Genomic DNA, 288,358 nt, shown 5'->3' with positions numbered 1-288,358 from the left:
TGTCCTCTATGTCCACAGTGGACAAGACAAAAAAAAAAGACTCTAATTACATTAAGGGAGATTTGGGGTTTTTTTTGAAAAGCTCTTCTAGTAGTAGATGTGATTAAAATTGATTGTGGGAAAAAAACCCCAAACACATAGGGCACACGTGGAATCATTTTACCGCTAGAGGATTTTGAGAATAAGTTTGACAAACAACTGGAAGCAATTGTATTGACAGAACTGATCCTGTGAGTCAGAGGGTAGATAAGATAGTCTCTTTAACATTCCTGTTTCTTTGCTTTTTGACCTATGTTTCAATTTGTTGAGACACCTTTGAGTTCTGATCCTGTCCTCCAAAGCATCTGCAATTGCTTTGCAAATTCTGTATGCAAACGTTCTCTGTTCTCATCCCAGTCATTGCATTAAGATACAACTTCTAGACTCACCCTACATCTGATATGATTCCACTTGCAATACACTTTAGGTTTGGTAATAAATCTACTGATGGCTACATTTGGAGAGGAATTTTTTTTCAGTGAGTTGCACATCCATGATTTGGTAGCTGCACTCCAGGCAGTAGTTCCTTATGAGAAAGTCCTGTGGGAATGAGCCTTACCAAGTCAGGGGAAGACACCTCTTTGGCTTCCCCTTCTGCCACTGGACCTCTTGCCCCATCCAAGAAAGTAAGTACATGCTTTGACATAACTTGTTGCCTTTTTAAAATTAACCTGTCTTCTTGTTTAATATTTGTTTGTGCATGAGTTTTCAAGGGATTAAAGGTTGGCTGACTGATAGATTACCTCAGATTTCCTTTTACCCTTTTTTAAAAGACAGTGGTATAGTTGCTCAATATGCTGCAGGTCAAATTCTGTTTTAGCAAGCTTAGATAAACAGCCCATATCTCTGCGAGGACACAACACATATTGTACTTTATTGGAGAGGCCTCATTAGTGATCTGTTAAAATAAGGGAATGATTTAGCCCAGCTCTTTGCAGAAAGTGCTGTGCAGAGATATGGCCTGGATGGGAGCAAGGTGAGTCCAAGACTCCACAAATGTTGTAACTGCACAGTGGTTGTACACACTTTTGGGGGAAAGTGACCAAAACTTGTGATGTTTTCTGTTCCACTGTAAATATTTAAAGGAAATATGAGTATTTACAAGTTCCAGGAGTGGATCTGGCACTTTCAAGAGTGCAATCTTGATTCAGACTGAAAACAAAACATGAGGAGGAGGGGCAGTTTTTAGCTGTCCTCCTGACTATGGGAAAAATGACCTTTCCAGACAACAGTTCTCTGCCTGCCTTGCTGGTTTCCCCAGGCAGGTAGCCCACTTGATAGCAGGCTTTCGAATGCATATGGCAGGAGGCAGGGGTTGTCTGCTCAGCTTTGTGTAAACAGGATGCAACCATTGCTCCCTGGAAGCCTGCCAGCAGGGCCTTAAACCAGGAAAAACAGAAATTCCTGTCTTTGAACTTGTACCTTCTATTTCCCAGCAGTTTTTTATGAGCTTGCTTATTTTGAGGCCAGGTTGACATCAGGATATGGGTCATTAAAACAAATATATTTCAGGTGATTAAAAACATCAACACAATGTTAGCACAAGGAGTAGGTTAAGTGTGAAGCTGAGGGAACATGCTGTGCAGCCTTGAGAAGGGTAACAGAAATAGACTATTCCCATAGTAACTCCACAAAACTATTTGTACTACTTATCTATTGTACACAAAAACAAGTGGTGGTAGGTAGCACAGTTCAATTAGCATTGAAGTAGATCCAATTTTATTTAGTAGTCTGGATTTTTGCCATTCATCAGATGTCCAGGATACTTTGAAAGTACCTAACAGCAAGCTGGTTAAAGACATGAAAATGCAAGATTTCCATCCATCTCACTTCCTAGCTGTAGAGAATAGCCTTGTATGAACTTCTGTAAAATAAAATAAATCTGCTAGTGGTTTGGGGAAATCCTTCCCATAGACAGAAGAAACCATATTTCTGCTTAGTCTGCATTCAAGACAGAAATACTAAAAGTGTCCAGGAACAGCTATAGGATAATTTATGATAGCTGCAGAAAGAGCAAACTCCTGATTTACTTTGAGGAGTCTGTGCTCATATCCTCCCTTGCCTTTGTGTAGATCTATCTATTTATGCTTGTATCATTTGTTTTAATAACACTTTTTGGTATAATATGTCAGTGGTTTTATAGGTTTTATTACACAGTTTTTGTATGCCTGGCTTCTTCTCCATTTCTCCCCTGGAGTACAACCACCTAAGGACAAACTAGGCATCCATTCCCCTATGAGGTGCATGGAGTGTCCTTAGGGCTGCTCAGTTCTAGCTCCTGGGCTGCCAAAAAGAAGCAGTTTCCAAATGTCGTGGAAACCTCCTGCTGCTCCTGACCTGGGAGATGGTGCTGTGTGTCACTGCTGCCCAGCATGTCCTCTGCCTTGCTTCATTTCCTTCAGTGCTACAGCCTAATTGGCTTTCCTTGGCAATTCCTACAACTCAGGGTGGTAGGAAGTGAGGATGACTCTCCACCGACAGTTTTACATGTATCACATGTACATCAGTTGATTGTCTACTGTGAACTCACAGTAGTTCTCACTGGTGTTAAAGATACTATCTGCTGCCAGATGCCTGAAGAGCTAAGTTGCTTTTCTGTGTGTGTAACTCTATAGTGTAGGTGTCTAAGTCCCTGCTTTTTCGGAACCAAAGTTGACTATAGGTACATGTGTCTATAGAAAGCTCTTGGACAAGAGGTCTGTGTTCAGGCATGCCTGAAAGACCTCTGAGCATAAACAGTGAGTGGATTCAGCCTGGATCCAGAGAAAATCATGTGAGGCACAGCTATATCTACCTGAAACAGAGTGATGACTGTCTGGAGGGGGTCTGGACTGGGCTCAGCTAGCAAAGGTAGTTACCATGCATGCTCAGGATGTTTTTCAATATGATCAACTGTTGGCAGCATATGCTGTTGGCTCAGTTTCATATGGAAACACTTCCATGGCTCACTGATCTTGTTCTGGAGTGACCTATCAATATGTAAACCAAGCCTGCATTGTACTTTGAATGCTCCAAAGGAGGTCACTAAGACTGCAGCTGATTAAAAATTTACTTTTGTAAAAAGCATGACACATTATATAGGCCACATGGACAAGTCAGATAAGGCAGAAAGACAAAATACATGAGGCTTTAAGTCTTAGGAAATATATCAATATTCAGATAAGGCAGAAAGACAAAATACATGAGGCTTTAAGTCTTAGGAAATATATCAATATTTGTTGTGCTAAAGAAAAATAACTTGGAAAACTTTTTTCATGAAGGGAACTGTTACAATAAAGTAAATTTAATTAGTTATATAAAGATATTCCTTTTACTACATAAGTGTAAATCTAAAGCAAACTGAGGATTACAGAGGAAATCCCTTAATTTGCAGTTGGAGCCTCTTGCATGCTGCTTTTTTTTAGCTGTTATGCAAATACAGTGGGTAGTAAATCAATGTTAACACCACCTCTTGAAAGATATTCTTCACTGTTTTCCCCTTCTGAGACAAAGTTTGGCATAAGAGTTTGGGAATGTGGCAGTGGGTAATTCCTGATAGCCAATGGTTCTACAAAAGAAAAACCAGCCTTGGTGTCCATTTCTTTGGTGTTTGTAAGGTAGGATGTCCTGAAAGGCTTGTGTCCAGTTGCCAGAGCTCTTATTCATTCTCTGTACCTATTATTTCATATTTGCTGGCTCTGAGCCTATATAGATGCTGATAACGAATACTAGATTGGTGACTGGAGTGAGGATCAGTCACAGACAGCTAATGGGAGCTCAGTTTGTGTCAAGTCACTGATAATCCCAAACTGGCTTCTCTGCAGACTGAGTACTTGGAGTGGAAGTGGCCACACTAGAAGTGTATTTCTCACAAAACACGAGTGAAGTGTTATGGGGCCCACTCTGACTTCCATTCCTTGAGCCTGAAAATTAAGCTTAAGCCGGGAAGTAGTGCTTCTGAAATGGCACTACTTTGTGGCATTTGTGCCTCCACGTAGAGGCTGTTGAAAATCTCGTTAAAAAGCCTGTGCTTATGTTAAAAGGGAGAAAGATACTTGTATGTAGTTCTGAATTCATTATCAAAAGTAGAGCTGACTTGAATCCTGTTTGGAGCCTTATGTTAACTTTTTAGGATTTTTGTCTGTCCCTAAAGAGCTTCGTAAAATGAGGAAGGCCAACACTGAAAGCTCTGCACAGGGCATTCCTGATCAGACCCTTTTCTATTTATAAAAGGTAAATAGAGAGAAATAGAAGTATGTGTGGGAGCTTTAGGTCTTACTGCATTAATGTTCTCAGAGAAAGAACAAATAGTTAGAGTTCAGACAAATTAAATGTTTGCAGATTTATTTTAGTGGCCTAAATGAAACTAGAATTCTAAACAACCAGCCCTAATTTATTATGTTCATAATACAGTGAAGGCTTTTTCTCATAGCAAATGTTCTCTTTGTTATATTAATATAAATGAGTGTGTTGGTCCCAGAAGGAAAATATTTTCAGAGTCTGATGCTTTCTTTCAGAATAGTGCATTGAAATCTCTCATGGGGTTACTCTGCTGATAAGCTATGCTGTCTTTGGGAAGAAATTATTAGTTCAGCTGAAGCACAAGTCCAGGAAAATAGTCTATGAACAGTTTCTTTAAACCAATGTTAGCTGAATTGAAACCATATTATTGAGGGAGGAAGAGAAAGAACACTGTGATCAGTTTTCCATCAATTATATTGAGCTGAAATTATATAAGCATCACAGATTTTGGGAGATGATTTGTCCTGCTCCTTTTCCCTCTTCCTGCAGTGAGGCTGTCTGCAATTTTCAGAGAAACTCAAGCTTGTAAAGGTGCGGGCTGGAGAGTGGGCTACTGATGATCTTTTCTGGGAAAGCTTTTCATTTGGGATTACATTTTCCTAACTAGAAATAGAAGCAACTCAAATTAGAAAGAAATAATTTAGTGTTTAATGCTTGGGTTTTTTAAAAATTATTGGTTTTGTCCTGGTAAGACCTTTCTGTTTTGCTGTTGATGATTTATTTTATTATGGATTGCAGTGTTAATAATTTGCAAGATTACCTTTCGAATGGAATAGATGTTTCAATTTAACATTTTAGAAAGAAAACAAAACAAATCAACATTAGAGACTTTGATACACAGGGTCATTGATTCATCTGCTAAAGCTGACCGTAAACAAATGACTCATCCAAAAATGCAATAGCTCACTCCAAACATTTGGCCAACTGCTCAAGCAGCGTTACTGTATGTATGTGAGTATCCCTAAACATATAGTGGACCTGCTGCGCTGCTTCTTGAGTCCCAAAGATACCACCAATGGTATTGTTTTAAACCATCACTACTCAGTATTGCTCACTAACCTGTGCTTTAGTGGAAAAGAGTGACTCTTGCAGGCTTATTCTGTGACACTGATCAAATTGCTTAAAGAACTGTGCTCATTTTAGGGTTCACAGTGGCTTGTGTAAATATAAGCCATGACTTATGGTTTTATCACTAAAATCCAACTTTGGAGAAGATGGCAGTAACAGGAATTGCTCATTTTCCTACTTTTTTTCCCAAGAAGTAGAAGAATGAGCACAATCCAAGAGAAAATAGCATTTCCTGGCAAGTAGGCAAAGCTGGGATGCTTTGCTAGAAGGACTCCAGCTCTTACTTTCAACCTGTTTCTGTAATGAAAAGCTTTAGGGGAAGATGGCAGGACTAGTGCTTTATTATTCTCAGGAGAAATATGTCGTAAAGCATGCAGTGAATCTGAGCCTCAGGAGAGGTGCTTGTTTTGCAGGAGTTCTGCATCAATTGCCCGTTGTCTGTCCAAGAGGTGTTTTATCATCCTTTGTGATGCATTCTATGCAAGATGGGATTTCTCCCCCCACCCCAAACCCATTAAAAAGCACTGCATTTTCAGGTACACCTTCCTCACTCTGACATGTATATACCTACATCTTAGTTTTAATACTAAACCCAATGTCTCACTGTTTACCAGTCTTAAATGGGTAGGTTGTAAGTACATGAAACTCTGATCTAAAGTCTAATCTGTGTTTAGCAAGTGAGTCTCTTTTTAAAAAAAATCAAAATCAGGATCTGAGCATCTCTAAATACAAAGTTATCTAGCTTTTGCATCTAGATATGGATCCCAATTTTACAGTTAGACTTCCTTTGTATCTTCTTGAGCTGTTACAATGCAAAAACCCTGTATCTGGTTAGGGTTAGTTTTAAGCAGCCTTGTCATCATATGAAATACATGAAGTGTTACCTGGCACAGTAGACTGTGTGCTGAATACTCCATTCTGCACATCTATGTTTTTAGCAGAGAAGTAGGTGTGTTTGGTTGCAGGTGCAAGGATGAAGTGTTGCTACATTTTACTCCTATGATATTAGCCAACATTTACATTGTTTACTATTACATGCCAATGGTATACCAGAAGTCACTCCTGCAGGTCAAAAACTTACCCTATATGCATCTGGTTTAAGGACAACAAGTAAACCTGAAACTGCACAGGGAGTCCAGCTGATAAGAAAATGGATTCTTAATTGAGAGTGGTTTTCCTCCGGCTTGTGCTGAGGCTAGGGTCCAGTGTTGCAGTGGTGGAAACTTATAATTTAGAAGCTCATCTTAGCAGTGATGAGGCTTTGTGCTAGCTGAGTTCCTTCTAGATATGAATTCCTCCAGAAATGTTGTTAAGTGCTTTGTTGTTGCTCATCCCTTCTTGCCCTTGGTTAGGATTGTGTACATGTCTCTTCGCTTAGCAAAGGAGATAGGACATTTGACACAAATCTAAAAAGAACATTAACTCGAGCAGAAAACCTCAAATGCGGTGCGGCCATCCCTTTTGTATAAATAACTTTCTATGATTGAAGTTTTCTGGATCTTTATTCCTGATTTGTACATAATCTATGCTAAAAAGGAAGGAATACCAATCTTCCACAGAGCACTGCTAAGGGACAGGACTACGAAGACTGACTTCCTGTGGGGTGAGTGAGGTACAGTACTGTGCCAATGGGCTGCCTCACTTCCATCAGGGTGAAGTTTGCTCTCAGCTCCATCCCTCATGAGCTGCCATCTTCAAGTTTTGTTTGCAATTCAGACTCCAAAGTTGTTAGTTATTGGAAGGAAAGGCTCTTTTCCCCTCATTCTGCCCCTCATTCCCCCTCACCCCAAAAGGAAGAAAGCCCAGATCCTAGTAAACGCAGAAGCCACTTAACTGTTATCTTTGAGTGTATCCTGAACTTGCTCAACAGTTTTTTGTGTGGCCTTCGGGGATAATGGACATTAGATGATGACTTAATTGGTAAGAGATGCCAGTGCGTACTTTTCTTCTGTATCAAGATTAAAAACAAAACATCCCCTAAAAAGCCATCTTCTGCTGCTTTCTGTTTACTTACATGACTTATATGCCTTCTGGCCATGTAAGCTGTATTCTGCAAGATCCATGTCGTGGTTTAACCCCAGCCAGCAACTAAGCACCGCACAGATGCTTGCTCACTCCCCCTGCCCTGGTGGGATGGGGGAGAGAATCGGAAGAGTAAGAGTGAGAAACACTCCTGGGTTGAGATAAGAACAGTTTAATAATTGAAATAAAATAAAATAAAATAGTAGTAGTAATAATAACAACATAATAATAATCGTAATAATAATATACCAAGCAAGTGATGTGCAATGCAATTGCTCACCACCCGCCAACGAACACCCAGACAGTTCTTTAGCAGCGATCGCTGCTCCCCAGCCAACTCCCCACAGTTTATATACTGAGCATGATGTCATATGGTATGGAATAGCCCTTTGGTCAGTTTGGATCAACTCTTCTGGCTGTGCCCCCTCCCAGTTTCTTGTGCACCTGGCAGAGCATGGGAAGCTGAAAAGTCCTTGACTAGCATAAGCAGTTACTTAGCCACAACTGAAACATCAGTGCGTTATCAGCTTTATTCTCATCCTAAATCCAAAACACAGCACTATGCCTGCTACTAGGAAGAAAATGAACGCTATCCCAGCCAAAACCAGGACAATCCATCAGAGCAGAAATTCTCATTTGCTTGCTTTAAAACTGCCTCTGGGAACACTTCTACTCTTTCACACTCACATGAGTTCTTGTTTTCTTTCCATCGTCTTAAACCTGGTAGTGAGGAATTAAGTTGAGTGCTGGGACTACAGCAGGAGACAGAAGAAGAGAACTAAAACCTGTCCCATTTCTGGGAAAACTTGTGCAGTTGAGTGCACAGTGCAGAGGCATGTAAACATGCACACATCCACAGGTCCTGTGCCCAGGCCCAGATGGGAACACAAGGACATACCCAGCTCCCTTTTGTTGCTTAAGAGAGCATTATGATGATACATTACTGATACGTGTGAAGTGCTGTTACAATACAGACCATCTTTTTTTACTATAGAGGCATAATATGATTGAAATTTTATGAAAAAAAGAGACTTTCTTTGTTGTTGTTTGTATATTAAAAACTTTAAAGCCTTCTGCAAGCCGGATTTCTGCATTTACGATGTAATAATTTGACACTGGAATCTTATATCAAGCAGTTCAAGGGAAATAGAGATATACTGGCATTGCTTGGACTCAGTGAGAGACACAGTATATAAACTGATTCTCGTAATGGTGAACTAAAAGCAGACATATCAGGAATTTAGTGTAAGCTATTCTTGCAACAGGGTTACCTTATGTTGCTGAATTAAACCTCAGGTCACTGTTCCAATCACTATGACTGCAAGAAAATAACTAAAACCCAATAGAAAGGTCATAGAAAACCCAGAAGAGAAATTGAATTTATGAGGGAATTTCAGCTGAATGAGTACCTTACAAAGGGAAAATTAATTAAGATAATCTTGGAGACCTATGAGGACTCTTTCTGGAATAATGATTGGACCTAATCCTGCAAGCCCTTGGTCGCATAAGTAATCCTGCCTCACACAAGGAGTGTCACCTGATGTCAATAAAATGATTTGCAGGAGAAAGGATTACTGACATGACTAAGGCTTTGTATGTTTACTTTAGTGTGTGTGTCTTTTTTTTTAAATGTCTTCCCCAAAAAACTTCCCCAGTATTTTTCTTTCCACGCCCATTTTTTTCGAAGTAGCACATGAAATACATGCAGTTGCATGCCAATTTATAGTGCATTTTAATTCTGTGTAATTATAACAGCTGTTAAAACCATTTACACACAGTCACAGGGATGACTATAAAGGCACCCAGGTGGTCTCAGCATCCTGGATGTAGCAACACTGATCTTTTGTTAACAAGTTTATACTTTCCGCCCCCCCAACTAATTGCAGTTCATCCATATAAAATCAGGAGAACTCAAGTATAACTAGACAGAATGAGGGCGATCTCATAGTGTTATCTATGATCTATTAAGAAGGAGGAAAAAATTATAAATGGACCTGTCTTCATGGACCAAGTTTGGTATGAATTTTAAATTGAGCACCAAAGAAAGACTTGATAAAGTGCAATCAATCTCTGTTGTCCAAGAGTCTCACTTACAAAACAAGGCTACATCAGCTTCAGGTTACATCTGATGTTTGTAATATAACTACTGAATGGACTTGTTTCCAGCAGCTGCTTATTCCTGTGAGCAGCTGTCTAATGCTGTGCTAGTAATCATTCAGATGGATATTTTCACTAGCAACAGTACAAGCTGGTTTTGAATGTTTCTCCTAGGTGTTAACAGTAATCATGTCTGGAGAAAAGTGCCGAACAAGACCTGATGCTTTCTTATAACTTGTGGGAAACAGACTCCAACCAGAACAAATTGAATATGAAATATATTGGTTCTTTAAGTATATTTAATTCCTCTACACATAACAAAACATGAAGAACTAGTTCTAAATAATGTTATGAGACAGAATGTATGTGTCAATACTGGAGGATCTTACTTCTTTAAAAAAAAAGAAAAAGAAAACAAACCCACAAACATACATATTCAAAAGTAACTGGAGAAACATGAATCTTCTGAATGGCTCTGGTATGGGGCACCTTGAAGCTACCAAAATCAAGCATTAAAACCAATGCCTGCAACGCTGCCAGGATAAGTCAAAAGAGAAGAAATTATTCTTTATTTCAGAGACCAGTAAGCTAGCCATAGTAATTTATGCCTTTGTCACTTCAAGATTGTACTACTGTAAAACTGTTGCAGGTGGGGGTTACCGTTGGCAAATACACAAAATGTATTTGTTCCAATCCATAGCCATTCACATTTGAGGAGAAGCGCACAAGACCAGTGTGACCACAGGAACCCTATGCCTTACACTGAGTTTTATCAGACTTCAGATCCTCTAGATGATCTGAATCTTAAAATCCAAAGCCTTTGAAATTATTTGGCCTGATTCAGATGTCAGATATCCTACTCTGTAGTTTTCCAGACCTCTGTTAATACCTGTGTTGAAAGTTGGTGTGTTACCTGCCACACAAGTGACATCTTGTTTCAAGAGAGATGCTACATGCTGTAGTTCCATCGATTACATCACTGAAATCCTTCAGAATCTGTCACCAGCCTGTTGTATGAACACAATCTGATCCTGATGTCAGGTCACAGCTCATTTTTCTCTTTGTTCAATAACCTCTTCTCTGCTTTTTACAAATTGTTCCTCAAAAATTTTTTTTTGGCCTGCCTTAATATTTCTTTTGTTTTGTTTTGCATTTTACGTTTAGCCTGCCACAGTTTGCAGTGCTTCCTGTTGTCTTCATTTGTACTTGACTTCAGCTTTTTGAAGGATGCCTGCTTAATAACTTCCCTTACTCTGTTTGGCCATGCCTTTTTCTCTTATCTCTTTGTCAAACCTTTTTGATAAACATTTGCTTTGTATTTTCAGTACAGTGCTCTTAAGTTTTCAGAAAACCTGCAACTATTTCTCCATCAGCTGCCCTTTCTCTCTATTTTTAACAAGTTTACCAACTTATATGTAGTCTTCTCCCTTAAAGCTGTGGTGGTTACTTTGTCTTTTGCTCCTGGAAGAATGCTGACTCTGTATAGGCTACTGCTGTTGCAGCAGAGCAGCTCTTAGCTGAAATACACTCAACTGGGTCTTATGCATTACTCGGGGTGGGGGGGGGGAGTGGAAATCATATCTGCTTCTCATGGGCTCCCTATGCTGTTAGTGTTGCTGAACCGGTAGTTCGAGTAGATTTCCAATGAGAGAAGACTTTCTGCAAAAAGTCAAAGATCTACTGTAGAATTGGAATAACAAAATTGCTTGGAGAATTGAAATGCTAGTTGTGGCATTTTATTGCTCTGGTGCCTAAGCTTTGCAGATAAGGCACAGATCTTCCTAACTGAATGTCTTGTATCATTCTGGAAAATTAGCAAATGATCTATTTAAAAAATTAAAAAAGCCCCCCACCCGAGAAACATACAAATCCAAAGAACAGGGATGTGTGTGGGAGGTTAGTTTTTGTTGCTATTGTTGGTTTGGGTTTTTTTGTGGAGTCCCTGCTGGCAGGTGGTAAGGCTTAAGGCCTCCTAAAAAACCCTGAAACAAAACAAAACAAAAAACCACCAAGATCCCCAAACCCTCTCCAAGAGCACTGGTACATCTGATGTTTGTGGTCTTTCCAAACATGTGAGATGGGAATTGTGCAAACAACCGTACAATGGGAATTTTTGTTTTCTTTCTTTCTTATCTTGGTTTAACCTTTCTGTGTACTATTTGCTTGGAGACTAGAAAGGGAAAGAAAGGTACATTGAAGTCTTCATAGTTCTTTTTTCAAACAACCTGTAGGACCTCAAATACACTATGAATCTCTGTGGAAGTATTAAGTTTACTTGACAACTTTGAAAACAAAAGATAAAATACAGACTGTCAGTGTTAGTATCTTCTTGCTGGTTAAAATCAGGGGCCCAGTACTTATGAATATTTCATTATCTTTGATGGCTACTCTGCCAGCATCATGTATTCATATTTAAAAAAAAAAAAAAATCCTACTCTAGCAGGAAATGAATTTTCTTATCAGATCAGACAGGTAAATAGATTGTTCTGCTTTTAACATGGGTATGCAAATCCCTGCAAAAACTCAAGGAGTAAAGAAGATGAAGGAGGTCAAAACTGCAAGGTATTCCAAAGAACTATTTTATAAGTATTTGTGGAAGGTATTGTCGTAACCTATGAACAAAGACACCCTTTGGGCTCAACAGAAGGAGAGAGGTCTCTAAGGTAGATGCCTTGAGTAGCTCAGGAGACTATAATGATTATGCAGAGAGCTTCAGCTCTTAAGTTAAGCTAAGAATGGCTGTTTTGTGTAACTAGATGTTCTGTAGCTTTTCATTCATCCTATACTTCAGTCCAGAATTTTGGTCAACAAGTAGGGACTTGCTTTCTCCTCATGAGAAACTCATGTAGAAAAGCTTGCAGTGGATTCCACCACGGTGTAGATTTTATGTCTAAGGGTTTTTTTTTTTTCAGCTGAACCTTAGCTCAACCACTAAGTAAAATAAAAATAACAACTGTTTCTTTTGGGAAACAGGTTTAGCTTCTAGAAAATTAGCAAATAAATCCTTGGAGCAGGTGGTAAAAGGAACAACACACCCTTGTCTTTTGAAGAAATCAAAGTCAGGTGAGGGTAATTCATTGCTCTATGCCAGGATTCCAGTACTCTGTGACATTGGGTTCTAGTTTTGTCGTCATTTTCCACTTTCCATGACTATTCTTATTGATACTAGTTAGTCAGCTAGTGTCATTTACTGCCATTCCCTTCTTTTGTTTGAATAAACTGATATGTACAAACAGAGGATGATTTTTTTTTTCAGCCTTTGTTACCGGCAAGCCTTTGAACTTCTACCCCATTCATAGCAACCACAGTGAAGGGTTGAGTCAGCTGACAAAACTGATTGCTATTCTAGATGACTTTACTGTATGTTTGATTGCAAATAATTAAGTGGTTTATTAGTCCTTTGGATGCTACTAAACAAAAGCTAGTATCTTTGTCAAGCATTGCGGTGCAAGTTGTTGTGTGCGCCCAGCCATCCTTATGCTGGAAAAACCTTGGGAGTTTCATGGAAACAAGCCAGAATGACTTTGTATCAGCAAGCAAAATCTACTGCTGTCTCTCTCCTGAAGAGCACCTTGGAAGATCTCTTCTTTCAATGCTACTGACTTAAGCCTGTTAAAAGGGAAAAGAAACATGCATAGAGTGGCATGTATCTCCTGATCTCCAGATGTCCATAGATATTCTGCTAGTTCTTGCATCAAACAGCAGAGCCTGGGCTGTTAAACCACTGTTACATGGTGCCTTGTCCCTTCTCACTTAGGGCTCACCTGTGTGCTCAGCACCAGCCTGCACTGGATGTGATCATTGCCCTGCGCAGCCTCTGGGAGTCAGAAGACCCTCAGGTTCCCAGCCAGCAGGCGCTTCCCTGCCCTCTGACACTCATCCAGGAAACACAATGCAGGCCTGCCTATGTGTACAGCTAGCAAACTGCCCAGTGTGCTAGGGGTACGTGAAAGGAGAAGCCATTGTTGCCTCTTCTCCCAGTCTCCTAAAGAAGTCAGTATCTTCTGCAATGAGAACCATTTTAAGAGATGCCTGTGGTTTGCTGCTGCCCAGCATGTCAGTCTGTGCCTTCCTTGGGCTCTTCTGCTCCTTGTTTAGTCAGAGATTGGGTGAATCCAGCCTGGACCTGGGCCTTAAACTTTTCAGGGCTTGATAACAGAGCTGAAACAATGTTAATAAATTGAAAGTTAATACTGATTACTTCCTTAGTTATTTGCCTTGCTGGAGATAAGCAGGAGTAGTTACCTGAACCTGCTATTTTGGTTCCTCTGTAGAAAGAGGGTGCAAGTTGAGCAACATAAAGCAGTATATTGTACTGATAATTTAAATTACAGCAGTGACTTCCTTTTTAACCCATGTGTATAGAATTGCTTAATAATCCAGCACAGACAGGAAGTCTCTTCCAATTTTTTTCTTTTCAAAATCTTACTCACTGCACTACAACGGAAGCTATTTATTTTCAAAACCATAACAACAACATGTATTTATCAGTTATTGCTACAATGACCTTGAACTTCATTTTTAATGAATAACGAAAGTCAACAGAATACTAGCTCTTGATAATCTGTAAAAAACATAAAAAAAAAAAAAAAAAAGAGAAAGGTTAGGTAAGGAAGGCACATAAAACCAGGTAATAATAATTTAAAGAATCCTGCTGTTACTATTTATATTATTATTGGGAGCTAAGCCAAATTAATACAGCCTTTCAATCCTTCTTTCAAAATAAAGTCTTGTGGGTTTTTCTCTTAACTAGAGAGAAGGATAAGCAAAATGGAAAAAAGTCAAACCAAGGTCAGAGACTTAGTGCAATATAAAAAGAATGTAATTCAGTAGGATATTGAACAGTGTGTGTTGAGGGGGAGGGAGAGGACACGTCTCAATGTAGAAATTAAGAAAAACATGAAAACATTATCAGAATTGTTTTCTCTATAAACTTGCTGTAATATGCCTGCCCATTTCTTGCTTCCTTTTCGTAATCTAGGTCTAACTGGTTAATTACTGTACATGGTGGTTGCCTGTGGCTTTGTTCTTGTGGTTGACTGAATTTTGAATTGTCAAGGGCACCTACAACACTGCCTAGGTACCATTTTGGTCTGTAGTTGCAAAACCAGATAAATGTAAGTGAAAGTTCTACTTGGAAAAACTCTGTTGTTCACAGAAAGGGAATTTATAAACTTCACTCTTGAATAAGTCTGAGCAATTAACTCTGAATTTGCATTCTGCAACATTTCTTACAAGTTACTTATCAAATCAGGGACCAAGAACAGTCGTAAGGGACTTGGAACCAAACTTACTTAAATTGTAGCTTCAGAAATTAATTTTGACTAGCAAGCCAATGTGTAAAACAAGCTTACCAAAAAACAAAACCAAGTATTTTTTTAATTTAAAAACATCCAAGAAAAATCTCAAACAGACACACAGCAAAGAGGAGTGATATATTGTTGGATGAGTTGTGTAGGTATTTCACTGAGCTGTATGCAGCACTGAGCATGTGGCAGAGTCTAAAATAGGCTGGGTGTTTGCAGAGCCTCTACACTCTGCAATGAGGACACAGCACAGCAAAATACAGCTTTACGTGTATGTATGCTATGTACTCCCTCTTCTGGATAATCTTGTAGTGGCTGTGCTCATGGAATTTCCTCCCTATTCTCCTGAGCCTAAAAACTCATCAGGGCTGAAATTACAGCTGCATACGTGCTGTTACTGGACTTGTTCAACATAGGAGCAAGCACAGGAGGAGCAAGCACAGGAGGAGCAAGCACAGGAAGAGCAGGCAAGCACAGCAAGCAATAGAAGGCCTATGACCTAGGAGGTCTTATGGCCAGGTCACAAGCATATGGGTTATTATCCTTTGTTTGGAGTGCTTGTATCTCTTGAAGCTAATGGTGGCACAAAGGGGACCTGACCAAGTTTGAGCAGGTGCTGTCAGAACTAGTGTTTTAGTACTGACCATTTCAAAAACTGAAAATCTGGATCCAAGTGTGGTGGCTGGCCTCTTCCTTTGTAATGAATCATGCTGAAATAATGTTTTGAATGCCCTAGATGCCAGGCATCCAAAGCTTTGATCACAATTTGGGCACTGCAGCTCAAACTCATCACTATGAAAATACGCTTTTCATTTAGGAAAGCAACTGTGATCTTGCAGTTATGTCATCTAAAATAGACAGGACTCTGACCCTTTCCCACCTCAGCCACAGACTTCGTAGCTCACTCCGGCTATGTCATCTGGTCTCTTTTTGCCATAATTCCCTTTCTATAAAGCAAGGCTGACAACATTTCTGGTTATCTTGTAAAGAAAATGAAGCCACATAATTGAGGTAATTTGATATATGGCATTATGAGTTGTAAATGGTCTTGTCAGGCAGAGAAACAAAAATTTTTATATGAAATATATTTATCCATTCATTTCTTTTGAGCCTGACTGTTCAGTTTGGTTAGGGAGGTACTTTACAGTATCTCTTCTTGTAATCTTTGTGTTGCCCCCTCTGCCTCCCTCCAAGCTCCACAACTAAGCAAAAAGCCTTGACTCTCTATCACTTCCACCACTTCTCTACCTGAAGCACACTGATAAAGATTACCTAATTAATTCTTTAGGGCTGGAGAATATATCAACCAATTTCTTCCACATCCAGAAATGTTGTACCCTCCACCACAACCCCCCAACACCTTTAGCCTCCTTCACTCTCAGACCTTCAGAAATTTTTAGTCTTAGATGCATCTGAAGAGAACAGAATTTTTGGGTAATCTGTTGTTAGGTCCCTTTCTTCTCACACCCCTTATGGGGTTACAGATGTATTAAAACCCTTGTATCTCATATGCCCCCCAAAATAGCAAACTCATTAATGACAACCTGTTTTTAAAGTATATTTAAGGCCTCAAAGTCCTATTTGGGCCATGGAATTTCATTGCTAAGCATTGCCCTGCTGACAGATGGGAATGCTTCAATCCGAAGCCCATGAGATTTACAGGAATAAAGTAAAGCTTTGCTTTAGGTTTTCAAAAGCCCAAACTATGCCTGTGCATCCATTATACATGACAGAATGATTATACTACCAAAAAAAATTACGCATCCAATCTTCTGTATTTTGGCTGCAGGCAGTTCAGCTCTGTCTGGTTGAATGCATGTTTGTGTGTTCTTCCTTTTGATACACAAAAATCTCTACGTTAGTGGTGAAAGGGGAAGGGGTCTGAAATCACCTTAGACTGTTTTCTCACTGTGTTTAAACAATGAAGAACATGCACTGCATAAAGAGGAATCTCTGTGGATCGTCAGTTGCTGTAGGCAAACTCAGTCTCCCATTGTTCTGATGCAAAATCAGAAATAGTAGTTCATAATATGTTGAAAGGTTTCTATGCATCCTGAAAAAATGACCAAGTCACCTAACGTGGACTTGCTTTTTATCAAAGCATATATCCATCTTCTGCAGTTGTATATCAGGCCCAGCTAAATCCATAAAATTTCCAAGGTAAAGAGCTCAATAATTTGGTGAGGGTTATGTTGATGAAATCAAACTGTTACTTACCTGCCTGCTGCATTTATTTACCTGGAATAAATGTTTATATACAAGTAGGTCAATGGCTCAGTATTTTTAGCATGATAGGACCTTATACAAGCAAAACGCAAGGCTCGGAAGAATCAGCCACCTCCTTCTACCCATTTCAGTGAAACTATACTGGTGTTTGAAATGCTTCAAGTTCTATAGATAAAACCAGTACAGCTGAGCACTTGTTAACCCTTTGGCATGAGTAGATGGAGTTTGGGGTCTAACAGATTATTTGATGTGAAAGGAGAAGTTTGTGATAAAGTCAGGTACATTCTTATGAACTATCAAGGCTGCATCTAGGTATATATAAGTCCCATCTTCCAGAGTGCTGGAGGATAATTTTGTTGGGTTTTTTCCCTGTCAGCTGGTCGTACTGATCCATAACTCACTGTTGAGCCACTTGTTCAAGGTCACACTGCAAGCAGTCCTGTGGTTGTGTAAGGTTTCAGCTCCTCATTCTTCTCAAACTTTTTCTTCACTCAGCCCCTTGCCTCTGTCACACACGTACCACACTTGCACACAAATCATGGAATCATTTAGGTTGGAAAAGACCTTTAAGATCATCGAGTCCAACTGTAAACCTAATACTGTGGGATGTATGCTACAAATCAGACATGATGCAGTCAGGCCTGCACAGATAATATACTGGACTCCTTTCTCCCTGCCTATTTTGTTACCTGAAGTCCTTTTTTTTCTTTTTGTGTCTGCTTCTTCCCCTTCTCACCCTTTCCCCTACTCCTCAAATGATCTCTGTTTTCTTCACTCTGCTCTGCCCATGGGGTCTGCCCCACTTTCTGCTGAGGAACAGGATGCTTTGGGTGAGCCGAACCATTACTCATGTGAGGAAAGGATGGGGCAAATATAAAATTGCATTTTGAACACAGTCTTTCTCCAGTGAAACCAATTGGAGGTTAGCTACTGACACCAGTAGAACTGTATCTAGACCTCTTCAGGCTCTCAGCATCTGACTTCTTGCAGTTCACGAAACACAGCTTGAAAAAAGGGTGTTCACTGCTTCCTAATGCAGAGATGATCAGTGAGTTACTTCACCTTCAGCTGCCTGAGAACTCGGGTGATTAATAGCTGACTTGTTGACCTCTCATATCATCTAAACAGTTGTGAGGGGAAAAACAAAGCCCTGTGATAAGGAAGGAGAAGGAAGTTCAGACTGTTTATGTGTAGTTATGGTTTCCTTTGTTTCTTCCTATTTTACATTATGCCTGATTTTTTTTTTTTTTTTTTAAAGTTGCAGAAAGCAGACTTCACAGTATTGGCAATAATATTCACTGAAAACGCTGGGAAATGTTAACTTATTTTCTAGGGATACAGGGCTGTCATCGCATTTTTCTGAAATCTAGGCTTTTATAAGAGGTCCTAAGACCTGTTATAGAATACAAATAGAATAGCATTACATAAAATATAAAATATATTTGGTTGTTCAAGTGGGTAATTTCAGTCCATGACAAGTAAAGGCCAGTTTCAAATTGAGCTAGCTGTTCTCAAGCAGTGAGTAAATCAATTGGGCTGTGTGGGAGGGATGGGGTACACCCTTACATGGACAATATTTTTCTATCCAGCATGCTCTATCTTTACTGGGCCCAGTTTCAGACGTTTTTCTCTCCTGGCATACTCTGTTTATAGCTCTTTCATGTCTGTGGTCAAAAGCCTCTCCTCCCACTTCGCTGTCTAGTTCACGTCACATTTAGTTACTCATTTCCAGATCGTCCCTGGCTCTGTATCTCCAAATGATGCATAGAATAACTCAAACATTAATGCTGGTCTTCAGTAATATTTGTCTTTTTTTTCTGGGTTCCTCATCAGGGGAGGGAGACCAAGGATTCTTTCTGGACTCTTCAAGCAAAGAGCAAGCAAAATAAGTTACTTACCTTCTGGGATGCACTGAACACACAATGTTACAATTGTCTTAATAGATCATATTGCACTCTCTAAAACTGCTAGTCATGCCTCTCCTTGAGTCAGCAGTGCTGACGATTATGTGACTTCATTGCCAGATAGATGAGGGAGTTGATCTGACTGGAAAGCAATTTATATATTTTTTTCCTCTGTTAATTAGCAGATGGATCTACTGACTTGGGCCAGCTCTGAGGGCAGGAATTGGGAACAGTGGGTACATGCCTTGTTTGCAGCACGGAATTTAAATTGGCTTAAGCCATTTATAAATAACACACCTATTCTCACTCATAACTTTCCCCTTTTTAAAGAAAACAATGACCATAGGAAAATATCTTCTTGCAGGTGCAATCACAATGCCCAACTCAGAAATCAGCTTGTGTTTATTCCCTACATGGAGAAGAAGGACTTCTGCAGCCCATCACTGATGGATAACAAGTTACACTGCTAAGTCAACAAGTCCTATATCTTTTTATGTTGTTATTTTCAAGCTCATATCTTCAACAATGAGGCTACAGTTTTGGTTTTTTTTTAATGAAAGTTGAGATCCTGTGTTCAAAAAGCTGGGAACAGGTGAAAAGCAATGCAGTAGCTAGAAGATGTAGTAACACTAGGGTGTTGTAATGCTGTTTGTAGGTGTGTGAGGAGGAGGGTGTTGTGATACGCAAGTGGAAGAGACAGACTTGATCTTGCTGAAAGCATGAGAGAGAGGTCTTGCTGAAAGCATGAGAGACAGGCCTAGTGCATAGTATAGCCAGCACTTCAGAGCAACCTTGTGAGGGTGGCATTACTCTCAGTCTCTTGTAATTGCATGTGCTTTGTAGTCCACTGTAGTCTGGCTGTAGAAAGGAATTTCATAAAGAGCTTAGCACTTATGTGAACAATCTGATTGCTTTTACAAAATAATAATGTAACTGCAAAATTGCTGCATCTATGAAGTACATAAAACCTTAGGAGATGCACTTGGTTCTTTCTACCTCCCCCAATACTTGTCTGGAGAAATTCACTCTGTTCTGCCACTGTTTTCTGAGCTTTTGTGAGCCAAGGGCTGAGTAATAATCACTTAAGGCATGGCTTTGAGCCTTTGCATGTTGGCATGACGTCAGTGGGGAGTGCAGGATGTAGGTTTGCAAAGGTCTCAGAAGAGCTATTGCTCCTTGCGGTGCATTTGGCTTTCTGATGACCTAAAGCCATTCTCCACCCATCTATGAAGTAATCTGTCTCTTGAGTTAGTTGCTTGGATGTCAGTTAAAGTAAGTAATATCCCAGTGGTCTAATTCTCTCCTTTTAGTGACCTAATAACAAATTAGGAGATTTGTTCAGATAACTCAAAAGGATTTTACTAGCATAGTGCTTACGATAAAGCATTTTAACAGAAATGGAAGGAGGTAGCCTAAGTCAGAGCTGTACCAGGGTCACCTATCTCAGTTTCTCTTGAGGCTACCATGTACAGTGTTAATGGACATGTGTGTTCTGCCTACAGGAAATTAGTCCTGTTTTTCATGTTTTAGGGTATCATTTTTTTGAGGTGAAGTAGAAACATGTCCGGATACATATTTTTGGTGGATCTAGGCTATTTAGTGCATCTTCTGATAATAATGCATATCACTTTTTTTTAGGAGAGAGCTTAAAACATGGTTCATCCCCTTTTGTCTTTGTGTTTGCAGTGTCTTGCTAAGGAGTGTTGGTTATCTACTTGCCACAGATCATGTAATTAAAATACAGTATATTTCTGTATATAAAATCAATGACCTAGAGCATTAAGGAGCATTACTGTACTCTTTAAAATGAATCTACAGGCTTTGAAGACTATTTCTGTAGCACTAATTGTCCTCCTTGTATTACACATATGTGCTCTGAAACAGCACCTGCCTTTGGTCTTGGAGCTACAAAGCAATTTCTGATCATTTTGAGGTGGTGAGCTGCACCTTGAGGGTTGTGGAATTGTACTGTCATTAGTGTAAGTCATGGATGAAAGTGCTGGCAGAAGTAAGGCTGTAACTCTTAAAATTGTGCAATGGCGAGACTGTTATTTTTCCCTGAGGATAATTTGAAAGAAAAGAAATGTTTATGCTGGCTCTGAAATGTTTCAGTCTGGTCCCAAACCACTGACCTCCTAGAAACAAAGCAGAAATATGCCAACACCTCACTGAAAAAAGGCCATTCCCCAAGCCTGTGATAATACCAGCCAGTTTGCCTGAATACTCGCAAATAATAAATAAAAAGAGCCACACGTCTGGTTGAATCAGAGAGCAATTAGGAACCTTGAATGAAGATTTGCAGATGCTGGTTTTGCAATCGTTTGCACATTCCTGTTCCTACACTTTTTAAAGACTAAACAAGGGTATTAGGATCAGTGAGGGCTGTCAGCATATCCTAGCTGCCCTAATATCCTTGCTTTTAGCTCTTAATAGTTCTATTTTGAGTAAGTGTTTAAATAGTGAAAAAGAGGAATTTAATGCCTTCTTGCTGAATCAGCAAAGCCTGAAACCTCCTGTCACTTTTTTTTCAGTTATTTATGGCTCGGGTTGTCTCCTCCCCAATACTTCACTATTGGATCCTGTAAATCCAGCTAAGAGTCACGTAAAAGAAAAGAAGTCATGATGGTATGAATTACAAAAGCCCCTGAACTTCTAGTTTTAGACTTATACCTATATTACGTTGTTACCTTTTCCTCTTGCTCCCGTTACCTCAGTTCTTCTCTCCCCAACTTGACTTAAAATGTTTCCTCTTTCCCTCTGTTCTGAAGGCTGCCAAACAGCAGATATGCTCCTGCTTATCAGTCTTGCTTTCAAATGCTGCAGCTCATGGCAACTTTTCCTGTAATTCTACTCATTGTAAGTAGCAGACAGCCATGAATCTCTGTTCTGCCCTAACAGATTGGGGTAAATAGTGGGCAGAGAAAAAGTTAATTGGAGTTTGACAGCTTTAGTTTATTGGAAGGATAAAGAGTTAAAATGCAAATGGAGAAGTGTTCTCTGAACTGTGCTTTCTCTTAATACTGGTGCAAGGGAATTGAGGATGTCTGTTGCCTACAGCATGTAATGGCTGCCAGCATGTTGAGGAAGGACTTTGCATGAAGGACTTTGAACTGGACTTTCAGTTGGATGTCTTCCTACTTTAGGTTGAAGGACATGTCAAACCAAAGAACAAGAAACATAACACAATCCTGAGAAGCACGTATCTTGTTTCCCCACAGAAAGCTGTATCACTGTGAAAGTATTTCATCATTTAGGGCAGCAGCTGACTATAAGCAGCACGATTGCTGTGGCCTTGCTGGTTACTTTACAGGATGGCTGCTGCACTGGAAGGAAAGGAGTTGGGTGTTTAGTGCAGGATCTGCCTCCACTTTTATATCTATTCCTGGCAGCAGGATCGGCAGTCCAGTCTTTCCTTTCGGCTTTCCATACCACCTCCCTCTCCCCATCTTATGGTGGAAACAGAACCATTCCTCAGCCTTTGAATACCGAAATCCAATTCTTACTATGCTTCTGGGGTTGAAATAAGGCTTCCAGCAGAGGCTGGGCAAAGGCCCCAAAGCACAAATAACCCCTGGCAGGCATGGAGGCAAATCTGGTACTGTGGCTCCAAGCGCTGGAGGGATGCGGACATGTGTATTGTACAAGAGCTCTGCTACTGGATATCAAGTCAGCTCTTCAGCTGGGCGGGATTTGCATGTGCAAAATGTTCACAGGCACCTTTTTTTGCATACTGTCACATGGTACTTTTAACAAAACACAAAGAAGCTCATTTGTGGGTGTAGGAGTTTTGCTTGAGGCTCTCTGATCTTTTTGTACTTGTGAATCAAGGTTTACTTTCAGATTTTATGTTTGCTTAGCTACTCACAGGGTTGTTCCCTAACCCAGTGCTTAACATACTTTCAGGGTGTTCCAATAATAGGCAAATGTTTAACCTTAATCCACTAAACTACTAATTTAAAAGTAGAAAAACACCAGTTTCTGGGGTATAGTCACTGCAATTTTCCATCTGTTGTCAGTTGTAATTGCAGGCCACATAAGGCTAGATTGGCAGGGACAAAAAAGTTGCTTATTCAGTTTCTTATGTACCAGAAATTAAAGCCAGCTTGCATTTGTGTATTAAGTTTGTGATCACACAACCATGGGGCAGTGTCAAGCTTTGAGTCCCCCTGGCTGGCACAGAGCACATTGTAGAAGCTCTAGATAATGTGGCTGTCTCTGCACTAGGTGAAATCTTCATCTTGCAATAGGTATGCACATAACCAGTTGTGCCCACTAGCTCTGCAGGAGGCTTTTAAGATATTCCAACAGATTTATCTTTTTCCTCTGGCAGTGAGAGTACATTTGTAACTGTTCTTATCAGTAAGATGCTGCATGCATATCCTGGTAAAAATATTTGAAACCAGGCAGATGAAAGGAGAAACACTTACCAAATATGGGCACACTGTCTGGCATTTGAAACTCATCTTCCATTGAGATGAAACTCATCTCCCATTGAAAATCCCTCCAAAATAGATGTCAGCACATAAAATTATTTTTAAACTTGTCTGCTGTATTTGCAATTGCATCAAAATGCAATAAGACTTAATGAGTTGTTCTGAAATGCAAATACATCTACATTTAAACAAAATAGAGCCAAATTATCACCCCAGCAAAGCCTGTGTAACCTCATTTACTGATTAAGACGACTTCAGTTCTAAGGATGAGATGTTTTACACTTAACTTTAGATACCTAAAACCTGTTTTTTTGTTTAAGGAATGCAAGTAGCTTTTCAAAGAGTGTACCATGAATTGCACAGCACCCCCATTCTGCTTTTTTGGAAGTGAGGTGGTTCTGTACAATGTGCTATCTGTATTTGTTACATCAAATATATTCGAATAAGTCCTCTTGTGTTTGTCTAATCAAATGTATTAGTAAGTAAGCAAGGGAAAATGGGATTTCAGTTTCCACAGTACATCACCACAGTCTGCTACCTGACTGGGTGAGCCAAACAATCTGGTTTTTCAAGTTTGATATTGTGACGAAAATAAACAGGCCTTCGGGGAAGTGACTGATGGAACATTTTCTACTCTTTTCCTTCACAACTTAGCATATCTAAGAGACTGGTAATAAACCAAATTATGTGGGTATATGGCAATCCTGACACAGACTTTCTCACAACCTTTTCCTTTAGGTTTCCACCAGTTGTGCTAGCAGTGCTCGCTCTATTTACAGCTGATCTTAAAAAAAAACCCCAATCAATCAAACAAAACAAAACCCCCCCAAAACCTAGTTATGAATTATTTTCTCAGGCAAATATTTTTTCATTATAGTGTCTTGAACTCTTCCATATCATTACGGTGATAAAATCAGCTGCATTAATTGTATTAAATATTCTGTCGAAAACAGTACTGACTTCACTGAATGGCATACTGAGGACATTTGCACACCTGAATGATTCCAATGTCCTTTGACCAGCATCTTTCAGAATACACTGAAAAAGGGAATGAAAACCTTTTTGTGTTATATGAAAGAGTAAATTGTTCATTGAAACACAGAATAGGAGTTACAGTTTACCCATCTGGTTATACATCCATCTGAAAAACTACTTAGATGATCAGGCTCACAGGGACATGGTTAATAGTTGGTTCTCTACCTGGAGGCTGATACGAAGTGGAGTACTGCAGGTATCTGTCATTGGACCTGTCCTGTCTAACGCCTTTATCAATGTCCTGGAGGAAGCTATGGAGAGCAGTCTCATTGAGTTTGCAAATGGCATCAAATTGGGGGTACCAGGGCTGCCACTCAGAGTGAGCTAGGCAGCCTGAAGAGATGGGTTGAGATGAAGCTTATGAATTCAGTTCAGTGCAAAGCCCTGTCCCTGGGAAAGCAGTCTTTGGCAGCGATCTAGCCTAGGCCTGCCTGGCTGGGGGCAGCTCTACAGGAAAAGTGCTGGGGTTTGGAGACAGCGAGCAGAGGGGAGTCCATAGTGCCCTGGCAGCACCAAGGGCAGCAGTGTTCTGGGCAGCATGAACAGGGGTGTGGCCAGCAGATCAAGGTGGGGGTTATCCCTGCCTCTGCTCAGCACTCAGTAGATCACATCCATATACTGTGTCCAGTTTTGGGCTCCTAGTACAGGAAAGACTGTAAATGGAAGTGCGTTCAGTGGAGGACCACCAAGATGCTCAGGGCTAGAGCACTTGCTATGTGAGGAGAGGCTGAGGAAATGGAGGCTGGCCAGCCTGGAGAAGACACAGCTTTGGGGGGCATGTCACAGCAGTCTCCAGTACTGCTGAGAAGGTTATTGAAAAGTTGGAGTTCTTCACTGTAGTGTAGGGTGGGAGGACCACACCTTAACCATCAGAGGTTCAGACTGGATATAAGAAGTAACTTTTCCACCATGAGAATAATCAAACCTTGGAGGCTGTGCAATCTCCAACCTTTGACATTTTCAAGATCCGACTGGATGAAGCCCTGAGCAGTCTGATCTGACCTCAGACCTGACCCTGCTTTGAACAGGAGCTTGAACCAGAGACATCCTGAGGTCCTTTCCAACCTGAATGATCCTATGAAAATTACAAATTGGAAGGATCTCTGGAGGTCACCTGGTCAAAGCAAGGTGAGCTTATATAAGGCTCAGTTGAGTTCTTAATATCTCCAAGCATGGAGACTCTACAACCTCTCCAGGTGACTTGTGCCACTGTTTACCTATTCACAAGCATGACAAGACTCTACAAGTAATACTTCATATCTTTAAATAAAAGTTTCAGTAATATAGGTCAAGATGGGGTCAATATGGATAGGTAGACTAGGTAGCATCAATATAGATAATGTGGCACAAAACTTCAAGATGCTCTTAAGAACTGAAATAAGATTAAAAGTTTGCATATTGTTGATAGTGTCATTGCTGATCTGATAGATTAAATTGTCTCTCTTTCATGTGTTTAGAAGCATTATCATAGTGCACTTATCCTGTTTTCTCTCTGTTCATTTCCTACTATCTCCATGGTTGTACAAAGCTGCTAACGTAGTGGATTCATGGTGGATCTGCAGCTCAGAGAGCGGCCAGATGGGAGTAAAGTCTGTGCAAGCATATGTTTTCTTCAACTAGTGGATGTGTAGTGCTAGCAGTTGTGCTTTGTGTTGGAGTTGATATACATTCATTTGGTATGGGGAAAGGCTGGGGGAGCTTATATTGCCTCAAATGGTGCTACACCACTCCAGGACAGTGGGTCCGAGTCCCAAGGATGTTTGGCTATTCAAAAGAGTTTTTACATTGGAAGCAGTAGGTACATCTGGAAGATTGTATTGCCCACTCTGCATTGCACTAAAAATTTATTTTCTGCAGTATAGCTAACACATAGTTTAACAAATCATTATGTGATATGTGGGGGAAAAACAGGTCAGTGGAAAAGCAGAGACTGAGGGTAATTTCCATGATCTTCATTAATCCTTTCCTTTGAAGTAAAAATATTCCAAATGGCAGTAAATGTCCTTACAGCATTTTGGCACTAGCAACCAGACTGTGGTGTCTTGAAATTCATTGCCACATATGAATAGATGTGAGTGGACAATTTAAAGCAGGGGGTTATAGTTTCATAGGGACAACAAATAAGAAAGCAAAACAATGGCTTTGTGTGAGAGCCTGTTAAAACCCTGTAAGAGTTTTTCTATAAATAGTGTGTCATTTCTCTCAATCTTCTTTGAGAAAATACTAAATCCAGCAGGGCTGGCATATAAAATCCTGACTTATGAGAACTATAAATGCTGTTTCTTTCTCAAGAGATGCTAGAAAGGGACATAATCAGTAATTAGGATTAAGGGTGGTCATTGATCTGGGAGATATGAGAGGTAATTTGTTGTGACAGATAGTTTGCATGTTTTGAATGACACTATGAGAGTCCAACATGGGAAAGAAATCACAGCAGGAGGAAAGGGGAGTACCAGCCTTTTTAACAGCTGACCGTGTTCATGATTTAGTAGCAGGGCTGTCATGCCTACATGGAGAAACAAGCAAAATAGAGTCAATGTCCCCTAGGAGACCAATTGCTGTAATTGGGGAAAAATAGACAAAGGTTTGGTCAGACATACTGTTCTTGAGGTTTTGATGAGGCGGAGCTGCTGATTGCTTTTAGCTTGTTGAAATCATTAGCTGGCAAGAGGTGCTCCAGAGTAGAGCAATTTTGATTCAGGTTTGACAGTTTGGACCTGTAAACAGTATCTAGCAAATGCAAAATGCCTTATCTGAAGTCCATGAAATAAGTGGGAATAAATAGGTTGGTTGATATATCCATGGTTTGGTAGCGGTGCATGAGGTTTATGAGTGCTACTACTGGTAAGCTGGAAGAGAAGAGCAGGTTTTCAGAGAAAATGTGGAAATCCCTTGCTAATAGAGTTAGCCTGAAGAAGACTTGAGTTTGTATGTGTCTAGACTTTTGCCCTCTAAAGATAAAAAACCAAATCTATATAAATCGGTTGTTGAGAATGAATGGAAATTCGGGCTTCATTTTTTTAAGTAAGAAGCTGTACAAGGAGCTGGAGACAGTGAATTTTCCTTCACCTTCTTGTTACAGATCATAACTAGTCCATTTGTATGTACCCCCAACTCACCAATCTGCCCTGAATTCCCTGCTATCTGCAGAGGTCCTTCACCCAGCTCTGTGTACCAACCAGATCTGAAAATACCTTCCCTTTTAATTATTTTGAGTAATTTTACAAAAAACAACAGGGTTTTGCCCATTGCAGCCTAAAAGGTTTCTTCGCTGTTTTAGCACATTATGTTGGACAGATTTCAAAGTTAAGATGTCAAGAAACAGATGGAGAAACACCACTTAAATGCAAGGCCTCCTTTCTTTTAGCCAATTAAGATTGGTGAGATTTAGGACTTGCCTTTGCAGGAACACTCAAGCAATAATCTAAATTAACTAAAAATGTGATTTCAACATGGATTAATCAAACTGCATGAAGCCTTCAGGTGGTTAATCATAGTCAGAATTAAACTGGCCTTAATTTGATATAGCTGGCTTCATTTCCAAAGTCAAATTAAAGTTACTTGACTTCCGAATGGAAATTTTATTAATCTGCTTTAAAAGTTAATTTCTGGAATGTCTCTGTTTACACAAGCTCTTGATAAATACAGCAGCTTTAAAAAGAGTTACTCCTGTACTAGCTTGGTTGAATCACCAGCATTGGTTATTCCTGTGTTCTATGGTGTGCTAGCTTGTTTTCTAGCTGTACAGTCATCAGCCACCTCCTTTGGGGTGGAAGGAAGGAGTATTTCTACAGGTAAATTTTCCCCTTTGGCCAATAAATTTTTACAAGCAGGTGCTCAAAGTATTTTCTTTCTTGTCTTAATGACCCTGCATTTTCTAAGACTGTGTAAGTAAGTACTGATATTCTCACTCTGAAGATATTTATAAACTCTGATTTATTTCTCCTGAGCCACTTGGCAATCTCTACAGCAACACGTGTTTCATAGCTTCCTACCAACATGATCTAAGTAATGCTTTTGCATTTGCCTTCTGGAAAGCATAGCCTTATCATTGCTGTCTTCAAGGTGCAGGCTGCTTCCAGGATGTACTCAAGGTAGTGCTGATGAGTGAACCTCAAAACTTCCAGATTCTCAAAGAGTTTGGATAATCATCAGAAAGTCTGGATGTTTATCTGAATCAGATTTAAGCCATTCCAGTCCCTTGGGTCTGCAAATTTAGGTTAGAAATATTTTACGTAAAATTCCTGGTATTTCCTGTTTCTGACAAGGCCAGATATGCTCAAGTGTCTCTTTGAGGTGATATTAGTCTCCTGTTTTTACTACTGTTACAAGGTTATCAGGTCACCATTTCTTGGATTCTGGTTCAGGAAAAGACAAACATATTCTTCATCTAAAGTATAAAACAAAACAACAAAGACTAGAAAATGTGCTTTAAATGCATGAGATAGACAATAGGAAAATATATCAGAGACAGAAAGAAGTTATGACAGCTGGGGGACACGTGACTGATTTGAGACAGCAGACATCTGCAGATCAGGAGCCTTTGATTAGTTTGTGGGTGAAGAAGAAAGTTTCTTATAAAAGACAGATAAGTTAAATGAAAAGATGAATTAAGAATGTAAAGAGAAAGTGCATTTATGTTCAAGTTACGGTTTACAATAAGCTTCACCAAGAAAGAAGGAATACAAATACTGTACACAAAAGTATGGAAACTAATAAAAAAATGCATTCACATTTGTTGAATATCAGAAAGGAATAAATCTAAACTTATAATACAAAAATGCATGAGTTGTAAGGGCTACATTTTACTCTCTTTTTCCTCTCAAATGAGCTTGTCATCTTAATCAAGCCTCAGAGTTCAAGCTTGTGCATACTGGAAATATGTGTTTTCTGGGATTTCTAAAATTACAGGCCTACAACAGGCCTACAATTTCAGACATAATTTATGCAGGACTCACTTTAGGATTGAACTGCTAAAGAGCCAGAAGAGCAAATATATCTAATCATCCCCCAAGATACTCAGATTTTAGGAAGTGCCTTATGCAAGGACACTGGCGTTTGAACTCCTAATGCAACCATCTTGGCTGAGGCTTTGTGGAAGAAAGATGCAGTTGTAGAGCAAAAAGTTAATCTCAGCCAAACTGAGAACAACAAGAAAAATTTTCTTCGTAAATAATCCAATTTTAAAAACAAGCTAACTATTGAAGAAGTATCTGAAATTTGCCTTTGAATGAGAATAGCTTTCATGTAAACTCAACCGAAGTCTTCTATGTGATAAAGTAAATACCTTTTTACCAAATAGATATTATTTTAATCTTTGTCTTTGAAGTTAACAAATTTACTTTCTCTGTGATTTCCCCATTTGTGACAGCCTCTGGCTGTATTTTTACTGTCGTAACAGCTTCTGGCAGACTGTGTGTCTCTCACATTCACTACAAAGTAAACAGGAATTTTTTCCAAGGGTAACTGGCCAGGCTCCAGTGGAAGAATGCAAGTTATTCATAAGTTCTGGTAGGCTCATTTCTGCTTAATATGGTCTGTTTTTATTGTGGAATTTATGAAGAAAAAACCTTGTGAATTTTTTTCAATCCCCTGGGATTATTTTCTTCAAACATATGGGAAATTGCCTCTCCCCCTTACCCCCCAGGACGTTGCTATTTGTCCCTACTGTGTTCATCTGTTTTCCACCTTTGGTCACAAGAGGCTGCCGGAAGGTTACCAAGATGCAGCTAGGACATGTCATACTATGTTGAGGACATAGTTGATGTTGCAGACATGCACAGCAATCCATCACAGTTCTGCTGAAGGTCTGCTGGAGTGCTAACAGCGTTGTCTGCCCTGCAGATTCTACTTCCTAAGCACAGGCAGCAGCAGCAGGAAGGGGTTTCTTTATGCCTGGCATAACACTGGCAGAAAAGGGAGAAAAGTACTTTAGGGGCTCATGCAGATTCAATATTAACAAGACAGATCAGGGTAAGGTGAATTCTGCTCAGTGCCCATGTCTTTCATGGCCTGTGGCACCACCAGGTTCAAGGTACCCATGCAGCAAAACTCGGTTACTGTGTTTTTCCTGCTTTTGTCTGTTTTGGTCTCTAGAGCTGCTGGGTTTACTTTGTGGTTCTTTCTGTTTGAATGAGCTGAGCAGCCCTTTGGTGCTTTCCCAGCGACTTGTGGGAGCATGTGGGATCATTTTTGTCCACAGACAGAGCTGGGGGGGGGGGTGTGGTATGTACCAGAGGGGAAAAAGCTATAAAGCTGAAGGCAGATGTCGACATAAGAAGAAAAGCATATAAATTGTCCAAGCATAAACTGGAAATTGGATGGAGGCATCTAAATGGAGTACTGAGGTTCTTAGAAGATTTCCTTGTAGGAGGAGTGAGGGAACTTGACGGATTGTGAAATGGATTATATAATAATTCTACAGAAATAATTTTTATGGCAAAAGGAGACTGAATTTGATGAACAGGGAGGTCCATTTTGAACCTAATTTCCTCTTTTTTCCTGGGTACCCAAGAACAACTATAGAACTAGACTATAACTGAGGACTGTCAGCACTTTATTGACTTTGCACAATGGGTGGATTGTTAAACCAAGTGAAAATGCTATCATGACCTAGCCTACATACTGGATAAATCAGCTGGTTGTAGTTGGAAACAGCGCTACACTCAAGTCGAAGTGGTTTGCATGTTAATGGATGTAGAATTCAGGACAACATTTCATTAAAACCAATAATAAATTGAGTATTTCATTTTAATGTTGGTATTTAAGAATGAATGGCATATTCTCTTTTAAGTGAATGTTCACGGCTGAAGTACATAATGTTTCTATAATAGCTGTTAGTTTGAAATTTCAAGCTGCTTTACCGTCAAAACTGACTTAAATATTGTGAAACTCAGTATATATATTGTATCTTATCTTGTTTTGTGTATGTGGAATGCAGAAAAAAGATTATTTCTCCCAGGTAACTCCAGGATAGCTGTATAAGGGCAAGCCACAGAACCTTTTAACACTGAATTTTTAGGTGGAAGACATCCTGTAGCAACTGCATGCAATGAATGATGGGCATCAAACTTAGCATGCGATTGGTCAGGGCCTGCCGGTAAGCCTCATGGGATATTCTGTGGCAAACATGATAACAGCTCAGCAGAAAATATTTTTCTTCAGCTGCCCTTTGGTTAGAGTTGAGCAGAAAGGTTAACTCAGTCCAATTTGCTCCAATCACTTCTCTTCCCATTTTCTGTTTTTCCTTTGACTGTTTGAGTCCCGTCTTTTGTTTCTGCTAATGCTCAAAGAGAGGTTTTAATTTCACATGAAAGAGCATATTGATGTGTGATGCCAGGGATTTACACCAGCATTGCTGGCATACTCAATTCTGTATTTTGGCTGCCCGTATGTATTCAGAAATTAGGGTATTAAAAAGGAAGGGGAGACTATTCATCATAATGTTTAGCATTATATGGATCTTCTAAATTTTCAGAGACATCACCTAAATAATCTCATAATCTTTCCAGGGAATGGGAATGTAACCAGAGTTTATCTCCTTCTCTGACACTGAAGTAAATTGCTCAAGGCCAGCAGTGGGAGAGGCTCCCCTTCTCTTTTCACTGCCTTCCTTCTAAATTTATTGGTACAAATACATCTTGTCAGGTTTGGTATGGACAGCAGGATGAATGAAGAAGGGATGCTAGGGGAGAAGGCAAGGTGCAAGCAGCTCAGAGATAAGAGTTCCTTGTGAGTGCATGTGTGACAAATTAAACATTTTAATGCATATAAAACACTGCTAATCCATGCTAAGCAAGCCTTCTTTTTGATGCCTTTCTTAATCAGGAGATGAGTTGAAAGGAAACGAAGACCTATATCTCCCTGTCACTGAATGGCAGGTGTATGACCTTTATGTAAAATGTTTATGATATACAGCTGGAGAAAACAAGAAGAGGCAGCCAAGAGAGGAGGTGTACGCAACCCATTGTCCTAAATGGAGGGCAATATTTCATTGCTTTTCAAAGAGAAAACCAGAGAAGACAACTTTATGGCACCGATGCATTATTTTTAGATATCACTGTGTTGTGGTTTAACCCCAGACAGCAACTAAGCACCACGCAGCTGCTCGCACACTCCCCCTGCCCTCGTGGGATGGGGGAGAGAATCAGAAGAGTAAGAGTGAGAAACACTCCTGGGTTGAGATAAGAACAGTTTAATAATTGAAATAAAGTAAAATAGTAATGATAATAAGAACAATATAATAATGATAATAACAATAATAATATACAAAGCAAGTGATGCACAATGCAATTGCTCACCACCCACTGACCGATACCCAGACGGCTCCCGAGCAGCGATGGCTGCTCCTCGGCCAACCCCTCCCCCAGTTTCTATACTGAGCATGACATCATATGGTATGGAATAGCCCTTTGGTCAGTTTGGATCAACTCTTCTGGCTGTGCCCCCTCCCAGTTTCTTGTGCACCTGGCAGAGCATGGGAAGCTGAAAAGTCCTTGACTAGCATAAGCACTACTTAGCAACAACTAAAACATCAGTGTGTTATCAACATCCTTCTCATCCTAAATCTAAAACACAGCACTATGCCAGCTACTAGGAAGAAAATTAACTCTATCCTAGCTGAAACCAGGACACATTGCAACCGCTGTATCCCACAAAGCTGATAGGATTTCTTCTACCAGCAAACTTTGAGAAGTCTGTATTTATTTATTTTTTAAGATTGAATAATATGTATGCTACTCAATTTAACATTCACACATGAAAATTGTGAAAAGAATGTACCTTGACTACAGAATTTGTTCATGAATAGGGTCCTGAGTCTGCCTTGGAAGTAACCCTACATCATTTCTGCTCTTAAAGCACTAACTCATTAGCTTCTGCACCAGAGAGCAGTGGAGAACATGCCTTTAGGCACCAGGATTTTTGTGCCAGAAGGCTTTAATCAAAGGTTGTCACAGGTCAAGCAAGTTTTTTATTCCTCTCCCTCAGCTCCTTCACTTTACAAAGAACAGCAGGTGGAGGGAACTATTCCTACAGGGAAGATGTCCTTTTTACAAAATTTTTGGGAACAAAAATATTTTTGAGTCAAGCTATACCAAAGATGAGTTTAACTAAGGATCAAAACTAAACAACTTCTTGTTGAAATGGGGATTTATGTCATTGGATCTGGATGAAAAAAACATTTCTAATAATTTCAGTAAAAAATGGGGATACAAGGTGGTAAGTGTGTACCACCTGATGAGATTACAACTCAAAGTAGCTTGGCTAGTAGAAATGTATTGTTTTTTCAACCTATGCATCTGAGATAGAATCAACCTGTTGGATTCTGAAGTTCACTTAGGCTTGAATTTTCAGGTGAATTTGGATTGAAGGTCTTGAAACAGTTGGCTGGGAAAGTTACCAAGCCTTCCAGGTCAATTCCACTTTGTCATCGGGCTGCCTTTGACCTGTCATACTTCTGTGTGCCTCCAAACAGTGCTGTTTGCTGATCCTGGTTTATGTATAAGACTTGGGAGATGTTGGTGTTGGTTCAGTGCTGTGACTAGTCTATGATGTTCTCTGAAAGTCATGGGTTTTTTTTTCCATTTTCTCTTGACTTATTTGTCTTTTCCTCTCTCATGGATGTTCACTCTTTCTCTTTTCTTCTAGAGATGAGTAAAATTTGGGGCAGATTTAAGCCTTCCTACTGCTTGCATAGAGCCTACCTAATTTTTTCTTTGGGAAACATTAAAAGTTAATTTTAATTCCACAGGAGTAATACAAAAAGTCACTGGATTGCCTCTCTCGAAAATTGTTTCGCTCTCACCCTCTCTCTGCTTCTCTTCCTCCCCCCATGACTTTCTTTTCAAAGCATAATAAATTCCTTTCCTTGTTCTGGGTGTTTTCATCCACTTGTAAAATTCACTAATGAATCCTTTGTATAAGTATTAGCCTGATCTTTCAAGCAATAAATAGGAATAGAAAAAATGACAAAGCCAGAGTTCAGGTTTCTGTATTTCATACAAAACAGTTAATAACATAATATTTAAAGCACAGCATTTTCCTGCTTCTGCTTTGTAGTTACTTTAGGTGTTGCCTATCAGCTCTTTGAAACCACAGCTTTGTATTAAGCTGTTGGCAGACATGGGTCTCTCCAGCAGGAGTTTCAGACTGGAGGGAGGTGTAATGTAACAAAAGATGAGGTAATGGCTTGTTTTTAACTATTTAACTGTCTCAAAACCTTAGTGTATGCTGATGGTCTGTCTGTTTGGTTGAGGAAGTTTCCAGCTCTTCTGCTGTCTTGTGTCCTTCCATTCAGACCACAAGGGGTAAACATGTTTCCCACTTGCATGGATTTTAAAACATAAGATTTGATGAAGTAATCATTTACTTACCAGAAGGAAACTATAACAGGATCCTGTTATAGAGATGGTACAGTGTTGTCATAGTTACAAAATTTCTAGTCACAGCAGGAACTAAAGAAAGATTTTTAAAAGGTGGCTTCTTCCAGAAACCTCAGAAAGGGCCTCACATTCAGCGAGTTGGCCACTCTCTCAAAATCAGTGCCTCAGTACTTAATCATTTTGATAATCCTTTTAGAAATAAAACAATAATCACAAAAGCCACTTCCTCTTTAGGAAGTTCTTTTATAAATGACTTCTTTTAATCCCTAGAAAGCACATTTTTCCTGTCTGAGGTATGGGAAATGGAGTCCCTTCTAAATAATAACATTATCTATGTGTTTAGTGTTCTGCTGTAAGGCAGCAGCTATCTGTTTGAGAAAGGACCTAGTGACCAAGACAGATCTGGACATCCAGGGCTAATATATGTGCTCCTGTGGTTTCTCAGCCATTAATAGCAATGACTGCCTAAATACAGATCACATATGTCTATGCATGCAACGGTCACATGAGTATTTGTAGCACACATATAGGCCAGAGATGGGAAACAGAAGTAAAAGCTGTAACAGCAAAGTGGAGGAGTTTGGCAGTTGGTCTGCGTGGCGTGTAAAATCCAGTCACTTTGGAGCTCCAACAATTATCCAATGCAAATTACAAAAAATTTCATGTGGCCTTAAAATGGCTATCACACAGCAGAACAGATACAGTCTCATTGCACAGCAGAAGTAGTACAGTTTTCCGCTATAAATATTGCCTGTTGATATGTAGTTGCTTCTCCCTAAGAAAATTGTGAGAAGACTAGGTTTCTTCTGCAATACAAAAGGCTTATAGTGTTACTTTGTAAAATATTTCCTAATTATTTGCTGAAAGAGCCTCAATTGTACCAGTGAATTTCCTGGCTATTGAAAGGCAAATTTCCTTTATAAGTTCCTCAAGAGGAATAACTTTTTGGATTGTTCGTGTTATTTAAATTCTTGTTAGAGTTTAAAATGAAACAAAAAACCAAAACCAACAAGAAACCCCACTTGAGAGCAGCATAAACACATGTGTTTAGTTTCTCAGAGTTATTTTATACAAAAAATAGACACAATAGAAGATAGTGGTGTTTGTTTTTCAGCAGTTTGTGCGCAGTTGCTGAATGTTTCATTCCCTGCTTCCCTGGGTATGCCATGAAGGAACAGTTCCCAGAGAGAGTTCAATTCCTGTTTGGCCTCTATTTCATTAATATTTATGTACACAAACATACTGACATGCAAAATAATAGAGCTTCGTACAGTGCACTAATACACACAGGCATACGTGCCGCCCGCATATTGTTTTCTACATGGCAGGAAATGACTCCTAGGCTTACTTTGCAGTTAGCTGGGAAGAAATGAAGTTATATATTCTTCTGCTTCAAAACTCTTCCCTAGGTGGAGTCAGGAAGATATTTCTTACTTGTTTAATCGGCTAAGTTCATCACTGGGTGTGGGGATTGTGGGGGAGGGGTAGGACTTTGCTGGTTCTAGTATTGGCTACTAAAAGAAATAGACTTTGTAATAGGTTTGAGGGCTGATCTATTTCCATGTTTTGACAGCCTACGTTCCCTCCTGTTAACACCTCATTTGAGGAAGAACTGGAGTGACAGCACCCAGATTCCCCTCTGTTTTCCTCCTGGGGGTGTAAGTGTAGCTTTTCATAGGACAGTATTCTCTTTTTTTTTAATACAAAAGTTAAAAGTTAAATTCAGAATTGTAACAACAAACTGTCAGTTCTGTCTTTGAGCCATTAAAGGCTGAAGTTTCACAGATGAAGTGGTTTGGTTAACTTTTGTTAGGATTGATGTGATTGCCTTCCCTCTGTAAACAGCACAAGTTTCTTCAGAAACTCTGGGACGTAGATCAGTTTTTGCAGAGTTACATCATATCTCTGTTGAATTTCCACTAATCTGCCTGTGCTAAAAAGCTTGTGGAATGGGAACGTACTGGCTTCTTTGAGAGCTTCCCATGCCACACGCCTCCTGCTTAGAGGACAGATGAGAAATGAGAAAAATAGTGAAGTAAAATAAAAGGCTGGATAATCACCTAAAGCTTCTTGGAGGCCTCGGGAGTAGTGAAGAGTGAAACCCTTTCATCATGTTCCAGGTGTCTTCCTACAAGTGGATAAACTCTTATAGCCCAATAACACATGTTGCTCTTCTGAGCTCCTGGGAGCTGGAGCTTGGGTTCAGCTCAGTGCTGATGTTACCTCCCAACCAGCAGGAGAAAGGCCTTGTCTTTCTGTCCTTCATAACAGAGTTTAATCCTCAATTCCTTCTATCTCTATTTGATCACTGTTCAAGAAGATTTTAAAAACCTCATAGAACTTTTCTAGAAGTGTGGATAGGGGAGGAAAGGGAGGAATATGTTGACCCTTGATGTGTCTGCTAACAAGACACCGGTCAGTCAGGTTTGTAAGCAAGCTGGTGCTTGGTGTATAAGAGCAGTTCTGCTGCCTACTGTATGTGGGCCACTGCACCATGGGAAACTGAGTTTGAGAAATGCAACAGAAAAAGAAATTTTAAGGGCTTTGAAAGAACAACATAGTTAGTTAAATCTGTGAAAGTAGTGGGAAGAGGTTCCTCCCGAGAGGTAGGTAGGAGGTTGTTAGAAAGAGAGTCTTTCCATTGTTACATTAGACTTGCCCAAGTCAGCCGTACCTAAGGACCGGCAACCCTATAGAGAGGTTTCTCATGGTGACTCAGCAGTTGACCAGCATTTGACACCCTTGTTAGTATTCACAGCACACTGCCAGACAGAGAAAGATGGTAGAAACCTCTTGGTGCTGAGAAGGCCAGTTTTACCTCTGCCTGCATTCCTCATTCTCCTCCATTAAACCCATGCCTGGTTGGTTCGTTCATCTCTGAGTGGATGTACAGTAGCATTAGCATGGAGAAAGTCTGTGTTTCAGCTCGACCTGCTGTGTCAGTGGGACAACTTTATAATTTGGAACTATCAAGCTAGTACCTTTCAACAGGAGCTCTGAAGTAATTAAAGGGGGGCAAGGGAAAGAAGTAAAAATATGTCACTGAATTGTGAGCCCATCTTCCTATAAAACTAAGATAAAGTATTTAAATATCATCTAACCTCAGGCAAAATAGCTCTCACTGCAGAGTAAACTTGAAAGGATGGAGAAGCACAAACAGAAACTGGAGAGAGGAAATCTCTTTGTAAGTCCCCCTGTGTTTGCCCTCAATGTTTCTTGTCTCATGTTTTAATGGCCTGGTGCAAATGGGAAGAAAAAATATGTTAGGCATGTTGATGATCATGGAAAGCAGAATTGTGTCCTTTCTGCATACATAGCTCATGATTTAGATATGTATGAGAAATTTATCTCATTTTGGAATGAAAAGGATTTAGTGAACTTTTGGGAACATTCCCGGTTCTTTCTCTTCCTAATACTTGTAATGCTGCTTTGAATATAGAAGTGTAATGCGGCTTTGAATATGGAAGTGCAGATAATCTAACAGACTTTATTAGCTGCTGGTGATGGGTTCTTTGTTTTCACCATCATTTTAATTTCACTGAGTTTCTCCTTCATTTGTTTAAGCAAGAACTATTTACTACTTTACAATATTTCTAGATGTGCAACATTTTTTCAGTGTACAGCACATTTTACTGTTGTAAAGAGATACAAACCAAATTTTGACCTTAGCACTTAGAGTGGCATAGGCAGACTGTGAAAGGATATGTCCCCAGGGATAGTTTTGGGAAGCATGCTGCCTACAGATGAGAGGAGACGGCAAGAATAGTTCTAGGGAAGCAATGCGGGAGCAAAGCTGCTTCGCTAATGGAATAACATTAACATTTTCTGAGACTGCAGTCTGGAAAGCTGCATGACCACCTGCAAAGTGAGAATGTTTGCTCTTATTCCACTTGCGTTGCACATCAACAGACATCCAAAAGTTTCCCCTGACTGTTGAGGCAGGTACTTGTATAAGAGGAGGAGTGGGCTGAGTAACAGGGAATTGGATATACCAAGTTGTTTTAACAATGAACTGCAAACTGTGACTTTGGCAAGTTCTTTGACTGCTTTTTTGTTCAGCATCTTCATGAATAAAATGTGCTTTGAGATCTTTAAATGAAACAAGTTATATAATAGATAAAAGTTCTGGGAAAAAAGAGACAATGGAGACTATTTTAATGTAAATACATCATCTGAAAGCAGTGAAACTGTTCTGAAATTAAATGATCAGTGCGCCTTGATCCAAGCAAATCAACAAGTCCGTTTTCTCTTGTGTTTAATGAAGTGAGTCGTCTTTATTATTATTTTCATTACTGTTTAACCAGGTTAAAAATGAAATTAAAACACCTCTACTGGCAAGTAACACCTAAAATGCATACAGTAAAACTGGGTGAGTTGGGACTTCTTGCCAGAAACTAGCATAATTCCAGTGTAAGAACACCGAATGGCCCCTGTATTTGGAGATCATCAGAATATGAGCATCCTTGGGCCTATGGCTTTCATATGGGCTGTTTGCAAAATATCTGGATTCCCACTTAACTTTATATTCAGATTACTACCTGATGATATGAAGTGGGAAACTATGCTATTCAGCAGGTAATGAATTAATCACTGTTAAAGTAGAAAAGTTACCTTGGAGGTTTCCTGGAGAAGGTTGAGTTTGGCATTTGGGAAAAATATAGGGAAAAGGCCTGGGGACAGGAGAGAGGTGGTATGTTGGCACAAACAACCTTTTCCTGCTCTTTTGGTTCCTGGAATCTTCATCTAAGAATAAAGGAATAATTATCATTGAATCACAGAATAATTTAGACTGGAAGGGACCTCTGGAGGCCATCCAGGTCCAACCTCCTGCTCAAAGAAGATCTAATTAGATCTGCTTACTCGAGGCCTCATCCGGTCTAGGTCTGATTATCTCCCATAATGGGGATTTCGCACACTCTGGACATTTTTTACCACCTTCATTGTGAAAAAGACTTTGTTTCTACATGACTGGAATTTCCCATGTTCCAACTTGTGTCTGTTGCCTCTTGCCATATCGCTGTGCACTTCCAAGAAAGTCTACCTTTATCTTCTCTAGATTTTCCCATGAGGTGGTTGTAGACATCTCCCCTTAAACTTCTCGTAAGGCTGAACTAACCCAATAGTTTCAACCTCTCTTCACATGTCATAGGGTCTATTCAGGGGAACGTGGTATCTGGAAACTCATTGCTGAATTAATTCATTGGCATTTGCTTGCAGATGCAAGATAGTAGATTTTGGTTTTGAGGTACCTTGAAAATACTAATTAAAATTTCAAGTTGTTTTTGCCATCCTCAGCAAAGCAACCTGGGTCACAAATGAATTAAATATCTTGCCCAAGGTCCAGCACTGAGAACAATATGCAGAAATCTTGAATTTCAGCCATTGTCCTGTAGCCTGTCCTAGGAAATGCTTCACAAAATAAGCTTTTAATGGAAGTGGTCACTTGTTTTTACAGTGCTGGATCAGTTTTTAGGTCTGTCCTTGCAAAAAAGATGGCTATGTAGATTGATAAGACTTACAGTAAATCACATGTTAATGCTTTGTGAAGAAAATAATCTTCCTTAAGCAATCAAAGTTGCAAAAGTACATGATACACAGAGACTGACTACAGTAAAACAGCTGGGTACCAGCTGTAGCCAGTGAACACGTACCTTGTTAACTTGAACATATCCTTTGGTTAGAGCAGCTTGATGCTCCTGCTTTGACAAAGCATCAATGTATCCGTTCTTGATCAGTGTGTACCATGAAAAGAACTGCTATGTTGTGTAATGAGCTTTTGTAACAAGATGAGCCACACAAAAATCAGAAGCTTTATAGATTTAACAGCCTCTATGGGTATTAAAGTGGGTTGACTGACAAAGCAGAGGAACAAAAGATAGCTCTGAATGGAATTATTAAAGTTTGAACAATGGGGTTACATACCATTGGATTTAGTGCACAGTAGATGGGTATGAGTCACTATTTTCAGATTTATTTAGATTTGTGTTGCATAAGGGAGATATCTGGGTATTAAAGAGGAAAGTTGTATGGCTGTAATAATTCATACTTAATATCTAATCCCAGTGATGCTGAAGTCATATGTCAGGCCATTGCTCTTGCCAGGTTATTTAACTCTTGCAGTGGAAATCTTTAAGGTAATTCCTGGAATAATTTTTTCTATTAAAAAGTCTTTGAGAATAAAAGATAAACTTTCTTCAGAAAGGGGAATGCTGTTTTACTCTGTGCCCATTGTGTTTAACCTGATAAATTCATAGTGAGATATACAAGTGTTCATGCTTCTTGCATTAAAGTTGAAAATGTCTTAAATGTTCTAGCTAGCAGAACCTAGAAATGGAGAACTGAGAACAAAAAAAATCAATTATTTTTTGCTGTTTTTTGTTGTTGTTGTTGTTGTTAAGTGTCACCATGTCTGTGCAAGGAAAACTCTCTCATCTGAATGTGGTCTCCTGACATTGATTCTGAGTGAATGGGGGATATCTCCTCCTGGTGTCTCATGTATATTGGGTAAAACTTATGCTATAGAAATTCTCCTTTTGCTGAAATGGTTGAAATCTACATGTTTGAGTTGTGTGTTCATGCCTTGCCTTCCAGTCCAGATGTCCACGATATGTGACACTTGTCCAGGCTACATAGATTTGTTTTGAAAGGAACTTCACAAGGGATGAATCTGAAACTTGGATACTGGGCTGATATTCATACTTGGTGAGTCAGAAGAAATCAAATGTCCCTTCCTGGCATAAACATATCCATATCCATGCCAAGACTCTTTTTTAAATGGATCTTTTTTTCACTCCTTTCATTACCTATCAGTATTCTTATCATCTTCTATCCTAAAGAAGGATTTCTTTCCTTCAGTCCAGTAGTTCTGCATCTGGAAATAAGCAAGAACAATCTGTGGATTTTTTTGCTGTTCAGATTCATCTGTTTCTTATAAGTTGGGGCATAAACTTAAAAAAAATTATGCCAGAAATTACCTGCAGAGCTAAAATATCCATCTGTCCACTGAGTGACCGGCTCAGAGTTGAGTTTAGTACCTGCTCATACTTAACTGGGACCAGCTGGTTGGCTTCCTGCATATTTTGTTTGGTTTTATTTTCCCTTTTTTTTACTAGTTTTTCAATGTAAATAAGCTGACTCCTCTTGTGATCTTTCTTGAAGCCTTCCTCTGCACTTGCTTCCATTTGGAACATTTTTTCTAAGTTTATATGATCAAAATTTTGTACAAATGAAGTCTTACAGTGTCAGTACAATGGTACTAGTACTTCCGTGGTTTTAATGGAAAGCCGCTTCTAATATGCCAATGGTTGGATTTCACAGAACCATAGAATCATAGAATACCAGGTTGGAAGGGGCCTCAAGGATCATCTGGTCCAACCTTTCTTGGCAAAAGCATGGTCTAGACAAGATGGCACAGCACCTTGTCCAGCCAAATCTTAAAATTGTCCAGTGTTGGGGAATCCACCACTTCCCTGGGGAGATTATTCCAATGACTGATTGTTCTCATTGTGAAAAATTGTCCTCTTGCTTTTTTCTTTTTTTTTCATTGCACCACATTAGTAATTTATAGACATTGTGTTTCAGATGAATACATTCAATTTTTTTTCTTTTTTCTTTCTCTCTTATTTCCAGATGGAAATTTATAGCTGGAATTTTTGTAACTGCTCCTCAAGTGTGTGTGTATGGCTTTGTATTGTGAAATGGCTTTTCATTTCTACTATAATATCCTGAGCCATCCAGTTCTTTCTGGAGATACTGGGATTCTCCCCAGTCCTAGAAATTTACTGCATCTTTGCTCCATCTATGTCATCACTCTCTTTATTGCTAACCGAGGCAAAATGTTAATTTACTTTTGGGGGCTATATCTATATCACATGTAACCTCAATTCCATCCTTGTTGCACAGTAGAAAGAGATTCTCAATCTTTTAAAAGGAACTACTTAGCCTTTTTAGGGAAAAAACAAACATATGAATGCGGTTCATGCTGTATTTTTGCATTTACAACCAGCTAAAAATTAGCCTAAATCGTTCCATTTGTTCCTCTGTTTTCCTCTGTTTTACTTGTTTGTTTGCTTACAAGTGTGGGAATGTATGTGTGAGTTTGTTTTCTTGTGTAGCCATTTTGAGAATACCTGCTGATATCCTGGGGACCACTAAAGGACCATAGGTTGAGAAGCAGTGATAGAACAGGCCTGTATTTCCTTTAACCAATATTTTCATATGTTTATTTTTCATGGCTTTTTATTTTAAAACTTTCATTTCATTTGCAAGGTCTAACTCAAGTTCACATAAGCATTTTGTAATTTACCATACACCTGGCCTCCAAGACATGTTTACTGTCCCTGTTCCTTTTCTTTTATGCTTTCATCTAATATTATGAGGTTTTTTCTCCTTTGATTAAAATAAACCCTAATGTTTGTACATATGAAAGCTCCTGACCCTATCAGTTTCTGATTTCAATATGTGGTGTGTGTATGAAACCAGATATTGAGAAAGATATGCTGTGTGTTTAGAATACAGAAGTGTGTTGTACATAAAAGTAATTGTAAAGGGAGGCGAATTAGTTTTGTGGAAACGTGTGCCTTGCTGCTGCTGCAAGACAGGCTCTTGTGGAGTAAGGTTTGCCTTTGGTTTATTAAATGTATACACCCAGCATTCAAGAAAACAACATTTTACCCAGCGCAGAAGACTACCTGCCTAATGACGCAAGCAGCTTTGTATATGGTCACCCGTTATTTCCTTATTGACAGTTTTCCTATTCATTTTTGTTAATATTTATGTAAGAAAAGAAGACATTGTATATGGGGAAAGCTCAAGAATCCAAAAACTATACAGCATCAACACAAGTCATCTTATTTTGTAAAATGTCAAAAGGCAGTACTAGAAACTGAATGCCTTTCTCTGTGGGATGTATTTCGTCTAGGCAACATATACACAAGCAGATTGCACGTTGGCTCACTGTCTTAGATAGCTTTAGCGTCTTTCAAGCTGATTCTGTAGAGACATCCACGAAGTTGAGCTATTCCAGATCAACCAGTCATTGAATACTTAATGAAGGCCATGCCTCAACATAAGCTTTATACAGTGCTTGGTTTTTGATGCCAAACATGCTCCTCTGGAGCTAGGCTGAATTTATGGATTCCTTTTCTGCTTGCTAGGGAAACAGTCATGTGAGAGTCCTTGCTTTCTATAGCAAGTAGGTGAGGACTTGTGCATTTATGAATATAGATCTAATGCAACTTCTGTTAAGAGTCTGACACTTTACAGTTATTATAATGATCATATAGCAACGTAGAAAAGTTAATTAGAGAAGTTAATGTAAAAAAGCTGGCTATGACTTGCTTTTCTATCAATTAAATGTGTATTATTATAGTTGTAGTGAAAGATTTTAAAATTTAAAATACAATCTCAAGGCTACTGTTTATGAGCACATTTGGCTTGATTAAAAAATGGACATTACAGGCTTTGATTTATCTGCTAGGGAAATATAAGACAATGAACAGAAATGAACTTTCTCTGTTGTTTTCTGATGCAGGTGCCTGCAAGATGACCTGTAAGGGCTGTGTCTTGGAGATGGAGTGGCTGCATTTGTGTCCCATGATTTACCAATTTTAAGTACGCAAGAAACAAATAAGAGATGCAAATGTTAAAATTGTTTTAAAATTTGTGATTGGTTTTTTGCATTTTTTTCTTAGCTGGGTGGGGGAGGGCATTTTTGTAGGACTGGCTTTTTTGGAACCATATAGAGGCTCCCAGGGTGGGTGGTCTTCACAGTTTTGACTCCTTTATTTATGCACCTTTTGATTTGTATGTGATCAACTAAATCTGAGATCTGTGACTAGTTATAAAAACTGAGACTTGATAACTCTGTAAGTGGTCAGCAACTGCCAGGTGTGTTAAATAGCACCAGATGGTGGTGGGGATTATGCATGAAGAACAGTAGGTTGTTCTTGAAAGAATAGGGCATGGGGAGGAGGTTGCATTTATGGATGTGATGCTACTGAAGAATTCAGAGTATGATTTCTGGGTTTTGTAGCATAAATAAGACCTCTTGTGAACTACACATACTGTGTATTTCATAGCCCTTTACAGTCAACTCATAGTAGTTGCCTATTTTGGTTGCTAATTTGTAGACCACTTATACTGAAGGAGATTATTCCTCCTGAAGGAGACACTTTCTGTGTTTAATCAGATTATGGCAGAAAGATCTTTAGCCCTATACTTTTTCCCAAATTCTGGGAAAAAATATTATTTCCCACTACATCAATATATTTAATTCTAGAGTCTGCAATTAGATCCATGGCCTGCTACTTCCTATATATAAACTATTTATAATCCCAGTTAGTGAAATTACAGTTGCTTCAATATCAAAGCAAAAAATCAAACACAAATGTATTAAATCTAATTTTCTGCTCTTCATGTAAAGCTCTTCTGCTAAGACAAAAATACAATGTAATTCAAAATACAGGCAAAAATGTGGGGAAAGTTGAAACAATTCAGTCTAGCTCAGCTGTTTTTAATTTAAACAGTTACCTTCTGAAACTACTCAGAACTGTTAGTGTTAACTTTTAACAAAGCCTGGAGAAAATGAGGAAAATATTAATGGTTTGGAGGTTTGCTGCTTACTTTCAATAGTTAGAAAGGGTAAAAAGGTGACCCAGAAAACTACTGGACTGTTTACTTGGTGTCAGTTCTGGTAAAAGTCATAGGACAGTTAATTCAAGACTGTATCAGAAAAGAATTAGAGGTTAAAAATACAGTTAATGACAGTCAGTGGGTTTTGTGGAAGGTACATTTTGTTAAAGAAACATAATCATGGAATCATAGAATGATAGAATGGTTTGGGTTGGGAAGGACCTTAAAGATCATCTAGTTCCAACCCCCCTGACATGGTCAGGGACACCTTCCACTAGACCAGGTTGTTCAAAGCCCCATCCAACCTGGCCTTGAACACTTCCAGGGATGGGGCATCCACAGCTTCTCTGGGAAACCTGTTCCAGTGCCTCACCACCCTCATAGTTAAGAATTTCTTCCTTATATCTAATCTAAATCTACCCTCTTTCAGTTTAAAGCCATTATCCCTTGTCCTATTGTTCGTGGAATTACCACCTAGCACCCAAACTTGCACAACTTTGAGAATAAAACAGTATCTCGTCTCGGTGTGTGAAGATTGGCTTATTGCACACTGGGTAAATGAGCCCTATTTGGGACAACAGTTTTGGTGACCCAGGTGGGACTGTGCTGAAAAGCCTTGCCTGGATTGACTGGCTGCAGCCAGAAGGGAGTACTGGACCAAATGGACTCCAGCATGCACTGAACAGTTTTTCAGGGACTCTATCAGCTCATCTCCTTGCTGGGTGGTAAGTGACAAAAAGGTGCAACGCTAAATCGAGATACTGTGAAAAAAGGGGAAAATCTGATAGAGCAGCAATCTGAATTCTGGTATTCTGGTGATCTGAATCTGAGTCTGAATCTGAATACCTCTGCATAAGTCATTCCATGAAAGGATCACTGCAGCAGGATACTTCTTACACATAGACGCTAATTGAGGCTGAGTGTTTGAAGCGCTGGATAAAGTAATTTCCTAGGAAATTATATGGGATCTGGCTCCTCTACAGAAGTGTCCCCTTGTTCTCCTTTAGGATGCATCCTGAAGCATTGGGGAAAATTTGGTGGGGATCCACTGACTAAAGAAAAATTGAAAAAGTATTGTAGTCAGTGGTGGCCAATGTATAAATTGGAGCATGGAGAAAAATGGCCTGAAAATAGAACATTGAATTATAATACTATTTCACAATTAATGTTGTCTTGTCAGAGGATGGATAAGTGGGATGAAGTTCCATATGTTGATCTGTTTTTCACATTGCAAAATGATCATGATACTAGAAAGGAATGTAAATTTATAGATGCAGTAGGATCATATAGGGACAACCCTGAGAAGATGTATGGATTAGGACAGAAGATTATATTAAATCATAATCCTACCTGGGGAGATGTTCAAACATGATTGAATACTCTCTTTACCCCAGAAGAAAAACCATTGATGTTGGAAAAAACAAATGAGGAAAATGAAAGGCAAAATGTGAGGGATGACCCAGCACAATTTATGCCAGAAGGGGAGCCAGACTGGGACCCCAGTACTGGTGTGGGAAAAGCAATGATTAAACAATATCAACAACTGATTTTGTGTGGGATACAGCATGGGTTCCTAAACAGAAAAATCTTTCTAAGCTATATGGGATAAAACAAGAATGTGATGAAAATCACATCAGCATTCTGTGAAAGGTTATGTGAAACAGCTAGGAGATGGACAAACTTGAATCCTGAGGAAGCTATATGGGATAAAACAAGAATGTGATGAAAATCCCTCAGCATTCTGTGAAAGGTTATGTGAAACAGCTAGGAGATGGACAAACTTGAATCCTGAGGAAGATAATAATAGGATGAAGTTTAATATGTTGTTTATTGGCCAATCGGCACCAGATATTTGGAAAAAGTTACAAAAAGTGGATGGTGCAGAAGATATGACTATTGCTCAGTTAATAAGTATTGCCTATAAGGTGTATAATAACACAGAAGAGGTGGAAAAAAAAGAAAAGCAAAAAGATAGAAAGATGCAAGCTAGTTTGTTGGCAGCGATAGTAAATGCTTCTCAAAGAGGAGGCAAGAGTTACAGAGGGACAGTAAACAGAGGGAGAGGTCGTGGATATATGCCTCTCCCCCAACCTATAAGTAATAACCCTGTTGGGATAAATCAGTGTGCATATTGTAGAAAAGAAGGACACTGGAAAAATGAATGTCCCGAAAACAGAAGAGAGGGAGTACAATCACCAGCAAAGGTGGGTAAAGCACCAGAGGCAGATTTGTTAATGATAGGGACTTATGACTCTGAATGAAGGGGACCAGGGGTGAATTTAGCAATTTCCCCAGCAGATCCCCTGGTTCCAGTTCAGCTAGGGAATGAGATTATAGAATTTTCAGTTGATACAGGAGCCACTTGTTCTGTAGTGAACAGTTGTAAGGGACCTTTAAGTAAATTTTCTATGCCTGTTGTTGGGGTCATGGGAAAGTGGGAGGTGAGACCCTTTCTGTGGCCAATGGAATATAAAATTGGAAATCAAAGTTTAACACATGAATTTCTGTATATGCCTGAATGCCTGGTACCTCTCTTAGGTTGAGATTTATTGAATAAATTGGGGGCATAAATGACTTTTTCTAAAAATACAATTCAAATAAACATCCCAAAGAATAATGCTCGGAAAGCTCAGGTATGTCTATTACAGAATGAAAATGAACAAGAGCAAGAAGTACCAGAAGAAATTTTAGATGCTGCCATTCCTATGGTATGGGCCACCAAAGTACCAGGAAGAGCAAGAACAGCTGCACTGGTAAAAGTGGAATTAAAACCCAACACTAAGCCGGTAAGAAGGAAACAGTACCCTGTGAAATTGGAAGCAAGATTGGGATTAGAATCATTGATAGACAATTTCTTGCAACATGGACTTTTGTGAGAATGTCAATTGGAATATAATACTCTAATATTACTGGTAAAAAAAAAAAACATTGCAAGAATATCAGTTAGTTCAAGATCTAAGGACAATTAATCAAATGGTACTTGATGTGCATCTGGTGGTACCCAATCCATACACTCTGTTATCCTCCATCTCAGAAACTAATATATTTTACTGTGTTAGATTTAAAGGGTGCTTTCTTTTATATCCCATTGGAGACTGAAAGACAGAAGTTATTTGCCTTTGAATAGGAGAGTCCGATGACTAGACAGAAGACACAATTTTGGCTGGACTGTACTGCTGCAAGGATTCAAAACCAGCCCTACTTTGTTTAGTAATGTACTTGCCAAGGAATTAGAACAATGGCAAGGTAAGAATCCTTATGTTACCTTTTTGCAATACGTGGACAACATACTTATGGGAACAGATACTGAACTACAATGTAAAATAGCAACTATTAGTTGTTTACATTTTTGGGGATTGGCTGGATACCAGGTGTCACAAAAGAAAGCATAAAGAGTGCAAAAGACTGTCACTTATTCGGGATTCAAAATCTCTCAAGGGGAAAGGAAACTGGGAACTGAAGGAAAGGAAGCAATACATTGAATTGCCCCTCCCCAGTCAAAAAGAGAACTAAAAGGATTTCTGGGTACGGCAGTCTGATGCAGACTTTGGATACCAAATTTTGGACTGATGATGAAACCATTGTATGAGGCTTTGAAAGGGCCAGGAGAAGCTTTGCAATGGACCCCTGAATGTCGAAAAGGTTTTGATGATATTAAGACAGCTTTGATGAAAGCGCCAGCCCTGGGATTGCCAAATTTGACTAAACCATTTACTTTGTATGTGTATGAAAGAATGCATGTGGCCCTGGGATTCTTAACTCAAACACTAGGAGACTGGAAGAGGCCAGTTGCTTACTTCTCTAAACAGTTGGGTGAGGTTAGCAAAGGATGGCCTGCATGTCTTCGAGCAGTGGCTGCTGCAGTCTTCTTGATCCAAGAAGCCCGTAGACTGACCCTGGACAAAGAATCACTGTGTTTGTTCCACACGCAGTGTTAACTGTCTCAGAGCAGAAAGGACATCATTGGTTATCTCCTAGCAGAATGGTACAATATCAAGCTGTGTTGATTGAACAGAACGATGCCACACTAAAAACTTCTACCGCCTTGAATCCTGCAACACTGTTGCCCATGAAAATTTAACCCATGATTGCTTACAGACTGTTGCGCTTTAATCCCCACTGTAAATTTGAAAAGGCAAGTTCCTAGGTATATGGAAAAAGAAGATAAGTTAGCTAAGCTTTTGAATTGTAATAAAACACAGGATGGATGGTGGGTAACACCAAATGGGCAATGTATAGTTACAGCCCCAATCATGAGAGAATTACTGCAACAAACTCATAGAGACACCCACATGGGAGCAGACACATTAGTCTCAAGTGTTAAAAGGTATGCATTGGACCCAGAATGCAACAATATGCAGAAGGACTTGTTAAACAGTGCCAAATTTGTTGCAGAAACAATCCTAAAATAGAAAACAAGCCTCCACCTGGAGAGGTAAAATGGAGACATCTCCCTGGGGAACACTGGCAAATTGATTTTTCTGAATTACCTAAAAGTAGTGGATATAATTATCCTTTAGTATTGGTGGATACTTTTTCAGGGTGGCCTGAAGCTTTTCCATGTTTAACAACAAAGCTAGAGCAGTCATTAAAACATGTTGAAGGAAATAATACCAAGACTTGGGATTCCTGAAAGCATCTCTTCAGATAGAGGTCCTCATTTTATAGTGGAAATAGTAAGAGAAGTTGCAAAGTATCTTCAAACACAGTGGGATTTACATACCCCCTGGAGATCTCAATCTAGTGGGAAGTGGAAAGGAGGAATCAAACATTAAAAAGACAGATAACAAAGTTATGTCAGGAGACACATTTAAAATGGGTAGAGGTTGCCCATAGCCTTGATGCATATTCGTATGACTCCTCAAGTTAAGGAAGGAGTAAGCCCTTTTGAAATATTGTATGGCAGACCCTATTCAATAGATTTGACTTGGAAAGCAGATCAAGTGCATGTAATGGGTAATAAAATACTATCTTTTATCTATGCCTCAAACTCTCTCTTCACTGCATAGATATCTAAGGACAAGAATGCCAATTCCATTGGATACTCCAGTGCATTTTTTTGAACCAGGAGATCAAGTTTATCTTTGAGTGTGGAAAGATGAACCACTAAAGCAGAAGTGGAATGGACCATATATGGTCTTACTGAAGACTAACAGTCAGTGAAAGTAGACGGAATGGACTCCTGGATACATTATACAAGAGTCAAGGAAACACCATCTCCGGAACAGAAACAATGGACTTCTAGAGAAAGAGGACACTTAAAATTAACACTTTCCCATCCTAAATAAATTGCACTGGGGATATTAGAAGGAAAAGGATCAATTACTAGACAAGTATCTCAATCCCGCATATTAGCTATAAGAAATGGGAATGAGACTTGTCAAAGAAATAGACTTCTATATGTCTCAAAGGGGGGGAATTGTTATCCAAAAATTGATGCTGCTATACATGTCCATTGTAGAGCCCTACCCTATATATGCTTTTGTTTGGTTAATAGATTGCTAATGACAAATTGTCCAGGAAGAGGAAACAGGGTGATGTATTATTGTCTTGACTAGTAAACCATGAAGAGTTACTAAGGATCTGCCAAAAAGGAAAGTAGGGGAATGGTAGTTTCGGCAGGAGGAGCTTGCAACCACTGACTCAATTAAAAACTAGAAAGACTGCCCCCCACTCTCCTTGAGCATGTGTAGTAAGTTAAAATTATACTGTACCTTTAAATTTAAGTGAAGAAGATATGAACCAGTAAGAGACAAGTATGCTTAGCTAATTTAATGATTATGTAGTAGTGTTGTGGTTTAGCCCCAGACAGCAACTAAGCACCACGCAGCCACTTGCTCACTCCCCCTACCCCGATGGGATGGGGGAGAGAATCAGAAGAGTAAGAGTGAGAAACACTCCTGGGTTGAGATAAGAACAGTTTAATAATTGAAATAAAGTAAAATAGTAATGATAATAAGAACAATATAATAATGATGATGATAATAATAATAATAATAATATACAAAGCAAGTGATGCACAATGCAATTGCTCACCACCCTCCAACCGATACCCAGACAGTTCCCAAGCAGCAATTGCTGCTCCCCGGCCAACTCCCCACAGTTTATATACTGAGCATGACGTCATATGGTATGGAATAGCCCTTTGGTCAGTTTGGATCAACTCTTCTGGCTGTGCCCCCTCCCAGTTTCTTGTGCACCTGGCAGAGCATGGGAAGCTGCAAAGTCCTTGACTAGCATAAGCACTACTTAGCAACAACTAAAACATCAGTGTGTTATCAACATTCTTCTCATCCTAAATCTAAAACACAGCACTATGCCAGCTACTAGGAAGAAAATTAACTCTATCCCAGTCGAAACCAGGACAAGTATATAGGTGTGGTGTGTTAATTGTAATGCATAAAAGTTAGAGAAAACTTTCATAAGTGTGCTAGCTTCGTGGAATTACCACCTAGCACCCAAACTTGCACAGCTTTGAGAATAAAACAATATCTGATCTCAGTGTGTGAAGATTGGCACACCGGGTAAACGAGCCCTGTTTGCGACAACACTGTCACTACATGCCGTTGTAAAAAGGCCCTCTCCAGCTTTCTTATAAGCCCCCTTTATATACTGGAAGGCTGCTATAAGGTCTCCGTGGAGCCTTCTCTTCTCCAGGCTGAACAAGCCCAATTCTCTCAGCCTGTCTTCATAGGAGAGGTGCTCCAGCCCTCTGATCATCTTCGTGGCTGTCCTCTGGTCCTGCTGAAGGACATATCAACAGGTCCATGTCCTTCTTATGTCGGGGGCCCCAGAGCTGAGTGCTGTACTCCAGATGGGGTCTCAGGAGAGCGGAGTAGAGGGGGAGAATCACCTCCCTTGACCTGCTGGTCATGCTTCTTTTGATGCAGCCCAGGATACGGTTGTCTTTCTGGGCTGCAAGTGCACATTGCTGGGTCATGCTGAGCTTCTCATCAACCAACACCCCAAGTCCTTCTCCTCAGGGCTGCTCTCAATCCATTCTCCGCCCAGCCTGTATTTGTGCTTGGGATTGCCCCGACCCATGGGCAGGACCTTGCACTTTGCCTTGTTGAACTTTATGAGGTTCGCACAGGCCCACCTCTCAAACTTGTCAAGGTCCCTCTGGATGACATCCCTTCCCTCCAGTGTGTCAATTGCACCACACAGCTTGGTGTTGACAGCAGACTTGCTGAGGGTGCACTCAATCCCACTGTCTGTAATGTCCTTTTTTGGTAGAACGATGGGACTGGTTGACTTAATGTCATATAGCATTGTGAGTGAGAAAACCTGCAGTGGGCAGAATAAAGAGGTTGAATATTAGATGAGCTAAAAACTGCCTTACTGCGAGTGTTCGATTATTATCAAGGAAGTGAGCAAGGCAGAGTCCCTTGGGATCACATTTCCTTCCTGCATTCTGCAATCTCCTGCTGACGTTCTCAAAAATCAAAAGCATCTCTGCAGTCCCTACCCTGAGCAAAGACCTGAGTAGGGTTTCCTCAAATTCTGGTGAGGCCCTCAATGATGACAACAACTCAAAACCAAAAACCTGATGCCTAGTCAGTCACTTAGCTCTTCCTCCAAATCCAAGCAGTCAGGCATCGCTGACTTGAACTGCTGGTACTTGTTCAGGCCTAAAGGGTCTCTGTTAATGCCTGCTGTAGGATGGACAGGGGTATGCCAGTCTGGTATCTTCCATAAGCATTAGATTTATATTTTTCTGTACAGTGTTGCTAATATTATTTTCACATTTGGTCATGTTGGAGTTCCTTTCAGGTTTCTCTATATGAGACAATTAAGAATTTGGCTAACCTTGTTGTTATGCTGAGTTATTTTTGCCAGTCTTGGGTTAGGAACAATAACAACCTCATACCTTCCACAAAACTTGTTGTGCCCATAGTCAGGTGTTCCTTGGTTTACTGCTGCCTATCTACCTCAGAGAGTTCAAGGCAGGCAGAAGAAAGAAGTTCGGACAGAGGTGACATCTTGCAGTATGTGCTACTGTTTCTATTTAAGAGCAGGTAAAGAAAATAGCAATATTAATCATTATAATTTCTAAACCTCAAAGAAAAAATGAAACTCCTTAAAAATAATCTGTAAAGTAGCAAAGTATAGTATCATATCTATTTACTGTTGGAGAAACACAGGTTTAAGTATTTTTTTCAAAGCCACAAAATAAATCTATTTTGGAAGCAGGAGTCTCTAGCTAACAATTCTGTTTTATATTAATTCCCTCCTGCACCCCTTTTTATTAATTAATGGAAAAGAATAGGAACAGGAACCAATAAAATAGTATAAATTGATGTTTTCAAAAGCAAATCTGTCAGCCCCAAGACACCAATCTCTGAGTAAGAACCTCTGTCAAAAAATATAAATGGATTCCAGAAACACAGATGTGTTTCTGAAGACAAATGAAATGGTTCTTCTCTACCAGTAAGATTAGTCTTTGTGGCACTGAATGTCCCTTTCAAGCTGGCAATTACTTGGCAGGAAAGTACCCTTCTCGCACGCTTTGTATACTGCATGTGACTCTTAATTGGAGAAAGCAGCTCCTGATACAGCATTTCCCTGTGCTAACCTCTAACAACAGCATTACAGGAGAAATGGTTTGCAGGGACAGGTGCTATCAGCCCCAACCTCTGATAAGCAGGTGTACATACTCACAGCAGCCATTACTTTTTGGACTAATCTGTTGTAAAGGTCTCCACCTTGTGGTTGCTACTGTAAAATGTGCGGCCTCTTGAACTGTAAGCACCATTAATATCCTTTAATTAAAAGACTTAAAGTCAAGCTGTACACTTTGCAATTGTCTTCTTACTTTCCTAAAGAGCCTTTTGTGAATCCTTAAAAACATACAGTAATGTGAAAGATGGCTTTAAAGCGGTGGTCTCCTGCGCTCTTCTATGACTCTGTCCTAAGATTCATCTGAGTGACAAAAGTATGGTGTCCAGCAAAAGGGAGATGAGATGGGCTAGAACTTTACACCATGGTGCACATCAAAACCAAATTTTCAGACTGTGCTCCAGTTGGCAGGGCCAATTAGTTTCACAACTGCTGATTACCCTAAAACAGTAGAGAGTAACTGAGATGTAATGAGACCTGCAAGCCCTTATTTCTAGGATGATTTGCAACAAGAAAAGATCCTGTGTTTAAGTTTTAGAGCTGACAAGTAGAAAAGTTGTCTGTGAGCATATTTGGGATCCAGTAAGGGACAATACACAAGCTGTGTATAAAGCTGTTGATGCAGTCACTTTTCTGAGCAGATCCTGAGTGAAAAATTATGGACAAAAGGAGAATCTATATACACAGAAATTGTATAGACATAGGTAACTATTTCAAATTAATACTTTGTTGGTTCGGAGCAATTCTGTATGTGGCTGCTGCTGGTGGGTACTAACACATAGACTCACACTGAGATGAGACAAACAGAAGAGTTATTTCCAAGATGGTGTGTGTAGAACCGTGCTCAGAGGAAGCTGTATTCAAATAGCCCAGTGTTGGTGACCAAATCTGCTATCAAGTACCTTTTCTTCACAGAGCAGGATAGGAATGAGCTCAGTTAGAGCAATACTAATTTGCTTAATGGCAAGCCATGTCACTGGTGAAAACCAGGTAGGCAGGCCATCCACCCTCGAGAGTAAGAAAATAAAAGTATCCACCACGTAACATGAGCCAACCTCCTTTTGACTTTTTAATTGGCCGCGTAGGTCACTCACCACTAGTAGGTTTTAGGAGCCATTATTATAATGCTTAGTTTTTATTTTGCCACTAAATGCTGATGGTGGATGCTATAAAAGATGCTAGTTTTAGACAGACCTGAGCTTTGTCTCCAATTATTGTGTGTCATATGGAATACCTTATTCATGTTGACAGGGTTTTTTTAGAGATCACCTTGTAAAAATTTTTGCCAGTCTTTCAAAGGGTACTTGTTAAGGAAAAAAAGTCAGTGGCTTTAAGAGAGAGAGAGATTGTCTTCAAAGGCAGAGTATAATTTCACATCAGCCTTTTCTGTGATAATTCCTGTGGAGAGCTAAATGATGCACCACAATGTTGGTTGCCCACTCAAGGACAGAAAGAAACTATATTTAGGTTGCTTATATTTAACGGACAACACAGTGCTGTTTATAAGCAGTGGATTGTCAAAGCACTTGGTGTGCAATTAAATGCCACAGACTGCAAGTTCCACTGAACTTTTTGCTGAAAAATAATGTCACTGAGAAATTTTGACATTTGGAGTCTCCAGACACAATGTGCACATCTGCCAGTGACTCAGTTCTCTGTCATGTTTCTAAAGGAGACTGAAAAGAGGACGATGTTGTTTGCATTCCCTTGCATTGTTGTGCGTACTTTGCTTAACCTTTAGCAGACCTATGGAGACATCAGTCTGGACTGGCCATGCCGATGTATTGTGCAATCCTATATCTGCACCCAATTAGGCATCTCATAAGAGCAAATTAGGACTGCAAATCACCAACTGCAGAAAAGACAACTTTATGGTGGGGCAAAGGGAAAAGCAGCTGAGGAATACTGCAGGAAAATACCTCAGATGGCAGAAGAGAGCTAAGATATAGGACAGATTTTGTATATGGTTCTTGGCTAAGAGATGACACTGGAAACTTCTTGTAGACACCTTTTGACTAGATAGAGTTGACCAAGTTTAGAATAGAATAGAATAGAATAGAATAGAATAGAATAGAATAGAATAGAATAGAATAGAATAGAATAGAATAATTTCATTTGGAAGGGACCTACAATAATCATCTAGTCCAACTGCCTGACCAATTCAGGGCTGACCAAAAGTTAAAGTATATTATTAAGGGTATTGCCCAAATGCTCTTCAACACTGACAGGCTTGGGGTATCAACCACCTCTCTAGAAAGCCTGTTCCAGTGTTTGACCACCCTCTTGGCAAAGAAATGTTTTGTAATGTCAAGTCTGAACCTCTCCTGATGTAGCTTCGAACTGTTCCCACTCATCCTATCACTGGATCCCAGGGAGAAGAGATCAGCACCTCCCTCTCCACGTCCCCTCCTCAGGAAGCTGCAGAGAGCAATGAGGTCGCCCGTCAGCCCCCTTTTCTCCAAACTAGACAAACCCAAAGTCCTTAGCTGCTCCTCACAGGACATGCCTTCCAGCCCTGTCACCGGCTTTGTTGCCCTCCTCTGGATGCATTCAAGGACCTTCATATCCTTCTGAAATGGTGGGGCCCAGAACTGCACACAGTACTCCAGGTGAGGCCACACCAGTGCTGAATACAGTGGATTAATCATCTCTCTTGACCAGCTGGCTATGCTGTGTTTAATGCACCCCAGGATGTGGTTTGCCCTCTTGGCTGACAGAACACACTGCTGGCTCCTATTGAGCCTGCTGTCAACCAGCACCCCCAGATGCCTTGCTGCAGGGCTGCTCTCCAGCCCCTCCTCTCCCAGTTTATACTTGTATCTGGTTGTAGTAACTGATGGAAGGTCAGTAGAAACTCTGATAGCATTAGAGAATTATTCATGATTCAAGTTGTCATATCATATAATTATTAGTATAATATATAAGATCAAGAAAAGTCATAAATGTAGACGCCTTCACAAAACATGTACTACTCTGACTTTGGAGTAGTCTTCTCCCCAATATTTTTAGCAAGATTATGGCTATCTCATATGATGGAGAGAGCAGCCTGAGCCAGAGGATGATTGAATCTCTGCTTACTTTCCCAACCCTGATTAACCTGACCTTCTGAAGCAGCTATGCTGTGTCCCAAATGTGCTGTTTCCAAGAGAGAGACAAACACAACCGTGGTGCATTAGGCCATCCCTTTTAAGCAGAACCTGTTCTTTGATTCTCACATCCTCCCTCTCTGGCCCCTATCCCCAAGGAAATACAAACTAATTCTCAGTATAGGACTGTACGCAGCTGTATTTCAAATGGTTGTGGTTGATCATGGAAGCTGGTATTCTGCTGAGGTCTGTGTTAATTCTAGCTCCCCACTTTGAATATATGCTGAAAAGAGAGCTTTGTTTAAAAAATTAAACAAAATTGATCCTTGGAAGTCCCAAGGTACCCTGATCGCATGGATATTCTCAACTTTTATGCATTTTCTTGCTCTCTAATGAAAAACACACAAGCTTCATCAAGACTCTAACTAGGTTTAGCTACATCAAAACCAAATAGATCCTCTTTCTTTGCCAAGACAATTTTAAAAGAATGTGACAAATCTAAATTCTATAAATATTTGTATTAATTAAAAATAAACAGTGGGTCGCTTCTTGATTACATCCATCTAAACCTACAGCAAGTCATACTATTTGTTTCAATATTGTCTTTCTGCAGAAATCCAGTGAGAATGCAAACAACTTAGAAATTTATCTAACTTTCATTTTTGTATAGATAACCCCCTTTTTCTTCCCACACCTCAATTCTCTGGCAAAACTGTCCTGGATCCAAGATGGTCACACCACATTCTTTACCCACTGTTTCCATTTCAATGCTCAGAGGAATACAAGTCCCAGTATCTTAATAATTGAGTTGTTGTGCCTTTGGGTTTATGCAAATGCTACCTTGTTCCAGACCACAAGATCCAGGAAATGTCTTCACATTAGATCACATATCTAATCTATACCTTTGTTACTATGGCCTGGCAGCAGGAGATACACTTTGCATAGAAAGCAGGGCTGTAACTGTGCTATGTAAGCAATATTTGGTGCAGCAGCTTCTGCTTGGTTCATAAAAATGTAACTCGATAATTTAGACATCTATTAATCATTACAGCTGTATGACTTCAAAATCTGAATGTCAGGTAACAAGCAACTTTAAGCCCAAAAGGGAAACCAAAGTTGTATCAGGGAAATAACATGACTGTTTTTTAGGAGGGTAATTGTCTTGAGAACTCTGTACATCCAAACTCCATTCAATATATAGAGAAACCAGCTCTAATCACTAAAACAAAAGCTTTAGTGGTACCAGTGCACAGTTCATATCTGATGTCTTGCCCTGAAAGCAAGATCTTATTGCCTGCCTATTTCTGAAAGCTTCATTAGTTAAAACTGCTGCAGAACAAACTCAGAACCAGTGAAATAAAATCTCTTTGTTTAAAACCAGTTACTGAAAACTTTGAATATTTTATTTTGCAAGAAATGGTAAAAATTCTGTTTCCAGATGGACTTTTTAATTGAAGGCATGCAAGAATAGTCTCTTGTTGAGGCCATCTACAGTACAGCTTATTCTAAAACACATTTTAGATATTGCATACTAGTATTTATTAATCTACAAAGAAGAACCATTCCCAGCTCCTTGATGTCCTGGTTTCAGCTGGGATAGAGTTAATTTTCTTCCTAGTAGCTGGCATAGTGCCATGTTTTAGATTTAGGATGAGAAGAATGTTGATAACACACTGATGTTTTAGTTGTTGCTAAGTACTGCTTATGCTAGTCAAGGACTTTGCAGCTTCCCATGCTCTGCCAGGTACACAAGAAACTGGGAGGGGACACAGCCAGGATAGTTGATCCAAACTGACCAAAGGGCTATTCCATACCCTATGACGTCATGCTCAGTATATAAACTGGGGGGGGTTGGCCGGGGAGCAGCGATTGCTGCTCGGGAACTGTCTGGGTATCAGTCGGTGGGTGGTGAGCAATTGCATTGTGCATCACTTGCTTTGTATATTATTATTGTTATTATCATTATTATATTGTTCTTATTATCATTACTATTTTACTTTATTTCAATTATTAAACTGTTCTTATCTCAACCCAGGAGTGTTTCTCACTCTTAGTCCTCCAATTCTCTCCCCCATCCCATCGGGGTAGGGGGAGTGAGCGAGTGGCTGCGTGGTGCTTAGTTGCTGGCTGGGGCTAAACCACAACACTAGAGTTACAGAGCATGTGCTCAGAAAGTTATACTATGCACATTGTAGTGTGGCAAATAACAGAAAAGGTTAGCTGGATGCTGAATGCTGCTGTTTAGCTGTATATTCTTTCTGTTATACTTGAAAGTCAATTGTCAGCAAGGTAGACTGCCTTTCCAAAGGCAACTGTGTGTCCCTGCTCAGACATTGTGCTGTCATTGTAATGGTTGGACAGCAGGGACTTGGCCTATGGACTTAAGCAGCAGTCCTGCTAGTCTAGTCCCTACATTTGTTGGATTATTATACATGGCAATATACATGACACCAAATCAGTCGATTCAGAAAACTTCATAATGGAAATTAAGTGCACAAACGGGAGAAATGAGAAAGTTGATCAGACTACTTCTAGTCTGTTGTGTAGCTTGTCATGCAGTCCCTCACACTGAAGTAGCAGCTTATGCTGGGTATGATCACATTGCCTGTATAAAAAGCAATAGTCTGACCCAAAGATGGCTGAAAATGAAGTGAAGAAGCCCATTAATCTCAGTGAGCTTCAGTTCAGGCCAGTAATGAGTTATTGTTTACATTTAACTGTAATCAACATTACTTCTGTTGCCTTTCTACATAACAGACAACCTTTTGCTTTTAAACTCTTAGACCAAGGAACTTGAAGACAGGAGGTAAATCTAACCTGAGTAGATAACCACATGGCCAGAATGGAGCATTTAAATAGGATTTAAATTTGTCTTTTTAAGCATAGCCATGACTGTTTTCTACAGAAACTCAGAAACTTTTCTTGTGTATAGGCCAACAGCTGTAGTTGCAAGAACAATTAGTTCTCCCAGCTCAGCTTACGTTAGTTATTCAGGATGTAAACTTATAAAGATCCACTGGGGTTCTTCAGAAAGAGCTTGTCATCAAGTTACACAAAATAAGGAAAATATGCAGCTAACTTTTTTGGACCAGAGACAAACCACAGGCAATGACCAAAGCGTCACTTGATGCTCTAGAGTTAGAGTAGAATGGCCTTGCTTGTCTCATACGCCACTGTGGTTTGGCTTCAAACCAAGTTTCTCTCTTGCAAGTTAGACTTTATAAGAGAAGTTTAGCCTGTGACATGGCACTGGCAAATCTCATTTTAGACTGAGGTCTTGAACTAGTGACAGCAACCATTGCTGTGCTCTGACAGCAGCTGAGGGATCCAGTGACCATAGGAAAATCACCACTGCTGCTTATAACTGGCTTTAACCACTACACTGCTAGTACATGGGGGTTTTTACCATGCTGCACTAACCTCATGAGGTCCATATGGGACCTCATTTTACACCCACTATAGCTGCAGACAAGCTTGTTGCCTTCAGTATTTTTTTTGTAAGGTGAAGCCGAAAAGCCTGCAAGGGCTGTGAAGACCAACTGCAGCAAGGGCTGTGAAGACCAACTGCAGCTGCGGGTATTTATGCAAAAAATTAGATTTTCTCGAGTCTCAAAAAACAAGCTTGAAATCTTGTCAACATAAATTGGTTTATAACTTCTCAGATAACTCCTGCTTTTATTTAGTCTGGAAACATTATACGAACAGAGCTTTTTAAGCGTACCAGAATCAGAGTTCAGTTCTGGTCGGACGAAGGAGCTGGCAAAGCATGCAGAGAGCAGGAGAAATGGAGGGAAGAGCTGGCTGACAGCTCTGAGCTGCTCAGAGAAGCCTGCCTCCTGATTCACATGTCACAGAATCTCAGTGAGTGGGTATGGGTAAAAACTAAATGTCGAGTTTGACAACTAAGCAATTTTCATTCAGCTGGAGCTTTATATGAGAAACCAGATCCATTGTTGTAGTTTTTATTTAGGAAATCGCATATCCTTCTTCCCTGAATCCTTTCTATAGTCCCTCTGAGGGACTAACAGGTGCACAGTATGAGCATCCTTATCTCTGTAGTGGCAAAAAGAAAACAAAAAAACCCCTTTCATACTAACAGCTTTTACAATTACATATTTAATCACTAAACACAGTACATGATACCATTGTTTCTTTTCTATCCTTGCCTGTCCAAACAACTGTGTTTCATGAAAAGAGCATGAGATTCTTCTGCAGTTGTGTATGGGAGAAAAGTCTACAGAGTAGCAGACTTCTAGGTGGCTCCTAAATAATATAGTGTGATCCTTAATGCGTCAGAGTTTTTGTTTTAAAAGACACATGCTGAAATAGCACAGATCTAATAAGGATAGTTGTGTGTATGTATCGTAGCACCCCAGTAAAGATGCTGAGTGGTATTTGTAGTGCATGAGGAACTGAGAATACGAAATCATGCATGTCAGAAAGTATGGTGTGTATGGGGAGAGCTGTGGGTTGTGGTCTCCAGCTTTTATAGCTGGAGGGCTGTACCTCACTCTGGCTTTTTTTGTTTAAGCAGACATTTCTCCTGCCTCTCGTAGTGCCCAAATAAGAGAAAATCTGAGTCACAATGCTGAGTGGCAAGACATGTTTGTAGCTGGAGAGACTGGAGTACCTGACTAGTGGCAAATACAGAGCCTTGTAGGAAATACTAAATTTGAACCTTTTAGTCAGCAATTCAGTTTTCGACAAAGGAAAAGAAAACAGCTCCTAACAACAGGGACCCAATTGCTAAGATTGCTCAGCTGATTCAAGGAGGTCAGGATCAAGGGCTGTGCACTTGGACGTACGGCTGCATTCTGGATAATGCTGTCAGCACCAAGCTGAGCACCTCACCCAAAACTGATCTCGGAGTCCCTCTGTGTGGAGCGCCGGTTGGGTTCTCGACTGGCTCTACCTTCCTCAGTGACCAAACAGCAGCTGTGGTGAGTGGCATCAGTCCACTTGTGCTGACTCAGGAGGTTATATTTTTTCCATCTGGGATGCAGAGCTCCTGGTACTGGTGATTCAGAATTTGGGCACCGTTTGGCTCCCTGCATTGTGCTCTGCTTAGGTCTACTTGTAAAATCCATTCAGGAAAGAATACAGATGGTCTGATCTGGAGCAGTGAGTGCTCTTGGAAATACTTGAGTTCTTTTGGTTAAACAACAACAAAATTACCTCAAAGGAGACTTTTTATCTGGAAAATTTGAGACCAGAACATGAATCCAGCAAAACAACAGAGGCCTGAAAACAGGGTCGTAATGGAACCTGCCAGGTAACTTAATGGTAAACAATAAATTAGCCTAGCCACCTGAGTATGTAATGTGTGCATGCATATAACGTCTTTTATAAGGGGAAGCCTTTTTTATCCCCCTTTCCTTTGAAAGGCTTTTTATTCTAATTATGAATAAAAGCTTGAGTCCATTCTTATTTAACTCATCCCTTTAACCCTAGAAAATTATATGCCTGACAGAAGTTTCCCATTTCCCAGTAGAAGGAGCATCAGGCTATAGTGAAAAAAATGATGTGAAAAACATTCCAAGTTGTAAGAACATCCATTATGCCAAGAAGAGTGTGACTGTGGAGAATGTAGTCCATCTTGGTAGTAAAACTAGCTCTCCAGCTACTTAGAGGTCTTGGAAAGTTATACTTGGTAACTACTGGTGAGGTGCTAACTCACAGTCTGGCAGGATTTTAAAGGATGCCTTGGTCTTTATGGGCTTAAATGTAAAAACTGAAACTGCAGACTAAAAAAATCACTCAAAAATGATGAACTTCTAAATTGAGTGACCTTGGTTTCTTCAAATGCCAGGAAAACACACTTCACATGCCTGACGATATTTAGTGCTGTCTTGCTGAAGAAATTTAAAGGAGGATATTTAATAATGTGAGAAATATTTAAATCAGCCAAGTCTACACACACACATAAAAATATTGGGATTTGAACTGTGAGCTAATTCTTGTAACACTTTCATAGGGATGAGGATAGGTAATGGGAGAATTGCCATGTAGTTTTCATCGTAGGCTTAGCCTGTATAGACAGATGCAGGGAATCCGGACTTACGTTTGTTTTTAAACAAAATAAATTTCTGACTGGCTTAAAAGGAGCAAAGCATATAACTCTGGAGAACTAAACATTTATTTTCTTATTTTCTTCTTTGTTATGCAAATGGCACAAACACCCAAACTAATTTGTTATTTAAGGGAGTAGTTTTATTTCATGATTTATGGTCAAGGAAGTCTAGATCTTTCTTAGTACAGCATTGTGAGAATACACCTAGAAGGCAGCTCTGTTAATTGGAAGGTCTTTCTGCCAAGAAGTGTTAACATGATGCTGTACCCTAACTAGGTCCTCCTGAGAAATTAAAATAGAAGAGGTCATTCCAAGGCATGAGGTGCAGTAGTTAAGGGCATGGGCTGCAAATCTGCCAGCTGCATTCCAGAGGATAGCTCCTGGTATGAGAGGAATGGGAAAGGATGCTTTTTGATGTTATCTATTATTTGAGTATCTATCATTGACTCCAAAACAAGCTTAAGTCTGTGGACCAGAGTGGCAATGCAGCTGCCCTTTGTAACAGAGGATTATGAAACTTGAAGTAATTTCCTCTTCTTTCAGGAACTTATTCTGGTCGTCAGCCAGGAAATATTGCTGCTTGCCTGCAAGATAAGAGGTTGCAGCGCTATATTGCTAGACTAATTTTGTTAGAACTGCATCAACTATCTAATCTCAGATATTCTTCTTTAATGTGTATGACTTGCTTCTAGTATTAAGATAATTGAGAATACTGAAAGTTGCTGTTTGCATAAAGTGATGGAAGTTTTGTAGATTTTCAGAGTTTCAAAAGTAAAAAAAGTAAAATAATGCAAAAGTACTAATGGTACAACATAAAAATACTAACAAATGTTAGATTTTCTCTGGTCAAATTAATTAAAAAAATGTATCACTTCTGGGCCAGTTTTCAAAAAATGTGCTCTAAAGAAATCTTTTTTTTCCTCAAATGTAAAAAGTGCACTTTTTTTGAATTCTCGTCTCACTAGAATCTTTCTGTGCAACTCAACTTACTTTCCAGAAAACCCTTCCTGTAGAAGAGACTTGTGTAAATGTTATGTGTGTGTTTCTGTGAAATTCTGCTTATATTTTAAGGTTGGTTTCAACCTTAACTGTGAAAAAATAATTTCATATTATATTCTCTAACTTTATTAAAAATAGTAGTAAAAATCCATACTTTTTGTGATCCATTTTCAAAACGTTTCATTCTGGGTTACCAGTAGAGGGAGATAGTGTTCTTGAAGCTCAACCTAAATTTGCTAGTTATTTTCACAATACAGTTTAGTTGCCTAATTGTTTGTAAACGCTGTTGAAAATCCTGACATGACCAATAGAAATTCTTGAGAACAAAATCATTGTCAATGATAAAATTTTTAGAATAACTTTATAATAGTGCTTCAGGAGTTTGCAAAAATTCCTGTATCCAACAGGCAATTACTCAAGCCGTGAAGGCAGTAACTGTCTTGATAACGTTATCTATTTTGTTACATCTATACATCTAGTTCTTTATAAATGCAATTTGATGAAAGGTTCATAAGTGCAATTTAGTGTACATACATGGGCCTTTCTTGGAGAAATCAGATGGGTGACTTGGTGATTCTCCTCAGTGATATGGGAGATCTGTACTGTATTATGTTGCATACCTCTGATCTGGTGGTCTCTGCTTTTTCTTCTAGTTGCTGTGAAACAATATAGTAGCACTTTATGGAAACCTAACTTGGAAAAGTCTTGGAAAAGTTATTTCAAAAAGCACCTTCATGCAATAATACTGATATACTTTCTAAAGTCCTGACTCAAAAGTTTAGATTAAAACTCAGAAGAGATCTGTAAGTAAAACAGTAGGGACACACACAGTTGCACAGAACTGTTATTGTATAGGTGGCATTCATCACCCGCAGGCTAGATGTAGGTATCTGCTGCATAGATGTCCCTATTTGAACTAGTCACCTCTGACTCCTTTTGTTATCAATAAATTAAGGCCTAGATGCCATTCACTATAGTGATCTCCATGAACTGGAAAAGGAGCTTAACATGCTTAGGCTGGTTGTGGACATCTACGGTCAGTGGAAATATTTAAATTTTTGGTGTGGTGAAACCCATACTACCTCATGCACTGTATTTAACATATGGCCACAAGTCAGGTTTGCATGATTACATGTCTGTGGGTAAAAATAGTTCTAATTTGTGGAGAATTAGCATGTATTTCTTGTGTGCAGAAATTTAAAAATTCAAGTAGAGGATTTACTGAGCTTCATGGAGCTGGGCTTGGAAAATTACCTTTATGGCATGGTTCTTCTTTTGCTTTCAGTCTATGATACTACTCCCATTGTTTTCATAAGAAAATACATTAGCTTGCTCATTAGATGTTTAATATCTTGAAATAGCACCCTGATACAGATTAAGAAGAAGTATATTCCTTAGTAGCTGTTCAGACATGGTATAGGTATTTCTAAAACTAGCAACATTTGGACTGCAATTAAAAACCAGAAGTGATTGTGAGTATGGGTTCTTTTTAGTCAAGAGAATGCCAACAAAACATCTTGCAAATAATAAGGAAAAATTTAGTGTGTGGTAGAAATCAAGCTACAAAACCTTTTGAAAGAGACTAGGAAAACTTATGAAACTTTGCAATGGAAAAATTTTACTGAAATACAGATTATCTTCACTTTCAAGGCTATCTCTACAGCAAATAACAGGTGTTCTGTATTTTGCTGGTGTTTCCCTCCCTACAAACATTCAGGGGAAGAAGAGATGCATAATCCCCTTTTAGTGTCAAAGAATCTTGAGGTACAGAAAAAGGAGTATAATGATCTTAAGCAAGGTCTGTGTTCCTCACTATTTTGGCTACAGATTTCCTGTGTGACTTTCAGCAAGTCATTTAGTCTGTTCTGCTTTCATTCCTCATTTGTATGATGGGAACTATGGAGCTCAAGGTTATGGAGCTTACAGATTTTGTAAGGATATGTTGATTAGAAATGTGTATGTACTCTGTACTCAGAAGTGCTTAGGCACTGGAGAGTAAAGGTCGATAAAGAGATCAAGAGTGCCTTGTGCAGTGGGAACAGGCTCCATACTTTTGATTATCATGTTTCTCCATCCATCATTTATCTACTCTTTTTTTTTCCAGGGAGCAAGGATGTAGCACAGCAGGTCCTGACTTGGTCCTGGTCTTGATACATAACTGTGTTACTAAAAGCAGCAAGTCTGCTTCTGAGCCAGAAAGAAAACTTGGCCCCTGACTTTTACTTCTATGTCATGATCACAGGATGACCTGTTTTATAAAACCAATGTTTTATAACCAAAAGCAAAGTGATTTCATCTTGCAGATGAGAGATGATTCAGTGTTATAGCAGGGTGAAATTGTATCTTGGCTCAGGCATATGGTTTATTAAACAAACTACTCCAGTTGCTACAGCTACTTACTGCTTGGGTCTAGCTCTTTCTCACTATTATGTGATACTCTGAAACGTGTTGAACTGTGAATCAAACTGGCATCTATATTTAAGCAAACTTCTGTGGAGCAGAGAAAGGAGATTGAAAATGGCAAAAGATTATCTCTGTGACTTATAGATTCTTTACACATGGCATCTTAAAAACATCTGGTTTTGACAACTGTTACATTAAAGGCTGTCTATCATCTAGAAATATTTGCAGAACACATAGAATTATTAACATTCGCCTGTCTGCTCTGATTTTGCTGTAAAGCATTAATTGCCAAAGCCATGAGAAATTCTAGCATCGCTGTACTTATGATGCAGACCGAGTTTAAAAAGGAAGCAGTAACCATAGGATACTGGATGGTCAGAATTCAGGCAGGCATCACAGGTGTGAACAGTTCAAAATACAACTCTGGGTCCAGTTTATCTCTTTATGCAGGCACCTGAAGGGTAGGAGTAGGGAATATAGCCCTTAGCTTGACTTCAGATTCAAACAAACCTTTTGGAAAAGTGGAGATCAGAAACTTGCAGTTCTTCGGAATCTGGATTATCTAATAAAAGCATCAATTCCTACAGAGAGGTCATCATGATAGAATCCCAGAGTTTGTTTTCCTAACAAATGCAGGTGGCTTCTAGTCATACGGATTTGGGAGAACACTTATAACATATGACCCCTGTGAAGATTCAGAAGTCAGAAGTCAAACAAAAGTTACATACATGCCATTTTTATATGAAGTCATAGGTTTTGTATTGTTGGCAAAGGTAATATATCTCACCAGAAGGTGAGAATCTTCTGTGACTAAAACACTAAGAGGCATCAAGATCATTGGGTATAAAGGCTATCTTGTTCTGTCTGCAGAAGACCTTTTAACTGTGTCAGGCAAAATGCCTTGGTGACAGAGAGGAAAGATGAGTACTAAAAGCATACTGTTTAAATGTGAGACCAGCTGCAGGGCTAAAAAACCAGAAGTCACTGGCTGGAAAAGGTCAGTGTTTACTTGATCACTTCAGAATTTGAACCCTCATCATATAACAGCATTCATGTGACAAAATCTCCCCCCAAAAGTAGTGCTGGTCTCTTCATGGTCTTTGTAGATGAATGTGAAGGTTTTGCCACATATAACCAAAGATTAATCTATCAGTCCTTTCTCTTTTCTGTTCCTTGTTTGTCTTTCCTTGCAGATCTATTAGCAGCAGGTCTAGTGAGCTGCCTTATGTGGTTTCAGGCTCCTCAGCATACCTGCTAATTCCTGTTGTAGCATTCCTCTTCTAGGATGGCATTTTAACCCTATACTTCCCAAAAGCAGCATAGGTTCTGCCAGCACACTGCTTCAAAGCAGAGAATTTGAGGCCCAAAACATTATTTTCAGTTTCAGGGTAGTGAATGGTTTTGATAAATACAAAGTCGTATCTCTCATATGGAGGCCTAGAGCGTGTGTACACATAAACTACAAAGACAGGACTAAAGACTGGCTAAGAAAACACTCTGTCTGCAAACTGCAGATATCTTACTGTACAATGCATACACTTGTCACAGAGAGAGCCAAAGCCAGATACCCTAAACAAACAGCAATGATTCCCTCCTTTTCCACAACAATTAATCAAATTCAAACAAAGAAAAGAAAAGAGGGATGGGACTTCAAGGAGGAGTGGGAATAAAACCTTTAAATGTGTATGGAGTTCCAGAGGAAAAAAATACTGTCAAATGTCTGTGACAAAACAGTTCAGAGTATCTGGTATACGTGCAGAACTTGCTGACCAGAAAAGAGGTGTCCTGAGAAAGAGCTCTGGTAGATGCACCCTGCTGAGACTGGTCCATGGGATCCCAGGAGGAGAATCTGTTTTGGTATCAGCAGTTTGCTCTGTAATTAGGAAGTAGCATCAGCTATAAAAACAATCATTTTGATATTCCCGTTCAGATGGAAACTTCAGTTTTTGAAGTGGGTGCTTGTTTACTATGAATGAGACTGAAACTGGCAACTCTTTCTTCATTAGCAGCCATTAGATATTAATAAATTTTAGCTGCAAATTACAAAATGGAGCAGATTCAGACACAAGCCCAAAGAATGGAAAGTACTTTATTTCCTTCCCAATCTTCTAAACTAGTATATTTTCCCCACAGGATATAAATTTTATGCTTTTTATATTTGAGACAAACTAGAAAGAGAGAGTACTTAAATGACAACTCTTTACTCCACCTCATCTAATAATTTACAACTATCCAGGATAAATGTATAGTCCAGATGGGTAACACTTTGCTCACACTCAGAGTGGCAGTGTATGAGTGTGGTAGGAAAGAACTAGACAATCAAGTCCACATGTGTTGAATTCTTCTGTGCTACCAAATTGCATAAACACAATGTCAAATTCCAGCCCCAAAACAGACATGAAAAGACTATCAAGGTGTAGTTAGAAATGCTCAAAATTAGGAAGTGTCAAAGACAACTGTAATATCTGCGCATACAAAAAAACCCCACTGAGACTCTGTTGGAAATCGTGAAGGTGGTAGCCCGCTGTGACAAAGCTAGGTCTGTGGGGAGGTGGGGGGACCTCTGCCCCCTGGGTGTACCCCAACCCAGCTCCCCTTCCCTCCCCCTGGCCCTGCTCCCCCCCTCCTGATAGTCTCCAGGTGTTTCTGCTACACTGTGCTTTGACAGTGGCATGGGCCTGACCTCAGAGTGTTTGTGCTTAGTTATTATTCTGGCACGCTGTCAAAACTTTACTATAGAACATGGCAGAAGGAACGTAGTGATTCTTTTTTTTTCTCAATAGATGATTCTTTGGCAAACCATGAAAATAATTTCATTGGAAAAGAAAAAAAAAAATCATTGCTCTTGCTACAGAGCTTTCTTCCTGCAAATTTCAAAGGCCTGCTATGAATAATAGTGTTAGAGTTTCCAAGCTTCAAGGACATTTTATAGTGGAAAGTGTTAGGCAACCAAAATAAATATCCATTTCCACTGTTATGAAATTAAGATTTTTCTTTATGTTGTACCTTAAAACCCATGTTAAATGACCTTTTTTTAGAGATGCAGCACTATGTGTCCGAAAGAGTTATTTTTTCATAGAGATACTAGGTTTGTTCTAGCTTGTTTACATCTAAATGAGAAGTAGTTTGAGACAGAAAGAACATGATGGCTTTCTTTGTAAGGAAAAACATAAGAGGCATTCATCTTCATAAAGGACTGAAGGAAATCCTTAAATCCAAGTGCTGCCAATCTCTAGGGTGTTCAAAAATACGTATTCCTATTTTATGGCTTGAACGCATCTCTACTTACAAGATTTGTGAATATTTTTGACAAACCTGGTCTGAGTTTTCTGCTAGCAGAGTTACAGATGAGGCAAGTTTTCCATGGTTTGGGGTTTTATTGCGAATGCTTTGCACAGCTCTGGTTATGTGCTTCCTTCTCATGACATCAGTGCTGAAGGGGGGAAGGAATGTAAACATCTGTTTTTTATAATTCAATTCTAGGCTTATAACTTGATTAGGATAAGCAATGTTTCTACACAATTAATTTTCCAGTCACAATATGATGGTTTTGAGCGTGCAATTTTAGCACCGATTTTAAGTTTAGTAAAATAAGGGGAAACTAATGAGGTAAATTCTGCTTCATGGTCTACCTTTCCTAGCTGCAGCAAATGAGGTGTGCCTCACACCTCACTCATCCCACTGAAAACAAAGGGTACAATTTTCATCCCACTTGTTTTTTAAAATGATGTTCCGTCGCTCCCTGCAGCGCATGATGTGGCTGATGGGGAGGGCGGCTTGTGATAGCGGCACTGAGGTGAGCTGGAGCAATGTGGATTCAGCTCCTGGCTCTCCCCCAGTCCTTTCGTGTGGCATTCGATCGGCCACCTAGGATTGGATTTTCAAAAGGTGCCTGCTGTGACGTAGCTGCATCCTTAAACAACTAAGGAGCTCTGAAATATATATCCTTTAATCTCTTCCATTGCCTGAGCGGGGTTAAACCACCACTCTGGCCACTTTCTTTTCTTCATTGTCCAGCCTTTTTCTTGCACCAGAGACTGACAGTGCCTGGAGCTGTGGTCCTGATCACATTTTGGGGTCTTTTCTACCCACTTTAATAGTCACTGTAAGAATACTTTCGTAGGAGCTGAGGAAAACTGAGGCTGGAAGAGGCCTCGGGAGCGCCGGCCTCTGGGTTTCAGGCAGTGGTTGTGGAAGCGCAACCCAAGCGAGAGGAGAACCAGGGCAGCAGCGCACATCGGTGCGATTTCAGTCTTGCATCAAGCGTTTATGATAAGAAAACAATAAGCAGACTCATCTATCCCCCTAGGGATGAGCTCGAGTCCGCACCGCCGCCCTCCCCTCCCCGGCAGGTGTGGGCACGGTCCCCGGTCCGTGACGGGCAGGTCTGCACCTCACCCTCCGGCGGGCGCCCCGCTCCCGCCAGGGAGGCTCCCCCGCCGGGCTCGGCGCCGCCGGGGCCGGGCCGGGCCGGGGCGGGGCGGGGCGGGGAGGCAGCAGGCGGCCAGGTGCGAGGGGCGGCAGCGGCCCCAGCGCGCCCCGCTAACGCTCGCCGCGGGCGGGGGCCCTGAGGAGAGGGCAGGGGCCGTGGCGGGCCACGGGAGGCGGGGCCGGGCCGGGCCGGGCCGGGCGCCGCCTCAGTCCGCAGCCGGGGCTCCTGAGGCGGCAGCCGCAGCCGCGCCGGTAGCAGCTCCCGCTCCCCGCGGCATGGACGGGGCTCTGCCTGCTCCCTCGGGGCGGCGCTGCCCCGGCCCTGCCCGATAAGAAAGGCGGAGCGGGGCCGCAGCCGCGCGCAGAGAAAAGCCGCGGCGCTTCCTGCCCTCCGCGCTGAGGGGAGGGGAGCGGAGCGGAGCGGAGCGGGCGGTGGGCGCCGGTCTCTGCGCTCCTCCGGGCGCGGCGTTGCGAGTGCCTTTCCCGGCCGCCGCGGGAGCTGCGCGGGCTGCCGGGGAAAATGGCTTTCCGCGGGGGCAGCGGAGCCTGGGGGGCGGGTCTGGGCGCGGTGCTGCTCCTCGCCCTGTGCCCCCGCGCTGCGCCCGAGCCCGGCGCCCAGAGGGAGCCCGGCGGCGAGGGGGTGCCGGAGGGAGCCTCCACCCTGGCCTTCGTGTTCGATGTGACCGGCTCCATGTACGACGACCTGGTGCAAGTTATCGAGGGGGCATCCAAGATCCTGGAAACGTCGCTCAAAAGACCCAAGAGGCCGCTTTACAACTTCGCCTTGGTGCCTTTCCACGATCCAGGTAGGGGTTTCTCCCTGGAGGGCGCGGGGGCTCCGGCGCCGTCCGCCGAAGCACGAAGCGCGGCACACGCCGAGGTGGGCTCGGGGGCGGCAGGAGAGCCAGGGAGCCCGGGCGGGACGGCAGCGGAGGTCCTGCTCAGGGCTGGCTTCTATGAAAGGTTGGGTTTCCTGCGCTTCCAGGGGACTGGAGCATAAGTATTTGTGTCACATCTTAGCCGTGCTTGCCACGCGGGTCTCTCCGCTGCGGTAACTTGCCGGTAGAGCGTAAGGTTTTCTGAATCCCCCTCCCTGTCTCCATGCAGACAAATACCAGTACCTTCCAGAAGCCTTCAGGATAAACTGAAGTGGACTCTTAAGGGCACTGTATGCACCAAAGAGTAGTTTAGGGGACGAAATACTCCTCTTAATATTTCTAATACGAGCTGGAGTAGCTTCAGTGATCTTCTCTCCTAGAGAACATGTGTACTAGTAATGAAGCGGTTAAGGTTTTTTTTTTCCAATGCCCTTCTATGGGAATACACTTATGAACATACATAATACAGTTGTACTTTTCCTCTGGTCGTGTTCTCCCATGTTTACATTCAGAAACTTGCACTGAAATGGTCCAGAAGCTTTACATGGTGTGTTTTTTCATTTGGGTTCTTACTTCTTTCTCTCATTCTACCTTTTTTTTCTTTCTGCTGTGTATCGTGTGTTCCTTTCTTTCAGCATCTGTTTTCTATTCCCTTCCTATCCCTTTTCCCTGGCTTTCTTCCTCTTTCCTTGTCAAACATCTTCTGGTGACTTGAAGAGGAAATAGGAATGGGATGCCCCAGGCTGGTGATGTGTGCTGTACTATGCAGTAAAAACTCCTTTAAAAAAAAAATCAAAGAGTGGGAAAAAGCCCTTGAAAATTACCTTTCTGGTTCTAGTTTCCATGGAATATTTCAGTGGATGATATTCCAGAATTCAATTATTAAGGGTTCAATTTTTGCAGGGATGTCATCAAATGAAAACAGACACCCCTTCTTTTTCCTCCCCAGTCACAGCTACTTCTGCCTACCAGATACATATTTGCTATTGTTATAAATACCTTAAACCAAATGCTTGGAGAATTAGAGCAAAACTTGTCTTTGTAAATTTTGCTGTTTTGTTATCTATAAGCTTATATAGTTCTTCTTTTTCTTATAAAGAGTCCATCATTGTGGTAGCATTGTCCTATCACAAAAGGGTCTGTTTATGTACCTTACTGTTTTCACCTTTGATGTCACTTTCTTTTTTTCTTCCCTCTTTACCTTTTTTATTATTTTATGGAACAAACATATATGGGACTTAAAAAGCATCAGACCACAGAAGTAAGCAAGAAGGAAAAGACTTTGGTCAAGTGTAGATCCTAGAACTCTTTTATATACTTTTGGAAAATCAAGCTGGTAGTTTTCCTTGAGTTCTTTCTCCTTGGATGGGGTAGAAAATCAACATGATGGGTTGGGAGTGTTTTGTTTTTATTTTCTCTCCATAATCGCACTCTATACATCTTCCCTTTCTGCTCACCAAAGCGATTCACTGTAAGAATTGATAGCTGTCTTTTTCAGAGGGCTTGGGTATCTATACCGAACATGAGAGCAAGAAGATGGCCTTGAATGGTGCACTTTTAGTGTGCAGGTTTGTGTGGATGGTCCTTTGTTCTTGTGCATCCTCAGTAGAAACAAGGTCCAGCTTTTATATCACGGGTAGTTCCAATGCTTAGCTTTCCTCACAGGCCGCTTTCAAATTTTTTGTTTCAATAGCTACTTTTTTCTTTCTCATCCCACATGTTTTCTTTTTCTCACTCAGTTTTCCTTCTGCACGTTTTCTCCCTTTCATTCCTTTTCTCCCATCTCCTTGACCCTCTTGCTTCCACTGGCTCTCCAGGATCTTTGCTTCTGTTACAGACTGATTCTTTGAGTTGTGTTTACCACCACCTTCTTGCTCTGTACATACCTCACTAGCAACAAATCTATTGCCACCTTCCTCTGCTTGATTCACATTTTTTTCCCCTCACAGACTTGCTTCCTTGCCTCCTCCCCCATTCCCTCTCTTTCCACAGGAGAACCCTTTCCTTGGCAAATGTTAGAACTCATTCAGTAGAGTAACTGAAACTTAAACCTGCAGAGAGCTGACCTATACAACAAAGAACTGCTGGCAAGCATATATTGGTGTATCCTGTTACATGTCTCTATATGGAAGTCCAACTTCCCTGCACAGCCAGAGGGAGCCTTACTTTTTAGCATGATGGATAACCTGTGAGGTCATAAAGCTGTTTGAAAGTGGAGAATGTATAATTTTAAACTTAATTTTGTCTTAATTTCTGAAAACTATTTCTCTATGTCCTCCTTAGAATTAGAAGAACATGCCTCAGTCCAGTGTCTTGAATTTTATGGATGTAGCAGTTGAGACTGCTGGTAATCTGTGATCTTATTTTGATGATGACCAAGCCTAGGCACTTGAAAAGAAAATGCAAGAAATACTGTTGTGACCAGTTCTTCAACATCTTTTTTGAATCTATAGAGAAGTCACTTTTCTCAAAAATCTAATAAAAAAATATTGCTTGGCTTGTATTTCACAGTGTCCAATTAATTTACCTAGTGTTGTTCTTTCTGAAGACTGCTCAACTAAATTGATGAGCATAAGATTATTTCTTTTTTTCCCCCCAAGTTGTCTGGTTATTTGTTCAACTGATAATTTTTCTTCAAAAAGGAGCTTTATATGTAGCTGCCCCACAGACAAATTTTCTTGATGTTTTTTGAGGTTGGGTGGTCTGAGAGACAAACAGGACTCTACAAGGGGTGCAACATATAGTTGGGCCTCAGCTCCAGGGAGCTTCTCTTTGTATAAAGTTGTCCTGATCCAGATACACTCTTTATTGATGGGTAATTACAGTGTAAAATTGGTGTGGATTTGGCTTTTAACTCTGTTGTTTGTTTTCCTGATTTATTTTACACAGTGTATGCTGAACTGTGCCCCAGTCATTCACTTTACAGTACTGCTTGATTAGTACTGATCAGTGAAACAGCTTAAGTGCTTTCTGAGCACCGTAAAGAGTTGTTGACAAGGAAAGTGTACTCACCAAAACCATACAAGAATCTGTCTTGGAAGAGTCCTTGACATCACACAAGATACATCTGAATTATAAGATTTAGGATTTAAATAGGATTTAAAAATCTTCCTATATTCTACTGGACTACATTGTTATCAAAGTGCTGCATATTTATGCTGCATTGTGATATGCAAACACATTGTGTTCTTTGATGGTAGATTTAAATGTAGTCTTGTGAGTACTGCAATGGTATTTTGCTCAGACTATGGTATTTTGGTAAACAGTGGTAATTAACAAGTATATCTTTTTAGTATCGAACCTGAGATTTTGGCATGGCCCAGACTTAGGACCTACAGAAAAAATTTGTAATGGGTTTCACATTCTGATACCATTGTATCATCTGGTGGTATGCTGAGATCTCCATTTTGAAAAAGCCTTTTGTTCTGGATTCTGTTTCACGTGTAAGCATGCGCAATGCTTTAACAGGTTACAGGAATTTTTCTATCATGGTTTTTCAATGCCTAAACGTGATCACAGAAGTTTTGTAGATAGTGAAAAGGGCTGTTGACAAAGATCTCTTGCCAGACTTGTGTTCAATGGAAAAACTGGAGGGGAGTTGGGGGGGGAAATTCCCAAATTAAGAAGAGTTGGCACAGGAAAATTTTGAATTGGCGCTAAAGCTTAAAATCAGCAAATGCTTTTGTAGTTGTGTGTCGTGGGTCCTGATCTCCTGCTAACTAACTCCCATTGTATCCTGTGGAAATGGGGTTGGAGTCAGAATGTCTTTATTTAACATCTGTGGCCAGCTTTTCTATTTTTTCTCTATGCCATTAAGGAATTTTGGAATGGAAAATAAGCCTAAGAGGACAAATTCATGCCTAGTATTTTTCTGTAAAGCTAATGGAATTATACCAGTAATAACTCTGACTCCATGTGATTTAATCAAGCATTCCTTTAGTGTGAATGACTATTTTATAGACCAAACTCCATTAACTTATTTTAATTGCAAGAAAAATGAAGGGAATATATAACCTCTAGACCTCCTAGTGAACAGGATGATGTTTGCCTGTTAATACTCTGAATGTTTACAAATCTCTGATATGAGCATTTCCTAACCCTTTTTCTTACAAATCAGATTGGCAACATGTTGCCTATGTGAGAGAAGGGCAAGCATTAATACTGCTTTGTTCAGATGGGAAAATAGTATTGAACTTAAGTCATCTACCTAGGGTCATATAGTAAATGTACAGGAGAACTAGAAACAAGGTGTTTTTTTCTTTTTTTTTCTTTTCTCCTTGATCCCATTCCTTTTTTTTTTTTTTGAGAGTGAAGCTCTGATTATATCATGGAGTAAAGGCACATATAATTATGTTTAACTTTATAACCTGGGGTCTCCTTTATTTAACAGACTTGCAATGCTATATCCATAACAACGGTTAGGCTGCTGAGGCACATACTAGCTTGGAACAAGTTCAGAAGGTCACATGAAAGATCTGAGAACTTTGGTTTTTGCAGATTTGATAGTGGTGGTTTTTTTTTTTTTTTTTTTTAAAGTTGTAATGGAGAAGAAATAATGGTTATTCCAGACAAGGAACATAAGAAACTAAAATAAGGCTATTAATGGGATTAAAATTTTTCATACTTCTTGATATAAAAAGTATTGCAGTTATACAAATGGATAGTAAAGGGAGATGGAAAGCTGTGTGCAGAAATGGAGAAGTATAAGCTTTCCTTTATGTGTTAACTTCTGCATTGAAAAAGACACTTGTGAGTGATGAAGAATAAATTGTCCTCCAAGAGTAGCAATAAAACCTCCATCTCTGCTCAGCTGAAATTCTTCCTGGTTTTAATTTAACTGCTGTGGCTGCATGGCTGGCCTTCCCAGTATGAGCCACCACTTTGTTGTTTCTGTATCTGCAGATAAACAGTATCACTGCCTCTTCACTGCCCACCAGGTTTCTTACGTCAGAATCTCCTGCTAGGTTTCCTCCAACATGTTGCCTTCCACCTACCCTTTTGCATTCTTCTGTCACTTGAGGTCTTTGGCCTCAGGCTTTACTCTCAGATTTATGGGTGTCTGTTAAAAGCTTCAGACAAAGGCTGAATGTATATAAATCAGTTGTCCAAAACCTTTTCCTAGTTGGGAGAAGTTGAATGGTCCTTCTGGTATAGCCTGAAGAAGGTTATTGTCTTCAGGATTCCCTCTGCTTCCTTTGGGTGAGGGAGGAAAAGCTTCAGGACTTAGTATTAGTTTTACTAAAGAACAGGAACATGGCTGTGGAGAAACTGTATGGCAGTAGTTTCCAAAGCAGAGAGGGCAGGTCTAAGGGAAATGTGGTATTTTGTACTGGTATCTGAGTTTGCCAGCACCACAGAAGTGGCGTTTGTACAAGGGATGGGGGCAGCACAAGAAAAGTCTGGGAGCTCCTGCGGTGTGCCATTCCCTTGCAGTTCTCATTCTGGGGGTCATGTAGACCTGTTGGTGTCATTGTGTTTGTGGGTAATAGCACTCATTTGAGGTTGGTCTGTTATAAGCCATGCTGTGGTATAAGCTTCCTTAGTACTTCAGCTGGTGGCATTCAGCACTGTGTGGGTGTAATACAGGGGTTTTTAATTGAGTTTTGAGTATGCTGTGATGGGATGAGGTGGGGGGAGGGATATTGCCAGTGTTTTACAGTGTACCTTTTGCTTAAGGAAGAGAAAAATTCAGTGGGTTGTTGCTGTGTGCATGCGTCTTGGACAGACCTCATGTCAATCTGTTGTATTCTGCAAACCACACAGTGAGATGGAAATGGGAAACTGCCCATCGAAAACTGAGGACTTGGTGGATTCTGGGAAGGTCTGCTTGTCTTTGGGCAGTAGGTCTTCATGCCCACATTCAATGGGTCTCCTTACCTTCCTCAGAAGGTAACTGTTTGAAAGCTGTCTAATATTTGAATGAGAGAAATTATTAGGTTGGAAAGGAGGAATAAACTGCTTGCCAATGAAGTTCCTGTGGGCAAATGTTTGGCAAATGCTGGTACTTAGCAAAATCCCATAATTTTTATAGGAAAAGGAAAGAGAAGAGTTGCCCCAAGTCCGTTTGGTAAGAGTCAGGTCAGAGGAGAAGAAAATTATTCTCTCCACTTAATTCAAATAGTTGTCTTATTTTGAGAGTTGAGTGGGTGTCATATTATTCCCAAAATCCAAAGTGGGGGAAAAAGATGTGCTAATTTAAAAAGACCGATCTCCCTGTTCTGGTGCAGCAGCTCTACTGATGTATCACAGACCATTGGGTTAAAGTTGTCATGGCTGAGCTTTCAGAGTAGTGTTCTTTGGTGGCCCCAGAAATTTCTGAAAATCCTATCTGAAAAACTGAAGGTTGTAGGGTTTGTTTGAGTTTGGTTTGTTTTGGACTTCTTTAGATATATAGTGACAGCAGTAATGAGTGCATGTCCAAGTTTTGAGTTTTTCTTTCATGTTTTGGGAGATGCAATGTAAATTTACAACAGTTCAGTGCTGTCTTGGTATGTCTGAAGACAAATGATGACCAGAACTGGGCATAATAATTTTTAAATCTGCCCTTTTGTGCTGTAACTCTTGAAGTGTTACTATTACTTATTATTTCACCATTGACAATTTCAGTGGGCTCAAATACTGCCTCTTTATTGTTGTTACTACTTCTAAGTTTTATTGTTACTGCCATCAGTTGAATGACAATCACCAATAGTATATAACAATGAACAACTCTGAGTCGATAAATTCTAAAGCACCTACAGGTATTTTCCATCTCTGACACTTCTGTGATAACTGTACTGACTGTATGTGCAATGAGTGTTTTGAAACCTTATTCTTGTCTAGAATGGAGACATTATGATACCTGTAAAATCAATTCTATGTGATTACATGTCTGTTTTCTTGATCCTCTGGATGGATTTATCTGGGGTCCTTCAAAAAGTGGCTGTTTCATACATTACAGAAGACAGTGTTGCCAGTGCCAGAAGCTCCAAAATATCACAACTTATTTTTCTACTGTCTTAACTCTGCCTGTCCAGTCCTGAACATATGCACAGTGGTAAATTTTCCCACTGATTCTTGAATCTTTTTTGCAAGGAAAAAGATTTCATCTCTGTTTTTACTTGAAGATATAATGGAGATTGTCTTTTCCTTAAGAAAAAAGTTATAATGCCTCCACTATGTCATTCGCTTCTGCTTTGCATTATGAATTATTTTTCATGTCACGTTGGAAATTGTTGCCTACTGAACTTATACAGAAGCTACTTGTTCTATTTTGTTTTGCTGTCCCCAGCTCCAAGTGGTGACAATTACATGAAAAGCTCTGTAGCTCTAATGCATTAGTAATGTATCCCAGTGTTATTCTGTCCCAGTAATTATTACTGGTGTTTAGCAAATGAGCCTTGCTGTTTAGCAGCGTATGTCTGTTCTCTATAGCTATAGTATATATATGTGTGTGTGTGTGTGTATGTATAATGTATGATTACACACATAGCTATATACGGTATACGTAGAGGATACTTCACATGTTGTGAAATTGCAATGGCACTCCTACAGTGCCATTACAAACTCAACAATTACATATGCAACAATGTAGCAAATCGGCTGGGATAGAGTTAATTTTCTTCCTAGTAGCAGGCATAGTGCTGTGTTTTGGATTTAGTAGGACAAGAATGTTGATAACACGCTGATGCTTTTAGTTGTTGCTAAGTACTGCTTATGCTAGTCAAGGACTTTGCAGCTTCCCATGCTCTGCCAGGTGCACAAGAAACTGGGAGGGGGCACAGCCAGAAGAGTTGATCCAAACTGACCAAAGGGCTATTCCATACCATATGACGTCATGCTCAGTATAGAAACTGGGGGGGGTTGGCTGGGGAGCAGCGATTGCTGCTCGGGAACTGTCTGGGTATCAGTCGGCGGGTGGTGAGCAATTGCATTGTGCATCACTTGCTTTGTATATTATTATTGTTATTATCATTATTATATTGTTCTTATTATCATTACTACTTTACTTTATTTCAATTATTAAACTGTTCTTATCTCAACCCAGGAGTGTTTCTCACTCTTACTCCTCCAATTCTCTCCCGCATCCCATCGGGGTAGGGGGAGTGAGCGAGCGGCTGCGTGGTGCTTAGTTGCTGGCTGGGGCTAAACCACGACAAGAGTTTTAAATTCACTCCTAAATACAGTAGGTTTTAATGTGAGAGCTTTCTATCAGTTGCCTTAGAATCTTTATGTTACTATTATCCCTCTGTGTACCTGAAAACCTCTTTCACTTCCCAGTATAGTAGCTTTTCCTTCATATCACTTGCTACTATTGTATTTTCTGAAGACTAGTAGATAGCAAAATGTAGACTTTGCTGGAGAATCACACATCACACACCTTGCTGAGAAGGGAAGGGTAGTGCATAGGTTCTGTAACTTCCACTCCAGATATGATTGTCTTTAGATCATTTGCAGTGAACTGAACTTATTGAGAAGCTACTCATCACTGTCCTCGGGGACATTAGTGTAGAAGTGTAGGCATTGCATCACAAAATACACATTTAAAGAGCAGCACAACTCTACGCAGTGACAATATGAAGCTCTGGTTGGTCATTCAGCTGCTGCTGTCCTGCACAAAAAGATTTGGCCTTGCCTTCCCATTAGAGGTTGCTGCCCCTTTATTTCTGTAACTATTTGCCAATTGATCTCGAAGTAAATGTCACACAATGCTGAACCAGATTAGAAAGTGATCAAGCTGGTGCCAGTTAAACTGAAAAAACAGTGAACCCTTGCCCCAGATAAAAAGTAGCTCCACAGCATATTTTACTATGTCCTGAATTACCCAAGCAGTGAACATAGTTTAATCCATCTGAAATGCTGTGTGGAAGGAGTATCTGTTGAAGCTGTGTTCTCTGCCTGCCTGGGCAGGTGAGGACTGCACTTTCTCTTCCTTGTGAAGCAGGGAATGGTAGTTACGCTCATCTAAGGTAGCAACATCTGATAACTGGGAACAGTGGGGAGAGGGTAGATAGAAGAGTGTAAGAGCTGAATTTGTAGTCTTCTGACTTCCTCTGTGCTCCTTCCCCTCTTCCTCCCACTTTCAATTTATTTCTCAAAAGTTGCAGTAGCTTGTGTTTCCACACAAAGTCCTGTATAGAAACCAAGTTAATCCTATTTGTGGCAATAATTGTTTAACAGTAGGCCTCATTGGCTATGAGTCTTTATGGGAGCTCTATGGTATGGAAAGAAAAGAGAAATTTCTGATGATGTATGCATCTACTGAATTGGTTTAAATGCCCACAAATAAAATTTCTAGTGATTTACAAAAAGCAGATATTAGATTCGGATCATCAAGTGCTTTTAAGCTATGACTAAGCTGTCCTTCCCTGCGACTGATATATTCTGTCTCTTTCTCATCTGGAGAAAACAGTTATTTTCTGAGAATGCATAGCAGTAAAATGAATAAGGAGACATAAATATTATATACATCTTTATCTTACTTTAACTGAGGCAATTGTGTTCATTGTAAGATGAATTGTCAGTGAAATATACAGAGGGAAGTTGACAAGGAGGCTAACCAGAGAATATTTGTCTCCTGAAATGCCAACCATGCTCTTTTAAAGCGGCAATGCTAGAAGATAACTGTGAAAACCAATGCCTTCTGTGGTGGGGAATTAATAGCAAATGCCTTTACTGAAGAGAGGAACTTGAGTTCTCAGAGGAGAATGAAGGGGGGAAAAAAAACCCCAAAGAACAAGGCTGCTGAAACTGAGACTCTCTGGTCCTTAATCCTTGCTCCATGTGCTGCACTACCATCCAGCAGTACCAGATTGATTGGGATTAGGTATGGTGACATGTTTGCATGCCTTTTGAAAACTCTGCATAATGTGATACAGAGCTGGGCCGCATGTTAACTGCAGAAGGGTAAACAATACTTGTTCCTGTGTAGGGGGCATGGAGTGATGGGACTCTGTTTGCTGGGATAAATTGTGCTTGAACTTTTCTTAACCAAGGGTGAGCAAAATGAGTTTATATTGGGTCGGTGCTTTGTTATGTGTCTGACATTCTTCATCCTGCCATACCAACTTCTTAGGAACCTCACAGCTATTTCTGTTATGCTGTATGAACTTGAGGTATGTGTCTCTGTAGTCTTTCTAACTTGTGCTTTGCGTTTTTTTGTGTGTGCATTGGAGGCTGCTTGGCATCTATACTAGTATGGATTCAATTCAGTCAGTTGAGGGTCTGGATAAGCTAGATTAAGGAGTATGGAAAAGGAGCAGATAGTTCATTTGGTTAAAGGATTTTGAATGTGGCCTAAAGAATGGCAGGAGGAACCCTTTAAATGGAGAAAGCCCTCAGATGCCAGTTGGTGTATATATTTTCCAATCAATGATTTGATTTTTGGCATATGCTGTGGGCTTTGGTTTTGAAGGAGACTCATACATCAGAGAAAATATTGGGAACATATGTTTTTCAGTTTGCAAATGGCAAAACTATTTCTCTGTTGAAAGAGACTGATGGTGTTACTTGATCAGCTCACCATGCCTTGATAATCAACAGTTTTGTTAGAAGAAATAGGATGGATTTAATGAAATGTGCTCTGGGCTGGCTGTTTCATATGCTTTCTTTACTACTGCTGGGGAGAATGTGTTTTACCCCTCAGTTACATTGTTGAATACAATTCATTTTTTGTAACTATTGCCAGTGTTAAGGATTTCCTGGTTTAGGTGTGTTGCTCTCAGATCTGATCTGTGAGATCCTTCAGTTATGCCTGTTGTGAATTCATGCTATGCAGTTGTTTGGTGAACTCTGTGTCCAAGATTTACATTTTGTATAGGGATAGTTTGCAACGTTATATTTTTAAGTGGGATCAGAGTGGTTTAGGTCACATATATCCCTTGTGGTCTATGGTTAAATGTCTTTTGTTGCCTTTCAAAGAATATGTGCAACCTGTTCTTTGGTAACTGTAGATGTGAGCTGAGCTTTTCCCTGTTTTTGCCAGAGAAGCACAATGACTTCATGTTCTTGAAGCACTTGAATGGGATCATGCTAATGTCAAGATACGTGAAGCCATGACACTGAGGACAGGATTCATCCCATTTCACTTTAGGCACTTAACAGCCGAGAGACTAGCCTCCCAAAGGCTCTTTCTGTAATTCACAAAAAAATTGGCACCTTTACGGAGCAATTCATTGCTTGCGAATTTTTAAATATTCTTTGGAGGTCTCATTTCCTTTCACTGGCTGTAGAGGGAGCAAAGGTTAGTTCAGTTGAAGCCTTGAATTTAGGAGGTATCAAGTCAGGTGGGAGGCGCTCTCCTTTTTCTCTTCTTCCTGCTCTGGGACTGACTATCCAAATAATAGACCCTGAGATTTATTTTTATACTGTCTGTCGTTCTACCATATGGATACTGAGTGCTCAGATGAGGCTAGCTCTCGTGGGGGAATAGGTTATGATGTCCTTCCTGGTTCTGATCTAACCCCAGACCTTGAGCCCTCTGAAGACCCTCTCCCAGTAGGGCAGTCTGAGCTAAAACTGCGTAATGCTCAGAGGCTGCCTGTGCAGGCAGCTCCAGCATAAACTGAGGGATTTCTGTGGGCCTGCTTTGTGGAGGGTGTTGGTGGATGCCTAGCGGTGTGGCTAATAAGAACGTCTTATACCTCTTTTGGCCTTACTGCAGGTTGTCAGTAGGATTTGAACCTTGGGTGCTCAGCAGAGACCCTTCCTGTGTAAGCTAAAGGAGTAACACTGGCAGCTATGAGACTGATAATCTCTGTGGGGATAAGCCACAAGTGGGGGCTGTGACGCACGTTATTAATGTGTATTGCAAATGTAAACAGGCTGTGTGTATTTATGAAGATACGTTAACTTATTGTTCTGTATCCCATGTACTCTTCCATCTTGATTTTCTTTGGCATCCTTGGTACTTCTCTTCAGAGACACTGCAGTTTTCCAGCTCTGCTCAGGTTGTAGCCCTTTTCCTAAAATATACTTAACCACAGATTTCAGTCTGCAAAACATTACTGGTAAAATATATGCATATTTGAAAATGACATGTTCCCAGACACCAACCCAATAAGCTGTGTACATCACATGCAACAGAAGATAACTGAAAGTGTTGAATTTATTTTCAGTAATGTATCCCTGTTAGCAGTCTCATCTGTTTGCTCTGGAATAGTGGCTTCTTCACCATATGCTCTTGGTAATACAATGGCTTGTGTGTGATACTAGGTACAATGAATCAAGCACATAAGTGTTCAGAGCCTGTGGGACTCCCAAAATAAACTTGGATGTGTGAGTGTTGTGCAGAGAGAATTTTAAACTATTCTTTTGAGGTGCCTGTATGAGCCAGCTCTTGAGGAAGGCAGCTGGCCCGCTCAGGGTGCAGAGCCTGTTGCAGAATTGCAATTGAGAGGGAGTGGGCTTTATCTCTCTATTTCAGTGCTTCAGAGTTTTCACGGGAGCCGTAAAGCTTCCTTCCTCTGCTGTTTTTTTCCAGCCATAAGACTATAAAATATGAAGACAGCTTTAAAAGACAGTTTCATGTAGCATGATACATAGTAGAGCCAAATTCCCAATATCAACTTTGTAACTAGGATAAATTACAACCAGTAGAGCTTGTCTGCAATGAGATGTAACAAAAGCAGAATGGGACCCCAGATTTTCAGACTGGAAAAACCCTGCTGAAGTGGAGTGAGTGGGGGTGGGTTTGCATAAGTAAATGAAAATGAAGGAATGTCTTGTGTTGCTGTAGTCTCAGCTAAATGTCTGGTGTGTTTGCTCAGGATAGCAGCTCTAATCTATGACTATAGGTTACTGCTGGATTCCTGCCGTCTTGTTTAAATTAGATTCATAGCCTGGGGGGTGTAAGCAGGAAGCCATTGTAACTTTCATACTTTGGACACCAGTGTATTTTCATGAGCTGAAGTTAAGTGTCTCTGGGGATGCTGAATATCACTGAAATATTTCCTGAGTTCTCTTAAGCTGTACAATGGTATGTCCGAGTCTGTTTTCCAAAGGACAGAGCTTTTTGTTTAGTTAGTGAGGTCTTAGTTAGTTCACTGAACTAGTATGCTTTTGTACTTACAATTTACTGTGGAACAGAAGAAGAGGAGGAAAGTTGTGCAGGAAAAATGAAGTCCTCTGCTTTAGAACAGCTAGGAATACAGTGGTTTCTTTTATGCCCAGTTATTAATTTATATTTCTATTTACTAAAATCCTCAAGAGGCTGTGACTTGACAACTACTGTGTCAGAGCTAGATTTTCAGGCTGTAAATAGGTGAAATGGTTAGGCAGCCACATGGGTTTAAGTAAAAGAACAATAGCTGGAGCACCGAGGTAGAGAGAGTATGATTGCTGCCAATCTTTGGGCAAATCACTTTGCATTGTGGCACTTTTTTTCCATTTTATGTTACTTAGCTTGTACAGCACCAACACAATAGCTGTTAATTAGAGATCTTTCGCATCACTATGCCTTTTAGCAGAGTTTGAGTACCAGAAGTACTGCTAGCCCCCAGCAAGTGGCACAGGCAAAGCCAAGTCCCAGCACAGCCCCTGGTAGACTGCTGAAGGAAGACATGGTGTGCACTGGTTGGCATAACGTTTTGACTGCCTTTGTACAGCATTTGGAGAACGTAAGATGGTGCTTAGGCAGTGGTGCTTGTCCAGGAGTGTTGCCTCCTGATTTAACAACATATTACTTAAAACCCTACATCTTGGTGTCTTAGGGCACTTCAGATGAATGGGGTTTTTTTGTGTTTTGGTTTTTTCTGTTTGGTTTTTTTTTGGTCATGTCTTCCAGCTTTAAATTTTACATAAGCTGAATCAAAGCACAGGGAATTCATGTGACTGACTTCTGAGTCAGTCCTCTGTGTTAACCACAAACCCACAAATCACTTATTTGTCCCTGAAATGTTTATTCCTTCTTTTCCTTTCTTTCCTAATCTGTCAGACTCCCACCTCTTTTTATCTTCTTTGTCTCTGCCTTCAGCCCATCCATTCCTCAAAGTTTCCATTGACCCTTTTCCCTCAAAGGTTCAGTGTCCCTTCTCAGCACTCCCTTCCTTTATCTCAAGATTTCTTGGCAGTCTGGAGTATCTTTTGCTTATACAGACTGGATCCTGGTGATGAAATATGTTGCTGCTAAAGGCAACATATTCTTGCTCTGAAAGAAGTGCTGTTTTAGCCACAAATAGGTTTGTGCAGGAGATGATGGAGAAATCTGTCTCTTGCTCCTTTCAGCATGTCTGATGGCTGATGTTTGCCTTGGCATGAATGAGGGTGGTAGCAGGGACAGGTATCATTCTCACTTCACATGTTCGCCATGGGAGCAAGTACATTTCTAGAGTTTGTTCTGGGTCTGAATTGGACCAATGGACTTTAATATTTTGTTCTCTGAAATTTTCACTGAATCTGTGGACATATATTTTTTTAAAGGTGTAGCTGTATTGGATGAAAAAAAATCACTGCTCTGCACTGCTATCTGCTTCCGTCTTCTCTGAGGTTATAGCCTTTTCTGATCCCCAGCCATGCGTGCTGCTTTGCAATTCTAGGTTCATTCCAAAATGGTCCAGGTTAGAGACTGCTGAAACTCTTTGAGCTTGCTAGCTTGGTTAGAAAGAGTGCATGAACCGCTTTGCTGCCCAGCAGAGGAGGTGATGACTTGTGTTAGGACAGTTCTGGAGAGCAGGGCTGTCAGTTTGTTCAGCTGGCATAGCTGCAGTGGGAAGGGAATGAGCGTCCCTAGTGCTAGTGAACTGAATTGAATTGGAAAGATTGAGTTATGCAGGATCTGTGTGTGTGCAAATCTAGACAGTCTCTGTGGATGCTGACAATGGGAGAAAAAAATGTGGCTGCTCTGTATATCAAGGTTTTTTTTTTTTAATATTACTGTTGTTGCTCATGCTTAGGGTGTGAAAAGTGGAGATCATGTCATTACTGTAAAAACTCAGCCCTTTCCCCACCCTCGAAAGTGTAACTGAATATAGTTCTGTTATCTTCATATACCATGGTTCACTTTAGGTAAAAATAATGTGTGTTGGCTAAATTGCATTTTAAAGAATTTGGCAATTTTAGCACTTCAAGCAAATCTTTTAAGCTCCTGGTCATTCAGCAGAGTCACCTATACTGATATGTACCATGTTTTTTTTTTCTTTTAGAGGGAAGGTGCAGAAATACTCCACAGTGTAGAGGGGTTGTGATAGCTTATGGAGATGGAGCTCTAGCTTAGCAAGTGGTGTGAAAGGATGAATTTGTTTCTGTAAAGGGAATGAGGGAAGCAACTTAAGAAATGCTGTTGTATACCTACTTCATGGGGATAAGTCTTGTTTTGTAGAGTATGGTTTGAGATGAAACAGGGAAACAAGAAAAGCCCTAAATAAGGGAAGCATGTTTTGAATTAACTCTTTAATTTGCATAAAGCTTACTTAGAGGCAGATTTGAAGTGTGTAAAACCTTTCAAACTTTAGAAATTTTGGCTGTGGATATTTCTGTGATGGCTCAAGCCCATCTCACCTTTTCTGTTGTAGCTACATAGCATTAAATGGTTTCTTAGTTACTCGCAATGAAATGTCCCATTGTGTAGATAGCAAAGCCATTTTTTCCACTTCAATATTCTGTCTCATTGAACAAATTTTGATCTTGGTTAACATGGAGTAAATCCAGAGTAATTCCGTTACAGTCAGTGATGTTAGTTTGGATTTACACCAGTATATCTGAGGTCAGAGTCTGCCTTTGGTTGTCTGCTTTCTTAATTTGCTAAATATTACTTATTTCCCAAGTATCTTTTCACATCTCCTCTTCAGACCTTGCTGGCTCCTCCTACTTTCCCACATTCCAAGAGTAACAATGTAGGTGAAATTTACTTGATGAAAGATTGTTTAAGCAGAGTCTGGTTTTTATTAGCTCAGCTGTTTTTCATTTTTTCAGCACTGTTTGAAGTTTCATTGTACTCAGGATATAGGATCTGAATTCATCATGCTTTTCCTACTTGACTCAATTTTGTCAATTAGAAGTGTGGTGTTTTAAATTATAGGGTGCTCTCAGACGTTATTGTTGAGTAAGAATTGTATGCCTCGGTGACATTTCAAAGCAGTTTCTAACTCTGAAGATCAGAAAGAGGAAAGAGGTTGTGCCTTAAGGCATTACTGTTAATCAGTAACATAACGTGTTTGAAAGAGCTTAGTAAATGCGAGATGTGACTTTGGAGAATGAGATGAATTAAATTTTTCCTGGTTTTGTTTATATTTTCTGACATGATGCTAGCTTTGTAGAAGTGTACTGTGAACTTTATTACAGAGTATTTTAATTTGCCATGTGAGAGACACATCTGGAATTTCATCTAGGTTATTCTGTTAGTTAAATTGGGTTTATTATTAAGGTTAGATCTTTGGACAGTTTTATCCATGTTTATATAGTTTAGCTGTTACACTGGAGTCTTAGTCCACATAATTGTACCAGAAATGAATCCATAACACGTATTAACATCTTTACAGGGTGACTTCTACTGTTATGGTATCTCCCCCTTCATATGATGATAAATAATCCTGCCCAGAATATCTAGCTGTTACTCTAGGGTTAAAGAAAGGATGGGAGATGGGAAACACTACCTCCTTCACAGTTTGGAGGCCTTGGGCACAAACAAACTCTGTCTGTAGTTAAGCAAAACACTTAAGTATGTTTTTGTATATATTATGTTGATTTCGATATGATTTTCACATATGCTTAAGTTTTTTTTTTCTGAGTGGGGCCCTAAATATTTGCCTTGGGCAATAAAGAGCATCTTTGGCAGAACTAGTGATTTAAACCTGAGCGATACAGTCTTAATCATTTGGATGCCATTTTGTACTGCAGAACCCTGAACAAGAGCTTCACGGAGACCGAATCACTCCTCACATCTGTACCTGAATCTCTCCTAAATTCCATGTAGTGACAGTCTTCACCATGACTATATCAGTGGGCAGTTTGTAAAAACAAATGGTTCCTTGATCCTGTACAACAGATTGTTGTTTAAAGGGAGTTAGTCATGCAAGTATGGTCTCTGTTCCTTGGTGTTAGTGTTCAAGAAAGTTAGCCTGACTATTAATGTATGTAGGAATTTCATGTTGGTTTGTGAATGCCATTAAGAACTGCGTATTTTTGTTGTGTCTTTGAGCCTTCTTTTGGATGCAAGAAGTAAGACATAAATGAGAAGCTATCAGTAGCTGTAGCACAGCCATCAGTTCGTATACCTGTGCTTTCTTCTTAAAGACTGTGCTCTGGGCTGGACAACTGTTCTCGTTTCTCAGGCAGTTGGTGGTGGAAGTCTCATGGCTGGAATGAGAAAGTTCTTGAGAAGATGTTCAAAAGCAGAAACAGGGTTGGTAGAGGCTGCCTTCTAAAGAGACTGCTCTTTGAGGAAGAGATTCCATTACCATGTGCTGTCCCGAGGCCCGAGACTTGCATGGGCCATTGAAGTCTTGCTGAAGGGGTGGCATTCAGAAGTATGTTTTCTTCAGATCTGAACTGCTTATGGTGTTTAAAAGTGTCTGTGGTTAAGAAGTTCCTTTTCCAGGACTGTGCTTCCTTGCTTTACAGCTAGGTTGTGTCTGGACAGCCTAACTAGCAAACCAAAGCTCTCATCACTAGCAGGCCTTTTGTTGGAAAAGTATCTTTGGAAAAGTGTGGAAGTGGAGGTGAAATGGGCAGTTGAAGATTCAAGGTTGAGTCACAGGAAGGCTGGACTTCTAAGTCTTGCTGCCTATGAATGACATCAGGCATGAGATTGGCACTTGAGGGTGTGCCAGAGAGACCTTGCAGCAGGAGCACTAAGCAACCCACACCAGAACAGAGACAGAATCTTATCTATAAGGGCAAGATCAATCTATTTTAAGACTAACTTCAACTAGAAGAACATATTCTGTCTGAGGTATGTAACTAGTGCGCTTGTTCTTTGAAGAAAGATGAAAGACGCGTTGTGTGACAATTTGGGCCACTGAAGTTATTAATTCATGCAGTCTATTGAAAATTATTCTTTTTCCTTTCTATTTTTAATGGTGTAGAGTTTTTGGATGGGTTTTATTTTCTAGCACTACTGGAATCTTATCAAGCTCTCATAATTTTAAAAGTTGTGCCATATTATATGCTAAGCCACTTGACTTTGCCCTGAACAGGCTGAGGAGTGCTCACTTGCTCTGATAAGACAGTAGCAGTGAACTACTTGAGGGTGGACATTGCCATAGTAACATCTAGAACAACTGCTGCAGTTTAGTAAAAGAATGTCTTAAGCTTTAATGATATTAGAAGACTAGATGTGTTGTGTCAGTTTAACAAAAGAATATGAGAGATAAGCCCATGGAAAATGTGAAATAAACACTGAAACCATGCCCCTACCCATTCAATTCTTTGCTAGCACAAATGGGTGGGAAACTTTGATATTAGGGCAGCTGAAAATGCTGTCAATTGAGAGCAAACTTCAGCTGATGTAGATCAGCCTGTGAGCCCCTTTATTTCTACTTAATTACAGTGGTGACTGACAAAAATCTCAGATTGCACTAAAAGCACACTTCTGATGTTCACCGGTGGCATCCTCAGTTAACGTACTTGGCTGCCAGCTGCAGCAGCTAAGAAATTAGAACCTACCTTTCACCTGTTTTGACTCTGGCAAGGGGTGGTTACCACTTAAAATCATGAATCGTCAGAGTGTATTTGAAAGCACCTGCATGTTCAGAGAGTGAGAATTCTTCAGGGTCTGCATTGTGTCTAGAAGAAAATATGCTTTTGATTGACCTACAGAAACACTACAAGTCAGGTTGTAGCATTGATTTTTGGAGCTTGGTGGCTTCAAGGCCACAGATCCAAATTCTGCAAAGAAAGCGGCTTTGTGCTCTGTGTCATATAAGGCTGAACAATTTATTGAAAGAAATAATCATGGTAAATGCTTCCATTTTTAAAATTCAATAAATCTTTAAGAGTAACTCTAACTATTTAGCAATCGATTATTTTATTTCCATGTGAGAGTTCCATGTTTTTCCAGTAGTCAGCTGAGTGTATCCCAATCTTGTTGGACTAGGCCAGACAGAAGGTGAAATTGGGAAATACAGGGATCAAGGCAAAAAAGTTAACTTCTGTCTAAACATAAATAGTGGCATTATTTTGAACAAATTTTAAAATATGAGCAAACAGAAAACAAGGTTTCTGCATAATGTATTCTGTTTAACTGATTTAAGTTATCCTCATATGAAATGAAAAAGACTATTTTGTTTAGGGTAAAAAAGTTAATGTTCTCATCTTTTTTCCCTCCTCCCTCACATCTGCTTTTTGAATTAGTTTGGAGTGTGCTTGCATTTTTACACTAGTAAAACTCAGTGGAATTTTATAATCCATAGATAATATTTAATGTTTCCCTCTCTTCCACAGCTTCCTAAAAACTACTGAACACTCAAACCTGCATCAAGAGCAGAAATATTCTCATGATTTTCCTTTTTCTTCTTCCAAAGCCATGAAACAGCTTTCCGACAGCCATTAACCTTCTGTTCTGTTCAGGCATCCTACCACACATTTGGACACATAATGTCATGTTCCCTGCAGTCAGTGCCAGGGCAAATGAGCCCTTGCAAAGGGGTGACAGAAATCTGCACAGAATGTGATTCTGCTCCTGCTGACGCTGCTAACCGCAGCCAGTTGCACTGAATTGTGGTGCGTAGATAACTGGGTAAATCTGGATGGAGTAGTAGCTACCCAATTAAGCTCTCATGAATCTTGCTATAATGAGCTGCCTAGAGTTATTGCTTGTGTAGAAGAGTTGGCAAAAAGGCGGTATATTTGTAAGTGAGCGGCCAGTGACAAGGAAACAAATGCCACTTCTGGGACTTACAGATGGCATCTTAGTACTACTGCAGGCCAAGTGGCAGGGCCAGGCCCTGTAACCTAGGTGTATCTGTGTTATTTTTGTGAGCTGTGCTTTGTGGCCTTAAAATTAGTTTCTTGTAAAAAAATCTTCTGGTGGCTTAATTCTGAGTTTGTCCTGAGCCAAACCTGCAGGTTTGGCTACCTCCTTGAATTGGTAGCTGCTTACACAAGGAGTGAAGACACAGCACTGTAGTACTACTAGTGGTTAGCAAAGGCTCTTGCTTTACCTGCTCAGAGGGTTGGAAGGAGTAACAGGTAAAGCTGAGAGTCTGTTTATTTTTTTGCAGTGGAGTCCAAACATTAATAGTCTATTCAACTTTAATCCATACAATTTATTAAATCCTTGTGTTTGTATCTTTTCTGTGGAGACACCAGCAACATCCTTCAGCCTAGTAGGGCAGCATCATCTACTTGAAAAAGTTTTCCTGCCCAAGAGATTTTAGGTAGAGTCTGAAGGATGAGGAAGAACGTGACTGATGAACTTTTAGGATGCTGACTCCTGAGTGGAGCTAGCTCACACTGAGATGGCTTGCTAGCTGCTGCCTCCAGTTCCCAGTGTGATTTTTCTCTGTGTGCATGGCTGACCTATTGGTGATGAAACCACAGAGCTGCTGTTTCACAGCTTTTAGAAGAAAACTGAAATTGGTACTTGCTGAATGAGTGCATGACTCTCTTCCAGCTTTGGTTCTCTTCTAGTCTTTTCTCAGTTGATTTTTAAAATTATGTTATATTAGAAGGTGTTTTGCTGGTTGAGATCTCAATTTTATACACTGAATGACTGTCAGCGGAAATGATGCTCAGACATGAATTGGAGGATTGTTTATGTACCAAGGAGCTTACATAGGGTCAGTGAATTTGCAGATTCTCTTTCCAAAGTGGTAAGTAAACATGTCTGGCTTGCAGCCAAATCCTTGGCACACAGTCAGAATCTGAAACTTCTGTGCAACAGGTTTTATTTAACAAATATTCTCAGAGATTGTGTGACTACTGTGGGGACAAGTTCTGGCTTTTGATTCTTCCCCCAGATTCAAAGGATGAAGTAAGAGCAATGCTACAGAGGGGGGGAGAAGAATATTTTGTTATTTCCCGTGTGGTTGTTAAATGACTCCCGGCAGCTAAACTTATGGAGACTGCAGTGTGCCAGTTAGGAGAGTTGACTGTGGCTGGTCCTTCTCTGTGCAACCTGCACCGCTGCCATGAAGGCCTTTGCGTGCTGCTGTTCCAGGGTGAGAGCTGGGAAGAACCAGCAGCCACGCCACAAGGCATTTTCCCTGGTTTGGACCACAGAAGGGGAGGAGACACATAAGACCAGTGTCACTGCCAAGCTATTCTGGCAGGCTTGGAGAAATTCCTCAGCCTGGCCGTGTGACTCCTTTCCCTTCTCCTTGGGGTTGTGGTGGCCATTTGAGTTTCTCATAGTTGTTTCCCTATAGTTCTGCAATGTTTATCCCTTACTGAATGATTTCTGCTGCTTAAAAATGTTTTTGTTGGTGCCTTTTAGAAAATTACACAATTAAAAACGATACAGGCAACAGTTAAGGGATGGGAGAGCGCTGCTTCCAGCTGACTTGCCAGTTACCAAAGTAAACAGTGCTCTAATGAAGGTTTTGAGAGGCTTATTTAGCCGTGAAACACTTGCTATATCTTTCTTGTTAAATTGACAATTAAATCCAAACCACATTTTTTTACAAATAGAACTAAAATGTTTCACTATCCTCTTCTGCCCAGATTGGTTCTGTCAGATAAGGAATTCTGCAGTCATGTTTTCTGCAGCTTTTTCCCATCGCTTTCTTGCACAATAGAATCCTACAACAGCTCAGGTTGGAAGGGACCTCAAAAGATCCAACCCATCAAAGAGAGCCTCACCAGGAGTAAGAAAAGTGTCCATTAAGTAGAAATAGAAAATGAACTATTTACAAAGTCTTCACTGTTAATGTTAATAATCAATTTTTTTTTTCCTAGAAGGACCTTCTAACATCTTTAAGTTAACAAATTAATTGCTGCTTTTTTTACTCACAGCAGTATTTGAGGCAGCACTGAACCATCATTACAGCCCTATGGGTAACATTCACAACTAGATATTGTCAGAGTGAACAATCAGTGTATACGGACAATGCTATCTGCTGTAAAATTCCATGTTCCATCAGCTGCATATGAATTAGTTTTGTGAAGTGGACATTTATTTAGAATGATGCATGGGGATTTGAATTTACAGTTATATTGGCTAAAAGGAAATGTTTTGGGTTTCTAATGGTTTTCAACTGGTAATCATTTAGCAATTCATTTTATAGTGTAATACTTGGAGGGGAGCTGGGGCCTCTTCTAACTGAAAACAATAAAAATGCTGTCATTGACTTAAAAAGAAAGCAGATGCATTTTTAATATTAAAAAGAAAAAAGAAAATTTTTGGTACAGAGTAAGCTCATATGTAGAATACTAGGAGTTTTATACTGAATGTGACAACTTCTTTCCTAGCAGCTGGTCTCAGATTACTTTATTTTTGTTATGCTTGGAAATCTTCATTCTCAAAGAATGGCGACTGGATACATCATAAAACATTTTATAGTATTGAAATGATGATGTTCATACACATATATGTATGTGTGTATACATGCACACATGTGATGTCATCTCTTAGAAGCTTGTTTTTATTCCAGAATTGTCTAAAAGAAATCTTTTTTTCTTCTTTGTGCACTTTTGAGAGACAGGTGGCTTGGTATGAAGTGAAGACAATTTATTTACTTGTGTTTTAATTATCCAAGTGTAGGTAAGTGTGGCTAGAGTCGTCTTACTATTTTTTCCTCTTTGTTTAGTGCTAATTGACTAATTAAGTGGTTTGCTGATAATTTTCAGAGCAAAACTTATTTAAATAACTTTTCAAGGATTATGTCTGACATCTGAAGGAATTTTAGGTCAGTCTTTACTTTTTTGTGTTTCTCTTATCCTTCTACAGAAGCAAAAACCCTAAAACTTTTTGCAGTGTGTATGAGCTTTGTATCTAACAGTTGTACTGTTCTGTTCTGTCCCAGGTCTCTAACTCCCTCTTGTCAAAGAAACCCCAACAGACCCATTTAAATATGATACACCCTATTCCATCTATGATTTTTTTTTTTAAAAGCTATCTTTTACCATGTGAGGGCATTACAAGAACATAAGCCTGATAAAGAACAGCGTAGGACTAATGTGATAACTTATTCTGGAGAGTCCTTGTTTCCTTTTGTTTCCTTGTTTTCTTTTGTTTCCTTGTTTCCAACTGATTGGTGCTGTGGTCTCATTAAGCTTGTTAGGAGAATGGCTCCTTCAAGACAATATTAACTCCTGGTTTATTAATAACTGGGTAGTAACTGCACATGTTAAGTACTGTTCCTGACTTGGGATATCACTGTATGCTACATAGCGTGAATGTAGTGTATTTATCATCATCACGGACTGAGAAGTACTGGGTTGTCCTGGTCTCAGGATGTTCAAGTTGCTGTTGGTAACTTTATTTGCTTATGCAGTCTGTTTTTGTGTAGATGTGGGTGCTGAGTGCATTAGTAATTTCATATCCTTCATGAAAACAATGTGGCTGCAGTTTCAGCAGGAAAGAGCCAGTTGCTTTTTCAGTTTTGATCATGTCTCGTGATCAAAAAGCTGACTTGGCTTGGGTAAGATAGCCCTCTCCAAGGATCTTCCAAGTCTCTTTGAAGGAAGTAATCTGTGAATACAATCTTCCAAGCAGCAGAAGCTTTTAATTAGACTTTGTAAGGATTCATCTATTCTGGAAAAATAAAAAGCTGTAACTTTTTTTTTTTTTTGCCAGTTGGCCTATGGATACCTCTTATGGTGAGCTACATTTGGGGACACGGTGGGAACCAGAGTTCAGTGAAGAAAGAGAAGGAGCCTTACGGGCGAGCTTGTGGTAACCTGCAGTGCCAAGAGGCTCCCAATGGTGGAGCTCGGCTGTTCTCGGCCGGCAGCAGTGCAGCCAGCGCTGTGGGCAGCAGCTCAAAATGAATCTTTGCTAGCTAGATGTTGCAGTAAATAAGTTCATTTTGTAATGCAATACCAAGTATAAATTTTGAATTTAAAATTTGAGTTTTAAATAGTATTTGATTTTACTTCAACATGTTAAGGTTATTAATCACAAAACAGCACTGTAAAATTTGTAGTTACGTTCATTCCTGCTGTATTCTTTAGTGTAAGTTCTTTATCCAGCGCTGTTACAAGTGTTGAAAGGAGTATTGCCAAAATATACAGACCAAGGGATGAGACAGAAATAGACCTGGACTGAACTGGAGTTCAGTCTGGAGAAAGAATTTAAAGAGCATTATGAACTGGATTTTACTCAGTTCAGATTGTTGTTAACAAGGGGAAATAAACAAAACCAGAAAGTAATCTGATGACCTTTTCAGATGTTCAGTGTGAGCTAAGAGCGCGGGCCAGCTTCAGGAACTGATTGCTGCTCCCATGCTGTACAGTAAGGAAGCTGTGGTTGTAGTTCTTATCAGCTGTTTATTCTTTACTGTAGACCGAGGGAAGCAAATTAGTCAGTCAAAGCTTGTATGCTGTACAGCATCAATAAACGCATTTTTTTTTCCTTATCTTTTCTTGTGTCTGCTGGTGCTTTGTCTTGTTAGAAAAGAAAAGAAGCAATATGAACTTCTGTACTCTTGGCAGTACTGGGCTGACAAGTGTAAAACTGAAACCCTCTGTGCACAAGAGATGCCCAAAAGCATGGGCAGCAGTTCTGTATGTACTTAGTTCACTGCGATGACTTAAGGCTTGATTGTGGGGGACCACCTAGTTGTAAGAGACTTGTATAATCTCCATGGTTCTTTAAGTCCTTTGGCCTCTCTTAGGGACTGTCAGCTGGCTTGCCGGCTGTGGCTGTGTTTTTTGTGATTTGGGCAATCATCCATTGAGAGCTGGCTAGAGGCAGCCAAAGTAATTTCAGAAAGGATGGCTGCTGGCCCCCTGATGAGAACAGACCTCCAGGGAAGGGAGGAAGAAGGTGGGTCTCTTGCAGATGCCAGGGATCTGCAAGTCCGTCTGTCCCCAGAAAGGAAAAAAACACTCGTGTTGCGTCAATTTTTTTACATCTGGGACATTTAATAGCCACTGGCATTACTTTTACGTTTTAACCACATGGAGTCAAATTTTCTGGTCTCTTTGCCTCTTATTTGTGCACCAGCAGTAGACAAAGTCTTCTGACCTACTAGTGTAACCGGAGGGGATGTTCAAGTAAATTATTTTCTTGGAACAAAAATCAACCTGTAGACCTATTTAACTCAGGCTTGCTTTTTCTTATTTCCAGCCCAAGGGAGTAGACTTTCTATCAGTGGTTCCACAGTGAGTGTGATGTAGTGCCACCTGTACTAGGAGCTTGAGAAGCTCTAAGGCTGTTTTGTCTATTGCTCATTTATGAGAGAATTTGTAGCAAACCTAGATTTATTTTAAAGGTCTCTAAGTAGAAGAGGTTACTCTGCACAGCCTGTGGTTTATGACTGTAGTTCTTAGAAGGAAGAATTAACAGTGTGCTAGTTGTTACTGTGCTGGGCAAATCAGTGCCTGATTTTTTTAGTATTTGTTATTGCATTTGGTTAATAACTTTTAGACAACTGCACTTGAGGCCCATAAGCCAAACTTAGCGCTGGTTGCAGTAGACAAAAGATGAGAATATTGGATTTTATCCACTGTATGTTTACAAGCTAGCTTTTCTTTTCTAAGAAATGTAAACATATAATACCCTTTTTTACCATGGTTATTTTCCTTTTAAAAAAAGAAACACAGGCCCATGAAAGTTATAACATTGGGAAATAACAATACAAATATACCACTTACTAAGGCACATTTTTAGTAAAACTTCTGTTAAATTTTTGGTCTCTAGGTTTCATCCAGGCTTCGGCCACTGCCCTGAGATGACGGGTGAAGAATTCGATGTACAAGGGCGATGACTGTCACTATCTGTGAGGATGGAGGTTCATAATGCTCCACTAATGCTGTGTTAGGCACCTTAGCAGTGCTTTGCAGTTTGCATGGACTATTTGCATAGCCAACTAGAGAAAAACTCTGTGTGCAGTCTGACTCCTTCCAGTCAGTTGTCATCTTAAGCTGAAGTTTGCATATTAAAGTTACTAGTCATAAGTTATGTGGCTGAAAAACTATTTAAAAAAAAAAAGTGACTGCATTAAGGAAATGTGAGCTTGCTGGGTTGGTTTGGCTTTTTTCTGTCTGGTTAAGAATCTGGTAAAAGTTTCTCACTGCAGTTCTTGGGCTCTAAAAATTTAGTTATACCCAGGTTAGAGTCTGAAAGCTAAAAGAAACTGAGTCGCAAGGGAATACCATTTAGGAAGAAACTTTAAATAGCGTATTACATGTCCTAGTGCTAAGCATCTTGGCTTACTCCAGTGCTTCCTGAGTCCATTGGGACGGTTTTTGCAGTGGGGTGTGCATTAGCCCTGGGGGAGTCATGATTGTAGGCAGCATCTCCAATGCTGCTTGCGCTTCTGGAAAAATTCAGCAAGGTGTTTGTCCACACAGCTCCCATCATCTTTAATGTGAGTTAAGAGTGTCCTTCACTTCAGAGCGTGGAGCAGAAGGCTATAAGTTTGGGGTTTTTTTTCCTAGGTGGTGGTAAGTAATACTTATCTAGCTTATGTTTTGAGAGTCCTCTTCTTGGATTTAGTAGTCTACTATAGAAATTTGTAATCAGTTAGAAGTGGAGCAGCATTTTAATTGCAGTAATGATCAAAACAGTAATTCTTATGATTCTGTGTAAGTATGTTTGTCAACTGTTGGAGGAATAAAAATGTTCACTATAATTTGAGATGGCAATTAAAAGTATTTTACTTAGTTGCATCTGTGACATCATACTCTGGTGTTGGAAAGGAATAGAGAGCACTGTGAAACATTTCTTATGACAGCTCATCTGTAGTGTGGTTAAGTCCTGATGTGTACGACCCAATTTGCTGTTAGGAAATTAAAGGTTTCTGCTTATGTGCCCTTAGGACAGACAGCTGGCTGGAGGCTGGCTAAGAGTAATTATCATTATTCGTATTTTCCTAATCCTTGGCAGGTAACTACTCTTAAAGGTCTCCAGAAGAATTATAAGTAGAGCTTTACAATGAATTGGATACAGAGAAGGAAACTTGAGAAGAGAGCATTAAATCAGATAAAGCTCAGTGCTCAGCACTGTTAGTAAACAGTTCTTATGGAATAATTGTGCACCAGTTTCTTTTGGCAGCAATCCTGATGTAGGCATTTTAGCTGTCCCAGCTGATCATTCCCATTCCTTTAACAGCTCTTTACTTGTGGTGGTAGAAGTACTTGAGAGTGCGTACAGGAAACAAGACTGGAAGACAGATCTGATACAAAAAATTATTTTTATATATAAAAATAAAATATGGGCAGGCAGGGCTGTTTATGTATATATGAAACCCATATTGGTCATCTTAAAAACTGTCAAAATTGCCATAGCTAGGAAGCAGCACTCAGATGGAAAGGCAAGATGAGAACTGCTTAAACTGGCACTAGAATCAAATCATAGAATTGTTTAGGTTGGAAAAGACCTTTAAGATTATCCAGTCCAACCATTAACCTAACACTACCAAGTCCACCACTAAACCAGTTAAGGGTAGAGTAATAATTAATTTCATGTTTCCTGGCTTGGTGGCTGGATTAGTTTTTAATGAAAGTAAAAACTAGGGATCACTAAGTTTGGAAAGGACCTCTAAGATCATCAGTCCGACTGTCAACCCAACACCACTATGCCTACTAAACCATGTCCCAAAGTGCCACTTCTACATTTTTTTTTTTTTTTGAACGCTTCCAGGGATAGTGACTCCACCACCTCTCTGGGCAGCATGTTACAATGCTTGACCACTCTTTCAGTAAAGAAATTTTTCCTAATATCCAATCTAAACCTTGCCTGATGCAACTTGAGGCCATTTCCTCTTGTCCTATTGCTAGTTACTTAGGAGAAGAGACCAACACCCACCTCACTACAACCTCCTTTCAGGCAGTTGTAGAGAGCAATAAGGTCTCCCCTCAGCCTCCTCTTCTCCAGGCTAAACAACCCCAGTTCCCTCAGCTGCTCCTCATAAGCCTTGTTCTCCAGACCCTTCATCTGCTTTGTTGCCCTTCTCTGGATATGCTCTAGCAACTAAATGTCCTAATCATGAAATGAACTAATCATGAAATAATGTATGTAACCATGCCCAGTGTGTGTGTGGTTGTTTTTTTTTATTAATTTATTTTTTTCCTTCACCCCCCACCCCAATCAGACATACATCTCAAGAAGTAAGTCTTGACATATGTTAGAAATGTATGCTAGGGTGCCTCCACTGGGTTACCTAATTCCCATTCATCATCAAAAATCTTTCCTTCTTCCACCCCAGCCCCTTGCCATACATGTATTTTCAATGATCGCAATAACTGAGAATCTCCCCAAATTGTGTGAAAATAAGACATTTGACAGCCTGAAGGTACAAATAACTCATATGCATGGTGTGACCTGTAAATTCTTATTCATATTATTTCACTTGAATCATGATACTTAATGTACAGTGAACGGTGAAAACAGTGATTGCTTTGTAAATGCAACTTTCTGGTGAAGATGTGGTGATCTTATGTATACTGCAGCTCTGAAAATGATTTTTCATGGGGATATCAAAGTTTTCATGGTACACATTTCATTTGTCAAGGTATGCATTTAAAACACATGCATGTCTTACTTATTTTTCAGATGCTAGTGCTAAACTTGTCAGTCCAGTCTATAAATAAAAAAGAATGTGGGAGCTAATTGCCACTCAGGTATTTTTTGTGCTGTAAGGTGGGGGAAGCTATATATTTCATGAGCTCTATACTACATAATGAAGAAACAGCTAAATATACGTTATCTGTTCAGTTCTAGGCCACAGAGGGCTACGCTTCCCTCCGTTACAAAGATGCAGCCCTGATAAAAATCTGCATGACTAACATTATACCAATAAACTAGTAGAATTGAGATGACGTTGTGTGCAACAAAACAGGAATGTATTAAAAGGCTGTTGTAATTACATTTGTTATTAAAATATCAGGGTTTTGTTGCTGTTGTGTAGTTTTTTTGAGTGTTGTGTTGTGTTTGGGTTTTGTGGGTGTGTGTGTTTTTGGTTTTGTGTGTGGTGGGTTTTTTTTTTTTTTTGAGGGTTTTGGTGTGGTTTTTTTTTTTTTTAAACCCTGGGTATAGTTTTGCATCAGGGAAATGTCCTTGCTCTGAATTAAAAGAAGGAATTCTGTGGGTGAGTGTGCTCCACTGGACTTAGCATCTCTGCCGAAATTCCTTTGGCTAGCAAGTATCAGTTAGAGCTTTTTTTTTTTCTTCCAGAACAAACAAACTCAGTGTTCTGAGTTGATGAGAGGTACGCAAATGGCTTCCATATTCCTTTGCTGGATCTCCTAAAACAATCAGGTGTCCAAACCAGATATTTGGCGCAGATGTCTTTTTGCGGTCAGGATTAAGGGAGTGCCGATTTTGCAGTCACCCTCAGAAGTAATTATGCGTGATTGGGGAACCCACAAATTACCTGATGACACACAATGTGCTTGCTGGTCAGCCCATATGTAAACATGCGGCCATTTGGGATGTAGCAGAAAGTCATGGAAAAACATTAGGGCCTTTCAGAATGGACAGTTTCTCAGGTTACTAGGGATTTCTCTGCTTATTTACAAAGGAGATGATACTTCCTTTCTGGGGCAAATTTTATAAAAACCAACCATCTTAATCTCTGTCAGAGGTACTGGTATTCAGTTTTATGTTGTCGTATTTGTTTAATTGCTTAGGTACAAGCTCTAACACCACTATGGCTACGTTGAGTTTTGTGATTTAAGTTTAGGAAGTCCAGGCTTTGTTCAGTAATGTGCAACCATTCCTTTAAAATGTTTCCTATGTTACCAGTTTTATGTGTGTGTGCAATATTAAGTCTTGGATCATCAGGACAGTTTGAAAGAACTGACATTTACGTTGTACTTCCGAGACGAGAGTTTAGTTGCTGCCTAAGAAAGGCATGCTGTTTTGCTGTGTCTGTATCGTGTTTTTCACCTTTTGCACAATCACTTCTAGAGGATGGGGGACAGCTTTGGAGTAGAATCATAGAATCGTTTAGGTTGGAAAAGACCTTTAAGATCACCCAGTCCGACCATTAACCTACACTAACAAGTCCACTCTAAACCAATCAAGGGTAGACTAGACTAAACCATGTCCCAAAGTGCCATGTCTACCCGTTTTTTGAACACTTCCAGGGATGGTGACTCCACCACCTCTCTGGGCAGCCTGTTCCAATGCTTGACTACCCTTTCCATGAAGAAATTTTCCCTAATTTCCAACCTAAACCTTCCCTGGCATACCTTGAGCCCATTTCCTCTTGTCCTATCATTATCTACTTGGGAGAAGAGACCAACACCCACCTCACTACAACCTCCTTTCAGGTAGTTGTAGAGAGCGATAAGGTCTCCCCTCAGCCTCCTCTTCTCTAAGCTAAACAATCCCAGTTCCCTCAGCTGTTCCTCATAAGGCCTGTGCTCCAGACCCTTCACCAGCCTTGTTGCCCTTCTCTGGACACGCTCCAGCACCTCAATATCTTTCTTGTATTGAGGGGCCCAAAAATGGACACAGTATTCCAAGTGCAGCCTCACCAGTGCTGAGTACAGGGGGACAATCACTTCCCTGCTCCTGCTGGCCACACTATTCCTGATACAAGCCAGGATGCTGTTGGCCTTCTTGGCCACCTGGGCACACTGCTGGCTCATGTTCAGCCGGCTGTCGACCAACACCCCCAGGTCCTTTTCGGCCAGGCAGCTTTCCGGCCACTCTTCCCCAAGCCTGTAGTGTTGCATGGTGTTGTTGTGACCCAAGTGCAGGACCTGGCACTTGGCCTTGTTAAACCTCATACAGTTGGCCTTGGCCCATCGATCCAGCCTCTCCAGATCCCTCTGCAGAGCTATCCTACCCTCCAGCAGATCAACACTCCCACCCAGTTTGGTGTCGTCTGCAAACTTACTGAGGGTGCACTCAATCCCCTCATCCAGATCATCGATAAAGATATTAAACAAGGCTGGCCCCAAAACAGAGCCCTGGGGAACACCACTCGTGACTGGCTGCCAACTGGACTTAACTCCATTTACCACAACTCTCTGGGCTCAGCCACCCAACCATTTTTTTACCCAGTGAAGACTACATCCATCTAAGCCATGAGCTGACAGCTTCCCAAGGAGAATATTGTGGGAGACTGTGTCAAAAGCTTTGCTAAAGTCCAGGTAGATGACATCCACAGCCTTTCCATCATCTACCAGGCAGGTCACCAGGTCATAAAAGGAGATCAGGTTGGTCAAGCAGGACCTGCCTTTCATGAACCCATGCTGACTGGGCCTGATCCCCTGGTTGACCTGCGCTTGCCTGTTAAGTTCACTCAAGATGAACCGCTCCATAATCGATGAACCTCTCCATAATCAAAATCATAGAATGGTTTGGGTTGGAACGAACCTTTAAAGGTAATGTAGTCCACCCCCCCTGCAATGAGCAAGGACATCTTCCACTAGATCGGGTCGCTCAGAGCCCTGTCCAACCTGAGCTTGAATGTTTCCATGGATGAGGCACCTACCCCCTCTCTGGGTAACCTGTTCCAGTGCTTCACCACCCTCAGGGACCCCCATAACAAACTAGTCCCAAATATTTCAATATTGGTGCCTGGAAATGGATTCATATTTTGGCATTGGAATGGACATATTCTGTTAGAATATTTCATGTGTTGATCTTTTGCCTAAAGAACTAATGAAGTTTAAAAAAAAAAAGTTTTTTCTTCTGCTTTACTTGGTGTGTTTGCAGGATCTAGTTTCTGAGTAAATATTCTGTATTTAGAATGATACATTTGTAACCATGCTTGATTTGAGGAATGCCTGACTTGTGTGCTTGACTTCCGCATGCAATTATTGAGACTTCAGGCAATTTTGGGTGTGGATAAACATGCAGTTAGACCTATGAGTTGCTTGGCTATATGCATACCATTAAAGATATGCAAAAGAACAAAGTCTTGCCTTTACTGCTTTTCTTGGGCACCGAAAACTATTTTGAGTGCTGAAACGTTGGTCTTTTTCTTTTTACAATGTTCACTATTTTCTTCTAACTTGACTGTATGCTTTTTTGATGTCTTACTTTAGTTTAATGCCACAAAGATTTTCAGCTGTTTAGATGAAAGCTCTTACACAAGGTGAACTTGTACCGTGTGCTACTGTAAAACTGCTAAACCCTTTAAGTTCTTTCAGAAACTCTGCCTGAACTCATGCTTCACAGTTAGCATCTTGAAAGTGCTAAGAACAATTCTACATCATGATCTATATGATTCTTTAACAGTGCTGTAGTTTAGCATTGCACAGGCATTGGTGCTTCAGACGTGCCTCTGTGCATTCGTTCTACAGAGCCATGTCCAGATTGATGACTGCAACTTGATTTAGACTTTACAGTTTTTGAGATTTTTACTGTATCAGTAATTTAACCTTCTGTAAGAACTTTCTGTGGTGCTTTGTGAGAGAACTTGCCATTCTTTCCTGAAGTCCTTTTTGGAAATAGTTGCTAGCTGGCAAATAAACTTAAAGCACTTCTGGTAATGTCTTCTCACTTTTATCTATTCTGAATGCTTTGAAGGCCTGCGTTTACCTGCACTGATGAAACAGTCTTGCTTGGGTTGCAGTTTGAGGTAGCAGAATGAGGACAAAAGAAAATTAACTTGGTGAAGGCTATTTCAGCTTTTTTGGCAAGCAGGTCACATAAGCTGGTGGCATGACAGCATGTGCAAGACGGTAGATGTTGGGTTTTAGGTACAAGTTGGTGAGCATTCAGATGGTGAGAATCAGTCATGTCACCATTTAGACCTTAGAATGATGGGCTTGTAAGCTTTGTGTGAAGAGTACTGAATAACCTTTATACAACTGAGAGAAGATCAGACCATACAGATTGGGGAAGCAATGCCAGCCCAGATTTGGATGGTTATTGTCATTCTGGACATCTTATGTATCAGTGATCAATTAGTTTAGTGTTGGCAAACTTGACTGTAGCTGTAGGTTTCCATGAAGTACTAGCATCATTGCTTACAATTGGAAGTATTCTTGATGTCCCTCAGATAAGAGCTGATGTAGAGAGACATGGTTGCTGTCTTACACTGGGAGTGTTGGTGTCATTCATGTTGCTGCTGTTTGTCCCTTAGAGGAGATCATTATTACTGAAGATGTGAATGATCCTATTCACTCCTTTCTGGGGCATTGCCTGACCTCAGGGGAAGCTGGTGAATTCTGGCCTTGATTGCAGAATTGGCTAGGGAGATCTGCCCTCTGTATGGCTCCTGTGAAGTATTGGGTCTGTCCTGACAGCAGATAACTCTCTACCTCATGCTGACTAGGCCATAGTCAGCACCTAACCTCTAATCTAGGTGCCGCTTCAAAGATCTGCTCTTTACTGAGCTCACAGCAGAGGGCAGCCAGAGCCTTGGCGTGATCCTGTGGCATGCTGGCAAGGGCTCGGGCTTGGCTCTGCACATGCTGCTGGAGCGAGTCCTTGCTGCCTGCGGAGAAACAAGGCAAAATTCTCATCTGATCTAAACTGGATGTGCTGTTTCAGCTTAGCTGAAGTAACGTTGCTTTTCAGATCTTTATTTTATAGGGAAAGAAAGCCTTTCCAAAGGATTTACTGCTCTAGAATTGAACAATGTAATCCCTCAACTGATGGGGAATAATGGAGCTAGTGGTTTTACTATATGTATAAAACATATTCTATTATATGCTTTAGAACAATGGTTGGCAGGGGATAAATTTAAAGCAAAACAATTTGGAGATAGCTTTATTACAGGCGTTTGCTTTAAAGAATGCCCAAAGGATGATGGTACCAGGTGGAGTGGTAGGAGTGGGAGTATGGCAGGATGAAGTATGTGGAGGAATGGAGAGTCCTTATAATGGCTCTTTTGATGACAGTGTAGCATTTTAGTAAATAACATTCACAGATACATGGCTCAAATCAAAACCATACAAAAAAAAAAAAAAAAACCAACCCTTAAGACAGTTTAATATTCTAGGAAAGGTTTTGTGTGATCTCTTGGGTGGCTTTCAAACAAATTAAAACGTATGCTTAGCAAAAGGCACTCATAAATAGAGCCCCCCAAGCAAATGTGTGTGTTATTATAGTAGACTTTAATGATGGCTGTTGTTGAAACTCCAGTGAAATAAAACTTTGGGCTGTTTAAAAAAGAAAAATGTCTACATTATATAGAAGATAAGTACATATTAACTTTTATAGACCTTGGAAAGTGCTGTATGGTCTGCTGAGGCAGCACTTCCATGTAAGCTACAGCTGTATTAAATCGGCACCATTGCAGTTTCATGCTTTTCTTTCACCCTGACTGCACAGTTGTACCCCATTTTGTATGCTGGTACTCAGCTGATCTCTTTATGAGTGGTTTGGGGCACTAAACTAGCAGAAATCTATTCACTTTTTTCTTTTTGTGTCTATTTATTTATTTTTGGCTTAGCACCCTGAACCAACCTGCTGAGCTAGATGAATGCCATTACTGGCACAAGGACAGGGCAGGAAAGCCTGCCCAGGACAGGGAAAGAATGAAGTGCATGAGTGCCAAGACAGATCAAGGTAAACTGTCAGGAAATCACAGCTGTAGGAAAACAGCTGGTTAGAGTCACATTTGATACCAATTAGGAAGGCAATTGTTTAAGGGGCAGAGGGAGGCTTGTGGTACAGCTTGTGTGATTGGGAAATGCTCAAATATGTGCTGCTGTTATTCATATAACACCAGTCCACAGCCCAGTCAACTTCAGTTTGATGCCCTGCCATTTCTCAATATACAAAGGCATGGCAAACACCACAAATAAAGTGGATTCTGCTTCAGTTCTTTCTGGCAACTGCTGCTAGATATGCTGAGGTTGAGCACTGGGCTCCCACTGGGCTTTTCCAGCTAGAGGGTACATATTCTTTCAGGCAAGAGATGTGGCATGCTTCTCCCTGCTTCCCTCCCAACCCCCGCCATGTCAGTCAGTGAAGCTAGTATGTGTATTCTGTTCAGAGAGGCCTCTCCTTCACGTATACCTATACAACTGTTTCTGGAAAAATACATTACTATTTGGTGCAGCCACATTTGTTTTCAGGATTTTTGTTTCCTCTGATTACTAAGAGCAATTAAATGATTGGTCAAAAGTAAATGTGACACAACACAGAATGCTTTATGTTCCTATAAATGTTTAAGACACCTAGAAGTTGGTAATTCTGGAATGATATTAGAGTTACTAGATTTGGAATCATAGCTTCCAGTGCTGGCTGTATCATTCTCAATTATTACTTTCTCTTAAATGCTTTTAGTTTGTTTTTTACTACCAGATTTTTATGAATCTGAAGCAGTTACCTCTTCAGTTGAAGCTGTCTTTTGATAACTTTGTTTTCTTCATAGTTTCCAATTTTTTTTCATCCTAGAAATTGGTCCAGTGACAATAACCACAGATCCCAAGAAATTTCAATTTGAACTCAGGGAACTTTATGTTCAGGTGAGTAACTTGTATGTGCTCTGTGTGGTTCTAGGAAAGTCCCTATTTCCTCCCTCTAATCTTTCCTCTTGTGTTGATGTGCCTGCTGCAATGCTTCATCAGGATGTAGGCTATCTATCTCTGTCACTGTACCTGCACAAACTGTCATCTTCCTGTTCTCTGGTCACCTTAATTTATGATTAATTACTTTGTCTTAGTTTACATCATTGTATGGGGACTCAGTTCAATAACACAAGAAAGAATAGTTAGATAATGCTAGCATTTATTTTGCATTTTAGTTAGTCCTGCCACTTGCTCACAGACACTTTTATGAACTGTTTTACTGTGTTCTGGAACTTATTTCCCATGAAAACCCTTCATTACCTCTAAATAATTTAGGTATAAAAGGACTGTAATACCCATTAAGTACTACTAAAGTACTACCTTCACTGCCATGTGTTACTTAGCACTTATTGTTTCAAAGGCATCAGGTTGACTCCCATACTCTTGTCTTATGCAAACACTGTTGAATTTCTTCTGTAGCTGTGCTTAGGAGACAAGTGGCAGTGTTTGAACTAGCATACCAGTATGTCTCAGTTGGTGGACTTTCTCTGGGTGAGAATGGACCACAAATGACACCTGGATAGGGTGCTGGAAAGAAAGGGGAGTATTGGAATGGAGTTACCCTTACCGAAAGAAAATATGATCCTATTGTCTTGTCTTTTAATCAAGCAAAATGCTTCTGACCTGTGGAGAACCTTGCTGGAGTCGGTAGTGCCAGACAGACTGTCCCTTAGAAACTGGTGCATAGTGTAATCCCTGTGATAAAAGATTGTTTGAAAGTCAATAGTGCTAGTTTGAGAAGAATAAGTAGTTTAAAAGTTGGCAGAAAGATTGAAATTCAGAGGAAAAAAACATTAAATTTTCAGGGAGGCAGAAAATGCTAGCCGTTATGCTTTTCTCCTTCATAGGGAAGTTTTAGACTTTAAAAATCCTTCCAGTCCTTACTTTTTGTTTTGTAAATAGCTATACTGGAAAATAATTGCAGCTATTTCTAAAAAGCATATGATTTAGATGAAATTTTGGGGCATTAAAACTCTTCATTTACAAGCAAGTTGTTTAAAACCTTCTGTCTAACGAATTTAAGATTTCTTTCTTCAATCCTCATTGATTGCATATTTTGTAATTGCTTTCAAGATGTGCTCATTCAGCTAAATTATCACTTTCACTGACTTGCCGTCATTCATTATATTGGTGAAGAGCCGAAATATAAATTTAAAAAGTTATTAGAATAGGACTGATGGGACATCTTGCAGTAGTTGTCCAAGAAAATGTGAATGCTTCCTATATGTTTGTTGTTAGAATTTTTCCTAGAAAGACAGTTAAAAGATGCCAGAATAAGTATTGTGGAGGTAGGGGAAATTTTAAGGTAGGTTCATTTTGAAAAAGGATGTAGAGCAAATATTCTCTTTAATGCACAAAACTAAAATTAAGGCGAAGATAAATTATTTTCGGAAATCTTATGTATAAAACATATTAGATCAAAATATGTTCTGCAGGAATATTGCAAAACTTGTCCTTCCCGGACATCAGGATAAGCCCAGCTCTGGTTTTCCAACAAAATTCATTTGGTCATTGAACAATTGGAGGGTCTGTACATAACATTAGAAATAGGCTTTTGGCTGGCATTTGACATCAGGTAAAAATTAGCCTGTATACATTTCACTGAAGAAACTAGGTCCTGTTCCTTTTACATACCAAGTGATAAAGGAAGTATTCCTTTGACACGTCATAAGTTGATCCTTTTCTACCTATGTTTCATCTTCAATCAACTGTGAATCATTCTTCTGGACAGCATGACAGTAACTTGTACTTGGGCAGCAGTGGCTTCTTAGTGTCTTTTTTTTTTTTTTTTTTTAAGCGTTAACCAGATTTTTTGTGTGTTCTTTTATTAAATACAGTTTTCACAATGGATACTTATTTGCATGAGCAATATACTTAAATCTTGTCTATATGAAAATCGTTTAAAGTATATACACGCAGTTTGAGTGTTACATGATCCTATGATAGAGGTGCCGATACATTTGCATCAGGTTATGAAAAGGCCTTCTTTTAGTATTTCTCAGTGTAAAAATGACAACTTAATGAAAATAGTCTTCTGTAAGAGTTGTTGATAACACTTTTTAAATCAGATACTAAATTTATCCTTTTATAAGTGGATACAACACCATTTAAGTAACTAGTTATGTAGATATTAATGTTAGACATAAGAAATGTGAATAGTACAGATGAACTGAGCTAACAAACTTCTGTGTGCCTGTCCCAACTGAATGGAAAATGAGACTTGCTGAGCTTTACTCACCTCTGTCTTTCCAGAAAACTTCACAAGGTAATTGTAACCATACTTAATTGCAGTTTGGAGAGAAAGACAGGAAACATTTAAAGGAAAATTTTCTTCTTTTTTTTTTTAATAAAGCTAATACATTTTTATTTCGTAGTTCTACGTAACTGCCTTTTGAGAATACCCCTCTTCTATATTGAGAGTTAAAAAAAAGTTCATGCTTGTTCTCAGAATAACCATTTAGCTCGGCAGTGCTTTTTCTATTGTATGTAGAAAATAGATACTGCCATATAGAATATTACACGAGACAATAATCTAGTAGACTTGAAGTGGGAATAGAGATTTTCTTATTCTAAGTAGGTGTCTGTAGAAATTAGCTATTATTTTGTCTTGGCCTATGAATTAAAGCTTTACGTGGAAGAGTCTTTTGCTGAAGATGACATTCACTTTGCAAGAGCAGGAAAGAAATAACTTGGATATACTGATCTGTCCCATAGGATTGTATAAGCATTGCCAAGATAAAGTTCTGAAGTGTATCAAAAATGTTTCTGGAGAATTATCTCTTGAATTTCAGGCAGTTTGGGGTCTACCACTTGCTTTTCCCATAAAAGTAAGACTACATTTAGAAAGCACTGACTTATAAAAAGAAAAATGGCGAAGTACCTATTCTTCAACATAGATGGGAAGTTTATTGATGTTTTTGCTTTGAAATGGGATTAAAGATGCTGATAGATTAAAAATTGTTACTGACGTGAACATTTCATTGAGGACAGGTGGAATTCTTAAGGACTGGGGAACTGTGGGAGGCAAAGGTCTTTCTGGTTTATGTGTCTCTGAACGTTTAACCTCAAAACATATTTCTGATGGCATCTCAAGAATTAAAAATAGATGCAACAATTGCATTATCTCTTTTTCTTCCTTCCCAGCATGTGGAGATTTGTATGTAAGTATGTGTGAAGGAATGTTGATTGTAGAAATAAAAAAATAACTTTTATATTTAATCTTGAAAGTGCAGAGAACTGTTGCTGTTTACAGGGGCAGGTTTTACAGTTTGTATTCAGCTTTTTGGAGAGTTCTGTCTTCAATATGCCGAGTTCATTTTTATGTAAGTTTAAAGTGAACTTTTATTTAAACAGTATTTTCATCTAATTCTTAGTTTAGGAAGAGAAACTGATCCTTTCATATAAAGTTAAATAAAGTCATACTTGGAAGCATTTTGATTAACCACATGGTATGAATAATCTCCAGCTACACAGCTGTCTACTTAGCAGCACAGGTCACTGGGAACACACCACCTGTGCCCCCTCTGCTGAGCTCCCTGCACTGGCTGCCCCGCAGTGTAAATTCTAGGTCAAGTTCTTGCTGTTCTGGTATCTAAAGGTCCTCCTGGAGCTCAGCACGGCTTGGCTGAGATAATTTCCCATCTGCGTCTATGACCATGACCTCCCATGACTGCTGCATACTACCGGAGCAATTAAATTGTCAGCCAGTAAGGGAGCGTGTGAGTACAGGAAATGGAGCTGTCACAAGAGCTGGAGCTAAACAAAACATGGTACTCGTAGAAAAGATAAGAGTGATCACGACACTGACCATTTTCAGGGCTAACCACAACCCTTCCTTTGACTTTATTTTCCCTAAGGAATTGTTACAGTTGTTGCTTGTGAGCCTGAGTCTGTGACAGCACTCTGCAGAAACCATGCAATGCTTAGGATTAAAAAAGTGAATAATTTATTAGAAGCTGAGAAAGTATCTGCCTTGAATGTCCCAAAAGAAAGTAACTTATTTGGTATGTTATTTTTTCTTAGAAAAATGCTTTGTTTCTCTTCTAATTGTGAACAGGGTGGTGGAGACTGTCCAGAGATGAGCATCGGGGCAATAAAGATTGCACTGGAAATTTCTCTTCCTGGTTCTTTCATCTATGTATTTACTGATGCACGATCCAAAGATTATAGACTTACCCATGAAGTACTTCAACTCATTCAACAGAAACAATCACAGGTACAGAAGGGATTTGCAGTCTGAGCTGGTTTATGTATTTAATGCTCTCTTCTGTCAGTATTGAAGGGTAAAATTCTTCTGTGTTGTGAATTAAATAGTGCAAGTGCACTTTCTGCCAGTATATGTATTCTTGGTCAGCTTACCAGTTGTGTGGATGTTTTTATATTGTTCTGAAATAAATATTCTGTGAAGTACAAGTGCTGATAGATGGTTATCACTTCTAAAGTGATTCTTGTCTGTTCCTTTTCTTCATTGCTTTTTCCATCAGTAGTGACTGCAATATGGCTGTCCTCCATGCAAAGTAATGTATCCAATGCCAAGGGATACAATTCTGTTGTTGTCATGCCTTAATGCTGTCTTTGCAATGTTTTTCTAAAGTTTGCACCATGTGCCAAATGATTTTTAATTTTTTTTTTTTTTTTTAAATACAGGTAGTATTTGTACTGACTGGAGACTGTGATGACAGGGATCATATTGGCTACAAGGTCTATGAAGAGATTGCCTCAACAAGTTCTGGTCAAGTTTTTCACTTGGACAAAAAACAAGTTAATGAGGTAACATTGCTCGAATTCTGATATATATATATATAAAACAAGGTAGGGGCTTATACTCTTAATCTTTAAATGACCTGATCATGGGTTAGGGAAGACTAGGGGAAATGCTAAATGTTCTACTGTTGGTATGTGGACTCTGTTCCACCTTTCCCTTTCTTCTTTTTCCATCTGCTATATCAGGATGCAGTTCTCCAACTTTTATGTTAGGGAAGTGTGAACTGCCATATCTAAACAGAACCTCACCAACTTCCCTTTACCTGTGCCAGAAGGCTTCGAGGAGGAGAGCCTTTAAACGAAAGAGCAGTTCTGTGCTCTGAGTAGTCCAGTGGCTTTAGTACTCTGAAAGTGCACTATTGGCTTTAAATGAACATTTTGTTAGCAAGCGAAGGATTGCTAATAAGCCTGGACAAAAATGTTCCTCGCATTATGGACAGATAGGTGTGAGCTAGCAGGTTTCCATTGTTCACAAAGTTTTTAATTGAGGTTATTGTTTCAACACTTTTGACAGCTCTGCTGACTTAGCAGTAATTGTGATTGCTGACCCACAGCCTTGAATGACTATTTTCTTTGAAAACTCCAATGAGTCTTAGGTAGAAGTGAAATTTCAATAGTGCATGAGAAAATAATTTGGAGAGAGATGAAATCACATGTTAGTTATCTGGGGAGCTGGAATTGTTTATAAATGTTGTAAACATTTTCCTTTGACTTCCTAGTATAAGCGATAACTAGATGAGGTTTTTTAATAAAAATGTACTTCAGTTTGTTCCTCTTTCTTTCTTTCCTAGAATTTTGACAATGACAAACATTGGAGATACATTGCAGTTTTCTATTGTTGTTGCCTAGAAAAATGGAAATTCTTATTGGGGATATTGTAGGGTATTGGCAATGATGTGAAGGTGATCAAAAGGAGGAACTTCCCAGAGGATTTATCCCTCAAAAGTTAGACAGGTTAAAAGTCAGAGGAGAAGAAATTAGCTGTTGAGACTGTGCAGTTCCTGACCTGCATTTTGCAATTATTTGTGTGTGAAGGGTAAAACTTCCCGCTGTGAGACACCATGAAATCCCTTTAGGGATCATGATACTGCCAATGGGGAAATACTTTTTGCCAGGACTGATGTTTTAGGATGAAGTTTTTATTTGATTGTTTTGTTTTTATTCTGGTTTTGAGAGGTACAAGTGAGCAGAAAGAGCAACTTGTAGGTGCTAGGCAACACTGTGTTCTTAAGCGGAGCTGGCATGCACTGTTCTGTCGGCTGTTTGCCTCTGCTTTCTGAACTTCTTGATGCTTTCCCATTTCTAAGAATACCAGCTTTTGCTTGAATGGTTAGTCTGTCTTTGAATTTCGAGTAAGGTTTTAAGCAGGGGGTTTCAGTAGCCACTTTCACCTCCTTCCTGCTTCATCTTGGCATTTCCTTTGAGCAAATAATGGGCTCCTCATCTGTGAGCTAGACAGCCCATGGCTGCACAAGGGCCAGAGATTGGTGATGATATCTGTAGGTGCTATTCTTGCAGGGTTTTTTTGGGGGGGAGGGAAAAGTGCACTGCTTCATATAATTGCATCTCCTTTCAGTGGCCATAGACTGTAAGAGATTGCCTAGGTAAAAAAAAAAAACCCTCTACATCACTTTCAGAAGTCTTCCACAATAACTGCTGAAGAATTTCTGCTAAAACCAAAACCAAAAGACTGAAATAATTTTAGTGATCATTGACCTTACATAAAGCTGTGTCTGGGTTAATGGACTGTGAAAATGAGTTTACCAAAATGCTGTCATCCCAAATAAAACCTTCACTGGAGATTTCAGTTCTGGATCAGAAATCCTATTTTCAAGAAGCATATCCACCAATGGGTGGATGCAAATGAACAGGAGAAGTAGTAGTACTCTGCATCAGCTGTTTATGATATACCCTTCAGGCAAAATTCAACAGATATAAAACTTGTCCTCCTTTTTATCCAAGTATTCAGTGATGTGTAAAGAATGAAGTTTTTAAATGCTGAAACATATTCACTGTTCTGGGCCTAGATACATCTAATGCTGAATTGTAGATTAGGAAGGAACTACAAAGTCACTGACTGAATACTCTGCCAAACCAATGTCTTGTTTTAACAAAAACATTTTTGATTGTTCTACCCCCAAAAAACCCCAACAAAGGTATTTTTAGTGTATAAAGTTTCAAACCATTCCTGTCATCCTTGCCCTTTGTGCATTAGGGGGAGAATGAAGCAATATTAGAAGCTAGCTACAAGGAAACACAACAAAACAATACTTGATACTTATCCAATGCTTCTGTTATTGAGAAGACTAAGAAAACTTATTGCCTTTTTTCAGTTCTGAAAAACATGTTATGATCTCAAATGCTACAACTAACTTGGTCAAAATTATTGTCAATTGACAAAGTTGTCTTGGGTTCAGTCCAGCAAAGTGTGAAATATATATCTCCACTTACTTGCTGAATGAAGCTCTTCTATCAGAATGAGAGAAAGGTCATGTTTTGACAAATTTGCCATGGTTTCTGTGCATTAGATTAATAAGAATATTCTTAAAGTCCAAAGCACCAGTTTTGTTTTTATTCTCTAAAATTCTTCTAGAATTTTCCCTTAATTTGGGTAGTGCGCGTACCATCGTCTCCAGGGGTAACTCTGTACTCAAAAACCATGACAGGTTTATAATAGTAAGAGACCAAATATGTTTTCATCATATTTGGTAAAATTTCATGAATTATCTGATTACAGGTCTGTAAGGCAGGAAAATTATTTCCCAATCAAGTGTCCTTAAAAGGGAAAGGTTTACTATTCAAGTTTTGGTTTTGAAGTTCTATGTCTATTAACAACTTGTGAATACTGCTGTACTTGACTACAAATTAAGTAGACTTCCATTCAGAATTTTTCAAACTGGTCTCTAGTTCTGAGATTTTTATCCTATTGAATCAGTTCTAAAACAAATGTCCTTCTGTCCAAAGGAACGGTAGCATTCTCATTTTGTCTCCAATGCCTTGGAAAGGTTATTACGTTTGTTTCATCAAAGCATTCAAGTCCTGATCTTGAAAGGTGTTTCTTTAGGGTGAGAGATCCTTGGGTGCTGTGAGGTTCCATGGCTGTTTTTGTAGGCTCAGGGCTTAGTTGCAATAATTGCTCAAAATGCATTGAGCACACTCATCAAACATGAGTTAAATTCTCATGTTAAGAACAGATTCTATATTTTCATAACCGTACCCAATTTTATTCATATCTTTCCAGGAGGCACTAATTTTGACTTGAACTGACGTTATGTTATACCACACTTAACTTATTCCCCTCATAATGGAGTACTGTAGGGAAATTCCTGTAAATGATTCTGATTCTCAAAGGTTTGTACAGAACTGGTGTTAAGATGAACAGTGATAATCAGTAGAGTATGAATTTGGCACAGCTTAAAAATAGTGGAGATTAATTAGTCATTGGTGGTTCAGATCACGCCGCCAGGTCATTTTGGTTGTGTGTGATAAGAATGAGTCATTACTATGTCTGAATTGGACTGATCAGTATGGCTAAAGCTGGGAGTTCACAAGAACTGAGCTAGTGAGTAGTAGTTTTCCATTTCTTTTAGTATTGAAACACTTACTTGATTTTTCTTATTCTAACCTTCCTGTAAGAAGGGAAAATTTTCCCTAGACTGCTTAAAAATACAGCTTTCTTACTGATTTTTAAAATAAATAGAAATGGATGTTCCATACACAGTTTCATATACAGAACATTAATGGGAGGAGAACTGAGAATGACTGTGAAGGAGACTGGAGACATGGTGTTGACTTTGGTGGAAAAAGGGGATGTTGTTGAGTGACTTGAAAGGTGGATGAGACAAGATGAAGAGAAAAGTTTGGAATTTGGGTGAGAAGCCTGTGAATAAAAGCGATGATGTGAATGAGAGGAGATTGGGAGGGGACTGAAGACAGGGATAGAACAAGACTGGTGACAGAACACGTTAAAAGGAGTGATGCAAAAGGGGTCATTCTTGTGGGGACGGTGCAGAAGGTTAATGTCTGTAAGATCATGTGGACCTGGAATGGATCCCAGTATTCTTCACACACAAATGCTTTGCTGTGAACAGAAGTCTCTAAAACCTACTGGAGAAGCATCCTATTTCTTCTGGCTGTTAGTCTCCATAGAGGATGGCAACCTAGGAGTTACATGGCTCGGGTTAGCAGTAAAGGTCTGTAGTGTGTATGACCCAAGTGTATGTTTGGATGATGCTACATGAGGAAGCAATTTTAAATTTTGTTTTTCTTTGTTAAAAATGTAAAAGGCCCCTTCGTTGCTTTACAAGAATAATATGAAGGTGGCAAAATCGAAAGCTCAAAATTACAGCTTAAAATTAAGGTTACTTGCATAGCCCTGTTTCTTGCCTTCTCTTTTTGCTCCGCCCCAAACAGTCAGTATCCATTTTCATAGAAAAAGAAGGAATGGTTTAATGGGAGAGGCAGCTGTGTACTGCCTTAGAAAATATGCTTCTACTCTGAAGATATGTATTGTACAATGAATGCCAAACAAGGAAGGAAAAAAAAAAAACCAGTTACAGCTGTCCTTCCTGTTTTATATGGAACTTGGATTCTCTGGAAAAAATAGACTGTGATCGTGTACATAAGGACTGTCATAAAGCAACTGCAAAAGGATGTTTTAAAGATAGTTGAAAGCAGGCAGGCTTAATTCTTGTGTTTCCTAACTTTGAAGAGCTTGCGATTCAACACTAATAAACTTTTCAGTCATATGTTTTTATACATGTAATTATAGTTATATGTATAATCTATGATTTATTTTCATAGTATAGTTTCAAATGCACTGTCTCAGTCATATTTTTAGACGTGCATTTAAAAGCATTATTAGAACATTTTTCTCTTTGGGTGGAAGTATGAACCTATGTATACTTAAGCAATGAAACAGTTAACTTCAAATCTTGTTGCTTTGACTGTTTGAGAAATATTCTTGAGACCCAGAATAAACAAATGGGAATAGAGAAACATGGTCCATAGATTTTTTTTTTTTTTTTTTTTTTTTTCCCCAGGTTTCAGTATGCATTCCAAGAAATGACCTGACAGCAGGGCAGGTTGCAAGAGCAAATTCTCTGGAGAAGTGTTATAAATTATTTCTGTATTTGCCCTTCCCCCTCTAATAATATTCATCAAGTCATATTTTGGCAGAACAACAAAAGCTGCTGTTGTTTTGGGGCCTTTCTGTAAGGGTCCCAAAGCGGGGGGGTGGGGTGGGGTTGGGGCGGGAAATCTACTTCCAAACCAGTGTTACAGCAGTGTTGCAAACCTCTTTGGAATGACAGGGTTGGGAAATGGATCTCCCAGAATTGCCTATTGAACTTTGGGGAAAAATTTAACTATACAAGCAAGTTACTGCCAGACTTAAGACAGCTGGGTCATTCTGTTGCCTTCATCTTCTTTTTTGGACTTGAAAAACTCTCAAAAACTGAAGTCAGGTCCCGCTCTGAATTTAAAACCCTTACTAGCTCTCAGTAACTTCTACTTCTCATATTGGGTTAAAACCGAAGGTGTTCTTGCTTTCTTTTTTCTGAAATGGCAGTTGCACAACATAATTCTTCCCTGGGATAATGCATTTTATTTTAAGGGCAGTTTCTGCTATAAGAGGACTCCTAAGTAGCCTCAGGGTCATCAGCCAGCCTGTGTACAATTAATAAACTGGAATTTTAGCTAAGGTTTACAGCAGTTGCTGTAGTATCTAAGTACTCATTGTTGTATCTGTTTGCGTAACATTCCTGTGAGATAGAAATGTGGTGGTGTTCCCCTTTTGGTTAAGGAACATAAAGTGATTAAGGTGGTGTGGCTAATGTGACAGCTTGGCAGTTACACAAAGTAATTGCACAAACTAAAAGTACAAGAATGAGGACAGAACCCTTGTCAACTTAGTCCATGTACAATTATAGGAACCAGAAGGTCTAAAAATCATACTTTATATAACTAGATAAATATGTATTTATATAAGGAAATACATTTCCATATGCCTAAGGTCAGACATAATTAGCATAACATGTGCTTGAGAGCCCATGCCTAATGTTTAGTGATGGTTGGACTTTCCTGAAGATCTTGAGCCCCACTTCACTTCACCGTCCCCACAAATAAGATCACAACAGGTCAAAATATAAAATGTGTATGCCTGCTCTTCAGAAATATTAGACATTTTTGTAGCCCTACTTATCTTATTTTTTAATAGATTTTTTTTTTTTTAAAAGTGGAGGAAGATGCAAACTCTTATTAAGATTTTTTTTTTTTTCAATGTAACAAATGGTAGGAGCTACAGAAGTAGGAGGTACTTTTAGAATCCTGGCAGTGATTTGTATTCATATCCTCATCTGACTATGTAGCTGTTGGACTGAAAGAACAAAGACCAAACTCCCATTAAAAGTATACTGGGTGGAAGAGTTTAACCCACTAACCAGTACCTCCATTGGAAAAATACATGCTGACCGGTCCCTGTCACCTTCTACTTCATGTGCCCGGAAAGATAACAGAATTAAGTGTGTCATTAATACTAAAAGAGAATCTGAACCAGAACCACCTCATGATGTGCTTCAAGAGTAGATAAAATTTCTCATTCTGTAAGATACACAGATGGACACCTAGTATCCTTGAATTTCTTGTTATACATTTGAGATGAAAGTATGGCAACATTTGTCTTTTAATTTTACATCTATTGCATTAGATAAATTATCAAACTGTAGCAGATGAGTAAAGCTGTCTAGAAAGCTCTTCGACAGTGGAAGACTGTTTTCATTAAGAACAAAAACCAACTTGGTAAAGATTTAAAAAAGAAAAGTTTGAGCTAAATCTCTGTTCTGGACTCAGATTGGATCTTGCTAGTATTTTTATGTCACCAGAATTTGTTTTCATTGCCTGCAAATTATCTAGTTCCAGAAGGGACCACAAAGCTGAGCATGTACTCAGCCATCCAGTTGAAAATTCCCTTAGTTTAAACTCAGATGGTTTAAATTGATCTAAAAATCCAAGATTGAGAGGTTTTTCTCTTTGAAGCTGACATTTTTAAGCCTTCTGAAAGCAAAGGGAAGTTAAAAATAGGTTTGTGGAGGGTTTTTTTTTGCCTCCAATGTGTGTAACTGCTTTAAAGAAATAAGATTAACTGCATTAAGTTCACATTTATATGTTAACTTAAACCTTAAATTTATCTTAATGGATTTGGATAGTTTTTGAATGAACTTTCTTATTTGTAAGATGAGTCAAAGATGGGAGCAGAGGGAGGAGAGTAGAGATGTAAGAAAACGTTACCTTCCCTTAGAAAGAGAACTTAGCTAATTCTCAGTGCTGAGATTTCTTGAAGAATCTAGTGATACCAATTTTTTGGTTTCAATACCTTTTTTTTTAATTGTGCACTGGTAGCTGTATGTTAATTGCTCTGTCTCTGTCATTGCTCTCTGACTTTGCTAAAAAGTAATTTTAATAACAAACTTTCCCAGCTGTACTGGGAAATGCTGCAAGGAATCAGATTTGGTATGCAACTCTGGAAATTGATCAAATCATTGTGATTTAAAATTTCCAAAATGTGTCCTGTTGTGACTGTGTGCACTTATTTCTGTTTTGATGCAGACATCTGGATCATGTAGTGGTAGTTCAATCACACTTTAACTTTGACAAAGCAATGTGGAAACTAACCCCTTAGACCCATGTTTTCCATTACTAATGGACTTGGTGAGACAGCTTAATATGTGCCCTTCAGGTTAGACTTTTGACCTAGTTTGATTGTGTTCTGATGAACTAGTTAGTGGATTTTATCAGGGAGGCTTAGCTCCCATTTCTAGTAAGATATATCCTCCCTGTCCTGGTTTCATCTGGAATAGAGTTAACTTTCTTCCTAGTAGCAGGCATAGTGCTGTGTTTTGGATTTAGTAGGAGAAGAATGTTGATAACACGCTGATGCTTTTAGTTGTTGCTAAGTAGTGCTTATGCTAGTCAAGGACTTTTCAGCTTCCCATGCTCTGCCAGGTGCACAAGAAACTGGGAGGGGGCACAGCCAGAATAGTTGATCCAAACTGACCAAAGGGCTATTCCATACCGTATGATGTTATGCTCAGTATATAAACTGGGGGGGGGTTGGCCAGGGGGTAGCGATCGCTGCTCGGGAACTGTCTGGGTATCAGTCGGTGGGTGGTGAGCAATTGCATTGTGCATCACTTGCTTTGTATATTATTATTATCATCATTATTATATTGTTGTTGTTATCATTACTATATTACTTTATTTCAATTATTAAACTGTTCTTATCTCAACCGAGGAGTTTTTCTCACTCTTACTCCTCTGATTCTCTCCCCCATCCCATTGGGGTAGGGGGAGTGAGCGAGCGGCTGCGTGGTGCTTAGTTGCTGGCTGGGGCTAAACCATGACACTCCCCTTGATGACAACTAGCCTGGTCACATGCAGTGAGCCCTATGATGGATTGTCTCAACAAAGAAACGAAAAGCTGAAGAGTTGGTTCCCTTGACACCCAAAAATAGCTGATGCCTGGTCTCTGCAGAACATGCCCAAGAGATGCTGCTGGTCTGCGATTTGAAGAAAGGTGGCTACGCAGAAGTTGAAACTGGTGGTTTTATGCCAGATATGTTTCTTCTGTCCAAAGACCAGCAACTTCCCTTAAAATAATCAGAGTAGCATCACAGTTGCAAGTCTACTGGTTGTTTCAGCAACAGACCTGTGAGGAGTGGGGTGTAAGGCAGGCTCTTTTCCCAATGCTATTTGACGTGGTGTTGGTATTTTTGTGGCAGAGTGTTGTCTGAATTGGCTTTATGGTTAACTGAAATTACTTTTTTGTCAGACAGGGGAAAAGAGTAGAAGAGGATTGGATTCACTTCACTTTCTTTGCTGAAAATTCCTTTTTTAATTTGAAAGTGGTCTTTATTCTTCTCTTAAAGTACACTAGACTGCTGTGCATCATTGAATAACTGTTGCTTGTGTTTCCAGTGGTAGGCTACAAGGTACAATTTACCTTTGAAAGAAAGTGAGCTTTTGGAACAATTTCTACGGCTTATCTCTCCTATCTGCCAAAAAGGATATCTGAGGCTCATGAAATTGTTTTGATTAGATTTTTGTTTTGAAATAAATGGTTGCATGCTGATAAACTTCCCACTGCAGAGCCTTCCCACATGCCTCCCAAGTTTGTAGAAGTAACATGGTCCTGCAGTGGCTTGAAGTGAACTATGCTGTATGAAAGCGAGATTTGTTGTAAAGGATATTGATATGATGTATTAGACTAAGATGTAATTAGGAAAAAAAACCCACAACAAACACACAAAAAAAAAGTTTCAAAGCTGGAAGAACCTGTCTTAACTTCTTTTGCTGAAGCTGTGTGCTCTGGAGTTTTGGTGACTGTGGTTTAAGACACTTTCCCCCTCTTTGATGAGTTGTTTTCAATCCAGATCCTTTCAATGATTCTATAATTCTAATGATCTTCCTCATGGCATGACCCTGGAAACAGATAAGTAGGGGCAGTGAACTTCAGGAAGGAGAACAAGCAGTTGCAAGGAGGGAAGAGAGAAGAATTCTGTATGCTGGTTTCACCTTAGAAACAATTCCTTGATGTGCCTGTACTCATGAACTACAACATCTAAAACCTGAGCACCCCAAGGAAGTAACCAATGGCAAGATGATAACTTGGCTCCAGGTGCATTTTATAATCAGCATGACTGCTGTTAAGTGTTGTTTTATATCTTATGGTAAGAGCTGCTGGAATAGTGTCATTGCCAGTGATCTGCTTTCAAGATGCATTTTCCTTGTTGCGGTTGCTGTCAAAGGTCAAAGTGCTTTGGGATCACTGGGATCAGATATGCATGTATGCTCTCAATTAGTAATTTTATCATTATAATTCTAACAAATTACCTCTCATTCAATGCAGAAATGGGTTAGACCAATCTTTAACAGGTATCTTGTGTTGGTTTATAATGTGGAGAGATGGTTTGTAAGCTTTAGTAGTGCTTACAAGATTGACCTAGGTAGAATTGCGTTCCATCTGTTTTTTCTATTCTAGTTTATTTTCACTGTGAAATAGTGGTTTTAATAGAAAACCGAACAAATTACAGAGAATCTTCTCTCATGAGGCTAGAGTATGAATGAGCTAAGGTGCTGAAGGCTTCGACCCTCTAACTCTTTCCAAGCATGAGCAGTAAGCACAGAACTGGTCCAGGAGTGCTGGATGGGTGGGTTGCCATCTCTACCCTGCCAGCTGCAGTGGTTGCTGCTCAGGAAGAGGCATGTCAGGTTGATGCTCATGAGTTGGGGATGAGGTAGCAATGACTAGGAGCCCCTAAAAATGTGTCATGTGAGCTAAAACTCAACTAATTTTGTTGGTTTTGTGGTTTTGTTTTGTTGTGGTGTTGGTGTTTGGTTTTTTGTTTGTTTTTTTTTTAAAAGTGACTTGGGAATAACAGCTCTTTTTCTCGTATCATATCTATGTTATGATAGAGTTTTTGATTCTTGGTGAAGTAAGGAGGAGGGGCAGCAAAACTGTTACCATGGTCCTCCGGAGGGCAGACTTTGACCTGTTCAGGACACTGGTTGGGAAAGTCCCTTGGGAGGCAGTCCTGAAGGGCAAAGGGGTCCAGGAAGGATGGGCCTTCTTCAAGAAGGAAGTCTTGAGGGCGCAGGAGCGGGCTGTCCCCATGTGCCATAAGATGAACTGGCGGGGAAGACGACCAGCCTGGCTGAACAGGGAGCTTTTGCTGGGACTCAAAGTGGAAAAAAGGAGAGTCTACCACCTTTGGAAGAAGGGGCAGGCAACTGCAGAAGAGTACAGGGTTCTTGTTAGGTCATGCAGGGAGGAAATTAGAAAGGCAAAAGCCCAGCTAGAACTCAATCTGGCCACTGTTGTAAGAGACAATAAAAAATGGTTTTACAAGTACATCATCAACAAAAAGAGAGCCAAGGAGAATCTCCATCCTTTGCTGGACACGGAGGGGAACATTGTCACCAAGGATGAGGAAAAGGCTGAGGTACTTAATACCTTCTTTGCCTCTGTCTTTAATAACCAGACCAGTTATCCCCAGGGTTTTCAGCCCCCTGAGCTGGAAGACAGGGACAGGGAGCAGAATGGAGCCCCCATAATCCAGGAGGAAGCAGTTAATGACCTGCTACGCCACCTGGTTGCTCACAAGGCTATGGGGCTGGATGGGATCCACCCGAGAGTATTAAGGGACTGGTGGGGGAGCTCTCCAAGCCACTTTCCATCATCTATCAGCAGTCCTGGTTAACAGGGGAGGTTCCTGATGACTGGAGGCTTGCCAATGTGACACCCATCTACAAGAAGGGCCAGAAGGAGGAGCCAGGAAACTACAGGTCTGTCAGCCTGACCTCAGTACCAGCAAAGATTATGGAGCAGTTCATCTTGAGTACGCTCAACAGGCATGTGCAGGTCAACCAGGGGATTGGGCCCAGCCAGCATGGGTTCATGAAGGGCAGGTCCTGCTTGACCAACCTGATCTCCTTCTATGACCTGGTGACCCACCTAGTGGATGAAGGAAAGGCTGTGGACATTATCTACCTGGACTTTAGTAAAGCCTTTGACACTGTCTCCCATAGCATTCTCCTTGGGAAGCTGGTGGCTCATGGCCTAGGCAGGTGTACTCTTCACTGAGTAAAAAACTGTCTGGATGGCTGAGCCCAGAGAGTAGTGGTGAATGGAGTTGAATCCAGTTGGCGACTGGTCACGAGCACCACTGCTCTCAACAGCCTCCCCAGGACTCTCTTTTGGGGCCAGTCTTGTTTAACATCTCCATCACCGATCTGGATGAGGGGATTGAGTGCACCATCAGTAAGTTTGCAGATGACACCAAACTGGGTGGGAGTGTCGATCTGCTGGAGGGTAGGATGGCCCTGCAGAGGGATCTGGACAGGGTGATCACTGGGCTGAGGCCAACTGTATGAGGTTTAACAAGGCCAAGTGCCAGGTCCTGCACTTGGGTCACAACAACCCCATGCAACACTACAGGCTTGGGGAAGAGTGGCCGGAAAGCTGCCTGGCCGAAAAGGACCTGGGGGTGTTGGTAGACAGCCGGCTGAACATGAGCCAGCAGTGTGCCCAGGTGGCCAAGAAGGCCATCAGCATCCTGGCTTGTATGAGGAATAGTGTGGCCAGCAGGAGCAGGGAAGTGATTGTCCCCCTGTACTCGGCACTGGTGAGGCCGCACCTGGAATACTGTGTCCAGTTTTGGGCCCCTCAGTACAAGAAGGACATTGAGGTGCTGGAGTGTGTCCAGAGAAGGGCAACAAAGCTGGTGAAGGGTCTAGAGCACAGGCTTTACGAGGAGTGGCTGAGGGAACTGGGGTTGTTTAGGCTAGAGAAGAGGAGGCTGAGGGGTGACCTTATTGCTCTCTACAACTACCTGAAAGGAGGTTGTAGTGAGGTGGGTGTTGGTCTCTTCTCCCATGTAGTTAGCGATAGGACGAGACAAAATGGGCTCAAGGTATGCCAGGGGAGGTTTAGATTGGATATTAGGAAAAATTTCTTCATGGAAAGGGTCGTCAAGCATTGGAACAGGCTACCCAGAGAGGTGGTGGAGTCACCATCCCTGGAAGTGTTCAAAAAACGGGTAGATGTCGCACTTTGTGACATGGTTTAGTGGGCATGGTGGTGTTGGGTTGACAGTTGGACTGATGATCTTAGAGGTCCTTTCCAATCTTAATGATTCCTAGTTTTTACTTTCATTAAAAACTAATCCAGCCCCCAAGCCAGGAAACATGAAATTGCTACTCTACCCTTAATTGGTTTAGTGGTGAACTTGGTAATGTTAGGTTAGTGGTTGGACTGGATGATCTTAAAGGTCTTTTCCAACCTAAACGATTCTATGATTCTGTGATCATGTGTATTGATTCTTACATTGAACAGTAGAAGTTGAAGCATACCTTTCCTTTGACGTTGGTGCTTTGTTTCCTGTATATTCCTGGCATCATGTCTTCTTTTCTATCTGTATTCCTGTGCTCTTGTGTGTTCCTGATACAAGTTGAAATCCTGTCTGTGCTGTCTCCAGAATGTTTGCTGAAATGGGTGCATTGGGTAAAGGCAGTTCCTTTACCACTGTGTTGGCTCAGGTGATGTGGTGGCTGCATGTCATCAGACAATAGGATCACAGGTGAAAGCAGTGATCTTCTGTTACAATAGAAGTTGACATGGAATCTCTACAAGACAGTAGAGACAGTATTTCAGCAGAAAATATTTCATCAGCAAGTACTGTTGACAGTATAATAACAACTGTTATTTTCTTTTCTAGGTGTTAAAATGGGTTGAAGAAGCAGTTCAAGCCTCCAAAGTGCATCTCTTGTCTACAGACCATTTGACCACGGCTGTAAATACTTGGCAGATCCCTTTTGATCCAAGTCTGAAAGAGGTTACAGTGTCCTTGAGTGGTCCTTCACCAGCAATTGAAATTCATGATCCATTAGGTGAAGTAGTTTATACCTTCTTTTGTTATAGCAAAAAAAGTGAATGAAAAAGACAAACTGTCTCCACTGTGTCCAGTAGGGAAGCCTGTATCTGCGATTCATAAATGTCTTTCTTTGATATTTTGAAAACCAGTATCAGGATTTCAGGATATTTTTAAATTTTGTTTTATTTTTAAAATACAAGATCTTTGAATATATGTACTTCTGATATTTAAATTGTTCCCAATGTTGTTTGGTTTTTTTTTTGGAGTCAGAGGAAACTGGAAATCCTCCCTATTCTGACCGCTTCATCTCACCTCCATCTACTTTCTTACTGTTTGTCCTTGCATTCCAAATTTCTGGATACTTTTGTTTTTTCATGTATTTATGTAGTCACTGAACCATCATTTAGGGGTTATACATGATGGTTCTTTTTTATGTGCTGAAAGGTAAACCAAGGTCTGGATTCTTTGAACTATGAGAGCATTCAGAATCAAACCCCATCTCATGTGCGCCTCTCTAGCTGAACAGCGTGTGATGGGGAATGCAATGACATATTTGGATGCTAATTTGTAATTGAAGATATTTTGAACAAATCTACTGTTCGCTGTTATGTCGATGCTTTAGAAACCTGGAACAGCACTCTAGAGATAAAGTCAGATTATACTTTGTATTCTCTGAAAGACTTTTGGCTAAGGATATAGCTTAAGTTTTAGTATCTTGGAAATATTTTATGCACAGCATGAGTTCCCTGCAATGTAATCTTGTCTGTCTTTCACTGAGGCATTCTTCTTTGTTTACAGGAAAGAAATTTGTTCAGAGTGTCTCTTCAAACTATGATAACACAGAGTCCTGGGAGCAACTGTCAGGCTTAGCTGAAGCTTTTACCCTGTCTATATGTTTTTCTTTCTCATAGGTCAGCTCCATGCATCTAAATCCCCATAGTTTCACTGAAGTTAGTTGAGGCATGTCTGATAAGCTGTTAAAAATTGACACTGGGACATCCAATTCTTAACTTCACCTCTCCCTTTAGTGCTCTGAAAGAACCAGATGTGTTTTCAGTGCTGATGGTACTTTGTAGTAAGCCTTGGAGGGAACAAAATGCCTCTATAGAGAATCAGTTCCTGCATACAGCCATCCATATATTTGTATGCGTATGTGTACATATAAAGTGTGGTATGCTGCAGTATGAAAACTTGCAGTCTTATTGGTGTCTAACAGGCTAAATTCCCTGTGAGGATCTTGTATGCATTCCCACCCTTAGTCACATACTAATGCCCCTCTGCCAGGAGAACCTGGCTTATAAACATTTTTACTTGTGGAGTTTATCCTGCTTGAAATAGGTCTAGAGGATGGAAGAGTGAGAGGGCTGACAGGTAGGTTAGGGTAAGCCTGTTCTAGGATCCCTTTCAAGGGATTTGCTTCTGTGCTGCCTCCTTTCACTGAGAGCTGAGTATTTTCTGTAAAGAAGAGAACTTGTTTTGCTTACGGTTTCTGGGTTTCCCACAGCTCTGTATTGTTGCAGGCTGTGTTAAATTCCCAAGTGAATGAAAAGAGTGAAAAATGAGCATTTTTAGTATTCTGGCAAAGAATTACAGGGAATTTTGACTGTTGTAAATGGTAATGACCACTAAGTCACGAGTAAGTCATGTATCAAAAATATATCAGTACAGAAGAACAATATTGTATTATTTACTGCCTGGGGTTTTAGGCAATTTTGTATTTACTCCTGTCCTGGCTTTGGCTGGGATAGTTAATTTTCTTCCTAGTAGCTGGTAGTGCTGTATTCTGGATTTAGTATCAGAATAATGCTGATAACACACTGATGTTTTAGTTGTTGCTAAGTAGTGCTTACTCTAGTCAAGGACTTTTTCAGCTTCCCATGCTCTGCCAGGTGCACAAGAAGCTGGGAGGGGGCACAGCCAGGACAGCTGACCCAAACTGGCCAAGGGGATATTCCATACCATATGACATCATGCTCAATATATAAACTGTGGGGGGAGTTGGCCGGGGGGGCAGTGATTGCTGCTTGGGCATCGGTTGGCAGGTGGTGAGTGGTTGCATCACTTGTTTTTCCTGCATTTTGTTTCTCTCTCCATGTTTTCCTTTTCATTACAATTTATTATTATTATTTCAATTATTAAACTGTTCTTATCTCAATCCATGAGTTTTCTTACTTTTGCTCTACCAATTCTCTCCCCCATCCCACTGCGGGTAGAGGGTGAGTGAGCGGCTGTGTGGTGCTTGGTTGCTGACTGGGATGAAATCATGACAATTCCCTGGTTTGGGGTTGTTTTTTTTTTTTTTTTTTTTTTTTTTTTTTAGGCAAGCAGATCAGTAAAGGATCAGGACTGAATGAATTGCTAAATATCCACAACTCTGCAAAGGTAGTAAATGTCAAAGATCCAGAGCCTGGAACATGGACAATTAAGGTAATGTTACTGCAGAAATCATGTATGACTTGTCCTATTGCTTATAAGGGGATTGTATAATGATTTACTACATTATTGATCATAGATACTCATAGATGAGTTTGTGTTACAATAAATGTCCTTTCTGACCTATGTGTTGTGACATATTCTGGAGGCAGTAGTATAAAATTCTTATCAAGATGATAACATATTGGATGTTACTATCTTAAGTCAAATCCTTAGGTAATCCTTTTCCTTTGGATTGAAAAAGGATAAAGTGAGCACTGAAGTTTTGGAGCCTAGTGACCAGATACTCTGTGTAGAGACTGTGGACACAGAGGGGCTTTGCTGTGTATAGCATGTTTGGAGAACTGGGAGGGGGAGGTAATGTGCACTTTGTGGGCCAGAGATTTCATTGGCAGGTTTGCAAAGTCAATAAATATACATTTAATTCAAACTCCTTATCAGTAAATTATTTAAATACTATAGTATGTAAATAAACTTGTTCATGTGAGTGCTATCATAGCACAGAGTTAGTTACAGAATGGACCCTAAAGGATTTGGAAACCTTAAGATCAACATGATTAGCAGTAATAACCAAATGAGAAAGGATTGTTAAGACTGCCGAAATGGTCATCTTTGAACTGTAACTGTAGCAACTTAATGTGACCCCTTGATCAAGCTCCCTATGCCAAAGGTTGCTGTTCCCACAACAATCTGTAGGAGAGTTTCCCAAGTGGTTGGTTGAAGGCTCCTTATGCTGCGCATGATCGATGTGCAAATGAAGAACAATCATACCTGCTGTTTCTGAGAGTTGTAGCAAGCAACCAGCTCCTAGGTAATGATACGTTAACATGCTTGCCTCTGAAATGAAACAACAAAATGTCTTAGTGATGAAAGGGCAACTTAGAACTGTGGTTCTATGGGATTTTCTCTGGGTGACAGTGATAGTTTAAATGTTTGCTGTTGGCCACATGTTCCTGTGAGTGCCATATCATGGTTGTGAGGCATGTGGTGAACAAGACGTGTAAATGCGTATAACCTCCAAGAGCACTTATGACCTGTTGCTACACATAGAGCTGGGAGCTGTGAACTGAAGCTGGTGTAACTGAAATATTTACTGTTTGTAGGTCAATAAACGTATGTATAAAACAGGTGTAAACTGGGAACGGAAAATTGATTGCTTAGACTAGCCTTAACCCCTAATTTAGCAGAGAATCAAGTTAACACAGTACATCAGGCCAAAAATTGCTTACCTGCAACTGTAATAGGGAAAAGGGATGTGCAAGAGCACTCTCAGTATAATGGGGTAAGCTGGAAGAGGAAGCTTAGGACTTGGTTAGACTTAGGGAAATGTTTGTAGTCATAATTTTGTTTATACTGTGTTCATTATGTCATTTCAATCAACTGTTCAAAATGTAATTGCACCAAATGTGAGTGGAATGTTAAAACTTTAAGGATTATGCTGTGGATAAGACAGTATTTAAATAAACTTAGGGACTAGCCCCAACACTGTTTTTATGGCCACATGCTGACGTTTCAAAAGACTTGAAATGTGTTAGCTAACAACTGACACCCCACTACCAGACCTTCAAATTTGTGCAAGCTCTAACTCTTTATGTAGAAATCGCACTATTTAACTATGTCTGTTTTGCTGACAGATTCTCTTCAAAGTCAGTCAAATCTGTACCTTGAGCTGGCTCATAGGGGGCAGCATGTGGTGACATATGTGCTTAGAGTGGGGGAGAGGAAGGGAGGTATAATGAACTGCGTTTTTACATCTTCTTCTCAACTCTAGTGTGTAACTGTGGCCTAAACTGACTCATGCTTTGTCTTGTTGTTGTATACATCTTTATGTAGGTAAAGCAGCATGATCCCATCTTTGGTATAGGTCCCTTCCAACTGAACTATAAGTGTAAATCCTATATTGTCATTTTTGGAGGGGAAGACGCCTGTGTAAAATACCTTTATAGCCAAGTTCACAATGAGGTGTGCTGAATGGATGCATGCTGCACATTGTTTGTGCCATATGCGCAGAGGTAGTTTGAAAATGATTATTAATTCACATACACTGTAGGAAACTATTGATACTGCTGCAGAACTGGAACTAGAAAAGCATGTTGAGCTTGGCAGCTCTATGGAGAATTGTTTGAATGTCTGTCTATGCTTCCAGGACCAGAAATGTTGAAAAACCTGGTACAGAGACACCCTGGTGGTCTGCAAAAAACTTGTTTGGGTTCCAGTGGACTTAGTAACACCTGACATACTGGGTACTGAGAGAACTTTTCCTACGGTCAGTGCCTTATTCAACTCTGTAGCTTGTTGGAGTCTTTTAGGTTAAGCATGCCATCTAGTAAACATTCAGTGCCCTGCAACACAGAGAAAAAGAGTGCAGAAAAAGCAAAAGCCCTGTGTGATCTCTCCCTGGCTCTGCATGGCTGTTGCTAAGCTGAGACCTTTTTGGATGTGAGCTGAGCCATGTGGAACTACTTGTGTATGCCTGCAATGTGTTGCCCAAATTTCTGGATTCCAGGAATTGCCAAGAGAGGAGGTTGCCACTCTTAAAGGCTCTGTGTGTAACACCCTTCAGAGCTAATAAGCTCTCCTAAGGCTGAGGCTGGCAATCAGCATGATGCAAACTGCCAAGTGGCTCAGCTGGAAGCAGGCCAGCATGCTCAGCTAGATGGAAACCGGTCCCAGCCAAAGCATCAGGCTGCTCCTGCAGTGAGAGTTTTTAAGCTTTTTTTGGTTTTGTTTTTCTAAGCTCAGCATAATGCTATGTCCAATTCTGTGGAGGGGAAAACATTCAAATTTACACATTTTGGGTTAAAAAAAAAAGAAAAATTGTCTTGAATATAGTTGAAATATTTTAATTACTTTAACTTTTATGAGCAAACCACATCTTTTTATTAGGTTTATGCAAACACCTTATATAGGTACTTGTCACCTGGAAGTGCAAAAAGTTGTCATTTTAGTATGATAACAAATTAGTGAGCTGAACTGTATTAGCTGCTAAATCAACTGGAGAATGATTAGTCCAAGAAGATCCCATCTTAATCCACAAACAAGTGTTAGTGTAGTTTCAGTGCTTGGTGAAGTCTTTAAATCACAGGTTTGAGTAATATAAAACACGTTATGCAATCCAGTTGACTCCTGTGCTGCAGGAGGCCTCCAGTTGCCTGCAGGTACTTCAGTATGAGGACATCAAATCTGTGCATGTATGTGTATATTATAAATAAGTTTTCCTTCCAGGTCTGCTATAATACTATTGGTTTACAAGGTGACGGGAGTCTTTTCAAAGAGCAATGACATGAGATGAGCATGTGGCTCCTCTCTCCATAGCATATCAGTGAACAGTACAGGTTTTGCACAGAAGGAGGCATGCTTCTTCAGAAAGATTGTCCTGCTGTTGCATGTGTGTTCTGCACCTCTGAGCTAGCTGTGAGACTAAATTTATCTGCTGGTTCTACTGCTGAGATACCTACCAAGAGATGGGCCTCAACAGGAACAGTCTGACTTGTTTAATAGAGGAGGGAACATCAGTTTGCTTTTGCTAAATCCCTCCCACAAAGACCTGTCCTATGGACTCCTCTTAAAAGACTTCTTTGGAGCAGTTTGGGAGGCATCCAGCATCTTGCAAATAAGTTACCTGCAAGCTCCAGAACAGCAGCATTGGAAGGCAGTTGTATCTACTCCTTAAAGGGCTTGCCTGCCATGTTTTTTCAGTTGAAAAAGCGAGTGAGTGATGGAGGTGAGTCAGTTGGGGAGAGACAGGAGTGAGAAGCCATCAGCTGCTGTTTTGTTCTGTGGTTAATCAACAGGCCTTAGCTTTTTCAGCTGAGCAATGCCACAAAAACTTCCCTGCTGCATAGAGTTAAATGATCATCTGTGTGATGGAGAAAAGGAGAGGAAAAGCAATGAGAAATCTGCAGAAAAACTTGGCTGTTCTTGTGATCAAGACAGGTCTTTAATGACTGCTGTTGTTGTTATTCCCTTACACCCCTATAGTCAAATGCAGCTGGTTTAATGGAATGTAATGACAAACCAGTCCAGAGTAATTTCTACTGAAAGAGCACATTCCTTAAAGCCTAATTCAGCTGTGTATCTCCATCACTGTAAATATAAATATAACCATGCAATTAAAAAATTATTTAGCCATTGTAGCTTAGTTTTTCTGTTGTGTGAAAATTAAGAGGTTGTTTTACAAAAACCCATGCGTTTTGTCATGCATTTGTTTATAGATTCATGCATTTTAGGCAATTTTATTTTGTGTTGTTTGCAAGACAGAAAGCACTTTTTTTCCTGACATCTGTGACAAATACGTGTTTGCTCTTTTTATCATACTTGACCAGTCAGGGAGGAGAAAAACTATTGTACAATACCAGTGATCCATGTTAAACTACAAATAATGAAAAGAAACTTGAAAGGATACTAATTGGAAAGCAATCCTTTGGGGTGAAATTTATTCTTAGGTGTTTGCATAAGACTGCCAGCTCCTAGGCATGACAGTGATAGTTGCATTTATTGTTACTAGTAAATGGTAAAATTTTACAAGGTTATTTTAGCCTTAAAAATTCACAAGTATCCAAAGGTCTCAATTATTCATAAAAAGAAATAAATTCCCAATGTATTTTTCTATGGATTGTTTACTCTGCTTTAGTCACTGGCTTGTTTTATTTGCACTAAGATTTTAAGGCTGTGACTAAAGACTTAGAAAAAGCTTTGAGAAGTTTAATCACACCATAAATTCCTTATACAGATGCATATATCTATAAAAAGAAAACTTTGTCACTGAGTTTGTCTAATGAAATTTTAACTGCCAATTAACGCTTGATAACATGAGTTTTTTGGCACACTTAAGTATTTATTTGTATTGTTAACAGCTGGTTTATATAAAAAAGGCTTTAGTAGTGATTTTTCTGAGGTGAAAGGCTAACCAAATAGAAGCAAATAAAAGTTGTTTTAAACAGATAGACATCAATTTGTCATAGTGTCTAAATGGCTGTCCCTAGGCAGTTAGTTATAAGAAGCAACTGTTTAATTTAATATTCACATGCAGCTGTATTGGAGGTGGTTACTAAACTGAAGGAATTATGTATTTGAGAATGGATCAGATAATACTCTCTAGATAAATAATTCCACTGAGCTTTGTCTCATTTTAATATTGATTTTCCTTTCACATTGCAAGTCTCGTGTGCTGTATCGTCTCCCTGAAAAAAAAACCTCAGAGCAGGTTCTACTAACTGTGGGTTTGATCTTGGCATAATATATCTTGGATATCACTCTTCACAGCCTTTTGAAGCTTTATTTTTTTTCCTGCTGTTCTGGTTGAATTGTCTATGGGTTTGTCATTTTTAAGTCTGTAAAAACCTAACTCCATGCTCAGTGCAGCGTAGCAGTGTGTTTTGTGTTTGGTGAGGCTTTTTTGGGTTGTGTGTTGTGTTCTAACTCCCTCCCCCTCCGCGCCCCCCCCCACCCCCCCAACACCTGAAGGGTGTGGAAGTAGGTGAGGACAAAAAGTCTTGGGTTCCTGTGCACTCTTAGCAAGAAGCAGTTGTCCTTTTCTTTCTCAGCATAGAATAATAGAAAGTGACTTAAAGAAGATAAATCAAAGTAACTGTAGGATTGAGGACTTGCATAAAAGCTACTGTACCCTCAAACATAAAGCTAAAGCTTTTCAAGAGTGGGTGAACAGGTGGGGGTTGTTTGTGATTTTGTTTTTTGCTGATTCAACCAGAATGACAAGGTGGGGGGTGGTGGTGGTAGAGAATAGAAGTGAGAGGTACTTCTGCATCCTCTGCTTTCCAACTGAGACCTTGGCTGGGAAAGAGAAGAACCTTTAATATACAGTATTGATTGAGGTTGGTCTGTATTTGCCACTTGTTTCATGATATGCAGTGCCTATGATGTTTGCATATGCCTCATGGGTAAAATCAGTTTTGTGTATATTTAAAAAGGGAACTTACTAATAAATAAAAAGGTAAGATAAATTATTGTAGCACTGGAAGTAAATTGTTTATATGTATTATCAGCAAAAATTTTACATTTAAATTTTAATTTTTTAAATTTAATTTTAAATTTTTCTGTTCACTTGCGTTTCATTTACTGTTTTGTAATCTACTGTTATAATAGTCAAACTCTTAACTTCCAGACAGTCTCCCATTACACAGTCACTGGCATGTGACAAGTAGTTTTTGATCTTGTGTATCTGTGTTGTGATTTACCTCTTAGACAAATTGGCTCTTTTTGCTGATGCTACAGTTGTAGGGTCCAGTATCTAGAAGTAAAGCTTTATTAGAGGCGTTTTTACTTACAACTTTTGACATAAGCCTCCTTTCTGTCTTGTTTTTAATGAAAGCTGAAGTCTATCTACTGAACTTGGTGGATGGATCAGAAACTTTGCAATTCCTGAAATGCTAATTATGTACATGATCTTTCACTCTGCTTTTTCAGACCTCGAGCACTGGAAGGCACTCTGTTCGGATCACAGGTCTCAGCACTATTGACTTTCGAGCTGGGTTTTCTAAGAAGCCAACATTAGACTTTAAAAAAACGTCCAGCAGACCAGTGCAAGGTTCATTTCCATTTTATTCCATGCTAAATAATAACTGTTTTTGGGCCCCCAAAATCAAGTAGAACTCCATGATGATCTCTGGTGAACTTTGTGATAAATCTGGGGCCGCTGTTAGTTGGTTCTTGGACCTTGAATGTGTGAGAGCAGCCAATGTTCCTGTTTTATCATGCTATGGTATTTTTTCATATTAGCTTGTTTTTTTTATTCCACCTAAATCCAGATATTTTTAGCTATGAAATGCCTCAAAATTGCAACTCTGTTTCTGTTACTTTTGGAGCTTCAGAAAAAGCCTTTGGCTCTAGGGCATGGTGACGAATTAATAAAGAGGCTGCTACTTTGGAAACACCTGTTGGAAATCAGTAATTTAAACCCTAATCAGTGCTGTGTCTCCTGACAGCTAATAAGCAGAGCACAGCTTAGTACAACATAGGTTTTTTTGTTACTTAGTAAGTAAGGGTTGAAACTGAATGATGCATTCATGGGGTAGTGGGCAATACATATGGAATTTAACCTTTCCTTTTTTAAATTATTTAATTTGTTTTACTACTTAAAATGGCATGTTTCTGTTTTTCTAGGGATTCCTACCTTCGTGCTGCTGAATACCACAGGGATCTTTCTTCCAGCTAGAGTAGACCGACTGGAACTTCTGAGTATTACAGGGGAACTTCTTAAGACCTTGCCTGTGAAATACTATCCTGACAGAAAGCCCTATGGACTATGGAATATTTCTGACTTCATTCCACCAGATGAAGCTTTTTTTGTTAAAATAACGGGCTATGACAAGGATGATTATCTTTTTCAGAGAGTTTCAAGTGTTTCATTTTCTAGTATTACTCCTGGTAAGAGATTTTAACTTGAATTGAATGTACATTTGTCATATCTGAATCAGTTAAAATTGATATCTAATATCTTTTTCTAACTTACACAAGTACTTTCTGTGCTGTTTTCTTCCAAAGTTCTGTCTCTAGATTGTGATGGACAAGTTAATGTTATTATGTACTAAGTATACTTTATCAGAAATTGAATTTCCTTTTACTTAAAAAAAAAAAAAAAAAAGATAGGATATATGTTAGTAGCTGTTAATAATCTTCTGGGTTATATTTGCTTTCTTCAGATGCTCCAAAAGTTACAATGCCCACCAAGACCCCAGGATATTACTTACAGCCAGGTTCTATACCTTGCCATGTAGAAAGTCTTATACCTTTTACTCAGCGCTTTACTAAAAATGGAGTAATACTAGGAGTGGATCAGTTCTTCAAGTAAGTAGTGACCTTTTTTCCCCAATACTGTTTTGTTTCCTATTTATATCCTATAATTTCTATTTATTATTTACTATTATATACTGCTTATATCCTATTACTTCCAATCTGTTATTTTTGGTGATATTCATTAGGGAGGCTGTATTCTATGGAGAGATTTGTAAAAGTATACATATATGCATGTTTGAGGAGGGAGTACACTCTGTATCGATGATGAGATTATACATTCTGGCCAGAATCCCCCTCAAAAGCGTGCTCTTAAATTATGGTAAACTGTGTCTAAAAGTCTAGAAGGCAAATGCTTTTAACTAGTATTTTTAAAAGTTGTGTAAAGTAGATTGGTGACTAGTTTTTTTTTCTTGGAACACACCCCTCTCCCCAGTGATACATAGATGACTATGTAACATACATTAATTTTCTTTATTTTTTAATGGCCTCTCATGGATGCCCTAGAAGTATGTCCTATGACCTACCCTAGAAAATTTTCCTTTTCAGAAAATCTCTCAAAATAGGAAAAGTTATACTGAATATACCAGAAGGCTCTTCAGATTTCTGTATAGAAAAAGGATTGCATGCTCTTTCTCTGTAGAATGAGATAAGAATGTAAAAAATAAATAAAAAAAAATTATAAACTAATTAAAATACTGATAAAGGATAAAGACCATTTTGTAATTCTGGTAGTTGAAAACAAAAGGGAAGTACATACTAGAAAACAATGTCAGCAGCCTCTGTTAGTCTCTTGTAAAGCCTGAAGCACTTCAGGAGAAGACTGAAGGCTAAGTTCTAGCATTCAGTAGCAAGTACATGACTACCAAAATAAATAAATTCTAAAGCTCCCTTGTACACCGTTGACAGTGTGAAATACTGCAGGTTTGTTTGTTTTGTTTTGTTTTGTTTTGTTTTTAATGAGGTGCCATTTACATTTAGTCAACCCTGGCACATACTTTAGCAGCTGTGTAATTTTTTTCCATTCTTTAGTTATCAAACCACACACTTCTACTCCTTGCTTTTCATGTATCCAGCACCTTTGATTGGACTGCATTTTTTGTTTTCGTATTACAGACCAGTTGAATGAACAGATCATCCAAGTTAATTTAGCAAAATATATCTCAAGCCAAATATTATTGGTCGCAGTTAAACAGGATCTAATCTGTCTTGTCTTGTCTGCATTTTATTAGTAGTAAAGTTCCATACAGGATTTGTCCAGCTTACTAGTTTAATGCAGATTTGAGCTGCATTATTGCTCTGCATTGAATGAGTTTGAATGAGTTTTGTTTTGGTGACAAGATGTCATTTTTAACTAAAATTTTTTTAATACTTATTTCAAAAAGTAAATGGTTTATAAGTTGAATATTGTAGTTCTAGCATGACAGTTGTCTATGTGAAAGTACCATTAGAATGAATATAGGTTAAGAGTTCTTGAAATGAATGTACTTTGAAATTTTTTTTTACTTTGATTCCAGAGGTACTATCAACTGTAATAATAATTCCTAATTTTAAATGAGTAACATGTGTAGGAAAAATAAATTTCTCTACAATTGCAACAGCTTTTGTTTTTCTAGATTTCTGCATCCTGTGGTGGTCTAGTAAGAAAATTTGGATTTTGATTAATATCCTAGTGCATTTCTGACAAGTCTGATTTAGGAGACCAAGAACAATAGTTAAGCACCTCATTCCAGTGGGAAGTCAGTGGGAATTAAGCACTAATGTATCTTTAAAATCCATTCTGTATTATAAATGGCAGACCCCATCAATCCTGCAAGGGGCAGAATTAGCAAAAATAATGTGTGAAATTCTGACAAGGAAGGCAATCCATTTAGTTAATTAAAATAATAATCATAATAATTAAAAAAAAATCACTCGGAATCAACTGATATTTGTGGCTGTTAGTCAAGTCTAGTATCTGATTTGCTAAACCATACAGAATATATCTCTCCTTACTATGTGTTAATTAGTGTGGTATGAATGAATCTTAAGTTTTAGTTCATTTGTGTAAGCCACAGCCTGCTGCTGGTAACTTCCCAAGTGAAACCATGATATGGAGTGTGGTGGTTTGGTGACCGAGGGGAGGTTAGGTACAACATGAATATCACTGTGCTCTCTGCCAGTGTTTCTACAGTAACAAATAACCAGGATGTGATTTGGTCTTCAGATCTTGCAACTTGGCTGAAGGGAGTATGGTTGTATTTTCCAAACTGACTAGATAAGCAGCTTGATCAGCAAGTTGCATATATTGTAGAGTGATTTGGGTAAATAAATGACTTGATGCTGAAAGCTGCTGCGTTATCCCAATAACACATGTTGCAAATAGTTGTGTGCAGTTAGTGCTTTTTAGAGTCAGTGCCAAAGCATGCAGCAGATGCCTTAAGCTGTATATTATTCATTGCTGCCATTGTTGTGGATGGTTTTGGGTTTTTTTTTTTTTTGTTGTTTTTTTTTTTTTGTTTTGTTTTGTTTTTTTAATAGACCACTGCAGGTATCTGTTTGCCAAGCTTTTCTGCTCTGGACACATTTCCTTTTATGCTTCCGTCCTCAAGGCTTCCATGTTTGATGTATGGAAAAGTCAGGAATGAAGAATAGGATTGCATAACTTCACTTTTAACATACTTTCCGTGAAAGAGAGAAGTTTCTCACTTTTTCCTTGGAAGAAACACTACCTTATTCCTTAGTGCTGGCAGCTAATGCCATTTCCATTTGCCAGCATTGCACTGTATGTCATAGATTTTATGTGTGATATATTAGGTTATCTAGAATAAGTATGAAGTAAGAGAGAGTAAGTAGGAAGCCATTTAAGGTCACTGTATACTGTTTTCATTTGTGGTGTAGCTGGATTTATCTGTCTCATGGTGCTACAGCATTGAACTTCCATGCATATTCCAAGTCTCTCTCTCTTGTTCTTTCCTTTAGGGGTTGCTAAATCAATCTATTCAGACAAACAAAAGAGAAACAAAGAGTTCACTAGTTTAGTGTTTTCCCATAATGTGGCAATTACTTGCCAAAGCTATCATGGATATTTTAGTGCTCATCAGCTTTGTTTATATGCCATAGCAACAGGCCACAGGGAACACTGAGACACTGCAGAAGAACCACTGTTTTGCTCATTTATGTCATCATCTGTGCGTCTGTTGCACCATTAGTTGTATAAAATGTGGTTTTGAATCTTGAAAAGCTGTAAGAGTGTTTGTTTTCAAGCACATGTAACCACCAGTCAATGTAGTTATACTTTTATTCTCTTCGTGACTTTAACGTTGCATGTGATAATCAACTTTGCCCTTGCTGTGATTTATAGAAAAACTCCCCAGTATTTCTTTGGACTCCTGTTATATTCTCTTGCTTGCATGTCTTCTGTACCCCACCCTCCATTTTCAGTCTTGAATCCATCAATTCCGTCTTTATGTGTTGCATTGTTTATTTTTGTATGGCTAGGCAATCAATGTGCAAAGTATTGGATTATTATAGTTATTCCTGGTCATAAGTTCAGAGATGCAGCTGGCAGAGCAGAAATCAGAATCATCTTCATACTGATACTTCACACTTTGCTGGATTGTAAATGTTTGGGATGGAGGTGGTCCCTGCAGTTTAAAAAGTACAAAGAGACCTGCCTGGATGTAGTCAACTTGTAGTAGGGTAGATGCTGCCCTCTCCACTGTATGAACCTAATAGTGGATTTGCATATAGAAAGGGAAGAGTAGCTAATATCTGGTAAAGGATAGGGTCTCCTTTATATGTGGCCCCTATCTGTACCTGGGAATTTGAGAAGCTCTTGCTGGGAGGATGAACCCTTGTTACCCTTGCTAGCAAGAGCCGCAGGTTTGGTACCATATACTAGGTCTACATAGAAACTTGTCAGTGTTAAGGAAAGGCACCTTCTCAAGTAGTAAATATAACAATAGAGTATGAGCAGCTGAGTGAATGACTGCAAATACAGTGGTTTTAATTATTGTGTGACAACTGTTGACATATGTTAAAGGCATATTTGTAGATGTACAAGTGAGATGTTCTGCAAAAACATTTCTTAATACTTACAAAAAGCCTGAAAATATACATATCATTTCTTTAAATAAAATCCATAAAGCTAGATCCAGTTTGATTCACCAGAGGGTCTGTTTTTCCTCTTAATTATTGTGAAAATCTCCTATGTCTGTAGTCAGGAAACCAAGTTCTTGTACCTCTTGATTCCTTCAGGACTTTAGTGAGTATGCCCTTTTCTTCTTCCAGAGAATCGTCTAGCATGAGTTGGGAAATTGCCAAGGTCTCCTTGTCTGATGAAGCCTTTTATGAATGCATGGCAACTAGCAGTGCAGGAACTGGACGTGCACAGACATTTCTGGATGTATCAGGTGGGTAGCAGTCCATCCTTCGATGCTGAAGCATGGTAATACATTGTGCTGGAACATTTAACAAAGAGCAACGGCACTTGGGGCCAATAAAATAAATTTCCAGTTGTAAGTATATTTTTAATTAAAGTGTTTTTTTTTCTCACCCATGTACACAAGTGTGCTGATGTTTGTTCAGCACACCTGTTTTAAATATTAACATTGGATTTGTTTTAATTAGTTTCTACTTGCAGTTGGACTTGCAGAATAGATATGGCCTGTAGAAGCAGAAATTGAAATCTCAGATTTCAGTTGTTCCCATTTTTATTTCAAGTCGTAGCAGTTATATGGTTTTACTTGATTTGTATGTATGTATCACCTGATAGATGAAGAGTTACAAAAGTTGTATTCAAAAGGTTTCTGCTTTTTTTTTTAAACAAGATTCCCTAAATTGTTGGAAATCTGTTCTCATCTATTACCCTGAATTTTTTGAAAGTGAATAACTAGGATGACAGAAGTAAAATTAAATGAGGAATAAATCAGGCTAAACACAAAGGTAATTTTGAATAAATGGCAGTATTTGCTTGCTAGTCCCAAAATGGCTAGGAATCATTATCTGTCCAATAGATAATTTCAATTGCTGGCTTTGTTTAACTTAAAATGTTCTTAACTTCATAAAAAAAATCTCAATTTAAAAGAAAACTAGTTATACATCTGGTCATCCATTTAATGTGAGTTGACATGCCTTGTGTTAAAGCAGTTTCAAAGCATAAAGCACTGATATTCCACTTGCTGACGGAGAGGGAGTTTTCCTATGTAAGTTAATGACCTGTTCAGGCTTGGGGCACTAAATGGTTGACCCATTAATTATATACTAAAAGTTAGTTGTGGTAAGAGAGAATCCTTCCTGAAAAGTGAATAGTGTCACCCTGGTCAAGCTTTGGACATAAAAATTTGGAGTGGGAGAAAGGGAGGGAATACAGTTGGTCTTCTGCGAAGGCAAATGTAAAGCTATGCTGCTTGTGTATCTGTCAGTCTGACTGCTGGGACATGTGGACATTAGTTATTGCCTGCAGATTATGATGTTGGCTATTGCCTGCAGACTATGATGTTGAGACTTTCAATTGCAGATCAGCTAGAAATGTTTCCCAAAGTAAAACAACGGGCTTTACTTCACAAAGTTAATCCTTTTACTCTATCAGAGGAATTCAGTTTAAGTAGCTATAAACCAAGATGAACCCCAGACATGGAGAAAACATAAAAACAGGCGTGTTCTTGAACTGCTTCAGCAGACAGTAGAGGTCGTCTGCAGGAAGGTGACCTGCAGGAAAAATTAAGAAGAAAAGCTTATTTATGCATGTGGGGTGGGTGGATGAAAACCCTGTCTATACTATAGCAAATTTTTTCACTTAATTTTTCACAGTTGCAATGCAGTCTGAGGAAAATGGAAAAATAATTTCGATTTTGAAACAAAAATTCATTCTATATAGCCTTCTGTTTGTGTTGATCAGTCATCTGTTGTGCAGCAGTGTAAGCTATTGCTTTTGACTAGGGAAAACACTGGAGCTGAGTCAGTTAATTTACAGTGGCAGTGAGGATAGTAGAGCTCAGAACAGCAGTTTGAATTCAGTCTCAGGGATTCATAACTGCTTGGAATCAGAGTTGTCTTGTCTTTTATCTGCTATAGTAGCTAATTCAGGTTAGTTAACCTGGATTATGAATCATAGAATCACGAAACAATTTAGGCTGGAGGGACCTTTGGAAGTTACCTAGTCCAACTCACATCTCCAAGCAGAATTAAATTCCAAGCTTGATTGTGTTTCTCAGGCACTTGTCCAATCAAACTTTGAATGTCCCCAAGGATAGAGATTTCACAAGATCCATGGGCAGCCTTCAGTGCTTAACTACCCCCACTAGGAATATTCTTTGCATGCCTGGTCGGAATTTCCCCTGTTGCATATTACGACCACAGCCTCTCATTTTTTTTTTTTTTTTTTTTTTTTTTTTGTGTGTGTGTGTGTGCCCTGAGAAGGCACTAACTATGTATTCTCTAACACCAACCCACTGAGTAGTTAAAGAGGGTGACTATATGTCCCTCGTGCACTTGGGTCACAACAACCCCGTGCAACGCTACAGGCTTGGGGAAGAGTGGCTGGAAAGCTGCCTGGCCGAAAAGGACCTGGGGGTGTTGGTAGACAGCCAGCTGAACATGAGCCAGCAGTGTGCCCAGGTGGCCAAGAAGGCCAACAGCATCCTGGCTTGTATCAGGAATAGTGTGGCCAGCAGGAGCAGGAAGGTGATTGTCCCCCTGTACTTGGCACTGGTGAGGCCGCACCTGGAATACTGTGTCCAGTTTTGGGCCCCTCAATACAAGAAAGACATTGAGGTGTCAGAGCGTGTCCAGAGAAGGGCAACGAAGCTGGTGAAGGGTCTAGAGCACAGGCCTTATGAAGAGCAGCTGAGGGAACTGGGATTGTTTAGCCTAGAGAAGTGGAGGCTGAGGGGAGACCTTATAGCTCTCTACAACTACCTGAAAGGAGGCTGTAGTGAGGTGGGTGTTGGTCTCTTCTCTCATGTAGTTAGCGATAGGACAAGAGGAAATGGGCTCAAGCTGCGCCAGGGGAGGTTTAGGTTGGATATTAGAAATAAAAATTCTTTGTCTGGAAGTTGCAACCATCCTCCTCCTCCTCACAGAGAAAACTGAAAGAGAATGCTACCTTTTTTCTTGTGATATTGGTAGCACTTAAAAGTCAGTGATGAGGGGAAAAATTCCCATATCCTCTCATTTACAGAGCACTGAGAGATGAACCCAGACCGACTCACTGTGTAAACATGACCAATTAGTTCTGTTTTGAGCCATGCAGAGTGTTAATGTGAGGGAGATGCTTTGAAATACTTGCATACAAATATTTGAAAGAAAATTACTTGAACATTCTTCTTTAAGCCAAGTAAACAATCTTTTCAAGTATTCTTAGTTTGCCCAGCTGACAGACAGTATATCACAGATAATCCATTTTGTCAACTGCTCTGTGAAAGGTATTGAAACTGTGTCAACGTTTTCTAGTTTCAGAAAAAGCAAACACTTGAGTTTGACTTGTCTTACTAGTATTAAATCTTTAAAATGTCAAATGGCTTGTTAGTTTGTGCAGGTACCTTAACTGAAGTGCTCTGAATACAGGGGATTCAGCTTAGAGTTTGGCTGGGGGATTGCTCTGTGTGTGCACTATTGTGGTAAGAGGCTGGTGTAGTCCAAAAGGTGTCATGCCCCACCAGACTGACATTCAAAAGGTAGGGATTTTAGTCCTGTACTGGCCTTCATCTCTTTCTTTTCTAAGTTTCTTTAAGTAACATACTTGGTGATATGTCCATGGAAAGCATTAGAAGATTTGTTGTTTCTCCCAAACAAACCAAAACCTAAAGTGCAGGGGAGAAACTCCATTCTCAATAAGTAAGTCTAGTTTTTCTTGACTCTCCTCTGCATGTGTTAAAATAGACTGTTTTGGTAATAAGGGTGACTGCTGTTAGGGACAGTGTTTATAGGGAAGGAGGAGCTGCACACTCAGCATGCAGAGTATATGAGTGATTCATTGCTGTGGAGAGATCTAGCATAAAGCTTGTCAACCTCATCTGAGACCCCACATGAGATTTAAGTGAGGAGGAGTTATGGCTGGCTCTAAGCTTAGGAGTAACTTTCACCCTTAATAAATATAGACTTTTTTTTATTCCCTATTATCCTTGCTTTTCTTAGGATAATTGTTTTTTGGTATATACTGGTAAAGTTGTGGTCTTGCTCTTACAGCTGTCTTATTTCTGCTAAAGCATCCCACTCAGAATGTTATTCATTGGAGATCTTTCTTTTTTCAAGAACCAGTCTGGGGAAAAACAAATGGAATATATATATATATTTGTTTTTAATGGGAATGCATGAAGTGATACATAGCGTATTTTCTTTCTCTAACATTTAAATGTTGCCTCCTTTATCAGTGATATCTCAAGAAGGATCAGGATGACTGCTCCTATTTTAAGCATCTGTGGTTTCAGAGTTTAATTCTAATACAAAGTTATTGCAGCTGCTTTCTTCCAGGAGTGTGATAGAAGTCTACAGATGAGTGGAAAGCAAATAATAACAAATAGTGGAAGTTACAAGATAAAATATGTACAGACAGGAAGGAAAAGATAATGAAATTAACTAAGGTTTGAGTGGAAACTGTTGTAAGTGGCTGCAGCTCCAGCCTAGCAATTTCTCCTGCCTGGCTGCTGGAGCTCAGCCCCATGTGCCCAGGGACCTGAGGGTCTCTGTCCCAGACCCATGGACACTGCTGGTCCTTTCCTGTTTGCACATTCATGAGTAGTGAAGCCAAGCGTGTACCGCAGATGCAGAGACACACAGAGGATGCTGACACAGCCAGCTCCACAGACTGCTACAGCCAAGGTGCTGCCTTCAACAGGACTTGCATAAAGCGTGGGACTGCCAACTCCCCTCCTCCTCCCCGGCTGGTATGGGTTGAAGCTCACTAGTGTAGGACACATGCACGGTGCTCTAGAGTCAGCACATTTGCAGATCCCTTGAGTATAGGCATGGCCCCTCTGTCCCTGCAATACACCTGCCCAGATTCTGGGCTCTCTTACTTGCTCCTTGCCAGCTGTTCCAGCCTGAAGTTTGGTAACAAACTGCACACACACCCCCCTTCCCATGCACACCTGGTTTGGGGGAGGTACAGAAGTGCCCAAGATCCTTGCCTGTTCCGGTAGCTGGTACTCAGACCCTAGTTCCTCCAGTAGCTGATGCCACAGGCCCAGGATGCCTACACCCCCTGATCTGACTCCAGTATCTGGCACCCAGTCCACTTGTACTGGTCCCCCCAGTAGCTGGCACTTAGTCCTTGCAGGACATACATAAAAGGGATAAGCAGTTAAGAGATTTAATAAGAAGGTAGGACAGACTGTGGTGATCAGGCATAGGGCTCAGTCAGGCAAGAGTACTCACTGGTGATGTTTTACATGCAACAGACTCCTTTTATGTCCCTTTCTGCCTACTCCCTGCTTTGCTTCTCCCTGATTCACTTCCCCTGCATATTCCTTCATCAGTTTGCGTAGTTCAATAGCTTCTGCATGTCTGTCCGTGTCCCACCCCGCCCCCCGCCCCCGCAATCTGGGATCCACAGTTTTGTGTCCTTATCAGTTGCAAAGTCCAGGTGGGCTCCTCTTTGAAATGATGCTCTTGCTTCTTGGTAGCCCATCAATTAGCATGATGAAGTTTGTTTCTTGTCATTGTCTCTGCTATTGTTTGTTTGTCAGGTCTGTGTCTCTGTATACTGTGTTTATTACCTCCCCTTTTCCTTATCCCATTTGACAAGGCCCTTGATCAGATAAACTTAAGGGAACAGATGCTCTCTCCTTCCATATTCCTTTATAGAAACTGTCATGGAGAGAACTTAATAACGATGTGAAGAGCAGCTTGGTTTCATTGTTGCTATTAGAAGAGCTTGCTAGTAATATGTTTTGTTTCGTATGCAAACCTGTGAAAAAATCTAGTGTGTAGCTCAAATTCCACCATGTGTGGTAACACCTCAGTCAGTGATCAGACTCTGAGACCTGGTGGTGGTCCTGTTTTTTCCTTCTGTTGCTGTGGTGCTCTGATCTATTGTTGGCTTTCCCAGTGCAAGATGAGCTTAAAGAACACAGTGCTCTACCTACTCTCTCATACATGATGTGATCTTTTGTCCTATGTGATACAATGCTTTTGACCTAAATCAGGTGTATTCTTGTGATGTAAGCTCCTGTTAGGTAGCTTAGCATCAGGGAACGAGGATGCTGCCCTGTTCTGTTCTGTTTCATGGCTTCAGCAATGTGAAATGAAACTAGATGTTAAACCAATATTAGGTTATTTTTAAAATTTTTTTTACTCTGTGGTTTAATTGAAGTTGTTAATCAAGAATCCACAAATGAAACAAAGGTTCCCAAATCTTTTTCTCGTACAATTTCATTCTTTATTCCTTTCTTTTTACTCAGAGCCTCCACCCATGATTCAGGTTCCAAATAACGTCACGGTTGTCCCTGGTGAAGGAGCCATCTTGACCTGCCTAACTTTAAGCACAGTGCGTTACAATCTCACCTGGCAGAGAAATGGCAGGGATGTGATGCTTAAGGAGCCCCTGCGAATAAGGATGATGAGCAACCTGTCTTTAGAGGTGAAGACTGTAAAGCTCACAGATGCTGGCAAGTACAACTGCATCGCTTCTAACGAGGGTGGATCTGCCACAGCATCAGTCTTCCTTACGGTGCAAGGTAACAAGGAAACTGCATATTAAACTTATTCTGTCATGGTTTATATTTTCTTTACCTTGTGAGATGTCTCTCTCAGTAACTTTTGTATTTTATTTATGCCTATTGTTAAAACTGCTTGGAGACCGACAGAACATTATGCAGTTCTTCCGAGTTTTAAAATGGCAATGGGAGTTGCCAAACAGCACTAGTGTACATTTTGGGAGACTGCCTTGTGCTGTGTGTCTCTGAGCTGTGGTTTGGTCCTCCTCCTATAACTGCCAATTTAACTGCTCTACAAGTGAATGGAGCCTGAGGTAGTTTTGCTGTTAGTCTCTCCTAAAGACCAGAGCACAGAAATAGCTACACATGCACACCACTCCCCAATATTTGTAGCCAACCTCTACTTTGAGAAAATTTACAGGCTATGTGGATTATTTTCTTTTTTTCAGTGAAACTGTAACTATAGTTATATATGTATAACTAAATTGGTAAAAGTTTCTGTGTTCATCTGGATTATTTTATCTCTCTTCATAACAGAAAAGTACTTCTAAGTTTTTCTGTGTATTATGTTATTGTGTCTGTTTTATAGTGCTAGTCAATACAAGCTGAGAACTAATCACGATTTTATGAAGGGCTAGATTTTATGAAGGTAAGGACTTCAAAAACATGTCAGAACTGAAAAAAACAGCATGGGTGAGACCAAACAAGGTCTAGATCTGTGCTGTTGCTTCATACCAGGAAAAATTTCAAAAAATTATGTATAAATGCAGTAATTTGTCTTAGAGCAAATCCTTTTAAAATTTGAAAGTATTGCAGTTTTCTCTCTGTTTCCCTTCATCATGTGGAGGTTTGAACCTTTGGTTCCTAGCTGCCTGTCTGTGGGTAAGAAGAGACAGAACTCAAAATGTTAGAAAGAAAGCTATTCTGTCTACTTGTTGGTGACTCCAACAGGATTTCTGCTTGCTGATGATACCAGGTGATATTCTGTGCAGAGTGGGTAACTTCATTAACTTTGCTGCTGTAATTCTAGTACTTTGTGAACTGATGGAAAATTTGGAATTATGGAAAAAAGAAAAATTCAATGGAAGTGCCTGGCTTAAGGTGCTCCAAAACAGAGAAAGGTCAGAAATAGAGTTGTATTTCTGTAGTTTTTCTTATAGGAAGAACATATTGGTTTACCAAGGTGGAATAAGTAGGTGTGCAATCAATTAGGTAGGATGTATTACAAAATACAGCAGAATGAAATGTTTCTTCATTGATCTGTTTGAATTACTGTTAGATGGCTACAGCAGAGTTATAACTGTTAAATTTCTAGCAAGGGTGAAGGAAAAAGAATGAAAAAATATGAATCCCCATACATTTGGAAAACTTAGTTTTAAATTCTACAGGATTTCTCCATCAAGACACTCATTCAGGTGTGTCAAAGGCAGCAAGAGAAGCACCTTCTTCCCTTGTTCTTCTCTTCCTGGGATTTAGATTTTCCTCCCTAATGTCTGTAGAGACCAGCTGGGAGCTTTAACACAATGACCAAATTTACTTCTGGCAGTTTTTTATAGTAAAGCTAAAGAAGTTTACTGCTGCCACAGCAGAATATTGAGTTTCAAATCACTTATATATGTAGAATGATTTTATCAAATAGCTGGGAATTACATTTTGGTTGGTACACTAACAGCTTTAAAACATGTCTGAGATAACACTCTTGGACAGTTTAGACAGGCTTAATTAAGAGTCTGAGTTGTGTTTTCTTTCATTTCTGATGAAAGATGCTTAGAACAGAATAAATATGTAGTAAACGCTAAGCTGCAGCTGAATTCAGATTTCTTCAGTAGTGTCTGCCTCTTTGGAAAAAGTAATCCACTGCCAACATTTCAAATATGCAGAAACTGAATGGTATCAGGATGGTAGTATGCACTATTATTTGTGATCATTTTAGTTTGCTTGGGCAAAATGATTTCTATCAGGTTTCTGGAGGTACTCTCGTGTGTGATTGTCATCTACAACCTGTAGTGCTTGTTAGGTTCTAGAATAGTATTCAAAAGAACAGTGTATATTTGGCAGCAAAAGAATAAAGTATTTGGCTATATGTAAGAAGCAAAACTTTATAGGGTTGTCATTATTAACATTCTGAAGAAAGAAATTGGAAGCCTTGTTAATAGATTGAGATGGGTTCGTGCTTTGTGTAGTTGCAAGTAATTCAGAATGTCAAATTAAATTCATATTGAAGTCCTTTATTATTGTTGGGACAGTTCCATATAGATGTCTGAATTTTGGCTCATACGCGAATAAACACTTCTTTCATCCCCATTTTCTTTCTAGAGTGGGAGTTAAGGCAGAGAACCAGTGTTGGTAGCTCTAAAAATAACCCAGCATCTGCTTTACATGCTTAAGTGGGTTGTAGTAAACCCTTATTTTGAGAGCTTTCAGATTGATGCTGCTGTTTCTGAAAGAGAACATTCATCTGACTTGATTTTTTTTTTTTTTTTTTTTGTGCCAGCAGCTGTACAAATACAGACTGAAATCTTGAATGAGAGTTGACTTTTTCCCCTAGTTGGATTTTCTGTGTTAAGAACGTACTATACTAAATCACTAATTGTCCCACACTAATACTGAGTAGAGCTAGATGAAGATCCCATTTAAAACTTGTGCCTATCTGTGGAGTGGCAGAGTAGTCTGAAAGGTCACTGAATGCAGTTTTATAAATTTCAAGGAGTATAACTTCTCTAGCATTCTAGGATTGTATTGGTGCTTATTGAGTGCTATGACTAACTTTTAAAGTACATGCTCATCTTTGGACCTTGTTAAATGGTGGCTGCATTGTGTGAATTGCTCAAGTCCTCCCAACAGATTGGTGTTATATGGAAACATAAATTAATTTGTAAGGGCATTCTCTACTTTAGAGATGCTTCATATAATATATCAGAAGCCTGGAGGAGCATATTGCAGCCATGTGAGGCTAAAAATTGGCCAGGAATGTGAAACATTGATGATCCTATAAACTTTTCAGTGATGTATTTCTCACTGAAGAGGGAGATTCCATGAGCATGTAAACTTTTTCTTCGAGTTTGTTAGTCTTGTAGGCAAAATATAAGTTTGTAATATGCATATTTATCAGGTTGAATGAATATGGAGTATTTTGGTAGCTTGATGTTTTTATTCCTGATGTTTTCATGTGCATAAGCAATATTGATTTGGGAGGGGGATTTTGAGGAATTTAGACTTTTTTTTTTTTAACTGAAACAGTGTGCATGCTGAAGAGATTGATTTGTGGTGTTTTTTTTGTTTCCTTACCCCTCTGAGAATTTCAAATACACAAGTAAAACAGATCCCTTAAACCTGGGTGATGCTAAATGTGGTTTTATGATAGTCTTGGCTTTGCATGTTTTCTGGTGTAAGTAAGAGTAGACAATGAAGCACTTCTTTTAATGATTGCGACTCTCTTTTGTCTCTACAACACAGCTGTATAGTATGTAGAAACTTCTACAGCTTTTGCTTGTGTTTATGTTGGCGATTAGTAGAGATGTTTGAGTTTAGTAATCTCGGCATATGATGAATTCCAGCAGTAGATGAAGAAGTGAGGCAACACTGAACATTTGTCTTACTGGGAGGCATCTAAGGTAATGAAGTGCCAGCTGCTGTGCATTGAGCTCATTGATGAACAGTACCCAGGTCAGCGTACTGTTCTGATGTATTTCGTTATCTGAATGTACAGGTAGAATAAAATCATACATGCTGTAGTTACTGTTCTGTCCATAGCATGGTGGGTTTCCTTTACCTGCTTATTTGTTGAACATTTAAAAATGTTTAAATGCCTGTCTGGTATCACCATCACAACTGAAAGGCATTTTTATTTTTAGCATCTGTTTACAAGTAGCACTGTTAAATAATTCAGTGATCTGTGCTAGCAGCTAAGTGCTAGAAGCACCTAATCTGCACCTGCAAAAAATAAGCATGCATGTTATGTGTTCCACCTGCCAACATAAGAAATAATGTGTATGTTTGACTTTGGGCATTGAAGAATTGCTGTTGCTGTAATAACAGTCTGCTAAGTGATCTCTTGTTAAGCCAACATGTGACAAGAGTACCGTCCTGCTGTATAAATGGAGTCAACTACCTTAGATGTGCAGCGGGGGAAAGCAGGACCTATTAGCCTGACAAGGTGTGAGTGTGCTGTCTACTGTAGGGAACTGATGTAGACACTTACCAGCCAACTAGTAGCTTGAAATCCAGGTTGAAAAAAAAGCTGCCCAGGAGACAATGTATGTGTCTTGGCTCAACCAAAGCAATGGTAATACTCAAGCACATCCCAGACAAGGAGCAGAAACCAGAACTGAATGAACACAATAGGACTTTCAGCATGAATGTGCTTATATCTGGAATAATTCCAGAAAAGAGACTCCCTAGATGGACAAAAGGTCAATTACCTCCTTGGCATAACGCAGTGCTCTGTTCCCAGAATTTTCTCTGCTCTTTTCTCTGAAAAGAGGTAATACAGAAATAAACATCCTGATATATTCACTTAGATACACGATGCACATTGTAATAATGGGAAAGGAGAAATTTGTTATACTGTTACTGAATTCTTTAAACACAGAAAACAAGAAAGGGAATAAAATTGAAGTATTACTGCTTTACTTGCTATTTTAAATTTAGAAAGTTAATTAAATGCAAGGTGTCTGTCCTAAAGAATGAAAAGCAGTTTAATGCCTTCTGTGTTTCTTTCTAGGCTGTTATTTGAACTGAGAAGGTGAGTTGGTATTTTTTCCAGGCTGCATATTTTAAAGTTACTCCCTCAAATCTGTTACCACTGTGGCACTTCCACTGCTGTTAGAGCAGGAAGTAAACCAGTTGAACTCTCAGCAATGTTCTTTGATGTAAAAGTCAGTATTCTTGGAAAGAAAGAGAGCCAAATCAGTATGTATTGGTCTGCTAGTGCTAATTATCGTTCACAGCAGGCTCAATGATAGTCATTAAGCTGGTTTTTTCCAAAACTAGCCTCTTGCACAGGAAATGCAGGTTAGCAGAAGGGTCAGGAGTTGCCTGAGCAGCCTCTCTGGAGTTTTCTGCCACTCAAGAAAATTAGTGAATATTCCCAAGTTCATTTGTCTTCACACAGCTGCTGTTTGCAAGAGGTTCTTTCCTACATTTGCTGAAAGGGAACTGATGGGGAAAAAATTGTTTGTTAGACCAATCACTCTTATGGCCTGATTTCATGAGGTGGCCTGAATTTGTTCTTTGGGAGGCTTCTTTTGATAATATTCCCTGGGCGAGATCCTCTACAGATCAGTACAAAAGTAGGACAAACAAAGTGCCCTCATCCAGCTAGAAATATCTTTACATTTTCTGTGTCTTTTAGATAACTTGTCACTAATTCAACTAAAAAGATGATGATTAAGCTTTTGTAATTTTTTTATAGTATTCAGATTAGGCATCACAGGAAGAGTTCTTACTTTGAAGAATTTAAGTCCTAACTTGATGAAAGATAAAAAAGTCATGATACTAAATAAAACAGGAAATTAGTGTCATGCGTCTTAATTTCTGTAATTTGATTTCTTGCTCACTATTTTCTTGCTGCTTTCTCACAGAAGGCATTTAGAAGGATTTCTAAGAGGAGTTTTGGAGGAGTGGAACCATAACATGTTTATAAATCAGTACTCCTAGATGTCTTCTGACCTTCCCAAACCTCTGATTCAAGGCAATATACCATGCAGATCTCTTGGAAACTAGCTTCTTGCCAGATATTTGATCTCTGTTACTGCAACAGTTAATAAAAAGCACAAGGAATTAAACTATTAAGTATTGTACTTGTAGCTGTAAGAAAGGTATTGGATTGGCGACCCTTCTAGGAGAGCTGTGTGCAGTCCTTGGTAATGCATAGGAACATAAACAAGTTCAATTTACATTTCAATAAAGTGAGCTGTCTCTCTGTCATGTGAAGATGGCGACACATCCCCTGAGAAGAACCCTCTAAGTTCCAGAGGTCGAAGTCCCCTTTTTCACTTTCTGTAAAGTACTGTTTTTCCAAGATGATGTTTCTTTATCTGCAGCATGTCAGTGCTGCTCTGCTGGAGCAGGGAGCATGACTTTTTAATTTTCATTTATAAAGGTGTTCACTAAGTGGTTTGCCCTGAGTCTACTGACTTCTAGGTCTGAGTACAAACCCAAAACAGGGACATGAGGAGGAAGCAACCCATTTCCTTTCCTTCTGCAGGGAGGTCATTGTAAAGCCAGGCATGTGGTAAGTATGGTGTCAGACACTTTCTTTATGGCCTCTTGTTCACAGCTGGTGAATACTTACAGGCTTAATTTTTTCTGATAGAGTCTGTATATGGTCAGTGAATGCCAAGTTACAAGGAAGTGCAGGGAGGTTATGAAAAACAACTTTGAGAAGACTGACGGTGGTGCATGTCTGCATGTCTTTTGGAAAGTAGTTCTTTTGGCTGCAGAGAGAAAATGGGTGGTTCTCCTCCCATTTTTCACAGCACACTTTCTTAGTGCTGGGGTGGATGCTACCTAGTATTATCACAGCCGATCAACTTGTTCTATCCTGCTGTAGCAAAGAGTGCTGTTGGTGTTGGTGAAATTGCAGCTTGTGCATACTCCCTGGCTGAACAAGAAGAAGATCCCAATAATGCTCCCACTCTCACCCTGTGAAAGTTAAATCCGTGCTTGGCAGCTTCATGGAGAGTCTCACAGAAGGAACCATGAATGCTACTGCTGTGTATCTTTTACCTGAGCTAATGCATAAGGAGTTATGGAAACAGATGTTTCCATGGTTCATTGTGCAGTGTCGCCTTTGCAGTGTGCCAGGGCAAGGGATGATGCAGGATGGCACACCCTGCACTTCTGGATGGTCGACAGTGGATTGGGAAGGAGATCAGTGGGAACTTGGCAGCTAAGTGAGACGGCTGGCAAGTAAATGAAGCTAGATAATAATGTCCAAAGACAATATTGCTTTTTAATTAAGTTCACTTGGTTGATGCCAAAAGTACAAATGAATGTGGCTGGCTGATTAATGCTGAAGGCTACTTTTTGTTTATACCTGTTGAATGTTTGATCTTTATTTATGCTGTAACAAATCTGTTCTCAGCTTGCTATTCAAATGGGAGCCTTTGTCAGTTTTTCTGTCAGTCTTTTTCTATGTATATGCAATTTTTCTTCTGCACTTCTTTCATCTGGCTTGTGAACAAAAGTATAAAATACTATATTGAATATTAATTCTGATGCATATTAGTGAAACATGATTTAAACTTCATAGAAATCAGATGAATAGAGAGGGTTGCTTTTGTGAATGTAGTGACAGGTTATGTGTATTTGTGTTGTTATTTCATAATATGGGATATAATGTGAATTCTGTGCCATCAAAGTGGAAACCTACACTCCAGGAGGAATTCCTCAGTATCTGCAGAACCCCAGTCTTCTGTCTCACTGACATAAGTTAATAGCTAGCATAATGGAAGAGTTGGATATTTTTTCCTCCCTGTACCTTCCCAGTATGCACTCTTGACACTAACATAATGTAGGTTTTTTAGACAGTTTGAGATCAAAGCCATTCACTTCCATTGATGTGTTCCCATGTGGGAAAATGAAGGCATGTCCATAAAACTCACAGTAACACAAGAATTTGTAGACATCATTGTGGTCATGCAGGACTTCAGTCTGAAGAGAATTAATTTTTCACACCATCACTACAGTTCCTGTATTACTAAAAGCAGAGCTTTGTGATAAGCATCTGTTCATGCAGTATCTTGGTAGTCAGAAGCCCGAGTAGGTCAATTCAGACCCTTTCAATTGATGCTAACAAGAATGGGTTGTAACTGTAGAGAACTGCTAGTGAACAGACTGGACACGGGGATGGGGCTCCGTCTATTTTGTGCCAGTATCTGTGTGTATGTAGGAGAGTCTGGGTGTTTGCTGTAAGGTCTTGAGGAAGTGAATTTTTACAAAAATCAAACCCTTGTAAAAATTTGCAACAAGTGTGTGCAAACTGCTGCAGTGGTTGTAGTCTTACATGGTGATTTTTTGATCTAGGTACATTTAAATAGTTGTTCTTATTTAGTCTTGTTAATGTATTACTTGTGGGGTGAATAGGTTGAGTGACTTAGTTTTCCAAAAATGCTCTTACTGTAAAAGGCAAGAAAGAATCTTGAGGGTGCTGCACAAAAATATTGATACTTTACAAGTAATGGTTCAGTCAAATATCATCTGCAGGGTGGCTTTTGGGGAAAAGTTTCTGTTAAAAAATCAAGGGGAAAAAAGCATGGAGAAAGTAGTGAAAAAACATTGGCAATAAGTCTGTTTTTTACTAATAAAAGGTAATAAGAGGGGGATTTATGTTTTATGAAATAAAACTTTGGTATTTGCTGTCCCTTTTTATGCTAAGTTTAACTGCTTCTAATGGTTTTAATGAATATTAGGGCCAAAAATGGTTACAAGTGTGAATGCTTCACACCCTGAAATCTTCACACCAACCTTCTTTCTCTTCGGAAGCTTTGCATTTGATCTATGTTGTTTTTAAGGTTTTATTCTACAGCCTTGAATGGGATTGGCACTGTAAGGAGCTTGTGCTTCTCCTGCCCATGTACAAATCTTTGCCTCTATGATACAAAGGGCAAAGCAAAAGAAATGGAATTGACCTGTCATACAAGAAAACCTGTTCTGCGTGCCTGACTGGTTGCCAGCCTTTGAGCAAGAAAACAAGATCTTTAATTAGTGGCAAATGTGGCCTCACTGATACTCAAGCTACCAGCTAGAATTACAGCTGTGTATATTGACTTTTTTGATTAATCTCATTGATTATACGTTAAATACAAGTATTTCTTCCACCTTCTTCTGCTCACCTGATAATATCATTGTGTGAAAATAACTGCGTGGGCAATGGTGTGTTGCTAAAGCACCATGTGCAATTGACAGCTGAGCCAAACAGTTTCCTAATATTAACATGAGAGGAGACCTTCCTGAAGACCAGAGCATGCAGAATATCTCCCAGTGTCTCTTGGCAGGATTTAAAACAAAATAAAAATATCTGAGGGTGCTGTGCACATCATGAATCACTTGAGGACAGTTCTGTAACTTGCATACATTTCTTGCTTCTCCCTGCCCCCACGTATCTGGATTTAATCCTAGTACTTCTGGAACTCTGGCTCTGCCTTCCTCTGGTGCCTTTCCTCTGAGAGCTCAGAGGTTTCAGAGCTGTTATGAAACCTGGGAGGGACTTTTCAGGACGCTGCAGCTATTTATTAAATCTACTCTACAAGTGAAAAACTAATGAACTTGGGGAAGGTTAATGGATATAAATTTAAGAAAGGAAATGACAAGGCATTATATGCATCTGTGTTTACAGTTTTGAAACTGTGTGCAAATTAGTTGCTGTTTGTTTAATTTATTCCTTGTCTTTGGCAGTACAGCTGTGTGGTTTTGCATACACTTTTACTTGCAGATCTCAGAATCCTTTACAAGCTCACATGTCTAGTTAATGACTGAAAACAGAGTTGTCAAGTCCTGGCAATAATACTGCTTCCCAGAGCACCAGGTGTCATACTGCATCAAAAAGCAATTACATTTCTATTTGAAAGAGGGATTTTATGTGCTTAATAGGGGTGTGCAGATAAATTTGCATGAAACACTAAAATATGTGAATTATTCATGAAACTCAAACACAAAACATAGTGCAAATAGTTTAAATAAAAGTATACTAAAAAAATTAAAGTTATGTCCGTGACTTGCATGCTGATGTTGTTATTACTTATGTTTCAAAATTAGTTATGTTCCTTGGGAACCTTGCTCTCCTATTCAGTAATATGTATTACAGGACGAATCATTCCACAGTAACTGTGATTGCGGCAGACAGTAAAAAATCTGATATCCATGGGACAGTTATGTACTGCTATGTACTCCCCTGCCTTGTAGCTTTAATGTGTTGTAATTAGTCATTATCAAGTGGTTGGACCTGCAGAGGCACTGACACCTTGTTAAAGGTCAGGAGTGTGACTTGATTGATAATATCTATAGACTTGCTAGCCTGTATTTCCCAAACCTATGCTACTCTTGATAAACCTTTCCATGTCAAAGTTGAAGAGATCTCCTGCTATTCTTATCTGTGTTCTTAAATGGTTCTCAAACGCACAAACATCAAATTAATTTCTCATTATCTCATTTTCTGTCGGTCACTAATCTCTCACCAAGTGTGCTGAGATTGTGGGGAGGAGGATTGTTTTCTAAGTTCTGTGTTGTAATGCTGTTTGGTTAAAAACCTGCTCACTAAACCCCCCCAGTGTTTCTGCTCTGCAAGGATGGAGAACCTGCCTTGCTTCTGTCCTAGAAGCAGCGCAATCTTCTGCAGGGAGATTGTTCTTTCAGGCCAGAAACACTGTGGTTTTTAGTTAGCAGCTTTTTAAGCAAATGGTATTACAACACAGAACTTAGAAAATAATCTTCCTCCTGCAATAATAATGAAAAGAGCATGTTATTAATTCTTCCAGAAAGGCATTTGTAGTTGCACTCTGAATTGTTTCTGTCAGCATTATGACAGACTGAACTAGAAAGATTTATGCTCTTCACTTGAAAGTTACATAGCATCACACCTTCATCTTGCTCTTGTTGGATTATGCCATACATAAATAGACTGTGTGTACTGGCTTTTAGGCACATTTTTCCTTAGCAGCCACAAAAACATGTCAAATGTCACCTGAGTCTATAGGATGGTGTAATTTCCACTGAAGCTAATAAAAAAAGAGCTATGCAGAGCAGCCCTAGATTTGAGGTACCTCTGTGTTACAGCTATTTAGCTTCTTTTACTCTCCTAAAAGGGAGAGTTAGGCTTTTCATTCTATTGGTTGCTAGTAAAAAGATAAGCTGCAGAGGAATACACATTAATACAGTGTGTGATTAGCAAAAGGCAAAACTCCTAAGATGAAGACTGATACATTGATCTAATAGTAGCCAGTTTCATGCTGTAACTAAGATGAAGTAGCAGCAGTTGGTACTACAAGTTGCAACTTTTTCATCCATTGAGTGGTGTGGATCTTTTTCTTGCCACTATGAGACAAAATTGTATGTACCATAGAAGAAAATGTCGGTTGCCACAGTGAATTGTTTTTGGGGTCTTTTTTACTGAGGAAATCTGTCTGAGGATGTAAGTGAATGAATTCTATGAAGTTCATCGATCACTTTTCTGGTGAAAATGCAGCTGAAATCCATAACATCCATTGGCATTGTTAGCACTCTGTTAGCAGATTGAATTGCCTTCAACATGATTTTGCTGTTAGTTTCTTTCTGTGTGTGCACATATATTGTGACTTGTATTTTCATTGTTCAGGTTATATCCTTACTGTTGGCCTGCCAGAAAGCTTGTGCTCATTGGCTTTCATCTTCAGGAGTCTGCACAAATTTGACTAAAATTTGTCAAAATTGTCTCTCTTGCTGCTTTGCTGAGTTTTAAGCAGGCATTAAAAATTCTAAGTGAATTATTACATAATTATTGTGTTCAAGTTGAATCCATGTGAAACTACTGATGCTCTCTTAGTTTGTGTTCAAAATGATGACCTGGTACTATTTATGCTTATTTCAGCCTGTCTTTGTGACCTTGATGGATCATGTTGGTGAACTTTGCTTGATTCTGGCAGCTTTTTCTCAGAATTGGTACCCACATTTGGAGGCTCCAAATTCTGCATCTCAGAACAAAGCAAACTGTGTAGGCATGTGAATTAATTTGGTCTCTGTACCCTGAATCCTGTCTTACTAACTTTTATAAAGGCATGCATGTTTTATGCTGAAGAATTGGTAGACTGTGAGAGGAAGTGAGGAAACAAGTAGGGTCTGAGAAAGGATAGCTAATTCAAGAAATAGAAACTCTTTGAATAATATTATAAGTAAAAGAGACTTTAAAGAATGTGTTATCACCAGACTGATTATATTTTAGTGCAGTCACTGACCTTATGATGCAATTAATGTGTGTCTGATGGTCGTTATCTGTGTTAAATTGAAGCAGTTATATGGAAGCATTCATGTCACCTTTATTAGGACTGTTTTCTTACTATACAGCTGTTTGAAAATGGGAATTAAGTGATCATTATAATCTGTAAGTGTTTTCTAAATGGATCTTTTTAATTGCTGTTCTTAATTTCTTTTACTAGAACCACCTAAGGTTGTCATTTCACCTAAGAATCAGACTTTTACTGAAGGCTCTGAAGTGTCTATCAGGTGTTCTGCAACTGGTTATCCAAAGCCAACAGTAGTATGGACACACAATGATATGTTTATTATTGGTTCAAGCAGGTAGGGGTTATAGCTTTCTCTTATTTATTTTTATTTTTTTCCTATGTGAGAAAGAAGTTTTAAAAAATGCCAAAATATTCTGACTATTTCTTCCACAGGAGTCTGTGAGGCTTGGAAATAGTACCTCAACCTTTATTTTTATAACTCTTTAATTTCAGTTTCCTTATCTCTAACATAGAAATATGTTAGTTCTTTTCTTTAGAAGGCTCTTTACAAAATTAAATTCAATGCTTTTCACAAAGTGCATTAATATTCTCTGGTATATACTGTTGTTCATCATGAGAAAAAACCAGCAATACCTGTTTATAAACCATCTGGTCATGCTGCTGCTGTTGCTGCTTGGAATGTGGATGTAACTGTTACTCTCTTTCCTTTAACTAATCATTTTGGTTGGTCCTTTGTGTGTTCCCAGATATAGATTGACCCCAGAAGGCACCTTAATCATAAGAAAGGCAATTGCAAAAGATGCAGGAATTTATGGTTGCTTGGCAAGTAACTCAGCTGGGACAGAGAAACAGACATCCACCCTTACATACATTGGTAAGTAAAAGAAACAATGTAGTGAAAATAAAAAAGCAAACTAATCATCATCAGGGAGGAACTGTTAAAATTAGAAGAACAATGCAGAACATACTGGTAGATATTTAAAAAAACTCAGAAAAGGTGTTGAATAGCTCACAGATGTCACTTTTGTTTTCTGTTCAAATCTGAGTAGTATTGTTAGGTGATATTTGGGGCTTAATCTTTCTTATGCTGTATTTAAGAAGGGAAAAAAAAATCCTAAAATTGGGTATTAAAGTGGGGTAGGCTTGTAAACCTGAGTAGGTCTATGGAGAAGAAATCGTGTTTCTGTAAATTCCCGTAGTGTGCTTAGTGCTGTGGAGTCCTAGTCCAAATTGTGCAGTCTAAATGCTACGTTACTATATTAATAGCAGACTACTAAAATTCTTGATGACCAACAACTGGCTGGAGCAGGAGAGAGACTCTGAATCTTTTTACTTTCTACATGATCAAACTCTTCTAATTCTTTCCTTAAATTCCTGTGTATATATATGGTTTAAGTCCTCTGGATGTTCTAGACTCTACTTTTTCTGTTTCCCAGTGTTTGTCTGTCACCTTACATGATTTTTAAGGCTTTCTGACTTTTAATGCAAATATTCTTCTGTATAACAAGAGAATATTGGAGTATTTCATGGTTTATGTCTTAAAAATGGTATACGCTTTGAATGAGGAACTAATTTTTTCTATATTGTTTCTTTGTAGAGGGCCCAACACTGACAATAGTTCAAAGTGAAATTCTGGTTGCTCTTGGAGACACAACTATTATGGAGTGTAAAACAACTGGAATCCCACACCCCCAGGTTAAATGGTTTAAAGGTGCACTTACTACTTTGTGTTTGGTTTATTTACTTTAGCAGTCATACTGAGAACAGTGATCCGTTTTCTCAGAAGCTCGAATTCCTTTGCAATGCCTAGGGAATTTTATTTGTTCCTTCTTCTGAACCTCAGAGATATCTGCTACAGTTTCTTAAGTAGTGAGGCAGGATTTTGTGTATCACAACTGCAGGAGATTTCATAGAGTTAAATAGGAGTAAGAGAATGCCATGTCTCAAGACTGAACATTTATTCTCAGAAAAAGCAGTTGTTGCCTGTGTGTGGTTGTATAAGCCACCTGCCTGCTGATTTTCTGGAAAAAGAGTAATCTTGTTTGTTAGGTATTGCCAACAGACAGCTTATCCAGTCCAATCTTTCATCTCTTACAGTGGTTGGAGGGAAGCACAAACCCCATTCTGGTCTGTTTGCACATAACCTTCCCTCAATGGAAGCTACTTCTGAACTTTACTGCAGTTAATGGTTGGCTTGTATTTTAAAGCAGGCTTTGATAATTATCCCAAAGAGTACATGTGGGCTAATTCCGAATGTTACACATCATTGTGGCTCCTGTTGAGCTTGAGAGGTAGCAGAGCTGTTTTATAGGTTTTGCGGAGTTCCCAACTTGGTACAGAACTGGCAGACAAGTGGCTGCCACATGTAGTCTCTAACTTGGAAAGGAGAAATACAGCCTGGCACACTGTCCTAATGCTGATCTCTGTCCAAAGCTATTTGGGTTTGTGTTCCCCTTGTGAAACAAATAAATAAAAAGGGATTGTATCTAACATAGGAATGAATTTTTCCACTCAGTTCAGTGGAAGTCAGAGTACTGATCTGCTGAATGAATATAGGCATGTTGTGAACTAATCTCAAACTTGGACACAGTTTTGTTGGAATAATTTTGGTAAATACCCTGTTATATTTCAGTTACTTTTTTTCTGTCTGGAATTAGGTGACTTAGAGTTGAGGGCATCAGCATTTCTCATTATTGATACTCATCGGGGTCTTTTGAAGATCCAGGAAACGCAAGATCTGGATGCTGGTGACTATACCTGTGTGGCTACCAATGATGCAGGGAAAGCTTCTGGAAAGATAACTCTAGATGTTGGCTGTAAGTAGCTTGCAATCTAGACAGTAAATACTCTAATTTCAGTGTTTCTGTATCTGGTCAATGGTGCCTTGGTTATCTGAGCCTTTCTCACAAATATGTGTATGTCTGTGTGTGTGCTGGGAGCATCTTTTTGGTGGTGTTCACTAAGCTGTTTCTTTGTCCTATATGGACTCCAACTTTCCTTCACTCTTACTTCTTTTGCAAAGTATAAAAGTTATGAGGAGGAAGAGAGAGGCAGAGGAGGAGGAAACTGTTCGAACCTCAACCTAACATAGTTCTCAAGTAGAGAATGTATTTACTAACTTAAGTTACTATGTAAGGTTATTGTAACTTAACCCTTCCTCTCCTCTCTTCCTAATTCTTTCTAACTGCTTGTAGCCTGACACATCACATCTTGTTAAATGCATGTTCCTGACAGGCACATACATTTTCTGAAGCAGTGAACAATGCTGTTTGAAGGAGACAAGGAACTTAACAATGCTAGCATTTGAAGTATGCAGGTTTGTCTGATGGGGGTGTTGCTAGAGTTGGCAATCTGTTGTTAGAATAATTGTGCATAATGGGACATAAATTCATAAATTTAGGCCGTCAGTAGTGTAAGCAGAATGCTAATGTCATGTTGCATCCCCAGTTCACTTTCTGTGTACTGTTTTTTTTCTTTTCTTTCCCACACCCCACCACGCCCACCCCCCCACCCCCCCCCCAACCCCGTCCCAAGCTCCCCCGGTTTTCACGCAGGAGCCCAGTGATGAATCAGCAGATATTGGCTCAAACATCACACTGCCGTGCTATGTTCAGGGTTACCCAGAACCAAAGGTTAAATGGAGACGGCTAAATGGTGCTTCCCTTTTCTCAAGACCATTCGCAGTTAGTTCCATCAGTCAACTCAAAACAGGAGCTCTATCTATTAACAGTAGGTAGACTGAACTTTTTAAAATAAAGATTTCAGAAGGAAATATGACATACGCAATGAATTTAAGCTACTATACTACTTTGTAGAATTGTTAACTTAGATAAAAATCCAGTCTTTTTACAGAGATTGTGTTTCTGATACTGACTTCATTGCTTTTGACATGCAGTTCATTTTCCCATGAGTTTGTGAATTCAGTTGTTTGGTCATTGGCTTCACTCTTCTTCATAGAAATTACTACAACTTTGTTTAAATAAATATGGGTTATATTCTCTGTTGATACTGAGGAGCTACGGATTTTCATTTTTTGGGTTTTTTGAGAGAAGTGTTTCTAAACTCATTGTTTTAGGCAAGTCATAACTTTGGCAATAACTAGAAATTCTGCAAGTGGCTCTGCGATTTCAGTTACTTGGAGCATTTCAGTCACCCATACACTAAGTGATGTTATTCTGTTTTCTTAATTAGCTCTTTTATTCCTTTCTAGACATAATCAGGTTGGGTGAAGTAATTCTACTGTACGTACAGTGCAGTAACTCTTGTCTTATATACTACTGTGTGGGTGTCTGTTCACATACAGACACACAATCCTGTATGTAGTAAGCAGTATTCCACAGTAAACGCACTACATGCTAGTATATGTATGTGTGGATATATAGTGTACTGCCATATATTATTTATGCACATTAGGGTATACTGTATTAAAGTATATGCAATATATCATAGAATCGTTTAGGCTGGAAAAGACCTTTATGGTCATCAAGTCCATCTGTTAACCTAGCACTGCCAAGTCCACCACAAAACCATGTCCCTAAGCACCACATCTACATGTCTTTTAAATACCTCCATGGATGGGGACTCAACCACTTCCCTGGGCAGCCTGTTCCAATGCTTGACAACCCTTTTGGTGAAGAAATTTTTCATAATATCTAATCTAAACCTCCCCTGGCACAACTTGAGGCTGTTTCATCTCATCTTATCACTTGTTACTTGGGAGAAGAGACTGACAGCCACCTCACTACAACCTCCTTTCGGGTAGTTGTGGAGAGCGATAAAGTGATGAAAAGTATCATGTATGTATATAATGCTTTTTTTATTCAAGTGTACATATAGTCATTGCTTCTGTACTTGGCGACAGATGGAAAGGAATGATGTGGTCAAAAATGAATATTTAAAACTGAAAGATAAAAGGATAGGGTATCCATGTATTGCAAACTTTCCAGTATCACTTCAGATGCTGCAATCTGATCTATTCCCCCACCTTCCTGCCCTGCCTCTAGGTTTGTGGGTCAGTGATGAAGGAACTTATATCTGTGAAGCTGAGAACCAGTTTGGAAGGATTCAGTCACGCCCAGCCATGATCACAGTAACTGGACTGGGTAAGACTGGTTAATGTCAGTGATGACAGTAAAAGGAAGGACTGGCAACATTTCAGTACCTGGAATATACTGAGGAGGCAATAGTTGGTGGTGTTTGTACAACAAATAGAATGTCTGCAGGTTATGTACATACATGGTGACATATCTATATGCTTTTATCTATAGCTATATTTACACATATAGAATCATAGAATGCTTTGGGTTGGAAGGGACCTTGAGAGATCATCGAGCCCAACCCCCCTGCAGTGAGCAGGGATTGAACCTGTGAACTTGGCGTTATTAGCACCATGCTCTAACCAACTGAGCTAACCCCGCTGGTCATCCACACAAACTGAATCAGAAGACATTTGCATGGAATATTGTCATTTATTTCAGTGAATTTAGCACGTTAGAACATTGTCTTTTCACTGGCTACATTAATTTGAACTAGTTCCATCTACACTTTGTAACATGGACCTTAAATGTGATTTATCTTGTCTTCTGTTTCTTATTCCTAAGTAAGTTTACTAAGGAATGAAAAATCACCATAATGATGAATGCTAATGATGGGGTTTCTGCCATTTAATTAATCTTAAAAAAAAAAAAAAAAAAAAGCAGCAATGAACTTGTTTAGGTCAGTGTGTTGATATAACTGGAAAGGAATCTTGGTGATCCACAAAGCCAGTAAGTGTCTAGCTTTGACAGTAGCTGTGCTATTAAGGAGTTGTTTATTATCTCAGTTGGACAATTGGCAATAAAAGGAAAAATAATGGAATGTGTACATTTGCGGGAGGATAAGAATGGAGTCCATCTGCCATCAAAGAAACCATTTGTTAACTTAATACATGTGGTGGAAATGCTAGTAGTGTTTGATAGACAACATGTTTTTACCTGTTTAAAAGCATTATTTAATCCCCATTATTTAAAATTAATTTATAAAGCATGTGCACAGGAGTGCTTTCTGTTGGCTCTTTACAGAGTGTGCAGAATTTTCTGCCAGGCTGTTGACCTCTATTCTAATCCCTTACAATTTTATGCCCAAAGGAAATTACCACTTATTTTTTGTCCTTGCCAAACCTGCTACTTTTGTTCTTCGGTATTTTGCCCAAGTAAGGAAAAATGATATATCAACTTGGTATCCAGGGTAACCTGAGTTTTCAAGGAAATGCTGGATTGGATCCAATTTCAGCTGGACAACATCTTCCATTTGCTGGTATTCCTTAGTCTTAGGATCGTTGTACATGTATTTTTTTCTGCCTGTATCGTTGATATTTCTGATACCAGAACCCCATCTGGTATTTTTTGTTGTAAAATTAAGTATGTTGGAACTTTCATGCTTTTTGTTGAAAGCTACATTTTTTTTTTTTACCCCTTTTTTTCCCCTTTCTGTTTAAATCATATAGTTTTCATTGTAGGAAATGTTTCTTACTCTATATTTATATAGTACCTTGCACAAGGAGACCTTTGTGTGAAGCTGCTGCAAGTAGCATCAGTGACAGGACTAATAATAAAAATTCAAATGTAATACGTTACACGAATATATTAAAGATTCCTAATAATTTATTTTCTTTTGTTCAAGTTACACCTCTGATTGGAGTAAGTCCAGCCACAGCCAATGTAATTGAGGGGCAGCAGCTCACTTTGCCATGTGTACTGCTTGCTGGAAACCCTATTCCAGACCGGAGGTGGATTAAAAACAGTATGGTGGTAAGACTGTTTTGTTTCCTGTAAGACATATTGGCAGAGAAAATCTACAACTGACATTTCAAGCCATGATAACAACTTGGTTTAATTTACAAAAGTTGATGTACAAATATACTGATAGATTTTATGCTTGCAAATAAAGATGCTTCATGTGATTGGACTGACTCACTGGAAACGAGGATCCAGTGTCATTGAGGTGAATTACAGCAGACAGTCACCACTCAGCAGGAGCTGCTGCCTCCTTAGGAGAAGCCAGTTGGCTGTATTTGTATGGCATAGATGCTTCTGAGTTTCTACAGGCGCTGTCTTTTGGAGTACAGCCATTCCCCCAAGAAATGGTAGTTTATTACTGTTCAAAATACAGAAGTGGAAGTGTGGCATTCTGATATTATGCCTCACTCTGATCACTGTCCACGCTAGGAAATTTCTAACTCTGAAGGGAGATCAGGGAATAGGAGATGGTAGTGGAGGATGCAAAGGTCTAGAAAAGAACTTGCAACCAAAGTATTTGTGAATTGTCCTTTTATCTTCTACTTTTATCTTCTACTTTACTTACTTGCAAAGCAGTTTTATGTATTCTCTTTAGCTCCTGAATTTCAGCCTTAGGCTCTGAATATAGGAATGCTAGTGGAATACCCCACCAGAATGACAAAAGTGCTGGAATTTAAACCCTGGTAACTGAAAATCATTTTTTTCCCTATTTTTTTAAATCTAAAGATACAAGAAATTTTCTCTAGATTTAGGGGTTTTTAGCTTCATGACTTTTAATGTTGCTGATGGGATAAGATAAATGTCAGCATCCCTGCACATTTCATAGTGGTGCACTTCTCAGAGCAGGAAACCATGTATGTTTTTTTCCCCCTTGAGAGCATACCATTGCCAAGTTATAACTCCTGCAGACAGAAAGGTGGTGTAGACACTGCACCTAGGTTAATTGTCTGGGTGATGTTTCATTTCTTTTAGTAGTAGCCAAATTACTGTCTTCAGCTTCCCTTTGAAGCCCTGCTTTTTATCTTGTTTGCTAATTTCTCCCTAAAGCCCTTTCTCCACAGCTGTAATTAAAAAAAATGATAGCAATATTTTTTTTATTTATTGTCACCAAGCAGAACCCTGGCACTACTTGACCATTTGCTTGCTAGAATTTTCTGCTCAATTTTTGAATCACTGGGAATCATTGGACTTCTCTTTAGACTGTGTAAGTGCAAGTAGCACAGGCTGCAACTTCTGTGAGAAATACTGGCAGAATCCTCCTTGTTGAGTTGCTAATTAGTCTGTGTAGTAGTGCTAGTTTCCTGTAATTGTAAACTCACAGCAAAAGCTACACTCCAAGGAAAGTGTTAGAGTAAGTTATATTTAGAGAAGAATGCAGCTTTTTATGAGCACGGCATGACTGGAACAATTTTGCATTCTAACAGCATTTCTGTAAGGCAAGTCTATGTTGCTGAGCTCATGGAATTTTTTTTGTTGTTGTTGTTGCTATAGGATATATACCTTTTAAAAAATTTCTTTTGTGAAAGCTGTAACTTTTCTTATCTTTCACAATTATGTACTTCAGAGCTGGTTTCTACTTGAGGGATATATCAAGTTAGAAGGTTTTGACAACCAGAAAAGAAAAAGGATCTGTTTGTGGAAGAACAAGTCATTGCACTCGTCAAGAGCTGATCTGTGATCAAATTGGGTTACTGGAATAACCAATAAAAAATAGAGTAAAATAATTCAGCTAAGTTCGTTTTCACTTCAGTGCACAATTATAAGCATGAGTGGTAGTGCAGCAGAGCAGAGTTGCTGTTGCAGACCTTAATCTCACTCCAGCAGTAAATATGAGGTGCTACCAAAATTCTTATTTAAAATTAGCTTTTTATGAAACATGGAAGGTAGGAAAAGATCTAGTAAAATTCTCCATGAACATATAGTTTTTAAGAATGTGAAATAGTTGAGTAAAGCCATGCTGCATGCCAAAGTAAATATTATCAAGTATCTTCTTCAGTAAAACATTACATCACTCTTTTGGCAGCTGGTTCCCAATCCCTACATTAATGTTCGCAGTGATGGAAGCCTGCACCTTGAAAGAGTTCGGCTGCAGGATGGCGGTGATTATACCTGCATGGCAAGTAATGTTGCTGGGACAAGCAACAAAACTACTACTGTTAATGTGTATGGTAAGGAACACTGTCTTATTGCTTTTGTGCTGTATGCAAGATGAGAGTGCATTGCTTACTAACAGGAGCTCTCACTAGAGCTTTTTTGTTACAATTATACTAATTTCTCCAATTTCCTCATTTGTAATGATGTTACTTTGTAAAGTAACATGGTGGGAAATTGGATCCACTGCCCAGGAAAGAAGGATCGAGACTGCTTTTAAAAGAAAATAAAAATAACACCATTTTGTGATCGTAAGAGATCCTCACTTTTAAAGATCCACAAAGGTTGGGCTGTGCAGTCTTCATCTCCAGCTTTATTAACAAAACAGATGCAAGTGGAAGTTTACTGGAAAACCATGAAAAGCGCTGTCTGGGGTTTCATTACTGATGTGAGGAAGCACAGCTCATGGGAGAATTAATATTAAAATGAATTATGAGTTTGGCAAAATGTGTTTGTTTTTTGGGGGGTGTCCCCCTGCCCTTTTTTTTCTTTAATTAAAACATACCAAAAATTACACTGACAGCAAGACAAAGTGTTAGCATTGTGGTAACCCATCTGTATTTCAGCTGAGGATACTTGTAATAACTCTGTGTGGGGTCACAACCACTTCATGGTTTACAGCCTGAAATTCTCTCATGTGTTAAATTAATCTATTTTAAGCTTCACTGAAGGTGCTGGAACATCCTTTTATCTTAAGAATAGCTATTATTTTTTAATACAGGCAAGTACTCAGTGTCTGATAAGGTCTTCCATGTCAACGCTAGCTTTTTTTTAATATTTCAGAACTTGAGAACAGAAAGTAATATATTTGTATGGCTTTAGAATGATCAAGTTTTTGGTATTATAGCCTTAAATCTGATCTTTTTTTCTGTGGGTAATTCAAAACCAGCTCACTTAAGTAGGGGAACTGGGGTTCTTGTTATCTCTTATTACTGATTTTGTGAAGTGATCTGGTATTTTTATTCAAGTTCTGTCAGTCAGTCAGTCCCTGCAGAAACCATTACTGCAGTTAGCACAGCTTTGTAGCATTTATAACAAATATTAAATAAGCTTGGAGTGTGATCAGTTCTTCACTCTTATATCTGTTCTGTTCAAAATGTTGTCTGTTGATGGAAATTGATTCAGCACCAAAAATATTGAACCCATTCTCATGAAAGGTGCTGTATAAGTTGAATCATGTACAGTATCATTTCGGGAAACTAGGCCTAAAATGTTGTCAGAGGATATTGTGACAAAGATTTTCTGAAATGATTGCAATCAACTATGTGAAATATCTACAGTTAGTTTAAAACTCCAGGTACCTAATGCAATGATCAACCTATGGCTGACGTGCTTTTTTATGAACAAGTATTTATTCTGTCATGAAAGACTGGACAGTGGAGGAGAAAGTGTCATTGTCAATGTTAGGGTTCAGAGAAGAGGCCGAAAATTTCCAAACCCTGCTGTCTGTATGAAGTAGTAATTGAATATAGGGATTTTATTGTAAGAGTTGTGCCATGGTTTGAAATCTGTCTTCTGCATGTGTTTAGTGTTTGCATTTATTTTTAGTTCTGCCTGTTATTCAACATGGACAGCAGATATTTAGTACCATTGAAGGAATCCCAGTAACGTTACCGTGCAAAGCAAGTGGAGTTCCTAAGCCATCTATTGTCTGGTCCAAGGTAATTTCTCATCTTTGAGCTGTTCATGGTGAAAGATGGATTGAACGCATCATTTAGTTGTCATAAAAAGTACATGCAAGAAACGCGGCCAAAAGCCTCAGTTGTGAGGGACCTGGAAATCTCTATCTGTTCGTATCTGCTTTTGTTTCTTAGAGCAGTTCTTTCTGGCCATGGTCCAGCCATAGATCAATGTTCTGTTCTTCGGAAGGGCTTTGGTTATTGCTGTATCTTTGTTTTGAACACTTTAGAAATTGTTCATATTCCTGTTACGAGTTGATAATTTGAGATTAGGCAACCTGCCAGGCTGAAAGTTCATTTTTGTTTTGGAGCCTTACTTTTAAGATTAAATTTTCCTCTAGGTAAAGTGTGTCTAATAATGGCATTCTGGGGTTAACCATCTATGACTTTTCAATCATGTCCTTGACAAGATGTTTTGACATCAGAAATCAATGTCAAAATTAACCAGTTGAAAACTTGAATTTTTTAAAAAAAATTGGGGTCTGTAAAAAGTATCAAGTATTCTGCATAAGAATCCCTGTACTTCTGCTGTTGTTACTGCTTAGACAGTGCCACTCAAGGAGTGTGAAAAGTTAGTTGAAGTTAGTTAATTTGTATGGATGGAATTTTGGGGCCAGGCTTCTTAGTTAATTGAATATATTTTGTCCATCTCAGCCATAAACAATAAAAGCAGTACTGAAATGTAAATTCAAATATTGCTCCGTTTAGTCAGACTGCCTGCAAATTGTTTGGTCTACAGAACTGCATTAAAGAGCATGAAACATATTTCACAGTGAAAAATCTGACCCAGTGTTATATTAAAAATATAGCAGTTTTCATATGAACGGATCACAGGAATGGGGTAAGCTAAGGGAGATGCTACAGGAACTAACATAGAACACAGAATCGTTTAGGTTGGAAAAGACCTTTAAGATCATCCACTCCAACCATTAACCTAATGCTACCAAGTCCACCACTAAACCGATTAAGGCTAGAGTAGTAATTTCATGTTTCCTGGCTTGGTGGCTGGATTATTTTTTAATGAAAGTGAAAACTAGGAGTCATTAAGGTTGGAAAGGATCTCCAAGATCATCAATCCAACCATCAACCCAACACCACCATGCCCACTAAACCATGTCCCAAAGTGCCACGTCTACCCGTTTTTTGAACACTTGGCCTTGTTGAACCTCATACAGTTGGCCTCAGCCCAGTGATCCAGCCTGTCCAGATCACTCTGCAGGGCCATCCTACCCTCCAGCAGATCAACACTCCCACCCAACTTGGTGTCATCTGCAAACTTACTGAGGGTGCACTCAATCCCCTCATCCAGATCGTTGATAAAGATATTAAACAGAACTGGCCCCAAAACAGAGTCCTGGGGAACACTGCTTGTGACCAGTCGCCAACTGGATTCAACTCCATTCACTACAACTCTCTGGGCTCAGCCATCCAGACAGTTAATTCACCCAGCGAAGAGTACACCTGCCTAGGCCATGAGCTGCCAGCTTCCCAAGGAGAATGCTGTGGGAGACAGTGTCAAAGGCTTTACTAAAGTCCAGGTAGATGACATCCACAGCCTTTCCTTCATCCGCTAGGTGGGTCACCAGGTCACAGAAGGAGATCAGGTTGGTCAGGCAGGATCTGCCTTTCATGAATCCATGCTGGCTGGGCCTAATCCCCTGGTTGACCTGCACATGCCTGTTGAGCGTACTCAAGATGAACTGCTCCATAATCTTTGCTGGTACTGAGGTCAGGCTGACAGACCTGTAGTTTCCTGGCTCCTCCTTCTGGCCCTTCTTGTATAGATGGGTGTCACATTGGCAAGCCTCCAGTCATCAGGGACCTCCCCTGTTAACCAGGACTGCTGATAGATGATGGAAAGTGGCATTTTTATATTCCTTTAATTGTTTTTATGTTTTCATTAGATTTTATTCTATCTCTGTAAGCTTCAGCTTTTATTGAATTAAATGATTGTAATTTTTTTTTATTTTAGAACATCCAGGTGCTGTGGACTATTTTTTTTTCCCCTTCTTTCCACAGAAAGGAGAAGTAATTCTTTCCAGCAATGTGAAATTTTCTGCAGGGTCTGATGGAAGTCTGTATGTAGTTTCACCAGGGGGTGAAGAGACGGGGGAATATTTGTGCACTGCAACCAATGCTGCTGGTTATGCTACACGGAAAGTCCAGCTGACTGTCTATGGTATGTATGAGCTAAAATCAAATATAGTGTCACTGTCTTTCTCCCCCCATTGCATTCTACTTTAGACGGTAAAACCCACTCAGTGGATTGTGAACTAGTATATCCACAGTGCAAATGGGATTTAAGCTAATCTCTAATTAGTGCTTTTGACTTTGTCATAGATCACTGGATCCTATAATAGCCAATTTTAGAAATTCGTGATACTGAAAGGCCTATATCCTTTAGCTGTTAAAATTGTCTTAAAACCTCCTGATACCTGTTACCTTGAGCTTGTGGACTAGGATCTTGGTCTGATCATTTAATCTTTTATGGAAGTGAATAGGAGTACCTGTATAGGAATACAGGAAGTACCTGTATAGGAATAGAAGTCCCTGCTGATAGAAGAATGAAGATCCATTAATCCCATTGGTCCCAAAGCTTCACACCATCTCCCAATATTATCAAAACTTTAATCTAGATGCAGGCTTGCTTTGCAAGGCTTTTATGGCTTGTAGCTGTTGGTGATGTAATGTAACATAGTTCAGGTATTGGTTGCAAACTACCTATGCAATAGAGAGCTCAGCATATGCATGAACTACATATATATGTTGCTGTCCAGCTTTTTGGGTAGATAGCGCAGTCTTGATGGTATTTGTGGTATTGCATGTAGGCATCAGGCAGAATCTGAGGTACAGGCACTGTACGTCAGTATTATAGTGATTTATGTCTATTGCAGACATGCATTAAAAATAGAATTGTAATGTTATATACCTCATAAAAACCAGATATTTAACCTGAAGTAAAATTGGTGTCACATTTCTACAAATACGTATATTCATTGCAGCTTCTTAATATGTTCCACGTTATAGTGAAACCTAGAGTATCAAGGCCTGGAGACCAGCAAGGAAATGCATATGATAAACCCATAGAGATCTCGGTAATTGCAGGGGAAGATGTCACACTCCCATGTGAAGTAAAGAGCTTGCCACCCCCCATAATTACATGGGCCAAGGAAATGCAGCTCATATCTCCATTCTCTCCAAGGTAACAATGTTTGATGAAAACAAATGAAAAGTGAAATTGCATCTAAGCTTTCAAGATTTTGGAAGGGGATATAATTTCTAATTGCCACAGGATCAATCAGAAGGTATTAAGTTGTCCTGCATGAGGACCCTGTTTTACTATGTCTTGAAACTCTCTTTCCCCAAACACGTGTATGTCTCTTTCTGGATACTAAGACCATGCATCATTGTACAGCTTCCATTCCAGTGCGTGTTTATATGCAATCTCAGGAGGCCAAGATGAAAGAGACCCTGTTATATTTGTACTGCGGTGGTGCCCAGAGACACATAATCTGTGCCTGATTATAAATGTTTAGAAACTGTTTTTCTTTTCTTAAGCACTTCATATTTATGCTCAGGGGAGCAGTGTCTGTTATTCATATGAAGTCTGGGCTGCCAGTAGAATACAGATGATGATAAATGTTTGGGAGTGCTTATAAAGGCTCATTACTTGCTGTGTTTTGGATCCAAAAACTCTCCAGATATTCTTGAACATGTGAAAACATAGCTAAATAATCATAAAAATATTGGGTTGACAGCCTTAGAGAATGAAGAGTTGGGGACTGTCTTGTATGCAGCATGGGCCACAATGTTGGAGTTATTCCTTATTATTTTAGTATGGTACAAAATAGGAGAGGAAATGTGTAGGTGATTATTTTTCTGTATGTTCCAGTTGAAGTGCCAGGTACTGTCACGGGGCATGCTTGTGCTTTCTAGTCTTCAAGATACCTCAGAAGGGGTAAAGGCTACAGCTGTATTCATAAACCAGGAAATGGTAATGCTGCCCAAATGCACATTGTAGCGATGGCTGTGCCTGTTGTCTAGTGTCTCTAACTGATCCAAGTGGAAGGAATCAGCCAGTGTCTGAACTGAATTAAGGAATCATACAGACCTGAAGGCGAGCTTCTTTCCCTTGTGGCCAAATCTGCACCTCAGAGACACCCATTCCAGTGAGTCTGCAACAGCCTCAGCAACTAATAGCTGCTGGGCCAGCATATTTGGTGAAGGAGGCTTGTGCACAGAGACTTGATTTGTTGTTAGTAATCTGTGTGGAATTTTCCGCTGTCTTGTGAGCACGTGGTATGCACTAACAAATCCTCATTCTTGATCCCTTACTTGTCCTCATTTTACTTCAGGAGACATTGATAAATTAGGCTACTTGCTCATGGCTGTTGTGGAGAGATCTAAGTTGTCCAGAGTAGCAAAAGTCCAGCTCAGTCCATTCCATAAAATTGTTTACAGATGTCAGCAAAAGTTAAAGAGTTAGTCCAAACAAAATTGTTTGAGACCACCCAAAGATGATGTTAGAAATCTGACCAGTAAACAAGAGAAGAGTGAAATCAGAAATGAAGAAACTTTTGTCAGAAAGCAAATGTAGTTAGCGGACAAAGTAGTGGAAGATAAGTTGCCCTAGCAATCTGTCTTTTGGGGGTTATTTTTAAAAAAAAAAAAAAAGTTAGGAAAGATATGGGCAACAGAGGAGGAATCATAATACCAGACAGATTTGGGTGGCCTGGAGGAAGTGCACTTCACTTTCTTTCTGTTCATCTCTCCGGAACATTGCAATCCCAAAATTCACCATTTATGCCCATATTTGTCCTAAATTATGCCCACATTGTCCTAATTAGACAGTGCCAGAGAAAGGAAGACAGATGATACCACCAATTCCCACCAACTTTGCCTAAATTCCGTATATAACCTTGAGTGCTAGAGTTGAATTTCTTCTTGTCAATTCTTAGCTGTCATTTTTTCTTTCCTCCTCATTTATTTTCCCTATCTCTATTACTTTTGACTTCTACATAAGAAGATTTTGGCTTAGCTGCCCAATGTATCTTGTAATGTTACAGGCCTGTGACCAGAACTGTGGTAAAATTTAATGCTGTGTAGTTAACTATTTACTGATGAATAATGACAATTTCTATAAACACCAGAACTGGCAGTTTTGAAACAGGAATACTCTTCAGAATCCCCTCTTCAATCTTGAATCAATGTAACATCTTTTTTTGCCAGGATGAAGTAGCATAAGAAGTTGTTTAGCTTTCTGACTCCGCTCACCTGGGCTGAGCAAAAATTTTTGACAGGAGATTGAAGAGCTCCATTTCTCTACCTGTTGGTTTATGTTGTGGGTTGGGTTTTTTGTTGTTGTTGTTTGTTTTTTGTTTGGTTGTTTTTTTTTCATTTCTAGAAACAAGACAGATTTTAATGTGTCCTGTAAGTTGCTAGAACCAAATTTTGTAATTTGGATCTTATATTTTAGATATTTGCTGTGTATTCTGAAGGTAGTGACTCAGTACTAAGAGTTAGAAAAAACGAGAAAATTTAAGTCGTAGTTTAGTAATATGGCACAGCTCAGTGTGCCCTGTAGAATGGTGTTATTTTAGCTTGTAGCAATCATTACCAATGTCTAAGTAGAGGTCATTCACCTTTCAATACATGTTTATACAGTGTATGTGCTTCTTATTTTTCCAGACACACTTTCCTACCCTCAGGGTCAATGAAGATCAGTGAGACACAAGTTTCAGACAGTGGAATGTATATCTGTGTAGCCACAAATATTGCTGGGAATGTGACTCAGTCAGTGAAGCTAAGCGTACATGGTAAGTTTTAACTTAAAGGATAATCATCTGCAAGTTTCTGCATGGAATTCATCATCAAGCAGACCTTTTCAAACATTTTTTCTTATGTGCATTAAATACTATTGACCTTTCAGGTCATATTATCTTCATATGCAAGTTGTTATTGATTTTGTGGAGAGGAAATATTGTATACAAACACACATATATACATACATGCATACACACGCACACCCCTCCCCTTCCTTTAATGTTCCTTAGACTCATGGAAGAATGATAGCACAGTATGACATTTGACTCTTAAGCCAGCCAGAGTTTCAAGAACTGAAAACTTGTTCTAATGCACTTGGATCTTCTCTGTGCAAGAGGTTTCTCAGCAGTAAGTTTGCAAACAGTGGCTGAGAATAGCAAAACGCAGGTGTCAAGTTCCCACCAACTTGATGGGAATTACATATCCAAGCTCTTTTGGTAGTGAATGTCAAAGTTTGCTTGTATACCTGCTCAGGTGGTAGCGGAACCAGTGTGCAACTGTGCCACCTGTGGATAGGCAGCTGCTTCTGTCTTGGTGCACAGCTATATGCATATATATTCTGCTGTACCCACCTTCGCAAACTAATACCTTAACCCATCTTACTGTACTTTCTCTGTTCAAACCAGCACCTCAGCTTGTATGCACCTTCCTCCCCCTCTGTGAAGGTGTCTAGTTGCTCTTGCTGAAGCTAGGACCCATGTCCCCTTCCGTCTCCTTACCATAGATCATCACATTCACACTCCCTTGTTTCTCTCCTACTCTCCCCTTACTGGGGCCCTAGCCACATCTCTTAACCACTTGCACAAGGTCATGTGTTGTTAGCTCCGTGCTCTCTTGTTTATTCCTCCTTACCTGTGTCAGAAACGCAGGCTGTGGCACATGTACCTCCTGCCAGTGCTAAAGCACATAGGAGAGTGGGTGCAGCAGCCATGGCCTGGCACAGCCCAGACGAGGCTGACCAGTAGTAGTTGAGGGTGTATAGATGGCTCATGCAGAGTTTGGAAGTGTTGCTGCCAATGCCCATTGCCAGCACATGTCTTTGAAGTGGACCACATACCACGAATGTACCAGATTGGAACTCCTGCCCCCAGCAGCTCTGAAACCTTCAGACTACACTAATTCAATTACAATGGCTATAACAGACTACTGTCTGGTTCTGTGTGTAGAGAAGTCTGATATCAGTGCACATCTTTGATTATCTGTAATTGTACATTAACAGAGAGCCTGGAAAAAAGGCACTTGTTATTGTTTCAGATATTCTTTATAGGTCTTTTTATTGTCAGTGATCCTTGGAAAGAAAAACATTGTGGCAAGAGAGTTATGTTGGATTTATATTAGTCTTTGGGACCAGCTAAATCTCTTCCAGTCATATTTTATCTCCTTGTCCGAACTCATATTTGGAAGCATGCAAAGATCAGGGATTAGAGGAAAGAAATTAAAATGTCAAAAGGAAAATGTAATTAACTTTATCATAAAGGCTTTTGAACTGTTTTGTGTTATGAAGAGCCAGTTACCCATAGGTCTTAAAATGTACTCAGTATAATAATATTACACTACTCATATGCGAAGTCATGCAGTAGAATTTGAAATGTAGCTTCTTCAAATAAATTTCAAGCAGTAGGGTATCGTATATCCTATCCTATGTAAAGGACATGCAGGCCTGCTTCTTTAGTCACCTGAGAGAATTTGGTTTCAGTGAATAAAGGAGCATATTTTCTAAAATGACAAAAATGGAAAAGAATTTCATAAAGTCATAGAATACTTTGGGTTGGAAGGGACATTTAAAGGTCATCCAGTCCAACCCCCCTGCAATGAGCAGGGACAACATCAGCTTGATCAGGTTGCTCAGAGCCCCGTCCAACCTGACCTTGAATGTTTCCAGGGATGGGGCATCTACCACCTCTCTGGGCAACCTGTTCCACTGTTTCACCACCCTCATCGCAACAAATTTCTTTCTTATATCTAGTCTGAATCTACCCTCTTTTAGTTCAAAATCATTACCCTTTGTCCTATTGCTGCAGGCCCTATTAAAAAGTCTGTCCCTGTCTTTCTTATAAGCCCCCTTTAAGTACTGAAAGGCCACAATAAGGTCTCTCCAGAGCCTTCTCTTCTCCAGGCTGAACAAACCCAACTCTGTTAGCCTTAAGAATGATCTTGTACATAATTTTCTTTGCATTACTGTGGACTAAACTTGTCTTCTTTAGTTCCTCCAAAGATACAGCGTGGGCCTCGAGTTTTGAAAGTCCAAGCTGGCCACAGAGTTGACATACCCTGCAGCGCCCAGGGGATCCCTCCCCCAACAATCACTTGGTTCAAAAGCAGAAGTGCTGTGCCGATAAATGGTGGGCAGTTTATCCACAGCCTGGATGGAGCTCTAAGCATCAGCAACATCCAGCTTCCCGATGCTGGAACCTACAAGTGTGTCGCTAGTAACGTAGCAGGCAGTGACATGTCAGAGATAACGGTACAAGTTCAAGGTATTTATGTTAGGGCTGTAATCTTGCCTCCTGCCCTGGCTAGGTATAATTTCATGTCAGTGCTGTCTGGTTTGTGTTTTGGAGAGCAATGCTCTTTGCTGTTGACTGTTACATGATGCAAAATCAAAATCTGCTTTAAATGTTATGTTCTTGTGTTAATTAAGGAAAATTAGAATAGGCAAATCCGTCTTTGGAGAGTTTGCAGAAATAAGAAGAAGAAACTCAAAATACATTACTTTTTTTTTTTAAATTTAAAAAAAAAAAAATCTTCAAGCTACTTATGATTTGGTTTTGTAGTAGGTAATTAAAATCAGATTCCAGTATGGGAAACCACTTTTTCCAATATTAACTCTGTGTGTTCAGATGTCTCACACTTTCAGAGACTGTCTCTGAACCTCAAAGCCTGGTGTCACAGCTTTAAATGGAATTGGAATTTAGCATGAGCTGAAATTGAGCTCTTCACTTAATCAGTTAGTATGCTATTGAAATGGTCATGGGGCAACAGTGGTCAACATGCCAATTTAAATATGTAGTATAACTCCTCCCTTGATGGGCTGACATGCATCAATGTAGCATGACTGACTTAAGCTAAGCAATAATATTTCTTCTTTATAGTAGTCTAAAGGCAACATTCTGATCCCTTTGGATTAGAGGTGCTGAGAACCGCTTGTTACAAACAACAAAGAACTGCCATTAACTTTATTTGATTATAAATAATATTCTTTGTATAGTCTCAGTCCACACACCAGTTTAAAATGAGATGCCGGAACAAAGGATGGAAGTAGTACTAATACATGGTATGAGAAAAAATGTTTTAAATAGTATTTTTCAGATTTGCAGAAACACTGTCTCTACCTACAAAACAAATATAGTAGGTTTTAAGGAGAACCAATTTCAGTCAAATTTGAAAGCCTCTTTGTACTGCTTGCTTCCCAAATATTCCTGTTGAAATCAAGACTGCTTGTATAGTACACTTCATGAGCGTAAAGGGGTTATTGGAATCTGGTCTTGTGTGAAGGAGAGACAGTTAGAAGTGTTATGTATTGCCAGACCCTATTTTCACATTTGGGAGCAGAGATAAAGAATTTTTTTGGGGGTCTAATTTTCTTTCAGAGTCTCCTACTATCGATGATCTGGACCCTGCATACAATAGTCCCTTTCAAGAAAGAGTGGCAAATCAACGCATTGCATTCCCATGTGCAGCAAAAGGTGTGCATCATTGTTACAATCTTTAGTGACAAAAGTATGTTTTTCTGTTGACCACTGAAAACTACTAAGCTTCTGTGTATTCCTTGTCATGGTAAAAGTGTACAATCTGCACAGTATTTTCCATTTATACTTTATGTGGAAAAATTTAAATAGGGATTTAAATAACCACCATATGTGGAAGTTCTGTGAAAAGTCATGGCTAGCCAACAAGGATATTATAAGGTTTAGGACTAAGATTTTCAATGTTAAAATCATACTGTAACAGTCAGGGCTTCCTCTAAGTTTGAAATCTCATGTCCTCCCTGTGCATTGTCCTTGCCAGTAAGACCTCCAGCAAGTAGTGGGAATTGTTTTAATCTGTCTTATTCTGAGCTGAGTGAACCGTTTCTTGAAGTTTCATGTTTTTCTTGTTAGGTGTTCCAAAGCCTGTCATCAAATGGCTACGTAATGGAAGAGAGCTAACAGGCAGTGAACCAGGGATTTCAATTCTGGATGATGGGACACTGCTGATCATAGCTTCTGTTACACCTTCTGATAATGGAGAGTATATCTGTGTGGCAACCAACGAAGCTGGAAGCACAGAAAGAAAATACAATCTGAAAGTTCACGGTAAATCATAAATACAACTGTTGGGGAACTGTTCTTGAAAAACATCTTCTCTTTTATTGCTAGAAATTGCATGCCCCAAATCTGCCCATGTGCAGTTAAATTATAAAATCTAATCTGAGTACTTGCATTTCTATTATTCTGGTACTTTGTATGTTTTTTCTGTTCTGTGTGACTTTATGCACAAACCATCTTTGTTTTGCTGAGAGCTAGGTGCATCGCACTTGTAGAGGGCTCTAGTTATACTTGAAAACTTTAATGCAATTAACAAATGAAGACTTTTGTACTGTAGAAATTAAAGATTGGGTGATAGATCTGCATTTCAAATATAAATATGAGAAAAGTTATTTATCAGAATGAATGTAGAATAGGAGAATTCTTGCTCCTGATATTCTTCTTCCAGAATCCTAACTGGAAAATAGAAACTCTACAGGTGGCCTTGAGATACGTTTTGATATTTTGCTTCTAACAGAGTACTTTTATTCGAGCCTTGTTCACTTCCCATGAGAGATACTTCTGATGCCTGAGCAGGATTATATCCTTGTCTTTATTCTGAGAAAAGAGGAATTCCATCTTGTGCAAGCAGGGCTCATCAGTGGGGTTTGAACTCTCTAATCCACCACATAAGGCTATTCTCTTTGCATTCATAGTGGGACAAATGATAGGCAGATGTTCTTGGTGATGACTGGAGCAGTGAAGAGGAAGGATGACTCTCTGGAATTTGCTTCTTTTATATGCTAAGCAAATAACATGGCATTTTAAGATTAAATAAAATTAAATTTAAGATGAAATTTAAAGATTATTCTCTTAAAATGTTGATGGTGTCTGTGTTTGAGTGAATTTCACTGGGAGTCTGATATTGGGCAAGAGAAGACACTTTTTTTTTTTTTTTTGACAAAGAGAAGAAAGGACACAGGGAGACACGTCTGGAGCCAAAAGGCAAATAGAAACATTGGGGAGGGAATGAAGAGGGTCTGAGAAATTTAGATTACAGTTGTCCTTCACTTAGGAGGGAAGGAGGAAGTGGGAAATCACTGGAATAGAAGGCTTAATACATGACTTTGAGCTTTCTTGTAGTTCCTCCTGAAATTAGAGATCAAGAAAAGGTGACAAATACATCTGTCGTTGTTCATCACCCTGTAAGTCTCTTCTGTGAAGTATCTGGTAACCCCTTTCCAATCATCTCCTGGTATAAAGATGATATCCAGGTATGTACGATTAACCTAACTGAAGTAACATAGCAATCATCAGTCAGTTTTTCGTTGACTTTTGAGTGCTTGGTATGAGAACTCATTTAAAGTAAATATATGTACATGCCTTTATGTATATTTAAACTGCACTAAGAATACCCACACAGAAAGCCAGATAAATATGGCTAATCCATTAATTCAGCTGTTCAATATGTCAAAAGTAAACTCTTTGTTTTCAAGATTCCCCTAGGAATTAGCATTAGCAATCTCCCAGTATTGTAGATGCCAGAGTCCTTGCAGAGGGGACATAATGGTATTTTCTTCATTCTGTAGATGGAGAAATAAGAACTCTTGGAGGTTTGAATTCTTCAGGATTATCCTTGAGTCCTATGCTTCTACTTGTAGCTGATAAGTGATACTTTAAGATGCGCCTTTTTTTTAATGCACCTTTGTGACTGACCATTACTGATGGACGAAGAATTTCTTCGGTTTTCCAACTCTCTGTTGTATGTTGAGCTACAAGTCATATTGAATAGATTGCAGCAGTTGAGGAGATTAGTGCTGTAACTGAAAGGGGAAATAGATTATTCTTAGACTAAAACTACCATTTCCTTACAAAAATCGAGCTGTGATATTTGGCTGATATATCTTGGATCACATAAGACTAATGTTTTGGGTTCTTTTAAGGTTGTGGAAAGCAGTACTCTCCAGATTTTGCACAATGGGAAGATACTGAAGCTCCTTAAAGCTGCTACTGATGATGCTGGACAATATTCATGCAAAGCCACAAATGTAGCAGGAAGTTCTGAGAAGCTGTTTAACCTAGATATACTAGGTTAGTTCCATGTTTTTGGTTTTTGTGTTTGGTTTTGGGTTTGGTTTTGTTTTTTTTTTTCCCCAAGATGGTGATCTGAAAAACAATTGAGACTTAAGAAGCCCTTAAATTTCAATTTATTATAAATTAATTCTTTCTCTCACTGCCCATTAAATATTGGTTGCTAAAGCACTCTTCATGGTGGCTTTTGAAGACTGAAAATTTGCCATTCTTGTAGTAACACAGACAAAATTCTGCTTTTCATTTCTGGATTTTAGTCTTTGGTATTTTGTTCTGTATTTTGGGTGTACAGCAGTCTAATATAGGAGTCTTCTTATGTACTGTTCACCAGCAGAAGTGTGGAAGTGTTTGCCATGATAGAAATGATGTGACTGAGCAGGAGTCACTTTGCAGTGAAAACTAAAGCTGTTTCAAGGGAATAGGATGATGCACTACTGCATTTCTTCCAGTTTCATAGTATACCTTCCTGGTTAAATACCAGTTCTTCCTGTAATGTTTCTTTTAAAGTTCCACCAACTATAATGGGTGCTGATACCCCTGGTGAAATTGCAGTCATCCTCAATCAGGAAATCAGTCTGGAATGTAGAGCCAAAGGCTTCCCTTTTCCTGACATTCACTGGTTCAAAGATGGCAAGTAAGTATATTACAGCTTTTGTGGTTTGTGTCTAGGTTATTCCTCCTTTCGAATGTAGAGGAAGAAGGTGCACTGTACCAGCAAGCTCAGCTTTTAACTAATTAGTTATTGTCAGCGGATAAAATTGTGGTGGTGTGATGTGGCAAGTTCTTTAATCAAAAGTTAGCATCCTCCTTTTCTTTGTGAACTGTCCTATTACTGACGCTGGCACTTGCAGAGCAGATTTACAGTATTTGAAGCCAGACAATGCTTGCACCAAGACAAAGGTAACCTTTCTTTTTTTTTTGAGTTTATTGTACCTGGATTACTTTAAACTTATCATTAGTTAAAACAGAGTTGTTTTGCTGACATGATTTTTTCATTGGTAGATGGTACCCATCAAACGTTTTTCTAGCTAGCGCCTTGTGCAGTTCTGCATGCTTTAAATGTCTTAATACATTTGTAGCCTGCATGTTTCAGTTCTTCATCTCATCTTCCAGGAAAGGATACCAAGAGAAGAATTCTTGGTGGCTGAAAACCAAAATGGGCTGTGTTTTTAAATAGTGTTGGGCTTTGAGAATGTAGTTCAGTATAGGCATTGGCTAGTACTCACAGATGTTCTGATGTGACAATTCCTTATTCTTTGGTATTAATATGTTGACACTTTCATCTAGTAAATGCAGATGTTTTGTTATCAGCAAAGGACTGTCATGACGTAAGTAATTAGAAAAAGAAACTGAGATCAGGAGTAGGACTCTGGCTCTGATGCTGGCATCCTGGATGACCTAAGTACTTTGGTGTTTTGGTTTCTTCTAAAAACTAGGAGTAAAGTTAATTATAATAGTTTGTCACTTTATGGTGGCTCTTTGGATTAATGCTGTTGCTCTAGTGCTAAATGGTGCTCTGTAATGGTACAATTACTGCCATTGAAGGACCCCTTCTTATTACTGTCAGTTTAAATTAATGTTGAAAGGATGGGGTCAGAGTTCTGTGAAGCAAAATAATCTCTATTCCAGGCCCTTGTTTTTGGGTGATCCCAATGTTGAGCTTCTGGACAAAGATCAAGTTCTACACATAAAGAGTGCTCGAAGGATTGACAAAGGTCGTTATCAGTGCAGCGCCACCAACGCTGCTGGCAAACAAGTTAAGGAGGTCAGGCTGATCATCCATGGTAAGTTTTATAGAATGCCTGATCTGGAAGATCCTTTAATTTCACTCATAAGATTTTTTTTTTGAATGGAGATGCTTAAACAAATATAAATTAAGGCTCTGATCTTGCAAAATTTGTATATAAACATAACTTAATACTCATCTGTCAACAAAGTGATTTTTTTGAGCATTTATGTGTGTCAAATTAAGTATGGATGTAGTCGTTGCAAGCTTGGCCTTTAAGTGGCTTTTATGTGCTTTTTATTAGTTTCTAATTGGTGAAAGCCAAAAATCTTGAAAGGCCTTCTCAAATGTTGCTATTAATTAGTTTCAACTGAATTATTTTATTATCACATTGGCTTCATTATTTTGATCTGTCTTAGGAAAATTAATTAAAAGATTTTTATTTTGATACACTCATGGTCTTCTTTTCCTTAACCTAGTGCTAGGAGTAAATTCAGCCAGGAATAAGTTCAAGTTAGTGCAAAAGCACTTTGCACTTTATAGTGCAAAACCAGTAAGAATCAGACCCTGATAGTCTTTGGAAAAGAATGTTCCAGATGATTTTCAGGTAGTGCGATATGTCATCTTGCTTAGAATTGGTGTAAATTGAGGTCACTTATAGCAAGAGAAGAAGCGCTAGCATGAGTTACCATATTTATAGCACACAGTATACTTTTTTTGTGTTTTTACAAGGAGTGGAGTCTTAGCAAAGACATGGAGAACAGACAATTCCTGTGATTTAGATAAGTTTAATGTAAATTAGGAGATTATCAGTTGGGAGAAAAGGAGGGGAAAGATTCATGGAAGAAGGAAGAAGTGGCTTTCAAAGGAAGACTTCAAAGGAGACAAGAGGAAGAGTTTTTCTAATTTGGAAGACAAAGAATGTGTGAAAGCCCAGTCAGACCTGAAAACTGAGAGAGCACAGTGCTAGCAGAAATTAGGGGGAAACAAGTGCAGAAATCTCACAAGGTGAGATAACACTCTTGTGCCCAGACTGTGAAGTGTAGGAATTTGAATCTGTGAGCCCTTAAGCTGATGAGTCCTCATTCGCTATGGGTTTGCTTCTGAAGATTGTGTCTTTTTCTTCTGGTAACTGTGAACTTATAATACATTATTTCCCTCATCTGGGATGTTTCTGAAGCACAGAGTAACCACATGCACAAAAGTATGCCTGTACACCAATCATAGTGAATTCTTTTTCCATTGGGAACAAAGAAAATACTGTGAGGACTTGCAGGTGATTGTGGCTGTTGTGAGATTAGAGGAATAAAAAACCCCACACAAATAAAATCCTTGCAGATGAGTAGACCTTACTTAAAGTTCTTTGGAAGTGGTAGGTGAATTTGTGATTGTAGAACGGAATCTCTCTTTACTTTTAAATTTATTAATCCTGGTGGGACAAAAAGAAGTTACAGAGTAAGTGAGGAAACCTAGATGCTAATTCTTGCTAGTCCTTACTTTGTTTTAGCTATTTAGCCCTACTTTTGGCTTTGATATTTTCCCAAAACACCATGTTAAAACCATTCCCCATCTCTGTGCGTGAAAGCATTTGCTGATAGAGGAAATGCATTGGTCTTTGAACTTGGGTGTGTTTCAGCATATTTTATAGGTTTATTTTTGCACACAAATAATTTACTTACAAAAATATTTCATCATTGTTTGATAATCTGCAACACCCATCTCAGGTGTAGATCCATTCACTGACACTTTGCTTTACATTTCTGCAGTGGCATTTTAAATGAATGCTGTGGAAGTCTAGGATATACTGAGCATGCTTGGCAGCAGAGGAGTTAATGTGTCTGCCAGATGTGTCTGGTACTTTCAGCAGTCATAAATTTAGTTGTTGCCAATTGCACTGTGTTTTTATTACTTCTACAGAGATTTACGAACTCTTTATATTGGCTGATTTACATGAGAGCTTGTTTGCTAGAAAAATCTGAGTACTGCTGCCTAGTGAGCAAGGGAAATTACTTCGGGCCAAAAGTTTCAAAAATAGGAGCATAAAGCTAGACTGCTAAGCTCATGTTTAGTCTCAAAGTAAGTGACTTCATCTTCAGAAGTTTTGAGTACTGAGCAGTTCCCACTCTATTTGTAGAGGCTCTTGGATGTATTTTGTATTTTAAATAGCAGGTTGCTGTTCCTTGTTGGGAGGATGCACCTCCCAAGGTATACAGGGATTGCTCTTCCCCCTCAGAGACAGGGAAGAGGCAGAGCCATGCCCAAATGCATTGCTGTCCTAACTTGGCACATGTTGGAGCCTAGAAGGTAAAATGTTTCCGGGTACCTCTAGTGGGGCAGCAATGCTTTGTAATGCCCCTTGCTGTGGCACTTGTTTCTTAAGTATATGGTGGCCCTTTGACGTTAGATTCCTTTTATATTGCATTCTCTTCATGCTTTCAACTCTCAGTGTGCCCCAGAGAATTATACAGGCAATGTATAACTCTGCTGGGGAAAAAAAAAACAAACAAAAAACACCAGGAAGGGTTGGAATTTTGATTAAGCTAAAATCTTTCATTCTTTACAGCATTCTAATGTTTAATCTATTTAAATCTACACAGACTTGTATACGAAGGCTTTAATACTGTTGTTTTGTCTTTTGAAATAGTCCCTCCTAGTATTAAAGGAGGGAATATTACCACAGAGTTGTCAGCACTTCTTCACAATCTTATACATTTGGAATGCGAAACCAAGGGAATCCCTGTTCCTACAATTACATGGTACAAAGATGGACGCCCAATTATTTCCAGCCCCCAAGCTCTGTATGTGGATAGAGGGCAATTCCTGCAGATACCTCAGGCCCAAGTATCAGATTCTGCAAAGTACACTTGCCGTGTGACCAATGCTGCTGGAGCTGCTGAAAAAATATATGACGTGGATGTCTATGGTAAGCAAAAGTTCATTGAACTTTGTTATTTGCCATGTTACAGGAAGTGTGATTTGAAAGCTTTTATGCCTTCATAACATCAACAACCTCTGCAGGCCTGTCAAGGATGGCCAGCAGTCAATTGTTGTGTTTAAAGTCTGGCCTGTATTAGAAGGACCATGCAGAGGGAGCTTTACACCCTGTGCTTTGTGTGACTTTCAAAAAGCTCTTGACTTCAGGGGCCTTGATACCATGCTTTAGTGAATTATCAAAACTATTTCTTCTCCATGTATCCTTTCTCTTTCTCCCATATACATGCTGAACAACACTTATCTGAGATACCCACTCTGGGTGGGATTTTGTGTACTGTTTTAAGACCTTCAGATTTAGTTCTTCCATCTCAAAGCCCTGCAGATCCTCTGTTTTATACAACTGGTCAATATTGAACTACATCATTTGACTTCTCTGTTTCCTCTTTGTCTTGGCTTGCACTGGTAGCAAATTCTCACATGAAATTGTGCGTGACATAATGGCATATAGAGCCAAAGTGAGTGGGGAGGAACTACTCCATTTGCTCTTAATACATTTTCTGGCTACAGAATTAATCACTTGCAATATATTGTTTCCTTTCTACAGTTCCTCCAGTAATTGAGGGCAACGCTGACACAGCCCAGAACAGGCAGGTGGTTGCTGGCAATTCACTGATGTTAGAGTGTAAAGCTGCTGGCAACCCTCCGCCCCTCCTGACCTGGTTAAAAGATGGTGTGCCTGTGAAAGCAAGCGACAATCTCCGCATTGTATCTGGAGGGAAGAAGCTGGAGATTCTGAACGCTGTTGAGGCTGATCGGGGCCAGTATTTGTGTGTGGCCACAAGCATAGCTGGAGAACAACAAATCAAATATGAAGTTGAAATCTTAGGTGTGTGAACAACAGAACTACTGATTTCTCAGATTTCCATAAGCCTAATAAAGCATGCTTTTATTTTTGTTAGTATCGTTATATGAAAGATCACTTAGTCAAGTTGCGTACATAGTTAAACGTGGGCACTGCATGCTTTTTCTGTCCAGGGTTATGGGACAGCTTGAAGACTCTTACTTTCAGGTTAGTTCTTGAAGAGTTTTCATGCATGTGGTAGGTAAATATTATCCTCACGAACCTCTAAAATTCTTCTAACTTGCCTTTCTAGAAGAAAATCATAGATATGAAAGGAATCAATTAAAAAATAGCACTCAGTAGTTGCCTCTGGGGGAAGAACACCTTTCTCTGAGTTTGAGCTGTGTTGTGCAAATTTGAACCTTTCATGAAGAAGATTTTTTTCTTCTTTTTCCATTGAATCCTTTACCATGGTCTGAATCTCAGCAGTCCCTTCTGAATGTCTCTAGGTAAATGAATTATACAAATGTTAATCACATTCTCCTGACATGGAAGGGTTTATTTAGGAACTTTAAAGACTTGATTTTTAGGCTTTGAACTGCCCTCTTGAAGAATGTTACATACTATTGCCTGCAGATGTAGAGCATCCATTCTGCCACTCCAGGTATTTCTCACTGGTCTTGCTAGTCAGTGAAGGAGCTGGGAGGAGCTGTATGGCAGTGCTTCCTCCCCAGCCCAGCCGCTCCTGTAACAGAATGAGACAGGGTGAAGACGACCTAGAAGACGGTCCTCTGCACCTTTGTTTTCTCCTTTGGTGACAGAGGGTGCTAAAAGTCGTCTGCCCACACCCCCCGCCATACATGCTGCATTCATGAGGTTGTTCAGAAAGAGGGTACTAAAAGTCCCCCACCCCATTCACAAGGTTGTTCAGACAGAATCTGGAAAAAACAAACAAGAAACAATAAAAAAGAATAAGGAGGGTAATCTGAAACCACAAAATATTATTGGGTAGATGTTTTCCTTCAGAAAGAAAGTGATGAACTGCAAATCTGTGTGTATCCCAAAGTGAGATAGATGTCAAGATTTTTTTTTTTTTAACATAAGTATTTGAGATAGACTTTTATGACATTTCTAATGCTTAAGTGTTTCTGTTGATGGATCTTTCTCTCTTACAGTCCCACCATTTGTGGAAGCTGGGGGTGAGCTCTTGGACTACATTGTGATTCTCCATAGCCCTTTGGAGTTGGATTGTTCAGCAACAGGCACACCCTCACCAACTATCACGTAAGGGGATTGCTATAACACTAGGAAAAAAAAAAATCTGCTGGTTGATTAGGTGAGCTTGGAGGTAGTCTTTATGAACTGCCCATGTTATTTAGTGATGATTAATGTGTGGAGGACAAACTCCTGGCTTCACTGAAGACAGTGTCAGGCACACATATGGCAGGATCAGGATTTTGTTTTAAAGTAGTTTGGTATGTTGTACCAATATGCATGTACTAGAAATTAGGATAGATAAAAAGAGCTGACAAAACTGTCATTCCCTTGCTAATGCAACTGTATACTTTTCATCTGCCACCAGTGACTGCTTTTGCTTTGGAGATTTCTGTCTGCCTCTGGCATTTGCTTTCACTACTGCTTCCTAGCCATCACCCTTCTGACTTCTGTAGTGCCTGTTCCCCTATACTCCCTTCTGATAAATCATTTTGGTCTGTGGTACTTGGAAAAGCAGAATAGTACCCAACATCTCCACACCTTCCTAGAAACACAAATAGAGTTACCAAGACATTCTGTTTAGCAGAATTGTGCATATTTTAGAGTGTCGTTGATTTTACTTTCATAGAGATCTGAGTTTGTACTTTCTTTTTGGTAGGTGGTTGAAAGATGGTCAACCGGTTGAAGAGGGAGCTGGACATAAGTTCTTATTAAATGGACAAAAACTTCTCATCTCTCGAGCTCAAGTGTCAGACACTGGCCGCTATAAATGTGTGGCTGCAAATAAGGCAGGACAACATGAAAGGGAATTTGATGTTACTGTGCATGGTAGGTTACTCAAGGGTGAGGGGGAAAGCAGCAGACTGCCTTTATTTTAAATTGCTGGCAAGAAGGTACTCAAATGTTCTGTAAATGTTTATTTGTATTAGTGGGTTGAAAAATTGGAGATGAGAGTAGATGACATAGAAGTAGAGCTGCTCTTACCTGTGGGATATTGCTTCTCTATATTTAAATGTATATATTCAAATGAGACTTCATTTTTGTTTCTGGTGCTTCTTGCAGTTCCTCCAACCATCAAATCAGCTGGGACTTCCGAGAGAGCTGTTGTGATATACAAGCCTGTGATGCTGCAGTGCATAGCCAATGGTATTCCCAGCCCTTCCATAACTTGGTTAAAAGATGGTCAACCAGTAAACACAGCCAGAGGAAATATAAGAGTAAGCACTACTCTTTTATGGGATCCAAACCATGAAAGATAGTTACAATGTTATACATGTTAGTGCTGCTTTTCCTTCTGCTTCCCTCACGCTGTGACATAAAGATGCTAAAGATCCATCCTGGAGAGCAATGGGCTTTTCACCTGCATAGGATGGTATCTCAGATTGAATAGCAGTATTTAGTAGACTGAATCCCATTAGACACTTCCATACCAGAAGAGTCCGTGACTGTAAATTCAGCATCTGGCTCCTTTCAGTTGTACTTTAACCTTCAAGGTATGGTTGTCTGCCAGTTACGAGGTGGCTTTACCAACCTGTCACGGTGAGGAGGGATTTAGATGAGTTTTTCAATAAGCACTGCCATTGCAGCACCTACCTATATATTCCCTTCTCATTGTGAGATTCTGACTTTCAATAAACAGCCCTTCCCAGTGCTTGCATGCTCCAGGGTGTCGAGTGCTTGTAATGGCTTTGATTTACTTTAGGCTGGAGCAGTTTTTGACATCTTGCCAGCAGCAGCTCTCTCTGCCTGCAGCCTCCTCTTCACCTTGCTTGCCTGCCCCTCTGCCATCTAGGTCTCCTCACAGCTGTACAGCTAACAGTTCTGATGTCGCAGGAACACTGAAGTCTCTGAACTACCAAGACACCTCTTGCATGAATATTAGCCCCAGGTTAGAAGAAAGATGAGCCTTGGCTGTATTCAGCATAAATGTCTGCTTGAAAGATGAGCCTTGGCTGTGTTCAGCGTAAATGTCTGCTTGTCTGCTTCGCCATTATGCTTAGCGGCTCTGCCTGGGATCATTGTGTAAAGTGATTCCCTGCTCTCTGTTTTGGTACAGCTGGAGTCTTCAGGCCGTATTCTGCAAGTTGTCAAGGCCCTGCTTGAAGATGCTGGCCGATACACTTGTGTGGCAACAAATGCTGCAGGAGAAGCCCAACAGCACGTTCGGCTTCATGTGCATGGTAATGTTTCTGCCTCTAGTTATAGGCTAAATGTGGCTGGTTTTAAGGCAGCTTTTTTATGTCTGTATTCCCTTCTCTTTTAAGCTCTCTGGCATTTTTGTTGTCTCTGCACATCCATTGTTCAGTTTTCTTTCTTTGTCCCACTCCATTAGTAAGAGGTCAGGGCAAAAGCTATCTGTCTTGGGATTTAGCCTTTCTCATGTGGTACCGAGGGCCACAGAAATGAATGCCTTTCCAGTTAACTCTTCTGTTCAGAGGTACCCCAAGAAGCCACATGTTGCAACTAACCCACCACTCAGAAGGGTACTCTGTTTCTGAATCGAGATACGATGTACCACTGTTGGCATTATTAATTTGATCCAAGTCTTCTGGGGATAACGGCATTCCCCATGACCTTGCAATGGGGAAATTTTACAGGAATGACTTTTCTGAGAAAGAAACATTCTCTTATGAGGGGATTTTTCAGACTGTTTAAAAGGAATTTTATTTTTTTAGCTAAAAACATTATAAAAAGAATCAGGGAAACTTGAGAAGCTCTTGTTTGCATGAGAATTTAATAAATGCTCTCACCATGATTTACGTATATTTGCCTCAGAAGTGGTCACGAAGTATTGTGCATTCATGACATGATGCAATCCTCAAAGGATACAGGAGGTGCAGGAATGGACTGTGGCAAAATGCTCATGATGAGTATGATTATGTTGACTTTCATTGTCAAACCAAATTTCCAGTAACTGGAAAATGCTAAACTGAAATGAAGAGAGATTGCAGTATCTCCATGGATGAGACTTAGAAAGAGAAACCACGCTCATCTTCTACTGTGATAATTGCATCATAGTTAATTTTAGTGTCAGTCCCATGCTCACAAATACCTCTTTTGTTCTCAGTCTTCAGGTTCAAAGTGTCATTATCTGGTGTTTCTGTCATTTTGCAAATTTATAGACCTTAGTAAGGTAAGCAGTCTTGCTTTGTTAAAGCCATGTACAACATTCAGTTTAATGTTACCGGCTGAAGTGAGATGAGCTTGCCACGTTAGAAGAATTACTGTTCTATGTTGTGCACCCATTTCCTACAAGTCCATTTTAAGTGCCATTTTTCTTGAAAAAATAAAAACCAATAAAAATAATGTTTTATTTCTATTAACACTAATGAGGTTATACAATTAGAGAGTATTCTCATTTCGAAGATGAACTTTCTTGAGAAATTCCTTGGTCATCCAGCTGTTAGTTGAAGCTTGTGCAATTCATTGCCCAAAGTTTCTCAGAGGGCAGATTACTTTGTGATTGGATGTTCTGCTAGGTGGGTGGCTGAATTAATGAAAACCTGATGCCTTTGTCTTTTCCCAGAACCACCCAGTCTGGAAGATGCAGGGAAAATGTTAAATGAAACAGTGGTGGTGAATAATCCAATCCATCTTGAATGCAGAGCGTCTGGGAACCCTCTGCCAGGTATGCACATGCACCTTGAGAACATGAATCAGATCTGATAAAAAGTTTTCACTTTTATGTGTCTTTTGAAAATTATTCTGAATGTGAAGTTAATTCTGTGGTTTTTAAACTAGCTAGAAACTATTAAATGCTATATATAATGGGAAATGTCAGTATATCAACTGATGTGGAGTAAGTATTGAGGAATTCAGTAATCCCCACCATTTTTAATTAAACGAATGAAAAACACAAGGATAATCTACTCCCTTGCACGTACAACGATGTCCTGTCCATAGACAAGAATACTGTTAGGCTTCTGCTAGATCAGCTTTAAACACATCCACTCTTTTCCCCTGTCAGGTCAATATTTTATAGTGTAGGGCAGACTTAAAACGATACCTTGTGGATTGAGTGTGCTTGTGAAATGCGGCCATGTCTGAAGGGCCTTATCTAAAGTCTGTTGAAATTAATAGGAGGCTCTTTGTTTGGTCTGGGCCCTTTGCCTGTGAGAATGAGTAGATTTTCTGTGTCTGTACAGTGCTTTCTGTGGCTTACCCCAGTGATAAACTATACTAATGAATTTCTGGGTTCTCCTTATATTTTAAGCTTTGAAAACTAGGCCATATATATCTGTTTGTGTTTTATTTTTCTCCTATTTTGTGGAATTATAATTTTTTTTTTTCTTCTTTTTTTTTTTATTTAAGGTGAGTTTCCCATAGAAATCATAGACATTTACCCAAGTGGGAGCTGAAGGAGTTTGGCTCCTGCTAAGACTGATGGATCTTTTTAATTGTTTCTGAACTCAAAAAAATCTAAAGCAACCTGGATTTTACTTACTTCATTGCTGGGATTCCTTCAGTGCTAGGACTTTTAGATTAGGGGTTTTTTTGTTTGTTTGTTTTGGGTTGTTTTGTTTTTTTTTTTTTACAGTTAATCTTTTTTTGTTCTTCTTGTTGAGATATGCAGATAAATTTTTATTTCCTTCTTTTTTCCAGTGTGTGTTTTTTGTTCCCACCTTGTTCTGCTGGTATATAAAAATACCATGTTAATATGAGAATAATTTTCTGTATTAATTATTGTACAGCAAAACTTGGAGAATAATGTATAACCAATATATTATATCTAGTATAGCAATTTATTCTTGTGCTGATGATAGTCCCATTTTCAGAAGGGTGTTACTAAATTTCAGGTGAGCATCTAGGTTCACCTTCTCTGCCTTTTAAAGAACTAATTCTCAGCAAGTATTATTTTCTAGAATCATTTATACCTGTATAAAACAAAATTTGAAATTGTTGGGGGTGTATGTAAAATGTTATGAAAACATAAGGATTTTATGTCCATTTTGCACTCTTTTTGTCTCATCAAATTGCCAACTGTTTTAGGACAAACAATTAAAATTATGGAGTTCATGTAATTTATGAAATAAAACCAGTTTGTTCACCTCTTCTATGTATGATGTGATGCTACATACTAATGTCAAGATACGACATGAGCTAAAAAAAGTGATAGCGCAACATCACACTGAAAAAGAAGCTTGTCTGCTGTCTTGTTTATGTCAGGCCAGATTGCTTCTTGAATGTTGTGTCTTTCACAGAAAACTTGTGTGCTACACAAAATGATTCAGTAAGTATCAGTTTCATCTAACTGAATAGTGAAGTGATGCCAGTAAAACATTAGTTATACATTCTGCTGATGGAGGGTGCCATCTTTTGGCTGAGATGCAAAAAAAAGTCCTCAGATTTTGTTGATTATCAAGTTCCTATAAAATTTTCTTTTTGAGTAATACCAGTTTTCTGGGCTTTATTTTCAGTTTTCCAGCCTGTCAGTTGAACTTTGATTTGGTTGCTTGCATTTTGGTTCTGTAAACTTTCCCAGGTGGTTCAGTTTAATGTAGCAATACTTCAGGGTAAAAGGTGAAAAAATTGTATCTATAATATTATTGGATATTTTGAAACAGCTGCTGTTGGCCTTGGTATGAGATGAGTAAATCCTCTATAAGTATGCTTTGTGTGATAAGTTTTTAACTTCAGAACACTTTTTTCATAAATACATGGTATGCATGGATGATAGTGTCAAGTTTGCTATTGAATTCTCTAGGCATAATTAGTATTTTGCACAAATGTTACTGATTTCCTCATTTTCTAGTTACTTTTTGCTGTTATTAATTATGATTGATATTGGTTTGTAAATGTTGGTGTTATGTATCTGAAAACTTAGATGGAAAGTTTGAAGGCTATTTAGTCCCTGTGTTTGTAATGGGGGTATTTTTGGCAACTTTTCCATCTTTCCTTTCATTATGCAGCTATCACATGGTACAAAGACAATCATCCACTTACCAGTGCTGCAAGTGCTGCTTTTCTGAACAGAGGGCAAGTTCTGCAGATTGAGGGTGCTCAGATCTCCGACACTGGCATTTACAAGTGTGTGGCTGTCAACACAGCGGGCACAGCTGAGTTGTTTTACAGTCTTCAGGTTCATGGTAAGTATTATAAAACTTACAAAAAAACCACCTACGTGCACTTTTCAAGTTTCAAGTCTGCTTAGCAGACTTGCCATCACTCATCACACCATCATACCGGAAGACATACAGCAGGGGTCAGAGGGAAGAAAATTCACTCTTCTGTTTTTCAGCAACATGAATACATGTTTTGAATTAGGAAAACGTGTTAAGGGAAGTCAGTTCTAGGAAGAATGAGTAGAGATACCAGATTTGTGGAAGAGGCATTTGTGTTATCACTTCAGTAATTTGGAAGGCCTTGCAATTGCTGGGTTTTGCTGTAGATGACTTTAAAGCTCACAGTAGATAATGAAAGGACTTAGATCAAATGCTTTCTCATAATCCAAGAGTTTTAAAGAGAAATGTACTGCATGTAATAAGATGAAGTGGAAGTGTGGGTGTTTTTAGACATGAGACACCTGATCAAAAGCGAAATTGGAGCTTTTCCACTGATTTCAGTGGCTTTTGGATGGGGCCATAATCCAAATTCTTGTGTTTGATACATGCATACACATGTAGCTGATTTTCTGTGGGAGTCTTCCGTGCAAAACTGTGGCCCAAATTTGGCACAGTGTCCCCAGCTGAGATGCACGCAGAGTATGTAGTTCCTATTGATGTTAACTAACAAATAATGAGTTGGGCAGTACATTTCCATGGAATTAATGACCATCATGGGAAAAACTGACGGCTCAAGATGTGGTCAAAGGCAATTAACCCCACCCAGTGATAATTCCCAGGAAATATTTAGAGCCAAGGTCATTATTGTGGTTAAACCAAAAAATGAAAAATAACTCCTGAGTATATGTGTGTCTTTCTGCGGGTGGCGGAATTTCAGTGGATATGTCCGGAGTTTTCTACGGAGCTAATACTTTCTGACTTAGACGCATAAAATTGTTTCCCCTTCCAGAACAGAATATATGCAGTTGCAGCCAGAACTAATTGCATCAAAGGAAGGTGAAACACCTATTCATGAACCTACTTAATTCAGTTTGTGTGTGTCCTGCCAGGCTTACAATAGAGTGCTTTTTGAATTTACCGTGAATAAGTTTATCATCCAGTTTACTTAGAGTTTATGAGTTTAAGAAAAGAAACCTTGAGTTTTTTCCCCCCTCTTAATAATGGAAGCAAGAATGACTACTTAATGGAGAAAAGACTCTGAAGTGTCAAGTGCAGAAAGTTACGCTGCATTTACTGAAAGCCTGCTCTAGATTTCTGTATGGCAGTTGGCATTGTGAATGACCACTTATGTTGCTCGATTACTGGTTGTATTCAACAGCTTTTGTTGTTAATAGTGTTGTGGATGCAGTAGCTATGGTAGAAATTTTCAGGTCGTTTTTGCATTAAAAACAATGCTTGATACTTCAGGCTCAACATTAAATGAAACTAGACAGGCCTACTAAAGGAAGCAGGTTGAATTCCAGTTTAGTATGTTCATATGATTTTATTGTATTAATTTTTGTTCCCCTTCTTTCCCACCACTAACTTTTTCAGGCATTTGAGAACAATGGATGCTGTTGTAGTGAAATAGGTGAACTGTGTGCATGTGTGGGGGGAAAAAAGATTATAAAATCACACTTGCTTTTTTTCTGCCATTTCTGCTATTACTGGAATTTACCTAAGAGTAGGTAGCCTGAGTTAGAGGCTCTTAGAAGTTGCTGAATTTATTAATGATTCTTATTGTCAGTTCAGAATTTTATACATTTTTTTTTCCTCGCATAGGATATGTATTAGTAGATCACACCATGCTCATCTCTTTCTAGGCATGACTCCAAATATCAAGTTTTGTACTGAAACTGACAGTAAAGCTTTATTACTAAGTTATTAGTGGTGGGAGCAAATAAAATTGTTTTGATTCTCCTGGTAAATGAAACATCTCCAGTTTTTAATACTTTTGTCTCCCTTTTTAACATAGCTCTACAAAATTTGCTCGACTGTATACCTATAGTAAGTGTTTTGAGATGTTCCATTAAGATGTTTTTTATCATCAGACAGGCAGATGTTACACAGTCTAATCTGGTAAATGTTCACATATGCTTCGCAAGGCCAATTTATTACTCTGTGCGTGTATTTGCTTTATGCAGTTTATATGATAAACTTCTTTCTTTAATCCCCACCACTCTTAATGCCTTTCACAAGGCCTAAATGGAATATTATAAAAGTTTGAGGAAATATTTCCTGGTTTTATGTTATAGTTTCTGGGTTTCGCAGCTGTCCTCTGGGCTGTGGGCCCAGTCCTGCTTACCTTGCTCACAGTAGTTTCACTGAAGTTATCTGACTGCTTATGTAAGTAAAGAGTAGGATTTGGCACAGAGCAAACAAATGACAAGAGCTCAGTAGGAGTAACATGAGAAATCATTCCAGCAATGTAGTGCCTTGCAGAAAAAGAAATAATGTACAAAAGCAAGCGGCCCATTTAATTTCATAGTGATTAATACTCTTACGTAGCTGTTTCACCTTTGTTTTCTTTCTTTTTTTTTTTTTTTTTTCAGTCCCACCATCAATCTCTGGCAGCAGTGACATGGTGACAGTCGTGGTTAATAATCTGGTGCGACTGGAGTGTGAAGCAAGAGGCATCCCTGCGCCTATTCTGACGTGGCTAAAAGATGGTAGCCCTGTTTACAGTTTTAGCGATGGACTCCAGGTACTGGGTTCAAATCCTGCTATCTGTGCTGTTTCCTGTTGTGGTAGGAGACCTTAAAACCAGTACAGTTTAACGGAACTGTATAAGCTAGAGATTTTTGGAAAGAGAGTATAGGGCCTTTTGCTCTAGTTTATTGGTGCAAGTTTAGCTCCAGTAGTTACTGTGTGAAGTAGAAGATATGGATATATTGAAATAAGGTGGTCTTTTCAACTGATTTCATACTAAGTAAGAGCTTGCATCAGCAAATTTTTCACTTACTGGCAAGAAGAGGAAATTGGATCGTATTCCTATGCTGAAAAGATCTGTAGAGCTCAAGATTGTGCAATATCTTGTTACATAAAATGGTAATTCGTTAAAAAAAAAAAAAAAAAAAAAAAAAAAGAGACGACCCCTGATGTAAGGAGATATTTCAGAGTTAAAAGGAGAGGTGATGTTTGTTTTATGAAAACTAGTTTTATGATCTGAAAGGAAAGAGGGGAAATTTGTATACTATGTGGACAACTCAGGGCACAGACAAAAGGTGTGACAATGTTTGAAACTGGTAAGAGGGAAGAATGTCTGGGTCCTGCAAAGATGTGTGAGGAGTTCCTCAGGAGGAACTGAGGAGTTCCCTATGGACTTGCATGAAGTTAGACTTCTGCTTTTGCAGGTCTCAATCAAAAGAGACCAACAGAGTGCAGGGAAGTGTGTAGGGAACACAGAGATGGTGGGAAGCAGTGGCAAAACAAGTATTTTGTTTTGAATTGAAACCTAGTAGTTCTCTCTGCTTGTGTTTCACATTGAGGTGTGTATTCTCAATGTGGTGTGCTTGTATTCCAGGTTCTGTCTGGAGGCCGAGTCTTGGCATTGACTAGTGCTCAGATCAGTGACACAGGAAAATACACTTGTGTTGCAGTGAATGCTGCGGGCGAAAGCCAGAGAGATACTGATCTCAGAGTTTATGGTGAGATTTTCTGAAAATCCCTCTATTTTTTTTGGTCATGAAAACTGTGCATGGAGCTTTAATTAAACACACTGTGGCACAGACCTTTAGCAACATTGAAGAAAAATTGTTCCAATCCATAATGAAAGACAAAGTGATGAGGTGTGTGCGTGTATGTATGTAAGTAAAACTATATATATACACACATATGTACACATGTATTAAAGTATGCATGTATGTTCTTCTGTGTATCCTTGAAGAAATGTAGCTGTAACAGTGAATTTCTAAGTTTAATACATAAAGCCTCATTTATAAATGACAGGAGAAAATACATGTTTTTCTTTGTGTAAAAAAACCACGTAGATCCCATGGGCAAAAGATGTTATTGGGGCCAGGGCTAGGTTGTCTCTATGGAACCTGAATGAGTCAATGTGAGGTTGCCATACAGCTCTCCAGTTTCTGTTCCATTTTCAAGACCTTACTGTGCCTACCTAAATGGTGGTGACTCTTTTAGTGCTAACAATGACACTGTATTGAGCCTAACCAGTCAACTTTGTCTCTTTCAAAAAGCAGGGAATGTATCTTTAGTGTTTGTACTTTGTCAGTTTTCCAAATTATGTCAGTAAGTTAATTCTGCAGTCTTTTTGACTGAACTCATGTGAATTTGTCCTTCTTTCTGATTTCTTGTAACTTGTATGAGCTTCATCCTGATTTCCTGTGACTTGTATAAGATGCCTTTTCATATTGCTTTCTTAGTGATTATTGGTGATGTACTGATATCAAGGAGCATGACATACTGCTAGGAGGAATGCCAGGGAGTTTGACTGTAGCAAGTTTTAAGTTTGCCTGGACAGCTCAGTGGTTTTGTACACCAGTGAAATGAGGATGAACAATGATCTGCCATTTGTTTTAGAAATCTTATGGTACCAGATGTGGAGAGAGGGTTTTGGAATTGCGGTTTTGCTTCTGCTTTCAGTAGGTCAGTGGAGAGAGAACGGTTTTGGGTCTGCCAATCTCTTAGCTTTATGGCAACCGTAAGCAGAAGTCTGGAAAATCTTGCAAGAGAAGTTAGAAGTTTGGATGTTTTCTAAGGTGAATAAGGGACAGCTGGCCAGGTTATTTGTTTTCAAGTTTGGCTTTCAGAAGTGACTTCTTGTAAGTGCACTGTGGTTAGGATACTCGTGACTTGAGTCATGGCTACTTTTGTATCTGCCAAGGGGCAGTTCAGAAAGTCAGGACTCTGGCATGGCAAGCAAGCTCAAGGTTAATGTGGGCTGGAACACTTTATGTCTAGAGCAAGGAATATCAAGATCCCTTTTGGAGTTTGAGGACAGGTGTGTATGTATACATAACGACACAAGTGGCATGGATATATTTATTATTTCTCTTTTATTTTCTGGAACCTCTGTCCATTTTAGCTGAGGGGAGACCTTATCGCTCTCTACAACTACCTGAAAGGAGGTAGTAGTGAGGTGGGTGTTGGTCTCTTCTCCCAAGTAGCTAGCGATAGGACGAGAGGAAATGGGCTCAAGCTGCGCCAGGAGAGGTTTAGGCTGGAAATTAGGAAAAATTTCTTTACGGAAAGGGTAGTCAAGCATTGGAACAGGCTGCCCAGAGAGGTGGTGGAGTCCCCATCCCTGGAAGTGTTCAAAAAACGGGTAGATGTGGCACTTCGGGACATGGTTTAGTCTAGTCTACCCTTGATTGGTTTAGTGTGGACTTGGTAGTGTAGGTTAATGGTTGGACTGGATGATCTTAAAGGTCTTTTCCAACCTAGACGATTCTATGATTCTAAATGAAAATAAGAGTTAGTTAGAAGTTCTATATGTTTAAAAATACTATTGTATTAGAAGCTGGCCAGGTTTGAGCTCAGCTGCAGGGCCATCTTGAGTGAGGCTGTCACCAAAAAGTAATATTACTCTTAGAACTTGCCTCATATGGGTAATGTAATTAAGAAGTCACAGGAAGAAAGTAATTCAGAGTGCAGCTGGAGCTGAGATGGTTAGAAATGTGTGGTGCGCTGAGCCAGTCTAGGAGTTGGAACAATCTGGGTAGCATATAGTTACCATGAGCATAATTAGATTAATTTTAAACCTTGTTCCTTCAGAAACAAATGCTTTAGTGTCTGTCTCTTTTTTCATAAACTCAGTTTCCTTTTGAACACAATTCATTTAGCTGAGAGGAAAAGTAATCAGAGGAAAAGTAAATGGTGGAAAAGTATTTAGAAATAAAATTGCCTTCTACAGTAATGGATCAGCTTCCAATTTTCAGTTCCACAATACTTGTAAAGAATCTGGGCCTTTGTGAATTCTACAAAGAAAGTAAGATAAATAAACAGTTGTTTTTTTTTTTTTTTTTTCTGTTACTCTATCACTTATCCACAGAGACCAGACTTTTCCCTAAATTATTTCCAAACTGTGAAATCAGCTCTCTGCTTAGTACTTCCTGTGTAAGAAAAACAAAGCTTTATTGTTAATGTTATTTTTCAGGACATCTTGAGAACTGTATTGCTGGCTTACTGAGTACCACTTTGGGACTTTTATAATCTCATATGTGCTAATTAATTCTTTTTCTTCAGAGTGAACCCCAGAGGATTTCTCACAGACAGTCCCACTGCTTCCTTCTTACCCCAATATTTTGTGCAATCAGACATGCAATTTCTGGAGTAATGGATTACAAAACTAAAAAGTGAAGGAGAAGTGACAATAAAAGCTCTTATATTTGGCCCTGGTCAATGATTTTTGGGCAAACTGAACAGTCTTAGTACACAAGAAGCATAAAAATCCCACTGGATACATGTAACCAGACAATGTAATTCTTGCTAGGAGAGTTTTGATTTTGTAAATAATTTAATTGCAGATCTAATGTTGCATTAATGTCAAGAGTTTACAATGAACACGCATTATGTTTTTAAATGACAAGAAAGGAAAGGGAATCCCTATGGGTTGTTTTAAGGATTCAAGGATGTATTAAGGCACATTAAGGGCACGAACAGGAATTCTGTTCTGGATCATGCTTAAGCAGCCCAGTAAAAGCACTTCTGCTCTCTGCAGTTTGCTGTAGTTACCTGTATTAGTGATGCAAATGAATGCACCTGACTCACTGTGGTGTGCATGACAAGCAATCCCAAATTCTGTCTCACTGGTTCTGATCTGGGAAAGGGAACCTCTGGTAGAGAGTTGATGGTAAGCTGCAGCAATGTAGGCCATGATGGCCTGCTCCACTCTTGCTATTTTCCAAGTCAGAGTGTGTCTGACACTGAAATACTTTAAAACTCTTAATGTGGCAGTATTCTGTCAATGACTCAAAGCTGCCTGGGGAGTCTCGGAAGATTTCCTCTGACCATACAGCATGCCATTACCAAAGGACATTCAGTTCAGCCATGAATACTGATACAAAGCCATAGGTGGCAGTTTCTGGTCTTTATTCTTTCCATTTAAGCTCATCAGTCTAATATTTCCTCCATGTTCTTTTTGACTCCAGACATGAACATTTTCCCCATGGAAATTGCTCAATTGCTGTGTTCCAAGACTTAGTTCTCAGTTGTCTTTTCAGTTGCTTTGTTCTTCTGACTGTGGAAACACAAATAATTTTAAAAATGGGGGAAAAAAAATGCATTTCCTTGAATATTGACACTGTTCGAGAACAGCTAATGGCTTTCAATTTAAACGTCCAGAAACACTTTTTTTTTTCCTTCTAAACAGAAAACTTTCATTCCAAAAGCTGATTTTTCTACCCTATAATTTGGAAATAATAGTGTAGTAATGATGTTATCACTGAAACTGTAGTACAAATCTGAATATAGTGCTCAGTGCCAACAATTGCAGTAATTAGCTAGCAGATACCACACAAAACAGACAATAAAGTAAATTGTAGATTATGACTTGATGATTAAGTCATTAACCCATTCACTTGGCTGCAACCATGTAAGTTCTCATTCTGTCTTCTGTATTTGGCCATCTCTGGACAAAATTCTTAAAGAATTTTCACTCACTCTTCTTCTCGCTCATCAGCTCTTTTTCTTTTTAGCAGGAATGTACTTCCCCATTCTTTATATACTAGTGATTTTCCTTTCTAGCTATATTTCAAGTATTTTTTTGCTAGTCTTGGCTTATCTACATGCTTTCTTTGTAGCTGATATCTCACTAGCATATATCTTCTGTAGAGGATATTCTGTCAGTAACAAAAATTATTCCGGTGCTTTTTTGTGTTATAAAGGAGACTTAAGTTGTGTGTCAGAAAGGTAGTAATTGCCATTTTATTTTTGTTAAATGAAAACTGTTAACTCCACAGTATGGTTACCCTGGGAAGTCTGCAATGATCAAAGGTCCCTTGTTTTGAATTATTGTTGTAGTTCCACCAAACATCATGGGGGAGGAACAAAACGTCTCTGTGCTCATGAGCCAAGCAGTGGAGCTGCTCTGCAAGAGCAATGCTATTCCCCCACCTGTGCTGACATGGCTCAAAGATGGTCGACCCTTGCTGAAAAAGCCAGGTCTTAGCATCTCTGAAGATGGAAGCGTACTGAAGGTAAACTGGGTGGTCAGGCTCTGGTGGCAATTGCTTTCTGGGGAGTATACCCACCATGAAGGCACTAATATCTTTTAGAGTTTGGATAGCATTAGGCCCTCTGGTACAATAGAGAGTGGTGGGTGAAGAGTGAGGGAGGTCATAGACATCTGGATGTTTGTGTACAGATTTTGCAGGAGTAATACTGTATTATTAATATGTAGAGAGACAAATGTACAAATAGAAATTGAAACCTGGACAACCTTGCCCTGAAATTTTATGTATAACAATGTAAGAAGAAGAAATCCAGGTCTTCGTTTTCTTCCTAGATTGAAGGAGCTCAAGTACAGGACACTGGCCGTTACACTTGTGAAGCGACAAATGTTGCTGGGAAAACTGAAAAGAACTATAATGTCAATATTTGGGGTAAGATTTATTAAGCTTATTCCAGGAATGGTAAGGGAGCTCAGAGTGAAATTGTGATGTGAGACACTAAAATCCTCTGTAGTTCATAAACACATAATTGCGGAGGTTCATGCAGGGAGGTGTTACTGTATTTGCTGTAGTTTAACAATCCCAAGAAAGTGCACACATTTTTCAAATTGCTTTGGTTTGGTTCTAAATTAATACTGGCTACTTTGTAGGCCTTTGTCAGGCTGGGTTTGCATGCATGATAGTAGTTTAGAACTATAGCTAACTGATTCTGTACCCATAGCTTCTATTTGTGCACTCTAATGCCATTTAAAGTAATCTACCAACTTTCTACTTTTTTAAATGCTGAAGTGTGGAAGTTCAGATAAATAAAAGCTGGTTTACCTAGCTTTATTTGCTCTGCGAAGTTATCAGTGCTGAATCATAAAAATAGCTGTAGTAAAACTTTCCTATGGCTAGATGATGAATGTGGCTTAGGACATTTATTTTAATAATTGATTTTGAGTGTTTTTTCTGCACCATCATTTTTTCCCCATATGCAAATTTAAATGTGCCTTTTTTGCTATTACAAATTAATTTCTTGCTTTGAAATCACAAGACTAGAATTATCTAGCAGGGTTTGTAACAATGAAACTACAATTTTTTGTACAGAATTCTTTTGTCATTTATTAAAAAGAAACATTCCCAGTGTTTAAATTAGAGGTGGATATTGTAGTACTGTGCAAGACCATGCAATTTTCCTATGCTAATGCATATACCCATTAACTGTGCATGTCATCTTCATCTCTCCCTCCCCAGAATGGTAAGATCTGCAGCGTTGCAAATGACCTTAGCTGCTGGAGGGATGTGGATTTGTTCTTTTGTGCAGTGAGACCACTTCAGTAGGATTTTGAAAGGAGGGATAATTCTTTGCTAGTTAGCAGCGTTGATGGAATAAGCTTAGTAGAAACCAAAAGTTGCCTGTGAAAGTCATCCATGGATAACTGTTTAGAATTATAGTCTTTGCTTACACTCAGGGACCAGAAGTCCTGCTTGCCATATTTTTAAATTTTAAATCCAGGAAATGTATCCTTCTGAGGATTGGTGAGATCCTGAGCGCTAACTCTGGTTCCAGGAACCAGCCCATGTGTTAAATGTAAGATGTACCTCCGTAGAGAATGGCACAAACTTTTTGACTAGAAGCAGGACAAATGAAAGGTTTGAAGCCAGTACAGTACAATAAAGCCCTCTGCAGTCAGTCATTCTGAAACCCATACATCTGGTTGCTGCTAAATATTTTGAAGTGTCGGAAGGAGAAGCTGTTTACTGTCACATGCATTAAAAATGTGCTGGATAAGTTATTCACTAGTGAGATTTTACTTGCCAGTCTCAGCCTGCATTCTCCTCTGCTTTTTTTGGTCTCTTTTCAAGTGTTACCTACACTGTTTTCATCCAATGAAGATGGTTCCCCCATTTCAAGAAGGCAGTTATCCCTTCCCTAGTGATTGAACTGACGTTCTTTAAGATTTTGAGAATCAGAGTGAAAACAGTGGTCCCTTTTGTCTGCAACTGGTTTACAGTCACAGAGCTGTAAAGCAAAGCTGGCACTTAGCTGCGTCCTTAGTGTTGGATGTGGCAGCCACTGTGTTGCTGCAGGAAAGAATCAAAGGAAAAACTTGGGTTGAATTTTAAAAGTCACTTTCTGACTAATGATGGTATCTGTAGGTTTATGAACTAAGGCCATGAATGAGGCAGGCTCTTAGAGTTGGAGTCAGTTTACATAATTCACAGAAATGACTTTGTTCTGTGAAGTCCATTCAAAAGTCAGCCAGAAATAGAGCCTATGCATGCACCAGACCTCAGAGGCTGGCAGGATAGATGCAGTCATTTGCAAGTGTATTATTCCCTACCCAGGATCTGGTTTTCATTGTCAGCAAGACAATACATCCTTGTAATTGCTTTAGAGTGTAACGGGACAAATTTGTTTGAGTGTTGTTTGATCTTACTGTTGGCTGATAAAGTTTTGTTTCAAATGCTGCAATTATTTGACATTTCTTTTCAGTATCACCAAGTATTTATGGATCAGATGACATCTCTCATCTGACAGTAATTGAAGGGAGCTTGATAAGCCTGATATGTGAGTCTAGTGGCATCCCACCAGCCAGTCTTACCTGGAAAAAGAATGGTGAGTGACCGTCCATTGTCTGTTTTATAAAGCAAATGTGATAATTCTGACCTGCCAGTTTTTCTTTTTTTCCTGTGAACATTTTAGATTAGTGTGTTCTGAGGAATCCAAACATGCAGGTATCTAAACCATCCTGATATTGAGTAAAATGAACCACACTAGAAGATTATTCCCTTCTCTTTAACTCACCTCTGCTTAGATGAGGTGTCGCCAAGTTCACAGGTTCAATCCCTGCTTACTGCAGGGGGGTTTGGCCTCGATGATCTCTCAAGGTCCCTTCCAACCCAAAGCATTCTATGATTCTATGATTATTCCTAAAGACATGCAAGAGAAGCACAGTACAGAGATTCCTGAGCTGACTTAAAAATGGACAGTTTATACATGTTAGTGAAGCACTTAACCCCTCTCAATATGCTTATTTACCATGGTGTAGCAAGACAGCAACAAGACTTACTTATAGATCCCAGCTGTCAGGGCTGTGAGTCACTGTGAAGGCCTGTGGTGCGGAGTCGAGGGTCTCTGCCCTGTGATCCACTGCATAACATAGATGTGTCCTCTGGGTTATTTTTAAATTTGCAGCTATGGCATACTGCCAAGCAATGAAAATGCATCCAGTTGTAGTCATTGCTTTTGGGATTTGCTGAACCTTTCTCTCATCCCATCTTAATATTTAAGGGTAGTCTGCACACCTTTTTGCTTTAGGGTTTAAAGTAACATTGACAAACACCTTCTTATGAATCAGCAGACACAAGCAGGTATTTTTAGCACCTTCTTTTAAGCATGGACACTGTTGGAGACAGAATATTAGACAAAGTAAGATGTTGGACTCTTCAGTATGGTAATTCTTGTGTTGTTAATCAATCTTACCTATTCATATGTGTCTTTCCAGGCGGCACAATTCAGTGTGGTATGTGCCTACCTTAATTAATTTTTTGACTTGTGGAAAGAACAGATTTTAATTATAAAACACTTTTTCTAATGCATAAAATTTTCAGAGAAAATGAAGTTTATCAAGTTCTTTTTAAACCCTGTCTCTTTGAAGCCAAAAAGGCATTGTATGACATGTTCTAATAATGTACTGCAAGGCTAAAGTGTATGCACTTAAATGGCAGAAAGGAAACTTGAACCTGTTGGAAAGTCCAGAAAGGCAGTTAGGAAGTAGTACAGTTTTGAATGTTACTTGAGAGCAAGATTTTTCATCATGTTTGACACTTGGTGCACTTATTCATAGAGAGGATTTTAAATGCACAAGTGGGAAATGAAAATTCAGCTTGTAAGAATTATCAGTGGCAGGTGTATTCTTTCTGTCACAAAGTCTCCCTGCAGTTTGTAAAGATAAAGATAGTTGCCTCTTCTGAGGTCTCCAAGATTGAAAATTCAGCTCAGAGAATGTAATATTATTTTGCTGTCACGTTTCTGCTGAGAATTTCCTGGGCAGAAGTCTAAGCACATGTGCTGTGCAACATACAATACACAGATGGTCTGGCTTGTGAAGGCTAAATTATGTGTTTCTAAGCACTGTCTGTGCTGGGTGAGACAATTATATGCTGGACAATGAGTCAGATTTTACTGAAAATGTTGAATTTGCTGCTCAGTGGAAGTGTCCAAGATGTTCTGGATGGACGTGAGTGTGGTGAGTGTTACTGTGCTTTAGCTCAGGTTGATATATGTTAATGAAGTCTGCAATTAATATGCGAAGTCCTCAGAATCTGCTTGCATGGAGTTTCTGATGTCTGGGAAAACTCTGATAGAGTAGTTCTAAAGTGGACAATTGTGCAGCTCAGTAATTTTTAAACGCGCCAGTGGACTTTATAGAACATGAGCAAGCTTATTACCATTTTCTGTGTTTTTATCTGAAACAATGTTTCTTGCAGGCTCTCCACTGGTGGCTGACCTTTCCGGAAGGGTGCGGATATTATCTGGAGGCAGACAGCTACAGATTTCAATTGCTGAAAAGTCTGATGCTGCATCTTACACTTGTATTGCTTCAAATGTAGCTGGAAGTGCAAAGAAAGAATACAGTTTGCAAGTATATGGTAAGTTAACATGAAAAATTCTGTTCCTAGTTTACCAGTTCTGAAATAGTTATGTTATGAAAGTTATCACTACAGTGATGTTAAGCTGCAGGATTTTCAGGAGGTAATGTCTAGCTATAGGACAATTTCAGGGTACCCTGAGGAGAAAGTTAATTACTTAAAATATTGACACTTTGGACTTGGAGCTTGACCAAGACATTGCATATACCAGTTGAAAGTGTATTTGACCGCACATGATTATGAGGATGTAACCCCTTTACGGGTTAATTAGTATAATGTTTCTTGTCACCAGACTGTAGAAAAGATGAAAACTAATTGAACTTAGATTTTCCAGTTTTACTGCAAATTCTGTATTTCACTCAGGAGGTATTTTTATATATTATTATATATAATTATTAATTTTATATATATAAAACAATATAATATATTATTATAAAAGGAGGTATTTTTAAACAATCCCATGAAAGAGAAAATATTCAAAAATCTGTAGGGATTGACAGCATCTATTCTAAGCATTTGGGGCAGTCTTTTTTTAATTTAATTTTTTTACTGTTTGCATTTTTAAAATTGCCCATAAGTTACACTTTAAAAAACATTTTTACTTTATGGGGTGGGGACAGGGGAGGTTATTTGTTATTTGCTATGAATTGCGGAGTGCCCCTAACAGATCTGCCAGCAGTAACCCACAACAACTGGTCTTTATGAAAATGCTGTTATGGCAAACTTGATTGCTGTTCTGTTCAGAAACAGGTGGAGATCCTGAAATGTAGCTTCCAGTTGACTTTTAAATGGTGTTTCTTTTTCTTTCATAGTTCGACCAACTATATTAAACAGTGGTAGCCACCCATCAGAAGTTGTTGTCACCCAAGGAAATGAAATTTCTTTGCAGTGCAAGGTACAGGGCATTCCAGAACCAACAATAACGTGGATGAAGGATGGCCGTCTGCTGGTCAGTGGAAGGGACATAGCAATACTTCATGATGGTCACTTTCTTCAGCTGAAAAATGCCCAGGTGTCAGACACTGGCCGCTATGTCTGTGTTGCTGCCAATGTGGCAGGACTGTCTGACAGAAAATACGATTTAAATGTTCATGGTGAGTGTGTGCAAAATGGGGCAGGCATAACGGAAACTAATTAGACTTTTACGTTCACCAAAGGACATCCAAGAAATAGCTGTGTGGCTAAATGCACCACCTCTATCTATTGCAGGCCTTACATGTGATGCAGTTTCAATTGCAGTGTTACAAAAATCTAAATCCAATTTTATATCTCCTGAATATTTTAAAATCATACCTCTGTCTCTGTTAATATCAATCCACCCCCAGCTGCTCCATCTCCTGAGAGGAGAAAACCAAGATATGGTATAGTTTTATACAATATTGGGGTGAGTGTCATGGTGGGAAATATTCTATTGTGGGAGACAGAAATCAAGGTTTAACTGAGAACACCCTGCTAGCGGCTGCTGCCAGAGGACAGTTACCTGAGCATAGCCAGTATCTCAAGTACCTAATTATCAGGTTCTCTCATTTTGCACAATCAGACGAATTTAAAGATGGTACCTCCAACTAGAATTCAACTCCATAGTTTGACTTGATGGAACTGATCAGAACATCACATTATCTTACAGCCACTGTAATTCTTTTACATATGATTTTTTAATGTGTCATTGAACACTGAATAGTCATGTTTTACTGTGAAAGTGAACACAGGAATTCTCGTTATTGAAAGTGAGAGGAGTAATTATTTACCAGTTTTATTTATGTATTTTTTTATTTGGAATGTTTGCTGCACTGTAGTTTCAAACTTCTGGGTAGTAAAAAGAGACTTTAAACCTCCTCAAGCTACTTGAAGTGCTGGAGGATGCTGGTCAATCCTTGACCCCAGGCTTTATGTTCTAAAGTATGAACTGTAGAACTGCAGAACTTCTTCCAAAGTGGAACTATTCTTATTCCTGGTAAAGAAAAGCTAAAAATAAATTGGTGGTAGTTATTTTAATAGGGAGTTGTTGTTTCCATTAGAAAAAGCATGTAATTTTGTCAGTCTTAGAATTTTCCCTAGTGTTTCTTTAGATACTGGATATTATAATGAGTGTAGAATGGACAGAACTACTATAAACTGTTATTCGCTAAGGATCTTAAGCCATAAAATAAAGGTAATAGAACTGATAGAATTTTATTTTAATATTTCCATGCAGTTACGCAGCAAGAAATTGTCATTAATATATAGCATTAAATGTCTGAGTTTTGAAGTTCTTCATTTGCCAAGCTTATATTAGCTTCAGTGAATTATTATTTGGATGACAATGTTTGAATTTTTATTCTGAAGTATGGCTTGGCTTTACTTTTGTTCTGTAGTTCCTCCAAGTATTGCTGGTGACCTGCAGATGCCTGAAAACATCAGCATTGTGGAGAAGAATCCCATCTCTCTGGTTTGTGAAGCTTCAGGAATTCCCTTGCCGTCAATAACGTGGCTCAAAAATGGATGGCCAGTCGCTTTGAACAACTCGGTGCGAATCCTCTCAGGTACAAAAACTGTAGTTATTTTTAAAAAAAAAAAAAGTAAACTTTTAAAGTTGTTACCAAACTTTATGTGTATGGGCCAAAGGTGTGGTAACTACTTGGTCTGTGACATGGAATAAGCCATTATTCTGGCTGTTAGTGTATGTCAGTCCAATGCTTATTTCCAGAAGTATGTCAGATGGTAACATCTTGCTTTGTCAGTGCCTATACATATACTATTAGCTCTCTCATTTGATTAGTTTTCTCTACCTCTTCACAGTTATTTTACCCTTTAAAGACAAAAAAATCTCGCAGAGAATGAATACGTGGGAGAATAAACAAAACGTATCTTTCATTTCTTTGGGTCTGTATATAAAAACAAAGGGAAACCTGCTCATGAGCCTCAGAAATTAATACATATAAATACTTCCTGGTCTTAGAGCTAACTGAATCTGATCTTCAGAATGTCATCTAATAAAAACTGGAATTAGGTGATCAGCCAAAGACAGCACAGAACACTGCATTAGCAAAAAGACTAGTCCACGGGATCTGGAGAAACTTATGATAGGCAAGTAGAGAAATAGATCCAATTCATTAGGGATCTCAATTTTCAAGCTGGAATAACCTACAGAGAACTAGTTCAGATGCTTTTTTTTATGACAGTAGTAATTGATAGAGGCATCCAAAATAGGAGGGGCCCAGTACCTGCTCCCGTAAACCATCTTCCTGCAATACCATAGGGAAGGGAGAGTGCTTGACTGGCAGCTGCAGTGATATTAAAGCTTTGTGTTTACAATAGGAAATTGAGTTAGCAGCCCTTGAGATTACAAACGGAAAATACATACCTAGCAGGCAATAAGTTTTGCATTGACTTTGTGTGTCTGGGGATCAGCTTTGTGGAGTGTGTGGAAGTAATTAAGTATCTGGTTACGACTGAGACGTATAGATAACAACTGAGATGTTGGGTTTGCCGCTCACAGCTAGAAATCTCATGAAAATAAGTTTTGATGACGTTTCTAATGCTCTGACACAGCCACCATGCAAAGCCAAGCCATCCTACAGCATAAAACACCAGAAAACTATCAGACAGGTAAAGAAAATCGAAGGTGTTTAGAAGGTCAACTAAGACTGGATCTGAAGCTGGAATTTTCCAGGATTATTTTCATTTGTGTAGCTTTTAACATTACAGGTAGTCCTGTCTTCTGCTTTCCCAATTTTAAGTATGGTGCCTGGAAAAAGGAGTGGGTGTCTGATTATTATCTGGTATAAATCTATCTGAATTGGTGTGCATTCCTTTGTGTATGAAGTTGCCATCAACAAAAATAATTTCTTCTGGGCTTGATTGTTTCTGTTCTGTCTGTTGATTTCTACACCCACACTAATATCACCACCCAGATTGCAGAGTCAGGAAGGGTGAGAGACAAAAAGATGTTTATTGTCTCTGAATGTTAGCTGCAATGGGAGTGGGGAAACAGGCCAGAACTCAGTGCTTTGTTTTCCAGCAAACTTTGTGCTTTTGTGCAGTTCTTTAGAAAACTACACATTGTGGTAGTGAACCGTAACCACCGTGGCATTTGGAACTTTATTTGTGCTTGTACAGCTGTAAAAAACCAAAACCAACAACAATAACAACAAATCCCCCTCTTCGACTAAATTAAGAGGCAAAATACTTTGCTAAAGCAAGATTTTGGTTCTGTTGATTGAAAACATACTTGGCATTGCAGATGATTTAAATGTGTGGACACACTGCTGGCAACTTCGAATCTGTTAATTCAGATACTATGCTGATGTTTCCTTTTAGTGATGCTTCCTACATACTTCAGAAAAAAAAGAGAAAAAATTCCACCATAACACATGTGCTTTCCTTGCAGACCATACACTAAGCTGTATGCTAGCTGTAGGAAGGGAAAAAGCTTTTATTAGGTTTTAGCTACATATAGAAAGTCATATCCTTCCTCAGCACTGGAGCCCTGGGTGTGCAAGTAGGTGATACCATAGAAAGTTACAGTCTCCTGCAGGCAGATATCTGCTTCATTTTTGCTTCTTATATGGCTTTGTTCAGGATGTGGATGGGAGAAAGGATCAGGGTGACATGAGTCTCAAGAACTGAGCCTTCCTCAGTCTCACAACAGGTAGGATTCCTTGAGCAGAGGCACATCCATCAAGCAGGTCATCAGTTTCTTCTGTCAAAGCACGTGACCAGGAACATAAATTTCTAGGATATATCCCAATAATGAGACCCTGTGGATATCCGCAGGCAGGACATGCACAGTTCAGATGTGATTTACTGTGAGCTAATGATTGCTAATGTGAGAGCTACTAATGAGAAACTGGAAAAGGCTGAAGGATGGCCACCACATTTGTTTTCACACTTAAATGCTCACTGGTGTTTGTTTTGCTGTTCCTCTGCCAAAAAGGAAGCAAAGAGAAATGATTCTGCTAGGGCAAAGCGGGGATATTCTTGGCCCTTTCATCAAACATATTTGCAAAACTTCTTCCTTTTAAGCTAGCATACCTATGCAAATGTGTCCAAGACACTGTATTCTGTCAAAATTTCCTGCATAGAAGTACGTGTACAAATCCTGCATATTGCAAACACAGTGCTGCTGCCACATCCAAAGTGTCTGTGCTGGTCAATGAATTATGTGTGCACTGTACCCCTGCATGTAGTTTGAGTGACCTGTGGAGCAGGTTTGATTTTTCTCTGCATGAACTCTACAGATGTCTCAAGTTTTCAGTTCTGGTTGGTCTCTGGCTTTATCCAGAAATTCTCAGAAAATGTCTGAATGCCTCAAAGTTCACTTAAATGTAATTTCTGGAGGAAAACAAAGAGATGCGTCAGGGTAGCTTGGAAGTTACTGACTAGAAAGAGTAGTATGATCAATGTTAGGTACAGATCTAAAAGCACTGAGGAGCTGAGGGGCTGAGCAGACACACAGAAATGGTGGGAGTAGGAATAAGGTCAGTCATTTTTACTGTTAGTTCAACAAAACAAAACACATTAAAAAAATAGACCACATTAAAAATATTTACAGCTCTAAATTTAACTAAAAAATAAAAAACCCGAAGAGTTAGCACAGACAATTTGGGAGCATATTGGCTGGAGCAGGACTTCACTGATTGTATGTTTTTTGGTTTTCTCCTCAGGGGGCAGAACACTCCGTTTGACACACACGAGTGTAGCAGATGAAGGTCAATATACTTGTGTAGTGACCAATGCTGCAGGAGAAGCGAGGAAGGATTTTGACCTTTCTGTTCTAGGTAAGTATGTGATAATTTCTGTTACAGTAGAAGATGATAAGGTATACTGTATACTTTGCTGGTATTTTAAAAATTATTATGCCAAAACATATGTCCTTAGGGGGGAAAAAAAGTGCATTTGATAACATGTTCTGAAAATTAGGTTTTATAGAGAAGTTACTTCTACATGTGAATTTGCTGTTTGTTGAGTTTTTGAAATTAAGATTCCTCAGGCATAATTTGGAATAACTGGCAGCTACTTCTGTTTTGTGGTTGGTTTGGGTTTTTTCTGAAAAGGAACTATGGCAATGTAACTGGCTTCAGTTACGTTGTCACTTCAGTTGGATAGAAGTCTGGGGGATGCTGACAGCCAGACTCTCATCCTGTCTTCTGTTTCTTGTTGTTTATAGCTTCGCTCTCCCTTGGGCATGATGAACAAGGTGAATCAGTTTATAGGTGATCTGAAAAGGTGGGGGTTTTGTATTTTCCTGGTCAGGTTAGTTTTCAGCCAGATGAGTTCCCTGCTGGTTCACCACACAGCCTATAAATGCCAGTATTGGTGAAAGGAAGACGACGAGAGTAAGTGGTCAGGGGAATAGTGCTATTTCTTTTGGCGCCAGCCTGAATTTAAGCTGGTTTAAGTCAAAAGAAAACTGTGGCCCCAGGAAACGATATGACATTCATGTGAATCTGTTGCATCTAATGCTCAAATGCAGAAAGTGCAGCCCCATATGACAATACTCATGAATTAAAAGCAGCATTATTGTGCAGCAGTGGATATAATATGTATAGCTGAGTGGCATGATGGTAATAATCTGTTGCAATAAAGATGCGAAGGCAAGGCCAAGACCGACAGGGAAGATAAACGCTGGAGCTGGAATTGTTTTTGTGAAATAGAGAGCTCTGATTCAGTGGAAACCTTTAGTCAGTAGTGCTTTTGGTATTGTAAAGCCTATAAACCAAGTGTGGTAGTGGGTGATCCTGCTAACATATTTAGACAAAGACTAGTACAGCAGGCTCTTTAGATGGGTATGTGGAACCCTTAATATGTAATTTTGTCACATTACTTATTTTTTTAAAAAATTGTATTTTTCCCAGAAAATACTGCTTTTTGGTTTAGTAACTATTTGTTATTTTTATCAATAATTACCAGGCCTGATGCAGGCTGTCTTATAGCGTTACTGCATATAATTTTCTTGTACATTTTTTCTCTAAGGTGCTGAGCGCTATCAGCTTCCCTTGCCTTCAGCTGACTTATGCATATTCAGCCTGTAAATGATAACTCACATTCATGTCAGTTCATGTTTATTTGATGAGCTCATGGAAGTGTAAGTCTGGTAGAATGGAAGAGATGGATAAGCACTGAAAAGCGTTCATTGTTTTACTGTTTTCTTTGGAGGGTTTTAGTAGCAGGGTGTTTATGAGGGTTCTGGGAATCTCTCTTGCATAGGCTTTATTTGCCTTGAAGAAAAATGCTCAGTGAGGCTGATGTCAAGTGGGCTAAGTGGAAAATTCCATTGTTCAGTCTTCTCTCCCCTCCCCCCAGTAATTTCTTTGTCTTTCTAGAGGAAAGTTACTGGAATGTGGCCTGATAGCAACACAGAACATTCACCATCTCACAGTAAATAGTAACTCTACAGAGACATCCCAGTGTTTCTCAAAATTGGTGTAGGAGGTGCAACAGGCGAGCCAGTTTGCATGGAGAACTTCGTGTAATAAGCACAATGTTTATATATTTGCAAAACGTTTGGTGTGGCTTTGTCATATTTCTGAAATTAATGTGTTGACATCTTAGTGTATTATTTTGGGGCCAAAGCGATGAGTTACTCTGTTAGCTTATGAATAGTAACTTTTGGCCTGACTTAGAAGTCCTGAACTTTATGATTTTACGTTATATTTTTCCACATCTAATTCCTTCACTAGTTGATGCTGCTTTGTCTCATTGTCCTTGGACACTAGAACCCATATAAAAGTCTGTTTTGCATTGCATATACAGTCACAGCAGGGAATTTAGAATCATTGAACCATAGAATACTTTGGGTTGGAAGGGACCTTTAGAGGTCATCTAGCCCAAACCCCCTGCAGTAAGCAGGGACATCTTTAACTAGATCAGGTTGCTCAGAGCCCCATCCAACCTGACCTTGAATGTTTCCAGGGATGGGGCCTCCACTACCTCTCTGGGCATCCTGTTCCAGTGCTTCACCACCCTCATTGTAAAAAATTTCTTCCTTATAGCCAGTCGAAATCTACCATCCTTCAGTTTAAAACTATTACCCCTTGTCCTGACACAACAGGCCTTGCTAAAAAGATTGTCTTCAACTTTCCTATAGGCCCCCTTTAAGTACTGAAAGGCCACAATAAGGTCTCCCTGCAGCCTTCTCTTCTCCAGGCTGAACAACCCCAACTCTCTCAGCCTGTCCTCGCAGGAGAGGTGCTCCAGCCCTCTGACCATCTTTGTGGCCCTCTTCTGGACCCACTCCAACACATCCATGTCCTTCTTGTGCTGAGGGCTCCAGAGCTGGATGCAGTACTCCAGGTGAGGTCTCACCAGAGCAGAGTAGAGGGGGCAGAATCACCTCCCTCGACCTGCTGGCCACGCTTCTGATGCAGCCGAGGATATGGTTGGCTTTCTGGGCTGCAAGCGCACATTGTTGCCTCATGTCCAGCTTTTCATCCACCAGTACCCCCAAGTCCTTCTCTGCAGGGCTGCTCTCAATCCCTTCATCCCCCAGCCTGTATTGATATTGGGGGTTGCCCCGACCCAGGTGCAGGACGTTGCACTTGGCCTTGTTGAACCTCATGAGGTTCACACAGGCCCACCTCTCCAGCTTGTCCAGGTCCCTTTGGATGACATCTTGCCCTTCTGGCGTGTCAGCTGCACTACTCAGCTTGGTGTCATCTGCAAACTTGCTGAGGGTGCACTCAATCCCACTGCCTATGTCATTGATGAAGATATTAAACAGCACTGGTCCCAGTACAGACCCCTGAGGGACACCACTTGTCACCGATCTCCATTTGGACATCGAGCCGTTGACTGCTACCCTCTGGACGCGACCATCCAACGAATTCCTTATCTCCTGAACATTCCACCCATCAAATCCATATCTCCCCAATTTAGAGAGAAGGATGTTGTGGGGGAACATGTCAAAGGCTTTACAGAAGTCCAGACAGATGACATCCATTGCTTTTCCCTTGTCCACTGCTGCAGTCACTCCTTCATAGAAAGCCACTAGGTTGGTCAGGCAGGACTTGCCCCTGGTGAATCTCTGCTGGCTGTCTCAAATCACCTCGCTGTCCTCCATGTGCTTGAGCATAGCTTCTAGGAAGATCTGTTCCATGATCTTCCCAGGCACAGAGGTGAGGCTGACAGGTCAGTAGTTCCCAGGGTCCTCCTTTCTTCCCTTTTTAAAAATGGGCATAACATTTCCCTTCGTCCACTCCAGGAAGTTCCAGAATTTGAAGTTCCAAATCTAGAAGTCCCAGCAATTTGATTCAGAACTGAATCACGAGTTGGTGAGAATGCCAGTACTGGCCACATCCTCCTGCATGCTGAACCTGCATCTCACCATGTGTCCTGTTCAGAGGTTAACTTTTAGCCATAGAATCATAGAATTGTTTAGGTAGGAAAAGACCTTTAAGATTATCCAGTCCAACCATTAACCTAACACTACCAAGTCCACCACTAAACCAATTAAGGGTAGAGTAATAATTAATTTCATGTTTCCTGGCTTGGTGGCTGGATTAGTTTTTAATTAAAGAAAAGCTAGGAATCATTAAGGTTGGAAAGAACCTCTAAGATCATCAGTCGAACCATCAACCTAACACCACCATGCCCACTAAACCGTGTCACAAAGTGCCATGTCTACATATTTTTTTAAACACCTCCAGGGATGGTGACTCCACCACCTCTCTGGGCAGCCTGTTCCAAAGCTTGACTACCCTTTCCATGAAGAAATTTTTTCTAATATCCAATCTAAACCTCCCCTGATGCAACCTGAGGCCATTTCCTCTCGTCCTATTGTTATCTACTTGGGAGAAGAGACCAACACCCACCTCACTACAACCTCCTTTCAGGTAGTTGTAGAGAGCTATAAGGTCACCCCTCAGCCTCCTCTTCTCTAGGCTAAACAATCCCAGTTCCCTCAGCTGCTCCTCATAAGCCTTGCTCTCCAGACCCTTCACCAGCTTTGTTGCCCTTCTCTGGACATGCTCCAGCACCTCAATGTCTTTCTTGTACTGAAGGGCCCAAAACTGGACACAGTATTCCAGGTGCGGCCTCACCAGCGCCGAGTACAGGGGGACAATCACCTCCCTGCTCCTGCTGGCCACACTATTCCTGATACAAGCCAGGATGCTGTTGGCCTTCTTGGCCACCTGGGTACACTGCTGGCTCATGTTCAGCTGGCTGTCAACCAGCACCCCCAGGTCCTTTTCGGCCAGGCAGCTTTCCAGCCACTCTTCCCCAAGCCTGTAGTGTTGCATGGGGTTGTTGTGACCCAAGTGCAGGACCCGGCACTTGGCCTTGTTGAACCTCATACAGCTGGCCTCAGGCCATCGGTCCAGCCTGTCCAGATCCCTCTGCAGGGCCATCCTACCCTCCAGCAGATCGACACTCCCACCCAACTTGGTGTCACCTGCAAACTTACTGAGGGTGCACTCAATCCCCTCATCCAGATCGTTGATAAAGATATGAAACAGAACTGGCCCCAAAACAGAGCCCTGGGGAACAGTGCTTGTGACCAGTCGCCAACTGGATTCAACTCCATTCACCACTACTCTCTGGGCTCAGCCATCCAGACAGTTAATTCACCCAGCGAAGAGTACACCTGCCTAGGCCATGAGCTGCCAGCTTCCCAAGGAGAATGCTGTGGGAGACAGTGTCAAAGGCTTTACTAAAGTCCAGGTAGATGACATCCACAGCCTTTCCTTCATCCGCTAGGTGGGTCACCAGGTCACAGAAGGAGATCAGGTTAGTCAGGCAGGATCTGCCTTTCATGAATCCATGCTGGCTGGGCCTAATCCCCTGGTTCACCTGCACTTGCCTGTTGAGCGTACTCAAGATGAACTGCTCCATAATCTTTGCTGGTACTGAGGTCAGGCTGACAGACCTGTAGTTTCCTGGCTCCTCCTTCTGGCCCTTCTTGTAGATGGGTGTCACATTGGCAAGCCTCCAGTCATCAGGGACCTGCCCTGTTAACCAGGACTGCTGATAGATGATGGTGAGTGGCTTGGAAAGCTCCTCCACCAGCTTCCTCAGTACTCTTGGGTGGATCCCATCTGGCCCCATGGACTTGTGAGCATCCAGTTGGCATAGCAGGTCATTAACTGCTTTCTCGTGGATTATTCGGGCTCCATTCTGCTCCCCGTCCCTGTCTTCCAGCTCAAGGGGGTGAATCCCCTGGGGATAACTGGTCTGGCTATTAAAGACAGAGGCAAAGAAGGTATTAAGTACCTCAGCCTTTTCCTCATCCTTGGTGACAATGTTCTCCCCCACATCCAATAAAGGATGGAGATTCTCCTTGGCTCTCTTTTTGTTGTTAATGTACTTGTAAAACGATTTTTTATTGTCTCTTACAACAGTGGCCAGATTGAGTTCTAGCTGGGCTTTTGCCCTTCTAATTTCCTCCCTGCATGACCTACCAAGATCCCTGTACTCTTTCTGAGTTGCCTGCCCCTTCTTCCAAAGGTGGTAAGCTCTCCTTTTTTCCCCGAGTCCCAGCAAAAGCTCCCTGTTCAGCCAGGCTGGTTGTCTTCCCTGCCAGTTTGTCTTACGGCAATGGGGACAGCCTGCTCCTGCACCCTTAAGACTTCCTTCTTGAAGAATGCCCATCCTTCCTGGACCCCTTTGCCCTTCAGGACTGTCTCCCAAGGGACATGCTGAAGTAGTGTCTTTGCCATTCAGTCAAGTGGGATGCAAACCTCTTTCATTTTTTTTTTTCTTCACTCTAGTTTGTGTCCTTCATTGGTATCAAAAATCTGGTGTAACATTATTTTTCTCTGTTGACAAAGAATTCTGCATATTACTGTGATTCTTATTTTTGTAAAACTTTTGCTTCCAACTTAGTGGTAGACCGCAAATAATCCGCTGAATATATTTTAATTCCTCTCTCTTTACGTCTTCTGTCTAGGCTGAAAGTTTGCATTTTGTAGGATTATGAAAGTGTAGTATCTGGCTCCGTAGTCTGGCATATTTGTTACAAATCTTTCGAAAACCTCTTGGAGATTGGGCTTGCTTTCTTATAACTGTAGGCCTCCTTTTCAACCTGTTATACTCCATGTCTACTTTGGTTTGTAGTGCCATTTTCTTTTGGCCTGAATCTGCAAGTGCCTCTACTTTGAACAAAATAGTTGATCAGAGCTCTTCACCACCACAGCTACTCACCAACACATTCATAATCTGGCATCCCTCATCCAATAGCACATTAGTCTGTGTAGTCCCGTTGACCAAGATTATTTGGAAACAAGTCATCCAGTGGTCAGCCGTACAGTAAGAGGTTCCTTGTATTGGGTTAGCTATTTGAGGGGTGGATAGGTATTTTAAGGATATGTTTTTTCTTCTATTTTCCTAGAGAAACATAGTTTGCACCACAGCAAGATGCCTTTAGACCTATATAGTTTGTTCATCTGCCTATATGGAATTAGCTGTATTTGCCTAAAACACATGTATGCCTTTACACAGCATCCACTTGTTGGTAATCTGTTGTATTACTTTGAGCATGCTGGTAAGGAGATAAAAACCACACAGGGTATGTGAATAGACAGGCTGACTTTTGTTGTTGTTGTTTGGTTTTTTGTGTGTGTGTGGATTGTTGGGGTTTTTTTTAATAAATCAGTTCTTTCCCAAGAGTTCTACATAGATGCTTTCAATTACTGTTGGAAAACAAACAACTCATAAACTTAAGCACATAGTTTTGAATAAATAAATCACTGCTTAATATGGGTGACAGAACTTGTTTACAAACTTATAATACCTGGGGGTGCATAAAATCAAACCTGGCCTCACTAACCAGTGCTCATCATCATTGCCCTACTGACCATACTCCTCAGCACCCTGGGTATCTCCTAGCTCTGAAGACTAAGTGAGGTGAGTATGTTATAGATCTGTGGTCCTCTCTTGCCCTTTGTGTGGACTTGTATGGTTAAGGGGTGCAGAACAGAGTGCATATCTGTTGCACAGGCAGGTTAGCTCTACACTTGTATCAAATCTGGACCTTTTTCTGGTAGATCTGGGCTGTTCATTGATTGATGTGATTAAGGGAAGCATACACTGAGATATAGCCTGAGTGTGTCTTTGTTGTATTTAAATTGATTGTAAGTAATACTTGCTAATGTTCTCTTCTTGTCTGTTTGCAGTGCCTCCAGGGATTGTTGGTGAAAATAAACTGGAAGATGTGAAAGTGAAAGAGAAGCACAGAGTTACCCTAACATGTGAAGTGATAGGTAAAAGTATACAACATTACTTATCTTTAGTGATCAAACCCATGGTGTCAATCATTGTTTCTGAACAGCATGTTTTTAATGGAATTTTCAGTTCAGTGGAATTTATAAATTTAAGCATGGTGCTTATAGCAGGACTAAGCACTCCTTCTTATAAAGGATGTATAAAATGTAGCCAAGAGGATATTTGCTGAGATATTTCTTCTCTAAAGGCCCATGGAATTTAAGAGGTGTGTATTACTTCAGGAGGTTCAAAGACTGTAGAATACATATTCCAAAACATCTCCCTAAAGGATGTATTTTAAAAGGGCATCTGAAACTGTATTTTTCTGTTTTTCAGAAATGTTGGCATATCCTGTGCAACAACTAACATTTGCAATTTTCTTTACTATATTAAGGGAACCCTGTACCACAGATCACCTGGATAAAGGATGGGCAATCTCTAACTGAGGATGAAGATCACAAGTTTCTGTCCAGTGGGCGTTTCCTGCAAATTGCCAATGCTCAAGTCACTGACACAGGGAGATACACATGTATTGCATCCAATACAGCTGGAGATAAGAGCAAAAGTTACAGTCTTAATGTACTTGGTAAGACAGCTGGGCTAACTCTTGCAGAGAAAATATTCATCTCAGGAAAAAAACCAGATAATCACATTGGAATTTTGTAGTACTTTAATTACAGCAATGCTTAAGTTGCCTGGCTATGATTAAAATTTTATAGCTTAGTAATTGATAAATAGTAGTAGTTCAATAGAAACAGCAGTTCTGTGCTTTAGACAATATAGAGCTAGAAAATGCAGAGCTATAACAGCACATTGTCTGTATGGAATGATCAGGACAGTACATTGGTTTATTGTGATTCAAGGAAGGAGTATCTGAAGAGCACTTCAGATTGTGATCTCTTCATAAAAGCTGAAACCATCTGCAGTTCTCTTTTTTTCATTACAGTTATTGCATAACCAAATGCAAACAATGGCAAGTTTGTTTTCCACATCCTCATTTCCTAGGCTCATGCCTCCTACTGATTTGCTGCTCACAGGATCATAACGTAGTGGGTCTGCCAGCTGCTGCACAAGAAGTGGTGGTTGGCTTCCTGGTGAGCTGCATTTGACAAAGGCTGATGGTGGATGGAATCCACTGATACGGGCTGATTGCTGACTTCAGGAAAAAACATAAAACCCGATGAATGTTGTCTGGTTCTGGGTTTCAGTGTGCCTCCCAGCTATTTAAGGCTGCAACCAGATTCCTAGACTGAACAGGGAAAAGAAAATTGGCTTTTCATGAGGATCTTTCCTCTGGTTAATGATTTTGTTGTTCCTAGTGTCCCCAACCATTGTGGGTGCAGATGGCCATGGAAATGCAGAAGATGTCACTGTTATCCTCAACAGCCCAACATCGCTGGTTTGTGAGGCTTACTCATATCCTCCAGCTACGATCACCTGGCTGAAAGATGGTAATCCTTTAGAATCAAACAGAAATATCCGCATTTTGCCAGGTAATTTTTTTTGTTATTGAGAAATAACATGACGCTTTATTCTTCTATTGTTTAGTTTCCCATTACAGATTTTTTGAAAAATCAAAGGATATATTTCTATTAAGTGTGATTTTTGTACTTTTGTAGCACTTCCCATTTCAATATTTTTAAGTGCCTCACAATTAACTGATTATTTACTTGTCTTTTATCTGTATTCAGGTATTTATCTTTTTGTTCCATAAAGCTAAATGATGGCAAACAAGTTCATTGGAGTTAATAGTGAATGTAAATAACTTGAAATTAAGCGTGGAAATTAGATGGAGAGAGATATAAACAACATCATTGGTAAAAAGAATGAGGTGGTATTTTTCTAGGTCATTAGTAGTTTGCCTTTTTTAATTTGTAGAGTAACTCTTACCTATTACATATATGGAGGTGGAAAACAGGAACAAGCTTCACTGGTAACACTGAAGTAATGTAGATGAACAAGTACTTCAGCATTGTTAACTGCAAGTGTTCAGAGGAAGAATGAGTTTATATTGATAGCGAGGAATTGAATTACTACATGGGGGGACAATTTGTAGGAATGCAGTCCGAGAAGAGCTGCAGCCAAATCAAATAATGACTCCTCTCTGAGAATGCAGACTATATAAATCATAAATAATCAGGGTACTATGGCAAGGAAATTGATGGATGTCAAAGTTGTAGAGGCCACCTGAAGTCTTAAATCCTACCAATTCATTCATGTTTACACTTCTCACATTGTGGCTGTTGCTTCTGCCATTCTTCAGAGGGACTGTCGCGGTTTAGCCCCAGCCAGCAACTAAGCATCATGTGGCCGCTCGCTCACTCCCCCTACCCCAATGGGATGGGGGAGAGAATTGGAGGAGTAAGAGTGAGAAACACTCCTGGGCTGAGATAAGAACAGTTTAATAATTGAAATAAAGTAAAATAGTAATGATAATAATAACAATATAATAATGATAATAACAATAATATACAAAGCAAGTGATGCACAATGCAATGCTCACCACCTGCCGACCGATACCCAGACAGTTCCCGAGTAGCGATCGCTGCTCCCCGGCCAACCCCCCCCCAGTTTATATACTGAGCATGACATCATATGGTATGGAATAGCCCTTTGGTCAGTTTGGATCAAGTCTTCTGGCTGTGTCCCCTCCCAGTTTCTTGTGTACCTGGCAGAGCATGGGAAGCTGAAAAGTCCTTGACTAGCATAAGCAGTACTTAGCAACAACTAAAAACATTAGCGTGTTATCAACATTCTTCTCCCACTAAATCCAAAACACAGCACTATGCCTGCTGCTAGGAAGAAAATTAACTCTATCCCAGCCAAAACCAGGACAGGGACTTCTGGGCCTCTTTCATATGAAGTACTGCACTGAAACAGAAAGGCAGTTCAGAGGCTCACATCCACCCCTGTATGTTGAATGGACTCTTTTTGCTTAGTCTTACTGATAATGCCTTTAACTTTTTCTGTGAATGAAGTGCAGAACCCTAAATCATTTTTTCCTATCTAAATATCTTCAAGAAATTTCTTGTACAGAACTACGTTAACAAATTTTCCAAGAATCTGTAAGCAACAGTAGTTGTGATCCAAAGCACTCCTGCAAATTATGCACTAGTTTATTACACAGTATGCATGGTGCTAAGTGATCAGTTTTTCTTGCTCATCTAAGGGCAGAATTTGGACCAAAGGGTTGAAAATATGCTGCAGAAACTATTTAAATAATTGGAAAGCAAGAGCATAACATAGATGGTATTAAAGTATGATGTCTTTTGACAGGTGGTCGAACCCTGCAGATTCTAAATGCACAGGAGGACAACGCTGGAAGATATACCTGTATAGCCACAAATGAGGCTGGAGAAACTTTGAAACACTATGAAGTGAAAGTCTACAGTATGCAAATACTTCCAAATTTTTTAAATTTTTTTTTTGCATTCTTCCATATTTTCCCCTTTGCAGTGTTACCTATCCCAGTGAATACAAGGATTTCTGTTAGTAGCTTTGTTAGCAAACATCTGCATTAGCTGATGGTTTTGCTTGAGGGAAAACACTAGAAAAGTTTGCTGTTGCATCCTTTACAAATGCTGCTGTTGAGCTAAAAATCTTTGTACCACCCAGGGGAGGCATTTAAGAAATGGTGAACTCCAGTTTCTTCTGAAACGCTGTTTTGATAATGATTTTCGAGTGCAGCACAATGGGAGATGTGAGCAGAGAATCTCATGAGCAAAGAAACTGTTTTAGAAAAACTAAAAGGAGGGGAGGGGACCTGTAACATCTAATGGGAAACTTTCTTGAGTAAGGTAAAACAGAAGGACACTATTTTTACATCCTTCCATAAAATACCATATGCACAAAGGCTTTCCTGTTCAAGGCTTCCTGTCAGCACATTGTCCTTTGAGCATCTGTGCCTAATGCTCTATTTTAATGCTCAAACTCTTCATTATAGGCTCAGTCAAGCATGATTTTTCATCTTTTTTTTTTTTTTTTTTTTTTTTTATTTTCTAGTCTAAATTGGAGTTGGTTTGCTCCCTTGCGGTAATTGTGCTGGTTTTTTAATTATACTAAGTCCCTAATAAGGCCCCATTGGGTTCATAATAATGAGAAGATAACAAGAGAGTTCATTATTGAAGTATGGCTATGTAGCAACATAAAGCCCCCCCACCCCCAAATGCCATTGCAACTGTCAGTTATTATGGTACTGTAAGCATTAGGGACAATTTAAAATTTCCCATTGAACAAAGAGTGGAAAATGCTTTGAAAGCATTTAAAATAATTTAAAAGATATTATGAGACCAGGGTCGGGGGTAGCTTAAGAATTTTGCAATGTTCCGTTTTCATTTTGATTCAGAAGGAAACGAGATTTTTGCAACACTGGGATTTCAATGGAATGGAAATGTTGAGCTTTGACCAGCTACTCTGAGTGTGGACTTCAGTTCAAACATATGTTTCTGAGAATATTAGTTTCCAGTAAAATGCTTTTTACTGACTGCAGTACACTGAACTTTATAGAATTCAAGGCAAACACATAATAAAGTACTATAGCTAGGTAAGGCTGTAGTCAGGTTTGCATGTCTGAAACTGTTGAATGGTTTTATATATTTTATATATAATACATATACTAAAAATAGTTTAAAATACATATATATATTTAAAAAAAAAAAAAATTCAGCTATGGGGAAGAGGGAGATTGCACTTTCTTTCCCTGAAGTTGTCATACAGGTTTTCCCTTTGTCCAGTTAATTTTGAAATGCTGCATAAGACAGTAAGTCATGAAAGTACCTCTCACTCACTTTGTTTTTGTGCAGTTCCACCCACCATTAACAAAGGGGATATTTCAGGGATGGGTCTGTCCCCTAAAGAAGTGAAGATCAAAGTAAACCACAGCCTTACCCTGGAGTGTGAAGCTCATGCCATTCCTGCTGCTGCCATCAGCTGGTACAAGGATGGACAGGCCAGTCACAAACTTAATTCCTTCTAATGGGTGGATTTCGTTCAGAAACAACTGCGTATTCACTATCACTATTAATGAACATTCCTGCAGCGTAACAGGCTCACTTGCACTGCTGAAGTCAGCAGGAAGTCATCTTCCCACCATCCTGCTGGCAGGATCACCCCTCATGTATCTTAGGAAGCTTGCTATTGGCCGGACCTCCTCAAATTGACACCCTTGCTTTTTTGTGGGTGCTTGGCAGTGCCACTGAGACATCAATGCTGGAGTTTCCAGGGCCTATCACCGGCCTGTGCTTTAAAGGGGGAGGGTCCTGCCTAGTAGCAGCATCCCATGGTATGACCACATGTCCCTTTGTCATTGTGTAAAGTCCCCAAAGGCCCTGTCATAGAATGGCCCCATGCTTGGTTCCTCTAAGTGGTGCCCTTGCAGAAGTTTCAGAGAGCCTCCCACTTGGTTCTGGCAGAGTCCACAAAGCCACAAAAGCATCTGGATCCTCTGCAAGGAGGAATGAGGTGTGGTTCCTCCCACACACAGTCCTCAGAACAACATCAGTCTGGAGGAGGAGCAGTTTAGAAGGGCAATGCCACTGAATCATACTGATTTGCAGTCTGCTGGGGGCTGGCTATACATAAAAAAGAAATGGTGCAACTCTTCTGTAAGGAAAGAATATAATCTCTTGCTTTAGCTGTGCTTGGTAGTGACTTATGTGGCAAACTGCTGCACCTCTGCAGCTGGACCAGCTCTTCCTGAATTTACTGAGCATGCAGAAACAGCCTGGAGTCACAGGAGAGACTGTCTATACACCCTCCATCTGTTTCGAGCATAAGCTGTAATTCTAAGATCTCCTGCATGTACTGATTGTATTGCCAATGAAAAATGATGTTGGGGGGAGTTCAGAGGTCCCCAAAGCAAGCAGTGGCTGTAAGCAGCTTGCTGCTACTGTCAGAGCAGCAGCTTTTTCTTAGGTTGCACCTGGGTAAATGGCTTTCGCTCACATCCATGGACTAAATTAATTGTTCCCTGCAGGCCAGGAGTTCAGTGCTGACTCCCTAATGTGTTCAGTTTTCATTATTGAGAGATACAGGTTGTTATTAGTGTAGTCTCTACTGTCATGTGTCATGTAAATTCTAGGGATAGTAACATCTAATCCTGTGTATCTCTGCATTGCTGCTGCATCCATTTTATGTTCACAATGTGTCCTTGCTGCGCAGCAGATCCTAGTGGTTGTGTGGCTGTAGGGTGAGTTAGATTGAGTTCATCACCTCATAGAAAACTGATAGTTTTACATGTGTAGATTTTCCATCAGCTCATCATCTTAGCCAGGGTCTTGGTTCAGGGATTGAATCGGCCTGATTTAATCAGATGTCATGAGAGCCCTTGCCTGATGGGGATGGTATTGCTCCTTTCAGAAACAACTTGCAGCTGGGGTTAGAAGTGATGTAAAACCACATTGTCTTGTCTAGGAGACATCCTCTTGTCTAGGCTGGTCTAGGAGACCAGCTACCAAGATCAAAAAGGTGAAGATACAGAGTTTCTGACAACAACAAAAAGAAAACTGTTTCTGGGAACTTGGTGGAGCTTGATCAAGTTTACTCGGGGAGGAAAAGCTTTTAGTCTGAGGGAAAGGAGCAGCAGCAGAGGAGAGCTGGGCTGAATCACCTGTGGCTAAGGCTGCTATCCCAGGAGCACCTGGCTTAGGACTGTGTCCTAAGTGGTGACCCTCTGTAATTTGGTGGCCTAAGCCACTACTTTCTTTGCGTAGATTGAAAGTGGGCCTTGCTGGAAGCATTAACAAAAATTGAAGGATGTTCTGTTGGTAGTGGTACCAAAACAGAGGAAATACCAAAACATGCTCTTACTACCATTATGCTGCCATAAGAAGAATTTTGAAACCACCTGAATTTGACCAAAAGAGAGATGACATCATATTACTTCCACGAATAGGGCTCTTTCTAGTGTATGTTTTGCCAAGTTTTAATTTCCATGTAAAATTACATTGCAGCCACTTAAACAAGGTGATCATGTCATTATCCAAGCTAGTGGCCATACTCTGGAGATTAAGAAGGCTCAAGTATCAGACACCGGTCGTTACACTTGTCTGGCAACCAACATTGCTGGAGAGGATGAATTGGAATTTGATGTAAATATACAAGGTAAACAGAGTTCATGTAATAAAATTCTTCTGGTAGCCTCCTTTTCTAATGTTCTGGGATGTTGGAATTCTTTATAATTTTGTATCCTTACACCTGCTTGGTCTAATCCAATGCTTTTGTGTTTTGTGTGATTTTTACTTCATGTATATTTTACTCATCTTTAAGAAATACAGTATTTGATTATTCTTTATTTCATATTTTGTGACAGTGTGTCTGAAGCCAGTAGAATGACATAGTAACTCTGGTCTTTCTCTGAACTATGTGAAAAAGTTTTAATTTAGCTTAAACTAAGATGTCACATTTTATTTATCTGTACTGAGTAGTACTTAGAGGCCCCAGACGTAAGCATCCTGTTGGCCTATGCAGTGTGTGTAAATCCAAGACAACAGTCATTAGTTGTTTCTGCAAATTTAGACAAAATTAGAATTTAAGTAAAACCAGATAGTTTACTATTTACGTCTTATTGTTGATTAATACCCTCTGTGTTTTGTTGTCAGGTCTTCTTACACTGTTATTTATTAGTCTTCAGAAAATATTCAGTAGATTGCTCAATTGTTCATTCTGATGAAAAGAACTAGGATTTTCCTGTCTAATCTAAATTGGAGAGAGGGGTTAATTTAATACCCTTAATTTTTATTGCTGCTATTTAAAAATTTCAGAATCTTTTCAGTTCTAGACTTTAAAACTAGATATTTCTACTGAAAAATTCTAATCTTTTTCCCCTTCTCGGTTCTAGTTCCTCCTAGTTTCCAAAAGGTTTATAAGGAATGGGAAGCTGGTAACATGGTAGATACAGGAAGAGGTGGAGAAACTAAAGATGTGATTGTCAACAATCCCCTTTCACTGTACTGTGAAACCAATGCAGTTCCTCCTCCAGTTCTTACGTGGTATAAAGATGGCTATCCTCTGAGCTCTGGTGATAAAGTACTAATACTACCAGGTGAGCGTTAAAATGTCAGTCTCTGACCTTAAGAAATGGCGTTAGTGCTAGTATTTGTGTAGCAATAAACTTTTCCCCTTCTAAATACTGCATTAGTGTTCTTTTCAGACTTTCTTGACTGGAAATGTTTTTTTCCAGTCCTTGGATTTAGGCTGTTTCCTTCTTTCATTTAAAAAGTAGTCACTAAAATGGTGTGAATGTGACCATTTAACTTTCATAGGATGTGTTGCAAAATAAGATACAACAATGATACCTTCTCTCTGATGTGTTCCTGATTTATTTCCCTATTAGGTTTTGCTTTGGCAAAATCATAACTGGAGTAGAAGAACCTCTTAACCAGGGGGTGAGGCATGGAAGTAATGTTTCCAGTACGAAACAGCCATGAGCTCTTACTTAACATCATATGGGAAAGGGAGAGAGGTGCTTATAATGCTGAGAGTACAAAAAGGGAGCCTTTCTGTGCAGAGGATGGTTTGGGATGGCATGTGTAAAGAAGGGTAGTGGTGGGGATAATGTCTTCGTGTCTACCTAGTGCTCATCTTTTGGGAGACCAATGACAACCGCTCTCGAAATGTATTCCTAATATGCCCTCTCTTTCTGAAGTTATTTGTGTGGCTATACCTTAAAGGAAGAATAGAGTGAAAAGTAAAAATAGGATGTACCTATAACCTTCAGAAGTTAATTTTTTCAGTTTGCAACAGCTTTATCAGAATATTATGTGCTTATATTTCCTTTTGCCTATTGGTTCTCTGTCACCTTGCTGAGAAATATTTCTGGTTTTGTTTGAAGAATAATGTCTGGCTGCATATTGCTGAAGAACATTATTCCTTTCTGTGGAATTAATTACTCTTTTCTAACATTTCAGTATGAACATTGCTGAATTCCAAGTACCTGCAAGTAGAAAAAGTAGCTAGGAAATAAAAGTCTTTAGTTACTTATAATTCAGAACAAATGCTGACCATTCATAAATTTGCTTGCTCAGGTCTCTAGTGAAATGTGGTGAGGAAATGATGGAAACTGCTTGATGCTGCATTTAAATCTTGAATGCATTTTCCTTCCAGGAGGACGAGTGTTGCAGATTCCACGGGCACAAGCTGAAGATGCCGGGAGATACATGTGTGTGGCAGTAAATGAAGCTGGGGAGGATTCCATTCACTATGATGTCCGCGTGCTCTGTGAGCTTTCCTGCTTTCCTTTTTCTTTTTAATGACAAAAATAGAGTTTTGTGGAAACTAACGAAGCATTATAGTTCAGGTTAACTTAATGTTTTTAAAATTTATGAATTCTGCACATTTGTAAACAATAAAATTAATATGTTTATATAAGGTGCTAGAGTTTTGTAGAAATATACAGAATTGCTTGAAAATAGTGCTCATGTTGTTAGTTCAGTATGTTTTTAGGTTATCATTATAGGAACTCAATTGTGTTATCCCCATCACACTTGACCAGAAAGAATAGTATATGTAGAAATGCAGGTTTTATCTTGGTCTTGTTCCCTATCCAGTTTCCAGTTCAAAATTCTGACCTACTAGACATTTCTCTCTCCTTATTTTGGTTGTCATTTTCTAAAATACCTGCAAAGCTCCCAAAGGTGTAAGGAAATCGATGATTTAGATCAACCACTGGATGCCTGCAGAGTCCATTTGGTATGATCTGTTTACAAACATCGCACAGAAAGCTTTCGTATGCTTCTTGGATTGTCTGTTGATGTACTCAAGGTTTTTGCCTTGGGAAATGCTTGTTTCTTTACCTCTATTTCTGTATCTACAACTGACAACACTAATTTTTTGTTAGGAAGAGAGCCTGCCTTGGAAATCCTCTTTTTTTCTGGCAGCAAAGAACATGATGGACTAGCTGAAAAATGAATTTTCACCTCCTCTTCTCTATGGCTGCTGTGAATAAGCGTACTTCTCCTGCAGTCCTTGAGTTATACTGATTTGTTCCAGCTGAACTACTCTTGGGATTTTATTACCTTTCACTGTATTCACTGAAGATTTCACTACCTTGTTATAAAAACCCAATCTAAAAGATTGGTGAGCAATCTTAAAAAAACCCCAAAAACCAAAAAATCAACCAACAAAAACCACAGGGAGATACTAAGTTGCAGTATTCTTATCATGTTTTTGCTCTTTTGTAGTACCACCATCCATCAGTGGAGGTCATCGCGATCTGCCTGAGGAAGTGACTGTGCTTGTGAACAAGGTCGCGGTGATGGACTGTGTCGCAAGTGGCAGCCCTTCTCCAAGTATTACCTGGCAAAAGGATGGCCACCTCCTAGCAGAAGATGACAAACACATGTTTTTGTCCAATGGAAGGAGGTTACAGGTAGCTCTTAGTGAATAACCAATTTTTAGCATTGCAAACACAAGCTGCTTATGGAGACAAAACTATTTAGGTTGGCTGAGTATGAGATCCTGATTTTTCTTTTTTTTTCCTACAAGGTGCTGCAAACCTAAGGAGTTTTTGCCCCTTGTCCCTGTCCCTCAGCTGCTTCTTCCTAATCCTGTGTAGTTCCCTCAGTTGTGCTTACCCAACTGTTTGCGGGGTCATGCTGTGAGCTGCATCAGTGAAAGCACTTGGTTTAAAATAATGTTGATTTTTGTGGAGAACAACTTGTTGTTGTCAATTTTGTCCAAGTTTCCCTAACAGAATTTAATTGCAAAATGTACTTTTTTTTTTTAATTTAAAGAAAACAGTAAATTCTGAAGAATGTGCCCCCCCATCAATAGATGATACTGGATGAAACTGTTAAAACAGATAGAGCGCTGAGCTTAATTCTGTCCATTTTCATAGCATGATCTAAGAATACAATAAAATATAAAAACCATATAGAACATTAAGATTTTTATTTCAAATCTTTTGTGAATAGTTGTTTTATTATTGAATTTGAATGAATTTAGTGTGAAAGATACGATGTTGACTCTTCTGGAGGTTTGAGATGCATTCTGAAAGGAGTAGCATCAGTGGAAGTTTCTCGGATTGGCTTCTTCATAACACTGCAAAGGCATTAGCAAAAAACTAAATCAAACCAAAAAAACCCTGCAGACTTGCAGGCCTCGAAGACCTTGGGGTCTTTGGGGAGACACCAAGACTTGATGCTTTAACAGTAAGTTGTCTTATGTATTAGCTCAATAACAATTTTGTTTCTTTTTCTTAGATTTTGAATTCCCAAATAACAGATACTGGGAGGTACGTCTGCATTGTGGAGAACATAGCTGGAAGTGCCAAAAAGTATTTTAACCTAAATGTTCATGGTAAATGCCATAATCCATAATTTTCTGGTTGTCGTCTTTCAAATGTTAGTTTAGCTTGAATGTGTTAATTTTAGCAGAGTGCTTAGGCACGTACTTAGCTTTATGCATGTAAGTTGTCTTATTGGGTATAATGGAGATTCTGACGTGCTAGAAATCAAATATAAGTTTGAAGTACCTCGGCAAAACATAGCTTGTGATAGCCCATGGCTTCAGTTCTTTATATGTATTCCATGTATGTGGAAATTATTATTGAGGGAGCCTTGTGTAGTCGCTATGCATGATAGACTGCGTAGGTGTTGCTAAGCCCTGAAATTATTAATTACAAACTGATAACAGAGATGGCTTTGTAAAAACTTACTTTTTTAAAATTTCTCCTTTAAGATTCCTTTCTGTTCTTTTGTTGTTGTATTTGACTTAGAATAGGATTAAAATAATTTTGGGCCTTTGGTATCACAGGTCTAAAACAAATACAATCAAGAAATTAAGACGTTTTCCATTATTTTAAAAAACAGTCACTCCACCACCTTCCTTTACCTCTCCTGATAGCTTCAGAAAATCAGGATATCTCTAATAAACATTTCAGAGTTAAGGTTAACTTCTTTTATTTCTGCCCACTCTTCCTCCCAGTGCTTTCAGCTTTCTGTTCTGAATTGAAGATCAAATAAGCATTACTCCCACAAAATCATCTGCACAATTACATGTTAAAAGCTACCAAGGAATACTGGCAGCTACATCTTTATCTGCTTTCACAGTATGATTTGGAGACTTATATCACAGTCTTCTACATATGATTAGTATCCTTTTTCACATCCTTGTTAGCTAGCTAATTTTCTGCATTACATACTGGGAAGAAGACAAGTGCTGTCTTCTTTCTCTCACTTAAATACAGTACCAGCATCCAATGAATTTGATGATTCAGGTTATTACATACAGAAGAAATAAGTTTTTTTTCTCATTCACACATGAAGCAAATTTACATACTAAATGAAACAAACTTATAGTGCCTTTTTCTACTCAGTAATATAATTAGCCAAAACCAGTGTTGTCATGGGAAGAATTTGCCCCAGAGTCATTCTCTGAGAAGTTATTTTCTTTCAGTGGAGTCTCTCCAGATTTCCTCATGTTTGAGTTTTGTTTTAAAATCAAAACATTTTGCTTTTCTTGACATTTCTGTTTTAACTTAAACTTCTTGTCTTTAAAATATTTGGTTATAATGACTATAGTTTAATACTATTATTTTAAAAGAAATATTTGCATGAAGCTTCAATTCTAGCTCAACACTATTACCAATTGAGGTCTATTAATCTCTGAATGCAGTTTCATTTGAAAAATTAGACTGTAGATGTTCAGCAAAGGACCACCCAGGGTGAAGTGCTGATGAAAATGCATTATCACTAAGCAGCATGATCTTTGTTTTGTCAGTGTCAAAAAAGGTTATTTTCCAGTATTTTTGTATGTTTCTAATGCAACTGCTTTCATAAATGTAAATAAAATATTAAACATGGTGCTCTTTAAGGTAACAAATTAACTTTTTGTCTCAAAGGTAAGTAATAAAACTAAAATAAAACATTCTAAAACATTGAAAATAAGCATCCAGTTTTAAAATCTCAACCTCTAACATTAATATGTAATAAATAGGTAATTTTCACACTGAATACTAAAATTGAGCCCCTTACCACATCTGTATGCAGATTACCTGTTGTACATTTGTGAGTGGTTTGCACACACCATGAAGGTTGAAGAATTTGAAATGTACCGTTTATATAGTTTAAGCAAAGTTCATTAAAAGATAGCTCAGATTTGGCCCTGTATATTTAATTGCCCACTCTCTTGCACTGCCAATAATCACATCTGTGGGAAAGTAACTGTAAAAGTAAATAAATATAAATAACTATAAAATGTCATCAGATCAGAATTCTCCATTTATTCCAGTGAACCATTTTACACTCATTATCAGGGAAGTAACCTTCAGTTATTCCAAGTTGAAAAATATGGACTGAATTCACCCATTTACATTGACTCCTCTTGGTTCTGCAGTGCCACAGAGGAGCAATAAACTTGGCTTAATGACTGCTTTGTGTCATTCAAGTGACAGAAAGCAGCTGGAGTATTTCTGGTGGATATGGTCCAAAATAACATTTCTGTCTTTGAAGAAGAGGATTCCATGTGTTCTTTGGAATGATTTTTCCACCCAGCAGAGCCAAGAACATGCTTTTGCTTTCCTCTTAAGTGTTTTATATATCCACACTGCAAAAACATGGAAACTAAAACTTGGGGTTTATTAAAAGGAAGAGATTTACAGTTATTTCATTTTAAATAGTTCTTGTAGAAAGGTCAAATGTCAAAATATTCTTGTATTTAAAAATACTGGGACTTGTAAGCTTAAAAACGCACCCCTTAGAGCAATGCTTGTGTGCCAGAATTTTAAACTGCTTAGCTCACTATTAAGCAACAGGTTTGTCTGGTTAACAAAAGAACTCTGAACTGTATCAGAAAGAATCATTTTTTGCTTCTCTATAGAGAAAATGGACTATTTCAGAAAGAATAAGAGCAATACAATATCAGGAAGAAATGATACTTAGTCATGCTACATTTCCTGACAAGGTAAATTTAATCTGTCCTGCTTTACATAGCATGTGTCCTATGAGTACAGCAGTTTAAAATTGATAATGCATTAGTCAGGAACTGCAGGATCTCTTATAGGTTAATTAGCTTTCCCAAATCTCAAGCACAGAAGCACTGCAGATGAAATCACTGAAATTTTTGTGAATTATAGGAACAGGAATGACCATTAGATTGGCTTCAGTCATATTTCCAGATACATTGAAAAAGCAGTGGATCCATTCATAGGATGTGAAACATTTTTACAACTTGACCCTTCTGCAAAACTCAGCAGTTCAGCTTTATTTTAGTAAATCAAGATCTTGTGGAATATTTTTTGCTGGTGCTATAATAGATACTAGTATTGTATTTCTCTCTGCAGTTCCTCCAAGTGTTGTTGGTACTAATCCTGAGAATTTGACTGTGGTGCTGAATAATTTCATCTCTCTGACTTGTGAGGTCACTGGCTTTCCACCTCCTGATCTCAGCTGGCTCAAGAATGGAAAACCTATCAGTTCAAATACCAACACTTTTATTGTGCCTGGTGAGGAATCTCAGCTATTTCTACAGTCTTTGGACTCAACTTCTGTCTGTTTTGTCTTGATAAGTGTGATGGCCATTATTTATGAAGCCAGTATATTCTTAGTATTGCTCCAGTGAGTAGACAAGACATTTGACCTACTGTGTTTAATAATTTCTTGGCTGTTGGGTGGGTTCACTTTTAAAGAAAACTAGCTCAGACTGAAAGCACTGAAATAAACTGTGTGGAAAAGACTAGAGGGCAAGTCACGAAACAGAGGCGCTCTGATACAGGTGTTGATTAAAGTTGAGTCACTTTGACTCACCTTTCAAAGAAATGATCAGAAATTGTGACGGAGGCTAAGTCAAATTCTGCTGGTTTGGATGACAAAAAGTAAAAACCTTCCCACTGACTGCAGTGAGAAACTGGATTAACCCTGCTGAACTCTCAAGAAGAAATCCTTGTATTTGAAGGTCATCATAACCATTCAAAGCTCCTCACTCACTAAGGTCCCTGACTGTCTGTGTCATTTCTGCTCCTGCTGTTTATTTTCAGCCCAGGGTATCAACTGCAGATCAATTGCTGTGATGCTCAGTCTTGTCTTGCTGGTATTATGTGACTGGGGGCTGTGTTACAGCATAGACTAAAGCACAGACATGGAAATTGCTTAATGGCAGTAGAGGTGCCTGTGCAGATTTGTAATGTAGGTACAGGCAGTAAGTAGCTTCACAAATAGAGACAGGTGAGGCTGGGGAATAAAGAATGGGATAGTGACAGAGTTAAGTGACAAGGGCGTAGTTATGTTAGGAGACAGCAGTTAGCAGCTACGAAAGAAACGGGTCTAAAAGGAATATTTGTGGTCCAAACTTATAATTAACAGCACTAATGAAATTTACGCCAAAATTTTAGTTCTCTTGGCTGGATTTTTTTTTTTTTTTTTTTTAAGGATTAATGAACCTTAAAAAGCAATGGCAGTGCAGTACTTTTTTGAATCTGAGGTTAATTTAGTGCCTGTGCTCAGTCTGGACCTGCAATTTTGAAATAGCATTTGAGATTGATACAATAACCACAGCATAAATCTCAAGCCTCCTGTCTTTACCTCAGGTGCTCGTACTCTGCAGATTCCACGAGCCAAACTACCAGATGATGGTGAATATACTTGTATTGCCAGAAACCAAGCTGGGGAAAGTCAGAAGAAGAGTTTCCTAACGGTTCTTGGTTTGTTTTTTTACTATTTTCTGAAATAATACCTATTGCTTTGAAAATGCAGTATTTTGTATTTATTTTTATTAGGTTGTTTTCTGCCCTCTCACAAAATAAAGGCAGAAATAATTCTGAGCTTCTTCTACAGTGCCCCCAAGCATCAAAGACCATAGTGGAACCTCACTGACAGTGCTGAACGTGAGAGTGGGCACCCCAGTGATGTTAGAGTGTGAATCTAATGCTATTCCACCACCAGTCATCACCTGGTACAAGAACAGGCGCATAATTTCAGAGTCTGCAAATATGGAGATCTTAGCAGATGGGCAAACTTTACAAATCAAGGGTGCAGAGGTAGGCCAGGCTTGTGGGATGCTGCATTTGCCACTACTCTGCTACTGTTAAGCAATTATTATGCTCTTTATTGGTGTATTCTGCTAGCTGTACGTAAGAGATTTATTTGCTGGAGGCCTTTCATTCTGTGAAAAGGCCCTAGAGTTGGCAGAGGCAAAAGCTGTTAATATCTCTGAACCGTAGCATTAAAATGTGACTTCATAATAAGTTTTTTTTAAATTTATTTTTATTTTAGGTTTCTGACACTGGCCAATATGTGTGCAAAGCCATAAATATTGCAGGGCAAGATGATAAAAATTTCCATCTTAATGTTTATGGTGAGCATACTCTGCATGATCTGCAGTAGTTATTAGAATACCATTGGAATTGTAGAGTAGAAAATTCAAAATCAGTTTACAAAAATATTTGCTAACCATACCATTCTTATTGCTTCCATTCAATTTATAGTGCCACCAAATATAGAAGGCCTGGAACAAGAGTCAATCAATGAAACTATCAGTAATCCTGTTACTTTCGTGTGTGATGCTAATGGAATTCCTCCACCAACATTAGCGTGGTTTAAGAATGGAAAACCAATAGGTAACATTCTCTCATGCTCTTTTCTCCTGTTTTTTCCACCTTTGGGACACCACTGTGCTATTTGCTGTCTATTTTTTGATTCTTCTTCATCTGTCTCTGGACAGACTCTTATGTTAACTGATTGGAATCTTTGTTTTGTTTTCTTCTGAAATTTTGATGCAAAAATTTCTCAAGGTGTGTTTGCTCTCTGTGGCCTGGTTTGGAATGACTACTTGTTTACATACTTTCAGAAAAGTTCGATTCTCATGAAGTCCATATTTTATCTGGTGGAAGCAAGCTCCAGATTGCTCGCTCTCAGCTTCTAGACAGTGGGACCTACACGTGTATTGCCTCAAATACAGAGGGAAAAGCTCAGAAAAGTTACGTGCTTTCCATTCAAGGTAAGGCATGAGAGGGCAGTGAGCAGAACTGGTTAATAATTGGTTGAGTATGACACTGTGTCTGTACTAGAGACACTGAGATAACATAAACACGTAGAGAAGTGGAGAATTTGCACCATTATTTCTGTCATCTGCAAACAGTGGGGAAAAACAGTTAGAGGATTATATACTGTTAGTCAGAAATTTGCATCAAAAAGAATATTCTTAACCTCTGATTGTAGGAGAACTTGAAAGCAATCAGGAAGGCTGTGTGTTTGCTGCTGATCACATCCTTCCTCCTGCTGAACACTGAAGCTACATTGGTTGATTGAGTGTGGAGCACCACACATATGTAGATTCAGAAGCAGTGATACCTGTTGCCTTTTAGCTGTAGCAAATAGGAGGAGTTAGCGAAGAATTGGCTGGCAGAATTTCCTTACATTTTTTTCCCCCCACGGCTCAAATGAGAAACCCTTATTTGTTATGGAATTGTCTCCTGCCTTGCTGCACATCACCCTCACGCTGCAACTATCTCTGTTTTTCTCTGTTCCTGATGACTTATGCCCATTAATTGTGCCAGTTCCCTCCCATGTCCAATTACACGCCTGTTGTGTAGCATCTCCAGCTTTCTGCCATTGTACCTTCCCATGCTGGCAATTGCTGGTTGAGGAAGACGAGGCAGCATCAGCTGTGAGCTGAGTGTGCTGGCACACCCATGTGTAACAGCTGGCCATCAGCAGGCTGAACAGAACTAGTAACTGCTCGTCATAGCGATTGTTCTTCGGGGGGTGCTGATTTTTATGTGTGTCCTTGCCTGCCTGCCAGTTTTTCCCCAAGTTTAGGAATTGAATATCAAGCTGATTGTTTGATCAAATGTGACTGAAATTGCTTGAAATGCTCAAAACCTACTAGTGGGACTGACAGTCTTGACTTGATGGATAACATGACCATCATCCTTGTTCTTTAGGAGAACAGGCTAAAAATGGCTACTGGTTAGGATGAAATAAATGTATGTCTGTTAACAGGAATATGATGGTCATGATGCAATAGAACATTTGGCTGGGCAGTAAGCACATGCTCAAGAGTTAAACAGGCATGTAATTGTTGCAGTGCATTGTGATGTTTAATGAAATGGGATTTTGTCATAATGTTATTGTACATGTTAGCATTGTTTGAGCAGATAACTGTAGGTATTAAATATAATGGCAAAGATACTTGTTTTTTATAATTTTGTAAATTAGGTGTTTTAAGAAATTTTTAAAGTGACTTTGAATTTATCTTTGCAGAACCCCCTCTAGAAATAATATAATCATATACTTTCTAAACTAGATTTGAACGGAGGTACTGCTAGTAGTCAGGAGCTACTGCAGTGTAACTTTTTATAGTTTAGATTATGTTTCTTGTTGATGAATCTTCTCTTCTCTCCATCCTGCATTTCCAGTTCCTCCTAATATTGTTGGCTCTGAAATGCCTAGTGAGGTCAGTGTCCTCCTAGGAGAAAGCATCCAGCTTGTCTGCAATGCCAGTGGAGTGCCCAAACCTGTTATGCAATGGATTAAAGATGGAAAAACAGTTGCCAGTGATGACTTACAAAGAATAAGGCAAGCAAAAATACACAGACACTGTGTTCTCCTATTGTATAATTTTAAACCTCAGAGGGCCCTAAAGAGAGACCATAAAAGAGGGCCCTAAGGACGGAGTGTAAAGAGGGCCTGAGTCTTAGCCCAGCCAGGTTAAGAACATTGTCTCCCTCTTTAGCTTCTGTAAATCTAATATACTTTGTAACTACTTTGATTGGTTGGGGTTTTTTTAATTTTTTTTTTTCATACAGAGATAAGCATATAATATCTATTTATTTCTCAGTTAATAAGTTCCATTAAGTTCCTTTGGAGGGGAAAGATCTGAGACATGGAAACATTTTACTCTTGATGCTTTTCCTTATGGGTTCTTCAAAAGCTGGTTGGAATTGAATCCTAATACAAGGTTAAACAGGACATCTCTAGGAAAAACTTCTTAGACTATCTCTAATAATATTATTTTGCAGAAAACAGTAGTTCTCTCACTGAATTGCTAAGATGATAGAGGTAGTTGATTTAAATGTACAAAACTGACTGTTTATTTGTCAGGTCATAGGAATAAGTAAACAAACTCACTGTGTTTTATGACCTTCCTTGTAGAGTAACTCCAGATGGCAGCACATTAAACATTTTCAGAGCACTCAGTTCTGATACAGGAAAATACACTTGTGTGGCTACTAATCCTGCAGGAGAGGAAGACCGAATTTTCAACTTGAATGTATATGGTGAGTTTTCACAGATGTGAAACTGAAGTCTGGTCCATAGTCCTATCTTTGTAAGCACTCCCAAGAGAGGGCCAAGAAATGAATGCCTGTCTTCAGGGGAATACTACATGCATGTGTTTCCAATTTCATGTACTGTAGATATCACACTATATTACACAGGATGTTTTGTCAATGACAAAACAACTGAAATCACTGGTAAATGTGTTTTGGGATAAACAGAAATTAATTCCTTTGGTGTATTTCATAATAGAGGAATTCTGCTTGAGGTGATTTTTTTTTTTTTTTTTCTTGCAGAGAAAGATACACTTGGGTCTGATTTACTGTGATACTGCTTTTTTGTTGTATTAGTTTATCTTCTCTAATTCCAATCAAAGTACATAGCTAAAACCAGAGTAGCATGGTAGGGTACTAATAGTTAAAGGTCTGCAGAGTTTAAAAGAAAAACGGTAGAGTTTTGGATTAAATTCTTCTCTTGCACAGTTTGACCTACAGAAGATAGCGAGTACAACTCTTCTTTAGCAGTGTAGAGAGTGGACATTTTAATTTGTGAAAAATGTGTTTGTGAAGTACAATGACTAGTGTGAAAGAGTAAAGAGTGAAGAGTTCCACATATGCAGCATTTCACAGTGGTATGAATGTCTGTCTCCGTTATACAGAGACTCAGAATCAATCGAAATACGAGTGTGAACAGCGTAGCAAGAGATGACCTTTGATATAATAAACAACAATACTGAGTGACCACATCAGATCTTGGGATAGAATGGCACTGTACAACAGTGGAGACTTTTTTGGACAACTTGTATTGGTTGAGATTCAAGCAATAACCAACTTAAGTGGTCTTATCTATGCAACTGTCATGGTGCATGATGGGATCTTAAGTCAGCTTGGAGCTGCATGTGGCTGGGCCTTCTTTATATAGCGAGTCCCCTTTTGCCCGCAAGACCAGGGATTTCAAACTAACACATAAAGCCAAAAAGCCCCAAAAGCAGTTCTGTTAGAATAATCAGCCAGAATACGTAACTAGGCATCTTGAAATTTTCTGTATTTAAAAATTGAGTCAGCATATACATTTAGAAGTTAATAAACTAACTTGTCTCTTCCATGATTCTAGCTTTCCCTTTATTTAAGATTTATTTAAGTAGGTAAGTTTGAGTGGCAGCAAACTGCCAAGTCCCATCTGGCCCTTAAGCGGTTCAGACCATCCCCTATAAGGCTTGACCACTTGCTCTTTCCTGCATTGTCATTCTCTCCCCATGAGCTTCAGGCTCTGAGCTCCCTCTTTTTTGCCACAGCCTGACAAATCAAAGAGATCATTCTACTGTCATTCTAAAGTGCATCTGATTTTAAATATGTAAATGGTTATTTATTAGTGCTCAATATTATTGTTAGAGGATTTACCGTTAAAAAAATGGGGATCTTCTCATTGAATTGCCTATGAGGCATTAGGTGCAGGATTTACTGCAAGGTAACACATGTGGAATGATTTTAAGAGCCAGTTTTAATGTCTTCCTTTTCAACATTTACAAAATGTAGTTCCTCCAACGATAGCCAATAATAAAGATGAACCAGAGGACCTCACTGCCCTTTTGGACACCTCCCTAAATATTGAATGTACTGCTACTGGAACCCCCCTACCACAAATAAACTGGCTAAAGAATGGCCTTCCTCTGTCTGTCTCCTCCCAAATCAGGTTGCTGTCAGCTGGGCAAATTCTCAGGTTGGTTTTCATCTATTTTAATTAGCTGAGTTTTATTTGTTCTCTTTTGCTGTATCAGCATAATTCTGCTAGTATTTTTGGAAGCAAGAATAAAATTTGATCCAAACCATGCCATAATAAAGATAATGTATTCCAATTACAGCTCGCTTAAAATGATTTTCTCTTTAGACTTGCCCGAGTGCAGATATCTGATACTGGTGTGTACACTTGTGTAGCATCTAACAGGGCTGGAGTGGACAACAAACATTACAACCTTCAAGTTTTTGGTGAGTTCCTCTGAAATACTTTATGCAAAGAATCTTACTTCTTAATTTCTTAAACCTAATATTCAGTTTTCTTTCTCACCAACGCAAAGGTGCAGACAGCCACAAGTATATGTTAAGTAGGTAATCATTAGGGAAACATTAACTTTTTGATGTGGGTTTTTTTTTTTTAATGGAAAGTGTTTTAACCCTAGAAGAGTCGTTAGCTGAATTAGCACCCATAATGTGTCACAAGTTTTTTTTTAGAAAGAATAATAATTATATATATAATTTCTAAGTGAATTTTAACACATGCTAAACATGAATGTAAGTGGGGAAATGCAAAAGGGTAGCTGCATTCCAACTTTTTTATATTCAGAATTAACATCTGGGTTGTACTCTGTATGAATCGGATCTTTTGTTTCTTGGCAGTACCACCAAGCTTGGATAACGCAGGAGGAACAGAGGATGTGACTGTAGTAAAAGGCGGTTCAGCTTTGATGAAGTGTCTTACTGATGGCACTCCTGCCCCCACTATGTCCTGGTTTAAAAACGGACATCCTTTAAGCCTCCGAGCTCACCTGATGTCAAGTAACCAAGGAATGGTCCTTCATTTTGTAAAAGCAGAGATTGGTGACACAGGCAAATACACTTGTGTCGCATCCAATGAAGCTGGAGATACCAGCAAGCACTTTTCCCTAAAAGTGCTGGGTAAGTGTTAACCTTTCAGTTGAACAAAATGCGAGCAGTAAATGAGTATCTACTCAGGACAATAATTTAAAAAAATCTCTAGGGATAAGGAGTATTTTCAAGAAACATTTACTGTGATAAATGAGATAAATAAGGAAATGGAAGATAACTAAAGATGTGTGAATGTGTAATATAGTATATATTTTTTCCCAATGTTTCCCGAGTACTGAAATGTGCTATAATTAATAGTAAACTAATTTACAAAGTAATTTGGTTTAAATTAATAATTTCAGTTAGTAGAAACTCAGCTTAACGGAATGATAGCGCAGCTGAAGGTACAACAGCTAAAGGGCTAATATGTATATTCACTGATATTATATAATATATTTTACCTGGGATTATGAAAACATTTTCTATCTAATAATTCCAACTCATAAAATATGCAAATTAATAGACAGAGGCATGACACAGAAGTAATACTGACGTAGACTAATTCTACAAACTCTAACCACAAGACTGTGTGTCAGGTTTTATAGGCTCTTTGAGTCAATAAAGAACTCAAATGTTTTTCCTTCCGCAGAGCCGCCTCACATCAATGGCTCAGATCAACCAGAAGAGCTTTCTGTTGTCGTTAACAACCCTCTTGAACTTCCCTGCATCTCTTCTGGCATTCCAGTCCCCAAAATCTCATGGATGAAGGATGGGCGTCCGCTTCTGCAGAATGATAATGTTCATGTCCTAAGAGAAGTCCTTAGAATAACCAGTGCTCAGGTAAAGTATTTGTTTCAAAATAGACTCAGTTTTGCAAACCCTAGAGGAGTGCACAGGACTGCCTGCTATTAGGACCATCCTAAGAGATGTCCTAAAAATCCTCTATAAAATCCATCCACCTGCACTTGCGGCTGGAGAATATATTTTTCAAGCCTTGCCTTGGAGTTTCCCATACAGAACAAGCAGTAGTATTATGGGTTGAGAGTGTCAAAGCACTTCTGCCTTTTCTGAGCATTATTACTTCAAGTTCATTTCAGAGTTCTTCAATTTTTTTTTTTTATTGGTGCTTCTTGTTACAAAGCAGAACAATCAATGCTAGGGACTTGTGTTTTTCTGGGGCTATTTCTGGGTTTAGTCTGTGTCTGTAATCTGTTCTTGTTCATTTCCTACCTATTTGACTCTTGCTACTATCTCTTGCTTTTCTTCTTTTGTGTTTTATAGTTCTTCCTCAGCTTTTCTTCTCTTTCCATTAGCTCAGATTTTCCTAATAATTTGCTTCTCACATGTATAAGCCATAGATTGCAGAGAAAAGCTGCACTTGCAGTCATCTGTGTGCAAGTTAAGAAAAAATACAGACAGACAATAGAAAGACTTTCAGATGAATTCAGACAATAAAAGAGTCCAGGGAAAAATAACCTTTAAAAATGTGCACCCATAAACTAAGGCTATATTCAGCTATGGACAGCCAGACTGAATTTCACCAAACAGAAGTGGGACAGGGCTTGGGTCTGATTGCTGCTTGTTTTGTTTGTAAAGCAAACACTTTCTGTCTTTACAATGAAGAGTTACAGGAAGGAGAAAACATAAAGGTATTAAAGAGCATGTGTGCACAAAAAGATTTCCTTAGTACCCAGAACTGACCCTTGCTTAGATGGCTGCCTATAACCAGTTCCATCTTTATTGATTACCTGTTGCAAAAAGCATCACAAAGAGAAGGGTTCTTGCTGGAGACACATTATCCAGAGAGATTTTATGGGGTCCTGCAATTCCTAAGCCATCTCTGTAGAATCCCACCATGGTAAAATAAAGAAGTTTTCAAGTACTTTATTGATTTATTTTCAGGCATGCCTTATCTATTGTGTTTGTGTTTTAAGTGCTGCCTGTTGCTGTCAATGTTTGTATTTCACAGGGTTTTTTTAAATTGTTCCCATATTCTGAGGTTTCTGCTGAAGTTGTTCATGTGTTTCTAGGTGGAGGACACAGGAAGATACACATGTGTGGCATCTAGCCCAGCAGGAGATGATGATAAGGAATATTTAGTAAGAGTGCATGGTAAGTTTAATTTAGGGAAAAAAAAAATATTCCTTCAAACCATAAACTACTAAGGTACATATCAGTACTTCATTTTACAAGTTACATATTACTAAAGAATAAATATGTGTTTTGAGAAAGTGATATTGCACCATATGATCACAATTAACATTTCTGAATAAGGGTAACTATTCTGAACATGATACACAAGTAAAAGGGGAAGTTCCTCCTGATACAACTTATTTCTGTTATAGTTCCAAGTCTTATATTTTGAATACCTAGGAAGGTTATAGATATCAGTATTTAGCTGGATTGAGTTTATTGTGCTTACTGAGAAAGGATGTGAAGTATACTGATATCTATCATCATCTTAGTTTTTCAGTAGAAAAATGTAAGAAATGTATTGAGAAATGAATACATAAAATGTAATGACAATAAAGGAAGTATAAATGAGACTTCTGCAGTTCTACAATATGCCTTGGGTTTCTTCTTGAAGATTATAGCTCCCATGTTTATTGATGAACAGTTTATGGAACTTTGGTGATCTCTGCTCTGTCTGGCTTAAATACTGGTACTCTCACTGAGAATGGACTTTAAATTAATTTCTGTGACAGTAGTTTCCAGTGTGTTGACTTAAGAAACAAGTTCACCAGTACAAATGTGATATATTTAACACAGGTATTGAAAAGTAGAACTAATTAATGATACTGTAGCTTTGCATTTATTTTAAACTTAAGAAATAAATTGGAAATTTTCAATGAATAATTTTAATGGTAGCTTATATGTGTACTGTTTATTTTTTCTTAATATTTGTAACAGTTCCTCCTAACATTGCTGGTACCAGTGGTCCACAGGACCTCACCGTGTTGCAGAACAGGCAAGTTATACTGGAATGCAAGTCAGATGCTGTGCCACCTCCGTCAATCTCATGGCTTAAAAATGGAGAACTTCTAGAGGTACAGTGGTTACATTATTTGTACTAGTCTTTTGCTCCCTTTATTTTTTTACACACAGTGCTTGAGGTTTCTTACTCTCCTCACTTGCCCCTTCAGTGCAGTCCAAGTTATGGTGCCTTGAATTCAAGAGAAGCTGAGTAGCCCCAGTACAAATATAGTTAGTCCTAAATGAGTACCTGAAGCTAGCAAGCATGTGAAGTGGCCATCCCGCTGTTACTTGTTCTTTTTTCCTTTAGGGGGATCCCTTGCTCCTCCTGGATCCTCTGAACAATGCTAGAAGCCTTCGGTATACTCCTGAATGGCTTCCCAGGAAAGGTAGCTGAGAAAAGACTACACTATATGTTTCCTTTGGGTATATTATGCATCCTCATATTCTAGTAGCATTTAGAAAGGAATTAAAATTCTTAACATTGGAAAAAAAAATAAAAGAAAATGGGTTGCTAGTCACCACAGTTTTGTATCAAATGCATCTTTTTCACTAAGAATTCCATGTAGTGTCAGGTTAAGGCATCAAGTCTTTGCTGGTTGAGAGATAATTAGCAAGATGAGGGTGGTTTATACAGAAAGAATTTTTTACTTTCCATCCTCTTCCTTGGGATCACTCAGAAACCAGGTGTTTGCAATTGAACAATTTAAGTTCAGTTATTAATTGAACTTAACTGATAATTTTCCCTCAGTTGATCTTTATTCATTTATAAAGAGGAAACAAATTCAGCTTACAAACTGTCTCCCTTAGTTGTAGTCCATCAGTAGTCTTCACCCAAAGTTCTGCTTATTTGCTTTCCTTCTCACATGCTATTCCTCAGACTCTTTCTCTACTGTAAATTTAGAAGAATGAAATATTAGTGGAAGAAGTAAGAATATGGTGGGCGGTTATGTCTTACTAAGTGCTGCTAGGGAATGTTACCTTGAATATAACACAAGAACTATCTAGAAACAAGTTTAACAGAAACACTCTACTGAATGGTTAATTCTTTAATTGGGTAGTGGTTTGTTGTTTTTTTTTTTTTTGAAAGCAAGGGTTGAACAAGGCTTGGAAGTTAAGTACGTGAATACTTTTTGCCTTGGTCTTCCTTGGAAAGCCTGTATTTTAAAAGTGGTACTTAATGAAAATAAACCATGAAAAGAAGCCACTATTGTAAATATTCACCAGAAAACAAAGCAACAGAGGAACACTATGATAGATGTATGTACTCAGCTGATAACCTGTGAATAAACTTTTGCCTCCTCTTGCCTCATGAATTAGTGTCAATATGTGAGGGCTGAGGCATCTTGGTTGGTCAGTCCCCTGCCTTTTGATTTATAATAGAGTACTCCAGATATCAGGAAAACATTAGTGTCCTGAATACCTGGTTGCCTTCTCAACCTCAAAGAAATGTAATAGCCTACTAATACTAAGCAGCTGGGAAAGAGCTCTCCTTGTGTGTGGAAAGAGAGGTGCTCTGTGGCATATTATCTTCCTTATCTTGGAAAAACTGAGGTTTCACAAGGTGACAAGAGAGGATTGGAGAAAGTCAGGTTTTCAGGTTGCAGTGTTATTTCAATTTAAATCCTCACTGCTTTGTGAAACAGCCTTGTGGTGGAGGGTGTCATTCTCTTTTTTGTTCTCTTCCACTGTGCAGATTTTGAGGTCTACTCTAGACCTCTGTATGCTTAATGATGTAATTGTGCAGCACCACCATTTTTGGTAGCAGAACTATAGAATGATCTAGCCTCTAGAGCTTTGGAGTCTTTGCACTCTTCATTGGTTTTGAAATGCACTTTGAGTGTTAAGAAAAGTAGGTAGGAGAGTCTTGACCTACTCTGGCTTTATTTAAACACTAAAACAATTGCTGAATTTCTATTTTTTCAAAGACTGGTTTTCTGACATACCTCAAGTAGAGCATAAGGATTAAATGATAGCTTCATTGCCTGTCTTCTGTCATCTATATGCTTCTGTGTTTAGAAACCATAGCATAGGCTGTGTACTCAACAGGAAATATCAATTACCCAAAATCTGACTGTCTATAATCCACTCTGGTGGTGAATCATTTCACCTGTGAGGCTCCAGCACTGCTGTTTATTCTGTGCTAGTAGACTTGCTGAGTTGGTGCCTAGTATGAGACCTGCGTGCTAGGGTGTTAGTGCAGAGAAGTGCAGAACCAGAGGAATTTCACCTATCTCTTTTAGTTGCTATTCTCGCATCTTCTAGCCAGAAGAGCAGATGGGAGTGTCAGCTTTCAATTTCATCCAAAGTGTGGGTAGCACATACTGGAAAAGTTTGAGTTTCTGTTCTTTTTCTACTGTTTTTTATCCAGTCAGGTTTTTGAACACTTGTAGTTGATATTACTGTCAGTCATTTGTGCAGATCTGCTCCAGACTGATTGTGACAAAAAAGCTTTGACTTCTTCTAATAGCTACCTAGCAGGTGCTCTAGAGTCATTGTAGAGTTGAGAAGAGTGGTATCCTCATATTCAGAAATGCTGGCTAGTAAACTTAGTAGGCTAAGTTTATGCTGGCTCCCACCTGATCAAGACAGTTTGTTTGAAGAACAGGGTAGAAAAACTTGTATTTCTTCTGCCTGTAGTGTGCATGGATTTTCAAAAAAATAAATTCATCATCTGCTATTAGCTGCCTCTTTCCATAAAAACTCAAAAGCCCTTCGGCTATGTAACCCGAAAAAGCTGTCTTATTCATGCACAAGTCCAAGTAGGGGTTTCAAGGGAGAACTATTAAGCAATGATAATTTTTTAAAACTTTGTTTATCCTATTATTTCCATGGATGTAAACAAAGTTAAGCCACAATGAATTCAGTTCCTGCTTTATCTTTGGCCTTCTTTCATGGCTTTTATTACTCTGCAACAAAAGAATGTTCTATCTTCATAAAGAGAACAACGGTAAAGCTAAATTTGTCAAACTCTCTCTCTTTCCCCTTAGGGAACTCCTCGAGTTCGAATCCTATCCAATGGGCGATACCTGCAGATCAATAATGCTGACCTCAGCGATACAGCAAGCTATACATGTGTGGCAAGTAATATCGCAGGAAAAATGACCAGGGAGTTCATGCTGACAGTACATGGTAAAATCATGGATCCAGTCTTGTGCATTTTGATCTTTGCATGGTATTTCTGCAGGGGTTCAAATGGCAAGAAAGGAGCATTAGTAGTCTCTTTCTAGCCAAGTGTTGGCCACTTAGGCTGTGTCTAAACTGTGGGACCATGTGTATTACCTCATGTGTGCCACCACCTGAGTCCACAGTTGTCCCCCACACTAAAGGACCTGTTGGAGACTCACCAGGCCTCCCTCTCCATCTGTCTCTGCTTTCTGCTGATGGAGGGTGCTGTGCACCTAGCCATCATCCTGATACAGAGTCAGGATGCATCCAGAATGAACACCCAAATCCAGGACTGGTAAATGCTCTTGGACAAAATCAGAGAAATCCTTAAAAGCATTTGACTGGCACCTTGGGGTACTAGGTTTCACAGCTAGCATGGCCACCAGTTTTGCAAGGTACTTGAAAACTGTGGCTGCTTCTCTGTGCCTGTAAGCAGGAGATAGTAGGAAAATAGGTCTTGAGGGGCCCTATCCATCTCGATACCTGTCCTGTACTACCATAGGCCTGAGTTTCATTTTAAACTTATTTATTTTCTCACATCTAGTCCGATGAGAAACTATTCTATTCTCACACTTGGGTGATGATAAGAAACTTTTTTCCTATTTCTATTCTGTTTACAACACAGCCATATGTACCTTTATTACACTGTGCCCCAGCCAATGACTGTCCTTACTGGTCCAATTAAAATTCTTTCTTCTCCTTAATTTATAATTAGGAAGCAAGGATATCACCACAGCCTTATTTTGCTGAATTAAATAAGCTGAACTCTTTTACTGTTTTAGCTGTATGATAACCTTTGCAGTAACTTGCAAAGATGATCTTTACAGTGCATTTCAGACAAACTTTCTTTTTCATTCCCTACTGCATCATTGGCAATTATCATGCACTACATGAAGCGGTAAGAAACCTGTTTCTGTCTTTGCAGTGATCCCCCTCCCGTTACTGCATCTGTTTTCATGTATTTAGTTTCAGTCATTGCAGTGTAAGGTTTTTTTCTTATATCATCAGCGATTTTTCCCTTTACAGTGGCTCCTACAATCCAAAGCAGTCCTCAGACTGTGGTTGTACATATAAATGCTTCTGCTGTTCTGGAGTGTGTTGCAGAAGGAGTACCAACCCCAAGAGTTACATGGAGGAAGGATGGGGCTATTTTTACTGGAAACAAGACGAGGTATTATCCAGAAGTCAACATAAGTATTTTATCTATGACTTGTAAATTAGTTTTGTTTTCACAGATCAGAACTAATATTTGTACTGTCATCTCACACAGACCCAAATGTGGAAAATACAGTGATAGAAACAGTAATACAAAGAAGTTGTTCTAGAAAAAAGTAGCAGTACCAAAGGTCTCATCCTTTTATTGTTAAGAAGGTGTTGTGGTTTAACCCCAGTCAGCAACTAGCACCACGCAGCCGTTCACTCACTCCACATGCCCCGGTGACATGGGGGAGAGAATTGGAAGAGTAAGAGTGAGAAAACTCCTGGGTTGAGATAAGAACAGTTTAATAATTGAAATAAAATGAAGTAAAATAGTAATTATAATAATAACAGTAATAATAATATACAAAGTAAGTGATGCACAATGCAATTGCTCACCACCCGCCAACCAATACCCAGACAGTTCCCAAGCAGCGATCGCTGCTCCCGGCCAACCCCCCCCCCCAATCCCCCTCCAGTATATATACTGAGCATGACATCATATGGTATGGAATAGCCCTTTGGTCAGTTTGGATCAACTCTTCTGGCTGTGTCCCCTCCCAGTTTCTTGTGCACCTGGCAGAGCATGGGTAGACGTGGCACCCTGGGACATGGTTTAGTGGGCATGGTGGTGTTGGGTTGATGGTTTGGACTGGTGATCTTAGAGATCCTTTCCAATCTTAATGATTCCTAGTCTTTACTTTCATTATAAATAATCCAGCCACCAAGCCAGGAAACATGAACTTGCTACTCTACCCTTAACTGGTTTAGTGGTGGACTTGGTAATGTTAGGTTAATGGTTGGACTGGATGATCTTAAAGGTCTTTTCCAACCTAAATGATTCTATGATTCCATGAAGCTGAAAAGTCCTTGACTAGCATAAGCAGTACTTAACTCACTGATGTTTTAGTTGTTGCTATCAACATTCTTCTCATACTAAATCCAAAACACAGCACTATGCCTGCTACTAGGAAGAAAACTAACTCTATCCCAGCTGAAACCAGGACAGAAGGACAAAAAAAGGTCTTTGACATCCAAACATAATAATAATTCTTCTGGTAGCAAAGATTTTGAACATGGAAGATCTTTGTATTTTTTACATATATGGAGTTTTGGGATGAAGCCAAGCAACTTCACACAGACCAGAAGCTACTTGAGTGTACTCTGTAGTTTCTAATATATAAAAATTTCTATACATGTTCTAGTATCAACTTCTGTTGTAGTGAATGTTTTCTGTCTTCTGATTATTATAAGGGGAAATAGTTTAGCATTTTCTAGAGCTGAGAAAATGCTAAAGAATTTAGTTATATTTCAAAGAAAAAAGAAAATGTACAAGCATGTTATGGTTTAACCCTAGCCAGCAACTAAGCACCACACAGCTGCTCGCTCACTCCCCCTGCCCCGGTGGGATGGGGGAGAGAATCGGAAGGGTAAAAGTGAGAAAACTTGTGGGTTGAGATAAAGACAGTTTAATAAGTGAAATAAAGTGAAATATAATAGTAGGAGTGGTAGTAGTAATAACAATAATAATAATAATATACAACGCAAGTGATGCACGATGCAGTTGCTCAACACCTGCTGACCGATGCCTAGCCAGTCCCTGAGCAGCTATTGCTGCCCCCCTGGCCAAATTCCCCAGTTTATATACTGAGCATGTTGTCATATGGCATGGAATAGCCCTTTGGTCAGTTTGGGTCAACTATCCTGGCTGTGCCCTCTCCCAGCTTCTCACTGGCAGTTCATGAGAAGCTGAAAAGTCCTTGACTAGCATAAGCACTACTTAGCAACAACTGAAACATCAGTGTGTTATCAACATTATTCTTATGCTAAATCCAAAACACAGCACTATGCCAGCTACTAGGAAGAAAATTAACTCTATCCCAGCTGAAACCAGGGCAAAGCATTAATTAGGGGTTTTTAAGGTTAAATGAGAAACCATAAAAAAGGGCTTTTGGATATTTTCTGGAAATCTGTCATCATTTATGTGGAATCACTATGTCAGCTAGATTTCATAATGTCTCTGGAAACTGGATGTGCTGGTAAAGAGTGATGTCAGAATAAATGCAAGAAATAAGAAAACTCTGTGTGCCCAAATTAAGACACCATGTGTTTAGGCTACTTCTTGTGTACACTGAGTCATCTCTTCCTTTTGCACTACCAGGATAGCCTATGGTTCTGTTGACTGGATAGTACAAAAAATGTGGCTTTGTTTCAGATATTCCATGCTAGAGGATGGATCTCTACACATCCACTCAGCTCACGTTACTGACACAGGAAGATATGTGTGTATGGCAACCAATACAGCTGGCACTGAACGCAAACGAATTGATCTGCAGGTTCTTGGTAAAAGTTTTGGGTTTAGATAAATATATATGTTTTTACAAGTCTGAAGTCCAGTTACATAATTTTCTTGTTCTGCCAGACCCAATTTTAAGTTTAGCCCCTTCTTACCTGCTCTGGTTTAAAAAAAAAAACAAAAAACAAAAAACAAAAAAACCCAAACAAAAAAAAAAAACACAAAAGGAGGGGAGGGGAAGAAATTTACAGCCTTAGGAATACAACCCAAATGTTCATGAAAAGAAAATATTTATTCCTTGTGCACTGGCACTAGAAAGACTTGACACATGCCATGCTGCATGTTTAGTAAGTTTACTACTGTCAAGTTACTCTTTATAAAAATCAAGTAAATGTGTTCAGGCAGTTCAGCTCTATATATGTAGGTATGGGGGTGTGTGTGTGCATGTGTATATAATTATTCTGAATAATTAGGCTTTGTTTGTCCTTAGTTCCTCCAACTATTGCTCCTGGACATACAAATATTACAGTTACTGTAAACATACAGACGACTTTGCCCTGTGAAACCACTGGCATTCCCAGACCAGCAATTAGCTGGAAAAAGAATGGGCATCTGCTTAGTGTTGACCAGAACCAGAATACATACAGGTGAGAGATGTTTTGTTTTCACTGTGGGTTTAAAGTTTTCAGGGATGATTTTGGCACTTTAAAAATCTTGCCATGCTTAAATGTAATCGTGTATAGCCAGCAAATTCAGTGGTCTGATTACCTGAGAAGAAAAGAAATATTTCAATAGCTTTTACTTTCTTCTCTTTTTTTTTGTTCAGACTTCTATCTTCAGGTTCCTTAGTAATCATTTCTCCCACTGTGGATGACACTGCTGTCTATGAGTGCTCTGTGTCAAATGATGCAGGAGAAGATCAAAGAGCAGTTGAGCTCACTGTTCAAGGTAGAGGGGATATTGCTATTACATGTGTATGCCATCCAGAATTTTTTTGGGGCATTCCAATGTTGAGATGAGATTGTTATATCATTCTTTTATGATACTGATTTCTGTAAGTCTCTGGTATTCCCAAGAAAGATAAGTTATTTCCAAGAATTCATAAAAATGAAAATGGGCAAGTAACCTTTACACTGATCTTTGTTTTTAGTGCCCCCATCCATAGCAGACGAAGCCACAGACCTTTTGGTAACAAAGCTGTCTTCAGTAGTAATTTCCTGCACTGCGTCAGGGGTTCCTGTCCCCTCAGTTCATTGGACCAAAAATGGCATAAAGTTGCTTCCCAGAGGAGATGGCTACAGAATTCTCTCTTCAGGTACTGTATGTGACTGGAGCTCAGCTGCAGAGAATCAGTGAAAGGGCGCAGTTGTGCACATTTAGAAGTAATTAAATAAATAAATGCAAACAATCCCCCAAACAACCCCTCTCCAATTTCTTAGAATAAAAATAGAGACCTCTTAAGACGGATGCTGTAAGAGAGTTTTACTGTGAATACAGGATATTGCTGTATGTTGTAAGGCACTGTCTCTCTGCTGCAGGTGCTGTTGAAATACCTTCTGCTCAGCTAGCACACGCGGGACGGTACACTTGTGTGGCAAGGAACGCAGCTGGCTCAGCTCACAGACATGCCACTCTTCATGTTCAAGGTAGGCTGGAAGCTGAAGATAAAGTGCATTCTGTCAGTAAATGTTGCCCATTTAATATGTATGTATGCTGCAGAGCAATGGTGAGGCCAGAGTGGACCATCACAAGTCTTGCTCAGCTGAATTGTCTTGTGGATGCACTGATTATTTGCAAAGTCATTTCTCTGCGTGTTGCAACTCTGGTACCTTGGATAGAGCCCCCCAGTCCATGCTGCTCTATTTTATTTTTGTAAGATTGTTGTTTCTTTGCTTTTTGGTAAGTTAAAATGTATCTGTGATGGCAAATTGCATGAAGTAAGGCCATATTCTATACCTGTACTCATACTGAGCATGTTTGTTATATTTAAGAGCACTTCCACTGAGCTCTTCATAAGGATGCCAGAATCTATCCATTGCTAATTTAGCCTTCTCAGACTCAGGTTACGTGATTTTTAGTATCTTCTGTATTTTCTAACTTTGGAGGTTAAACCTATAGCATTTTCCTTTTTATTATGTTCCACAGAACCACCAGTTATCCAAACTCAGCCAGGGGCGCTGGATGTCATTGTGAACAATCCTATTCTACTACCATGTGAAGCGACAGGTACACCTCGACCTATAATAACATGGCAAAAGGAAGGCATCAATATAATCACAACAGGTATCCTCTTAAAGCCTGTAACTCCAGCCTACTTGCTGTAACTCAGAAACTTATTTTCTCTTTTTCTGAATATTCAAACTTAGATATAAGGAACCCATACAAGGAACACAAAACAAACCAAAAAAGTGTCATGCTTTGCTTGTATTTGTTTTAGGCAACAGTTATATGGTTCTTCCTAGTGGCAGTTTACAGATTGCAAAATCAACTGTTGAAGATGCTGGCACTTATATGTGTGTTGCTCAAAATCCAGCTGGAACTGCTCTGGGGAAGATCAAACTGAAAGTTCAAGGTAAATCATCTTTTTAACTCTTGTAGTGATTTACAGACAAGAAATTTGTGCATGCTTTCTGTTCGTGAAAACACAATTTTGAGCAATAGAAATGGACCTAATGCTTTCCTATTTGGTGTGACACTGAATAGAGCCCAGGAAGTTTGTTCCCTCCATTGTTGTCTGTCTACTTTAGGATCAAAAATGGTTTTAGGATTATTTTCACTAAGAACTGAATTGTTTCATGCTTCTCACAACATCGAATTATTTTAAAAAATTTTCTTAATTCTTTTCAGTTCCTCCTGTTATCAAGTCCCACCTCAAGGAATACGTTGTTCCTGTTGATCAATCTGTCACTCTGCAATGTGAGGCTGAAGGCTACCCTGGGCCAGAGATCAGTTGGCATAAAGATGGACAGCAAATAACGGAGTCCATTAGAAGAAGAATTCTTAGCACTGGTGCACTGCAGATTGTGTTTGTACAGCCTGGTGACGCTGGTCGTTACACATGCATAGCGGCAAACCTGGCAGGGTCCAGCAGTTCTAGCACGGAGCTCACTGTGCACAGTAAGTGAGACTGTATGGAAACAATGTGCATTATCACAGCATGAACCTACAGAGGGTAAGGAGCCTAGGATGTGTAAGGGAAAAGTTCAGGAAAATTGGGCTACTTAATGGGTGAGTTTTATTGGGTTGTAGTATCAGCCAGTTGCTTGAATTCAGAAAGAACACTACATTTCCTTAACTCAGTTTACACTTTGTTACAAGTATTTCACACATTTCTCTGGCATGCTTAATGGTGGTCATTGATGGAGACAAGAAACAATACAGAAGAGCCGGGCAACGGTTTCTTCAGTGCAGTGTTGTATGCTGTTACAGTAGTGCTTGGGTGATACATAGAGGTAAATCTTTTTAATAAACCTTCTCACAGTTCCACCCAAGATTCGCAGTACGGAGGCGCAGTACACAGTCATGGAGGACTCCCAGGCTGTTCTGTCCTGTGTGGCTGATGGGATTCCAACACCAACAATAAACTGGAAGAAGGATAATACACTGCTAACAGAGGTAGTGGGAAAATACCAGGCGGTTCCAGATGGAGACCTTATTTTGGACAACGTTGTTGTAAGTTCCTTAAATCTAAGCTATGACTTAGATTAGGTTTGGCAGTAATAAGGCCCTGCTTCTCTTAGTTTTCATCCACTTCTGGATTAGTCTTTCTTTTATTTTGTTTTGTTGTTCTTAATCTCCCAAACTCTTTATAAATGTTTAATTTTCCACTGAGGAGTAAAATATCTGTGAAGAATTTGTAGTGATAAATTCTTAGGAAGGGCAAAAAGGAGTGTAGGTCATCTTTCAAATTTAAAGCAAGTAAAAGAGTTCAGATGAGCATTTCTACTGAATGCTTGTTCCAAACCTTTTGAGATTCTCTTATCGTCACAAGTGATAGTGTTGTGTAGAATATATCACAGTTGAAATTTCCCCAACATGCTTTCTTTCAGCCTGAGGATTCTGGCAGTTACACCTGTATTGCTAAGAATGCTGCTGGAGAAGACACACACACAGTCACCCTGACAGTTCATGTACTTCCAGCTTTTACTGAACTTCCTGGAGATATAGCTTTGACTAAAGGAGAACAGCTCAGATTAACTTGTAAAGCATCTGGCATACCTGTACCCAAAATAACGTGGACCTTTAACAATAACATCATTCCAGGTGGGTAACACCAGGTCTTAGTGGTAATTCCACTCTAGAGTTGTTTTCCCCCACGCAGCATTGCAATTAGTTTAGGATAAGGACGAAAAAAAAAATCTAGAAAGAACAAATTTGTTAGGCAGTGACTGTGTGAGGAATATCTTCAGTATTATGCAATCATGTAATTAAATTGCCTCTGAGACAAAGCTGTAAGGAAGATAACTAAGAAACTGTTCCTATTCTGTAGCCAATAATGTAACACATTAAAAACATTCAGTATCGGATGATATTTACTCAGCATCCAACAACTAATGCTATTTCTCTTAAATATGAAGAAAACCTCAGCTGTTCATAGAATGCTGATGCACAAAGCTCAAAATTAAGGGACTTAAATTGTGAATACCTGCATGTGGGCAAATGTCATAGCAGGGACTTTTCTGTGCATTTCTGAGGTGTCTCAGAAATGAAATGGCACAGTGCCATTGAGCTGTGTTGCTAAATAGCACTGTAATTCAAACAATCTTGTGAATTACCAGTCACTGAGATGTATGCATTCAAAATCATTGAAGTAACCCTTTACTGTGTGTTCTCCCTTCAGCACAATACGATGATGTAAATGGACACAGTGAACTTGTTATCGAAAGAGTATCTAAAGATGACTCTGGTACCTACATATGCACAGCAGAAAATATAGTTGGCTCAATCAAAGCTATTGGTTTTGTGTATGTGAAAGGTATGTAAAATAGTAGCAGCTGTGGTTACTATTGGACAGTTTCACACAGCCATCTGTTTTGATGATAGAATCATAGAATGGTTTGGGGTGGAAGGGACCTTAAAGATCATCTAGTTCCAACTCCCCTGCCATGGACAGGGACACCTTCCACTAGACCAGGTTGCTCAAAGCCCTGATCAACCCGGTCTTGAACACTTCCAGGGAGGGGGCATTCACAGCTTCTCTGGGCAACCTGTTCCAGTGCCTCACCACTCTCACAGTAAAGATTTCTTCCTAATATCTAATCTAAATCTACCCTCTTTCAGTTTAAAACCATTACCCCTGGTATGTGATACCTTGTCTATGGCTAAATGAGAAAAATCGAAACAGGTTGAAATTCACGCTTCAGAAAGTCAGAGATGAATGATCCCTACTAGCAATTTCATTAAGGGCATTTTATTTTGACTCTACTATTTCTCTGCCATTACTTATTTTTTCAGAGCCTCCAGTCTTCAAAGGGGATTACCACTCTAGCCGAATTGAGCCTTTGGGTGGCAATGCTATGTTGAATTGTGAAGTCAGAGGAGATCCACCTCCAACCATCCAGTGGAGCAAAAAAGGAGTTGGCGTTCTGATTAGCAACAGGATCCGACAGCTTAACAATGGTTCTCTTGCTATCTACAGCACTGTAGTGAGTTGCTGGTCTGTTACAATGTGTTTCTGCATTGTACTTGATTAATAAAGGTATTCCAGATAATATTATTTTGAAAGGGTGAGGCTAGACACGTAATCCACTTTCGCTTTTACCTTTAACAAATGTTGGTTTAATTCAGACTAGATTTATACTCAAATTATTGTGACCACCCCCCCAAAAAAAATAGGAGGGGGGGGCTATCATTCTCTTTAATTGTCAGAAGGACTGAATCTACATACTAATCATTGGTGTGTGAAATCCTGGTCATGCCGAATTAAATGGGACTTTTGCTTTTGATCTTAAAAGAGCCTGGGTTCTACCCAGTCAGGTCAGCTGAAAAGCAATTGCATTCTCCATGTGCAAACCTCTTAACATCTAAATTCCTAATATGAATGGCAAGACCCATTTTATCCCTATAAACCAATGCCTGTATTTTGAAATGGGGTTAAAATCAGCAGCTCCCTTGAGTTCATTTAAACTAAAAAGAAAAAAAAAAATTGATCCTCAGAATTAAGGAGTTGAAGGAAATAAAAAATGGAATAATAACAGTAAAAATAATTCACAATATCAGCTTAATGTTAATAAAAGCAAAATGTTGGGATGCTCTAAAATCTAACTGGGTGCCTCGTAAGATCCAGTACATGCAGAAAATTCACCTACTGGAGGTGCACTGTTAACTGAAACCCTCATCACATGTTGACAGGTTATATGATTATTTGATTTTCATTTCTTTAGAATGAAGATGCTGGTGACTACAAGTGCGTGGCTACCAATGATGCTGGTGTGGTGGAACGCAGTCTGACGCTAACGCTTCAGAGTAAGACTAAAAGTGATAAGTGTAATGCCACTAGATTGGAGCGATAACCTACCTTTGGATAGGTGTATGCAGCTCCCATTGAAGTTATGGAGGTTGGGCACTGCACTGTAGGTTAAGATTCATCTCATCTTTCATCATTTAGAGTCTAGTCTGAGCTAGTGATTGAGGTCAAAGAAGAGAAGCATATAGAGGGTGATTCAGCCTCATCTTAGAAACCAACTTAGAATGGGGTGAATCACCTGCTGAAAGGGCCTGTTTCTCTTAGTTGACTAGAGAGGATGTCTATACAACTGGATTAAACTAGACTTTTAACTTTTTATTTTTGGCAGAAATAGTATTTTAGAATTATTTTTTCACTAGTGGTGGAATTTCTGAACATCCCTTTTCTATTATAGCCTCAAGCAGTATGGATCTGTTACTTAGGTATCAGTTGCCTCTGCACATGAATAATAGCATCTTCCTGCAGGTTTTATGAAAAGCAACTCATTTTAGCAATAAAGACGACAGCATGCTCATACAGTCAGGCCTCAATCACAACTTTGGTCCTCAGGTTGCTACTTACTAAAAATAACCTATCATTGTCATTTTAACTTGCATGTATTTTGACAGTGGAAGATCAACAATAATAATTTTAGTCAAAGTAAACTTAAGACTTTTTGTCCTCATTGTGACCACACCTTTAATATTCAATACAATGAAAATGTAACCATGTGCTATTGCCTAAAGAAACCTTTCTCTTTCAGGTCCTCCAGTCATTACTCTTGAACCTGTAGGGACAGTTATTGAAGCTGGTGCCACAGCAATGCTGAACTGCCAGGCAAATGGAGAGCCTCCTCCAACCATCAAATGGTCCCGCCAAGGCCATCCAGTTGTGAGCGATGAGAGAGTGACTGTCCTGTCTAATGGCTCCTTGCGCATTGTTGCAGCACAGAAGGAAGATACGTCTGAATATGAGTGTGTAGCGAGGAATCTAATGGGATCTGTTCTTGTTAGAGTACCACTGACTGTCCAGGGTAGGTGTACAAAATATATGATAATGACTATCAAACTGGTAGATTCCAGCATTAATTGTGAATAAATTTGATCAAGTAATTATCTTATCCGCATTTTATGGATAAGATATTTTATCCTATGTTCCATATACACGTTAGGTACGTGTTAAGCCTAGTCCGAGATGTGTGAAGGGTTGAGAGACATTAATAATAATGAAAGGGTCTTGAACTAGATTCCATCCTCAGAACATATATCATAACTTAATTGTACCTCTAAAGAAAAGCATTTAGGAACATAAGTAGTAACTATTTCAGAGCAGCTGAAGTATTCTTTGAACTGTAGTAAGATATTTCTACAGTGAGGAAGACGTGAAGTGAGTTGGATTTCCAAGTATGGCTTATGAACTGCATTTTTCACTTTGCTGTATCAAAGAGAGTTTATAAGCACAAGCACATTACGGAGCATCATTTTTCCCATTGCAGTGCATGGTGGATTTTCTGATTGGCTTGAATGGCAAGCTTGCAGCGTAACTTGTGGTCAAGGTGTTCAGGAGCGAGTCCGTCAGTGCAACAACCCTCTTCCAGCAAATGGTGGGAGGAGGTGTGAGGGGCCCGATACAGACGTACGCAGCTGCCACAACAAGCCATGTCCAGGTATTTCTTTAATGAATTGATACTTTTAATGTGCTTTATGTTAAGTGCCCTAACAGTGAACCGTTATCACCACAGATCTTCATGACAAATTAATTTTTCCAAGAAGTTGGAATTAATTTTGATTTTTGTGGAAAGGAAGAGGAAATTTCAATAAATACTGCAAAAATATTTTTTAACTGTGGGGTTTTCTGTTTCTTAGTGGATGGCAACTGGTCAGAGTGGGGGCTGTGGGAAGAGTGTTCAAAGAGCTGTGGACAAGGTAACAGGACTAGAACCAGAACGTGCAGTAACCCACCAACTCAGCACGGCGGGAAGCCCTGTGATGGCAGTGCTGTGGATTCAGTCATGTGTAATATGAGGCCTTGCCCAGGTAAGAGTAGAGTGGTTTAAAATTAGTTGCACAGGGGCTTCCCATATATCTTTCTTTTTCCTTCCAAACCCAAATTCTCTCAGCTTGTTTCAAATTATTAAATTACAGAAGAATTAAGCTCCCAATTTTTTTTTTTTTTAAATTGCTTGTAATTTATTGAATGACACTAGTTCTTGGAAACAGAGGTCACAAAAGTAAGTGCAAGGAATATTCTCAGCAATTTCTCTTGGTTCCCCCCCCCCCCCTAAAAATGTTAATTTTGTATTTTGATGTTTTCCAGTACTTGTTACGCATGTTCTCACAGAGTAAAACTCATTCCTCTAAACCTATTCTGCAAGGCCAATTAAAATGAAAAAAAACCAAAAACCCAAAAAACCCACAAACCATCAACTATTAAAAAAGCCATGTAAAATATGATAGTTGGTAATTTAAGACATTATCTGTATATTTTCCTCTTTTCTAATTTTCAGCCACGCCTTTCTCCTAACTAGCTGAATGTTCAGGTTTCCTTCCTGTCTTGGTAGTACTTCCCGTGTTTGACAGGTTGTAGTTTATCCATAACCCTTCACTACTGGCATGTTTCCTTTTATACAACTTTTATTGTATTTTTTTCCCTTTTTTCCTGGCTCTGCTACGACCACGATGCCAAATATTCATCCACTGGCCTGAGATTAATTTGTCTAGATCTTGGCAACAAAACCAGTTCTGGCTTCTGCTTACTGGTAGCCACTGAAGCTGTGTTCCAGCTTTTAGCTAGCATGCCCCTTCCCCTGCTGAGACCTTCAGCCTAGCCCAGGACAGTCAGAGCCTGGTAACGTACGAAAACACCAGATTTGATCAAGTGTTTGGTTCTGTTGCTCCAAGATTGTAGTGAGGTGATGTATTCAGAAAACAAAAAGGAAAAAAATTAATCTCTCTTTTGCAAACTGTTAATCCGTTTCAGCTGTTGCACAAGGTGAAGTTTTTTTCAAGGGTTTATTCAGGATATTTCTTTTATTGATACTGAACAATGTAGCTTTTTTGCCTTAGGCTGTGGAGCTGTAGTTTCAAGTTAAAGCAGCTGTATAGTTTAAACAGTTTTATAGCTGTGCTGCCTTTGCAGTTGATGGCGAGTGGAGTTCTTGGCTGCCATGGGGTCCTTGCAGCGAGACTTGTGGGAAAGGTACTCAGACACGACTGAGGCTCTGCAATAACCCTCCTCCATCACATGACGGATCATACTGTGAGGGGTCTGATGCACAGATGCAGGTTTGCAACAAGAGACGCTGCCCAGGTAAGACACGTCAGACACAAAGAGAACAATGACAAACTTGTCATTTCCTTTCCCAATTCTACTTAGTTTATATCGAAAGCTTTTCAGTTCTAAAAGTGTAGTCCATGATAAAATTCCATTTGAGCCTTTTATTTTCACTGGCCCCTGTCACTATCTTAGCATTCCTCTATAGACCTAACATATGGGATTTCTTCTCCTGTCCTTGTCTGTCTTCCTTTACCCTGCCACTGTGCAAAAGCAGCATTTTAAATCCTTGGCAGTTAAATTACAGGTTTCCTAAACATTTTTTTTTTTTTAATTTTTTAAAAATTTTCCTAGGTTCTGTTATTCATTTATCCTTTTCTTCCACATTTCATGACCGGATAGGAAAACTCACATTTTTTACATATGACCTTTGTATTTGGCCGAGTGCAGGGATAGCGAAGGGAAACTTCATGAAGCAGAATGTGCAGCAGTTCAGATTAGATCCTTGCTGGCTTCACGCTCCATTTTGCACATGCCAGATTCCATACTAAGTCCCCACTGTAACTATCAACTGGTAGAAGAGAGAACTGACCTTGTGGTAGTCAAGCAACTGAGGGCTCGATGTTGCACATTTATCCGGCTCGATGTGCTGTTGCTGAGGATGCTGTTGCTTACAGCTGGTTTGTGACTAATCGGCCTTAGCCACCAACTCAAGTGTTCACACTGATGTACCCATAACAGTTTGTGTCACCACATCTTGGGAGATCAAAGACCCTACTACTGAACTGCTTACACCTGGCTCATGTGAAATAATTCAGTAATAACTCCTATAAACAGCTGAGCCGGTAAATCAAAGGTTGGTTAGGAAGGAAGTGGGGAGAAGGTGGTGATGGTTACATCTTCAGACAGTGCAGCTGCAACCAGAGGAGGAAGCATAAGTGAAGACTGGATTTTTGTGATGGTGCTCATACCGGCCATCTGCCCAGTGTGGCAATTTCAGGGACTAATTTGTATATAGTTTGACTTGCTCACAGATACCTAAAAATGTGAGAGTGACTGAGCTTGAGGACTGAGTGATCCCTGACCATGATTCTGGTCAGGATTACAGGTTATTTAAAAGACAGGTCATGTCTTTCTCCAGCTTTCACTCCTGGAAATCCTATGTAGAAATCCCTATGTAGTGAGATGTTAGAGAAGAAGAGTCAGTAACATCCCACAGTCAGTTTTACCCTGACATAGCACTGATTTACTTTGTTATTTCTAATGTCAGAGACTGTAACTGTACTATGCTATGCCTTTCTCACCAGTGGATGGGAAGTGGGCCACATGGAGCAGCTGGAGTGCCTGCACCGTGTCCTGTGGAGGAGGCAGCAGGCAGAGAACGCGCCACTGCTCAGACCCAGCCCCACAGTTTGGGGGTCACAAATGTGAAGGAAACGACATACAAATTGATTTTTGCAACAGTGACCCTTGTCCGAGTAAGTGCTTTGGGTTAGGCTGGGTCCACTTAGGTTTGTATGTATGTGCAAGAGGAAGGAAGCCCTCCACAAATCACACACTCCCACAAAAATTAGCGGGCCTGAACACAGGCAAGTGGTATTAGCTGCCTGGTAAGAGTGAAAGCATCTCTTCATTAGTGTGACTGCGGCATTTTAAACATTAGGAGCACAAACCAGTAGCAGCTGGTTCATAAGGTCCTGCTGGACTGTCAGAAGTCATGCATCTCTATGAAGTTACAACTGTCCAGTCAGAAGGTACTCCAAAGTGAATCTGTCTGTATCTCACAGTAGAGTGTAGTAGTGACTCATTTGGTTAATAGTATGTGCTGCATATTTTCCTACAAATGATGATGTTCGGGAGTTGGTTCACATACTCAGAAATCGCTGAATGCTGGATAAGGTAACTTTCTTAGATCTTTAATTGTCTTTTGGTTTTTTTTTATTTTTGCGGTGAAAGAAATTAAAAAGTTACTCTCCAATAGGAATATTTTCCTAGCTTGACTGTCTGGTTTTAAGTATCTGTTATTAAGAGGAAGACGGATAAAATCTGACTTATTTTTACAGTTCATGGCAACTGGGGCCCATGGAGTAGTTGGGGGACTTGTAGTCGAACATGCAACGGAGGCCAGATGAGGCGATACCGGACCTGTGACAATCCTCGTCCTGCCAGTGGTGGAAGGGCGTGTGCAGGGGCTGACATGCAGATCCAGAGATGCAGCACTGAACTGTGCCCCGGTAAGTGCTCAGACTAACAGAGAAATTAAATGCAGCTTTCCCTGGAAGACTTCAGGGTATACATAACATGTGTGAGATATTCATGTTCTGAAAGGAACGTACAACGCTTCTGTAATTACTTACAATTTCATACAATCTAATAATCCACTCTCACTTTTTTCTTTAAATGACTGTCACCTTACAAGGATTTCCCCCTTCACATTAGATTTTCCCAAAATGAGGTTGAATAATTCAAAACAGGAAATAGCATATGAAAATATCTCCTACACCTAGCAATTCTACTTAGTTTTTACAGTAAATACAGTTTATAAGGCTCCCAGTGAACTCTCATAATGTACTCCAGGAGCAGGGAAGAATGCTCAGCTCAAATGCTTTAAATAAAATGACAATCAAAGCAGTTAACTGATTTATTGGCAATACATAACTAAGGGGCAATCAGTGAACTTACACGTTCAGGATCAATATCAGCAATACAGAAGATAAACCACAGTGCTAGAGACTTACTGAACACCTAGAAATTTCTAAACACCCTCCTGTAACTCATCCTAGAAAGGGATTTATTATTATATTATTATTATTTCTGATATAAGAATTAAAAAATTATTAAATCCCTCCTCAATGTGCACCTCTTTACACACCCTCCTCCTGTGGGAGACGCAGGAGCTCCAACTTTATGCGTACTTTGCCATTTTCAACACTCTGCTGACCCACACACTGGTGACAAAGCCCCTGATGAGGCCACATCCACACACCTGAGGTGTGGGCCCCTGCTTATTGCACCCCATAGCTGGATAGCAGCTGCTCATGGTGTGTGAGGATGATTCTCCATTAGGTCTCGATGGAGGTTGCAAGTGTCAAGCCCAGTCTGATTGTTCCTTGTTTATCATCCTCTTGATTGGGTTTATCCTCCCCAATCACGAATTTTCTTGCTGCTTTTGTACTTTTCAGTTCTCTCGTTACTGTTACTTTGGCTAATGGTTGTCTTAAGCAAACCTTTTTTGTTGTTACTTTCCTCTTATCATTGCCAGTTTTGGGCAAATGTCATATTGGATCAGGCATTTCCAGATACTGTGTTCACACAGTGTACAGTCATGTTCCTATTGTATCATCTGTTGTTATTGAGGCCGTGATACCAAGAGGAGGCCATGCAGACTAATGCACATGTGTACTTCAAGTCAACTCTTAACTGACCCCTTGTGAGTGTTTGGGTAGATAGAACATGTGTTCTTTGTTTGCAAGATTTATGGTTTGTTCTCTATCAGTTTTATACCCATGCAGTCTCAGATATTTTCTTTGGAGGAGTAAAAGCACTCAAAGCTCAGACAGCTAGGTTGTCTATCCATCCAATTCCTTATCCACCGAACATTCCACCCATCAAATCTGTGTCTCCCTAATTTAGAGAGAAGGATGTTGTGGGGGACTGTGTCAAAGGCTTTACAGAACTCCAGATAGATGATATCCGTTGCTTTTGCCTTGTCCACTGCTGCAGTCGCTCCTTCATAGAAAGCTGCTAGGCTGGTCAGGCACAACTTGCCCCTGGTGAATCCGTGCTGGCTGTCTCGAATCACCTCCCTGTCCTTCATGTGCTTTAGCATAGCTTCTAGGAGGCTATATGTAATAGCTTCTATCGCATTGGTTCCATCAAGAAGGAATGACACAAAAGCATCACTGATGCAGCCTGAGACATTTAAAATGAAAAGTCACTTTCTTAATTTTTTCTTTCTTCAGTGGATGGAAACTGGGGGCAGTGGCAAACATGGAACCAATGCTCTGCTTCTTGTGGAGGAGGAGAGCAGACCCGAATACGCCTGTGCAGCAATCCAGCCCCATTAAATCGTGGACGTCCTTGTCCTGGAGACTCCTCCCAGATATCCAGGTGTAATACCCAAGCATGTCCTGGTGAGTTAACTTACAGCCTGCACGCAGTGACAATATGGTGAAAGCCTGTGGCACTCCTAATTTGACTGGTACTCTCTCGTGTCTAGGCCAGTTAACCAAGTAATTTAATTTTTTAGGCTTAAATCTCCCCTGCAACTTCAGCTGGGTAAATTTTTTGTTAACCTGTTATACAGCACTAGAATATGCTGTTAAACAATTGTTGCTTTTCAGACAGGGGTGAGCGCATAAGGTGATTCCCATGTTATTGTGGATATATCTCAGACCACACATACAGCATCCTGGTTTTTGCAGGTTGTGAGCTTTACTCTTGCAAATACTGTAGTAATATATGCAGAAATATCCTTACTTCTTAAAATGCTGGACAGTATTTCCGAATTTTCTCGCCCAAAATTTCAGACAGCAGCGTTTTCACATAGGCTTTTTTTTTTCCCCCTTCCTCCCTTCCCTCCGCTACACAGGTGGGCCTTCACGTGCCAAAGGCAGCATCATTGGAAATATTAACGATATTGAATTTGGAATTGCTTTCCTGAATGCCACAGTAACAGACATTCCTGACTCTGAAACTAGAGTAATACAAGCAAAGATTACAAATGTCCCTCGGAGCCTTGGTAGGCTTTTTATTACTTTTTATCACCTTTTTCCTTGAGCGAGGCTGAATTCTGTGCAATGTCAGTTTTCACCACTTCATTAAGTGTCACTGAAGAAATTGATCTAAACTGTTCATTGACAGAGAGAGGAAAAGGGAATCTTCAATATTTACTTCTAGTAATTTACTTCTAGTACATTAATATTTGTAAAATGATTCCTCTGAATGTACCAATACTTTTTTTTTTTTCCCCTGGTTTAAATCTTAAGGGTTACACTAGCTTTAGGTCTTCATATTCAGCTCCTACTGATGTGGGTCACATGAAGTTAGGAAAAAATATCTCAAATATTATGTCACATTTCTTTCAGGTCCAGCGATGAGAAAGCTTGTTTCTATACTTAGCCCAGTTTATTGGACAACTGCAAAAGAAATTGGAGAAGCAATGAATGGGTTTACACTCACTGATGCAGTCTTCAAGAGAGAAACTCAAGTGGAGTTTGCAACTGGTTAGTTACCTGTGATATACCATCTCTTTCTTTTTCCAATAAGCTTGATTGGTATTGTATTTCTTAAAAAATAGCACATAACTTGCTGAATTCTGAGTCTTGTGCTTACACCAGTATTTTCTGAATGACTTTGGCTTTCTGAGGCTTAAATACAACTTTCAGAGCTGTAATTAGAAACATGTAATAACCTTATAAAAATATTATTGTAAAATAACTGGTCAGGGGATCCCAATTCAGATACTGTGTGGCTAACATGAGTCTCCGGTTAGGATGTTTTATAAATCAATATGCTCTTAAAATTAATAGGTGAGATTCTGCGAATGACTCATATTGCCCGAGGCTTGGATTCAGATGGAGCCTTGCTGCTGGATGTTGTTGTGAGTGGCCACATGCTGCAGCTCCAGTCAGTAGCTGATGTTAATGTGAAGGTAAAGCTGCTCGAGATACCACCCCCTTCTCCCATCGATACGTACTTTCTCTCCCATCTATATTAAAGCAGTAGACACTAAGTCCTGAAAACTGTTTTACTGTAACTTACTTTGTGCCTGGTTTAATTGACAGATGTTAACACTGCATTTGAAAACAAAAAGTTGTTGTCAGGAAGGTAGTATTGATCACTCAAGATTTTGAGATGTTAGAAGGTAGTACTGAGAAGTGTCTTTGGGGCTAGTTATCACCAGCAGGCATATCAGGTGTTGCTTTCAATAGAGCTATAAAGGTGCATCTTAAACCTGTCTGACTTTTTGGCTTCCCCGAGGATGACACAAGCTCTTTTATATTATGGCACCTTGCAAAAATTTCTGAATATTACTGCTTATTTGTTTGCAGCTACAATTATATGTAGTCTGGTAGAGAAACTTTCCTGTGACTGATAAAGTGGCAAAGACAGGGGATTAACAGATTCTGAATCGGATTGGATCACAGGGTACATGAACTTCTTGATATTTTGATACACTGCAATATGTAGCATGTCCAATATTTATACCTTTTTTTCAGTGGCAGAATTTTTCTCTACTGTTTATTTAGCACATGTTGTCAGCATGTGACTTAAAATACAAAAAAAAATTTAGACCTCAAAAGATTGTTATTGAGCAATAAGAAAATTTTCAGGGTGTTTTTTATTTTAAATGTTCTGCTGTGTCCCCCATCATTAGGATCCTCAGTACCACAGCCTGTTTCTTATTTAAAGAAATATACCAGATGCTGTTAAGATTCAACAGTTAAAATAAGAGTAAAAAAGGCATGTGTTGTGCGAAATACAATTCCTTCTGCTGTTAAGAAAAAAAGACCTTTCTCAGAATACATCTCATACCACTTTAAAATACAAAGACCACAGTGGTGTTGGCTGTACTCAGTGGCTGATGCCTGAATCTGGCTGTTTCAGGATTACACAGAAGACTATATTCAAACCAGCCCTGGGCAGCTGTATGCCCATTCTACTCGTCTCTTCACTATAGATGGAGTTAGTGTTCCCTATACATGGAACCACACTATCACCTATGATTACAGTAAAGGAAAGATGCCTTTCTTGGTGGAAACACTCCATGCTTCCTCTATTACAACAGAGTACAACCCACTGGAAGAAACTGTGGCTTTTAAAATCCTTGCTTCCATTGCAAAAGGTATTGTTCTAATCTTTCACAACAATAAAACAATGGAAAAATAATATCCTGTCTTCCTAGAATTCATTACCTATATTCTCAAAAGCTGGTTATGGCCTTGAAAGAGGTAATGCTGTGAAACTTAGGTAACTTTATTGTAGATCGTGGTACCTACATGTCTTGTTAATATACCCATAGACTACTATGTAAAAGCTGTTGCAGTTTGCACTTACTCTTCACCTGTAGTTCTCATCGATGATGTATGTCTGCATTTGCTGATACTGCTAATAGCATCACCAGTAGCTTCAGATAGTCAACCTAAAATATTTCTCCATTCCCTTGCATGAACCTTTCATTCTCTAAAATGAAATTACTGTCGCTTTTGTGTGGGGTCAAGTGTTGGTGGGTTTATATGTCTGGGTTTGGTTTTGCATAGCTATTAAGAAAAAGTATTGTGTATTTTCTTCTCACAGCAAAAAAAACATAAATGTAAGTAAGGTAGTAATGAGGTGGAAGAACAGTCAAAATTCAGCACTAAAATGGGTAAAACGTCCTAAGTCATTCCTCATATTGAACTTCTCTGGAATTATTTGGCATATACAGAAAATATGATGCTGAGCTGCAGCTTGAAAACTTTACTGGTACTTTATGGATTTATTTTTTAAGGCCAGATATGAATGGTGCACAGTTATGCAGTGCTGTGTAGACACATGCTTATGTACAGTCTGTAAACCTGGTGAGTCCTAACACAAAGGTGGCATGCTATTTGCTCCATCATCTGTTGTACTGTGTCAGCATTACTAACTGCTGGCTTTTATTAACTTTTTACCTAACTGATCTTAAGGAATAGGGCATATATCTGTGTAAGCGGGTTTTCCTTTCAGAAGTCATAACTGGTTAGCAAAATGTCCTGTTATCTTTTTAAATACTATTTGGGCTTTTTTTACACAGTAAAGCTTAACATGGTCTTTCAAATGAAATAAATAAGTAAATGAAACAGTGGGATTGCCTATCTCAGTCTTTCTTTTCAATAACAACATTCTAAATGAAGTAAAATAATGATTTTCCCACTGGCTAGACTATGAACTCATTGTGCAATTTGAAAACCAAGTAGGATCCCCACCCCCCATTTTAAAAAGAGGTCTGATAACAGGAAGCCTCCAGATCAAGTTATGCCTGTGCATAAATGGCTAAGCCTTTACTAAACTTGCATTTATTTCCTCCAACAATTAATATACTGCTCTTTTACAACAATTCATATTCATTGAATCAATTTTCAAGCAGCAAAACACAAGTAGTCTTCGAGCAGTCTCTACCAGTGTTTTCCATTACAGTTCATAGTATGCAGTTCTGTTCTTCTACAGTGACTTCCCACAATCTATGACATGATGATTTGTTTGATTTGGGTTTATTTCCCTCCTTTTATGTGAAGGGAAACTGAATGGTGTTTATTCTTTTAATAATTAAAACTTTATGGAGGAACTTTGCAGGATGTATTAGGCTGGGATGCAACTTGCAGTCACCCTGACACACCCACCCACATACCTGTTCAATGTTTTTCAAAACAGCAAAAACCATGTACTACTGACTTTTAGTGTCCAAGTAGAAAAACCACCAAAGTCTGGATTTTAAAAGTTTCTACTTTAGTGTCCAAGTATAAAAATATTTTATAAATAGCTGGGCTGCAATTCTTAATGTTAAAGGGTTTTTTAAAAGTAGTAAAATGGCCATCTTTTCATCTACAAGTAACATGTTCTTCTTTTACCATACAGGAGATCGTAGCAATCAGTGCCCTGCTGGGTTTGGTTTGGACTCAACTGGGCCTTACTGTTCAGGTAATGATGTGACAAGGGTAGTATGTAATCATAGACTCATAGAATGGTTTGGGGTGGAAGGGACCTTAAAGATCATCCAGTTCCACCCCTTCTGCCACGGGCAGGGACATCTTCCACTAGACCAGGTTGCTCAAAACCCTGTCCAACCTGGCCTTGAACACTTCCAGGGATGGGGCATCCGCAGCTTCTCTGGGAAACCTGTTCCAGTGTCTTGCCACCCTCATTGTAAAAAAATTATTCTTTGTTTCCAATCTAAATCTACCCCCTTTTAGTTTAAAGCCGTCACCCCTTGTCCTGGCCCTTTACCGGGGCCCTTACAGGCCCTGGTAAAAAGTCTCTCCATCTTTCTTATAAGTCCCCTTTATATATTGAAAGGCTGCAACAAGGTCTCCCCAGAGCCTTCTCTTCCCCAGGCTGAACAACCCCAGCTCTCTCAGCCTTTCTCTATAGCAGAGGCGTACCAGCCCTCTGACCGTTTCTGTGGCCCTCCTTTGGACCTACTCTAAGATGTCCACGTCTCTCTTGTGCTGGGGGCCCCAGAGCTGGATGCAGTACTCAACGACCAGAATCTGTATCACCTTTATTTAGAGTTTCAAAGCATGCAGTACGTACTTCAAAAAGTGTAAGTTACCATTGATAAAAGGGTGTGGATCCAAAGGCAGATGAAGACTTTACTTCTGTAGTCATCTAGAATATAAGTAGTGCCCAGAGAGTTTTTCAACAGTACCTCAGATACAGCTGGGGGACACTGAGCCACAGTATCTGCTGAGCCTTCAAAGCAATGAAGCACTTATGTGATCTGTGTGGAGGGAAGGAGGAGTGTTGGCAACCTAGATGACAGCCCACAAGTTCCTGCTTGGAGGACGGAGGTGAAGAGAAGGTGATGAGCACTTTAGCTGTCTCCTCTAGATGACTGAGTCACACTTGGTTTAGGGAACAATCATCTGATATACTTTTGTGGACTTATTTCATTGCCCCTTGAAAGCATATAAATTAAGGAAATTATACAAGAAACAAACACTACACCATCCAAAAGGTTTAAAACCAGGAAAACTGAAAATCATAGTATTATTTAGGTTGGAAAAGACCTTTAAGATCATCCAGTTCAACCATTAACCTACACTACCAAGTCCACACTAAACCAATCAAGGGTAGACTAGACTAAACCATGTCCCAAAGTGCTACATCTACCCAGTTTTTGAACACTTCCAGGGATGGGGACTCCACCACCTCTCTGGGCAGCCTGTTCCAATGCTTGACTACCCTTTCCATGAAGAAATTTTCCCTAATTTCCAACCTAAACCTTCCCTGGCATACCTTGAGCCCATTTCCTCTTGTCCTATCGCTAGCTACTTGGGAGAAGAGACCAACACCCACCTCACTACTACCTTCTTTCAGGTAGTTGTAGAGAGCTATAAGGTCTCCCCTCAGCCTCCTCTTCTCTAGCCTAAACAACCCCAGTTCCCTCAGCCGCTCCTCATAAGGCCTGTGCTCTAGACCCTTCACCAGCTTCGTTGCCCTTCTCTGGACACGCTCCAGCACCTCAATGTCTTTCTTGTACTGAGGGGCCCAAAACTGGACACAGTATTTGAGGTGTGGCCTCACCAGCGCCGAGTACAGGGGGACAATCACCTCCCTGCTCCTGCTGGCCACACTATTCCTGATACAAGCCAGGATGCTGTTGGCCTTCTTGGCCACCTGGGCACACTGCTGGCTCATGTTCAGCCGGCTGTCTACCAACACCCCCAGGTCCTTTTCGGCCAGGCAGCTTTCCAGCCACTCTTCCCCAAGCCTGTAGCATTGCATGGGGTTGTTGTGACCCAAGTGCAGGACCTGGCACTTGGCCTTGTTAAACCTCATACAGTTGGCCTCAGGCTGTTCATCCAGCCTGTCCAGGTCCCTCTGCAGGGCCATCCTACCCTCCAGCAGATCGACACTCCCTCCCAACGTGGTGTCATCTGCAAAGTTACTGAGGGTGCACTCAATCCCCTCATCCAGATCATCGATAAAGATATTAAACAAGGCTGGCCCCAAAACAGAGCCCTGGGGAACACTGCTCGTGACCAGCTGCCAACTGCACTTAACTCCATTTACCACAACTCTCTGGGCTCGGCCACCCAACCATTTTTTTACCCAGTGAAGACTATGCCCGTCCAAGCCATGAGCTGACAGCTTCCCAAGGAGAATATTATGGGAGACTAAAAGAATTTTCCACTTGCAGTATCATCTGTAAAACAATACAAGTTCTAAAACTTTAATATGGAACATGTAGTAATCTTTGCATGTGCATCTAGGAAAATTTAAGTCTAACACTGAAACCCATCTGTTCTATTGTAAAGAGATTCTCTAGAAAAGATTGTATCAAACACTCATTACCACAGTAGTGACCCAGTCCTGCAGAGCTAACACAAGATTCAGCAAGCTGTGTTAGTGTAGGTTTGGTAACTGTAAAAATAAGAGTGGAGAATGCACCACTGAACTGTTTCTGTGAAACTGCTCCATTGCTAGATCCGGCTGTGCCCTGTGGGCTCTACCAGACATACACCTCTTATGAAGGGTTTGTTTGGTATAGTTTCTTGTAAAGTCTTGTGAAGTTTCACTGGTTTCTCAAACATTTCCTTGTTCCAGATGAAGATGAATGTGCGGTGCGAAATCCTTGTTCCCATACCTGTCATAACACCATGGGATCTTACTACTGCTCTTGTCCGAAAGGCCTCGCTATCTCTGCGGATGGTAGAACATGTCAGGGTAAGATAAATATTGCTGTGGACAGGTTGGATACAAAAGCCCTATGGCATTTAAATCACTAGGGAAATGTTCTGTTCAGGCTCAGCCATTTTTTCATTACAAGAATATAATTTACTGGTGGTATTCTAATTATTTCATATCTGAATATATTTGCAGTCAAGTATTTCATAGCTGATCATGCTCAAGACCCTGCTTAATCTGTGTTTCATTTTGACATAGTGAGGTTTACAGCTTGTTTTTAATTATAGATATTGATGAGTGTGCGTTAGGTGGACATACCTGCCATGCTGGCCAGGACTGTGAAAACATCATTGGCTCATACCGCTGCATGGTTAGATGTGGGATCGGCTTTAGGAGGACAGCTGACGGGTTTAGCTGCCAAGGTATGGAGAGGTCTTTGGTGTTAGCTTTCATAAACTGAAAATGCTGTCTTTCACACAATTGAAAGTAACTTTTTAAAAGATGCATCTTCAAATACAGTGTCTATAAATTTTCATTATTAAGGTTGTGGGGTTTGGGATTTTTTTGGTGGGTTTTTTGTTTGGTTTGGTTTTGGTGGTTTGGTGGTTTTGTGGGGTTTTTTTTGTTTATTTTGTTTTTTAACTTTTTGCATTTTCCATCTTTAGAAAGGAATTTAAAATCCTACCAGGGAATAACCTAATATTCTTGCTTTTGTGTCCCATGTGCATTTTCTTTTACAAAGAAGTGAGAGAAGTAAACATTTCTGACCATACCTCAACAGTGTAATAATTAGAGCTCAAAGCAGAGTGCAGAGTGTTGACTCAACCAAAACACTGTTCGGGTAAATGACGACAAGGCAATTCACAGCTATGGTGTTAAGGATTTGTATTGTTCAACAGATGTTAACGAGTGTCAAGAGTCCAACTTCTGTCATCAGCGTTGCTTCAATACTATAGGAAGCTTCCACTGTGGTTGTGATCCAGGATACCAGCTAAAGGGCAGAAAATGCATGGGTATGAATGAATTCTTGAATGTTAATTCCCTCTTTCCAGTGGACATAGTTCAATGTTTATTTGTTGTTATATTTGTTATTGGAAACCTTTTATGAATGAAAATCTACTATGGATTATATACTTAGTATGTAGTTCTGAATTCCTTTGTAAAGCAGTACTAAGAGCCAGAGGAAGTGGAAATTGGGCTGTCTGATAAATGTGCATGAAATGCATTCACATGCATGTACACAGTGTAATTACAGCTGGATTATTCTGCTTTTTAGGAATTAAGCATAAGGAAGTGAGTTCATTTCCATTCTTTTTTTTTTTTTTTTTTTTTTTTTTTTTTTTTTTTTTTTCAATAATAAGATGTAAATGAGTGCAGGCAGAATGTATGCAGGCCTGATCAACTTTGCAAAAATACCCGTGGTGGCTATAAGTGCATTGATCTGTGTCTCAGTGGAATGACCAAAGCAGAAAATGGAACTTGCATTGGTGAGTAGAAGTGTTAATGTATTGTACGATGATGGAAAACACAGGGACAACGATGAATTTTTTTAAAAAAATAATAACCTTGAAGACAGTCTATCTCCAGTTATTAAGACTTGCACATATTAAGGCACCAACTTTTTTTCATTTATGGGAATATATGTATTTCACTTTTTTTGTAATTGGTATTAAAAGAATAGACGTATCCTTGCCACTTGTAGTTTTGCATTGCTCTGAAAGAAAACTAAGGTTTTTCCTCAGCATCTTAGAATCACAGAATCATAGAATTGTTTAGGTTGGAAAAGACCTTTAAGATCATCCAGTCCAACCATTAACCTAGCATTACCAAGTCCACACTAAACCAATCAAGGGTAGACTAGATTAAACCATGTCCCGAAGTGCTACATCTACCCAGTTTTTGAACACTTCCAGGGATGGGGACTCCACCACCTCTCTGGGCAGCCTGTTCCAATGCTTGACTACCTTTTCTGTGAAGAAATTTCTCCTAATTTCCAACCTAAATCTCCCCTGGCATACCTTGAGCCCATTTTGTCTCGTCCTATCGCTAACTACATGGGAGAAGAGACCAACACCCACCTCACTACAACCTCCTTTCAGGGAGTTGTAGAGAGCTATAAGGTCTCCCCTCAGCCTCCTCTTCTCCAGGCTAAACAATCCCAGTTGTCCCTCTTTTCTGCGTTGTCACCTTGAATTTTACAAATTGTTCATTGACTGAAATGTTTTGCCCCATGTGTGAATGCTTTCTTAAGAGTTTGTCTCAGGAGCTATGAATCAAGATCACAGGTCCTTGCTGTTTAGCAGGGATGCTTTTAAACATAACCGATGTTATATATAGTACCAAATCTTTTTTTCTACTGGGATATGACAGGAAAATGGATTATGTCTATTTGGAGAGCAGCTGATCACATTGGAAAACTCAAGGAAAAGTTTTTAAAATTAACAGAAAAACTGTGTGTAAATGCAATATGGTTGAAAAATTTATCTTTGTATCTGCTCAAAATCTGCTTTCAGATTGTGAAACACAGATTGTGATTCATAACACAAACTGTTACAGAGTAATGCCTAATCATGGCACCAGGTAAGAAAAGTGTACGTTTGGAGGCCAAATCTGTCTAGAAGGCCAAATTCACTTGTGGCTTAACTGCATTCCTTCTACATTAAGAAGTTTAAAGCTGTAAGAAGTTTCAAGAAAAATCTGACTACTTCCTCTTGCCTTGTTGCTTGCAGACATTGATGAATGCTGGGATGGAACCCACCAGTGCCGCTATAACCAGATTTGTGAGAACACACGGGGAAGTTACCGTTGTGTGTGTCCAAGAGGATATCGGTCCCAGGGAGTTGGAAGATCTTGTGTGGGTAAGCTGTCCAATCACATTAGTATCACATATTTTCTGCTGCTGTTTTTGGCTGGGCTTTCTGCTGTAACATATCCAACAATGCTATCCCATTTGAAGACTATGCTATATAGACAAATTTGATCTGAAGTTCAAAATTGCCCGAATAAAATAAAGCATCCCATTCAAAACAAACAGTCAAAACTAAATGATCCCAAATGGAGATTGTTATAGGTCCATACTTTGAAAACGAAGCGTACAAGGGTCTCAGAGCAGGTGGATGAATGGGGCAAGCTACCACTCCACAAGAGGCTTCATTTATAAAAATCAGGTCAGATTTGTTGGTTGGTTGGACAGTGAAATGTACCTGGCTATAGCCTGGACTGCATTGATTCACACCTGAAGGCAGTCAAGCAGGGAGTGATGTGGATTCCCCTAAAGGATAACACCCAAAGGAAGTGTGTTGCAAGAGAGACGATACACCCAGAACTCGCCTCTGCAAGTGAATGGCACAAATACACCTACCCACCCGCTAGAATTGCAAAGGGTGTTCCCCGTATGGGTAGAGTGGCGGAAGCTGATACACATTTATCACTCAACGCTCCCCTTTCTGGTCTGGGTGGATCACAGCAGGGAAGGAGGATTACTGTAAGTCACAGGAATGCTGACCATGTAGTTACTCCCCTATGCTATCTACGTAGAACCTTTTGGCATAAAAGTGTGCAGAGCTTTCTCCCACACACACGTGTAGCATTTGAAGGATGCTCTCATAGCTCTAAGATGGATAGCAAGACAGTTTAATGTACGGTGTCAGTGCAAGTGCATGAAACACTGCCCCTGGCATTTAATAGACCTCAGGATGGCACTAGGATCATTTAGATTCACCCTTTCTGTATGTAGAATATTTAAAATACAATAGCTGATCCACCCTGATTATAATGATTTATGAATCATATATGATTCATAAATGAATTCATATGATTCATAGTCGTATATGACACTAAGTGAAGTTGGTTTCAGTTGCTGTCTGGTATCATATCAGAGAAGCATTCCTCCATGATTACTTCTTCAAGATTAGCTTTCATAAGTGATAAATAGCTGCTTTGGAGAACAGGATATTTTTTTTCTTTTTAAACAACCTAAGATTTTGGACTACCAAAAGCCAGGAATGTTTTGTTTGTTTGTTTTTTAAAGAGATTAAATTGCAGTAAGAAACTGTTTGACTGTAGACCAAGACAATACTTCCACCAGCTGCCTCTCTACTGAAATAAAATCAGTCCCAGACTCTGTAACATATATGAAAACCATTTAAATTTCTCACAGGAATAAGATAGATAAAGTCTAGGACTACAGATTTTCACAAAACACTAGCAGCTGCCCTAAAGCTGTCTTCTGACCAAGGAGCACTGAAAGCTCCCTCTTAAATTAAAGTATGACCTTTATGCACCTTGGAATTTTTGTCTGCTTAAAGATACATTTAAAATATAGATGCATCAAAGATATTAGTTCACATGTGTTAATGAAATCCAGCTTTTATTGTTAATGTTTCCAGTGAGCAGAGGGAAGAGTTGAAAAGTAAGTAGGGCCCCAGACTGAAACAGAAGAATTGAACTTCCTACCTGTGCACTCTTACCCTGTGTAAAGTTCTTTGTGCCACAATTCCCTGTATTTTAGATGGGGATAAGATGCTCATTTGCCATCAGAACACCCATAGATATATGCATTTTTGCATATAACACATGCAAGGCTATCTAGAATTTAAAATCAAATATTATTCTTCAAGTTAAAGAATGCAAGAGAATTTAGCTATCTTAGTTTCAAAGTCATTTCACCTTGTTGTTGTAAATATTTAATATTTGTGGTGTGTAAAGGGATACTGTCCAGTGGAGACTTAGGCTTACCAGTCAGTGAGTGATCACTTCTCACGGGGACGGCTATGGTATAAATGCAAGTGACTTGCTGCCTTCAATTTTGCTTGTATTGCACAGGATGATCCTACAAAAAAATTGCTCAAATTTTTACCGGTTTCCTTTCATTATTTCTATGATAGTTTTATATTGCTTATCTACAACTTGTTCGAAGGACATTTGTTGTTGTAAAGATGTTAGCGCACATACTTATTGTCTATTTTATGCAGGTAAAGAATGTTAAATTCAGCAATTACAAAATAGTTGAGCACAAAGGAAATAATGAGTTTCAGCATCCTTTTATGTGTGTATGAGTAATGCATTTTTCATCTTAAGCACACAATGAATGAATATAAACTTAAAATTCATATTAGTTTTTGCCGTATTAAAAACAAAGTTCTTATTTATAACACCTGACAATATTACCCTAATGATATTTCAACTAATATATAAAGTTTCAGTTATTTGTTTGTGAAATAACAATTGGAAAATAATGCAATACTCTGCAATAATTATCCCTGGATTTCCAACTCTCTAAACATTTAATTATTAATACTCCCCAAAATTCTTTAAAACTCTAAAATATATAAAGTATTAAACACTTAATAAAACTGCAGTCTAATATTCTGTTATGTTTCTGAACAGTGTTACTTTTTAAATACCATTATCATGCATTTGTGTCTTGGAGGGTTACAAACTATGCTCAAAATACTATGTTCAGAGAGAACCAAAATGAAACTGTAATAATGTTAACTTAATGGGATTGTTACAATAATAACTTAAAGAATACACACTTTCCACTAATATGAAATAATTAAACCCTTATTGAGTCACCTTTAAGATCATCTTTAAATTCTAGTAAAAGAAGGGTTATAATACATATCAATTATGATATGTTGTTATGTATGTTAATATCAGGTTATTTTTTTCTGGTCATTGTGGAGTTGCATATACCTGTTTGGAATTAGCAGATTTTTGTCTTTTTCTAGTAAAGAATGAATGTAAGTTTGCATAGGAATACTGTCTATGTTAAATTTTCAGCTGGGCCTGAAGTAACTTGACCAAAAATTTAGAAAATTTCTTTCTGGTGGTGCCAGAGAGACTGTGGGAGAAGGCCTGATCCTACTGTATCCAAGAGCGCTCATATTTAATTTGTTTTGCATGGAGGACACTCACACAAATATCATGGTATATAAACCCTTTACCATACTTTGTATGCTCACTACTCTGCTTTGATTTAAGGATGGATATTTGCTGCTAGGTTTGGTCAAATTACTTTGGATTACAATTTAAAGGGAAACAACTTTTTTTTAAATAAAAAAAAGCATTCCCTAGGGGGGAAAAAAAAAATTCTATTTTTCAGTTGTACAAAAGCGAATTAATCTTTACTGTTAAGTCTCCAACCTTTCATAGCTGGAATACCAGTAACAATGTGAAAGGCTAGAACATACCCAACCTCCTTCCCCTGCAGCCTTGTGACACATCCTCGAGACGTGATTTTTCCCCTGATATAGAGTACAGTAACTGTATGGGAGCTTTTGAGCTTCCCTCAGTGCCAGTTTGAATGAATTTCTAAAGCTGTACTTCTCAAGAATGCTCAGTGTTAAGTACCCTCCTTTAAAGAAGGGCTTTAGAAGGGCCAACAGCTTCTCCCACCCATCTGTGGAGCACTTAAGAAAAAAAAAAAAATCATTACTGAAGCAGTAGTGAGCAGCTTAAGCTGAAATGATGAACAGCATGGGTCCTAAGGGCCACTTATTTCTCAGAGTGCATCTTTTCTGGTAACCAGCAGGAACCTGGGCCACGGCCAGCAGCTTTCAGGCTATCACATGGCCCTGCTTTTGCAAAAGCAGGGGAACAGACTTGGATCTGGTTTATAGCCACACTTTGCCTTCAGTAACACTCGAGGCAAGACTTTCAGTAGAGTTCTTGCCCTATGTGAGCACAGGCTTACGTCACAAGCAGCCTTACAGGAAGAATAAATGTGTATTACTGTACAGGACAGAATAACCTGCCTCCTTGGCATTGTGTTCTCCATATTTTACTGCCTTCAAGACCTCACTTTTGTGTCTTCAGTTTGTTCCACAGACTGAGATAAGTATATATGTATATATATACGTATAGTTATGTGTTGTTTGTTTGTTTGTTTTTTCTCCTTTCCACATGGTTTGTTGCTCTGGATCATGTCACATGAGCAGACATTAATGAATGTGAACAAGTGCCTAAACCCTGTGCATTTCAATGCACCAACACCCCCGGCAGCTTCAAGTGTATCTGTCCACCTGGACAACATTTATTAGGTGATGGGAAATCTTGCGCTGGATTGGAGAGATTGCCAAATTATGGTGCCTATTACAATAGCTATAGCTATGCTCAATTCTCCCCTGTGAGAGACAACTATCAACCTCAACAATATTACAGTCACTCCTCAAATCTCTACAGCTCCTTCTCAGAGTATAGGAACAGCAGAATACCTTTCTCCAGGACTAGAAGGAACGTTAGAGAAACTTGTCCTGAAGGCTATGAGGCAAGAAATTACAGATGTGTAGGTAAATGTCAGTCATATCTATGCAATTCTCTTGTTTTGGTCCTTATTCTTAGGTTACTGTTTCATATATACCAGGGGTTGATGGTCTATGGTGCTGTGGTTTTTTGCATATTACTATGATAAATATTCAGAGAGTTCTGCATGTTCTTGTCTCCTGAGCACGTTGTAGCCAAAAACTTTTCAAACCTCCTCCTTGTAATCTCTTGTTTTAATTGTGCTGCTTATTGTGTGTTTGCAAATTATTTCCCTCTGTTATTTTCTTTCTTCTGATTACGGTAGCTCACCTTTGTCAATTTTCTCACACTTCAAAAAAACACCAGTAGACTTAATCTAATCCTGGGGATGTTGCTTATGCCAGACTCCCATTGATGGTAGTAATAACCTGGTTCAAAAAGGTTTTTAATAAAGATTTTAGAATTGAGCACACTAGGGCCAATGCCAGCACTGCTACAGGATAGTTAGTCACTGCCATACAGGCAATATAAGCAGAAGCTTTTAAATTATCTGTAGTTATGATATATAGGGGGTTGCAGTGTAATTCACTGAGCGTGGACAGACTGATAATAAGTAAACAAATAGGGAATTTGTCACAAGTTGTGACAATGACAGTGCTGACATTTCTTTTTCCATGATGAGGAGAGCAGGATACTTAGAGTAACTGGCAAACTCTGCCCCAATTTTTTTTGAGAGGTGTAAAGCCTCAGAGCACACTCTAAGACCAACAGGAAACAAAGGTATTTGGCACCTGTTACTGTCAAGCATTTAGTTCACTTCCTCCTTACTCTGTGAGCTTTTCTGAGGTTTTTCAGTGAAATGCTGCTATTTTTGCAAGTACTGAAAATTTAATTCAGCTCCTCGTGAAAGTCAAAAGGAACAGCATCCTGTACCGTTCATTGACTGATCGGTACTAAATGTGAAGAAACTAAGAAGTTGAAAAAAAAAAACCCCATACTATTGCTCAAGTTAGAAATGTCAGGTTGTTCTCATGTGGCAGTAGTTGGTGTCTGTGGATCTAGACCCTCTGTAACGGCAGGTTAGAGCCAGACAACAGGCACTTACGCCCAGCCTCCCGAGAGCACGTTCCCGTTCCCCTCCCTGCCCTGGGAAGCTGAACAGACCTGGGCGGGAGAGGGGCCACCGCTGTGCTCGGAGCCAGGGCTCGCCTTGTCTTCCAGGAGGGATCACCACACCTGATGCTTTACACAAGGGACAGATGGCAATATAAAAAATGAGTTCATCTTTTGAAATATGCTTCTCTTAAGCCAGATTTTGCCAACTTAACTCACATTTTGAGTATCTTAAGGAAAAAAAAGTATTCAGTTAAGTTATTTTGTGATAATACTGCTGAGCTCAGGACTAAGGGTACCGCAGTCTAGGCCTTACTAGAGCTTGTCCCAGCGCATTTAACATAGTTTGTGGTGCGTTAGCTATGTGCCTCAACCTAGTGTATATACCAGAGGCACTTCATAGGAGGCACAATATCCTGCCAGGATAAATACAGTGATCTACACCTGGATTCTAGCAACCAGAATTATTGCTAGGATTGTATAGTGATATATAATGTTGAAAACTATGAATGTAGTTTTATTAATAAAAATTATAGACAGGCAGACATCAAACCTTGTGTTTACATTATAAAGACATTTCAGTAGTCATATACATGCAGTTTGTTATGGGTATAGCAGTTTAATTGAATAGACCTAGGACTATAGCTACTGCTGATGAAAGGGTTAAGCTAAAATCTATGATCTTCACCCCAGCTTCCAGTTTTAATTAGTTAATACTCTTGTACTTCTGTTTCATTGGAATAAACATCTGAATTTCAAAATTAATGTTTAATATGAAAAATACACCCAAATTATGCTTTTTTAAAGAAAGTTCTTTCAACAGACAACCATCGGGATTTGGTAACAACATACTGTAAATTTCTACAGTCACATCTGTTTCTCTTCTGTGGTTGCATTTTTATCTAATGCAACCCCTGTAAGTCAGATGAAGAGCGGGGAAGCAAAGACCTTCCTTCCACTGTTTTAATCATGCAAGTCTGGCACAAGACTAACTTGGAGTAGGACCTCTATTGCTCTCCTGAATTAGGCAGGCATTTCAACAGAAATTATAATTATATATGATCTGTGTCAAAATCACACTAGTTTGCTTTGAAAATTTTACATAAAGTGGTCTGGTACTTCTATATTTGAGGGGGAAATTAAAAAAAAAAAAATTAAGAGCATTTATTGATAGCCTTCCCAGATACTGGGCTTAATTCAGCCCCATGGCTCAAGGAAGATCAGTTCAGAAGGGAAACAGCTTTGCCTGAGGAGGGATTAACTGTAAGAATAACTCCCCCACTGTCAAGGCTTCCTCTGATGAGATAACTAATCTAGGCATTTCCTAACCATATTGCCTAAAGCATTATTATCAGGCAGCTTGGCTTGCTTTTCGGGGCAAGACTGTATTTATATAACCTTGTTAATGTATACAGATTGCACATCCCCCTTTCTTCCCAGAACTCTGTATCAGGACTGGTCTCTCCAGCTAGAATACATATAATGGCTGCCATCAAAAGAGGTGAGGACTTTAATTATTAAAAAGTTTTAAGGAATGGCACAGGTAAGGTGTGAAAGGACTTGCTAGTCATAGACATTCAACCCCATCAGAAAACAAGATCCGCAAAACTTCCTCCAACTCTGTCCATACGCTTGCATATAAATAGGACAAAAAAATACCTTGGTTCAATACCAGGTTCAAATAATTGTGATGTGTACATGTTCGTGTTTCTTTCCACAGACATAGATGAATGTGAAACCAGAGATACTTGTCAGCATGAATGCAGAAACACTCTAGGAAGTTACCAGTGTACTTGTCCATCTGGTTATCGCCTTACACCCAATGGCAAAACCTGTCAAGGTACGGGAATCTGTTTGAGTGTTCAGAAATATATTTGTAAATAAGTAAGATACAAATAATGTTCAATACATGTGTAAGCCACCTCTTTGAATTTGCTATATGAGATTCGGCATTCAAAATTTCAGGTTTCTGAAGTTCTTGTATTTCACATACTAACATTTCATAAACCACCAGCAAATTAGACAATCGCAACTTTTTATTCTCTGAAGTTTCCTCATGTCACCTCACGTTACACAGTTAACTCCAGGCAAGTAGACAGCAGCTCTAGGGTCAAAGGAGTAATGGTTTTAAACTGAAGGAGGGTAGATTTAGACTGAATATAAGGAAGAAATTTTTTACAATGAGGGTGGTGAAGCACTGGAACAGGTTGCCCAGAGAGGTAGTGGAGGCCCCATTCCTAGAGACATTCAAGGTCACGTTGCATGGGGCTCTGAGCAACCTGATCTAGGTAAAGATGTCCCTGCTCCCTGCAGGGGGTTTGGGCTGGATGATCTCTAAAGGTCCCTTCCAACCCAAAGCATTCCATGATTCTATAATCCTTAACCTGCCTCTGTCAAAGAAAGGTGCTGTCAGATGTTCTGATCCACAAAAAAAAAAACCCATAAAAAATGAACTAATTAGTCTCTGTTGACAAGACAACTATGGTTTATGTTGGATCGTGGCTGTAGGGCAGGTCTTGCACAATACGCCATCCTGCACAGTAATAAAATGCCAACAATAATAAATGCATGTTATTGGAACTCCTGGCTCTGGTGTCTCAAACAGCAAGACAGGATTCTGAAAGATTTCACTGTGTGCAGAGGTACACTCTGCAGTCTGCTCAGCCTTTACTGACCCAGCTTGGTTTTAACCCTTAATGTCTTCTACCAGCAATTGCTCATTTGCATGATTTTTGCATTCAGATATTGATGAGTGCCTTGAACAGAACATTAATTGTGGATCAAATCGGATGTGTTTCAACATGAGAGGAAGCTACCAGTGCATAGACACACCTTGTCCACCAAACTATCAGCGAGAGCCTCTTTCTGGGTATGTTTTATTTTCAGCCCCTTTGCACCCACCCCAAGCTGGGATCCTTAACCTGTATTCGTCAGAAGAAACTTTATCTAAATTTGACTGTCACCAGTAAAGTTCATCCTAGCGAAAGGTTGACATTGACATTCGAGATGATCATTGGTTTCTTGAGCAGCAGTATTCCATGTTTCCCCTGCAGGAGAACCATAAAGCAGTGGCCTCAGGCAAGCTGGCTGGCTCTCAGTATCCATGCAACATTTTACTATTAGTTCAAAAGGAAATAGCACCAGAATGTTCCTTTACTATATGAACCCTATCGGGCAGCGCACTGTGATTCTTTCTCCTGATTCAGTGTCATTCATTTGTCACTCATGGGGCTGCATTTACATCTAAGTTTTCTGACTTAATTCTCTAAAGGCCTTGCCATCAATTTCAAAGCATTTTTAAGTTACTCTATTTTCCTGTTCTGGAAAAAAACCATATTAATTTCTTTTAATCTTTTAATATACTCAAGGAAATAGCTTGTTTCATAGTCAGAACCCATCTTTTGTGATCAAACTGAACTGGAATGACACTTAAATTGAAATGGATAATGTTCTTTGACCTCTGTTAGTACTGACAAGCAGAGCTAACAGATACCTCCTATTTGGACTTTTGATTAATAGAAAATTTACTTTGCCCTTCTTCATTCCAAATTCTTTATTTTATGATCTAGCACACAGACACCTCAAATGGAGTTGCCCAGTACCTTTTAAAACAACCTTTCCAACTCTAATATTTAAGAGCAAGGTCACTAAAACATATACCATTGACTTCAATGACATATATTGTATTCAATATCTTTATGTTATCTCTTGGTACTTTCTGAGATGATCCTGTTGAGGGAAAATGGGATATTAAACTGGGCTGCAACTTTAAAGAAACAATGGATAGAGTGCACAAGCATATTATCTTTATAGAGAAATTTCAATTACACAATAGGGTAAACAGGGGAAGAATTTATCCTTTAAGACCTATTGCAGTACTTATATCATGCCTTCTCCCTGGCCTAAAGTGCTCTGCTTATTCCTAGGTTCTGTCTGAAAAACTGCCCAGCCAACGACTTGGAGTGCGATCTGAGTACCTACGCCTTGGAATACAAACTCCTTTCCCTCCCCTTTGGCATAGCTGCTGGTCAGGATTTAATCCGGCTGGTTGCCTATACTCACGATCAAGTCATGCACCCAAGGACAACTTTCTTAATGGCAGACGAGGACCCAGCAATCCCATTTGCCCTGAGAGACGAGAACTTGAAAGGAGTCGTGTTCACCACCCGACCGCTGCGAGAGCCAAAGACTTACCGCATGGGAGTCAGAGCTTTATCCTACAGCGTCGATGGAAATATTGAGTATCGGACAACTTTCATTGTTTATATAGCTGTGTCAGCCTATCCCTATTAAACACCCAAACTACTTGACAGTAATCACAGTATTTTAACCACATTCATAAATGCCAGTGGGTATTAACTACTTCAAGGCTGACTCTACTGCCTGCCAAACAGTTGTGAACCATGTAACTTGAAAATGGTGCTACGCTCTTTTTTTTCCTTCCTTTCCTGAGGCTGCCTATCCAGTCCCATTATTCCAATTCAAGAGGAAAATCCATGGCTTTGAGGACCTGTCACCACTTGCTTTATTTATTACACTGGAGTAGCCATTTTCCACAGTTTGTTCTGCAAACCAGCAGAACAATCAAAGTATGAGCTGAAGTATGTGGTCAAAGCAGTAAGCAAGGAGCAGCCTCTGTTGAAAACAACTAAAGAAAAGCCTAACCAGAAGAAAAAAAAACCCGTAATTTCAAGTGGCCCATGTATTTTAAAGGTTGCTAAGTGTTTTACAATTTTATAAGTGTTAGATTTTTTTTTTCTTATCAAATACCTATTAGAATTAGGGCTGAAAAAAACAAATACCACTGTACCTAATGGTTGCAGATGCTGAAACAAATTATATTACAGTTTGTTTTCAGCTAAAGAATCTACAGTAGAATTTGGAATTGGTGTACTTGATTTCCATGCAAGTTTAGAGATGTCACTATTTTTTTGGATGAAAAAACCAACATGGCTACTTCTACTTTATACAGCAGGTATTTTATAACTTTTTTTTTTTTTTTTACTCTGACATTCTGGTATAGCCATTTATTTAGCTCAAAACCATATCCATTTCAGTATTCCCAATTCAGTTAAAATGTTTTGGATTTTTTTGCAGATGGAAAATTTTTCTCCAAAGATGATGTAAGTTTGGTTCAATAATGTCAATACACTGTACACAAGTAATTTTGCCAAGATGTATTCTATTTTTATGAAAGTGTATATATGTTTTTTCCTATGTGTATTTTCTATGCAGTATCTCAAGAATGTTTTACAGTTATGTTTGCATAAAAGGACAATGTCAATACATTGAAAATAATCAAAATAAAGGTTCCCATTGCCTTTGAGATTGCTGTGAGTTTCATCACTGAAAAAAACTCTTTTCCATTTGTAGAGCATTTGCCTTTAGTGCCAGTGGAGAATGCAGAAGGTAGCATGCCCAGCAAACCAGGGAGCTGTGTGCAGAAATGCAGCCAAGCCTCCTGGTTTTTGTGTTACTGGCTTCCCCCCATCCTTCAGTTTTTTCAAAAAACGTCAGGGAAACTGGTGCACCTACCATAACACCACTTATTTTATCCAGAACCTACTGACTAGGAGACATCTCATTTCCTCAGAGGAAATGGATTTTGCCAAGAGTTAAATTTTTGTTGCATATAAAGGCAGTATTTATTCATAAATATACTCAACTCATTGCCAAACATAAAATAAGTCACTATATTTCCAATGCCTATTAAAAGAAAAAGAAATCATTGAAGGGTAGCCCACTGGAAATTACCAATGCTCACTGTGAAAGTTTTGCCATTTTCAGTCAAAGTGAGAGTGCAATGTCAACAGAGCTCCTCAAGTTGCAAACTCTACAGGGGCTGAACTGTAGACTCTCAGGTTTCTGTGCTGCATGAGTGGGATGCAAGGAATGGACCAAGAATAACTCATTTCACTCATTTCAATTAAAGTACATTTTTAGCAACAGGGTCAAATTGCTCCACAGTGCAATTTTGACTCTGTGCTTCGATGTCATTAACCATCCCTAGAGAAAGCCTCACCAGTTTTCCCCAACCTTGCTTTTTGTTCAATTTCCATTGCAACAAGTGAGATAGTCCTGCAAAACAAGGATGACTTAAAATCATTTTGCTCTTTATACAAATTTTATTCAAGTGACAGACATCAAACAAAATGGGTTTGTTTCTTGGAAGCCTGACTTGAAAAATATAAGTAGTTTAGAAAGAAAAATAAGGTAACATTCATGACAAAGACATGAGGGAAGGAGAAATGAGCATAAGCTGTAAGTAGTACTGGTAGTTACCTGAATTTCTTTTAAGGATGAGACTCACACTGAAAATGATGTCCTTGAGGGAACTTAACTCCACTGTGAGACAGGAAGAAAAAGAAATTTTCTGTTATGATATGTTTCATGAGAGGAAAAAAAGCCCAACCAATAACAGAGTTAACAGGTGTTAGGGAAAATCTATTATTTCTTTTAGGGTTAGGAACTGACCAGATGGAAGTCACTTCAACATTCCCAGGCACATCCACAGCTTTGTTTCCACTATTTGCTTTCTCATCCTGTGCTTTTCAGATGCCCAGCTGTGGCTCAAGAGGGAGGAGCCACTTGCCCCTATGGAAGCTGTTAGTTTCAATCCTGTGGCATCATCTCAGTGTGAGACCAGCAAGATTTGGGTTATTGTGAGCTTTATGGTTTTCACTCATTGACTGAAGGGAAGTTATGAGTAAGGGAGAACTTGTGCCATGCCCTTCTCTTCCTTGGCCATCTTGTTCTATGTTACAGATTTCCAAGCTCTTTTGCTTTAAGAAAAGAATTGCAAATGCTAACTTAAATCTCAGAGCAAATACACCTGGTGCAGCTCTACTTCCACAAGCTATCTGAGCCTATTTGAAATAGGCTGAAAAGTCTATTGTTTATTATTAGCTCTCAAGTCAGAATAGAAAAACTGAGGCAGGTTAATATGTGTGTACATGCCCACATAAAATTGTGTAGTTGTTAAACATTTAAAATCCAAGGTTCATAAATCCAAATTTTAAATTTTATAAAGACAGCAAATATGCTACTGTACTTATTACTGCTTCAGGTAAGGCTAGCAGAACCCTGGATGCAATTTTTGGTGTCTAAAGGTTGTACAGCTGAGCCTGCAGTCACTTTGTCCAATCCCCTCCGTTAGTCTGCAGAAATATTTGCAAGATCGAAGGTTCATTGCAACCCTATGAAAGGATGCTATGGTCTCCATGTCATTTGTCAATAGACATTTTGCAAATGCCCTCCTGTCACAAAGAAGTCTATACAAAAGTGTCATCTAAAAGACCATCTATCAAAGGAAATGCAGGTGAAAATTGGGGCAGACAACATGCAAATACCTAATTCTGAGTAACTTCACCTGCAGGTATAGTCCAGACTATGACTGAATCGTTATTCCCCATATCAGTAGACACCACCCCTCCATCAGGGAGGTTGAGAACACATGTGCTTTTCCAAGGATTTTGTCAGTAGGAGGATAAGCTTGTTGAAGGGGATTTTAAAAGCTGACTGATGGCCTATTGCCAACCCAGATACATCATCAGATTTCTTTAACCCACTCTCACTGGTTGGTTTTAACTGGGTATAACCAGGGCTGGTCTAGGAAGTAACCCTGGCTTTTCTAGAGGAACCCCCTTGATGTTTGCGTCAGTGCTGAAAGGGAAC

At 39.4% G+C, this 288,358-nt stretch overlaps 1 protein-coding gene across 1 annotated transcript; it reads left to right on the top strand.

Moving 5' to 3' along the window:
• The first annotated feature begins 71,553 nt into the window (after positions 1–71,553).
• HMCN1 (hemicentin 1) lies at positions 71,554–284,977 on the top strand. The gene is made up of 107 exons (XM_075710119.1): positions 71,554–71,839; positions 107,241–107,311; positions 111,471–111,629; positions 112,061–112,183; positions 125,449–125,620; positions 127,925–128,031; positions 134,464–134,584; positions 135,160–135,423; positions 135,699–135,843; positions 140,062–140,183; positions 146,172–146,447; positions 158,558–158,699; positions 159,112–159,239; positions 159,963–160,076; positions 161,023–161,181; positions 161,900–162,094; positions 163,369–163,467; positions 165,026–165,153; positions 167,165–167,309; positions 168,841–168,953; positions 170,991–171,150; positions 171,999–172,173; positions 174,660–174,787; positions 176,999–177,271; positions 178,385–178,480; positions 178,895–179,089; positions 180,164–180,294; positions 180,964–181,111; positions 181,619–181,745; positions 182,741–182,895; positions 185,482–185,760; positions 186,376–186,657; positions 187,788–187,896; positions 188,486–188,655; positions 188,890–189,044; positions 189,884–190,007; positions 191,354–191,455; positions 193,737–193,913; positions 196,421–196,572; positions 197,392–197,515; positions 201,849–202,024; positions 202,333–202,429; positions 204,477–204,599; positions 206,474–206,635; positions 207,448–207,729; positions 208,990–209,157; positions 212,281–212,394; positions 219,727–219,813; positions 220,209–220,400; positions 221,134–221,307; positions 223,091–223,204; positions 224,617–224,762; positions 226,765–226,915; positions 227,652–227,855; positions 228,917–229,030; positions 229,993–230,180; positions 231,013–231,109; positions 234,093–234,254; positions 235,335–235,448; positions 235,582–235,784; positions 236,020–236,101; positions 236,232–236,363; positions 236,594–236,743; positions 238,164–238,323; positions 238,900–239,024; positions 240,558–240,741; positions 240,910–241,007; positions 241,416–241,694; positions 242,254–242,444; positions 243,635–243,716; positions 244,515–244,651; positions 247,568–247,709; positions 248,772–248,916; positions 251,158–251,285; positions 251,729–251,885; positions 252,065–252,186; positions 252,389–252,553; positions 252,777–252,884; positions 253,384–253,521; positions 253,676–253,810; positions 254,086–254,355; positions 254,720–254,910; positions 255,288–255,501; positions 256,079–256,213; positions 256,693–256,883; positions 257,622–257,703; positions 258,447–258,716; positions 259,179–259,349; positions 259,549–259,719; positions 260,822–260,992; positions 262,264–262,434; positions 263,020–263,190; positions 264,919–265,089; positions 265,548–265,697; positions 266,044–266,181; positions 266,488–266,609; positions 267,566–267,803; positions 269,555–269,617; positions 272,246–272,365; positions 272,614–272,748; positions 273,226–273,339; positions 273,688–273,813; positions 275,056–275,184; positions 279,268–279,618; positions 282,405–282,524; positions 283,427–283,553; positions 284,611–284,977. Exons 1-107 carry the CDS (start codon positions 71,554–71,556, stop codon positions 284,975–284,977), a joined length of 16,938 nt encoding a protein of 5,645 aa, XP_075566234.1.
• Positions 284,978–288,358: the final 3,381 nt, after the last annotated feature.

This window comes from Pelecanus crispus, chromosome 5 (assembly GCF_030463565.1).
Source record: "Pelecanus crispus isolate bPelCri1 chromosome 5, bPelCri1.pri, whole genome shotgun sequence".
In the NCBI taxonomy this organism is placed as follows: Eukaryota; Metazoa; Chordata; class Aves; order Pelecaniformes; family Pelecanidae; genus Pelecanus; species Pelecanus crispus.
Note: the sequence above shows the minus strand (reverse complement) of the source record. Positions and strands in the feature narration are given on the sequence as shown.

What these genes read in the sequence shown, in the direction of transcription:
- HMCN1 (XM_075710119.1), top strand. Translation starts at nt 71,554, where the DNA reads ATGGCTTTCCGCGGGGGCAGCGGAGCCTGGGGGGCGGGTCTGGGCGCG. An exon ending in CTGGAACATGGACAATTAAG is followed by an intron (nt 128,032 to 134,463) that starts GTAATGTTACTG and finishes CTGCTTTTTCAG; the next exon opens with ACCTCGAGCACTGGAAGGCA. An exon ending in ATATGACGTGGATGTCTATG is followed by an intron (nt 185,761 to 186,375) that starts GTAAGCAAAAGT and finishes TCCTTTCTACAG; the next exon opens with TTCCTCCAGTAATTGAGGGC.